We start from the raw sequence: 248,680 nt of genomic DNA on the forward strand, positions 1-248,680 counted from the left end.
GGTGGAGCTGAGGAAGAGGAGACTAGGAGAACAGAGAGAAGGACCTTTAACTCTAAGAAAGGATGAAAATTGTTGATTCTGTTTTCTGCAAGGTTACAGCGAGGGCAAAAACAGGTCCTTCCAGAATGGAAAGTCCCAATTCTTTTAGCAGAGAGACTGGATCTCTCTGGTCTTATTTCTCCAGGTAATGGGCGGGGGCAAAAGAACCTCCTTCTCCAAGATGTGAGTTCAGCAAAGGCCTTGTCTGACTCAGAGTGGCTCAATAAAGAATCTCTCTCTCTCTCTCTCTCTCTCTCTCTCTCTCTCTCTCTCTCTCTCTCTCTCTCCATCTCTGTCTCTCTCTGTCTCTCTCTCTCTCTCTTTTGTCAAGACAGGGCTTCTCTGGCTATCCTGGAACTTACTCTGTAGACTAGGCTAACCTTGAACTCACAGAGATCCATCTGCCTCTGCCCCCCCACCCCACCCAGTACTGGGATTAAAGACACGCAGCACTACTGCCCAACAGATTCAAAGTATTCTGGGCAAAAGAACATTTATTCTTCATATACTCAGGCAAAACATCAATGCACATAACATTAAAAAAAATGTTTATAAAGAAAAAACTATAAAAATTGCTATTGTATATTGTGATGGTGAGTGCTGGGTGTTAACTTGACTGCTAAAAGCTTCCCAGATAGCTGGTGTAAGCATATAGCAATGCTAAGAGACTCTGTCTAGTGTGAAGTTGTTAGGTCCTTGAGGGTGTTAGCTTAAGAAGGAATCCATGTAGTTCCCCTGGGATCCACGGGCGTGTTCTGGGAGAAGTCGTTATAAAAGAGCAAGACTAGCCCTTCCCGGTCTCTCTTCAGACAAACACTCTAAAGACAGTGAGAGATGAGTGCTTGGGGGGAGGGGGGAGGAAAATGAAGCAAGGCTCATGTGCGTGTTCTGTGCGGTGTGTGCCTGTGTGTGCACTCGCCTGAACTCTATGTGGTGTGCACATGTGTTGACAGAAGTTGGCAGGGAGTGGCAGGAGGGCTATGGAAGGAAGGCCCTCAGTGGGAACTATGTAAGAAGGCTGAGTGTCGAGAAGGAGACAGTGAGGGTGGAGTTTGGCCAGGCTGGTAGTGGGAAGAGAAGGAAAGGAGAGTAGTAATGTAGACAGGACGAGCAGGGTGAAACGCTCATCTGTGGAGCGAACCCTTTCCCAAGTACCAGAAATGTACCGAACCCCATCCCTTTATGAGTTTCTCTGACTAACAGGAGGAGAGAGAGACACTGTCTGAGTGCAAATAATAAACACATGATTTCATGGTTTAACATAACTGCGATATCGAGTGCATGTTTTGACTGGAGATGGTCCAGCTGATTGGTTTGGGTTCAGTTTGCACAGAAGGTCACCGAGCAGTGAAGTGCCATGGCCTATGTCAGCCATTACATTTGACACTGAGTAGAGTGGGTGAACTGGGCAGATAGCTGGAGCAGAGCAAGGCGTAATAGAGGGAGTCCAGACAGTGGCCTGGACTGGAAGGGCAGGGTTTGGGAAAGGAAAAGGTAAACAGCCCAGCCCAGCAGTGTTGTAAGGGGAGCATTGTGGGTAGTAGTGAGTTTGGTTTTTGAATACATTACCTTTGAAGTACTCTGCGAGACCTAAGAAGAAGCATTCAATAGACAAATTAAAGGAGGCCAGGAAACCAGCCAGTTAGAGATAAGCTATGGGCCCAGGGATCTGTCCTTCCAGCAGAGGCCAAAGAGTGGGTGATGTGAGCCAAAGAGGGCACGGAGTGAGACCCATCAGAAAGGAGACCGATGGTGACTCTGGAAATCTCTCCGGGGATCCCTCAGGAAGGAGTTGGGGAAACAGACCATGGCGGGATCTCCACCCAGGCTTGGGCTCTGACCATTCCAGGGAGGTCTGACTCTGTCTGTGGGGTAGACATCAGCCACACGGAGCTGCCTTGGAGGGTAAGGGGTGAGGCGATCACCAGGCCAGCAGGATCCCGGCTGCAGACTTCCCCAAGGAGCCAGGTCACCTCTGGCTATGTTGTCATGGCCACGGCTGTCTGTACTGTGCCCCAGGCTTCATACTGTCTCTCTGTGCCCTCTCCTCCAGACTCAGAGACCATGGGAAAAAAGAAACCAGGGATGCGCCTCCTCCGTAGACAGTGTGCAAGATCCAGCATGGCTCGGTGTGCTGAGCTACGTCTACAGAGCTAACCCCAGATTGAAGGATCCTTTGATCCCTTAATACAGAGTTCTGATTTTATACCCATCTTTTTCTGAGTAAGATGCAGGCTGGCCTTAACATTCAAGGCTAATATAGTTCGTGTCCATGTTACCTAACTGTACTGCTGTCTTCAGCTTGTGCCTCCTCATCCACTGTCCACTTTTTGTCTTGGAGGCCGCCCCTCCCAGCCAATGTGGAGTAATAGAAGGACATCTGTGAGAGGAGGACCAGGCCAAGGATTAATATCTGTGGATCTAACTGTGGACCTTGGTCTTTCCCGGCCAGAGCTTGCAATTATTACTCTGTAATTATAAGTAAAATCCCAGACATAAGAATGAATGTTTACCTGTCACAAAATTTAAAAACAATCACAAATAACACACTCATCACAAAATGGAGAAAAATAATATAATGTTTTGTAATTGCCTCCGGAAATGCCCGTACAACTTTCTCTTCATTTCTTGCCTGCGTACACTCTGCTTCTCAGAAAAAGAACAGAAATACAATCCAATATTTAATAAATTTGATGGAAACTGTATTTTTTTCACCACTAATCAGCTAGAACTGTTTTAATTCACATCTCACTGAAAATTATGTAAAAAAAACTTAATTACATCTATGTGTGTATGTATGTATGTATCTATCTATCTACCTATCTATTTACCTATCTATCCATCCATTTATTGTTTTGAGGCAAGATCTCACTATGTAAACCTGGCTGACCTGGAACTCTCAAGGTAGACCAGGCTGGCATCAAACTCACTGAGATCAGCTTGCCTCGACCTCCCATCACCATGCCTAGCAATCATATAGTTCGTGTCCATGTTACCTAACTGTACCACTGCTGTCTTCAGCTTGTGCCTCCTGATCCACTGTCCACTTTTTCCCTGGGAGGCCACTCCTCCCAGCCAGTGTGGAGTAATGGAAGGACATCTGTGAGAGGAGGACCGGGACAAGGATTTATAACTGTCCAAGTTATAATTGTCCAAGTTGCTTTTAAATTTGGAGAGACCGCTATCATTTTCTTCCTAAAAAACAAAGATTTCAGACCCCTTAAGTCTCCTTGTGCAGGGACTCTTTGAAATGATAAGTCTCACTGGGGTTGTTGGTGTCAAAGCCTCCCTTAGCTCTGTCAGTCCTTACAAGCTAAGCTTGGTCACCTGTTTTCAACACACCAGTCAAAGAGACCAACAACAGTGCAAAGCAGAGAAAGGAGATTTTTATCCCATGTGGTAAGACTAGAGATGGGAACAAAGAGGCCCAGGGAACCCCCATATCCATCTTTGGAGTCTTGATGTGAGGTTTGAGTTTAAATTTATTTTATGTGCCTAAATATATATTTGTGCACTACATGCATGTCAGGTGCCCAAAGAGGCCAAAAGAAGGCATTGGATCTCCTGTAACTGGAGTTATGGACAACTGTAAGCAGCCATGTGGGTAACTGGGTACCAAGCTCAAGACCTCTACAAGACTGACAAGTGTTCTTAGTGCCTGAGCTATCTCACCAGCCCAAGGTTTAGTTTTAAAAAGAAGGCAAGAGGTATGTATAGGTAAGCAGCCCTGGTCAAGGTCAGTTCTGCCCATCACTGCCCATTTGTATCTAGGCCAGAGCCTGTCCCATAAAACTGTCTAACTAGCTTCCAGAACTGAGTGAAGTCTTTTCCTGGAAGACAAATGTCTCTGGATAACACCAGACCTTTTAGCCTTTCCCCTCCTCTGACATGGTATTCTTAGGGAAATTCCAATTCAATGGAGACCATTCCTCAATAGTCTGATAGCCAGAAGGGCACAAGTGTCTCCTTGTAGATATCCACTGCTTCCAGGGTGGTGACAGCAACACTTGTAAGCCAGTTTGTCTCGGGTAGAGTGGCACATGGTGAGTTTTCTGTTATGGTCTATAGAGTGTACTCTGGGCCCCGCTGGTCCTCAGGAGGTCACATGACCATCTGTGGCCACTCAGACCGGCCAGCCTTTCCCAGTGCTGCCCTCCTCAGTCCCTAGTACACACATCTTCAGTGGAAGCCTCCTCCACATCATTCCCTATCCGTTTCCAGGGAAGTTAAGCTCAGATAGCTTCAAAGATGTTAGCTTTCCAGAGGCAGATCAGCTTGGGACGGTGAACCCTGCCCAGTGGACTTGCAGACTTTACCTCTCTACCAATAGGACAGTCATATAATCCAAGGGCAACTGGAGAGCTAGCAGAAACTAGGTTTTTAAAATACCTGACTTTTGCAAATTTTACAGAAGGCTCATCCTGTGAAGGCTGCTAGGGGCCTGAAGGCACCTGTGCACATGTGAAGTCCTGAACCTTAAACAGTCCTCACTGCCTGGATCTCTGCTGGGTAATTGTCTAGATGTGTTCCTGGTTTCTGTTTCAAGACAGCTTGCTTTGCATAACTCTCTCCGTCCAGGTCATTATCTTTTTGTGCCTAGAGGTGACAACACCCGGGCTCCCGGTCTAATTCCCTGCACTGTTTGTGGTTTTCCTAGATCACAGCTTTGCCAATAACCCTCCTGGAACGATCCCACTTGATCTGTCTTCACACACATGCACGCCCACACACACACACACACACACACACACACACACACACACACACACACCATTCCTCTCAGGATTTCTAGCTACTATATCTTCTTTCTCCCCAGCAACTACCTGGCTTTCTCCCTTGCTTCACCCCAAGTTCCAGGCTCATTCACTGTCCCAAACTACAGCTTATCCCACCTCCCTGCCATATAGATGCCCTCAGCAAATCCTACCCATCTTTCCAGACCCAGGTCATCCCACCCTCCTCCCAGGAAGCCACTACTGCTAAGCGCATCCATTAGGGAGAGATACTGTCAAAAAGAGGGAGGTTCCTTCCTTCCCCTGGACCAGTGAGCTGGGATCCCCTGCATCTGTGAGTATGGGAGCAATTAGGCTGGCTGTGTGCCCTGCACAGATCATTTCCAGCCCGGCGCCAGAAGGATTGTGCAGAAATGCAAAGCCAGGCATCAATGCGTCCTTCTCGCAAGCCTGTCTTAAAGGACAAGTCACGTCTTGGGCTTGGAGAAGATGGCCAGGAGACTGCAGGGACCCCGGGGAAGAGCACCCTGGTTTCCTCTTAGGCTGCAGGAAGTGTTTCCTTGGGGGAAGCATGGGAACAGCTTCAGCCGGGTAGTAAAGCAAACGGATCCTGGCTGGCAAAGAGGCAGAAGGGGCTCCCAACCTTTTCTTCCCCGGGGCAAAATGGCATGCAGGCCCCTGCAAGCTGCCCAGAGGGAGGTGGCTGTGGGACCAGGTAAGTTTTGAGAGTAAGCAAATTGTTGTCAGAAGTTTCTTGTCACCAGGAATGCTAGAGATCTGCTTAGTGTTTTGGGGGGTTTGAGGAAAATACCGTGGAACGTGGGACCCAGCTTTCTGCTTCAACTTTCTAGGCCTGTGTGCCAAAATGCAGGGGCTTTCAAACCATGGAAGAACCAGATGTCTGAGGAACCCTTTGCTGACTGCTTTAAAATTAGGCCACATTTAAAAAAAAAAAGAAATTCTTCTTTGTAAAAGTAGAGAGATAAGGTTTGAGCATGTGTCAACCTTTTCCCACCCGAAGTTCATGTGTTCGATTCTTGGTTCTTCCACATGGTGGTAGGTTGTGGCGAGGGAGTTTGGGGCATGGAGTTAAAGCTCTCAGGAAAGGATGAAAGGCTTTCTCAGGATGGCTTCTCACCCTTGTAGGCCTGGGATAGCTACAGCAAGCGCTGCAGTGAGGCCGTCTCTCACGTACTGCCTCTTTTGTCACTAGAAGGCTGCCCTTTCTAGATGCTGAGCAGATGCCGAGCACTGTGCTCCGGGATTTGGAAACCTCCAGGTCTGGGAACAGGAACAAATGCCAGTTTCTGTACAAATGCCCGGTTCCAAGTATTCTGACTAGGACAGTATGCTTATCTGACAGCAAAGGGTGTGATGGGGTGGCCACTGTCTTCTCATCAGGGTGTGTGGGGGTGAGGGGGGGGTGACCATCACAGTCAGTGGAATGTATATTATGTAGACACATTATTGGATACATAATGTATGCAAGCGCATATACATGCATGCAAGTTATGTATGTGTGCATACCATGTGTATATATGTAGATGTATATATTTATCTACACACATATACATATATTATACACCCCATATATAACAAATATAAATATATTATAAATATATAAATATAAATTTAAAAATATATATATATATAAAATGCACACACATCATAGCCAAATGGTTCGTACTTATCAGACATAAATGGAAAGATCACTCACTGCTGACCACAGGCAGATCTGTGATCTAACATCCCATTCTTAGCCTTGTTCTGGCCTTACAGCGAGCTGGTTTTCTATGCCGAGCCTCCGTGTCCTGTCTACAAAGTGTTAACCAGCAGATTAGATGATCTCCTATCACTCTAGCAAAACCAACCCAGGCCATGAGGAGAGCAGACAGTCTCAGTGCTCCTGTCAGGGGAGTTGGCTCCCCTTACAGCAGCTCCAGAGTGAAGCCGACAGGCCCAATCCTTGGCCCCTCGTCTGGGTTCTGTCTCTCCGGGTCTGTGTGATCTTTGACGAGCTGCCTTGCTTCTCTGAGTCCTGGCTTTGGGTAAACAGAAGGTTTCACACCTAATCAGGCCCTTGAGCTCACATGCTCAGACCAGCTTCCTCAACCTGATTTGGAGTACAAATCCCAAAGTGTCCGGGTCTCACTCTGCCAGCCCCAGCTGAAGAAGCAGGCACTTTGAGCCTTCCCTCTGAGACACTCTATGCCGGATGAACCTTTGTCATCGTATTTCCTGACTCAGAATGTACCTCTAAATATAATCTCCCAGGCTTAAACAGCAAGAAGACATAGAAAATGAGACTCCTGGGGCTGTTGCCTTTTTAAGCTGAATCTGGGGCCTTGACCCTGCTCTTCCCTCGGGATAACCAAGATTGACTGAATTGTCTCTGGCCCACCAGGAGGAGAAGGAGGGGACCCATCCCTTTTTGGCAGTCCGCCTTGACCCCGAAGCAGAAGCACTTTCTGTCAATTCTGGTTTTCAGGTTGCACACATTCCACCTTTGTGCCAACTTATTGCTAACAGAATGTGACGTACCATGACTTCCTTGAAGCCAGGAGCTGAAAGAAAGGCGTGTTCGCAAGCGAGCAGGTAGAACCGGGAAGGCCTGAGGGCTACGGATCAGCCAGAGCCAAATTTCACTCTGGGTTGGCTTATTTTTAGCCACGTAACCTAGGACACATCCCTAACCTCCCTGAACTTGCACTTCCTCCTCTGTGAGTGCCGATTGCCAGTGTGTTCACGTGACACAGATGGACTATCCACGGGGCAGTGGGCTCGGCACGGAGGAGGCTTGGTGTAGGCCAGCTCTTTCCTTTTCCACTCACAAGACATCGAGAGAAAAAGCATGGTAGAAGCCTTCAGTCTGGTAACATCACGGAGCCATTGTACCATGCCCGCACTCTGCTTCCCCCAGCGACACTCCTCCCCCACCTCCATGTCCTCTCTGATTTGGTTGCAGGCCATCACACCTCCACTGTGCTGATGCCTGGACCACCCTCTCTGCACACTCAAGTCAGCCTCTTTTTGTAAGAGCTGGTGCATTGGCGCGGATGTACCTCCTCCTTCTAGCTAGAGGTAAGCAGTCGGTCTCCTTGCTACACCTGCCCCGCGCTGCCTGCTTCTGCCACTTCTCCCTCTCCCAGGACTGACCTCTTTGAGAAATATGTAGTATAAAAGGTCTCACCTTGGAACCCCTCAGCAGGGTGCTCACGGAAGAATCTCTGCAGCAGAAGGAAAGGGCAACCCCTCTCGGCACACCTATTGTGTGACAAGGGTCACTGCAGGCCCTGCTTCACAGAGGCAGGAAATGAAGCTGGCTGGAGCTGGGAATGATGCTCTGGGCACAGTTATGTGGCCAGTGCTTCGCCTACACCACTGTTCAGTGTTCACAATGACTCTCCTGCAGTGCTCTAACCCTCAGCTTGTAGATGAAGACATTGAAGCCCAGAGAGAGAAGCTGTGTTTATGAGGCTCACCTCAAGGTGGGCTGTGGTCTCTGTGCTGTACTTGTGGTGGGTGTGACAGTGGCACCTTTTTTTCTTGTCCTATGCACCCTTTCCCCTCCTCCTCCCCTCCTCCTCCTCTTCCTCCTCCTTCTTCTTCTTCTTCTTATTATTATCCTCCTCCCACCGTCAAGACAGGGTTTCTCTGTGTAGCCTTAGCTAGCCTGGACTCACTTTGTAGACTGTACTGGCCTCAAACTCACAGAGCTCTGCCTGTCTCTGCCTCCCCGAGTACTGGGGATTACAGGTGTGTGCCACCACTCCTTTATTTTCTATAGCTCATCATTTTAGCTTCTAGCACTCCAAAGCCTCTTGAGGAACAGAAAGAAACAGAAACTGACTGACTGAGTCTAAGAGCTCCTGGTTTGGGGCAGGGAGGATGGGAGGCAGACGAAAGATTTTTGTTTTCGGTTTGGGGCTCCTTGTGAACAGCTCTTCAAGTAATGCAAGGTCTAGTGTTCAGTCAGAACTATTCCTTTGGCCTGTCCTGTCTCCCTTGTCCTGTCCTCTGGGTTCCTGCTGTTCTTGGTGGAGAGGTCCCCTAGTGCGGTAGGGCTGGGGTAAAATCCAGCTATAGAGAAGCCCACTGTGCTCCTGGCCAGTGGGCTCAGTCAGGACATAGCTAGGCATCCCCACCCTGCTGCTGCTCCATCCTGCTGCATCCTATATTTCAGTACACATAGCTCTCTCTAGTACAGGTGGCAGGACTCGGCCTGTCCCTTGTGACACGTACGTGTGGACAGTTTTCTTCCCAACTCCTCTGCATCACCACCCCCCCTTCCATAGAACCCATGCCCAGTGGCCAGAGTGCTCAATAGCCTGCTGCCTTCCCCAATGGGTCTCTCAAGGGCTTCTGAGGCAGGCTGGGTAGCAGCAAGGTAGGAGTGATCCTGCCTCAGGGCGAAAGTCAGATGGGCCCATCACACATCTCCAGGGCAGCCTCCTCCTAGCATTCCTCACATAGGAAGAAGTACAAACTGCACCTCTAAGCGTCCCCAAGCCCGACCCCAACAGCTGACCTTACTCCTAGCTTTGTCTTTGGAGTTCATGCCTGCCAGTGAGCCAGACCACCATGCCTGCCACTGTTCTTTCTACTCTCATGGCCCCCTCTACTGGAGTCCGCTACCTTCCTGCCTCTGCCACCCTGACCTGAGGGCTTCTCTTACTTTCCACAGTGTGACAGAGACCTTCCTAGCTCTCCTCCTTCCTGGAATGCTGTTATCACTTTTTCTTGAAGCCATTGTGGCTGTAAGGAGAGAGAGTACATTCCTCACCCCACCTGTAGCACTAGGCGCCACCAAATGCAAACTGGTCCAACCCTAAACCTTTGCTTTTCTTTCTTTCTTTCTCTCTCTCTCTTTTTTTTTTTTTGCATTGTTTATTTTATTTTATTTTATTTTATTAATTTATTCATATTACATCTCAATAGTTATCCCTTCCCTTGTATCCTCCCATTCCTCCCTCCCTCCCATTTTCCCCTTACTCCCTTCCCCTATGACTGTGACTGAGGGGGACTTCCTCCCCCTGTATATGCTCATAGGGTATCAAGTCTCTTCTTGGTAGCCTGCTATCCTTCCTCTGAGTGCCACCAGGTCTCCCCATTCAGGGGACATGGTCAAATATGAGGCACCAGAGTACGTGTGAAAGTCAGACCCCACTCTCCACTCAACTGTGGAGAATGTCCTGTCCATTGGCTAGATCTGGGTAGGGGTTTGAAGTTTAGGGCCTGTATTGTCCTTGGCTGGTGCCATAGTTTGAGCAGGACCCCTGGGCCCAAATCTGCCTATCATAATTTTCTTCTTGTAGGTTTCTAGGATCCTCTGGATCCTTCAACTTTGCCATTCTCCCATGCTTCTCTCATCTAGAGTCCCCATAGGATGTCCTCCCCTCTGTCCCAGTTTCCTGGTTAGTGAAGGCTTTCATGGGACATGCCCCTTGGGCTAGTATGCAACCTTTGCTTTTCAACCACCACTTTAAAACCCAGGCTGCAGGACTGCCATGGAGTAAATCTAGAGTTTGAACCCAGGTCTCACCAAACCTTAACATCTGAGTTTTTCTATTTAACCATTTCTCTCTTTCTCTGTCCTTTGGAGCCCTTTGTTGCTCCAAGACGGCTGCGGCCACAGCAGCAAGCACACAGTCCTGGGCTCCACTTCAGCCTCGGCTATTCCAGGCTCTCTCTCTCTCTCCGCAGGGATCTCCAGTGTAGACTCAGCTATACAAGCTTTCAGAGTGGAAATGCAAAGCACATCTCTCTGAAAGCACTTGCATGTAGGCTTCTCTGTTTTGGCTCACTCAAGGCAGACTTGAGTGGCCTTTTAATAGGTTTGTTTTGTGGTCGGTTTATTCCTCAGATGGGATGAGTGGATTTCACTTAGCTGTGTAAAGAAGGAGAGGCGGATTGTGAGCCAAGTGGCGAGGCTGGTGTCAGAGGAGCTGAAGAATGCTCAAGTTTCCCACAGGTCTCACTACCCCGCCGCCCCCCTTGGAGCCCTTCATGGGGTTGCTTTGCTGGTCGGTGGCTTTGATTATGGTTTTCCTTCAGCCTCTCGGGATCTGTTTAACTCACCTGGAAAGCTGCATAATCTTGACAAAGCTCAAGACGATTGATTGATTCCTTGTTGCTGCTGCTAGTTTATAATAGCAAGGTGAAAGAACTGGCATTGTGCGCTCTACAGTAGAAATTCATATGTAACTGTGATGGCTGCTCTTGGTTGTCAACTTGACTACCTCTGGAATTCACTAAAGCCCAGTCAGCTGCATGCACGTGTGAGGGTTTTGTTTTTGTTTTTGTTTTTTCCTTAATTAAATCATTTGAAGTGGGAAGCCGTATTTTTTAAATGCAGGTCTTTTGAGGTGGGGAGATGCACCTTTAATCTGGGCCACACCTCCAGCTGACCGCCGATATGAAGGACACGGAAGAAGGAAGCTTGATCACTTTTTGCCTGTTTGCTCTGTCTTTCAGTGATGAGTCCATTCCTCCACTGGTATTAGAGCCTAATTTCTTCAAGATTCTGGTATACACTGAAGAACAGCAGAGACTCCTCCTCATGAGCTGAACAACTACTGGATTCTTGGACCTTCTGTAGACAGTACACATTGTTGGACTAGCTGGACCATAGCTTGTAAGTCATTCTAGTAAATTCTCGTGTGTGTGTGTGTGTGTGTGTGTGTGTGTGTGTGTGTGTGTGTGTGTGTGTGTTCCTTCTATAGGTTCTGTTCCTTTAGAGAACCCTAAGGCAGTACCTTTACCAGTAAATAGAAGTAGAGAGTTAGCCAGGCAGTGGTGGCACACACCTTTAATCCCAGCACTTGGGAGGCAGAGGCAGGCAGATCTCTGAGTTCAAGGCCAGCCTGGTCTGCAGAGAGAGTTCCAGGGCAGTCAGGGCTACACACAGAAGCCTCGTCTTGAAAAAAACAAAACTACCATTCCATACTCCCGGCTGCTCCTGCCACCGCTGCGGTAAACTGCACCAGAAGTGCTCTCCCCTCTTGTAGACCAGGCAGAGTGGATGGAATCACAAGAGTCCCAGGTTCCTCATCTTTCAGGAACTGCTAATGCGCTCAGAGTGAGTGAGGTCTGTGCACAAGGCTCCCGATCTCACCCAGGGTGGTGGAAAACCTTTCCACTATGTTACAAGTAGCTCCTTTTAATGAGATTTAATTTAATGAGATTGCCGGTACCAGACAGCAGCAGAAACTCGGGGATTCCGAAGCCCGTGGTGATACTGCATTGTTACAGCCCCTCGGCCAGCAGAAGACGTGGGTGAACACCTGTGCCTGTTCATTTCACGGCCAGAACACAGGTCTGGCTGCTGCTTCATTGGTGGTCAGCTGCTAGCCCTGCTGACAAGACAGGCAAGGGCCGGCTTCAGCAGCAACCCCGGCGGTAGCCAATCTCCAGCAGCAAATTCTTCAGGGAGGAGAGGGTCCTTCCCTTCCCCAGAATAAATGATGTGGTGAAACAGATGCTGGCAGCACCTTTTATTTCGTGTGAAACGGGGACTTATAAACCTCGGGCAGTGGGAGGGTGAATGTGTTTGATTTGCTGGGGCTAGGGGTCCAGGGATGCTTCATTTACGTGTAGCAGCACAGTCCTATCATAAGAGGGGGAATGCAGTACTTAATATCCTATGGGAATGAGGGTGAGGGCAAGGGGTTGGGGGAAGAACTCCAGGTATGGTTAGAGGTATGGGAAACAGTCATTGGCTGAAAGTCAAGACACCAAGACATCTCATTAGCATAGGGTAGGTATTTCCAGGAATCCCGAGGTGCGCACTAAGGTTTGGGGTTTTGTTTATTTGTTTGTTTGTTATTTCTCTGTGCATCCCTGGCTTTTCTGGACTCACTTTTTAGACCAGGCTGGCCTCGAACTCACAGATATCTGCCTGCTTCTTTCTCCACCAGTGCTGGGATTAAAGGTGTGCGCCACCAACTCTGGAAAGGGCTGGGCTTGTGATCTCCCTGAGGGCTATGTGACAGACACTCCTTTAGAGGATCTGGTTTCCCCAGATCGGGGAGCGAGGAGGAAACCCAGCTGAGGACAGGAGTCCATCGGCTAGGATGGAGCTCAGAGGCTGTCCAGTAATGCCAGACTTTGATCTTAACAGCAGGCTCTGACACAAAACAAACAAACAAATATTTTTTTTAAATGTAGAGAGAGTTGAGGCCATTTCCCTGGTAATTATGATCAATCTAAACTATATTTGCGACAATGTGTCAAGGCATAAGTTTTCTTTTCTTTCCCCTTTTTATTTTAAAGACAAAATTGGGATTTTCAAATAGAGGCAAAAAAATATTGGTCCTCCTTAAGTGGCCTTCATTCTTTTGATTAGCTTGGAGGAACTCAGTCTAGGAATTTACGTTAGCAGACATTTATTGCATTCCTAATGCATGGAAAGTAGGCCTTGGGAAAGATCAGATTATAAGAGAAATTGAGGCAAGGACAGGGGCCTCAGGAAGTATCTATTCTGCCTAGAAAGGTACTCCCTGCCTTAGCCCCGCCCCTTCCCTAGTGCCCTGCAGCCTGGTTTCTAGGGCTCCCAGGACTATCTCTGTCCTTTCTTTCTGCACACTGAAGTCTTAGGCCTATGTTTTCTCTAACACATCTCTGTGCCTGTTTTAGTCATCACACGACTAGGCTTACCATAGTTAGCAAGTTAAAAAATAAAATAGAGTACAGTTGGGCGTGGTGGCATTGACCCACAATCCCAGCACTCAAGAGGCTGAGGCTGGAAGATGAAGAGTTCAAGGCCAGCCTGGGCTACAGAGCAAGACCCTGTCTCCAAACAAGCAGATAAGCAAATAGGGGACACACTTATATGAAAAAGGGCACTCTTTTTTTTTTTATCTGAATACATATTTGCTGCATTTTATGAGGTAATCCCCACTTACCTGAGGGAATCTCCTGATTAGCATAAGGGGTGTCCCCTGAGATCAGGACTCGGTCTCTTTTTTCTCTCCATGGTCCTTGAGTTCTGTGTGGCATCAGAGCTACAGCCTGGTTGGGCTTTTTGTTTTGTTTTGTTGGGTTTTTTGTTTGTTTGTTTGTTTTTGTTTTGTTTTGTTGGGGTTTTTGGGGGGTTTTTGTTTGTTTGTTTGTTTGTTTGTTTGTTTTTGTTTTGTTTTGTTGTTTCGTTTTTTTGTCTCCCCATCACTCTTTCTGGGATATATTCAACTTCATCATGGTCTCAGCCAACACGGTACGTATTTACTGTATCAACTTCTGGTCCAGACTCATTGCAAATGCAGATACCTCATGAACTCATGGGCAACTCCAAGGTCTACCAGAGATTCCCCAAATTCAGTACACTGCAAACTTCTCTATTCTGTTCTCCTGGCCCCTGAATTCATGCTATTTCAAGCCACTTTCCATGTCATAAACCCAGCACCCCCTTCCTTCCCCAGCTTTTCTTCCCCCATACCTGCTTTGTCTTCTACAGGTTCATCTGTCTTCTAAAGATCTGTCAGCTGTCCTGCCCTGTTACAAGCAAGCCACCATCATTCTCACTTAGACATTTCTAATTAGCCTGTCTGTCTCCATGCCCTTCTCCGGTCCTCTTCCACATTGTCCTTTGAAGGGTGTGACCAACGCAGTTGGATTAGCGGCTTCTGCTTCTTTAAAGCCTCATCCACCAGTGAGAAACTTGACATGTGGGATTTGTCACTTTGCAAATGGCCAGCTCTGCAAACTCACTGCTGACACCAGATACCCCTGGTCACGCTGACATAGGACACCCCCGGCCATGCTGACACAGGACACCCCCAGACGTATTGAAAAGGCACTCTTCTCCCAAGCTGTGGTCCAGAATCTGTTTACACATATCACGCCTATTTCTGTCATACCTTTACCTGAAACTGTGGAAAACCACTCATGTTCAAAGTTTGTTTTCTTCAAGAAGGCTTTTGAGGCGACGGTTGTTTGAGACAGGGTTTCTCTGTGTAGCCTTGGCTGTCCTGGACTCTCTTTATACACGAGGCTGGCCTTGAACTCACAGAGATCTACCTGCCTCTGCCTCTCAAGTGCTGGGATTAAAGGCATGCACCACCAGTGCCCGGCTAAAATGTATTGCTTTAAAAAAAAAAAAAAAATCTGCTGCCATGCAGCCCCCTACCGTGATGGACTGCATTCTCAGACTGTGGGCTACAAGAAGGCCTTTCATTGGTCAAGTATTTTGTCAACAGTAATAAAAAAATTTACCTAGCCTGGCATGGTGGCACACACCTTTAATCCCAGCACTCGGGAGGCAGAGGCAGGCGGATTGCTGTGAGTTCAAGGGCAGCCTGGTCTACAGAGTGAGTCCAGGACAGCCAAGGCTACACAGGGAAATCCTGTCTTGAAAAACAAAACAAAACACCACCACCCCCAAAAAAACCAAAATGGAAAGGAAGCTGAGCAAGCCAGTAAGCAGCACCCCTCCATGGCCTCTTCATCAGCTCCTGCCTCCAGGTTCCTGCCCTGTTTGAGTTCCTGTCCTGGCTCCCTTTTGGTGATGAAGAGAAAGCTGAATAAACCATTCCCTGAGTCCCCACTAGCTTTTTGGCCATGGTGTTTCATTGCAGTAATAGAAACCCTGTCAGACGTGACCACTATTGATATTTTGCTATAGTTGCTTCCAACCTTTTCCCTTTCTACTCTCAGCTGCTACAAGCAACACCTGAAGCCAAAGGAAACTGATGGATCCCAGTGTGAGAGCTTAAGGCCTGCTGGGCAGAATGAGCTCTGAGAGGAGCAAATGGAATGTGTCAAAGCCCTCTTGTTAGAGCACTTGCAGTGGCAGAAAGCCACCTTTTCTTCTAAAATACCATCTTCCCAGAGACCGGTGACCCACTGAACTGTATACCCTGGGAGCAAACTGAAAGCATAATGAAAAATTATTTTATTGTGGTAATTGAAAAAAGATGGCAATACTGTAAAACACTGGACTGCTTGCATCTGCTTCAGTGCTCTCTGTCCCAAGCCAGCAGCCCATGCCCCGAGGGATGTGTGAGTAAGTGCCTTCGGGTGATGCCACAGCAAGCAGCTGCCTATCTGCATTCTTCACAGAGGGTAAGAGGGGAAAAATGCTTATAAGAACACATTCTAAGTAGTATTCAAGGAAAATTCAATACCCGAGGATTTTTTTTTTTCATGATAAACGTAGATTATTTGGAGAAGGGAGATTATTCGATGGTGGCTTTGAATTTGAAGCTTGAACTTTCAGGGGATTTGTCCCAGTCAGGATTTTATGGATTGTCATACCCCAAGGGACAAGCAGCTGACCTCAATCACATGCCAATATATCCAGAGGCAAACAATCACTGAAGAAGCTATGAAGCACACAAACGCATAATGGTTAAAAATAATAAACAAATGGAGCTTCTGTGTCTTCCTGCCGGGAACAAGGACCTGTTCTTCTGGTCTTTATAATGAAATAGTGAGACTCTGTGCGGGGGAAAATACACCAGTTGGTAAGTGATCTAAGCAAAGCATTACAGCATGACATGGAACTGGAGAATTCTGGCCTCACCTAGGACTGCCTAAAAAGGAAGGGCTGAGGACAAGCACATGACTTGGGCCTCCTGACACAGAAAATGACCAAAGACATGAAATGTATTTAATAAGAAAGAGGCTTGTTTAAAATGTTTCCATGTTCTGGGAAAATCAAACATCTGCTTTATCTCTGAAAAGTTACATCCCTATTTCAGGACCGATTACAGTTATTAAAACAGCCTTTAGCAGAGTAGTGATGATGTACACCTTTAATTCCGGCACTCGGAGGCTGAGGCAGGTGGATCTCTGTGAGTTCGAGGCCAGCCTGGTCTACAAAGTGAGTTCAGGACAACCAGGCTATTACACAGAGAAACCCTGTCTGGAAAGACCAAAAACAAATAAAACAAACAAACAAACAAACAAAACCAGCCTTTACAAAGTTTGCAAAACTTCCCTTCAAAAGCAGAATGACTTGCTTTATTTGATTTGGCACAGTCACAAAGCACAGTCCACGATTTTAGTTCTTTGGGTTAGATGTTCGAGTAGTGTCTCTTGCTTCCTGGTTTGAAGGTGGGTGAGTGTTGTGCTGTGTCGCAGCTTGCTTATTTTAATATGCAAATGACAGGATGGTTTCAGCACCCTGCACAAACCAGTCTTGAAACACCTTTTTAGTTCCAGGTAAATGCATAGTTCCCTGAGGAAGTTTTTTGGGAGTAACTTGCCAAGGTGCCAGGGGACAAAAGGAAAATGGCAGATTGGTAGTAGTATTTGTGTTTGACAGGCAGAGAGCTGAGGTTGGCAGGTCAGCCTGCCAGGTTCCATTCCAGCAAATGTCCATCAGAGAGATGACCGGTTTTCTGAGCCTCTCTCTACTAGATACTGTGAAGAATAAGAGGGAAATTATTGGATTGTTCATATAATAGTTTTTCTCAGTTAGTCAGTCAGCCAGCCAATCAATCATCAAATCCTTATTGGCTAGATACTAACAGATACAATCAAATTTATAAAGGATAAAAAATGAGGTCTTGTGTGGATTGTCAATTTGACAAGCCTAGACACACCTGGGAAGAGACAAATCTCACTTGAGGAACTGACTACATGAGAATGGCCTGTGGCCATGTGTGTGAGGCGTTTTACTAGGTTGCTAACTGATGGAGGAGGGCCAAGCCCACTGGTACTCCTAGGCAGATGGGCCAGGACTGTAAAGTGAAAGTAGGTGAGTAAGCCAGAGGAAACAAGCCAGTAAGCAGCATTTCTCCGTGGCCTCTGCTTCCACTCCAGCCTTCCCTTCCTGTCCCTTCCTTTATGATGGATTACAAACTCTAAGATGAAATCAGCCCTTTTCTCCCCAAGTTGCTTTTGGTATTGGTGTTTATCACAGTCACCGAAAGCAAACTGGGACAGGTGTGAAGGTATTTTACACCATACACTGTGTTTTCGTCTGTGTTGCTTCAAAGAACATAAACCAGGTTTGATCCACAAACTCAGGACGTTTGTAATTACACAGAGGCTTGTTGTAGTAAGCCTTTTGTCATTATAACCCAACCCCCAAGGCAAGTAGCTTAGGATGAAAAGAGGTTTTTTTTTTTAGTTCACACTTTTGAAGGTTCGCAGTAGGCCTCTGAAGAGAGCCTCACTGCAGACATGGACACCCTACAATGAGAACATTAGGAAGAGGACTCGCCACAAAGACAACCGGAAGTCAGCGAGAAAGAGGAGGAGCTGGGGTCCTGAAAGGACCCTCCCCAGGAGTTGAACCTACCAAGATTTGAGTCTTGCACTTGGAACAGTATTTCTGTTGTCGTCGCTGAGACGAGGTCTCTCTACATGGCCCTGGCTGTTTTTCTGAGGCATGCAAATTCCAGACTAGGCTGGCTTTTAACTCACTGAGATCCACCTGCCTCTGCCTCCCAAGGACTGGGATTAAAGGTGTGAGCCATCACAATGGGGACACTTTGGGACATTTTTTTATACAGCACTGTTTAGAGAATGTGCCCTCCTTGACTTAAAAGATAATTTATTTAGCAGCAAATGCTTTTTATTTCAATTGTTCGTTTGTTTGTTTGTTTGTTTTTAGAGACAGGGTTTCTCTGTATAGCCTTGGCTGTCCTGGACTTGTTTGTAGACCAGGCTGGCCTCGAACTCACAGAGATCTGCCTGCCCAAGTGTTGGGATTAAATACTTGCACCACCATGGCTGGCTTTATTTCACTTCTTTATTCTGATAAATGTTCTAATATGACACAGAAAGATGGCCTTCCTTGGCATAAAATATAAGATTTTTTTTTCCCTTAGTGACTCAACATCTTGTGGTGTCTCATAGTTCTCATTCTGGACACTGGTTGCCCTTAATCAGGACTATAGATAAGAAAGACCAAAAAAAAAAAAAAAAAAAAAAAAAAAAAGTGGGTGTTTGAGATCAACGTGGACTGACATCAGAGATTCCTTGACAACAAGCACTAAGTCCCCTCTGATAGGTGTGTGTGTGTGTGTGTGTGTGTGTGTGTGTGTGCGCGCGCGCACGTGCGTGTGCGTGTGTGTTGTCCTCTCTTCTAAAAAGAGAATTTTTAAAATACCAGTTTATTACAGATCTGGGATAGTCTGGAATTTTCATTTCTCACTCTCCTAACAAATTACAGCATTCGTATTGTTCTCACAACTCCCATGCCCTGGTTTTCTTTGTCTGAGAAGCTGCAGTCCCATCTTAGAAAGTCTTCCACGTTCTTAGAGCCGAAGAATTAGGGCACTTGCCAAGTTATGAACTTGGTGCAGCCGTCACATCCCCACTGCTTGAAGCAAAACATTTGCTTCTTAAGAATATACCCAATTAGCCGAAATCTCAGCTCAACGAAATAAAACATGAATTACTCGCATTCATTTTCAATATACTCTTGAACTTCTAAAGGGTCGTTATAAATGGTTACCACCTGGAGTCAGAAGCCTTAGGAATGAGTTCTGTTTCGGTGGGCCCGAATATTTCTCGGGAGTCTCCGGCGCTCCTCCGTAACGAGGCAGAACCGAAGAGAAACAACCTAAGTCGGATGACAAATATAGAAAATGTTCTTCGGGCTGAATGAACGGGTACACGCCTTTCTGCTTCCATCTGGACCCTTTCCAGGGTGATTGCTTATTTTTAGGTTGGCATTTTTGACGGAGGATGTAAATGGCATCAGGAAACGATGTGAAAGGTTAGGATGATGGAGAAGTGTCATTTGAGAGCTGTCTGAAGGGAAACATAGCCTCAGTTTAATGTTAATGTTCTCTGTGATATCTGTATTTCTGCTAAGCCAGTATCTCTGAGTCCTGTAAACTCAGGTAGCCAAAGCCGTAGTGTAAAGGGTTGTAGGAGAAAGTGTGGAACTTGAAGGGGACATGTTGCGCCGGGGGTTGGGGTGGGGGCTGGGGTGGGGGCTGGGGTGGGGGGTGGGGTGGGGATATGTCTCTGGATGATGACGTAGGATCGCCCCAATCAGGTTACACTATTTCAAAGCCGTGAGAGTCACGTGGGAGAGAGGTATAGGTGAAAACAACAGGTAACTTGCTCTGCTTCTTACCAGTGAGGTTGGTCAAGCTACTCATCCCACATTCTTCAAAGTATCGTTGAAAACGAAGGTTCTGAGAGTCTGCATACATAGCCACTCATTTTCCTACCGTTTTGAAAATTCCAGAATATTTTAGAAAGCTATATATTAACTCCTTTTTGAAGTGTTGTTCTTTTTGAGGTTGTAGTTCTTACCGTGCTTTTATGACAGGTTTTCCCCCAGAATTCTTTTGTGCTTGATTAAGAAACTTTCTAAGACTATTTGCAACCTTCCAAAACCTTCCCATGTCTCTTTTAAAATTGTATTTATTAATTTTATGTATGTGTTCAGTTTCCAGCACCTACATGGTAGCTCACAAATGTGGACATACGTATATCCAGGCAGGCACACACAATAAATTACTTTTTAAAATTTCTTAAAAGGCCAGGCGTGGTGGTGCACACCTTTAATCCCAGCACTCTGGAGGCAGAGGCAGGTAGATCACTGTGAGTTCGAGCCAAGCCTAGTCTACAAAGTGAGTCCAGGACAGCCAAGGCTACACAAAGAGACCTTGTCTCAAAAAAAAAAAAAAAACTTAAAAGACAACAAATAGCTCTCTTGCAGTTCCTCGATTTCCCTTCTCTGACTGTCTACCTAAAGAGTGCCCCCCTTTCCCCTTTCTCTCTCTCTCTTTCTCTACTTTCATGGCCCACTTAAGCCCTAACTCTTTCCTCCTTTCCTTCTCCCAAATAAATCTCTCTATATAAGAAAAAAAGACAACAAATAAAAGATTTGTATGAACATATATATACATACATATATGTATATATGTATGTGTGTGTGTGTGTGTATGTGTTTTCTTTGTCCAGTGTCGACATGTCTGACATGGAACCCCAGGGGTGGTAAGTAAAAGAAATTGACATAAAATTAATAGAAGACAATTCAGTTGCTGCCTAGAACTCACATTTAGTGAACTGCCAGGAATGGACCATAGTTTTCTTCAGGGCTGTGGATCCTGGCGGATTGCCTCTGCTCTAGTGGATACCTACACCCAGTGCATATAGGCAGCCCTAACTGGACAGGACGGAACCAAAAGATGAAGTAAGGATGGAGTTGGGAAAGGAACGAAGGGGTTCCTCGAAGAGTTGTAATTGGGGGTTGGGGTGGATATGGCCAAGTCACATTCAATACATGTATGAAATCCTCACAAAGTATGTTAGAAGAAAGAGAGAAAGAAAGAAAGAAAGAATGAAAGAAAGAAAGAAAATGTATGCCCCTAAGCACTAAAAACAGATGGCGCAAAGCGTCAGTGTGGCTGAATTTCATAAGGGCCAAGCAAGTAAATTGTTGCCAATTGCGGGAATTCCTTTCATGTGTTGATGCAGGTATCACTCATGGCGACATCATTTACTTCTCAAAAGATGGTTGAGTCAAGGCCAAATGTTGAAAAGACTTTATGATCTGCAGCACGTTACGGCATTATTTGTGGTATCAAAACAAAATCTGTGCCAGCACCAGAGGGTAACAACTGACTTGGAGATTTTGCATTTTTAGTGGGTTCTGCTAACTGAAGGGACTTGAGCATGTGTCATCAAGGTGGAAGCCAACTTTTCAATATAAGTTAATATAATCATATCAATATAATGTTAAAATACAAACCATAGCAGGCATTTCAAATGAAAGTGAAACTTGGCGATCCCAAATGAAGGCAAAGACATTTACACATTTCAGCCTGTTGGCTAAGCACAGTCCTGGGAACACTGAAAAATATATAACCTTGCTTTTTGATTTGACTCAAGTGTTTGAAAACAGATTTTAGTATTTCTGGGAAATATGGAGGTAGAGAGATGGCTCAGCAGTTTAGGGCATTTGTTGCTACTGCAGAGAACCTGGATTCAGTTCCCAGCATCCACGTGGTGGCTCACAACCATCTGCAACTCTAGTTCGGGGAAACCTGACACCATTTTCCTACCTCTGAGGCCACCAGGCATAGCATGCGTGCGGTATACAGAAATACATATAGGCAAAACACCTATGCATATAGAATAAACTAAATAAATCTTTTTAAAAAATAATATTTCTAAGATAATTGCTCTCTGATATGCTTGTGGCTCCATTTTTTTTAAAGAGTATTTAACGTATATGTGAAGGAGAGATAAACCTGTTTTTGTTATGATCCCAAGTGTAGGATGGAAAACGGTCTTGTGAGAGGACAGGTGAGGTTGATCCACTAGAAGACAAACCACTTCGTGCAGGAACTTGATTGTTGCCAGCTAAAAAGATCCATGAACAGACTCTGGGTGGAGATATATGAATGAGCCCAAAACTAGAGGTGGGGCCTTTGGAGACCTGGGATAGTTTTGGCTGTTCATCCCTCCACTTTGAGACGCTCCTAGAGAGAACCGCTCGAAGGAAGGCTTCAGGGCTCCAGGCTCCTGCTGAAGTTCTGGGTTCTGGTTACTCAAGGTTCCAGGTTTCAACAGAAGAAATCCTGCTGATTACATCAGGAAAATCATTCCTCGGAACTGATATCCTTACGGTTTTGTTATTGTATTCTTAATCATCTTCTATTGTTTCAGTTAGTTGGGTTATAAGAGATATGTGCTTGGTTAATAAGTTCGTAGTAAAATACATTTGTTAAGAAAATTGAGCCTACATATATGAGTGCTCTATCCACACATACACCTGAACACCAGAAGAGGTGTTCACATCGTGCTATGGATGGTTGTGAGCCATCATGTGATTTCTGGGAATTGAACTCAGGACCTCTGGAAGAGCAGCCATCTTAACCTCTAAGCCATCTCTCCAACCCTGTGACTCAATCTTCAACTGATGTAAATACTCCACCTGCCAATGTTCAAACAGACTGCCTAGAGCTACTAGTCTGACATTCAACCTCCCAACAGGCTTAATTGCGGCCCTTTACAAACCTTACCCAGATTCTACCCACCTCAAAACAAATACCCCCCCACTTCTCAAGCGCGCTTCATTCAGGTCCTTGCCTTTGGCAGCATCTACATTTAGGAACAAGAATTTTTCCAGAATGAAGCACGCTAAGAGTAAAACTAGTGGCAAAGCCTCTGACGAACACAGCTTGAAAACTCGCTAGGAGCTGAGGCTACCCCATCGACTGGACAGCCATGCGCTTGTTTCTCGATAACCATGTGAAATACACCAATAGTTTTATAAGGCTCTCTTGTCTTTTACTTTTAAAATAAAAATGTATTTTAAAAACATTGAAGTTTTATTACTTATGCACGTCCATTTTCCTTATTAGTGGTCATAAACTTGGAACCTGCTTTAAGACTTCAAAAGACTCTCTTAAATAAGGCAGCCCACAATTAGGATGACACTTATTGACGGTAGCAGACATCGCAAAAGATTATACATAGATCTTATTTCTGTTCATCAGTTCTTTTTAGTGTTTGTGTGTTTAATGTGTGGCCCAAGCCAGTTGACCTTTGGCCGCTGTGGCCTGTAGAAGCCTAAAAGATGGACTGACATCTTCCCCCTGTAGGCTCCCGCATCCCAGCCTGACTCTGGTCTACCTAGAAGCACACACAGCCAGGCACCTTGTCTCTGCTGACACGGAGGCTGGTTAGACGGAGTGAGTTTCATTGCTGCCTGCACCTGCCTCTGCATGCTCCTCCAGAAGCAACAAAAAGAGGACACTGTTCAAGGCCTGCCAGGGATACTCTCCTTTTCTTTACCCTTCTCTACCTTCCCGCCAAGTCCTTCCTACTGAAAGCCTCCATGGCTCCTCCAGAGAGCCAGGCTCTATGATGGATGCTGGAATTGTAAAGTTAACAGTCTCCACACACATTCACATTCTAATGGCTTCTGCCTTGAAAATATAAGACTCACTGGGTACCACATATCCATAAACTTGTTCAGTAGTTTTGGTTTGCTGCTCCTGTTTGACATCGGGAGGAATGAGTTAATTGGTTCTTCATCTCTCATACCAGCTACATAAAGCATTTAAGAGGGGCTCTAGGGGAACGCTTTAAGTTAAGTTGGCATAGTGGCACTCACATTTGACCCCAGCACTTGGGAGGCAGGTACATCTCTGTGAGTTGGAGGTATAGAGTGAGACTCTGCCTCAAAGAACAAACAAACTATATAAAACAAAACCAAAGAGCTGTAAATTAGGTGAGCTCATCCGGCCCTGCTGCCAAGCCTGAGAACCAGAGTTCATCTCCAGGATCCACACTGTGAAAGAACCAACTCCTTCAACTTGTCCTTACACACACACACACACACACACACACACACACACTAAATCAATTAATGTAAACAAACAAACCTTTTTAAAAGAGGCTCAAGTTATGCCGACCTCAAGTCTCCAGTAGAGTTTTTTTTATTCCCCTTATGTTTGCTTACTAACTTAAAATTATTTTTATTTTAAGTGGCTGAAGATGTAGCCCAGGTAGAGTCCTTGTGTAGCATACACAAACAAGATCCTTGGTTCAATCCTTAGCACCACAAAAAACAAAAACAAAAACAAAACCAATAATAAGAATAAGGTGTTTTTTGTTTTGTTTGTTTGTTTTGATACAGGGTTTCTCTGTGTAGCCTTGGCTGACCTGGACTCACTTTGTAGATCGGACTGGCCTCAAACTCACAGAGATCTGCCTGCTTCTGCCTCCCTGAATGTTGCTATTAAAGGTGTGCAATAATTATGTTTTAAATTTTAAAATAATTAGAGCCCTCCCATAAAACTGCAAAAATATGCAAAATCTCCTAAACCCAATTTCCCACGAAAGGAGACACCTAATATGACTGCAATAAAACATCAAACCCAGGAACTAAGATCGGTAAAATACTGTTAAGTAAAATATAGACCTTATTTAGTTTTTAACAATATCTACATGTGTGTGTGTGTGTGTGTGTGTGTGTGCTTGTACAAGTTGGCTCCACATATAGATCATATAACAGAACAATGATCAGCAATGGAAAGGCTGTATCACAGACAACACACTCTAGCGTTAGAGCCATACTTCCCTAACATGTCCCTGTCACCTGACAGCCACCAGTCTGCTCGGCACTCCACAGCTGTGACCTCTGAGGATGCTGTACAGGTGGACCAGGCAGCTATGGCCTTTTGACATTGCCCTAGTCGTGCCCTACAGAGCCGTGGTGATGCATTGGCACTGTCCACTCCCTTCCCTGCCTTCGTGAGGATATCCACAGTGTCTTTAACCAGGTATCACTGAAGGGTGGCTGAGCTGTTTATAGTTTTCTTACTAAATTGAATAAAGCTACTTTAGACCCTCATGTGCAGTTTTTGTGTGCTGTAAGTTTTCAGTTCTCTGAAACAAATGCCCAAAAGGAAAATGCCCTAAAGTAAGTTCAAGGTTATTTTTGTTGTTGTTGTTGCTGTTGTTGATGATGATGGTGGTGGTGGTGCTGGTGGTGGTAGTGGTGGTGGTTTTATGAGACAAGGTTTCTCTGTGTAACAGAGCCTTGGCTATCCTGGAGTCGTTTTGTAGATCAAGCTGGCCTCGAACTCACAGAGATCCATCTGTTTCTGCCTGGGATTAAAGATGTGCACCACCACGCCCAGCTTTATTTTATTTTATTTTATTTTTTAGAGATCCTGCTTGACAGCTTTTAATAACAGCTTTATTGTCCACTCCATGGGCGGGAACACATGCCTAGCACTGTAAGTCTACCAAGAATCCATCGTTAGGGAGCTCACAGGCCCCAGGGGTGAACCTCCTACTGATAAACTACACTCTACATTCGTGTATCTCCATAGATTAATGCAGCTCTCAGGCCTCATCAGTTTCTTTGACCAATGGATGATGGGTAGTGAAGAAACTGGCTGGTCAATGTGCAGAGAGCAAGTGTCTGTGAGTGCTCCGCCACAAATGCTGAGGCTCAGGGACTATTTGAGGAAAAAGGCTGGAGAGACTCTAAGAGCCAGAGGAGGTTGAAGTAGAACAGTGTCTTCTAGAAATGACAGGACTGTACTCGTGAGCTCACCGCAGCTGTGACCGCTTGCGCAAGATCACACCAGTCAAGCGGTCCAGCTCAAAGAAGGGAGGGGCTTATGAGCCCAACCACTGAGGACCTGTAGACTGCTTGTGGCTTCTGAGGACAGAAGAATCACTTTTCTTTAAGAATGTGGCCCTGGCGTGTCAACAACCATCTTCCAGTGGATGGCCCCACGCCAGGGAGTATATAGACTGCATATATTGAATTCATTGGGTTATTAAGGAAAAAAAAAAAAAGAAGACAAAATGCTGGAAAAGGAGAGCAGATTGGGAATTGGGGAAAAGAATGGGGGTGAATATGATCAAAGTACTTTCTATGACATTCTCAAAGAATTAATAAAGCAGTTTATTAAAAATATATTTTAAAAACTATTTCGAGATACAATTAAACATGGTACCACATGTGTTTAAAATAATCAGTTTAATAAGCTTTGGTCAAAGTGTGAAGCCATCACCATAACAGAAACAGCAGATAGCCCTTGCCCACCGACGGCTTCCTCGTGGTCCTTTGCAATCTATTACCTGTGCCCCACATCTCATCCCAAGGCAACCAGCAATCTAGAAGTTGTTACAAACAGACTCATGTTCTTCGGAGGGGGTGGGTGGGGTTAGGCCTGACTTCTTTCAATCAGCATAATTACTTTGATATCCATACATGTTATTATGTATATCAATTATTCCTTTTTCATCAAGTTACTATTTCTTTTGGTTTTTCAAGACAGGGTTTCTCTGTGTAGCCTTGGCTGCCCTGGGCTCACTTTGTAGACCAGGCTGGCCTTGAACTCACAGAGATCTGCCTGCCTCTGCCTTCCTGAGTGCTGGGATTAAAGGCGTGTACCACCACGCCCAGCTAAATTACTATTTTATTATATCGGCATACAGATTGAGGAGATGAGACCCAAGGAAAACAGAAAAATGATTTATGTTTTATGCACCTTGTACACATAGCCTGAAGGTGATTTTACAGCAATTTCAGGGAACCTGGGTTTCGACTGTGACTCATCACCTAACATCAAGTATGGCGTTTTCCAATTACAGCAGAGCGTAAGCATTCATAATGTTTCAAATGTCATAGCATTTCGAATTTTGGGCTTTCATTCATCAACTGTTGAGAATAAAGCTGCTATGAATGGGCCTGGCGGATGTCCTCAGGGTCCACTGATATCCAGAGCATGGCACGGAGAAAAAGTAAGGACACTGGCTTTCGCCAGAGAATGTTCCAGAACAAGAAGATTCTGCCAGAGCAGAAGCACCTTTCTTTCCTACAGCACTTTATGCTCACAGAGCTCTTGCACCTTCATGGTTGTTTCTGGCTTAACACAGTATTGGTTGTGAATGCATGGCTCTTCTATGCCAGCCCTAGCCCTGAATAATGACATGGAGACCTTTATATTTATTGAAAGCTTCAGACACTATAGCTATGCTAACCCAACAATACTGGCCCTGCCTACTTCCCACTACCTCTGGAGAGCTGAAATTACAAGTACGTGTCACCATGCTGGGTTAATATGGCGGTGGTGGGATCAAGCCCAGTCCTTCACGCATGCTAGGCAAGCAATTTATTGATTGCTCTCGACCCCCAGCTCGAGAAATTTTAATACACACACAAACCCAATCACTTTCAAGAATCATCCAACCTGCTTATTTAAATCATTTGGGAAAAACTAAAGAAAATTAGCTACAACTACTAATTTGTCAGATTCTCCCAGGATACAAAAGATATTGCATCTTGAATTAGGAGGATTTAATAGCCTTTTTTTCCCCCTTCTAGTGAACACATTAGCGTTTATAAGCAGGAAGTCCCTGATGGAATACAATGATCCTGGGGCATCTTCTCCAACCTTGAGAGACACAGGAAACTTTTCAACAATTGTGTGTAACAGGAGGAGGGTGACACACATGCCATGTCACCTGTGTGGAGGTCACAGGACAACTTCTACTTTAGAAAAAGAATCTCTGTCGTTGCTCAATGCTGTGTGCGCCAGCCTAGCTGGCCAGTGAGCTTCCTGGGATTCCCCTGGGTCTGCCTCTCATCTGGCAAAATGGTACCCTGGAATTACAGAGCAAGCTCTACTGTGTCTGGCTTATTCATGGCTTGGAGGGAGCTGAACATAGGTCTTTAGGCTTGTGAGGCAGCCACTGAGCCATTTCCCAGTCCTTCAACTACTAGGTAAAAAATATATTTTTTTATTATTGTACCTATCTGAGTGCTTTGCCTGAGTGTATGTCTGTATGCCATGTGTGTGCCTGGTGCCTGAGGAGACCAGAAGAGTACCTGGTTGCCCTGAAACTGGAGTTATAGATGGTTGCGAGCTACTATGTAAGTGCTGGGAATTGAACTCAGGTCCTCCAGAAGAGCAGCCAGTGCTCCTAACTACTGAGCCACCTCTCCAGTCTCTCAACTACTTTTTAAGTGAGATAGTAGAATTAAAAAAAAAAAAAAATGATCCTTTAAAAAAGTGAAGATTAAATAAAAACATTTTTTTCAAATAAAAACCAAGAGACATCATCACCGCCAGGATTTCTGTGAGTTCAAAGCCAGCCTGTCTACAAAGCAAATTCCAGATCAGGCAAAGCTACTTATCAAGACTCCATATCAAAAGAGGGGAGAAAAGTACCTGTTTTTTCGGGGGAAGGGGGGCTGAGCTCAGTTCCCAGCACCCACATCAGGCAGCTCAAAATCATTCTTTTTTTTAAAAAAAAAAATTATTTAATTAATTTTTTCAGATTACCACTCAATTGTTTTCCCCTCACTCCCGCTTTCACCCTATTCCCCCCCCCCCCTTAGGTCTGTTACCGAGGGGATCGCCTCCCCCACTATATGGTCATAGGCTATCTATCAAGTCTCATCTTGGTAGCCTGCTTATCCTCAAAACCACTCTTAACTCCAGCTCCAAAGGATCTAGCACTCTGTTCTGGACTGGACACGCATGCACGCATGCACGCATGCCCAACAGTAGGACAGTGATATACCGCCATACCTGGCTTTTTAATTGTTTTCTTTCATATTTGTTTAATGTTACATGCATGAGTATTTTATCTGCACACATGTCTGTGCATGACATGAATGCCTGGTGTCCCTGAAGGCAGAAAAGAATGTCATGTTCCCTGAAATTAGAGTTACAAATGGTTGAGCCACCTTGTGGATGCTGGGATTTGAACCCAGGTCCTCTGAAAGATTAGCGTGCTCTAAGCAACTAAGTCATCTTGCCAGCCTTGATCCCGCTCGTTATAAGAAGCCAGAGAAGTAAACAGTTACATCAAGTGAAATAGAGTATCATCGGAAATAAAAAGGGACGTTTCATAACATAACCAAGGTAGTTCAGCAAAACATACACCTTTAAATATGAGACGCGGGACATGAGGACAGATGGACAGCAACAGCTGTCATTCTCTTGATTTCTAGGATTGATTTGCCTGATCTGACTTCTAGGCAGGGGTCCCTCATTCTCCTCAGCTCAAAACCTGTCGCTCTGTAACCCTTATAAGGGGACAGCTTTCCTTCCCCTCAGAGACCACTGGAGGTGGCATGGGGGAGCAGTGGTAGCACTTCCCTGCTGGGACAGTCACTCAAGCTTTTGTAGGAGAACATAGGGTCTATCCCAGCCAAATGAGTCATGTATGACGCACGTGGCCATCTGACTTTCCTAAACACAAACAAGCAAACAACAGCAACAGAAAACAAGAACGAACAAACAAAACTAAAAACAAAAGGAGCCAAGAAACAAATGGCAACAAAATGGAAAGGTAAAAGCATACAAAATTTTCTTCCAATAACCAATAGAACGTGTAAATAGACAAACTCAGAAAGCATGAGCACTCATCAAACATGATACACTGCTGCTTTCAGAACATTTCCCCAAACAACAAACTTCACGTTAAAAAAAAAGTACACTGAACATTTACCAACTGTTTCTCATCGCAACAGAATTAGATGAGAAAATAATAACCAAAGGTGTCTGGAAAACACCAATCATCTTAAAAATTAAGCTGCATAATGCCTACACAATCCATTGGCAACAGAAGAAATAACCACAGACAGAGACCATTGTGACGTGGGTGATGCGAGCATGCAGCCTGCTAGGGGAGCCTTTTAATTATCCCTCTAATCGGCTGGCAGATCAGAGCAGCCTCTGTCCTACTTAGCACCATGTGTGTACCCTCCTCCCTGGATAAAAGAGTGTTATCCAGATTCTCAGCATCAAGTAATAAGAATAATTACATGTCAGCATGTCAGGCACTTAGCATGTGATGAACAAAAGATTAAGTGCTTTTCTGACGCCCTTCCTGCAATCTTCACAGAGGATCCTCTGAACAGGAAGCTATTGTTCTCCGTTTAGTTGGTGAAGAGGTGGAAAAATGTGGCAGTCAGCCCGCTCATAGCACTGCCGAGCCAAGATTCAAATCTAGAAGGCAGTCCCCAGAGCCCACCATGTTAAGACAGTCCCGGTGTACCAGCACAGCGGCAGGCACCACACCACAGTTCTAGGGCCAAAGGGGAGCATGATTTATAACTTATACATTGTGTATTGCCCACATCTTCTCCCAAACATAACCATGTCTTTCCAGTTTGGTGGGGGTGGGGAGTGTGTGCCATGAACCGCGTATTGACACATGCCTGTAATAATTTCATCTTTCCATAGGTTGAGACAGGAGGGTCAGGAGTCCAGAGACTTTGCCTTAAAAAAAAAAAAAAAAAAAAAAAAAAAAAAAAAAAAAAGGCTTTTAAGCCTTGGAAAAGTCCACACCACGCTTATTCATCATGATAATATCTCAAGAACTAGTACATGAGTCATAAGTGGCCTGCCACGCAGTGAACTTGGAATCTGCCATACCTGCCTATCAGCTTTGTGACCTTGGGCAAGTTACTTCTCTAGGCTTCCCTTTTTTCTTGGGCAAGCCAGGGAAACCAGTAATTAAAGGGTGTGTAAGTGAAGTGTATTCTAAGGTGAAAATGGCGTACAAGCCTGAGAGAACGTTTCCCGTGTGCTGGGGAAGACCACTTGAAGCACTTGCCTTAATGAAAAGAGGCAAGCTCCAAACACAAAGCAGCTGTCACCCTCGGACCCTCGTTCGTGGCATGGTTCCGTCCACATCCACGGCAGATCCCCTCCCTGCCAAAGAATTCTCTCTAGAAAGCTCCACACTCAGGCTCATGCAAAGCTGTGCCTTCCTAATCGACTGGGGTCTTTCTTTTCCTTGGAGACTAAGTGTCATTATGTAGCCCTGGCTGTTCTGGAACTCACAGAAACCGGCTCCTGCCTCTGCTTCCAGAGCGCTGGCGGTAGAGGCGTGCACCACCACAAAGGGCATCTTAGGTGTTTCTTAATCCAATCGAGTCGACAAAAGAACCATCACGCTCATTTCACTTGCTTTGCCTGGTGACCCTTTTCACTTCTGAATAGGAATTTTGGTAACAAATTATTTTCTTACAATTTATTTATTTTATTTTTGGGTTTTGTTTTGTTTTGGTTTGGTTTGGTTTTTTTGCTTTTGTTTCTTTGTTTTTGTTTTTGTTTTTCGAGACAGGGTTTCTCTGTGTAGGCTTAGCTGTCCTGGACTAGCTTTGTAGACGGAACTCACAGCGATCCGCCTGCCTCTGCCTCCCAAGAGCTGGGATTAAAGGCGTGCGCCACCACCACGCCTGGACTGTATAGGATCCTTACATCATTGCTGCTGGCCCTGTTACCCACAGGTTGCTGTGACTCTTTGGAACGCGTTGGCAGTGCGTGAGTGATGTCAGGTCCAGAAAACTAACAAACAAACTCTGGACAAACGGTTACCTGTGGTGCCTTTTAGTGTACCAAAGCGCATGCTCCAGGCTTCCTCAGTACAAGCACCGTGGCTCTCCACAGCTCTTCACGCCCCGCCCCCACCCTAAACTTCTCCAGCTCGTGGGCTTCTCTCCAGCAGCCTTCTCATTCCCCTATACCGCTACGATTTCAGCTATTGGCTCTCTTTCATCTGCTCTTGGCGCTCTCTCGGCCTCCTTTGCCGGTACTTTCTTTGTCATCCTCTCTATCTCCGCCCGCCTCCCACCCCTCCCTGCCCTACCCCATCTCCCGCCCCCACTGCCACCCCCACGCCCAGGTTCAGTCTGTTAGCCATGTTCAACTTACTCCTTTCTCTCTCTCTGCTCTGGACTCTTCCAGATGCCTCTGGCTGTACTCTTTCTCTTTCATATCTACAATAAAAAGCTTTCCCCAGCCAGGTGGTGGTGCCTCAGGCCTGTAATCCCAGCACTCAGGAGGCAGAGGGTAGGTAGAACTCTTGGGTTCTGAATTTGTGGCCAGCCTGGTCTGCAAGGCAAGTTCCAGGACAGCCAGGGCTACACAGAGAAACCCTGTGTCAAAAAAAAAAAAAAACAACAACAACAACAACCAAGCAAGCAAGCAAACAAACAAACCTTTCCCTCAATCATACCTTGGAGCAGTCATGTCCTCAGCTTATACTCTTTAAACATTAAATATTACAGTGGTAGTGTTATGTATAGATGTCCCCCCCCATTTGAGATGGTTATTAAACATGCATGTCATAGCTGAACAGAAATATCCTGTCATGAGTTCAGCCTTTTCAAAAATAAAAAGTAAATGTAAATTACCTAAGAAAGAAAAAGAGCCTATAAAATAACACGTATGCTACTATTTTTTATATGAAAAAATGTATATGCATGGAAAATACTAGAAATATCTTCAACAAATGTTACTTGGTTGGCAGTTATCTTTAGGTTGTGTGATTTGGGTTAATTTTTTTCCCCTTCCTGGAGTGTGTTTCTGTTTTTCAATATTTTTTCATTGGGCATATAAGGTAGCCCCCCCCCATGTTATTAAATGAAAAATGATGCTTGGGTTCACTCTATCAAATGGGTAATTTTTAAGGAATGTTTTGAAAGCTCTGCCCAATTTTTCTTTATGAGTCCTCAGAGCTATTTCTAGTGTGAGTCTACTGAGCAGTGCAGAGACAACAGGCATGGCCAGGGGCAGCTGCAGGCTCAGGAAGTCCTTCGGCCCCTCCTCTGCTCCGCCCTGTGCCATCCATCCTTCTCAGTCTCCTGCTCAACGAGGCTGTCTTTCTGGCATCTAACACTTGTTTGATGGCTCACTCCGCAAATAGCCTGTTGTCAAGATTATAAGTACTCTGAGAACAAAGTATGCTGAGAACTTCAGTGTTTCTCATGAAGGGGGCTGGCTCAGAGACAGCTTGTGAAGTGAGGGTCATTCTGAAGACGCTGAGAGGGCAGCAGCGAAAGGGAGAGAAGCAAGGGTGACAAAGAAATGTCCAAAGAAAACCCAATGAGACAGAAGGGAGGGAGGCGTGAAGGCTGACTTCCAGCCTCTGCTTAGCTATGGCACATCGCTTCAGCAGAGACTCTGGGGAGACCCTGAGCACAGCTTCAGAGTGATGGCCACTGTGCTTTCAGGCTCCACATCCCAGAAAACCGAGAACTCTCCGTGCTAACTCCCCAGAACAGATGCGCTAAGCTCTCCAGAGCAACCCAGTGGCAGGAGAAGAAAACGACCAGACCATTTCGAGCCTTAAATCTATATCGTTAGGTCAGCAGCCCCTTCTCTGTGGCTTCGGAAGCCCCTTCTCTGTGGCTTGCCAGCTCCTGGATTTCCTGGACCTTGCTGCCCCTTTCCTTCTTCCCACCCAGAACTAGCTCTCCTTCAAGTCTATTTATTTTTATGTTTATGAGTGTTTCGCCTAACTGTGTACCTGGACACCATGTGCATATCTAGTGCCTGCCTGCAGATGTCAGAAGGAGTATAGGAGCTCCTGGACCGGGAGTCCTGGACGGTTGTGATTTGTCCTGTGGGTTCTGGGTACCGAACCCTCGTCCTTCGCAAAAGCAGCAAGTACTGAGCGGTTGCCCCAGTCCTTTTAAAGCCTTCTTGTTCTCATCTTGCTTTCCTCCTTTTTAATTTGCATATGTGTCGATAGGCATGTATTTAAAAAATCTATTTTATTGGGGTTTTTATACCTCTACCTCCCTTCTCTACCCCAATCCCTTCCAGCACCCCAACACCAGATGGGGTGAAAGATAAGTAGGAAGAAGGGGCACAATTCTCTTTTAACTACTTCCTGCTGTCTAGGGGTGCTGGGTGCCTTGGGGCAAGTCTAACCTTCATTTCAGGGTATCCCTGACTTCTCAACAAACTACAACAGCAGCACCCAGGAGCGGCAGCAGCCTTCTTCCGCAGAGCCCCCCGACTCTCTCTGGGTTCTGGCATGTATACCCTCTCAGACTCCTCAGAATTAAACTATCAGCAGCTGGCAAAGACCACGCCCCTCTCCGAGCCCTCAAGAGGCAAGTAGTCTGCTGCAGTGGACAATCTGAAGCAGCCCCGTATCCTACACCTGGGTTTAAAACAAAAACACGTTTACATTCTATAACCGAATTTTAAAAGAAACCCTAACTCCCACTTCATGTGTGTGTGGCTTTGTATGTGTATGTGTGTGGGGGGTGGGGACGGGAAGATATCAGGGTGCTATTAGTCTATCGACAGCACTGTCCTGGAACTAACACTTCTGCCTCTGCTACTACTCACTGCGGCATAACGGTCAACTTCCCTTGGCCCTTGGGGTTTTGTTTTTGTTTTTTTGTTGTTGTTTTATTTGTTTGGTTGGTTTGGTTTGGGTTTTCTTTTTTGTTTGTTTGTTTTGTTTTGTTTTTTGAGACAGGATTTCTCTGTGTAGCCTTGGCTGTCCTGGACTCACTTGTAGACCAGGCTGGCCTTGAACTCACAACGATCCGCCTGCCTCTGCCTCCCAAGTGCTTGGGATTAAAGGCATGTGCCACCACACCCAGCTTTCACTTGGCCCTTGATCCACCTTTCTTCTTTAGACCAATTTGTCCTTCTAACAGCAGCCTCAGGTTTGCTTTCTTGTCAAATATCACAGTCATCTAAACTATTGTTTCTATTGGCTTCCTACGGCTGAGAGGAGCCGGGTCCTTCCTCTTCCTCTCCACTTTCGTCTGTGAATAGCTGAGGTTAAATACTGCCTGGACTGAGCCGACTGCAGAGTTAGGGCTTCCTTGTTCCTAACGCTCTTGTGTCCTTGCTTGTAGGCGAGCAACCGTGTTCATGGAGAGCCAGCTTCATGCAGAGCTACCAGAGACGCAGGCTTCTTCTAGAACCACCAAAGGCACCACCCCCATCGACACCATCCCAACCACCTCCTGCTCAGGGCTCTGCCAGGAGGCAGTCCTCAGCTCACGTCTGCTGCCAGCACTAGCATGGACTGCCAAGTCTTTGGCATCGCTGTAATGCAGAACACTGGTCTGGTCACTTCTCCAGCAAGCAATCCACAAGGCTAGAATCAAGCATTTCTTTTTTAACCTTTACGTTTATTTATTGTGGGAGTTGTCATGTGTCACAGGCCTGAGTGCGGAGCTCAGAGGACAATTATTTGCAGGAGTTAAGGTGTGTGTGTGTGTGTGTGTGTGTGTGTGTGTGTGTGTGTGTGTGTGTGTGTGTGTCCCCGTCCCAGGGACTGAACTCAGGCTTTTAGACTTGGCTTCAAGCACCTTAACTGCTGAACCATCACATCAGCCCCCCAAAGTGAAGAATTTTAAAGCAGCCACCTCCTTGCAAAACGATAAGTTCTAGAACAAGGCCTTCCTCTCAGTGGGAGTCACTCTTGCCCTCTGCTACACAGGCTTCTCACCGTGACTAAATGGATAAGGGATTCCGCGAGATTCCCTGAGATTCCATGCTCGGGGATGGAGCCCACCGACAGAACAGTTTCTCTTACTGTGTCAGTTGGTTCTGCTTTGGAGAGCTGATTTACCAACTTCTAGCAAATCCAGCGATGTTCCTTAAGTGAGCCCCAGCTAAACAAGATGTGAATAAGGCTAACCTGGGAGTCAGCCTGGCCTGGGCTTGACCTTGACCTGATCTGAACTTCCCAGCACTTTGGATCAGAACAGCACCAGTCACCCTCAAGTTCCCAGTATAAGGTCCCAATGGCAAGAAGAGAGTCAAAAATACAGACCCGGGGAGGCCTTCCTGAATGCTTGTGATGTGTGACTTTTTATTCTCTCCTGGCTTGTACACAATCAGCTGGTGGAGCTGTGTGAACAGACAACTTTGTGAGCAGAGATCACGAAGCCTAGAGACCAATTATAGGAACTCTTTCCTCCCGCAGCAGCACTTCCTTGGCAGATTCGTCAAATTAAGGCCCAAGCTGCATTCTGGCTCCACAGAGAGTCACCACAGAACAAGAATGATTCACCAAACAAACTTCTGCCTTTTTGTTCCGGGTGCTTCATTTAACTGGTTTATGTCTCCGAGTAAAGCTATTATAATGACATTATCCACCTAATGAGCAATGGTGCAGTCTTTCCCATCGGCAGTCTCTAGAATTATGCGGTGTTTAAAAGCCGCCACGACCACAGGGAATAGACGCTAATTTTTCTATTGCAAACACTGTGATCACACTCAAAATGAATAGATGTAATTATTCTGGTATTTTTTTCCAGACACTTAATTCTTTTAATAAATCATAACTCTCCAAAGAAATAAGCACAGTTCATTAGCAGTGCTAATGAAAATGTCATCTTTAGTAAAAACTCACCCAGAATATCATTCCCTGGGGTGAGAGTTCCAGAAGCTTTGTTTGCCAACTTTATTAATGAAACTTTGTGCTGCAAGTCAGTAAATTGAATGTAAGACAGAAAAACAGAGAGGGGTGAGGAAGAGAGTGAATTGTCCCAGACAAGTGATTCTATGTACAATTTTTTTTATTACAGCTCTAAAAATAGTGTCACAAACGTTCAAGGATATCAAGTCTCTGCTTTTAAAAATAAACTGGCATTTAAGAAAGATATTAGTAGTAATCCTGTTTTGTTTTGTTTTTTTTAATTATCTCATGTGTATGGGTGTTTTGTCTGCATGTGTGTCTGTGCATCACACTCATACCTGCTACTCAGGAAGGCCGGAAGATGGCCTCCTTGTAGGTGCCAGGGACCAAGCCTGGGTCCTCTGGAAGAGCAGGTAGTGTGTTTCACTGCTCACGATCACCCCAAGCCCTGTTATTAGTACTCCCTTTGGGCACAACACAGTCATACTGAGGATGTCTCTTCATTCACGTGCAAGCAAGGGAACTTTAAAGATGTTTGAAGCCAATCCTTTGCATGTGATAGGACCATTAATACACAGAGTCAAGATTCGAACTGCCAGGTTTCCTTCTTAGACTATTCTGCCCTACAGATGTGTAATTTACCCCAGTGTCTGGCTTATAACAGATACATAATCTGCATCAGCTAAAGAAAGGACCGGATAAATGAGGCGTTCCTTGAAGCAGCTGGCTAAGCAGTTTTTTTTTCTCCTGTTTTAATTTTCATGATTGCCCTTTTAAGGAAGTTCTTAATACCATTATTGAAACAAGCAGTGGCCACCTGAATGAGAACAAATGAAGGCTGTTATTACGCAGAGCCTGTGCTAGCCAGGAGCACAGTCACTATCACTTATGGAGACTAAAGCTGGGTGGGGACTGGGAAGCCTTTAAAACACAAAAGAGGGCAAGGAAAGCAGAGAGAATTGCAGGTATGCTCCAGTTGGTGGTGTTGCCATGACAAAGCTGGAGGGGAGGTGGCCGGAAGTGGGATGTGGGGAGGCATATTTAGCTTTCTGTGGTCTTGAGTTAGAAGTGAAGGCATAAACTAGGAAAGCTGGCAGTCAGAGTGTAAGCCCTGATACTCCAAGGCCAACTGCAGGAGAAAGGAAGGTTTCCCTTCCCAGCCTGGCTGGAGAAAGGGTGCAGGCCAGAGTCCTGTTAGCATATCTGGTCTAGACAGTTTTTCAAATTGCCTCTTTATCCCAATCCACGTGAACGCCTCGAAATGTAGTGGCCTTCAAAGGAATTTACCAAGCTAGTAAAATTCCACTCGAAGCTTAATATGGCAGTGTTTCATCTGTAATTCCAGAACTTGGAAGGTTGGCACAGGAGGGTTGCAAGTTCAAGGCCAGCCTGGGCACAGTGTCTCAAAACGGGAAAAGGAAGAAAGAAACGAAATCTGTTTTAATGGGTATGGGAGGAATATGGTAACTGGATGGATTTTACTGGTATGTACATGCGCTTCTTAAACAGCTATAGGTTTTGTTTTACTGTGTCTGTGTGTGTGTGTGTGTGTGTGTGTGTGTGTGAGAGAGAGAGAGAGAGAGAGAGAGAGAGAGAGAGAGAGAGAGAGAGAGAGAGAGAGAGAGAGAGACTTGCCTTCCGTCATTCTTGTTGCTCCTGCTTTATGTCAGCTTGCTCGCTCTGGAGCTTCCGGGGGGTTTCTCCTGCCTCTGCCTGCCATCTCTCCTGGAGAAGCGCTGAAGGGTACAGACCTGTGCTAGCCCTACTGTGTCCGGCTTCACGTAGGTTCTGAGATCTGAGTGAGGTCAAACTTATGTCATTTGGAGGACCGAGGAGGGCGTCGCCTGACTCAGGGGGACTGACTCTGGCCTGAGCACCTGCTTCTCTTCAACCGGCACTTCAGCGTTTCCCTGTTTCATCTCCTCCCTTACCATGCTCCAAGGGCCCCTTGCTTCCGCGGAACTCAGGGCCCCCTGCTTCCGGCGGAACTCAGGGCCCCCTGCTTCCGGCGGAACTCAGGGCCCCCTGCTTCCGGCGGAACTCAGGGCGTATTTCCACACCTCTTCTAGACAAGCTAACTGACTTCTCTGGGCTTACCCATTTAACTAAGGAACATTTCAATCTTCACGAAAGTGCTCTGAGTAAGTAGAGGAGAGTACTTTGTATTTATCACTCAAGGAAACTCGAGCACGCGGCAAATGTACAATTTCATGATTTCTCAGTTTTACAGTGCGAGTAAAGGCAGCATATAAATATTGAATTTTGATCCCCCACACACACAGTACCTAACCGTAGCGCCATAGCCTCTAGTGAGCCATGCCATCAAGCTGGGGATAACTAATCCTCCACAGTGTACTATGTTCTTGTTATTTTCTGGAGGTGGGTAATTCAATAAATTATGACACATTCAATGCTTTACTATAAAATAGGCTTTGTGTTGAATTATTTTGCCCACTACAGTTTAATATTAGTGTCTTAGGCATGTTTAATAATAAGCTAATTAGGCCAAGCTATTCAGTAGCTTAGAAGTATTTGAATGTAGTTGGGGGATATTTTTATAACCTCATTATAAAATGAGAAATACATCTCTCCCCCCCCTCCTCTGTGTGTGTGTGTGTGTGTTGAATTCTTCTCTACTATTTTTTTTTTTTTTTTGAGCTGCATTTTTCATTCTTTCAACTCCCAAACCCAGGCACATAGATTTACCAGTATTTCATCTGCTTTACATCTTATTAGAGTTAAATACTCCTATTTTCACTGAGGCTGGAGGAACAGTCTTCTTCTTGTTCTAATATTTGGGGAATGATTTCGGAGAGAAAGAAGGAAGAATAGAGGCACCGCTTCAAGCCCAGGCCCCTCGGAATCATGATCTTAGCACTTACTTCCTTCTTTAATTTTTTTTCCCCATTAACTGATAGATTGATTGGTTACTAACAGTTTGCAGTGGAGACGTGGCCTCACGTGCTCTGCCACACAGATGTGGTCAGAAGACAGCGTGTAGGAGTCGGTTCTCTTCTCCCACCGCGTGGCTCGCAGGCATGGCCGTTTGGCTTGGAGGCGAGCACCTTGATCCAATGAGCCATCTTGCTGGCCTGAGTTTTTCTTATTAAATATTTCTCTGCTTCCTTATTCTCATTTTGTTTGCCTTCGTGAGTAATTTGCAACGTCCCTTTTAAAACTGTTGATTTAGACCGGTTCCTACCTTATTCCCTCGTTCTTCTTGGGCTTGGCTCTCTTTGCTGGGTAATTTGTGAGCCAAAATGATATCCATCTTGGGAACATTTTTTTTTCCAGGATTTTTTGAAAGCATTTCTGGAAAGGACTTTTTGTCAACAGTTGCCTGACTTATAAAAAGTAGAGGGTAATTTAATCACAAATATCTTAGTTGGTAAAACTATCTTGGAAAGAAATGAATATACATCTGAAGGAAGTAGGATTTAAATGATCTGTTGTTTTTCCTGTCCTGCTGAGTGTAAAATGACAGGGAATAATAAAGGAATTTAAGGCTATTCAAAATGAAAACCAAGAAAATGATAGCTCTAGTGAGTGCCCCTTCCCCAGATGGAAGACTGCCACAGAAAGCTGTTTTTGAGAAAGCTCTGGCAGTCTTCCATCCCAAAGGTGATCAGTCACATGACTCAGTCTCCGTCTTTATGAAAAATCTTTTAACTTCTTTTGGCTTATCTGAGTTCCATTAGGCCCCATATCAGAAACAGAATACAAATAACTTCATAACATTCTAATAACGTTTCTTCAAATTTCAATTAAGTCTGTGTTCTCCGACTATAAAAAGATAATCTGATTGAGGAGCCTTAGGCAAAGCCTTCCTGGAAGAGACACTGTTAATCCTCCTGCCATAGGGTGGGGTGAGAAGACCTTCTGGAGGAAGGAGATTTTCATATGATCCTGAAGGCTTCGCTATAAAATCCTATGGTTCTTTCAATACGAAGAGATCTTTAAAAGCTGAAGTCCAACTTACCTAAACTTAGAGATGCACCCCTGGAAAACAGCACAAGGTTGATTACCCTGAGATGCTAGTAGCTTCCTGATGTCTGGGAAAGTCCCTTGTAATTGTGTGTGACGCTGCGTGGGAATTCCCTGGATTAACACGGACTGTCCATTAAACAAAGGATGCTATCTAAGGGCTATCTAAGTACCAGGCACTAGCTAAGGTCTCCATTAATTTGAACATCTCATGTGTCTAGGAAACCTCTCAACTACACTCAAGGATGCCTGTTGGAGGAAAGAAGAAGAAAGGCGCTTTATAACCTTTAAAATATTGTGTAGAGGTGCTTTGCCTGTAAGTATGCCTGTTTGCCATATGTGTGTCTGGTGCCCACAGAGGCCAAATGTCGCTGGATCCTGCTGGAACTGGATTCACCATGTAGATGATGGTAATTGAACCTGGGTCCTCTGGAAAAGCAGCCAGTGCTCTTATTGCACTGAGCCATCTCTCCAGACCCAAGATGGTGTTTCGTTTTGTTTTTTAGATTTCTTTAGTTAGTTATAGTGTTTTGCCTACATGTACACTTACTTGCCAGAAGAGGGCACCAGATCTCTTTTTATAGATGGTTGTGAGCCAGGATATGGTTGCTGGGAATTGAACTCAGGACCTTTGGAATGCTCTCAGCCTCTGAGCCATCTCTCCAGCCCAACCCAAGGTGTTTTAAAGATGCACCTTTGTATTGGGGGAAACAAGCAAACAAACACCAAAATTCTAACTCATTTAATCATTGTCTATAGCCAGGTTTATTCCTTTAAGGTAAGAGGCAATGTTCCTATTTCCTGTTCCATTAAATTGTCTCTACTGTTGAGATGATTTTGAGATGTATTATAAATATACAACAGACTAGCCTATTACCTGGTTTTGTTTATTTGTTTGTGTTTTGTTTTTTGGAGAAGGGTCTCTCACTGTGTAGCCCAGACTGGCCTGAAACTCAAGAGAGATTCATCTACTTCTGCTGAGTGCTGTGTGTCTTAATTTTACCTGAGCCTCTCTGTCTCTATTCCCCCGCCCCCCACTTTTAGTTTCTCTGTCTTTCCATCCATCTCTGTTCCTCTTTAGTTTTTGTATACTACCCCCATACCTATACATATACCTTTTGGGGTTGTTTTTTTAACTTATGGAGAGGTCAAGTAGAGGCGAGGTAATAGAGATTAATGGATAAGAACAACTAAAGCTCAGGCCAGCTTTCACCAGCTAGCTGTGGCGCCCTTAAGTTTCTTTAGGCACCTTTCTTCCTTAAGTCTACCTTTCAACACTATAGGAAGTGCTCTCCCGTATAAGGGATACAGGTTAATATAGAATCCTAGGGTGTACCGTTGTATAGAGAAGCTTGGTGGGCCTCCATTTGAACAGCTTGAGTTCAATGCCTGGCCGTCCGCTGAGGAGGTGGATGGACAACCGTCCACATTTTAAAGGGAATTTAAAGTGGTTTCAACGTGCAGTTTTAAGTTCTGTTAATTCTCTGTGGTGGTTAATTATAATCATCAAACTTGACACAATCCAGAGTCACCTGAGTCATGATTCTCAGCAAGGGGCTGCCCCTCTCCTGTTGGCCTGCGGTAGCATCTGTTGAGAGTCGGATCGCCTTGGATGAAGTTCAATGTTGTGGGAAGCCCCAGCCCACCATGGGGGGTGCCTTTCCCTAGGCTGGGATCTCCGCTTTTGTAAGGGTGGAGAACACACGGAGTGCTGACCAGCAGGCCTGTGTTCATTCTCTGCTCTTGACTCTGGATGTGACTAAACCCCTTCACGTTTCTGCCTTGACTTCCCTGACATTGTAAACCTAGTAAATACTCCTTATGGGATGTCCAAATATTTTATCACAGAAAAAAAAAATTTTTTTTTCCAAAAAAAGTGAAACTAGAACATTATCCACGGGAAATGAGGCCAGTCTTGGTAACATCTAAACTGGGCAGACTGGATTCCTGGTGTAGATTAAATGGTACTGACAGCACTTTGGTATTCTGCAGGGACTGACGTTGCAAGGGCTCAGGGCTGTGGCCACAGAGTGTGCCCGTCTGCCCTGGCTGTCTGGCGTTTGCCAGGAAGGCCCTGCTGGGTGCATTTAGCATCTTTCTCACTGGCAAATTCCCACCTCCTTTTGGAGTTTTGGAGTGTTGGAGCAACCACATTAAGGAAGAACTTGGAGTGTCTATCTTTCATCCACTGGTTGAATTTCTGTCCCCAGCATAGGGGACAGCTAGACTAAGCTTGCTTAAAGACTGACAATGAGCTCCAGGAACTGTCTCTGTCCCCAGTGAAATGGCCCTACACTGAATAATGGCTTCTCTGAAATAAGGGTTTAGAGGCACATGGTTCTGGTTGCACTTTTCTTTCTAGACCTTGGTTTGTGTAAATCACTCTTAAAGTGTGCCATCAAGATATGTCTCCCAGGGCTCTCATGGTAGTCCTACCATCTGCTAAGGTGAGGCTACGTCCTACCCTCAGCCACTCCATATTGTATAAAACACCAGCTTTTCAGGCCATGAGTTACCCTAAAAGACTGCTTTTTGTTGTTTTGGTGGGGGATTTTTTTTGAGACAGGGTCTCGATATGTTTAGCCCTAACTGGTCTCAAACTCACAGAGCTCCACCTGCCTCAGCCTCTGCCATGCTGGGATTAAAGGTGTGCCCCACCCTGTCCAGCTGCATTTGAAAAGTAGGATGACTGAAGCCCTTGTATGGACCCAGAAACTACACCATCTGTCACTACCACCCGTCCATGACGTCTTCCTTGGAGTCTATAAACTGATTGGAATAACCCTAGACTGTAGGGTCCCATGGTCATATTAAAACACTACTAGGAAACCAGAGTCAAGAACTTGTCAGACAGCAGAGCATGGTGGCACACACCTTTAAACCCAGCACTCGGAGGCAGAGGCAGGCAGAGCTCTGTGAGTTTGAGGCTAGCCTGGTCTATAAAGTGAGTCCAGGCCAGGGCTGTTACACAGAGAAACCCTGTTTTGAGAAATATGGGGGGGGGGGAAGGAATGATAGCTAACACTTCAGAGGCATGGCCCCACAATAAACCATCATCTGACACCTGGTGTGAGTGTGTGGGGAGGGGAGGGAGGAAGAAGACAGGCTTCCCCTGCTCCTGGAGCTTTGGCTCAGTTCAGTTCTCTGCTGTCTAGTGGACTGCTTGCCAGTCCATCTGTTTGCCCTTTCGGACCTGACTTGTAATTTCCTGCTCCCGACTAGTACCTCGAGGCTGAACTTTGCAGCTTTGCTCCCATCCCTGAGGCTCGCAGCAGCTCCCTCCTGGGACTAGTCTGGCTCTTTATCTTATCAGCCCAGGTTCTTCCTCAGCCCACTTCCTCAGCCTTCTGAACTCAGCTGTAGCCTCTTTAACTTGCATTCATTCTGTAATCTGCATGTATGCATATGGATAAACATATACTTACTCTGTGCTACGAGACAGGAGAGCTAGTCTCAGTAACTAAAATGGGAATAGGAGTTGCAATACCACTTTAGCCAGGCTACCATTATATGACAGGCTGCATCGCCACCGAAACCGCTGGTCCTTGTGCCTTTATCATTATTCAATACATTGTGACACTGTGGAAAGTCACACACATCCATCTGCATTTTTAGCATAGCGAGCTCAAGGCACTGTGTTCACTTTCAGCATTCTTTACAATAGTCCCCTTACAAAGTAAGCGGACATAAGGCAGGACAGCCAAGGCTACACAGAGAAACCATGTTTCAAAAACAAAACAAAACAAAGAAGCAGAAAACAAAAAAAAACCCCCAAAACAAAAATTGTGTGGTCCGATTTAACCTCTGTTCGCTTATTCCTTTGTGGGTACACATGTATATGCGTATTTTTATTGAGGAGGTTGGTAAACTAACGAGGTTATACACACTGGGCCATATGCGTATCATAGGGAAGAGTTTGTGACGATAAAAGCTAATTGGAAAGCCAGGTGTGGTGGCGTACGCCTTTAATCCCAGCACTCGGGAGGCAGAGGCAGGCGGATCGCTGTGAGTTCTAGGGCAGCCTGGTCTACAAAGTGAGTCCAGGACAACCAAGGCTACACAGAGAAACCCTGTCTTGAAAAACCAAAAAAAAAAAAAAAAAAAAAAAAAAAAAAAAAAAAAAGCTAATTGGGAAAACTACGGACAGCACCGCTTTGAAGGCTCTGCTGTGGTACCCAGCTCCCACCACGCTCCCTGATACTTCATACTTCCTGTCCTCTTGGTCTCGAGTACCCGAAGGGGCTGTTGGAAGGAGACAGTAGGTCCACCTTTATGGATGGGACTTCTGCCCTCATCAAAGAGACTGAAGGGAGGCTGTTTGTCTGCTTTCCAGGAAGGAGCAGGAGAAAAAAAAAAAAAGATGCCACTTAGAGCAGCAGCTCTCAATCTGTGGGTCGCTACCCCTTTGGAGGCCGAGCTGACTCTTTCACAGGGGCCACTTATGAAACGGAGGTAGGGAAACACAGATATTTACATCATGACTCACAGCAGTAGCAAGACTACAGTTATGAAGTAGCAATGAAAATAACTATGGTGGGGGGGGCAGTCACCACAGTGTGAGGAACTGTGTTAAAGGGTCGCAGCAACAGGAAGGTTGAGAGCCACTGATTTAGAGGAACAGGTTCCTCACTGCATGTCAAACCCTCCAGGGCTGTGATAAAACTCGTTTACCAATGAGCTGGCTATGAGTAGCCAGGTCTCGTCAAAAAAAAAAGTGTTTCTTCTGAGACTAGGGCATGAGAAACACTGTGGCTTCTGCCTTGCCTTCTTGGATCACTTGTTCTAGGGGAAGTCAGACACCCAAGCAATGAGGAAGAGAGGAAACTTAGGTTGCCTGCCAACAGCCATGTGAATTAGCCATGTGGACAGAGCCTCATAGCAGAGACTGGTGGTGGACGGCGGGAATCTCAGCACTTGGGAGGTGAAGACCCAAAACGCTGTAACACGTAGGAAGCCAGCCTGGTCTTTATAAAGAGTCCCAAGCCAGCCAGGGCTACACAGTGAGCCCCTTTCTCAGCCTTCTGACAGCCTGCCAGAACATCCTTGGCCTCAGCTAAGCTTTTAGACGATCACAACGTCTTGAAGTCCTGAACCAGGGGCATCCAACTAAGGGGACGCCTGAGTCCCACAGAAGCAGTGATGGTGTTTACTGTACTTTTATGTTCTTAAGCTTCAAGAATGGAGAGGAAAGTCCCCTCATAGCCTACCTGGACCTGCCCTAGCCTCTCAAGGATGAGCACGTGCTGGGTTCACTCCTGGTTTTGAACATAGCTTTCCAATATATGTACTGGGTTAATCCAGAGGATAGCAATACGCCCTTTACCACTGCCTCTTTCTGTTTGTTTTTAGGGAAGGAGTGGGATGACATTGAGGACCAACACAAATTTTGCTTTTAGTTTTCAGGGTCTCCTGGCAAGAACTCACGGAACTTTGTCCATCTGCTATGGGGCTTTGGATCCTTCAAAGCACAGCTTAGTCTTGCTATTTCTACCTCCATTACCTTTCCTAGCAACTGAACATATATGAACACAGTGATAGCAAGGAAGGGAACAAACGTCTCTCCATCCCAAATTTTTAAGAAACTCTATCCCACAGGGACCAGAGTGGTGGCTGGTAAGAATGGTTTCTTATTGGAGCCATTACATTGGCAGCGCATCACGGAAGTCTTGACTGTAATACGAAGCCATCAGACATTTTCACTGTTAAGGAACCTTCACTCATCTGTTAAGATCCTTGTTTCTTTCTTTCTTTCTTTTCTTTTTTTTTTTTTTTTTTCCTTTTGGTTTTTCCAGACAGGGTTTCTCTTGTAGTCCTGGCTGTCCTGGAGTCTCTTTATAGACCAAGCTGGCCTCAAACCCACAGAGCTCCGCCTGTCACTGCCTCCCAAGTGAGCGCCAGGATTAAAAGCGAGTGCCACCACGCCTAGGCTAAGACCTTTTTCTTTCAGGAGCCATCCTCACTCACTGTCTGGTTCCATTTCCTCTACGCAATGTGGCTTTTATGGTTGCTCGAGAGCTCAGCATGCCTCATGCAACAAATCAAAAAATCTGCTGCCAACATGCTTGTTCAAAGTCATAGTGGAAAGAGCCCCTAGGCGGGAGCTGGGAGAGGTGAGCTGGGCGCTGTGGCCACTGATCAGCTTATATGGCCTAGGCAATGTTTTCTTTCCCTTTCTGGACCAGGTTCTCTACCTCAGACTCAAAGAGGATCTACGTGAGTTCCAAAGTCCTAAGGTTCTCTTCTCACAAGTTAAAATTCTAAGGTACAATCCAAAAGTGAAACCCAGCTGTCAGCAAACCTCCGAGTTATGGTTACTGCGCAAATTCCCTGACTTTGCCATTCGTCAAGGGCACGGACTAACTGAAAGGGGTCAGGTTTATTGAAAAAAAAACAAAAACAAAAAACGAACCCCCCTCACCTTTTTGTTTTTCTTTAATTAGAGCACAATTACTGATGGATTGATTTGGGATGTGCACCTGCATAGCGGTTAAAGGACAACTTGTTGGAGGTCCTCTCCTTTCCCTGTGTGCATCCCAGGGATGGGATTCAGGTCATGAGGCCCAGAGGCAAGAACCTTAACCATGTGAAACATCTCGCTGATCCAGCCTAATGGTTTGACACACAGAATCTCCGGATTTCTGGTTCTGCGTCAGGAACTTTTAACTACTTTGGAAAAAATTCTCCTGGGCTATGGAGCAGGGACGTCCCTGTTGCTCAGAAGCGGCTCAAAGAGCTGGGCAGCTGGAGACAGCTCCCCTTCCTCAAGCGGCGGGCTCAGTTCTAGCGCAGGGGTCCCAGGGTCCCCTAGGGACTGTTTGCTGGGCTTTGAGGTGCTTGACATTTAAACCAGATGTGAGTAGCTCAGCTTCTGGGGTAGCTACAGGTGAGGGTTTTTGTTTTTTCGAGACAGGGTTTCTCTGTGTAGCCCTGGCTGTCCTGGAACTCACTCTGTAGACCAGGCTGGCCTCAGAGATTAGCCTGCTTCTGCCTCCTGGGATTAAAGTCGTGTGCCGCCACTGCCAGGCTTTTCAGGTTTCCTTCCTTCCTTCCTTCTTTCCTTCCTTCCTTCCTTCTTTTCTGTGTGTTGGTGCTTTGCCTACATATATGTCTGTGGTTATCAGATCTTGGAGTTACAGACCCCTCCAGCCCCTGGTGAATTTCTTAAAAGGGCCGCCGTTAATATAGGTAACTCCCAGGAGCAGCACTGGGCACGGGGACACAAGCATGAACGCATGAACCAATGAATGAGAAAACGAACGAGTGAACCTATTTTCACTCTTAAACGCGCTCACACTGGGAGTTAAACCACTTAGACCTAAAAACCCTCAAACTTTTAGCAAATTAACCAGTCTCCGTTTTACATCCCATCCTTAATGAAAATGCTAATCATTTTTTTAAAAACTAGTAAAAACTGGAAGACGTTAACTACCTTTTCCTCCTCCTAATCCGTTCTTCCTCTGCTCCTTAATGTGGGTGATGGGGCAGTCTGCTCAAATTCATTTTTCCCTATTGGGGTTCCCCCGCCCCCGCCCGGGAGAGGCGTGCCAGGCACTGTTCCAGCCTTGAAGTTGGCCAGCACGTGTTCAGTGGTGTTAAGGGGTGTCTCGAGCCTGTGCCTTGGATCTAGCGCGGGCGAAGGCACTTCACTCTTCCCGCACCTCCAGCATCTCGGGTCTGGCGCGCGCTAGTCCCGAACCGCAGGGCCACCCTGGTGAGCTAGGGCGAGGTGCAGGCTGGCCGTCCCAAAGCCACTCCGGACCACCTGTAGAGCGCGTGTGTCAACTCCTTTGTCCCCAGGGCCAGTTGGACGGGAGCACCTCTAAGCCAGGCGCTTCCCTCCGGACGCCTAGGGGTCCACCCCCTCGCAGTTCTCTAGCTCGGTCCCGGCCCCCCTCCCTTTCCCAACCCCAAGGTAGCAGGGCCGGGAGCCCCGGGCTGGGAGCGAGCCGCCTCCTCACTTCTCATTGGCCGAGAGCGTCGGGGAAGCAGTCACGTGGGCGCGCGGCAGGCCAGCTCCGGGGCCGCCATCTTGGCGGAAAGTTTAGGGGGAGAGCGACTGGGGGCGCGGAAGGAGGCGAGGTTCCGGGGGTGGGGCGGCCCGGAGGCGAGCGGGCGAGCAGGACCGCGGGGCCGCGGCGAGCGGGCAGGCGGCGGCGGCGGCGGCCGAGGCGGAGAGAGAGAGAGAGAGAGCGGTGCGGGAGGGGGGGTGCGGCCGCCGACGGGAGCTCCTCCCCCGTCCCCTCACCCCCTCAGCTCAGCTCCAGGCGGGGCGGGGCGGGGTACGTGGAGCGGGGCCGGGCGGGCGGGTCGCCGCTCCGAGTCCGGCCGGAGCGCACCGGGGCGCCCGCGTTCGCCGCTCGCGGGAAGTTGGCGGTGGCGGCGGAGGCGCCGCAGGTGTGGAGGCCGCGGAGGGGTGCTTGAGCGAGCGGCGCGAGGGCGGCGCGGAGAGCGGCGGCTGTCCGGTCTGGTGTCTGCTGGAGTCGCCGGGAGGAGGCGAGCGAGGAGCCAGGCAAGCGAGAGGAAGGGGCCCCGAGCGGGGCGGCGGGGAGGGGAGCAGCCCGGGCGCGCGGCGGGGCGCTGCGCGGCGGGGCACGGGCCGGCCGGCGGCAGCAGGTGTGAGCGTGGCTGGCACGCCGCGGCGGCCGCCCCGCTCCTCCTCCTCTTCAGGTGCGCTTTGCGGAGGGGGACGCTTCGGAGAACCATCCCGAAGCCGGCTTGGCTCTGCCCTTACTCTGTTGGGGGGGGTGTGGACCGTTCCCCCCACCCCCCCCACCCCCGAGATCCAGCCTTCTGCCTTGGCTGGCATTGCTGGGGTTGGAGGCGCTTCCTTTTCACTTGGGAAAACTTTGGAAGGTGGGCAGTTCCACCAAGGTTGGAGTTTTTCCTAGTCATGAGTTTTTTTGTTTTTGGTTGCGGGGGTAAGGGGAGGGCGGTAAGCTAATGGAGCCATGATCCTGTTCTTTTCGTTCAAGTTTTCCTTCCTGTTTTGTGTCTGTTAAGGTGTTGTGCCTTCCTCCTGATAGCTGGAGAAAAATGCCGGTCCGGAAGCAAGGTGAGACTTTATTTTGGAACTGTCTTGTGGCTGTCACTTGCTGCAGCGTATGTCACAGTTGTGATTACTGCTTTTCAAAGATTTGGGTGACTTTGATGAATCAGCAGGGACTCGCCTTCATTGCTTATGGTGTCTGTGAAGCGTCTCATCATTTCAGAAGGTGGAAAACACCTAGAAGTTCACCGAACTCACTTTCCTGAATCCCTAGTGATGAGAGAAGAAATCAGTCCCCTGCCGTGTCTTTTTCAGCAGCTTTGTTGCTTCACCATTTCACTTCGTCCTTCTTATTCAACAGTCTTTCGTGAACAACTATGGGATACTAAGAATTGATGTTCAGAAGCACCTAGGCTTTGGTTATAGGAGCAGATTGTAGATAATTTGTTCTTGTCTGGGTAGGCAGTCCAAAACTAGGTTGCTATCACTTTGGTTAATTAGATGGTATTTTAATATTGGAAGATCTCATTCCACAATTAGCACAGACTGCTCACCTCCTTCCTCTACGGCGGGATAAAGTCTTTAAAATATTTGTCTTAGTAGGGGATAGGAATATGGGTATAGTAGACTTGCAGGCCCTGGGGGAAGTCTTTGGATGTCTTATAGACATGGCACATACCACCTTCCTGTAAATATGAGTGCAGATACACACAGACCCGTAATACATATGAGAACTTTTAACCGCCCTTGTCTTTTCAGATACCCAGAGAGCATTGCATCTGTTGGAAGAATATCGATCTAAACTAAGCCAGACAGAAGACAGACAGCTCAGAAGTTCCATAGAGCGGGTTATTACCATATTTCAGAGCAACCTCTTCCAGGCTTTAATAGGTGAGAGTTAAAACTTTCATGCTTGTGACCACTGGACCACTGCACGAGACGCTTCTCTCTTCCTTCAGACGTCAAGTGAGGATGTGCTTGGCTTTCTGTGTGATAGTCCTTAACTTAGAGCATCTTCAGCGAGTCTTATGTTTTCCAGTTAGGCCACTTTCCCTTCTAAAGACGTTTAATTACCAGAAAAAACTCAGCAGTATGATTATTTCTGCAGCATTTCATGTCTTAGAGTTAGCTATTAAAAGATGGACAAACCGTGGAAGTGTTTCGGGAGCATCGAAGCTGATGGCTGAATTGCTGTTGGTGTGTCTCTGTGGTTGACCTAATATTTTGCTAGACTCCTTGGAAATACACGAAGGGTTCTGTTGTGTTTAAGAACTTTCATCCCTTTAAAATACACCTCTGATGAATTTGGTATTTGCGGAATATGAATTTTAGACATGGAGAATTATCTCAGAGGTGATCTTGTCTAATAATTACCTTAGTCTACGGATAATATTGTAGCAGTCTTGTTCCTGCCTGTATCTTAAATATGAGATAGTTCATGGTTTTAAAGAATTGGACAAACAGTCCAAAGTCCTGCATTTAGTTCCTGACAGTGTCAGTGATTAAATATCAGAAAACTCATCTAGCTAGTTTAGGCTACTGTAGTAACTAACTATAGAATGTGGGTGGTAAAGTGAAACAGTGGGCTCTTACTACTTCATAAAGTAAGTAGGTCCTTTTTAAAAGTGAATTTTTTGCTTTTCACACCATCTCCAGTATGTGAAAGAAGTTGATCTGTCCCTGATGGCTTTCGTCGTGTTCTTTAGAAGTTTGCAAACCACTGGCCTAGATTATCTAGAGCTTCCAGGTTAAGAATAAGATTTTTTAAAAAAATGTATCAACTGTATAACATGTTCAAATAAGACATACACTTTCTCACATTGTGTTAATTTTCTCAGTAACTTTCCAGCAGATAGGCCTAATGTCTTTAGGTATGTTTGTGTGTGAATAGATTAATTATTGGTGTAATTTGAACACTGTTTTCAATGTGTGCCTTTTCAGATACCTTACTGCTATGTTGATGCTCTTTACTGAATTTTAGAATTAAAAATATTTATAAGAGACTTGGTAGACCTTAAAACCTTTAAAATTTAGTGTTATTACAGACTTAAACATGCATTAAAGATAGAGAGATGATGGACTGCCTTATATTTGTCACCCATATTCAGAGATGATCAGCATTTTGATGTTATAGAGGACACTTTTGTATTTGTATTTCTAAGGTATGAAGCTTAAGATCCAAATGGATCATCAAATTTGTTTTTTGGAGGGAAAAAAATAGCAAATGAGGAAGAAAAAAATAACTTTTTAGTTACTTGGTTTTCTAGATTATCATTAAACGTAAACAGTTTTATTTAATAGGGATACTTTAGAAAAACCAGTATGGTTTGTATGTATCATTTACATATGAATGCATATGTAGACTGTAGTCTTATATGGGAAAGCTGCAACTTAAGAAAACTGAGTGGTTACTAAAATATAGAATCGGCCCTTTCTGTACTGTGGTTGGACGTGCTATGTTTTGAGGCAGTGATTGCATATTCTTCCATTGTGATCATCTGCTTAAGTTTGTGCTAGAGAATTTTATTTGTCTTTATACTTTTGTTAGCTATCAACGTACTTTGTTTTGGGGACTTACTTGCATTTTAATGTATCATAGTTATGTTAGTTATGTACTGTCGGATTTTAGTAGAACAAAAGTAACAGCTTTTAGGCATTTTGAAATAGATTTGGTAGTGGTTTTTTGTGTGTGTGTGTATTATAATTGAGTAGATGATATGACTGTACTAACCATTCATTCTTTGGCACACATTATAATTTTAGCACTTGTAGCTGAGGCAGAAGGATCAAGAATCCCAGGCCAACCTAGACTAAACAAACAAACAAAAAATCACCACAAAACATTTGTCAGGCTGGCTTCTCATTTTGAAACTTTTTAAGCTGTTAAGATTTTTAAATTTACACTTTAACCATTGTTTTTGAAAAGGTATTGCAATGTGCTTTGCAGCTGTTAAATTGCCCTGTGTTAAAAAGCAGTCCAAACGCCGGGCGTGGTGACGCATGCCTTTAATCCCAGCACTCGGGAGGCAGAGGCAGGTGGATCGCTGTGAGTTCGAGGCCAGCCTGGTCTACAAAGCAAGTCTAGGACAGCCAAGGCTACACAGAGAAACCCTGTCCTGAAAAATAAACAAACAAATAAATAAATAAATGGCAGTCCATTTTTCCAAGTTTATACTGAAAATTTACGTATTGACTTCTTTCAGCAGTAGCACTTCTTATTTTCTAAGCTGCTGCACGTAAATGGATATCTAGATTTAAAGGAGACAGGTTTCAGTGACCAGAGCCAACGAAAAGTCACTTGAGTTTCAACTAAGTTTTTCCTTTCTTTTTTTGAAGACAAGGTCTCACTATGTAACCTTGGCTGGCCTAGGACTCCATATGTAGATAAGACTGGCCTGGGACTCATAGAGATCCACCTGCCTCTGTGTCCTGAGTGCTGGGATTAAAGGTATGTGCCATCATGCCTGGCTTGAGCTAAGTTGTTTCTTCAGAGTCAAATATTTACATTTATATCAACAAGATACATTATTGCACAATTGTTTAGAATTTAATTCCAAACATATCTGGTGATTATTTTTGTGTAAAAGGAAAGTAATATCCTTTTGTCATTCATTCAGGAAGTCTTTGTAAATGTAGTATGTTTTATTTTATATTCCTGTATATGGTATTACAAATGAAAGTTAAATAGACTTAACATGGTTTGATTACATCAGAACCCAGTGATTTCAGGTCATTTTACGGTGTCTAGGATTCTGAGTGGCTCCAGGAATCTGGAGATTTCATACCAATCTACTCCTGTAACAGTTTTTGCTTTTTTCTTTTTGAGACAGGGCTTCTCTGTGTAGCTTTGGCTGTCTTGGACTCACTTCGTAAACCAGGCTGGCCTCAAACTCCGCGATCTGCCTGCCTTTGCTTCCCAAGTGCTGGGACTGCTGGTGTGGGCCACTGTGCCTGATGTATCTGTCTTCTTAACATACCCCTTTCCTTGTGCATAGGATTCTGGTTTCAAGATCTGTCTCTAGAGCCTTGGGTAGATTTACTCATGTGACTTGCATGTTATTTTATTGGTGTGCTTTTATCTATAATAAAGCCAGGGATTAAGCCCATGCTAAATACGCATTTTTCTATTGGGCTGCAGTCCCAGTGCCATAATTTTTAAACTTTTGCTTTGTTTTGTTTTTTAGGGTGTTTGTTTGCTTTGAGACTGGGTTTCTTTGTGTAACTGGACTCACTTTGTAGACCAGGTTGGCCTTGAGCTCACAGAGATTCGCCTGCTTCTGCCTCCCAAGTGCTGTGATTAAAGCCTGTGCCATCACCTCCAGGCTTTTTACTTATTTTTAACTTTTTCATGTTTATAGTTCATACTCCCCACTGTTTCCTCTCCAACTTTGCCTGGGGCATCTTAACTTTGCTGTTGATGTTAGTTTTTTTGTTTTTGTTTTTTAATAATTCATTGAGTCCAATTAGTACTGCTTATATGTGCACAGGCATCTGCCAGTGGCCATACAGACTGAGAACGTGATTCTCCCCCAGCAGCCATTCCCTGCCAGTGGCTTCTCAGCTAGCTGTGGAGTCTTGAACTCCTAACCCATGCACACTGGAGGTTCTGTTGGCTTGATCTTGTGCAGACAGCAAGAGCTGCCATGAGTTGATGAGTACCCTGGCCACACCATGTTCAGAAGACAGCATCTGGCAGTACTCCCCCCTCTTCTTGTCTTCTCCCTCTTCTACAGTGGTCCTGAGCCTTGGTGGGGAGGGACCTGTTGATAGAGATGTCCTGTTTAGGTCTGAGCAGTCATAGTTACTTACTGGGACAGTTTTGGTCAGTTAAAAACTCGCATTAACTACTGTCCACCGTAATAAGAAACCTCTGGCCAAGGATAAGACTACACAGAGGGGCCAGGGAAGCCGTGTGAGAGGCTGCAGTGAGCCTTATTTAGACATTAAAGTGTAATGTGTATATTTGAGAGGGAGGGAGGAAGGGAGGGAGGAAGAGAGAGAGAGAGAGAGATAATAAAATAGAACTATAGTGAAGCAATTAGTGTATCATCTTGCATACTTTTACTTTTAGTCAGAAACAGCTTAAATCTGCTTAATCTAACAAAAAATCCCCAATACTGTCCAATTTTAACGGCTTTAGTCCTCTCATGCTGAACATTAGAATCCTAAATTTGTTCATCAGCTGTACATACCCCACATATTTTAAGCTTTCCCCTAGGTCTTCCTCACCCACAGGTTTGTCCTCACTCTCCATATTTGAGCTTTACACTCTTCCACATGCACGGGAAGCCAGGCAGTGTTTTTTTGTTTTTTGTTTTTTGTTTTAATTTTTTAAAATTAATTTATTCTTGTTACATCTCAATGTTTATCCCATCCCTTGTGTCCTCCCATTCTTCCCCCCACCCCCCCATTTTCCCATTACTCCCCTCCCCTATGACTGTTCCTGAGGGGGATTACCTTCCCCTGTATATGCTCATAGGGTATCAAGTCTCTTCTTGGTAGCCTGCTGTCCTTCCTCTGAGTGCCACCAGGTCTCCCCCTCCAGGGGACATGGTCAAATGTGAGGCACCAGAGTACGTGAGAAAGTCATATCCCACTCTCCACTCAACTGGAGAATGTCCTGTCCATTGGCTAGATCTGGGTAGGGGTTTAAAGTTTACGGCCTGTATTGTCCTTGGCTGGTGCCTTAGTTTGAGCGGGACCCCCAGGCAGTGTATTTTATGTGCCCAGCTTATTTTATTTAGGTCTCTAGGTCTCCATTCATGTTGTGATAGATGAAACTTTTTGTTAAAGAATGAATTTGTGAAACAACATCGACAAACAAAAAAAGAACGAATTTGTGTGTATGAATTTATATGTATGTATAAACCCGGCACATTTGTAAAGCATTTGGTCCATTCATGGACATTGAAATTATTTCTGTGTTTTATGAGTGACTCTGCTGGGAACATGGGTGTGCAGATATCCTTACAAGGTGGTGATTTTATGTACTTTGGATGTACCTGTCCCCAAAAGTGGGATTTCTGGGTTGTGTTTTTAATTTCTTTGGGAAACTAATACTGTGGTTCATAATGGCTTCTTCACAGATGTAAATTCCCACGAGGAGTGTAGCCGCTTCCCCTTTTGTTCTTGCCACCATGTGTTACCTCTAGTATTGTGATGATGGGCATCCTGAAAGTGTGAGATGCTCTCACTACGGCTTCAATGATTTTGCGCTTTCTTTCATCCCCTTCATCATTTTTATGTCTATAGGAAGAAAATGCATATTTAGATTTTTTTTTTTTGGTTTTCCAAGACAGAGTCTGTGTTAGCCTTGGCTGTCCTGGACTCGCTTTGTAGACCAGGCTGGCCTGGAACTCACAGAAATCACCTGCCTCTGCCTCCCAGGTGCTGGGATTAAAGGCGTGTGCCACCAGGCCCAGCTGTTTAGATCTTTTGATAACTTTTTTTGGTTTTCTGAGGCAGGATTTTTCTGTGTAGCCCTGGCTGCGCTGGACTCACTTTGTAGACCAGGCTGGCCTCAAACTCAGAGATTCCCCTGCCTCTGCCTCCCGAGTGCTGGGATTACAGGTGTGCACCACCATGCCTTTTGATTTATTGAAGCTTTTTTGTTTTGTTTTCATGGCCAAGACCTCATATAACCCATGAAAACTGCATTGCTGAGGATGATATAAAAAGCAGTAACAGCTACATTTCAAATATTTTATGTAGTCCTCAATCCTATGAGGCATATTCAACAATGAGGTGGTTATACCAGTTTATAGATTAGAAGTCTGCTATGGTACTAAGATACAGCTAGTTTTACCCATGGACCCTCAAGTACTAACTTTTGTAGTGTAAAATTAAATTCTAATTTGAATCCAGAACCTCTTCTACTTCATAAATTAAAATACTCCTTACTATTATGTTCACTGTCATTACATTAAATGCAGTAATAACAAGTTGAAGACATGCTGGTCTGTAGGGTTGTTTTGTATCATTTTCAAGGAGAATGTTTATAATGAATCAATTTTGTAATCAGGATTTGAGGACTTAGCACTCTCTGTAGGTAAAATGTCAAAATTGTGGTTTTTCATAAGTGAGGTTACATTTTAGCATGTTACTAACTTGTATTTGTAAGTGTGTATGGTAGGTTTGAACAGGAAAATAAATAGGATATGGATTAGGCTGGAATTAAGAGAATTTTATTAACTTTTCCTGTAGTGGTTCTGATTTAATTAGGCTGAGTTATTTACTTGCTTACTCCAGTGCTGCAACATTGTTCTGATTTCGCTGGATCTGGTTGAGTTTTCCTTTGAACCTTAGAATAACAGAACTGTGCAAGCATCTGTAGCTGCTTGAAAACCATCTCATCTATGGAGGATGGAACTTCACCTCTGTGCAGGGTAGAGACTGGGATTGGCCGTTACTTTTAGTTGTCACAACTCTAATCTGGAGCTCTTTCTCTAGCCTTTCTTTATACCTTTTATGATTTCTCCTTGTGTCTCTGTCCTTCTGAGTAAGGGGGGGCCGGGGAGGGGCAGACAGACAGGCAGACACTAAGCAAGCATTCTACGTCTGTGTGAGATTTATCCATGGCCCTTTGAAAGCCTTTTTTATTTTTCTATTTCTATTTTAGACAGAGTCTTGCTATGTTGATCAGGATGGCCCCTGACCTTGCTCTGTGGCCTAAGCAGACCCTGAACTTGAAGTCTTCCTGCCACCATATCCCAAGGAGCTCCAACATTGACATTTTTGAGTAATACAACTTCCCTTTTGACACCTTTAAAAAGAGATTTACTTTTATTTTATAGGTAGTAGTGTTTTGCCTGGATATATGTATGCATTTATACCACGTGCAGTGGTACCCATGGAGGCGAGAAGAGGGCATTCGATCCCCTGGGACTGGAGTTACAGACAGTTATGAGCTGCCCTGTGAGCCCTGAGAACTGAACTTGGGTTCTCTGGAAGGAAAGCCAGCGCTGCTAACTGCTGAGCTGTCTCTCCAGCTCCTGCTCTTAAGCTTTTCTATGTTTTTCATTTGGGACTTATCTGATGTTTGTTTATAATTACATTCAGATTTTGTATTCATGGCTTAGGATTCTGTAAATCCAGAAGCATGCAGAGTCGTCTTCTCTTCCTTGGTTGTATTCATTTTGATGACCTAATTATATGTTGTCTGATTTCCCTTCTTTCTAGTAACCTTTCCCCTTACACTTATAAGCATGTGTGGGCCATCTATGTGTCTTACTCTTGAGCAGAATCATGAGTGACGCTTGTTTGAAGTGCTTGTTATGGCGGCTGTTGGAAAGCGACAGTTAGCTAATAGCAGCATTCCTCTGCATTTCCCAGTTAACACTCGGCATTTTACTGTAATCAGAAGCCCTTTCTGTTGTCTGTCATGAACTTTGCAGATCTTTGTTTCTTTTAGTGGTTATCTTTTTTTATCTGTTTTTTGGTTTTCCGAGACAGGGTTTCTCTGTGTAGCCTTGGCTGGCCTGGATTTGCTTTGTAGACCAGGCTGGCCTCTAATTCACAGAGATTCCCCTGCCTCTCAGAGCGCTGGGATTAGGTGCATGCCTTGTAGTCCCTTGTTTCTATGGCGTGTCTTGGTTCTTTAGCACTGTACTGATTTTTTGCGTACGGTGGTGCATTGGGTCCCCCATGTGATTACCACTGTAATCACTGGAATGTTCATGTGGTAGTCAAAGGATTTCTAAAATATGGAGATAACTTATTTTTATGTACTAGTTTGACATCTACCATGTTTCCAATGTGTGGAATATAAAGTGGCTATAATCCTGAAATTTTGTAGGGTATTGTATTTCTTTTCCTTGGGGATCTAAGTGGCTTTTACAGTGTACCTTGGTTCAGAGTAAGCTGAGTGTCTTTGACTCTGCTAGATGAACTGATCGATGCTTTTCCTTCAGCAATGGCAGATTGTATTGCACTGCTGTGCTGCTCTGTAGTAGTGTTCCCTGTAGCCCTCCAAATGGAATCTAATATAAGGATAGTACTTAGCCCACTTAAAACATTTAAGTCAGACAACTGTAGTTTTTGTAAAGTACAAGTAAATGTTATTTTGTGTATCTGTACAAATACTTTGATTTTGTAAACCGTCTTACACAAAACAGTAAAACTGTTTCCTCTGTGAGAACTGATTAAAGTTGGCATGTAAGGACAAACTGGAGAGCTGGCTCAGAGGGTAAGAGCACATCAGCCTCTCACAGACACCTGTGCCTCCACTTCCAGCACTCATGTGCACATGCTACATTTTCATACTCTCACTCAGATGCACACACACTCAAAAATAGAATAACTCTTAACAATTTTAGAATTATATAAAGTGAAAAATCATATCTAGTTAAAATAATCCCGGAAAATCTTTCAGAAATTTAGTACTATTGCTTATTGACTATAACATAGTTTGCTTTTTCTCTACTGACATGTTTCAGTTTCTTTAGTTGAATACCAGATGAAAGAATTGGCTTGTTTAAGTGACTTGTTCTAAAGAGGCCCCCTCTACATAGTGCGGTACAACAAGAAGCTCACACTGTAAGTGGCGCCTGAAAACTGAGACTGTTGCTGCCTTATCTTGTGTGGTATGTGATAGCCATATACTTGGGAGGCTGACAGGGAGAGCTGCTTTGTGTGTGTTGGTTACTGCAGTTGAGTTTGTGTAAATGTGTAACTTCTCTGCATCATACATAATTGTTTTTATTTTCCCAAAATGTATTGACAGACTTCTTTCCATGCTAGATTTTTATCATTTTAAATGACTGTTTATATAACTAGATTGTTTTCTATTAATGGCTTTCCAGGAACTAGTTTTTTAATTGAATTTTTTACATGAATTGATAAACATTGCATTCATGGGCATACAAGTGTGCGCATCCATCCATACACATGTGGGTTGTTGTTTTGCATTCTTTATTGTACGCGTAGGATAAATTGTCAGAAGTTAATTACTAGGCTAAAGGGGCATACATTTTAAGGCTTTCCTTGTAGTTTGCAAAATACTCTTGCTAATGTTATATTGATGCCATATTTTAGGCAGTATTTAGAAGAATGACTAGTTTACTTTAATGTAGAGTGTTATATATCTTTTAATATTATCTCTTCTTGTTTGTGGAATGTTCTTTGAGTTAGTTTGATTATTTTAATTTCTGAATTCCCCATTTATGTCATTGTACCCATTCTTTTTTGCCTTTATATAATTAACATTGGGCATATTAACCCTGTCTGGCATGTAAATCACAAATAACTACTCTTGTTTGTTATGTATTTTTAAACTTGGATTTTAAAAATTCATGTTTGTTTATGGTTAGATTTATCAGTAGATAGGTATTTTCTGCTTATGGTATCATGCCCGGAAAGGCTGCCCTTGATAGTCTAGTCCCCAAGATTATTATCCTAATCTGTCTCCAGTGTTTATGGAACCATTCACCTACATTCAGGACTTTAAAAATTTTAACTTGTGTGTATGTTTAATCACTAGCAGCATGTACGTACATTTATGTACAACATACACATATATGCACTAAAAAGGTGTGTTTTAATGTTTGATGGCTATGGTTTAAGATGCTGTAGCAGCTGGCCATGGTAGTGCACACCTGTAATCCCAGCATTCTGGGAGGCAGAGGCAGGCGGATCTCTGTGAGTTGGAAGCCAGCCTGGTCTACAAAGCAAGTCCAGGACAGCCATGGCTACACAGAGAAGCCCTGTCTCAAAAAACAAATACAAAACAAAAAGGTGGAATAGTACCTTAATTACATATTTAAACCTCTATCACTAAACATATATTCAAATTGTGAAAAATGAAAGCAATAGGAGAGTAATCTGAAGTTGTCTGAGCAAAATAAGGGTATATCACCAGAAGCAAATTGACGATTAAATTGACCATGTTGATTTTTTTCTCAGTCCTGATTTATTCATGTGTTTCAATATTCAGTGTCAATAATAAGGACTGCTCATACTTTTATATATCAATACTGTGAAAACAATGTAACTATAGAAAAGTAAATTATAATTAACACTGCAAAGTTATATCTCTCAGTACAGTTTTATCAGAAATTACCACATTTACCACCCACTGTAAAAAAAAAATAGTCTTTCAGCTTTACTTTGAAAGTATAATTGAGTATAGTGGTAAAAAATGATTGATAACCTAATAGATTAGGAATAATTACAAACTTCCATGAAAGTGCTGCAGACAGCTCATGTAGATATGTATAACAGATATAATTAAAACAATTGACTATTTTTACTTCCTAATCTGCTCCTGTGAAAATGGTGGTGAATTAGTAGAAAAAAACTATAGAAGGAAATACAGGAGTGCTAAAATATGTCTGAAATGAAACTCCTTGCTTAGACGAATCACAGTTGAGAGCCTTGCTGGAGTCACTGGCAATCTGTTTTATCACAGTGCAGTTCCATTTTTCTATTCATAGTCTCAAAAGTGCTCTCCTTGATTTTAGACTCAACTGGAACCCTGCACATGTAGTTTCTAAACAAAAATCCAAATCAGAAGGTCATAAAAAGTTTGTACATATGCATGAAAGAGATGAAATTTAAATACATTGAGTTAGTCCTAAGAATCAGAAGAATTATTCATATCTGTTTAAAAAAAAAAAAAACATTTTTATGGGGCAGAGAGATGGCTCGGTGGGTAAAGGTGCTTGTAGCACAAGCCTGATGCCCTGAGTTCAGTCCTCAAAAGAGAGGAGAACTGACTCTGAAAGTTGTTCACTGACTTCCACGTGTGCCTCTGGTACACCTGTGCCTACACTCATATATACACATTACATACAAACAAAATAAAAATTTAGAAAATCTTTGGAAAACAAGTCACTTACTTGAGAAATCTTTATGTAAAAGAAATACATTGCTTTTATTACTTTCTTAGTTGGCTGACACTGGAAGAGGAAGTGTAGCATTCCAGAAGTACCCTCAAAGGTGGAGATATGAGGCCGGAGTGGACATTTTCAAATAGGCAAAGAAACTTCACAGTTTTGGGTGATGACCTACATGACCTACATCATCCTAAACAGAAACACCTGAACAAAGGCTAGTACTAACTCAGGCTCAAAATAAAAAGTCTAGACATAGATCTAAGACTGTGTAATAATTCATATAACGTAGAAGGAATTCCTAATCTATGAAAAGGCATTTTATTTGGTGGAAAAATACTGTGACTGGAAAGTCACAACCAGTAAGAAAATATTTGTGAAACATTTACCTGACAAAGGTGTGGCACTCAAGTACACAAAAACCATATAAGATTTGGCAGTAAGAAAAAAAATCCACTAAAAGTGAGCAGAAGATGCAAATACCTCACTAAAGTAGTCAGAAGTACCAAGTAAATATATCAGAAGATATCTAATTTAAAGTACCACAGGGAAACCGGGCGTGGCGGCTCACACCTGTAATCCCAGCACTCGGGAGGCAGAGGCAGGCAGATCACTGTGAGTTCGAGGCCAGCCTGGTCTACAAAGTGAGTCTAGGACAGCCACAGCTATACAGAGAAACCCTGTCTCGAAAAACCAAACCAAACCAAACCAAAACCAAAACCTAAAAACAAAATAAAGTACCATAGGGCACTGCCAAAGAAAATGACTACACTGAGTCAGTAGAATAAAAGTTCAAGCCAGTGTGGCTATACGAGTGAGCTTACACCATCCTGGAATACAGACCAAAATCCTGTTTAAATCCAAACAAACAGAAGTGTAAGTAGTGCCACATGCTTTTTAAAATGCTTAAAATCCGAAACACGGATACAGCTTAATGATGGCAAGGCCGGGAATAGCACACGCCATTTATGGGCATATGGGATGACAGCCACATCAGAGGGTTATTCAGGCAGTTTCTTAATAATTATTCACACGTTACCCAGCAGTTACTTATGCTCCTGGGTATGTACCCAGACAAGTGGAAACATGTCCACTACAGCCCTGCCCCTGGCCTGCTGTCCTTGTCTTCTGTCCACCATAGTGTAAATAGTGTCTGCCACACACTCCTGTGCCTGTTGTTGTTCTGTAACAGGCCTAGAAATACAACCAGTTGACCATGGACTGAACGTCTTGGAAACCATGAGCCAAAATACAAAATATTCTTTCTTCAAAACAAAACAATACACAGTAAAAACAAGGTGTTGGGGACACAGCTTAGAAGATACCAAAACATCCTGTGTATAGCAGCTTTATTAATAATTAGTAAAAGTTTGAGTGTCTTAAGATGTTTTTGACTAGGTGAGGAGATGAACAAGGTGTGGTAGAGCCATACAGTATGGAGTATTAAAAAGACAGGCAACTTAAACATGTACTGCAAAGGAAAATAAGCCAGTCTTTTTGGAATAAATTCTTAGAACTGAGTTACTTGGTTTAAAAAAAAAAAAAAAAAAAAAAGGAGGTATGCATTTAAGGCTTTTGTTACAAAGTGTTTCTATGAATGTTATATCAATGTAATTTATAAGGTAATATATGGACGACCCAAAAACAATAAAGAGAGCAAAAAAATCTGTAGTTTCCAGACTGTGGGAAGTACGAGCACACAGATTTTTAAGGCAGTGAAACTATTCTGTTTGGTATCACGGAGATGGAGTACTGTGTCAAAACAGCAGGTGTCCGCATTAAATCAGGGTGGATGCTAATGTACAGTGTGATCTTCAGGCAATGGCAGGGAATTAATAGCTTGTCAGCTTTAATAAATGCAACATACTGCCAGTGTGGGGGTGGTGCACGCCTGCAATCCCAGCACTCGGAGAGGCTGAGGCAGGAGGATATCTGTGAGGCCAGCTTGGTCTACAAAGCAAGTCCAGGACAGCCAGGACTACACAGAAAAATCCTGTCTCAAAAAGCCAAACCAAACCAAATGCAACATACTAACATAAGATGTTAATAATAGGGGAGGAAAGTACTTTCTACTCAATCTTTCTCTAACTATATTTTCCCCTTGTAAACCTAAGTTTACTAATTCTAAAAAGTTGTATGAGCTTATAATTTATATTTTAAAATAGGTCAACTTACACTGTATTAAAATAACTTCTAAGTGTATAACAAATTAAAATGTTTATGTCCCCTCACCCACCCCTTAGGCTTTGTATATGCTAGGCAAGTACTCGGTCACTGAGTTACATACCCTTTTTCCTCCAATTTTCTCATTCATTCAGAGACATTTTTGTTTTGGGGGTTTAAATATATGTACATTATTAATTTTATTAGTTTTTGCATGTATAGGTAGGTACTTTGCCTGCATGTCTTTGTACCATGTACATTCCTGATGGCCCACAAGGTCCAGAGGGCCATGGAGCTACAGATGATTGTTTTTTGTCTTGTGACCCACAAATGTTAATCAGGGTCACTCACATGGGCACAGGTGTGAAGTTTCCCACTAGAGTATGGGTAATTTACGTTACTATGTCATCAAAGACAGTGACTACCTCTACCTTTCTCCCAGCAGCCCTCTATGGTCTGGCCATTATCTCCTCAAGGTGGAACCCCATAAGTCCTTTCCCCATCTGTGACTTTATGGGCTAGTCGTGTATAAGCTCTGTGTATGTATGTATGCACTTATAGCTGTGTGAATTCATGTGTGCCACAACCATGCCATGTCCATGAGATAGCATTTCATAGCCTCCTACAGCCTTCATTCTAGAACTATTTTGTATTATTAATATTATTAAGTATACATAATATAAAAATGTCAACTCAAACTGAAATTCTTTTTGAGTAATAATTATGTCTCAACAACAAACAAAAGCATCTATATAGTGCAAAGTGCCGGTTAAAATGCAACAATTCCTCATTCTGAGCCGCCCCTTTCCACTTTCAATGATTGTTTCCTTTTTTGTGCCTGAGTTTGATATTATGGTTACTACATATAAATGGAAATATAGTATTTGTCCTTTTATGTCTGGCTTATTTCACTTAGGATATTTTCAAGGTTTACCCATCCACATAGAGTGTATTAAGGATTTAATTCTTTTTAAAGGGTAAATGGTATTTCTACGTACACACATAGTGTACTTGATTCATTTATTTTTGAAGGATAGTTGAATTGTCACCTTTCTGCTCTAGTACTGTAATGACCATTGGTTTAAAGATCTGTTAATCTGGTTCAGTTTCTCCTTTCTCTCTCTCTCTTTCTCTCTGTTTCTCTGTCTCTTTTTCTGTCTCTGTTTCTCTTTCTTTCTCTCTCTCTCTCTCTCTCTCTCTCTCTGTGTCTCTCTGTTTCTCTCTCTCTGTGTCTCTGTCTCTCTCTGTTTCTGTCTTTCTGTCTCTTTCTCTCTCTCTCTGTCTCTCTCTGTTTCTCTCTCTCTCTGTCTCTTTCTCTGTGTCTCTGTCTCTGTCTCCCTCCACCCCGCCTACCCCCTGCATGTACACTAGGAAGTGGAATTTCTGGACCACATGGTAATTCTGTGTTCTAATATTTTGAGAAGTCACTCTTCTATAGGCGCTAATTTTTAACTGTTTTGTTTGGGATTCCTTAATGTCTTTACCTTCCTTCTAACCCTCTGCCCTAGGTAGGAAAGGTTAGAAGGGACAGGGGACTTAGATGAGTTTAGACTTAGGCAGGTTAGGGTCATCGGGTTCTTTGGGAAAATATTGATCTCAGTCATCAGGATATCTAGCAGTCCAGCAACAGCAAACTTAAAGCATAGCAAGATGAACAAGCAGCCTTCTTCCTCCTCTCTCCTTCCTCCTTCTCCTCAAAGTTCTCTCCTCTCTCTGGGCTCTATCCTCACCCTCTACCCCCAGAGGGTTTCTCTATGTGTCCCTGGCTGTCCTGGAACTCACTCTGTAGACAGATCTGCCTGCCCCTGCCTCCTGAGTGCTAGGATTGAAGGCGTGCATCACCATTGCCCAGCTTGGGCTCTGGTATTTATACTTTCCCAGAGTCCTCAGAATTTCACCAACTCCAGCTGGCAAAGACCACACCACCCACCGAGCCACTGGAGGCTGTTACCAGCTGGCATAGACCACGCCCCGCATGAGACAGTTATCAGCTGTGGACAAACTAAAGCAGTCCCATATCCAACACTTGAGATTAAAACAAAAATCTGTTTAATACATAACTGAGCTTGTAAGGAAACCAAAACTACTACACCCTTGTTTTCACTATCAGTTTTTAACATTTTACACTCTCATTTATGAGCAGTGAAGGAGGATTCTAACTTTTTTTTTCTGTTTTGTAATAGCCATTCTAAGTGGTGTTTACTCAGCTTATTTTGTTTTAATAACGCCGATACAGCTAAAATAGAGTTGATGTTTTACCCCCCAGGTATAGGAATAAGCTCCTATACAGCACATTAGAAAGGGCTCTTTTGAGGGGGCTGGAGCAGTGGCTAAGCTTTTAAGAGTACTAGTTACTCTTCTAGAGGATCCGGGTTCAACCCCAACCCCTCAAGTCTGTAACTCCAGTCCAAGGAGATCTGACACCCTCTCCCTTGCCTTGAAAAGCATTGCATGTATATTCATTGACACACACGCAGGCAAAACACCCCCACACAAAATAATAAAAATTTAAAAGAAAAGCCAATCTAACTAACTATATATATGTTTGTGTGTGTGTATATGAATATATATAAATGAATGAATTAAGTATAGTAGTATGTACAAAGATATCATTTACCCTTTAAAAGTAATTAAGTCCTTAATAGATTCTGTGTGGATGGATAAATCTTGAAAATATCCTAAGTGAAATACATATACATATACATACACACACATACACAAAAAAACTTTATATACATAAACACACACACACATATATAGGAATGAAGGGGCTGAATGCAAGATAGTTGAATATAATATCTAGAGTTTAGAGCCAGACATGGTGGCATGCGCTTTTAATCCCAGCACCTGGGAGGCAGAAGCAGGTGGATCTCTGTGAGTTCAAGGCCAGCCTGGTCTACAGAGTGAGTCCAGGACAGCCAAGGCTACACAGAGAAACCCTGTCTCAAACCAAAACCAAAAAATAAAAAACAAAATCTAGAGTTGAGGATTTCAATTGACAAGCAAGATGTGAAAAATTTCAAAATGTCACACTTTATTCCTTGGTCATACATATCAATTATAGTGTTACCTTTGTAGAAGGATAGTAGTCTAGATTTCTGCAGGAGTTTTTAGCCATGTGGCTAAAGTCATGTGTCTGAAGAGGTGGTATATACTGCATCCCCTGCAGCTGAGGTTAAGGGCTGTTGTAGTGCAGGCACCACATGGGTCCAGGGAAACAAACCCTGGTCTTCTGCAAGAGCCACCTTAGCCATTGAGCCATCTGTCAGCCCAGTAATAATCTTAGCAGCTCGTAAAATGGGTTGATTTTATTTTTAGTGTACAAACATTAGTTTTTATTTAGTGCTTTACTTGGAATACTTTTTACAGTTGTACTGGTTACTAAACTGAAAACAGAACTACTTTGTCCCTACTGTCTTTGTGAGATGTTAGTCCTCCCCTCCCACCAAAATATTACATTTCATTTATTATAATTGTGTGTGGACATGTATGTGCCACAGTTCAAGTGTGAAAATCTGAGGACAACTTGTGGGAGTCAGTTCTTTCCTTTACTATGTGGGTCCTGGAGATTGAGCCCAGGTTGTCAGACTTGATGGCAAGCTCCTTTATCTGCTGAGCCAGCTTATTGGCCCCGTGAAAGATGTTTTTAAAGGGCATAATGTTACTTTTAAAATAGTACAAAACAAGAAGTGAAAGTTACTCTAAGTGTTATTCATACTTACTGTTCATGAATCAGGGTAATGTACACATTGGCTGTTAAGTAGTTCCCTCCCTCTAAAGAATTGTAAATTATACCAGTAGGTGACTAAAGAATTGTCGTGTGAAATCTTAATGGTGTCACTGAGCTGTGTGAGTAGTCAGTGCTAATATTAATACAGTAAGTTCATGTAATTCCAACTGGGAACAAAGTAAATTTACCTTTTTTTTTTTTGGTTTTCGAGACAGGGTTTCTCTGTGTAGCCTTGGCCATCCTGGACTCACTTTGTAGACCAGGCTGGCCTCAAACTCACAGTGATCCGCCTGCTTCTGCCTCCCAAGTGCTGGGATTAAAGGCGTGCGCCACCACGCCTGGCTGTAAATTTACCTTTTAAATTATGCTGTGCTATGTTTGGTTTCTTCCAGGCTTTGTCATACCTTTAAGTGATTGTTTCCCACTTCCTCTTGCATATGTAGACTAGAGAAGTTGGAAATGTCCTAGTTCTTTGGTTTTTTTTTAACTTTTAAAAAATTAATTTATTTTATGTACACTGGTGCCCTACCTGCATTATGTCTCTGTGAGGATGTTGGATCCCATGGAACAGGAGTTATAGATTGTTGTGAGCTGTCATTTGGGTGCTGGGAATTGAACCTGAGTACTCTTAAAGAAGAGCCAGTGCTCTTAGCTGCTGAGACAGCTCTCCAGCCCCGTTTTTCTTATTTTTTAAAAAATGGTGTTTCACTTTAGTTAGGACAGAACCACTTGAGGATTTCCGTTCCTGGTCTGAATAGTGATGATAAAGATGTAAAATTTAGTACTGATTCAACTGAACAATTTATAATAATGGTATTAGCCACTATTTATTGAGAGTATATTGTAAGCGAGCATGCTAAGTACTTGGTTATGCTCAGTTTTTACATAGTTCACAATAAGGCAAATTATCAGAGTCATTTACTTGTACATGTAGCTAATTGATAACAGAGTTAGGAATTTAACCCAGCACTTAAACATTTTTTTTGCTTGAAATTTTTATATATGTATGTATATATGCAATGTATTTTGATCATCTGTCCTATAATTTCCCTAGACTCTTCCCCTTTATCTGCTTCCTACCTTCATGTCCAATACAGTTTTTTTTTTTTTTTTTTTTTTTTAATGACCTACTAAGTCTAATTAGGGCTCTCCTTATGTGTATAGGTATGGGCCTCTACTGGAGGGAACATGGGCAACCTAGCAGTCGCCATAATACCCTTAAAGAGAAATGCCTCTCTCCTTTCCACTATTTGTCAACTGCCTGAGGCTTCTCAGCTAAGATGGGCTTGTGAGCCCCTTCCCCATCCATGAGGCCTTACCTTTTTAGATTTATTTTAATCATGTGCGTGTGTGTGTTGTGTGTAGAGGTATGAGCATGGAATGTAGGTGCATCCAGAGACCACAGGAGGGCTTTGGTTACCCTGGAACTGGAATTTCAGGCAATGGTAACCTCTCACATGGGTGCTGAGAACCCATCTGAGGTTCTCTGCAAGAGCACTAGGCACCCTTGACCGTGAGCCATCTCTCCCAAACACTGACTTCTGACATACGGAAAACAAATGACTTTACATGGTGCCCTGGAGGTTTTGATGTAATTGGGACATAATGAAATGAAGAAAGAACCTACTGTTAAAAGTATGTGGTTGAACATGGAAACAGCCTAAGTGTCCCTCAGTCGAAGAATGGATAAAGAAACTGTGGTACATTTACACTATGGAATACTACTCAGCTATTAAAAACAAGGAATTCCCAAAATTTGTGGACAAATGGATTGAACTAGAAATGATGATAATAAGTGACTTAACCCAGAAGCAGAAAGAGTCATAGGGTATATACTCACTTATATCTGCACACGAGCCCAAGGGGCATGTCGCATGAAAGTCTTCACTTACCAGGAAACTGGGACAGAGGGAAGGACATCCTACTGTGACTCTAGATGAGAGAAGCATGGGAGAATGGGGAAATAGAAGGATCCAGAGGGTCCTAGAAACTTACAAGAAGAACATTATGATGAGCTGATCTGGGCCCAGAGGTCCTGCTCAAACTATGGCACCAGCAGTAAACTTTAAACCCCTACCCAGATCTAGCCAGTGGACAGGACATTCTTCACAGTTGAGTGGAGAGTGGGGTTTGACTTTCACATGAACTCTGGTGCCGCATATTTGACCACGTCCCCTGGATGGGGAGGCCTGGTGGCACTCAGAGGAAGGATAGCAGGATACCAAGAAGAGACTTGATACCCTATGAGCATATACAGGGGGAGGAGGTCCCCCTCAGTCACAGCCATAAGGGAGGGGAGTAAGGGGAAAATGGGAGGGAGGGAGGAATGGGAGGATACAAGGGATGGGCTAACAATTGAGATGTAATATGAATAAATTAAAAAAAAGTATGTGGTTGAGCTGCACTTGGGGGTGCATGCTATGGCAGAATTTTCTTGGGCCTGCCAGGGTTAAATAAAGACACAGAGACTTACTAGTATTGAAAAGCTTAGGCGTTCAACTGGGCAGACTCTCAGCACAGCTAGCTTCAGCCCCGACTGTTTTAGCCCACGTGCTGCCACATGGCCAGTTCTCCACCTCGCTCTCAGCACCAGGATGTCTGCCCCTTCCCATGTCATGCTTGAGAATATATCCATATTCATACTATCCCTACCCCCTTCTCCCAAAGACCCTCTGGAACCGTGGCACCCTTAACCGTGAGCCATCTCTCCAAAACGCTGACTTTTGAAGTGTGAAATACTTAGGGCTTTACACAGAGCCCTGCAGGTTTTGATGTAACTGTGACATAATGGAATGAGGAAAGCACCTACTGTTAAAAGTATACGGTCCATCTGCACTTAGTGGTGCACGCCTTTAATCCCAGCACTTGGAGGGAGAGGCAGATGTATCTCTGAGCCAGCCTGATCTACAAAGTGAGTTCCAGGACACTCAGGGCTACACAGAGAAACCCTGTTGGTAGGAGCAGAATTATGTGGTGAGATTGGGCTTATTTTTCTTTCTAATAAAGAATAAAAAGTTGCCTTTGAATTATGTTGTTTTTGCATTACATAATTTAGGAGATATAAATGCTTTAGAAATTTTTTTTCTCTTTATCTCTAGATATTCAAGAATTTTATGAAGTGACCTTACTTGATAATCCAAAATGTATAGATCATTCAAAGCAGTGTGAACCAATTCAGCCTGTGAGTACTTGGGAGATTCCCAGCCTTCCAAGCAGTACTGTGACATCAGAAGCTCCACCCAGCAGCCTTAGCCCTCCAGTAGAGGTAAGACAAAGGCTAACATGCTTTTCAGTGATGCATTTGTTTCTTTCTTTGAAGATGGATAGTTTTTGGAAATAGTAATGAGATAGCAAATAGAGTTAAAATATTCTTTAGAAGTTGAGAATCTTGATTCTCAAAAGTTTGTAACTTGTTTGATGCCTGAAATATTTGTTTTAGGATATTAGAAAGTGTTTTGCATGGTCACCTCATAAAGCTCTGCTTGTATAATTATTAACATGGTCATTGTAGTTTTGAAGATGATTTTAATTTGGTATTCTTGCCCAGAGAAAGAATATAATTGTGGCTCTGAGCTCTTACTAAAGTGAAGAATTCTGTTGATTGGCTTGAAGAGTTGCATTAAAAGTCACTGAAGAATAACAGTCCTTCCAGTCAGCATTGGCTTTTGCAGCTTTCTGTAGTTAAAAGTGCCAACTTCTGTGAGTTTTAATAACTATCTTGGTAATGGGTAATGTTCTTTTTTCAGTTGTGCTATACTGTTGCTAGTAGAGTCGGATATGGTGCAGCATTTTGTAATGAGGATTCTGCCTGAGAAGCATTAGTCATTTAAAAGTGGTTGTCTCTAAATTTGATTCTAGGCCCTTCTGGATAGTACTAGACTGCCTGGGAAATTGATCAGCTTCTGTTTGATGAGTAATAAGTCAGAGAAGTGGTGGTGGGGAGCAGCTATGTAGCACACCGATAATGAAGAAGCCAGGTTTTCACCTTCTCTTTTATTTAATATGTTGTTGCATAGCCAGCATTTTAGAGCAGTATGAATGAGCACTTACAATCCCTCTCCTGCACTTTAAAGCTGTGAAAAAGAAGTCTAAAAGAAAAGAGCCGACCCAGGATGGGGCTAGTTTTGGACGAGTCTGTCTTTGGATATCAGACTTAACATTGAATTTATAGTTCTGCCTAGTAAACCTGATAGAATCTTACACATTTCTCTGTGTATGTTTTCTTTTTTGGTCCTTCTTAAAAATTACTTTTCTTTGGTAAATTTTCTTTACCATTTCCTTCTTTAGTTGAGCTATTGTCTGCTATAATGATAGTTCACCCTGTGGTCTGTTTCAGATGCAGTTTAAAAATGTCTGTAGTTATTGCTGTGGTTCAAATAAATGAGTTGCCTCTGAAGTAAGTTGCCTGTCATGGCAGAGGGAGGCCCCTGGGTCAACCCCTAGCCTAGACGTGGGGACAGATGGGGTTAGGTAACGAGGGCCTGCTCCTCATAAGAAAGGTGAAGAGAAAAAGGTTTATTTGGCTTAAACTTTCATATTGCTGGTCATTATTGAAGGAACTAAGAAGAGCAGCATCCTGCAGGCAAGAGCTGATGCAGAGGCCATGGAGGAATGCTGCTTACTGGCTTTCTCAACCTGCTTTCTTATAGAACCCAGGACCACCAGCTCAGAGGTAGCACCACCCACAATGGGCTGGGCCCAGCCCTCCCCCATCAATCATTGATTAAGAAAATTCCCTGCAGCGGGTTCTTATGGAGTTTTCTCAGTTGTTCTTTCCTTTCAGATAACTCTAGTTTGTATATGACATTTATGTAACACTAGCCAGCACAAATGATATTGAGTCATTGTATGAGAAGAGTAGAAATTATAGCTTAGTGTAGAGTGCTTGCCTGGCATGCATGAGGCCTCTTAGGTTTGATCACCAACACTGCGGAAAAAAGGTTTTAGAAACATATTTTTATAAGTATGTGAAACACTGAATGCTATGTACAGGCCTAGTTTCTTCACTGCTTAAACTGTATAGACATGTTGAAGGCACAAGTGAATGGAGGAGTGGGCATGTTCAAATAAGCACTGTTAAATGTGGGTAATTTGGAAAATGTGTGAGAAAGAATAGGATCACATGGTGTTCCCTGTAGGAAACACTCAAGTGTGTTAAAATTCATACCCTTCGTGGACGGACTCGTATGAGGAGCACCGGGATACGTTCATCAATTTCTTCTTCTTCTTTTTAAATGGGGAAATGTATATGTTGAACTTGTGATGTCTGTTCTTAGGAACTACTGATTTTGTACAAATGACTTGATAGATGTTAGTCTCAAGATGTACCCAGTTTAAACACACTGACAGGAGAGCCCTGAAGCGTTTAGAGGCTTGTTTCTGCGGGTGCTACAGGAGTAGGGAGGGCTCCCTTATTAGCCACTCATTCTTGCTTCTTTCGGATGGGAGACTTGGCTGAGTGATTGTTGACCTCCTCTTTCATTCATGTTTGTGGCTGTAAAGACGTTGGAGCACACTGACCCAAATTCAAACAAATGCAAAAAGACACTTCTATTTAACTACAAATTGAAAGATGACCTGGAAATCAAGGCTATTTTGCCTTACACAAGACTTGAGTTATTATTAGTTCATACACTAAATCTTGGATAGGCAGTCTTTTTCTGATAAACACGTCATATCAATATGGTCTTGCCTCTTTTACTTAATGTTTATTTTTGCAAGAAGTATTTGAGATTGATTCGTTTTCTACAGGTACTTTTCTGTTTTCTCTTAGTGATGTAAATTTTTGTGTTTTAAGGCATCCGGCCAATTTCTTTGTCTTATTGTTTATTTACAGTTGGCAACAGGTGTTAATCTTGCCAAATCCTTGCTAGTTAACCTTACACTTTTTATTACCTTTTTTCTAATATAGTAAAATTAAGTTCAATAAAGTATATTTTTAAAGTGATGTCTTATTAGTTTTATTTTTTTTAATGTCTGCCTTTTACTTTGAACATATACCTAGTGAGATGTTTAGAATAATCTTTGTTTAAAAACTGTTTCAGGGGCAAGGGTCTCCATCCACTCCTCCCTGGCCCACCCCAGTGCTGATGGTTAGTTAGGGGTTGGTTTGCTTGTGTGTGCAAGGCATTTTACTCATGATGGCAGCCTCTCCTCTTTTCCTTTGTTGCACTTTTATTCCTTTTTCTTTTCTTTCTTTCTGTAGCCTTGGCTATCCTGGATTCATTTTGTAGACCAGACTGGCCTCAAACTTACATGGATCCACTGTCTTTGCCTCTTGAGTGCTGGGATTAAAGGTGTGTGACCACTTTTTTTTTTTTTTTTTAAAGAGGTGTTCTATTGAATTACTTACAGAGAGTACATGACTTTAAAGACAGGAAGATGAAGTAGGAGAAATTGCCTAATTTACTGGTATATTATTACAGAAAGAATGTACTGTTCTATTTCTAGTATCACATTTTAAGTGGCTGGAAGAACTAAAAGATTAAAAAATGAGACCATAAGAACAAACTTTTCTAAGCCTTTAGGATAAAACAAACCTTTTTCTTTCTTTTTTGATGTTTCAAGACAGGGTTTCTCTGTGTAGCCCTAGCTGTCCTGGAACTTGATCTGTAGACTAGGCTGGCCTTGAACTCTGAGGTCCTTTCCTCCTGCCTCTGCTTAGGACAAAGGTGTGCACTATTAAACCTGGCTAAAGAAAACCTTTTCCAAGGGTTACAAAACAAAAAAGCCACTGCAAACCAACCACTGTGGAGGTTCAGGCTCAGGATGATGATAAGTTTAAGGTCAGCTGGGGAGTCTGACTGTAGAATTTCTTTGTGGTCTTCAACTTTGGCTGGATTTTAATTATAGAACTTTTGTATGCGCTGGGTGTTCTGGTTCTTGTCTCTGATCCAAGTATTCTGGATGTTAAGGCAGGAGTATTTTAAGTTTGAGCCAGCCTGGGCTACATACTGGGTGAGCCCTTCTCCCAAATCATCATCATCATCATCATCAGCCAATGAACCAACAAAAACAATGAAAAAGAAATTTTTTGCATAGCACATAAGGGCTAATTTTCTTTATTTGTAACCACTTGACCTCAAGAAACACAGGATACAGTCAGCATTCAGTAGGAAAGTGAGCAGGAAACCTCACATTAAAAAAATGCAAACTAAACTGACAAGGCATATTTTCAGATAATTAGCTCGTTAAAGATTAGCTAAGTGGGCACACAGAAACTCTCATGTGGTTGGTAGAGGAGGAGGGTACACTTGCACAATAATAATGAGACAACAGTATATAATCCGGTGGCTAGTATGTGACACAGACTTATTTTCTCATAAAATAGTGATCATTGCAGTATTCCATGTAATATTAATAAATACAATAGATGAAGCAGTCTGAATGATTAGCAGAAGGGAACTAGATTAAAAACATACTGGGTCAGTGACATAGCCTAATGGATAAAGGCGACTTCTCAGGACCCAGAGGGAAAGAGCTGATGTGCACAGGTTGTCCACTGATCCGCATGTGTGCTGTGGTATTGTGCTATTTGTGTGTATATACATGAACACAAAATAAAAATTTTTAAGTAACTAAAACATTTTACTGTAGCTATTTTAAGCTAAATATTTAAGCTAAAAATTAAGCTAAAATAAACACAAATACAAATTCTATATGTTAGCCTGTTGTGGTGCGTGCCTATAATCCCAGTACTTGAGGAGGCAGAAGAAGACAGGTATCTGTGAGTTCGAGGCCAGTTTTGCCTACAAAGCAAGTCCAGGACAGCCAAGCCTACACAGAGAAACCCAGTCAAATAAATAGATAAATAAAATACTTTATGTCTACGCTGGTTCTCAATTTGATTTTAGTTACTGTATTTTGACTTTATGATAGTGCGAAAGTGATAGAATTCAGTAGAAACTATATTTCAGATTTTTGTTTTTGTTTTTTGAGACAGGGTTTCTCTGTGTAGCCTTGGCTGTCCTGGACTTGCTTTGTAGACCTGGCCAACCTCGAACTCACAGCAATCCGCCTGCCTCTGCCTCCCGAGTGCTGGGATTAAAGCCGTGCACCACCATGCCCGGCTTCATACTTCAGATTTTGAATATTGATCTTTTCCACACAGTGGCTCACAACCATCAGTAACTTTATTTCCAGGGGCTCTTACACCTCCTGACCTCTGGATATCAGGTATTTTGGCTTTGAGTGAAACTCAGCTCTACCACTGATCTGTAACCCCGCCTCCAAGACTTATCATACCCCGCCCCCTTCAGCCATGCAGTCATATGCTGCATTGTTAGAGTATCATGTTTTCAATTTATGATGGGTTACTAAAATATCATTCCATTGTCAGAGTATGAAGCAGGTTTTATGCCATAAAGTGTGACTATAAAAGAAAGCAGGCTAGTATCTGAAGGACTGGACCATCTTTCAGCACTGCTGCCTTACTGTGCCTGTTACCTGCAGGCTGCTCCTCCAGCCCTTCAGAGCTCCTCCAAGCAGGAGAGTTATCTAAGCAGTGTGGGAAAGTGATTTCTTTCTCACCTTAGTGGTTGGTTTGTTTGTTTGTTTGAACTAGAGACTTTGGTGGCAGGACAGTTACGAGCACACGTGGACTATTGAAGGCTAACGCGCTCTGAAGGCTGACTGAGTGTGCTAGAGAACTCGTACATGCACGGGGCTGTGTAGAGCTCCTCAGCGCTGATTTGTTTGCTTGTTTTAATTTTCTTGTCATTAAAGAGATTAAAAATTAATAAGCTCCTTTTTGTATGTTTAGTTCATTTTTTGAAAAGTCTTGGATTTATGTATTTGTTTTGGGTGTTTTGCTTACATGTATGTATGTGCACCACGCTTGTGCCTGATGCCCACAGAGATCAGGAGGTATCAGATCCCCATACTGAAACCATACTTAGTCCTGTCTGGTATCCTGCCTATCAGAAGTTGTTCTATTATTCCTGATACTATGTGAATTCTGGGTACTGACACTCCACCTCCTGGTTTTGGTTTGGCTTCCCCTGCACTCCCCCCCCCCCCCCCCCCCCCCCCCCGCCCCATGTATGTCTTTGCTGATCAAGGTGATGAGAGCTAACCTGGGGACTAGGAGGGAGCCCTGTCCATCTTTGGAGTTCTTCCTGTGCAGTTCTTTTCTTTCTGCTTACTCCTAGCATGAATTTTGGACACCTTGGCCACATCACACTGAATTTTTATGTAGGCCTCTTACATATTACTGGCCTGTGTTTAGTTGTCCTCTTCCTTTGCAGTTGCCTCCAAGGTTTGGCTGGACCATTGCAGGGCTCATCTTCTGTCTCCTCTCCTAGAGGTATATTGCTTTGAACTGCCTCTTTTAGTACCTGAATATTCTTTCCTTATATTTGTCCAGGATTCTTGTCTTAGTTGTTTAAGGTGGATCATTTTGTTCTTTATTTGTCATGGCTAAAAGCAGTTGCCTGCATATTTTGAAGTGGTGCTGTTTATCTTTCGTGCCTAAATATTAGGTGAGGTACTGTCCTTCCCAAATTGCTTATATTTAAGACCTTTTTAAGTTTTTCATATTACAAGGTAGCTTCTAAATTATTTCAGAGAGTAAATGACTAGAAAGGAACACATTGATTTAAAATGCCCCTAGTCAATGTCAGTTTGGGTGTTGATTGGTGCAGTATATCTAATATTTAGTATAGATTACATGATCATTTCAGAGTATGAGATGCACTATCAAGCTTTGTTGGAAGATAATTAAGTACATTGAAAAGGTAGCACAGTTACATCATAGACATTGCAAATGCACAACTACTGTCCAAATAGGGGAAATCGGTGCACTAAAAATGGGTACTAGTAGGAAATTAGGTAAATGGTCAGGTGACATTTTCATAAAAAAAAAAAAAAAAAAAAAAAAAAGTAACATCTCATGGAGTTTAGATTACATAAAACTGCTGTTTAAAGTTAATAGATTTGGCGTGTGTGTGTTTGTGTGTGTATGTGTGTGTGTTTGTTGGGAGGTGAGTATGCAGGCACACATGCACTTGTGTGTTGAGGTCAGAAGACCCTCTTTGGTATTGTTACTCATTAGCTGTGTTTGAGGCAGGGGTCTTTGGTTGGCCTTCGCTACTGCTTTAGCTAAGCTGGCTGGCCCCAGCCCGCAGGTCGTGTCTCCTAGTACTGGAATTACAAGCATGAGCTACACACTGGCTTTATTTACTGTTTCAACATTTAAATGTGGGTTCTGAGCATTAAACCTAGGTCCTTGTGCTTACAAGGCAAGTACTTTATTTATCAACTGAGCCATCTCTCCAGCCCAAACTTGATTAATCAAGAGTGGTTTAGTTATATGGATGACTCTAATGTCTAGGCTGAATGTAGAGTCCAACTAAAATTATTTCCTAAAATGTGAATGTTGTTAAATATGTATCAAGCTGACTTAAATTTAAACTTGGTTATTTGGCTATTTAAATCTATATTCCTACAAGTTTATAATTGAGTTGGCAAAAGTATTTCAGGGGTTTTCTTGGAAAAATGAAGTGTCTCATTTTCAGAATCAATTCAGTATTTCAGTTTTGTAATTGCCTACAGTTTAGATGTTAGAAAGGCTGCTCAGTCATCAACACATCCTAAGCCACAGTGACATTGTGGTCCCAGTATGCTAACATATGCTAACATACGCTAACATATAGGTGCTGGGGGGTGAAGTAGTAGGTGCAGGAGATGTTTTGTCGTTTTGCCCTTGCTGGAACTTAGACTCTATTAAATATAAAAAGTATAACAAGTTATAATTTATAATTTATAAAACACTGTGTGTTTTATAAAAGGGAAAACTGAGTTGTCCCTGTGCCCCCCACCAGGAAAGAAAACAACTGGTTATACAGCTTATTTTTGGGTTGAACCATGCTTTTGATTTGTTGTTAGGAGGTCTGTCTTACTGAGGAAGACCTCCCCTCTCTGGGCAAGACTATTCTAGGCATCTTAAAATTTTCATGAGAGAAATTTCAGAACAGTAAGAAAGAAACCAATACATTCTTCTCCTACTTTCACAAAATGCAATGCCCAGTCAGTACTTGAATATTACATCTACTGTTTTTAATATTCTGCTTTAAAAAATATGATATATTTTATTAATGGGACCAACATTGCCTTAGTATATGTTTTCATAGGGAGGTCAGAAGCTTCTGAAACTGAAAGGCTCTTGGCATCTGTGTCTTTTCTCTGTTAGCCTGTCTAATTCTGTTCTTGATGATCTGAGAGCCACACATATTTGAAAAAAGTTAGATGACTTCTGGGTTTAAAAAAGTACTTACTAAGGAGTTTGAAATGGTACAGTTATAACTGCTTCTCTCTGGCGCTTCCTCCCTGTGCCCAAGGGACAAGGAATTGGGTGAAGTGGATTTAGTAATGCAATAAAGTAAAATTACAGCTTCATTGTAAAATGTTATTTATTTTGGTAAAGAGAGAAAATGGAAGTTTTAGTGATACTTTACATTAATGCTTTGTTCTTCCTGCTCCCCTTCTTAAAAATAACACTTGGAATATTCCATTCATTACTGCCGAGAAAATCATCACTTTGCAGGCTGCAGTTGCAGAAATGGTTTAGTGGAAAAAGTGTTTGCTTGCATTTTCTAGTGATTTTTCTTCTTCTTTCTTTCTTTCTTTCTTTCTTTTTTTTTTTTTTTTTTTTTTGTGGTGGTTCTTTGAATATCCAAACTATAGCAAACAAGGAGAAATAGATTTAAATTTGTGTTGAGGAAACCTTGTGGGGCATTTTATCAAATGATTCCCTGGCAACACACCCTGAAAAGAGGGCTTAATGAGGTAGCGTCTGAAGCAGCAGTGGGCTCTCTTGGAGTCAACCCGCCAAGTTCCTCAGTGTTCTGTTGGATAATTTCAAGTTCTTCAGAGACATATTACATAAAGAAGATTGTAGGGCACGTGATGCACTCTGGCTTCTTATATTTCAGATAGTAGAAAAACTGCTAGCTCTAAGAATGGATCTTGGCACTGTCATAACTTTTCATCTATGATTTTATCTAACAACTTTTTTATTTGAAGTTTTTGTTATTGTTGAAGTAGGCCGTTTGAATAGCTTTGCTTTATGTATAAAATATTGTAATGGTAGAGTAATGGATTGCCTGTGCATTGTAACTACAAAGGTAAGATACAGCACGATTTTCTGTGTTCATTCTCTGAGCTGTAACTGTCGTTAGCGGCTTGACAACAGATACTTGAATCTACGAGATGCATTGTTATCAAAGGCAGTAGTTTGAAATGTATTTCAGGTAGATAAAAATGGGGTTTTAAACTGATTTTTTTCTCTGAGATTTACAGGAAGCTCTCCTCCTAACAGCATAGGTCTGGAGAGCCTTGATATGCTGTATTTTATCAGAGTTCTTCTCTTCCACTTGGGCATGTCGTGTTGCTGAAAGTGTAGGTCATTTTGCAAACAGTTTCTGGATTCTCCCTTCTTTTTAAACAGCGGGGCTCTCCTGGGCTGTTAAATAGACACTGGTCTGGACTGAGAGCCCTTGAGCTTGTTCAGGCACTTTTGAAGTACCTTAAAAGCCTGCTTTGCTTTTTGTCCTGAGTCTAGTATGCCTCACTTAGTCTCTAAGCAGACTACTTTGTTTTCTCAGCACCGGTCTGTGGACCTTGTGGGACTGTGCGGTTATATGTTCAGGTGCTTGCATTTAAACTGCAGATTTCGGTTTCCACAACAGGAAATATTTTGGTTTTTAATTCTACACACTAATGTCACAGTGATTTTTAGACATAAACTGTTGTGTTTAGTGATAAGAGAACAAGTATTCCTGAAAGCAGGCTATTATTATTTCTGTGTAATGAATTAGTTCTCAGAAGTGGGAAAACTGATGGTATTGAGTTTTGTTTTTTATTGCATTCAGAGCTGTGGTTCAGCTGCCAGTGTGCCTATGAGGTGGGCTTGTCCTCGGCTGTAAGAGGACAAGCGTCTCCATGACTTGTTTGTTTGTGAGGTTTTTGGGTTTTGCTTCTTCTTTCTTTCTTTCTTTCTTTATTATCTATGTTTGGCTTTTTCCTGTGAATTACCTTGTGTAATTTTATTTAGCTAAATTTCTTCTAATATTATAGCAAAGTTATTTGATATATCTCTTTAGTCTTTATTTGATAGAATTAGATTTATTTTTGTACCCACCTTTTCTTAAGCAAAAGAGAATGGCTTTTTTTTTATTGTCTAAAAAACATTGGCTATAATCACTGTCCTTAAAATATTTATAAATTATTATGTAACTGTGAAAACAAAAATAGGAAAATATGTAGGTTGGAAATTAGGAAGCATAAAACATTATGTGTAGTTTTGAAAATGCTAAATTAGATTCATTTGTTCTATGATTAGAAAGAAGCACTTTGAACATTTTTGATCAATTGCTACAGCCAGATGAGTAAAAAAAATATTCCTGCTCAGTTGAAGGCTTCAGTGCATCCTCCCTCCCCCTTCCGGTCTTCCTGTCTTCCTGTCCTAGGCGCCTTTCTGATTTCTGGAGAACTTCATGGTTTCTAAAAATCTGACAGTGTAGTTGATACAGTTCTATCATGTTAATACTTAAAACACCTCAAGTAAAAATTTTTCATCATCCGCCTCCCCTTTCTCCCACTTGTGTAGGCAGAGTGCACTAGGTAGGCACGTTGCATCATTGCTACCATGGATACCCTTAAGAACAGGCATGTGGGTTGAGCTAAAGCAATGATGATTAGCTTTTTAGTCCCCTCATAACTATAATAACTATATGTTCTTCACAATGAAGACTTATTTTAAAATGCTTTCAAATGACTAGGTAGTGAGATGAGATGACTAAATCTTCACTGTTACTGAACTGCTAAATCTTGGCCTCCATCTACAGTAGTATAATTGGCATTTACTAATTTAAGATAGTCATAAATAACCATACGTTCCTCTTCTGATTAATATATTCCTTAAAAGGAACTGAGTTGGGTTTCCTCCTCCCAGAGTTGGGAGTTAGACCTGGGACTGTGCATATGTCAGGCAAGTGCTCTACCACTGAGCCACATAACGAGCCCTGAAACAGAAATGTAGTGGACTTGAAAGCATGCTTCCTCCTTGAATTTAAAAAAAAAAAACAACAACAAAACGTTCTGCGTTTAAACACTTTCCAAGGGAAAAGAGCACTTACAATATTGTTTCTGGTTAGTTTTACATATATTTATGTAGATTATATGTTATTTAATCAGCATAGCTAAAATATTTTCTTGTGTGTTTCCCATATAATGTCTTAGAAGACAGGTAATTTTCTCCTTGAGAGTTCTTGGGTTCTTAACGAGCCACTTTATAAAGATATCAGTGTGGAGTTAATACTAGGGCCTAGGTAGAGAAATAGAGTTTTATCAGGTTCATAATGACTGTAAGGATGTTAGTTGTTAGCATGCTAGATTTAAGGAGTACTTTGGGAATATTCCTAAATAGGCTTTTTGTTTATAGTTTAAAGTGCTATGTGTCAACTGCAATTCAGGGCATTTACATTCTTATCCATGGAGGAGTTTATCTGATCAGCAACTTCTGGAAGGAAATAAGAGAGGAGGGGCTAACAGGTGTAACTTTTAGTATTAGGGTTTCTTGTAGTAGGATCGTATCTTTTCCCACCTTTTGTTACATTAATTTTCCATCATTTCAGTACAAAGGGTCTTCTTAGATCATCTGATAAGCTGAGAGGGGACAGAGAAGAGAACTGAAATTTTTACTTAGCATTTTATTTTATGCATATTGGCTTTTCCCTGTGCTTGAGTTTGTGCAGTGCCCAAGGAAGCCAAAAGAGGGAATGGGATACTTTGGAACTGGAATTACAGACACTTGTTAACTAGGTGCTGGGAATTGAACCCAGAATTCTCTGGAAACTCAGTCAATACTCTTAACTGCTGAGCCGTTAATACAGTTGTTAATACTTCCTTTATTTAATATGCCAAATCTAGTAGTTCATGTTAGGTGCTGCCAGGATAGTTTTGATGCTTTTGGGTTTTTCCCTCCCAAGTAAGAAATTGCAATATGTTTGCTTTTAAGAACTGTATCAGGTTTTCATTGTTTTTTGTTAATAGGGCTTTTTTCAGTTCATCCAAGGTGTTTCTTTTCTCTTTGAGGTATTTATGCATAGCAAATTACAGGCTTGTGTCCTCCAGGCTAACCCTTGATTCCAGTTTATGGATGCTTCATCAGGGACTCTACTTATTGTACCGGCTAGATTAATTGGGCTTCTATGAAAGTATGCCTCATTTCCCTCCTAACATACAGTAAATATTCTTTATGATTGTGGTGTTTTGTTTTCCATGGTATTTCTACCTGACCAAGTGTTCAGTATTAGTAGGTACTAGTAAATACTTGTTATGTGTGGAACTTTGGTCTAGATAACCCAAACCTGAGGCCTAAAAATTTTATAGTGCATTTATAGATATTTCAGAAAACTGCCATTAATATTTATTAGGGCTGGAGAGATGGCTCAGTGGTTAAGAAATCTAGTTACTCTTTGAAGGATGTGGGTTTAATTCCCAGCATCCATTTGGTGGCTCACACTGTATGTCAATCCAGTGCCAGGCAAGCCAATATCCTTTTCTGGCTTCCATGGACACCAAGCACACAAGTGGGGCATAGACATACACACAGCCAAAACACACACACAAGATAAAGTATTGAAAATTACTTACCATTTTGTTTTTTAAAAATAATGAATTCAGACGGATCCAGAAAGTAGATTTTTCCTGTTGTTTCTATTCCTTTTGTTTTAAAAAATAATTTAATTTTATGGCATGAGCTGCCATGTGGGTGCTGGGAATTGAACCTGGAACCTCTAGGAGAATAGCCAGTTCTTTTAACCACTGAGCCATCTCTCCAGGCCCTCCATTCATTTCTTGTTCATTCTTATTTGGCTACTCCTCACTTAAATACCAGAATGATCCATTGACTATGTGAACATTTTGGGAAACAGAATCCTTTCTCACTTTAGTGCTTTCTGTCTCTGAGATGCAAAATGTCAGTAGCTTCAGCATTGCACAGTAGAACTTCATACAATGATGGAAACGTTCTGAAAATAGCACTGCTCTTTCTGCTAGATTGCAAGATGTGGCGAGTTAGGCAAAGTAACAGACCATTTAACGTTAAATTTAGTTAGTAGTATTGGTCTGTAACAACCATTCTTATTCAGCAGCCAGTTTTCACTTTCTGAAAACTTGAATATTTTTTAACATAATTTTTGAGTGATAAGCCCAATGTAAGCAAACAAACAACTAGCTAGATATGGGCACATTTCTGTAATCCCAGCTCCTGAGTGGTAGAGGCAGGAGAATTGCAAGTTCCAGGACAGTCTGGGCTACTTGGCAAGAGCCTGTCTAAAATCAAACAACAAAATCAAAACTGTCATTAAATAACTTAGCCAAGCATCGCCCTCTCTGTTATCTGAGCATACAGGAAGCAGAGGTAAAGGAAGATCACTGTAACTCAAGGCCATCCTAGTTTACATAGAGTCTTAGGCCAGCCAGGGCTCTCTAGACTCTGCCTCACTGTCTCCCCTCCGCATACTGTATGGCTCTGTCTCGTTTTTATTCCTTATCTCTGTGGCTCCTGTAGGAAATTGTTGTTTGTTTTTGTCTGTATGTATGTGTGTACATGTGTACACACATGTGGAGGCCCAGATTCTTCCTCAGTCACTTTTCATTTTTTGAGACAGGGTCTCACAGAACCTAATCCTTTCTTCAGCCATCAAACCAAAGGATCTTCTGTCTCTAGCTCCCAAGTGCTGGGATCATTGTGCACTCTGCCTTTCTTGCCTGACCCTTTCACATTGGTGCCTGGGATCTGCCCAGCAAGTGCTTCACCAACTGAGCCAGCTCCCTAGCCTTAGAGACTGTTCTTATTTGTTCTCTTTTTCCAGGACTTAATACAGCTTTACAAGTAAAAAGAATGTTTTTATCTTTCTCTTATACAGTTAATTGGTAGTGTGTTTTACATTTGTGTGACTTTTCAATCTTTGCTGATTTTACTTACAAACTTTTCCTCAATAATTTTTTAAAAATAAATGATTGTGTTATGTGATCATATTTAAACAAAAGTGGAATTTAGATCCATACCTATTTTAGGTAAAATTCCAGATCTTCAAGATATATGCTAAAGTTTGAATGATGATGTCACCTGCCGTTCATGTTAGCCCTTAATACATATAATGTATAGATGTTGAGAGTTTCTGTTGGGAAATAATTATGTCATGAATGCTTTGACCTCCTGGGATTAGTAGAACCCTGATGAAGAGGCTCAAGGTTGAAGGAGCCCCTACTGTCCTGCTACCCTTTCTGCCAGTGAGGAGGATACACTGTTCAGATACCTGTCCTGCGGGTGTCCTGACACTGTGCCCTCCAGCTTCCAGACACACAGGAAATACATTTCCGTTCTTTATTAATTACTTAAGTCTTAGGTGTTCTATTCTAGTGACCCAAGTGAGCTGAGACAATGATAAATAATGCTCGTAGTGAACAGTTGCTTTTTTCCCACAGTTAGAAACAGTGCTTCAGTAAGCAGCATTGTCATTTTGTATGTGTGAAAGTCTTGTCTGTATATGTGGCATTGTTAGTTAAGAGAAAAATGCATCTTAGTTTGGTTACTTATTGTTACAATAACTCCATAGGAATTGTGCCATTTTGCAAATTTCTTAGCAGTGTATGAGTGAACATTTTTCTGGAAATTACCAAAAGAATTTTCAACTTTTTACTTTTTTTGCTGAATAAACAGTGTCATAGAGGTGAAGTTATAATTTGCATTTCTTCAGTGTTTTTAATTAGGTTTATTATACTGTATTAATCAGAGGGGTGGTGATTTTCTTTGTAGTTTGTAAGAACTTTTTTTTTTAAATCAGAGATTAACCATTGTCTGTGATGTCAGTTGTAGGTTTTACTTCTCTCATATGTTTTGTCATGCCTTAACCATGTCAGGCTTTATATAGTATAAGTTAGAATTTGATAAAGTTCTTTATCAAAGAAGATGATTGCTTCTCTGTTTTAGTGCTCTGCTTACTTGTTCCTTTCTTTGTTGGAGTAAGGGTTTCATATAGCATGGACTGACCTCAGAGGCATACTTTTCAAGTTCTGCGGTTCCAAGTGTGTGCTATTACACCTAGCTTCATTTTTTTATATATATACAAAATTTGGACTTTAATAAATTTATTAATAAGCATTTTGCCACTGAGAAGCCCTCCAAAGAAGCAGCATGACATCCTTGGGAATGTTTCTTACCCAGTACAGAGAGGCTAGAGAGCTGGGTGAACTCATGTCTTCTGCATCTTTCCAAACAGCAGTATGAAAAGGTTCTGTGGGGCCAGTGAGAAGACTCGGCAGGTAAAATTGCTTGTCATGCAAATCTGACCACCTGAACTTGATTTCCAGAACCCACAGTAGAAGGAGAGAACTAACTCTGAAGTCGCCCCCTGCCTTCCATATGTATGCATGCCATGGCTTGTGTCTCCACTCTCTTGCACACAAATAGTAAATAAAAAATACTTAAAAATAAAGCACTGTAGTTTTCCTAGTTCTGAAAAGCTGAGTTTTAAAGTTCTCTAACTAGAGGCCTTAGGGGTTGTTTTTGTCAATAGGACACGACATGAGAGAGGATTAAAGGCATTTTACCTATTTCCTAAGTTGCTTTTGCATCATGATTTTAGTAATTAACCAGGTGGGAAAAAAAAAATCTATCCTTTGACTAAAACAAGCTTTTTTTTTTTTTTTTTTTTTAAAGCAGGGTCTCAGCTGTGCAGTTCTGGCTGGTCTGGAACTCATTATGTGAAACAACTAGCTTCCTCTAACTCAAAGAGATCTACCTGCCTCTGCCTCTCAAATACTGGGATTAACAGTGTGTGCCACTGCACCTACCCTTTATATCAAACATTTATTTCTGGTGCTAACTCTGGTTGGTGTCAGGTGTGTGCTGATGAGGTGCTCTGCTACTGAGCTACAAACATTCCCAGCAGTTGAAGTAGAAATTCTTGGGCCTGGAGAGATGGCTCAGAGGTTGAAGGCATTTGCTGCTCTACCAGTGGACCTGGGTTCCCAGCACCCACAAAGCAGCTCACAATGGTCTGTAACTCCAGTTCCAGAAAATCTGGAGCCCTCACATAGACACACACACTGGCAAAGCATCAATGCGCATACAAATAAGCAAATCTTTAAAATAAATAAATAAATAAAAAGAAAGAATTCTGATAAGAGGGTGAAGGCCAGAGTGCTAGGATCAGTTATTTGGTGTCTTTGGTATGGCTGAGGGATTGGACACAGATGGGATGGGATATTTGTGTGTAATGCAGTTTGAAAATCACTTGAAATGTCACTGAATGTTTTCTTGTGGCATTTAAGATGATTTCATTGTTTGGACTTTTTATAATTTAATCAACACTTTTATTTTCCTTAAAATATGCTGCTAAATCTGGGCATAATCACAGTCCTTTTGGTGAAGAATTTCTAATGCAAATGACAAGATTTTTTTTTTTTTTTTTTTTTTTTTTTTTTTTTTTTTTTTTTTTTTTTTTTTAGACAAGGTTTCTCTCTGTAGCCTTTGCTGTCCTGGACTCACTTTGTAGACCAGGCTGGCCTTGAACTCACAGAGATCACCTGCCTCTACCTCCCTAGTGCTGGGATTAAAGGCGTGTGCTAACCCCACCTGACCTGATAACATTTTCAGTGTTTTGGTAAATATTGCCAAGTGTCCCACAGTTTAATTACCTTCAAACTGTTTTTTCTATTGAACACCATAACATATATTGATTGTCTTTCTGTTAAATTATTTACATTTGGGAGAACGCATTATTATTTATTTGAACCACAGTGATTAGGTAATTTTGTTGCTGTTTGGTTTTGGGTTTTAGTAACAGGGTCTTACTATTCAGCCCTGGTTTGGAACTCACTAAGTTGACCAGAGTGGCTCCCAGAGATCTGCCTGCCTCTGTTAACCTGGGGTTCAGGATGTGTCCTGCCATGTGCAGCAGTATGTAGTGTTTCTTACCTCGCCCTAAGTGTCTTAATAGTGCTCATCTGGGTCTGTCTGATTTGTGATCTTCTGAGTTGAAATAAGAAACCTTGTTTTCAAGTACTGCCTTTATTTTCTGTTAATCCTTTTATAATTCATTCCAAATGAATAAATAAGGCTTCCTTTTTTCTTATTTTGCCACTTTCGCTTTTTAAATTCTTGTTAAATTCCTGTTTTTGCTTAAGTTACCCAGCAGATGTGGTGATAGGTAGATGGGCTAGAGCTTAAAGATAATAGGGAGGCTGAGCCGCCGCCGGAGGCTGCTGAAAGCCAGGCCCACATCCCATGATCTCGGTGGGGTTTCAGTCCCCTGATCTGTGACAGGGGCGATAACGTGTTGTGCCTTTCTTACAGCATGCTAAGGATCAACTCGTGCAACAGTGACTGGCTCATGGTCATTTAAGTAACTTTTATTAAATAGTCTTACTCTGATAATTTCTTTTCTGTCCCTTTATAATTTCTGTCTCTTGCTTTTTAAATGGCTGGGGTGGTGGGTGGGATTTAAATGCAGCCCTATCATCAGAACAAGTCAGGTTTAAATCTGCTTCCACGCATGCCTGTTTCTGCTCTGTCAGCTCTTTTGTCCCTTTTGCTTTGCATCTTAGAGCCAGCTAACCCTGGCACTCTGTGGCAGTTCCAAATCTCTGGATGTTAAAGGTTTAGGGTTATGATAGGGTACTTCTTCCAGTGTTAATGTGTAAGTATCCTATGTGGAGAGAAAAGAAACACCTTTATATGGGGATTACTGTTTGTCATTCCAGTGTAGACTCAAGTATTTATTTTAACTGGGTACCTGATGAAATGTCAAGTACTAAATTACACCATTTTTATTTTGCCTGTTTGAAAACTAGGAATACCAAATTTTATCTATTTGGACAAAGTTTTCATATATACACTAGGACATGTTTACCCGTAGTAGATTGTATTAAAATTGCATCTCAGCCCAATGCTTTGTAAGGGTTGTGAACTCCTTTTTAAGATTTCATTTTTTTAAAAAGTTAAAATGAATAGAAATGCTGCCCTCTACTGTTAACTAATGCTTTACTGCCGCACAAATGTTCATAATTCGTGAGCCTATAAGATGACAATTTTTTAGTATTTATTATTGCTATCAGATTGAATTTTAATAATATAAAATGTTATCGTGGTGATTTGATTATTTTATTATAATTAAGTTAATATTGACCTCCATGAAATATGTTCTCATATTGGCCTTTGGAAAAACTTTGGTCCTAAAACAAACTTTTGCTTAGTTATAACTTTGCATTTAATGTAGTTGCTGCATTGGTCTTCTTTTGCTTGTGTGACTCAGCGTTTGCAGTGGTAACTGTACACAAACCATATGTAAAGATTTTTCTAAAATAATTATTGTTTCAGTTTATGATTTTGTATTTGAGGTTCCAGAACTTCGATGTTTCAAAATACTTCAGATTTTGACATTGTAATATTAAGTAAATATCTAAAAGAAGACATTTCTTTAAACATGTTGAAAAAAATTTAACTTGACTTTACAGTTTTCACTGTAAAATGGAAAGATTAGAGATATATCTTAAGATTGCTTTTAGCGTTGTTTCATGGAGTGCCTTCTCCATATAAAGCTCTATAGTATAGAAAATAAGTGTTGGAGATGAAGACTGGCAAACTATGAGCAGTAGGTCAAAGCAGGCTACCCTGGTATTGGTGTCTGGAGGGTATGCCGAGAGTTGTAACTGGCTTAAAGAGTGGCTGCTGAGCGTGGCTAGTAGTCTTATCATGGTCATGGGATTGCTGGAGTGTTTCTTGACAGAAAAATGAGGTCATTTGCATTGAATCTATTTCAAAAATCTTGTATTGGTTTTGTTTTTGTTTTCCTCATATGTCCTGGATATTAATCCCTTATCAGATGTATAATTTGCAAATACTTTCTCCTGTTCTTTTTGTTGTTGCTTTGGAAACAGGTTCACTGTTGGCTGTGGCTGGTCTATAACTCACTGTGTAGACCAAGGCGTCCTGGAACTCATAGAGATCAGCCTACCAGCCTCTGCCTCCTGAGTACTGTAGCCATCCTTTCCTGTTTGTTGAATTTGCTTTTTGCAAGGTTGATAGATACTATATTGATGCATGAATTAAATTTTTCCTGAGATCCAGTTTGTCTGTTTTTTTCTTTTGTTGACTGTATTTTTGTTGTCATATCTGAGGAACAATACAGTTTCTCAGCATTTTATGTTTTGTCCCTACTTAGTTGTGAGTAAATTTAAAAAAAAAAAAACATGGTATTAGGTAAAGGTCAAACTTGAAAGGTCAAAAAATTTTTTTTTACTTTTTTTTATATATGCAGGGGTAGTTTTTATACCACTGTAGGTTGATTGACTGCCTTTTCTAATCAAATGATTTTGACATACTTGTAAAAAATTATTTGACCATGTATTTAAGGGTTTAGTGTGGGCTTTCTATATTATTCTATATAGCTATATTTTATATATAATTATATATTCTATATTATTCTGGTTAGATATCTGTCTTCAGTACTACTGCTTTCAGTTCTGTAAAGCTTTAAAACCAGGTAGTTATTTTATTTTATTTTTTAAAAATATTTTTTATTTAATTTCAATTTATGTGCGTTGGTGTGAGGGTGTCAGATCTTAGAGTTACAGACATTTGTGAGCTGCCATGTGGGTGCTGGGAATTGAACCCAGGTCCTTTGGAAGAGCAGGCAATGCTCTTAACCGCTGAGCCATCTCTCCAGCCCCAGGTAGTTATTTTATTTCTCTCTCTCTCATAGTATCTGTGTGTTTGTATGTATTATAAACGTATATAGGTGCATGTTCGTGTGTATCTGTGTGGAAGCCAGAGGTTGACACTAGGAGCCTTTCTCTCGCTCTTCTCCTCACTGAATCCAGACTCAAAATTGGCTAGATGGCTGGCCCGTGAGCTCTGGGATCTACAGAGTTTCCCTAGCCCCAGTTAGGGTTTAGATGCACGTGACCATACCTTACTTTTATGCAGATGCCAGGGATCTGAGTTCAGGTCCTCATACATGTTTGCCAAGCACATTACTGACTCTTTATTTCTAGCTCCTTAGTGATGATCATTTGAATAGAAAATTCTCCTTAGTTTGGGGGTGTGGCCTTGCTGAAGGAAGTGTGCCACTGAGGGTGGACTTAGGGTTTCAAGCCTCCCCCTTCTAGTTTGCTCTCTGCTCTCTGCTTGCGTTTGAGGATGAGTGCTCAGCTTCCTGCTCCTGGCACTGTGCTTGTTGCTTTGCTTCCCTAGTGTGCTGAACTCACCCTCTGGAACTCTAAGCCAAAATAAACTTTTGCAGAAGTTGCTTTCATCATGGTGCTTATCATAGACACAGAAAAGTAATGAAAGTATTATTAGCTTTTCTTTGATGATTGTTGAAGATCCCTTGAGATGCTGTATGAATTTTAGGGCTGGTTGTTTATATTGTAATGAAAAAAAGTCACTGGAATTTTGATAGTTTTCCTTGTATATGTAGATTGACTTAGAAAGTAATGACATCTCAGCAGTATTAAGTCTTTCTTTCCTCAAACATGGGAAGTTTGTTGAGTTTTCAGTCATGTTGTAGTTGCTGTTTTCATTGTACAGTGGTTCTCCACACCCCTGGGCTAGGAATCACCTGGATTCAAACCACCTGTTACTCAGAAATACTTAAGGTGTGGAAAGCAACTGTATGAATTGAACTTGTGTAGACTTTTCTTATTCCCCAAAGAATACAGGATTACTAATGATGGTATTGCTAGTCATGGAGGATGTGTATAGGTTATTTGAGCACACTCATTCAAGTGTCCAGGGAGGCCCTATTACCAGTCCTTCTCTACTCCAAGGAAAGCAGCTTTTTAAAGGACTTGATGTCAGTATTCACAGTCTCTTTTGTCATACAACAGGTTTTTGTTTGTTTTTTTAAATGGGTAATGCATATGGTAGTACTCCACTTCCTACTATTTTGGAAATGCATTTTGTTTTTCTTTTTTCTTTAATGTGTAGTCCAGGCTGGCATTGAACTCGTGATCCTCCTGCCTCTGCCTCCTTCAGCAAATCCTACCGGTGTGCACCATCACCACCGGCGGAAATACATTTTTTAAAAAACTTTTGGTGTTTTGGTGTTTTTTGTTTGTTTTGGGGGGTGTTTTGGTGTTTTTGTTTTGTTTTGAGACAAGGTTTCTCTGTGTAGCCTTTGCTGTCCTGGACTCACTTTATCGACTAGGCTGGCATCCAACTCCCAGAAATCCACTTACCTCTGTCCCCAAGTGCTTGATCACAAGGATGCGCTACCTTGTCCGGCTAGAAATAAATTTAAGAGGGGTTAATGTTTGCTTTTAAAAAGATGTGGTGGAAACTATTGATGCCACTGTTTTGTTTTGTTTTTTAACTAATTTAATGCAGCTAAGTTTCTTTCCTTTGTGGTTTAGTCTTAAAAGGCCTCTTCACACGCCCCCTCCCCTTCCTGTCCCCCCTTTCCTCGCTCCCTTTTCCATCTCTGTCTGTCTCCGGGGTCTCCTGTCTGTCTCTGGGGTCTCCTTAGCTGTCCTCTACTCACATGTTCGGCCTCTGCCTCGGCCTCCTGAGCGCTGGAAAACTATTTCCTTATTTTAAATCTGATTGTTTTACTCATAGAGAGTATGATTTCTCTAGCTATTATTGTAAAATTGAACTTTTTGCAGTTCTACCAGTTTTTGATAGTGTGTGCATAAATGTTTACAATTATGTCTTCTTACATTGAAACTTTATTATTATATAGTATCCTTTTTTTGTCTCACAACTTTTTATTTTATTTTTTATTTTATGTGCATTGGTGGTTTTCTCCTGTGTGAGGGTGTCTGATCCCAAGTTAGAGACAGTTGTGAGCCACCATGTGGGTGCTGGGAATTGAACCTAGGTCCTCTGGAAGAGCAGCCAGTGCTCTTAACTGTTGAGCAATTTCTCCAGCCCCTTGTCTCATAACTTGTATTGACTTGAAATCTTTTTGTCTGATAAAACTATAGACATTCAGCAGTGTATAGTGTCACACACTAGTGTGTGTGTGTATCTGTCTGTCACACACTTTTAATTCCAGCACAGCACTGGGAGGCAGGAGGATCACTGATTAAGGTCAGCTAAGACCACATAGAAGAACCTTGTCAAGAAACATATGATGGGGAGGGGGGACGGGAATTGCAGGATGTGCTGGTGCACACCTTTAATCCTAACACCCAGGAGGCAAAGGTAGGTCGGCCTCTGAGTTCTATGACAGCCAGGGCTACACAGAGAAACCCTGTCTCAAAAAAGAAAAAAAAAAGTGTAGACATTCCTGTTCCCTTTTTGGTACTATTTGTGTATAAAAGCAATTTCTGGTCTTTACTTTAAGTATATATGCCTTTGGATTGTAAGTTGATCTGTTTTGGAAAAATAGTTAAATTATGCTTTGTTTTTAAAAAATCTGTTCTTCAAGTTACTATTTTTGTTGTTAAACAATATCACATAATCACTAATTCTGCAGGGTCTTCTGCCACTTTATGATTTCTCTCTTGCATATTTAATGGCAGTTTTGTTCTTCATTTCTTGTATTCCTCCTCTGTGTTTGATTGATTTACTTAGAACATTTAACTTTCTTTCTTGGCCCCTTTTATGTGTGTTCCATATCTATTTTCTTTGTGCTGGCCATGAGAATTACATTCAACATCCTAAAGCTACAATACACTGTTTTGAACTTAAACTAACCCTCAGTAGCACACAACAGCTACTTTTTGACAGCTCTTTTTGTTGTTGACATCCAGATTATTTCTTCATGGTTAATGTGTTAATGTATAAATTAACATCAGCTCCTTTAAAGTAATAGTCCTTAAATTTTATAGAACAAACTTATGAGGTCATAAACAAAAGTAAAAAACTATAATACAGGCTAAATATCTCTTATCAGAAGATGTGTGTAGGCTTTGAACTTTTTCAAACCTTACTTTATTTGGGGTTCTTTAATGCTTACACCTCCCTTCCAACCCACCTACCCTAGAAAGGAGAGAAAAGGCTATTGGGACCAGGAGAAGTAGACCTTTGTAGACTCAGTTCCTGGGAGCGATTCCACTGGCGTAGCTGGCAGGATTCCAACAGACCTGTTAAACAGCAAACCAGCAATTCAGCAACAGTGACTGCAGCTACAGCCCCTGGAACCTGGAGCAGCAGTTGGAACCCAGAACCTCGAAGCATTGCTGGAGCGACTCTCTAGGAGCATCTCGAAGTAGAGTGATAAATAGCCAAACAATAGGAAGTTATGCCAAGACCAAAAAGTCCCACCTCTTGTTTTGGCCTCATATATATAGAGGGCTTTTCTACCCCAGCTAGTCTCCAAATAATCAAAACAGAGAGATACCTTTTGGTTTTATAAAACCTTTACGGCACCATAACTGGGCATATAACCACTCTCTAAGATATATTGCTATTTCCCAGTTATAACATGCCATAATTGTTCCTGCCTGTGCTGCTTCTGTTCCATCAGGCCGTCCCTCATGGCCATGTACTCATGGTCCATACTGCCCCAAGGCAGTGACTTCTCTCTGGCTTTCTTCTCTTTCCGCCTTTTGGTCCCATCTTACCCCAAGCCTGGTAACCTAAGCTCTGCTTACTTCCTTTCTGCCTAGTTACAGGCTTCAGCAACTTTATTAACTAGTTAACTTTAAATTAGGAAGATCAAAGTTCACACAAAAAAGACTGGTGCCAGATTCTGCCTCCCAAGTGCACCACCATGCCCATCCACTATATTTGCTCCTAATTTGTTTTTTACTTTATTCTTTATTATCTCTTACAGAGCAGTTTTTAATATTAATGAAATCCATCTTAACAGTTTTTTCTTCATTCATGAGTCAAGTTTGAGTGGTATATCTAAAAAGAGTCACTGTTGATACTAAGTTCTCTTGTGTCATTTAAAGTTACAGTGTTATACAAGTATCTTTTAAAAGGGCTTTAAAATCAAGAATAATAATTTTACTGTTCACCCAAATACTGCCATCTTTGATGATCTTGTTGGTTTTTATCTTTTAGATTATCTGGTATTTTCTCTTATTAAAGAGACTTCTTCAGTTTTTTGCATATTAATATAGTCTTTATTATCCTTTGAATCTTATGAATTAATCACATGTGAAATCATACAATAAATATTTCTTTCTAGAGAGTCACAGAAATTGAGATTTTGAAACTATACATGAAGGTTCAAATGTGTGTGTATGTTTACCCCAGTTTGTTTTAATGAAGTACTTTTACTATATACATAAGACTGTATTCAACTTACTGTGTAGCACATGTCTGACTTTTTAATCATATGGAGTTTTACAGAATATTTCAAAGCCTTTGTTTGCTGACTCTTACCACCTAGCATTTTTTAATCTGTACCTGTGGACTGACTGACTCCTGAAACTGGATCGATTTTCTGCTTCTTTGCATGTAATTTTTCACTGGCTACCATACACTATTGCTCATAAGGATAGAAGCCCTCTCCTCATACCTGTGATAGATATGTCCCAAGAACTCCATTGGAGTTCACAGTTAAGAGATTATCTTAATACTGGGCATGGTGGCTCATGCCTTTAATCCCAGTACTCGGGGGGGGGGGGGGGGGGGGGGGAAGGCAGATGGATCTCTGTGAGTCAAGGCCAGCCTGGTCTGCAGAGTTCCAAGACAGCCAGGGCTACACAGAGAAACCCTGTTTCGGGTTGGGGGAGAGATTACTTTGAATCTCAGGATAAGACTTGGACTTTGCTTTTGAAAGGTTTCTTTTAATGTGTTTGTGTGAGTGCCTACATGAATATTTGTGCACCATCTGCATGCCTTGCTCTTGTGGAGGCCAGAAGAGGGTGTTAGGTCCCCTGGAACTGGAGTTAGAGGCAGGTGTAAGTTTCCTTATTTGGTTACTGGGAGCTGAACTCAGGTCCTCTGCAAGAACATTTAGTGCTGTTAACCATGGAGCCATCTCTCCAGCCCCCTGGTCTTTGGACTTTTTTGTTTTGCTTTGTTTGTTTTGTTTTTTGAGACAGGATTTCCCTGTGTAGCCTTGACTGTCCTGGGCTTGCTTTATAGACCAGGTTGTCCTCGAACTCACAGCGATCCGCCTGTTTCTGCCTCCGGAGTAGTGCTGGGATTAAAAGTGTGCATCACCACGCCCAGGAGTCTTTGGACTTTTAACTGTTGGAAAGACTGAGAATTTTGAGGTTTAGACTTACTACAGTTTGCTTATGAGATGGCCGTTGGCCTATGGAGACACAGAGTGAAAGATTATGTTCGGATGTCAAATATACTTGTGATACTGATTTATAAAATTAGATTTTGCACATTAAGCCGCAAATTTACATTTCTTGTACTGCCTGCAGTTTTAAGTATTGATATATTATGGCTCCATAAATTAATCTCCTTCATTTTATTTAAAAATCAAATAAGACTCACTGAAGTTTTTTATTATTAAAATTATAACATAGCATTATAACTGAAAATATTACATGTTTATATTGCCATGCAACCAGCTCTCTAAGGTAAGTCCATTATAAAGATCTTCAGCTGAATAATAGTTGTATTTGAACTCTGCCTGACATTTTCTTCTGGTAGACTCATACTAGGTGAGCAGATATGTCAGTATATAATTTTTGAAGGCCCATTACTCAGTCTACATGAGCAGTGAGACAAATCCTACTTGTACATAAAAATTAGAGAAATTATTTTCATACTTATACAAAATAAATGCAAGCATTACAACTTTTAAACATTGATAACATTTCTTAATGCATACAACTGTGGTTGCCTGGACAAGACTTGTTTGTACAAGGTCAGACCAGTCAGCATTTCAGCATGGAGGGCAGAGGGGCTCACAAGTGCCTGTCCCTGTTTGTAGAGCACTAACAGTCAGTCAGTGGCTGCTAGAGCAGGGGGAGTGTTTTCTCTATAGATGGAGCTCCTGGTGAGTGGACCATGCTCCACTGGATAGGCAGCACAAGTTGGACTTTGTGGGTTATATTTTTAAAAAGAAAAGAAAAAGAATATGAAGTTATAGAGGAGAAGGAGGAGTTAGGGGTAACAGTTGGAGTGTTACATGAGTGAACAAAATACATTGTGTGCATGTGTGAAGTTCTCAAATAATAAAAACATTATGTACTTTTCAAAAACAAGCTCCGCAAGACTCGAGTCCCAACATGCAAGGTTGACCTCTGGCCTTCACATACATCTGCACACAGAAGAACATGCACTTACGCATACACATTGTGTATACATTGTGTATACATGCATCCAGTTGTAAAAGTGCCTGGAAACTAGGAAGCCAGTTCTTTCATAATTTCAGAAAGTGATGGCTGACTCAATTCTTCCTGTCACTAATAATCATTAGAAGTACTTTAGGATGGCTGTTAGCCAGATGTATATAAATTATTATTATATTTTATTAAATCAGAATATATGTACTATGTTTATATAATTTTCCTTTTCACCCATGTCTTCTGCTGCACAAATTAATGGTCTCTTTATTTAACTATTTCAATTTTTTTTTTTTTTTGGTGTATATGTGTATGTATAACTGCTGAGTCCGTTTAGTGTTGTTCATATTATATGTTTTTAGGGCTGACCACTTGGATAGCTAATGAGGATGTCATCTCTGGGGAAGACTCATTCTCATTCTTTCAGAAGTCATTGACTGCCAGTAGCTCTTCATTTATGGTTGGAACCCTGTGAAATTTCCCCCATCCATGTTGAGATGTCAGCTGGTGGTGTGATGATTGTTCAGGTCTCGTTTGGGCAGTCATGCAGAGATTTAAATGGCTCCTACAGTCTTTCTCCCCATCTCTTTTGGATGTTTCTGTGCCTTAGTAGAGGTCAGGGCAAAGGTCAAGACCTATGTTGCTGTTCTTCCTCTCTTCTCCAGCTCTTCCTCCTTACCACCACCATCGCATGTGTGTATGTACAAGTGCATGCCATTGCATATGCACATGTAGAGACCATTGACACTTTTGGAAGTCAGTTCTTTTACTACCATGAGATCCAAGGTTCTGAGGAAATTTCAATTCTCCATGATATTGGTGTATTAACAAAATCAATGTAGTGACATTTTGCCTAGTGATTGATTTTCCAGGACTGGGCATCAAGCCTCAGGTCTCACATACGCTATACCCTGAGCTACACTCCAGCAAACCCTGACTTTATTTTTGTGTATTCAGAATGTTTTACCTCATTGAATTTTTTCTCTATTCAAGATAATTTTATTATTCTGCTTACTTATGCTACAAAATTGATTTTTGTGGTTGTTTCTGCTTGAATAATTTAGAGAGAAGAAAATCACAAAATACAAGTGACTGAGGTATTCTCATTACGTATAGTAAGAAAGTATCATGTTCAAAAATCTCATTTCTTACCAAACTGTGCAAAGTCCTTGCAATGACTTGCACTTCCCTAAACTTCCAGCATGTATTTGAATAAATGTAGTGGCTCCCTTAAGTTGTACCTTCAGCATGGAGAAATAATGTGTTTAGACTGCAGCAGGTGTAGCCTGTAAGGGCCTTGCTGAAGACATGCTGAGATCTGGGAATCTGATTGTGACTTTTAAGTAGTTTTTCTTACATAAGGAAAGGCCATCTTTGGGTTCTTAATCCCAATCATAGGATGCAGATCTACCTCAGCTGTGGAGGGGAGCCAGCTGAAGAATGCGGCATGTAAGGTAAATCTTTTGGAAAGAGTGCTTTGGTTAAATGTTCAAGATAGTAGGCAGCATTGGCCCAGGAACTTTTTCTAGAAGTGCTCAGGGTCAGGGAAAAACAAACAAAACAAAACAAAACAAAAACCCAACCTTTTAGACTCAAAACCAAGCTGCTATCCACACTGGCAGCACAGTACCCTGAGTGTTTGCTTATAAGGTGAATCTGGACAATACTTTGTAAAGAAGCTTGGTGTTAAAATCTAGTATTTCAGAGAATAAATAACTGTAATTCAGGTATGATAGATGGAGTAATTTTTAATTTGTGTCAGGGACTTTTATGCCATTTGTCTGACATAGGAGCTCTGTTGTTTGTTTGTTTTTAAGATTAACTTTAATCATGTTGTGGCCTGGAGAGATGGCTGTGGTGAAGAGCGCTGCCTGCTGTGCCAGAGGACCCAAGTTTGGTTCCCAGCACCCACGTGGCAGCTCACACCCGTCTCTGTAACTCCAGTCCCAGAGATCCCATCATCATCTGCCTCTGTGGCCACCAACCACACACACATATATATGCTGGGAGTACACACCAAGCACACACATACATGCTTGTGCACAGACATGTGTACTGGGAGAACACCAATACTTACAAAAATTAAATTTAAAGAAAGGTTAACTTTTATTTTATTCCTGTGAATGGTACCTGTGCAGGTGCCTTCAGAGGCCAAAAGAGGGCATCAGATCCCCTGGAGCTGAACTTAGAGATAGATGTTCTGGGTCTCCACATATATGCTGGGAACCAAATTTAGTCTCTGAAAGAGCAACACGTGTTTTTAATAACTGCGCCTCTTCTCTAGCCCAAAGCTCTACTTTTTATGGAAGCTTTAATGTTTAATGCTAGTCTCCGTCGATACAGGATTATTTACTTCACTTTTAAGTTCTGCTCATATCGAAAATTAGGTATATAGAAAACTACACATGGGACTGGGAATCTTTTGATGTAACCAGTAGTTGGTTTACTATTTAAATTAATATTATAGGCTTTAAAAACTAAATCAAGTTGATCTTAGATTGTATAGAGAAAAAAAGCCTCGAAATGAAGCAACAAAGCATGCTCCTTTACTCACTATCTCTAAGTCAGGGTTATGTTACTTTAGTGATGGTTCTGACTTTTTAAACGTAAATCCTTATCTGTGAGTCACAACCTCCTGAGGGTCCAGTGACCTTTCACAAGGGTCCCCTAAGACCATCAGAAATCATATTTACATTACGATTCGTAACAGTAGCAAACTGCAGTTATGAAGTAGTGGCAAAAATAATTTTATGGCTGAGGGTCACCACAACATGAGGAGCTGGATTAACGGACCGCAGCATTAGCAAGAGTGAGAACCACTGATAGAACAGTATTAAACAGCATAAAGAAGTGATGGTATTGGGGTTGGGCAGATGGCTCAGTAAGAGCACCCCATTGTTTTTGCAGAGGAATTGGGTTTGGTTGCAGCACTCACATGATGGCCTCATCTGCAGCTCCAGTTTGAGAGGATTGGACCCTCTTCTAACCTTTGCAAGCACCAGGGACAGATGTGGAGCACATGCATACATGAACTCAAAACACTTGTATACATAAAATAAAAAAAATTTTAAGTGATGTATTTACGTATTTTCTGTAGTCAAAAATAGTTTTAAATGGTTTAAGACCAGTTGAAAACAGGAAGGGCTTTCTAACATATAATTCTAGGAACAGTTAGTTATAAAGAAATATTTAATTTCTTGTATATATTTACTTAGTATATGTGTAGGTGTGCATGCCATGGTGAGAGGACAGTTTGCAGGAGTCAGTTCTATTATGTGGGTTCTAGGGATTGAACTCAGGTCACCAGGCTTGCCCCAGAAATAATTTCAAATAAAATTTTTCTTAGTTTTGAAGAACTGTAAAACCTCCCAGTTTATGATATGCATGTGACTTAAATTAGTAGTGGATTAAATTATAATGAAGCTTTTAAGAAACACTTATTAATGAATATATTGCTTTCCTGGTCACCTAAGAAAGTGTTTGGTTGTTCTTTTTGTTTCTCCTTCATTACAAAAATTCTGTACTGTCAGAAAATGCCAAATGGAAATGGTAGAACAAGAAAAATGTTTTAATTAATATGTTTGTTTTAACATTTTGTTTGGGCATTAAATTTTGAGCCAATGGAAAGTTTGTATGGCTTAGACCACTCAGGCTACATTTATGTGTCTCGGTGTTTTAGACCTTTCTTCATGTGTTGTATACAAGGGATGTTTTGGGAGAAAGGCTTTAAAGATTTAAAAGTGATATATTTCAATTAAAGTGGAAAATTTTTTCTCATTTAAAAATATGTAAGCTGATTATATGTAATGAGGGCTATAGCATAGACTTATGTCTTTGTCATAGGATCATTCTAGAGGTTGCATATCACATGGCCATAATTAGTCCAGTATTCTTTGTGAATAATGAATAATATCTTTTGTAAACCCCATCACTTTCAACCACACTAAGAGTCTATGATAGGTACTGCAAAATACCGTTTGGGATTCTTGGTGGCCCTCTAGTGGAAAAGTGAAGAAAATACACTGAAAATGTCTTCCAGGCATATATAATAAAGATAGTTGAAAGGGCATCTAAGTTATACTTGAATAACTTTAATACTTTAATAATTTGAAAGTAAAAAGAATGTGGATTGGCTAGTATAATCATACGGGAGGCTTAACCTTATAGTTATACTTTTTAAAGACTATTTTCCAAGATGGTGTAGTAAACAGTATATACTGTTGATAAGATGCTGTGTACAGAAGAACACCTTCTAAGCTACTTAATGAGTTACATTTTCACTGATGTATTTTATAAATTCAGGGTTTATTATTTAAAGCTTTGTGGTAAAATAAATTAAGATCAAAATGTTAAATGTACAATCAAAGCAAGACACTTTTGAGAGGTGAATTGTTCAGTAAATTTTGGTTACAGCATGCCAGAAACAGCTTGAAACAGTAATGGAAAGTAAATCTTTCCCCTAGCACATAAGTATAATACTTGCACTATACATCTACAAAAGGATTGTTTTTAAATAATGTACTTTTAAAAGTTTGTTTTTCCCATATGGTTTTTCTTCTGTCCTTCCTTTTGAAGCTGGCTAGCCCTTTACATGGGTTCAGTAGAGGCCACGGGCAGCACCAGCAGATGTAAGTCACAGTGGGGGTGTTTGGTCCTCCCCCAGATCAGTGCCTGACCATCCTGCTGTGAATGGCACAGCACCACGCGGGAGTGTCGTTTGACCTCAAGCATGGGAAGCACAGAGGTGTCAGAGAATTGTCCCTGACAGCAGCGGCCTCTATTGTATACCAAATGACAAAATTTTAATGGTTTCATTTTGGTCATGTACCATGCATCCAATTTGCTTGAGTTCCTGCCCTGGTTTCCCTCAGTGATGGGCTGTGATGTGGAGGTACAAACCCAATAAACTCCTCCCAAACCAAGGCTGGTTATGGTGAATTTTACCATAGCAACTAAAAGCAGACTAGGCAGACACCACAGCTCAGCACCTAGGAGGAAGTTAGCGGTGTGGATACTTGACAGTCATTGTACATCAAGTTCTCTAGAGTACATTCTTAATGAGAAAAATACTTCAAAATTATATTTATACTGCAGCTGTAACCAGACTGCTTGGTTATGGGTATTTTACACATACACAATTATAGTATGGAATTTGTGGTAAATACATGATTTTCAAAAAATACCATTCCTGGTACTGGAGAGATGGCTCAGTGGGTAAAAGCACCTGGTGTGCAATCAGAAGGCCTTGAGTTCAGATCCCAGCACTCAGGTGCTGCCCTGAGCAGCTGTCTGTAAACTTGGTGGCTATAGGGTGGAGACAAGCATCACTGGACCTTGCTGGCTGCCGGCCTAGCTCCAGGTTCAGTGAGAACCCTGTGTCAAAAAAAAAAAAAAAAAAAAAAAGAAAAGAAAAGAAAAAAAAAAGATGGAGAGTGGTAAAGAGAAGACCTGATGTTCTCTTGGCCCTTGTGCAGGTGGGTGGTTCTCTTTTGTGTCTGCATGTGGTGGTGTATGTATTTACAGGCAAGTGGATAGAATTGAAGATCCCATAATAAGGGCAATAGGTCCAACTCAGAAAGAGAAATACTGCACGCTTTTCTTCACACACGAGCCCTTGTCCTGGTGCTCTTAAGACTTATAGCAGTGTGTTGTGTAAGAGTGGAAGAGCAGAAACCCTTGTTTCAGATTTTAGAGAAAATGCTTCCAATTTCTCATTTAGGCTATAGGTTTGTCATGGCTAGCGAAATATTCTTTTATTCCTAGTTTCTTTGGGGCTTGTTTTATGACTGGGTTTTTCTCTGTAGCACTCTGTATACTAGGTTGGTCTCAAACTCAGAGATCCACCTGCCTGTGCCTCCCTAGTGCTGCGATTAAATGTGTGTGCCACCATCGCTCAGATCTTTGGGGCTTTTATCATAAAAGGATGGTGATCTTTTGTCAGAGACTTTTCTTGGATCCTTTGTGATGATTGTGATTTCTGCCATCCAGTCTCTATATACGCTAGATTTTCCTTACTAATCTCTATGTGTTGAACCATCCTAGACTCCTTGTAATGAAGCCAGCTTCATTCTACAAGGTGGAATGGGTGTATGTGTCTTGATGTGTTAATTCAGTGGGCGAATAGTTTACTGAAAAAAGTTGCATCCGTGTACATCAGGAATAATGGTCTATAATGATTTTTGTTGATATATACTTACCCAATTTTGATATTGGGGTAATGCTGACTTTATAAAATGAGTTTCATAGTACTCCCATTCTTCTTTATGCTGTTAGCTCCTATTTGAATGTCCAATAGAAGTTAGGCTTTTCAAAGCACTATTAGTTAGGGTAGAGAGGTGGAACAGTAAAGTGCTTGCTCTGTAAGCATGGAGACCGGAGTTCAGATTCTCAGAATGCATGTAAATTGCTAGTACATGGATGTGCCTGTGTTCTGTGTTCTAGTTACTGTTTCATGGCTCTGATAGGGCACCATGGTTGGGGCCTCCTCTAGCTGGCCACACTTCCTAATTCTTCCCAAACAGTTCCACCAATTGGGAACCAAGCCAAGCATTCTCATATGTGAGCCTGTGGGAGGCAGGAGGGCATTCTCATAAACCACCACAGCCTGTAACTCCAGCACTGGAGAAGAGCAGTATTGATCTCAGGTGCTCCCTGCTCAGCCAAAACCACAAGCTTTGGCTTCAGTAAAGAGACTTTGTCTCAGAAAGGAAGGACTCCTGATTATCAGCTCTGGCTTCCACACAGTCATGTGACTAGCACACTCCTTTCTCTCCCTCTCCTCCCATCCCTTCCTCTTCGCTCCCATTTCTCTCCCTGTCCTCTTTTCTCCTTTCTCCTTTCTCCCTGCCCCTCTCCTTCCCACTCTTCCTTTCCTCCCTTCCCCCATTCTCTCAAGTCTGTCAAAATTAGCCAAAACTGGGTTTAGACTCCATTTTCTTTATTATTTATTTTCTATTGTATTTTATAATTCATATCTCCTGTTATAACTTTGTTGTTCCAGCCTTCAGGACTAAAAATAAGTATTGGCAGAAGCTATCTTGGAATTAGTCTGTACATACTGAAGGCTAAATTAATATGTCCCCATACATTAGACTATAGTATCTAATGCTATCTTGACACCAGTCACTAAACATTGGTAACTTACCCTGTTCTTGTGTAAGAACATTCTTTTTACACATACCACATACATGACACAAAATAGAAGTTCAAAGTACTTTTGAACACCATTCTACTTTGTTGTGAACACCACATTGTTAGAATCCACACTTACTTATTTAGCATGATCTCCAGTTCCATGCATGTTGCCACAAGTCACAGGACTCCCTTCCTTTTTAATACTGGATAGCGTTCCATCTGAACGTGTATATGCACCGCCACCTTTTCCTAACCCATTTACCGAGTGATGGTCACTTAAATCATGTGCGTTTCTTAGCTGTTAGAAGCAGGCTGCAGTAAGCACGGGAGTGCAGCTATTAAACTCATACCTTTGGATGCAAACCCTGTAGTGCAGTTGCCGGAACCTATGGTAGTTTTATTTTTTCATTTTTAAGGAACGTCCAGTACTGTTTTCCATAATGACTATACTGATATACAAAGATAACCTTTGATCTTTTGAAGCCAGCCATTGTGGTTGATCTCAGATGATGGCTTGTGTGTCTTTGATTTGTATTTCTGTGGTGGTTACTGATGGTTGAGCCTGTTTTACATGCCTCTTGGTATTTGATTGACCTCATTTTAAGAAATGTCTGTTCATGTCCATTCCTCAGTTTTAAATTGGGTTATTTGGGAGATTTAGCTATTGCATGCTGTAAGTTCCCCTTGTTTTCTGCTTGCTGATCCTATGTTAAAGGTGAGGTTGCCACTTTCCCCATTCTGTAGCCCGTGTTTTCAGTCATGAATGCTTCTTATCCTGTGCAACAAGGTTTTATTTGAAATCTCATTAGTCTGTTTTGGTTTCCTGTTTCAGAGGTCTTATACTGCTTATGTAACTTGGATCCAATTGTTGCTTAGAAAAATAAAGGTGTTTTAATGTGAAAAAAAAAAATCTCTTGCCATTCCAATGTCCTGAGGTATTGCCCCTATTTTCTTCTAGTGACGTCATAGTTTTAAGCCTTACAACTAAGTTTTTAATCTGTTTTGAGTTGATTATGTGAATGGGGATTTAGTTTCATCATAGGCAGTCCAATTTTCTCAACATCATTTAAACTAAATTAGTTACATTTTAAATCCCAGTAGCATAATGCTTCCTCCTTTTTTCTGTTCATGGTTGCTTTAGCTGCTTTGGCTGTGGTTGCGTTTAAATGGCAGGGTTTTTTTTTTTTTTCCTAGTTCTATAGACAATGTATTTTGATGTGATATATATTGAATATATAGATCATTTAAATTTATTTTTATTGTGTGTATGTGTGTGGTGGTACGAAAATAACTTAGTGTAGTCAATTCTCCTCTTCCACTTTTATCTGGGTTCCTGGGATCGAACTCAGTATGTCACACTTGTCCAGTAAGTACCCGTAAAGTCTACAACTGAGCCACCTTGCCACCCCTCATCAGTGTATTGTAGGGTTTTTGTTTTTGTTTTTGCTTTGTGTTTTCCTAAGTCTTGTGGGGAGGGTAGCTGGTATGCATAGTACCTTTTAATTTCTGTTTCTAATTATTTGCTATTGACTTTTTATGGTGTACTAATTTTTGTCTATTGATGCTATGCTGCAACTTTGCCACCTTTGATTTTCTGATAGATTATTGATGGAAAACTTAGGTGGTTTTGGTTTTTTTAGACAGTTTCTCTGTGTATCCTTGGCTGTCATAAATTCACTTTGTAGACCAGGCTGGCTTTGAACTCACAGAGATCTGCCTGCCTCTACCTCCTGAGTGCTGAGATTAAAGGCATGTGCCACCACTCTCACCACTCCCGACTGGGGTTTTCTTTTTGTTAGGTTTTGTCTGCAACAGTGACAGTTTGATTTACTCTTTTCCAGTTTGGATGCCTTTTGTTTCTATTGTTTAATTGCTCTGGTCATGCCCTCCAGTACTGTGTTGAGTGAAAGTGGGCATTGGTATCACATTCACATCTTAACAAGAAACCTGTCAGTTCTTCCCCAGTCACTGAAGTGTTAGCTGTTGGCTTACTACAGGTGACTTTTGTTGTATTGAGGTATATTCCTTCTGTATCTAATTTCTTTAGCATGTATAATTATAAAATGATGTTGAGGTTTGGCCTTTGTTCTGTTGATGTGGTATATTGGGTATATTAATATATCCTTTTAAATCCTAGTCGATAGTCTTTTCTATGCATGTAACACATTTAGTAGTGAAGATATTTGTTCCCAAAATATATAGTGTTATTTAAATGCAATTAATCACTCCTCAGCTGTCATATGTGACTATATTATTTACCACTTGGTAATATTATTAGCGGTTTTTTTGTTTGTTTGTTTGTTTTTTGTTTTGTTTTGTTTTTCGAGACAGGGTTTCTCTGTGTAGCCTTGGCTGTCCTGGACTCACTTGTAGACCAGGCTGGCCTCGAATTCACAAAGATCCACCTGCCTCTGCCTCCCAAGTGCTGGGATTAAAGGCGTGCGCCACCACCGCCCGGCTCAATACTGTTAGATTTTAAGTAGACTTCCCACCTGACATCCAAGCACAATATTTTCACAAACTTATGGCTCATGGTTGGGAAAGAAGTTGTGTCTTCCTTTGTTACTCTTTAGTTTATTTACCAAGGTAGGGTCTCCCTCTTGTTGAATCTTAAGCTTGCCAATTCTGGCTAGTTTAGCTAGTGAGCTTGCCTTGGCCAATCCTCTGCTGATTATAGATAGCTTCGATGCCTGTTCTGGTTACATGGGTTGTGGGGATACAAACTGCAGTCCTCAGGCTTTTGCAGCAAGCACTTTACCTGTACTGAGCCATGGCCCAGCCTACTGCTTATAGCTTTAAGCAGAAGCAATCCTCTTGAAATCTAAGCTCTTAGACAGGAGTCCTTTTCAAAGACAGTCACTTAAGAGTATGTAATTCTTCCTATATACCTCCAACAACAGCAAAAGTGATAGACAGGACATTTTACAGCTGCTGACCAAAACTTAAATACATGTTCTATCATTAATTTGATATATAATTTGAATATATATACTTGATATTTGAGACTATCAATCCTTTACATGACACCACTAAAGTTTTCTCAAATTCAAAAACAGATGAGTAAACAATTAAGGACAAAAAGGAAATGTAGCATTTTCATTCACTTAGTTATTAAATAAGGATTTTATTTATTTATTTTTATTTTATGTACATTGGTGTTTTGTCTGTGTGTATGTCTGTGAAGGTGGCAGATGTCCCCTGGAATTGGAGCTACAGACAATTGTGAGCTCCCATGTGGGTGCCGGGAACTGAACCCGGGTCCTTTAGAAAAAACAGCCAGTGCTCTTAACCACTGAGCCATCTCTCCATCCCCTAAATAAGGATTTTATCATGGAGTATTTTGTGATATATATAGACACAGCTTCTTTCCCAAGTATGAGCCATTATGTTTGTGAAAATACTGTGCTATGATGTCAAGTGAGGAGTCTGTTTAAAATCTAATCAGTATTACCAAATGAGTAAATAATACACAGTCTCATATTACATGAAAACAGTTTTATTGTGCTTGTGTCACTAAGGAAAATGAAAATGCTCTATAGTTACAGACCAAGATTCCCACTAACTAGAAATATGATGTTTTGACTTTCAGGAAGATTATTTGCAGCAAATGTAAACCAATCATATACATGTAATTCATCAATTTATAATTTAGAGTCTCATAGTAGGTGGACTTTACCTTTGCAGAGAATGCAGTTCTGTGCACAGAAGGTCTGTAGCTTCTGCCATTTATTCTAGAATGTATTCAGTGTACACAAAAGAGATTTTATACACATTAGCAGTTGATTCCTATGTCCTGTCCTGGGAAAACTTGTCTATTTTCTAAGTCTATGTGTTTACCTATTCTGAAAATTTCTTATAAATAAGGTTTTATAATGTGTAGCCTTACTGGTATGTTTTGTTTGTTGTTTGTCAGCTTGATACAGGGTCATATGGGAAGAGGGAATCTCAGTTGAAAATTTACCTCCCTGAGACTGGCCTGTGTTTGGCTTCTTATACATAGTGCAATGTTTCCAGGTTTCTCTGTTGTCCTAGCTAGTTTTATGTCAACTTGACACAAGCAAGAGTGATTTTAGAAAAGGAAACCTCAGCTGAGAAAATGCCTTTACCAGATTTGACCCATGGGCAAAACCTGTGGTGTATTTCCTTGATTGATAATTGATATAGGAGGGCCTGCTTCACTGTGGGCGGTGCCACCCCTGGTTACGTAGGAGGTCCTGAGTGCTAGAAGAAAGCAGGCTGTGCAACCCATGAGGGACAAGCCTCTAAGTAGCATACTTCATGCCTCTGCATCGGTTCCTGTGGCCGGACTCCTGCCCTGTTTGAGTTCTTGCCCCGACTTACATCTGATGGGCTACAAGCTGTAAAAGGAAATAAACCTTTTCCTCCCTTGTTTATGGCTCTAGAGTCAGTAGGGCCTAGGGGTGTGGAGCCGATGAATGAGGTGGGCTTGTCTCACAAGTAAAGCCTACAATCACAAGGACAAGCTGTATTGGCATGTGTAGATTAAAAGGTAGTTAGAAAACAGTATAAAATTTCCTATGGTGCCTGTGTTACAGTTTACTTGGGTGTGTGTGTGTACAGGGAGGCTTTCATTTATTAAAAACAAAAACTCTGAAGTCAGCAATGTCCTCATGGATGTATCTCTCCTAAAGTACATGCTAGTTGTGGAGTGCCTGTAAAGTTGCAAATGTGGTTTCTTTCTATTACATCTGCTATGAGTGTTTCAATTTTACTTCCACTCAACTGAGTTATGTATTACTGCAGAAAGTACCTTTTCTGATGAGGGTAGGAGATTCTCTGTGTACACAGATAAGAACTTAGAGTGCAGTTTATTACTAGGTACCTTTGCACAATAGTAGTACTGTGTTCTCCCTTCGGGACCGTGACCTAGACAGCCAGGTAACAGTACTGGTATGGGTTCCATCTTGTGAAGCGAGTTTAAAATCCAGTCAGACAGTTGGTTACTCTCATAGCATTCAGGCCACTATTGCATGAGAGGGCATATCTTGCCAGGCCTGTCATTACTCTATATTCAGCCAGTATTTGTGTTCATCATTGATAATATTTTTGTTGTTGCTCTATTTTGTTTTGTTTGTTTTTTCTGAAAATGATACTGGTTAACCTAAAGACATTTTGATACAAGTATCTAGTGAAGGTTTGAGACTATTTCTCCCATACAGCACTATTCTCCCATATACTTCCCTTCTTTTCTCATTAGTCACTTTTTTCCCCCTGAATACTTCCACACCATGTGTACATATATGACTTTATGTATTTACACAAAGTCTGGAAACCACAAATGATATAAAATAAATACTATTTACATTTCTGAGACTGAGTTTATTTGCCTAATGATTATCTCCAGGTGCATTCATTTTTCTGTGAACAAAACCTCCTTTTAGTTAAAAGTTCTGTGTGCATATGTGCACGCATTTTTTTTTATTCATTCCTCTGTAGATGGATATCTAAGTTGGCTCTCTAAAGCTGTTGTGAACAGCATATGGAGTTGGTTTTTGTGCAAAGTGAGAAATAAAAATTTAGTCTCATTCTTCTACAAGTGTCATTGAAGATTATCATTGATAATGTTTCTAAGATTAATTTCTAGAAGTGGAATTACTAGGCAGAGAAATAAAAATATTTTCAGAGCTTTTGAATCATTGCCAGACTGCCCTCCAGAAAGACTCCTAATACAAGTTGATAAAATTTGCATGCTGAATTTCTTTATGCTAACACCTTTCCTGTTTAATAAACACATTGAACAATTTTCCTTTAAATTATTGGCTTATTTGTTTGACTTTTAAACATACTTATTTGTGTTTTCTTTTCAAATAATTTGTAAGAGCAGCTTTTAGTGGCCAGTAATATTTTGAGTATTGGGCTTTGTTTCCTGGTATACCTTATTTTAGTTCTTCCTTTTTTCTTCATTAGGTTAATATGCAAATGGTCTAAGACTTTTATTTTGACCTTTTATAGTGGACAGACATAGCCTGGGTTGAAAAATACACCATATTTTTTTTTCCAGTTTCTACTATTGTAATTTAATGTTATAGTGTGAAGTAAGTTTGTTTTTAGAGGTTAGTTTTTAAAAACAGTTTGCATAGGTCTGGGCATGACAGCACGTGCCTTTTAATCCCTGCCCTTGGGACAGCTAGCTATGCTTCTGTAAAATTGGAGGACAGCCTGGTCTACATAGTGAAACCCAGTCTCAAGCAAAAAAGATGGCATAGAAGAGAAGTGTCCGCCTGCCTGTGTCCATCTGTCCATCATGCCCAAGTGATTTACGATTATTTTGTTAGATAAAGGAAAATACTGGTTTTCTGCTGGGCTAATTTTCAGCTCCAAATTGAAAGGGCTGACTGATTTATTTCTTTTTTTGTGCAAGTTAACTGAACAAGAAACCAGACCAGTTTAGCTAAGTCAGCAGATTTTCATGCTGACTTCATTCAAACAGCTGCCTTTTAAAGATAAATGTAGCATTGGGTAAGAAAGGAATGGGCAAATTAATATTTAGGTTTCTATTGTAATTAAAAAAACTTTATCATGACTTTTAGAATAGAGTCTTGTTTCTCTCAAATTTTATATATTTAGCCATACAAAACAGCTTGATATTCTTTATATTTAAATTTGAATAGTTATGAAAATCACTATTTAAATTAAGCTTCCTTTACTTTTTGGGTTTCTTCATATTTAATAGTGTTCTTTAATTCACAGAAATACCGGTATCAGGATGAAGAGGTACTTCCTCCAGAGCACATTTCTCCACAAGTCACTAACGAGGTGCTAGGTCCAGAATTGGTTCATGTGTCCGAGAAGAACCTGTCAGAGATCGAGAATGTCCATGGATTTGTTTCTCATTCTCATATCTCACCAGTAAAGGTAGGACAACTGTTGTTATTGTTTATTGCTTTGGCTTAAATGCCACTTTTGTTTCTAAATAATTGTTCAAGTTCATGTAAATTTCCCCCTCTTTGGGTTGGTTTCAGTTTTAGAGTCTGAAAGAATTTTGTGCTGTTTATTAGTATTTCAGATTCATTTTTAAACCCTTGATTAATACCATCTTTGAAATCTTATATGTGAATTTTCTTGGTCTTATCTCTTCTATATAATCACAATCCTGTTTTGATGTTTACCTTTTCTTAAAGTTCTCTACATATTTACACTTTTAATAAATGTATTTTTTCTATATTTTGAATTGTAATGGATCCATGCATCAACTTGCAGTTTTGTGCAACAATATATTCCTACAATTCTTTACTTAATCTCATAATCTAGATTTTTTATTTTATAAGGACTCATAATTTTTCTCCCACTGCCCCCTCCTCTTTGTTTGTTTGGTTTTTGGTTTTTTTGAAAGTGTGTTTCTTTGTGTAGCCCTGGCTGTCCTGAAACTTACTCTGTAGACCAGGCTAGCCTTAAACTCAGAGATCCGCCTGCCTCTGCTGGGATTAAAGCGTGCACCACCACACCCCACCTTTTTTTCTCCCTTTAAATGGTATTGAGTTATTTTTAGGCTATTGCTAGATAAAAATGCAGGAGAGATGCACAGCCCCCCTCACCCCAGATTAATGGTGCCAAACTACAACATTTGTATAATTTTCACTTTCTAAAGCAAGATTTAAGGCTTTAATTGCTCCGTAGCCTCATAAATCATGGTGGTCTTCATTTTCTCCTGATTTTGGAATGTTACCTCATTGTGGCTTGAATACATATAATCCTTTTTATTAGTGAGCTTGGATATACTTCCCCATCAGTCAGCTGCTTGTTTTGTGACTTGCCTACTTAGGATTTTTGACTGCTTGAAATGGAACATCATTTGCACCAGTTTGTTTGAGTGGGTGGGTTTTGATGTTTGCTTTGTCGTTGTTGTTATCCACTCTCCACCTCCCACCCACATTCCGATAGCAATCCTTTGTTTATAAAGACATTTCTTTTCCTTTTTCTATAGCTCACACTAACTTGGGATCTTGAGTCCTTCTATCTTAGTCTCCTGTGTGCTGCTAGGATTAGAGGCCTGGGCTGCCAGTACACAGCACTATGTCAAGTGTTTTTTAAGTTAGTGTATAATATCAAAACTTTGAACTTTAAGAACTTCCCCAGCATGGTGCCATATACTTAAAATCTATATAGTTTAGAAGGCTGAGCTAGAGAGACTGCTGCAAGCTTGAAGTCAGGTTAGGGCTACATAGTGACTTCCAGTCTAGCCTGGGCTACATGAAGAAACTGATCTCATTCCCAAAATAAAAGGAAAAGATTAAAAATTGACACACATTACAGAGTGTATTTGTACTGTGTATATTTTTACTGTGGACATATTCAGTCTTCAATATTTGTTCCTTATTTTTTATCTGTCTGTATATCTGTTCCTCATACAATGCATTCCAACTATAGCTTTCTCTCCCTCCACTCTTCCCAGTCCTCCTCTCACCTTCTCTCTCCCCCAGATTCACCCTGTAGCTCCCTGTCTCCCTCCAGAAAAATAGTAGGTCACCTAGGGACATCAGCTGGACATGGCACAAGATACAGTAGTACCAGGCACACACCCTCCCATCAAGACTGATCGAGGCAACCCAACATGAGGAAAAGGGTTCCAAGAGCAGGCGAAAGAGTCAGAGTCACTGTCAGGAGTCCCACAAAATACCAAGTTAACCACCATGACATGTATGCAGAAGACCTAGCACAGACCCACACAGGCTTCGTGATTGCCACTTTGGTTTCCTTGAGCCCATGAGCCCTGCTTGGTTGATTCTGTAGGCTGTGCTCTCCAGGAGTGTCCTCGACCCCTCTGGTTCCCACAGTTCCTCCTCCCTCTCTTCTGCGAGAGCTCTGTGGGAGCAGATGGAGACCTCTAACCTGGGCTTTCTCTGCCTAATATTTGGGTGTGGTGTCTGTATCTGCTCCCATCAACTTCCAGAGGAAGCCTGTCTGATGATGCCTGGACTGCGCACTGATCTATGAGTATAGCAGAGCAACATTAGAAATCACTTCATTAATTTTGGGATGGGCAGGGTTGCGGCTAGTTGTGTTTGCTTCCACCCTAGGTCCCTGGGCTATCCACCTGAGTGATACTCCATTGTGTGAATGTACCACATTTACTTTATCCATTCTTTGATTGAAGAACATCTAGGTTGTTTCCAGTTCCTGGCTATTGTGAATAAAGCTGCTATGAACATAATTGAACAAGTGTCCTTGTGATAGGGTGGGACATCATTTGGGTATATGCTCAGGAATGCTATATTGCTGGGTATCGAGATAGATCAATTCCTAATTTTTGAGGAACCACCATGATGATTTCTAAAGTGGCTGCACAACTTTGCACTTCTACCATCAAAGGAGAAGTGTTCCCCTCACTCTGTCCTTGCCAGAATTATGATTCATATTCTCCCGATGGCTAAGGATGTTGAACATTTCTTTAAGTGTTTCTCAGTCATTTGAAATTCCTCTATTGAGAATTCTCTGTTTAGATCTGTATCACACTTTTAATTGGATTGTTTAGCTTGTTGATGTCTAGCTTTTTGAGTTCTTTATATATTTTGGATGTAGAGTTGGTGAAAATCTTTTCCCATTCTGTAGGCTGCCGTTTTCTCCTATTGATGCTGTCCTTTACCTTACAGAAGCTTTTTAGTTTCATGAGGTCCCATTTATTAATTGTTGATCTTAGTGCCTGTGCTATTGGTGTTCTGTTTAGGAAGTTTTCTTCTGTCCTAGTGCATTCAAGGCTATTCCTCATTTTTTCTTCTATCAGATTCAGTGTATCTGGTTTTATGTTGAGGTCTTTGATCCCCTTGGACTTGAGTTTTGTTCAGGGTGATAAATAAGGATCCATGTGCACTCTTCTATATGTAGACATCCAGTTAGACCAGCATCATTTGCCGAAGATGCTTTCTTTTTTCCATTGTGTATTTCTGGTTTCTTTATCAAAAATTTGGTGTCCACAGGTGTATGGATTTATGTTTGGGTCTTTGATTCAGTTCCATTAATCAGCATGTCTGTTTTTATGTCAATATCATTCTGATTTTTATTACTATAACTCTGTAGTACAGCTTGAAATCAAAGATGGTAATAGCTCTAGAAGTTCTTCTGTTGTTAAGGATTGTTTTAGTTATCCTGTGTGTGCCCACCCCTGTATGAAGTTGAGTATTGCCTTTACAAGGTCTGTAAAGAATTGTGTTAGCATTTTGATGGATATTGTATTGAATCTGTAGATTGCTTTTGGTAGGGTGGCCATTTTTACTGTTACTCCACTGATCCATGAGCATGGTAGATCTTTCCATTTTCTGGTATCTTCTTCAGTTTCTTTCTTCAAATCCTTGAAGTTTTTGTCTTTGACTTGCTTGGTTACTGTTACCCCAAGATATTTTATATTTATATTATTTGCGGCTGTTGTGAAAGGTGTTGTTTCCCTGGTTTCTTTCTCAGTCCATTTGTCATTTGTATATGGGAGGGATACTGATTTTTCTTTTTTTTTTTTTTTTAAGTTAATCTTATACCCAGTCACTTCGCTGAAGGTATTTATCAGCTGTAGGAGTGCCATGGTAGAATTTTTGGGGTCACTTATGTAGCTATCATACTATCTGCAAATAATGATATTTTGACTTCTTCCTTTCCAATTTGCATCCCCTTGATCTCCTTTAGTTGTCTTACAGCTCTAGCTAGCACTTCAAGAACTGTACTGAATAGATATGGAGAGAGTGCACATGTGTCTTGTTCCTGATTACAGTGCAATTGCTTTGAGTTTCTCTCTGTTTAATTTGATGTTGGCTATATACTTGTTACAAATTGTGTTTATTATGTGTAAGTATGCTTCTTGTATCCCTAATCTCTCTAAGACTTTTATCATGAAAGGCTCTTGGATTTTGTCAAAGGCTTTTCAGCATCTAATGAGATGATCATTTGTTTGGTTTTTGCTTTCTTCTTTCAGTTTGTTTATATGGTAGATAACATTGACTGATTTTTTTCATATGTTGAACCATCCTTGCATCTCTAGTATGAAACCTCCGTTGATGGTGGCAGATGATCTTTTTGATGTCTTCTTGGATTCAGTTTGCAAGCATTTTATTGAGACTTTTTGCATCAATGTTCATAAAGGAAGTTGGTCTGTAATTCTCTTTCTTTCTTGAGTCCTTGTGTGGCTTGGATATCAGGGTGACTGTGGTCTTATAAAATGAATTTGGCAATGTTCCTTCTGTTATTTTGTGGAATAATTTGAGGTGTATTGGCATTAGCTCATCTTGAAAGCCTCGGCAAATTCTGCACTAAAACCATCTGGCCCTGGGCTTTTTTGTTTGTTTGTTTGGAAGACTTAGTGGCTGCTTCTATTTTCTTAGGGCTTTTACGTCTATTTAAATTGTTTATCTGATCTTGATTTAACTTTTAAGTGGTATCTATCAAGAAAACCATCCATTTCTTTTGAGATTTTCCAATTTTGTGAAATACAGATTTTTAAAATATAACCTAATGATTCTTTGAATTTCCTTGGTAACTGTTGTTTTGTCCCCCTTTTCACTTCTGGTTATTTGTTAGTTTGAATAAGAGATTGTTTATCTTGTTGATTTTTCTCAAACAAAACAAAAACCCAAGTCTTTGTTTCATTGTTTGTGTTCTCTTTGTTTCTATTTTATTGTTTGCAGCCTTCAGTTTGATTATTTTCTGCCATCTACTTCTCTTGGGTGTGCTTACTTCTTTTTTGTTCCAGTGCTTTCAGGCATACTGTTGACAGTGTGAGATTCACTGTTGATAGTGTGAGACTCTCCTTTTCCTTTTCTTTTCTTTTCTTTTCTTTTTTTTTTTTTAATGTAGGCAGTTAGTGCTATGAACTTTGCTCTTAGCACTGTTTTCATTGTGTCCCATAAGAGTTGTTGTGTATTCATTTTCACTGAATTCTAGAAAGTCTTTAATTTCTTTCTTTATTTCTGTCTACCCAGTAGCATTCAGTTTCCACGAGTTTGTGGGCTTTCTGTTGTTATTTAAATCCAGCGTTAATCTGTGGTGATCTTACAGGATGCAGGATTCAGTTTTCTTGTATCTGTTGAGACTTGCTTTGTAACTGGGTATGTGGTCAATTTTGGAGAAAATTCCATGAGGTGCTGAGAAGAAGGTATATTCTTTTGTATTTTGGGTGAAATGTTCTGTAAGTTCATTTGATTTACAACTACTGTTAACTCCAGTATTTTTCTGTTTATTTTTTGTCTGGATGATCTGTCCATTGATGAGAGTGGGGTATTGATGTCTCCCACTATCAATATGTGAGCGTCAATGTGTGTTTTAAGCTTTAATAATGTTTCTTTTACAAACATAGGTGCTCTTGCATTTGGGGCATAGAAGTTTAGAATTGAAACATCATCTTGGTGGATATTTCCTCTGATGAATATGAAGTCTCTTTCCCCCTTCTTTTTTGATTAATCTTGGTAATATAATGTCTATTTTTGATGTTGTGTGTTTCTTGTTAGTCTGTCTTTTTATTGGGGAATTGAATTTATTGATATTGAGAGATAATCGGTGAACAATGAAGTTTAATTCATGTTATTATTGTGGTGGTGTGTGTGTTCCCTTCTTTGGTTTTGTTGGTGTGAGATTATTTCCTTTGTTTTCATGGGTGTAGTTAACTTCCTTGGGTTGGAGTTTTTCTTCTAGTACATCTATAGGGCTGGATTTGTAGATACTTATGTTTCAATTTGATTTTATCATGGATGTTCTTAGTTTTTAATTTTTATTGATTCTTTATAAGATTTACATCATGCACTCCAGTCCCACTCATCTCCCTGTCCCCTTATAGCTTCCCTTCGCTCTTGCAACCTCCCCCTCAAAATAAAACACACAAAACAAAGCATAGAAAACATACCATGAAAGCTGTAGTATGTCACAGTATGTCCCACAGTGTGTGTGTCCCTGGTCAGAGCTAGTTATGCACAGCCCCTGGACATCACGTGGTCCCTGGTGGCTGCTCTGACCAGGGACATCCCCATGTTCTCTAGTGGTGATATGAGCCACAGCCATCGACACCAACCCCTGCTGCTGTGTAGCCACAGACTAAGAAGACATGGCCCTTAGTGCCAGCTCAGGCTAGGATCTCATCATGGCCCCAGGTGGCAGCTCTGGCCACACCTAACAGGCCACTCTTCTGTACCCTCAAGTCTCTAGTTCCATTTCTCGTCTTAATACTCAAGTTACTCTACCTCTCTTTCTCTCCCTTCTGCCTACCACATACTTGTTGTACATTGTAGTGACTCCATGCAGTACGGTGTGGTGACAAGCAGCCCGCCTGTGCCGTGAGTTGGAGGGCAGATTTGTGGGTGACATGGCAGTCTGCAGGTCTCTGTCTTCCTCCCCGTGCACTGCACTGCCTGGATTTGATTTGATTTGATTTTTTTTTTTTAAATGAGTCCTAGGCTTAAGACAGCTTTGGCCACCAAGCTGGGCATCAAGTTAGGATGAAGAAAGGACTGCCATCTGCTCTGCCCCTCGCTGATACAAGAACACCACAACCACCAAGATGTCTCTTTGCCCCCTGCCAAGGGGTGGAATATCTTTCTTGTTTTCTCCATTTACAGTGATTGAAAGTTTTGCTAGGTATGGTAGTCTGGGCTGGCAAATGTGGTATCTCAGAGTCTGCAGGACATTTGTCCAGACCCTTCTGGCTTTTAGAGTCTCCATTAAGAAGTCAGGTGTAAATCTACCTAATAGGTCTGCCTTTACATGTTACTTGCTCTTTTTCCCTTGCAGCTTTTTTATGTATTTATGTATATGCATACTCTACTTGCATGTATGCCCACATGACAGAAGAGGGCATCAGAAAGAAGGGCATCAAATCCAGTTATAGATGAATGTGAGCCACCGTGGTTGCTGGAAATTGAACTCAGGACTTGTGGAGGAGTAGCCAGTGCTCTTAACTGCTGAGCCATCTCTCCAGCCCCCACCCCACTGCAGCTTTTAGTATTCTTTCTTTATCCTATTTTTAGTGTTTTGATTATTATGTGGCAAGATAACTTACTTTTCTGGTCCCATCTAATTGCTGTTCTCTGTGCTTCTTGTACCTTTATAATAGGTATCTTCCTTCTTATGTAGGTTAGGAAATTTTTCTTTTATGACTTTGTTGAAAATATTTTCTGGTCCTCTGTGCTGGAATTCTTCTATTCCTATTATCCTTAGGTTTGGTTCTATTCCTATTATCCTTAGGCTTGGTCTTTTCATGGTGTCCTAGCCTTCCTGGATGCTTTGTGTCAGGAGTTTTTTAGATTTAACATTTTCTTTGACTGATATATTTATTCCTTCTATTGTATCTTAAACACCTGAGATTCTCTCTTCCATCTCTTGTATTCTTTTGGTGAAGCTTGTGTCTGTAGTTCCTGTTCCCTTACCTAGATTTTTTTTATTTCCCCAGAATTTACTTAATTTGTGTCTTCTTTATTGCTTCTATTTCTATTTTCAGGTCTCAATGCATTTTATTCGTTCCCTTCAACTGTTTTTTCTTAGCTTTAAGAAAAAAAAAAAAAAAGGATTTATCCATTTCCTTTTTTAGGACCTGTATCATCTTCATAAAGTTGGTTTTAAGGTCTTTTTCTTGAGTTCCACCTATTGTGGAATATTCAGGGTCTGATGAGGTAGGAGAACTGGTGGTGACATACCACCTTGGCTATTGATGATTGTGCTCTTACACTGGCCTCTAAGCATCTGTTTTTGGAGTGATTATAGGTCTAGGTGTCAATTTCTGAGTTTGTCTTCGTTGCATGGGTGTTTTGTTCTTTGGTTTCTCTTTTCTGTCTGGTCTTTTCGCTGGTATGGCCTGTGGTTGAGCAGGAGGTCTCCACCTGAATTAGGGGCTGGACTTCTGACAGTTGCCATGGCCTCTGGTTGGAGCAGGGAGAGTGTCTGCCCAAGTTGTGAGCTGGGACACAACGATGAGGAAGGAAGAGAGGGTTGAGACTGGTGTCGGGTAAAGGAGCACCGAGAGAGTGGGGAGGTCCACAGCTGGGGGACTGTCTAGACTTGTGGCTTGGCCTCTGGTCAAGCAGGGGTTCTCCTTGTTTGCTTTTTTATTAGGGTAAGATGCAGTGAATAATGTTTGGGGGGAAATGCACAGGGAACTTTTCTTTCTTTTTTAGAGGAGGGTGGTGGTTCTGGGCAGGGTTTCTCTGTGCAGCATACCTTTGCCTCCCAGTGTGCTGGGATTACTGGTGCGGCGGTGCACGTATGCACACATTCATACAATTTTTTTCTCTGACCTCCACATACATATGCACTATGGCACATACGCACACAATAAAAAATGTAGTAATAAAAGAATAAAAGCTGGGCGTGGTAGGGGTACACCTGTAATCCCAGCACTCTTGAGAGGAAAGAGGCAGGCAGGTCACTGTGAGTTTGAGTCCAGCCTGGCCTACAAAGCAAGTCCAGGATAGACGGGCTACACAGAGAAACTGTCTAAAAAACCAGAGAGAGTGGGAGGGACATAAGGAAGGAGGGATGGGAGAAGAGAGAATGAGAATGAAAAGTAGACATCTTGTTTAGGACTGAACACACAAGTATTGATTGTTTTCACCACCCTGAGCAGCCATGAGTCTCTGAATTCACCACTATTCATTGCAAAGAGACGCTTCTCTGATTGGAGGTAAGGTTATAAGCATAAGTGTATATATAGAAACTAGTCCAACAATGTGTCAATATAGGTTAACAGTGGTAGTAAATTCTTTCCAAGGACCTTTCTAGCCACAAATCATTTTCCAGATTTACAGTATGGGATATGGATTCCCCCTTGTGGATCCGGGCTCGTCCAATCGGAGAGTAATTGGGTCACTCCACTCCCACCAGTCACACTGCTATTGCTCCAGTGGGCAAATCTCATCTGGCAGATTGTTGTAGCTAGACGGCTGTTGGCAGAGTGGTGTTGGCGGAGCTCATCTTTAATCCCAGCAGAGGCAGGCGGATTTCTGAGTTTGATGCCAATTTAAAAAGCTAGAAAGGATATTTTCTGGCTAGTGTTGGGGAAAGTCTCAATAAGGAAATTAGTGATAATGTTTTAAAGATCCCAATATGAATAAAAAGTATATAAGGGATAAAATCAGCGGTTAACAATAGTATCAGGACTCTAAAAGCTGTGAGTTGAGATCTGAGGAAAGTAATCAGAAATTAAAATAAGCAGAAATTTCGCCCTGAAGATAGGTAGGTCCAGTGTTAGGTGAAGTAACAGGGCAGTTGCAATGACAGGAATTCATATAATTCATATGATGCTCTTCAGTGGCAAGGAAGGCTTTTGTTTGAGCCAGTATGTGCATCTTATTGTTAAGAGAAACTTGAATAAAAGATAAAGAGGGTAAATGAATGGCCAGGTAATTTCCCTAAACTGAATTTGTTTTCTGCTTGAATACATTTCATAGTTAGTAACAATGTTGCAAAAGGATGTCATTTAGTAGCACTTACAGTTTCTCAGATATTATAAAAGGAGATGTACAGAAGAAAGTTTATAATCAAATATAAGCCTTTTTACTGAATGCTATGTGTAATCTTTCCTGTTTCGTGAAAATAATGTGCAATTTTGAAATTAACTCATTTTACAACTCTGGGACATATATATCTTGGACTTTTTTATTGTTAAATATTTTAAAAATGATGTGGGTATGTCAGGTTATGTGCACACACACAGATTCAGACACACAGACAGATGCACACACGCACCCCCCCCCCAACTCCCCAGTCAGAGGATCCCCAGGAGCTAGAGTTATGGGACCCTCTGAAAAAATAGTACATGCTCTTACCCACTGAGGCATCTCTCCAGCCCAAGGAGTTCTCCCCCCCTTTCCCTTTTCCCTTTTCCATTTCTTTTTGGTGTGGCCTTAACATAAGACCATATAATTTGTATACAGTTTGACCACTAGATGGCACCCGTACTGAAGGGATTTACTTTCATGAGAGTGGTGTGTCTGTGTGTTCACTGTTCTAAATAAATAGCACTCTTTGTTCACTAAGATTACTTAATACGTAGTTTTGTAATTTTACCTCAAGGTTTTGGGGTTTATTTTAAAGTTTGTAAACATGTTTGCAAATAACTGAGGACCTATTCTGCAAAATTTTGCATTACTTCTGTTTTGCTATACTTCTGTTTAATGTTATAAGGTATATATTACACTCCTAAGCTGCTTATGATGCTAAAGTTTTGCATAACGATCGTTAAGTATATGCTTTGCTGGGCGTAGTATAGTCCCAGCATGCAGAGGCAGAGGCAGGCTTCTGTATGAGTTGAAGTCCTTACTGAGCTGCATAGTGAGTTCCAGTTTAGCCAGGACTGCATAGTGAAACACAGCTTCAGTGTGTGTGTGTGTGTGTGTGTGTCTGTCTGTGTGTGTCTGTCTGTGTGTGCCTGTGTCTATGTGTGCAAATATGTGTGTATACTTGTGCATGCATGTATATTGTATTAGTCTGGGTTCTCTAGAGAAAACACACACACACACACACACCCCTTACAAAGCTGTCATCCAGCTAGTCTAACAATGGCTGTTTTCTGATACAGAGTTGTTGCGTCCACAAGGTCTTAGCTGGTCGTAGGCATACGTCAGAATGTCAAAGAAGTAGTCTCTAATGCCAGTGAAGGGGTGGGCCTGCCAGCAACAGTGAGAGCAGGCAGGCAACGAGGAAAAGCTTCTCTCTTCTGTGTCCTTTATATGGGCTACCACCAGAAGGTGTGGCCAAGATTGAGGCTTGGTCTTCTCACCTCAGATGATTCAGTTAAGAAAAGTCCCTCACAGCTGTGGCCAACTGCTTGGCTTTAATTAATTTCAGATGTAGTCAAGTTGACAACCAGGAACAAACATCACATGTATGTGTGTGTGTGTGTGTACTTCGCTGCACTAAGTTTTCTTCAGTTGTTGAGGTTAGGGTTCTAGTATGAAATTCTAGTGAAAAGACTGCTCAGTAGGTACGGGCACTTGATGCTCCTCCAGAGAACTTGAGTCTTGATGCTCCTCCAGAGAACTTGAGTCTCATTTGCAGGGGCCACATCAGTTGACACACAACCACCTGTAAGTCCAGCTCTCCCAGACCCAAAGCGCTCTCTTCTGGCCCCCATAAGCCTAGCACACACATGGCAGACACAGAGTAACACACACCTAGATACTTTTAAAGGAAAAATTAAACTGTATAAAAAGTTAATTTCTGTATATCATAAGATGTTAACAGCAATTATTTTGGTTGGTTGTTTTATGTTGCATATTACTTTTATTCACCATTTTATATACGCTTTCCAGGTTTTTCTATAATAAATTCAAATTTTGTTTTTTTGAGGTTTATCTTTCAGCTCTGTTGTAGAATAAAAAAGGTTTGTGTAAAGCGTACTTGATTGCCTTCTATATCCTGGTCAAATTATGTGGACCCAGTTATGATTTTGATACACAGATTGTTTTGTATGCATGTACCGCCGGTCAGTGAATGACCTAGCTAGATCCTAGATTTTTGTACTTTGGATAACAAGACATTCATTTTCATAAAGAAGCTTTTTAAGAAGTTGGAAGTTGAAGCCAGACACAGTGGTGCATGCCTGTAATCCCAGCACTCTGGGAGGCAGAGGCAGGCGGATCTCTGTGAGTTCAAGGCCAGCCTGGTCTACAAAGTGAGTCCAGGACAACCAGGGCTACACAGAGAAACCTGTCTCAAAAAACACACCACCACCACCAACAACAACAACAAACAAAAAAAAAAAAGAAAGAAAGAAAAGAAATTGGAAGTTGTGTAGTGAGTAGATTTGAATAGGAAATTTATATATTACAGCATACTTATTTGTGCTTTGGAGAAATGTGGAATGGAGTGATCTCTTTGGCTTTCTAGGATAAGTCTGTGTAGACTGAAGGATTATTCTTGTGTCTGCGTAAGGCAGTTTGCATTTAGTGTCCTTGTCATAATAATCTACAATATCAAGGTCTTTATCAAAACTAGAGTGTTATGTTCGGGTTTTTGTCAGAATGTATGTGCCATGACACATTTTGGAATCAAACTAATGATTGTACTATCTGTATGAGCTGCATTAATGAATTCTTTATTAAAAACTTGGCATAGTAAAATTTTCAGGAGGTCTCATTCTTTCCTTAAAAGAGGATTCTTAGATTTGTGCAGCTTTTAATGTTTTCATATATCCCTCTACTGGACTTACAAAGAATAATCTCTTTAGAACCGCAGATGCAAGCTTGCTATCCTAAGAAGCACAAGCTCTGCTCTAATCTCTCTGTAAGGCATCTTACCCCATGTGCTTCTCAGCTTTTTGGGGACATGACTTTGGTAAGGAATCAAAGAGATAGTATGGGTATCTTTTCTTTTTAAGCCAGATTTACAGTGGACTCAGGATCGTGGCTTGCAATTTTATGTCCAGTAGGTTAAATTTAACTCCTGCTTAGAAATATATAAGTAAGATTTTGAACACATCTGAAAAGCATTCATGACTGGACCTGGAATTTGGGATATATTCATACAGGACTGAAAATTGATTCAGTTATTATCAAGTATCACTTTGTTCACATATTCTTTTTCTGTTTATTTTTTCTTCTCTTCCAAGGCAGGGTCTCTCTGTGTAGCGTTGGCTGCCCTGGACTCACTTTATAGACCAGGCTGGTCTTGAACTCACAGCGATCTGCCTGCCTCTGCCTCCCGAGTGCTGGGATTAAAGGCGTGTGCTCACACATAATTTTTCAATTGACATATACTGTAACATATACTAATATAGCATAGCATGGATTAGGCTTCAGAATCTACTCTTAAACTTGAGGGCATTAAGAATTACTTCGGGGCCAGATGTGGTGGCGCACACCTTTAATCCCAGCACTTGGGAGGCAGAGGCAGGTGGATCTCTGTGAGTTCTAGGACAACCAGGGCTATTACACAGAGAAACCCTGTCTCAAAACAAAGAAACAATTACTTAGGGGAGCTGGGTGCCCTGTAATTCCAGAGAGATGGCTCAGTGGTTAGAAACATATTTTACTTCTCCAGAGGACCTGAGTTGAGTTCAGGTACCCATAACAGGCAGTTTCCAACCACCTGTAACTCCAGCTCCAAGGGATCTGATGATCTAATGCCCTCTTCTGGCCTTCCTGGTCAGTTGTGTACATGTGGCTTATATACATAAACATACACATACATGTACATGTGCACTAAAACATTTAAATGGTTTATATTAAACACCAGGCAATTCTAAGGTTAACTACTGTGATGAAAAAACAGGAAATAAATAGTAGATTAAAAAATGTTCATTTAGGAGGGGGGAGGGAATTCTAAAAAAATGTTCATTTAGAAATCAAGCAGTATTACTTGATGAGCCAGAGTATCATTCATAGCGTTTCATAATAAAAAATTATTGATGTTCTTTTGCATGTTATAAACTCATAATCTCATAATCTTAATGATTATGATAAACTAGCAGGACAGTGCTTGTTTCTTTTTATCATAAAAGTTCCAGTGGCCATGTATGTAATTTACCAATTAATCTCTTCAAGACTCAGTCAGTAATCAAAACATTAGAAATCAATATGCTATATAGAATGATTTTGCTATATTATAAACATATTTCCCTAACATTAAATCCTCAGCATTCACATGGTATCTTCTAACAGTTTTTTTAAGTGCTAAATAATGTAAGATCCTTCCTAATATCAAAATTTGTGAATAGCGATACTCTTTTAATGAAATTACAGTCAAAGCTGTTAGCAGAAAGAAACCTTGTATTTTAAAATTCAGTTGGTATTTATAATTTATGTAAGCAGTGAAGATGCCATTGGATTTTACTCTACACTGATTAAAACTTCGTAACCCGGGCTTTCTCCACCCAGTGCATTAAATCAGTCAGCCCCAAAGGGTCTTGGTAGCCCAGTGTTTGTAACATCCTTCTGTACCTGCTAATCGACCTCACTTCCTGGATTTCAGTCCGTCTAGTTATCAGCTAACAAAAGAACAGCTTTTGGTTCCTGCAGACGCTGGTGAAAAAATAATCACGAGAAAGAAATCCACCTTATGTCGTCTTTTTCTGACTGCAAAAATAAACTCAGCCATCATACAGCTAACAGGTACAGAAGGAAGATACAAGCTCGTTCATAGGAAGAAACCACAGAGAAAATGAGCATCATTTCTCAAGGTTTTTATTTTCCCTGATCTACAAGTGATGCTGCTGTAATTCTAGCTGCAGTTTTTACCGATCATTCACCACTCAGCAGCTGGTAGAGAAGTAGACTGCTTGGCAACCACCTGCAGGGCTGCAGAGATGAATTACATTTTCGGAAACAACACACTGCTGTACTCTCGCGCCAGTCGAGGAGGCAATACTAGCTCTAGCCATGGCTCAGTAGGCCCTAAGCAGAAACACTGGGCAAAAAAGGGCTCGTCAGATGAACTGCAAGCTGAGCCAGAACCTTCACGCTGGCAGCAGATAGTTGCATTTTTCACTCGAAGACACAGCTTTATTGACTGCATCTCGGTAGCCACCAGCTCCACCCAGGTAACATGCCACTTGTTGAAATTATTTTCAATATATTTATGTTCTATATGCTTTGCTGTGATGTTTTAGGGTAGATTTATTAATAAAAATGAGTCTTCGGTGTTATCTTGCCACTGACATTTTATGTTTTTAGTCCATCTATGCAGGTCTTTAGCACAGAAGGGAAAATGAAAAACATTTTCCCTTATGTTATGTAATGCTAAACAAAACAGTCTGCTATTCTACTAAATCACTTCTCTGAAAATGTAAAGTCATTAGCACATGAGTTAAAATGCAAGTTCATGCTCATCTTATTTTTAGATGGTGTTAAATGCTATGAAGAATGAATGATGCTTGAGCAAAAGAAAATAACCTGATTATTTAGTTTTTGTGTGTTAGTAGATAACCTTAGGGAAGCACTATAGGAAAGAAACAAAAATAAGCTTATATTTTTATTTTTAATGTTTTGAGAATAGATAAAATGTGATACAGTTAGCTGATATTATATATTTATCTTAATGTTATATTAAATTGATTTATCCAAGAGATTAATGAGTCCTTCCATTTTAGAAACATATACTGTCTAAGGCTAATCTGGGATTGGAAAACGTGTACAATTGCACAGTCATAGAATATATTTAACACATTCACATTTTAAAGAAGCGAGCAAACATCAACAGTCCTAATGTTTTAAAAAGTCCCATAAAATTACCTCTTTAAGGAGAAATAAATATTGAATATAGGAGAATAAAATAAAAAAAAAAAACAGTTGAATGAAATGCTTGTGGTTTGGTATAAAAGATGATGAAAGGAAATATTAATTTTTTAAAAATATATTTTTAGCAGCTAGTCATTGAACTAGTAAAAGTGAAAGAGTAAAAAATAGTCTAATTTAAGAACAAATTAAGAATAGTTTTTCCTTTCATATCAGTAATTCTTAATATGCATATAATGCATATATAATCTTTTGGACCTTTAAAAATCAAATTTCCTTTAAAATTATTTCTTCAAGCACTAGAGACACACAGTAAACATAAATACAACTGCCAACCTGGTTTATTTGTTTTAGCTGCTGGAGTTTTCTCAATGAATTTTGGTAGTAAAATGGCAACTTCTATGGAAAGTCAGAAATTCTACCCATCTCTTACACACTTAAGAGAAATTATAAGAGTAGGACGCATCATCATCCTATTTGTAGGCACTGGGTTACTTCCAGCCAGAACTTACTGAAAGCCAATGATTGACTCTTCAATTGAACACTGACTAAGAATTTTTTTTGTCTTGATTCTGATCATAAAAGGATGAAAATATCAAAGGCTAATGTTACTATTTGTTATAGATGAATAAATGATATTTTCATACCAATAAAAAGATACCTCAATATTGATGGTTTATATAAACAAACTACTGCATATTATGTGTATATACATATTGATATATCTGATGTTCATCTTAAGCGCATACAAATGTAAAGACCAATAGTTCACACATAAAACTATAGAAAGCATAGAATTAGAATACAGTAACCTAGACACTAAAATGGCTGTAACCCCTATGCGCTGCTCAGTATTCCTCCTCTCCCCCACAGCTGGTATTGTTGTGTTTGTGTGCTGAAGAATGAGCTAGGCTCCCTTGCAAACCCCCTGAGAGTCCTCTTGCCCTTTCCATTACCTTTGTGCTTTGCCTATGGAAGTATAAATACCTAGGTCAAAGGTTTTCACTTGTTTTTCCTGATGTAATTATATTTCACTTTTCTTTCATACCCTTTTCTGACTGATGAGTGGTATAATTTATATGTTCAAGTCTTTAGTTATGACTTATGGAAATTTGCTTTATAGGATAAAATATAGTGGAATTGAAAAAGAACTTGAGACATGATTGTATCTTAGTTAATGCTGGAGTACATTTTTATAATAACTCAGGCTTGGCAGTTTTATTTTGTAGCACCAAAGAAATTTGCATGTTGTTTGTCAGGAGCAAAGTAGATGAATGAATGATACTTCATATTTGTTGAGCATATACTATGTAGTTACTGTGAATATGCTTTGTCTTGTGCTTGGTAAATAGCAAGGTTTCCTGCCTTGATGTTATCCAAAATGAACTTTTTAAAGATTTGATAGGAAGATTAACTTTTAATCTAATTCCTTTAAACTGGGTTATACTTTACCAAACTGGAGAGTTATTACTAAATTAAGTTTTAATTATTATCTCAACCACTGCTCTGATTCCCAGACACACCCTGCAAAAAGAAATTTACTTACAGATTCATTTTAAGCATTTGTCTATGAGAGGCTTTTATGTTCAAAACTAAGATTGTGCCAGGTTCCATGGAATATTTGGAACTTTTAGGAAGTCATTGCATTCTAAATGATAAGGAAACCAAATAGTTACAGAAATCTCCAAGATACCAAATGCTTTGGTGCGCAAGAAATGTTTGTTAAATTAATATCTGCTTCAGGTACTTGGAATGTTATTCCTAATGGCACACTCTTCCCTTACAGATGCTGTCTCTAGCTCTTCAGAGTGCTTCATTTCTTTGTCTTGTCTTTTCTTCTCTTGCGTCATGTTATTCTCAGGCCACACAAACCCTGTGCTCCTCACCCCTTTAACCCTCACCAATAATGATAGAAATGTTGCTTATGTTACTATCACCTTTCAGCTGGTTTTACTTCAGAAGTTTACACTGTGATTTGGGAAAAAGGACTTTTTATTTATTATTAAAATGTGTTACAAGTTAGTTTACCTTCCTATAATTTTTTCTTCAGCGATTTGATCAGAGACTTTATACTATAAATACATTTATTTATAAGCAATGTGGAACATTCCTTTCCTTTGGTTCCTGACATCATCACGTAATGCCTTTCTTTTGTTGTCATTACTAGTTTGTAGATAACTAGACATCATCCCCCTTCTTTGGTTCATGACTATAAAAACTGCTTTTGGGGCCAGGTGATGCACATCCTTAATCCCAGCACTCGAGCGGCAGAGGCAAGAGGGTCTCTTAAGTTTGAGGCCAGCTTTGGTCTACAGAGCAAGTTCCAGGACAGCCGAGACTACACAGAGAAACCCTGTCTTGAAAAAACAAAAACACTGTGTTCTGCAATCTCAACTCATTCATCTTTCCTAAGACTCCCACCAGTAAAATCAACTGCCATCAGTCAGAGTTTCCTTTCTCTCCCTGCCATCCGCACTTCCTCTAATCACTGTGACTTGCTGAGTATTTACGCAGCTGACTTACTATCTTTGCTCTGCCCACTATTTGTATAACCATTCTTAGTGACTTTCCGTGTGCTTACATAATCTACCTAAACTCTTGGCTCTTCTACTTTTGATATCTTTATCTATAGGGACCTTATGTTTTCTGTCACCTGAACAGTCTACTCAGATGATTATGTTCAGGACTTTTCAATACCATTCATCATATCACTTAAATCTCTGATGCAAGCATTTCACATGACTACCACTGTTTTCCTTTCAGCTCACTTTGTTCAGTGCTTCCACTACAGTGATTTTTTTTCATCCTCTTAAGATCCCAGGCACCAGTGATTTTCTTTTTTTTAACTGTCTCTTGCCACTCATTCATCCCTGATTGCCTTACTCAGTCAACTTTTTGGTAATCTCAACTCTCTTCCCCGTCACTGTATTGGAAGCATCTATACTTTAATTGCAGCTTTGCCTTCTCCACAGAAGTACTGAAAACTACCCAGAAGCCTGCCGTACCCATTTTCTAGTCTCATTCTAAGTTGATAATCTTCTGTATTTTAGCTGTTGCAGTAAATTCACTTCCCTACTAGATCTCACTCCCGTTTGACTATTGAAGGCCTCATCAGACTCCTTTCTTCATTCTGTCATTCGCTTGTCCTTGAGTACTAGGTAACTGCTGTAAACTGAGACGTCTCCCACTAACACAAACAAGTGCAAATGCCTCTCTGTACATTATATCAAATCCCTCAGCCAGTTTCACTCTTCACCTCCTGAACAAGAGATTATAACACGATTGATTAAAGCTTTTTTCACTTTTGACTCTTGGATGCTGACCTTCTAATATTCTACTAGCTTCAATTTCCTTTGGAGTATTTTCCACTTTCTTGTTGCTAAGTAGGGTACAGTGTTGAATTTGTGTGTGTGTGTGTGTGTGTGTATTTTCAAATAATCTTTTCAAGATTTCTTTCTTTAGCTCAAAACTAGTTTTTGTATATTAGACTTTGTAGCTATAGCTTCCTGTTTACTCATATTTTCACTTGAGTTAAGCATATGAAATATGAAATTTTATTATTATTCTTGACTTTCTTTGTTTTCATTTAACTTTAAATCTTTCATTTGTTTTCTTTATTCTTTGTTGTTGTGGTTTTTTGATGGGGGAAAAATTAGCATAGCCTTGCCTACGCTAATAAGCATGCTCTGCCACTGCGCTACATGTCAGCCCCAAGAGAGTTTTTAACCTTATTACTTCCTGTCCTTATGTATGCTGAGGATCTAAAGACAAAGCCCGTGGGGTTACCTTCTTTTCTTTTGCTCCACTTCCAAGAAAACAGCAAATCCTATTGGCTTTAGGTTTAGGATCTGCTTCTCCCTCTCTTCCCACTCTCTACCTGTCTAGGTGATACCTTTCCTACAGACACCAGTCTCCTTTTACTTTTCTAATTTTCTTCTTAATATTTTAGTATGAACTGGTTCTTGTCATGGTTTTGTTTGCTTGTTTGGTTTTGTTTTGTTTTAAGCTTATAGCTTTAAAAAAGATTTATGGCTGGATGCATTGGTACATGCCTGTAACCCCAGCATTAGGGGAGTCAGAGGCAAGCGGATCTTTATGAGTTCGAGGTCAGCCTGGTCTACAAAGTGAGTCAAGGTCATCCAAGGCTACACAGAGAAAACCTGTCTCAAAAAACAAAAACCAAACCCAAAACACCCAAGATTTATGTTTAACCATCTGCATGTGTGTGAGCATGTGCATATGAGTGAGTGGAAGTGAAGGTCAGAGTCTGTTTCCTTCACCAGATTGTCAGTTCCCTGTAGGTAGAGTTTTCTGCTTGTGTAGTATTGTTGCAACATAACAAATACAACAACAGCAAAAATATTGAATTAGGGAAGAAACAGGCAGCTCAGCTAATGTAGATTTTTCTGTCATTTCTGTCTTAATCCCTCCTCGAATCATTTATATATTGCCTTAGTGTTAAACTGATAATCTGCCTGATAACTCCTTTCTTATGTGTCCCACCAGAGAGAAAGGAAGGTGGAAAAAGTCTTTGGTTTTCTCAGAGTGAGGATGACTATGTAACTCGCAGGTGTTAGATGGAAAGAGGGTACTAGTAATAACTAGAGTGGGACAACAAATCCAAACACGCATCTCCTAGGCCAACAAGGGCATATGGTTACCTATGTGTATCCATTGTCTTCTGCCTTACAGCTAGGCAACAGCTGTCAGCGTTCCTACCAAGACATCTTCATCTTGGAGTCTCCTAGATTCCCACCTTGATATGAGTACTGTTTTCATAAAGCTGGTCCCAGAAAGGGGAGGGAGGGACAGTCCTCATCTTTAAGAGGCTGCTTATTTTTAGTGGCATGGTGTCTTTGCATTAAACTGGAATATATACAAAGTATGAATGTGTATATAAAGGCAGCCTTTTCAAACTACATCAGAAATGCTGACTCTGATTAAGAGTAGGATAGTTTCCCAGAGAACGGGGTAGAAATGGTCTGTTTAACTGGTTATAAGATGCTTCTTTGGGCCGGAACATTTATTTAATTCCTCACTCAAAAGGCCACGACTTTGTAAGATTAATGCCATGACTCACAGTCATTCTTTCACAGGAAGACTGTTGAGGGGCAGGCATATGTTGTTATATTTCCATTTGTCTTACAGCACACCTTTATGTGTTTAGTATTTAAGGACCAATTATTGGTACAGAAGAACACCTTAGAAACTACAGATACTAAACAAAAAGTATTTTACAAAATTTATTTTTGACCATACAACCTAGCAGTGATCATCTTTAGAATCTGTTCAAATTTATTGCACTTAGGTCCACACAAAAACTGTAGAGAGGTGTTTATAAAACTGTAGAGAGGTGTTTATAATTGCTTATCGTTGTCAAAACCTAAAAGCAACTAAGATGCCCTTCAGTGGGTGAATTGATACACATCTAGGTTTTGACAACGATAAACAATTATAAACATCTGTCTGCAGTTTTTGTGTGGACTTAAGTTTGTAATAAATTTGGAAGAGATTTCTTTTACTGGTGCAGGATGCTGATAGTGGGCGGGCCAAGGGTGTGCAGGAACTTGCTGTACTCGGCATTCAGTTTTCTGTGAACCTAAATCTGGTCTGAAAATTAAATTCTATTAAAAAATACAAACTTGCTATCTTAAATTTAGATTGGCTTAGTCTGAAGAACTAAATGAGAAATATTTTATGTAAGTTTTCATCTGTGCAGCTTCTATATAATGTCTTGATGTAGTTGGCCCTTCTGTCGAGGACAAATAGGCTAAAAGAAACACCATATTTTTACGTATTTTAATATATTCAAGTATATTTTAAAGTTAACTTTAAACTAAACTGCTGAAAAAGCATCGAGCGACATATCTATGGAGTCTTCAGGTTTATTGGACTTGCACTTGGCTCTTTGTTTATTTTTAGGCAGTGTCATTTTTCTAAGAGTCAAACTGTGTGCTTCTTACCACGGTTTTGTTGAGTGTCATCTGTTGAACTATAAGCTTCAGAAGGGCTGGTCCTATAAAAAATGATGCAGCTCCTTTTATATTCCTAGAGCCTAGCATAGTGAATGTATTGGTAAGTTTGTTGAATAATAAGTAAATATAGGTGCTTATTTCCATTTCATCTTGTAATGTTTGAAAGGAAGCTTAGAACTTCCAAATATGATTTGGGCATTATTATTTTCACAAACTTTGTGTAGAACTGTGGCTTAAAAATTGGCACATCTACACCAAAGGTTTTGTAAGATAATGTATATTTCACAAGTAGGTAGAAACCTGAGGAAAAACAATTTGTTTGTTATGTGGGGTCCAACAGTGAAGAGCACTGGCCAGCAGTGGTGGTGCTTTAGTCCCAGCACTCAAGAAGCAGAAGTAGGTGGATTTCTGGAATTTTGAGGCCAGCCTGGTCTACATAACAAGTTCTAGAACAGCCAGGCAACACAGAGTACTTTGTCTCAAAAGACAAAAGCAAGAACAACAGAAAACCCACTCTACCAGACACACATATGGTGCACTAAATGCACAAAAGCAAAAACACTTGTACACATAAAATAAATTAGAAAAATTATGTGAAGTGATATACTTTACACATAAAGAACTTAAATTGTATCATTAAAGCATGTTTTTAAAAGATTTTTTGCTTTACTACAATCCCCCCAACAATGTTATTCAGTTTTAGAATTTGAGAAATGTAAAAATAATTGTTTAGATCATGTGGAAAACAGTAGCCTATAATTACTACTTTGTTTAAGAAACTTTTAAGTATGCCTACTAATGTGATCATTTTACAGTTACACTATTTTATGTATGTATAGATCAACTGGCCATGTTATCTGACAGGAGGATTTTTTTTTTTAATGTGTATGTGCCGTACGTGCTCAGGTCACTGTGAAGGCCTGAACAGGATGTTGGATAACATGGAGCTGAAGTTACCTTGCAGTTGTGAGCTGCCTGGTGTGGGTGCTGGGAACTGACCTCCAGGCCTGGAAGGAGCAGAAAGCTCTCTTCACTGCTGAGCTAGCTCTCCAAACCCAGAAGTAGAATTTTAAAAGGAGTCTAACCCAGCTTCTGACCCTGGATATTTAAAGACATTGCCACTGTACACATATTTATAGAGATGGTTCAGAAGTTAAGCACATGGATGCTCTTTAATAGGACCCAGGCTCAGTTCCCAGCATCCACAACCATCTGTAATGCCAATTGCCGGGAATCCAGTATATTCTTCCAGCCTCTCTGGGCATAGGTTTGCAAGTGTTACACAAACAAGTATGCTTGGACAAAACACCTGTAATCATAAAATATAACAGAAGATTAGCTGGGTCTCTTACATTTGAGGCCAGTCTAATCTACCTAGAATGTTACAGGCCAGCCAAGCTTCCATAATGAAATTTGTCTCAAAAAAAAAAAAAAGAAAGAAAGAAAAAAAGAAAAAAAAAGAAAAAAAAGAAAGAAAGAAAAAGAAAAAAAGAAAAGAAAGAAAAAGAAAAACGAAAAAAAGAAAAGAAAAAACGATAACAAAAATTGTATCAGAGAACTAAAAAGGGTAGATAGGAATGAATGTCATGGTAAAGCTGATAGTAGCAGCAAAAAACACTCCAAGTCTAAGAGAATAGAATCCAAGTTAAAATCAGGAAACTCACAGGTTGAGAGGAGAGACACCATGGACTTGATCATATAAGCTCTCATGAGAAGATGTACTTTGAAGTACAGTTGAAGAGGGAAGGATGAAACTCTACAGACTGTTGACTCTCACATCGGCCAGCATTAGCGGTTAGCTGTAGAGGACAGGGGAGTAGGCAGTTGGCTTTGTTTTTGTTTTTTCTTGGTGGTGATGGTGGTGGTCGTGGTGGTTTGCATTTTTACACTTAGAAATTTGTGTTGTAAGATTGGTAAATAGAATGCCTTGAGTACTTCTGATTGCGTGTAACTACCCAGCTATGCAGAAGAATCTTTAATCAGTGTCTGCTCTGTGTACAACATGTGAGGAACCAAGAAGAGGAAGAGCAAGTATTGAAAATCTACTCCAGAATCTGTTTTAATAGTCACAAGGTTTTGTTCATCCAACACACGTGGCTTCCTGTGACACTGAACATAAAGAAAAAACTAAACAGAAAGAATTGCTTTTGTAGACTTCATATCAAAATAGAAGGCAATGTAATTACCAAAAACATGGCATTCTGGAAGAAAAGTTATGAAAGAAATAAGAAAGATGTGGGGAGGTGATAAGATTACTGATGGAGACTTTGATCTGAAGGTGATAATTTGAAGACAGGAAGGATTGGTAGAATTGAGACTGTAGTTATCTAAGCAAGAACATTCTTGGAAGAAAAGTATGTAGCAAGTGGAAAGGTGTAGAGTATTTAAGAGTGGCAGGTCAGTGTAACTGACGTAGTAAGTGGAGGGAGAGCGTCAGACCACAGCGTCAGAAGGCTAGCGGGCCTACCTCATGGGCGTGTGGAGAGAGGACTAGAACAGAGCAGACACGGCTACTAAGGAGCATTAAAGGGCCCATTTTAGTTTAGTAGCTTATGAAAGCCATGGTGCTATGTGTTTATCCAGCCAGTTCTGAAAAGTATCAAAGATAAAGGCATATTACAATTGATCGTTTCCTCCTTGTGTTAATTATGTAACCATGTCTTTAAATTCAGTCTTTAAGTCTCTGTTTTCTTTACATTTTTAGTGACTGAGTCATTCTTTTTAAAGGTTGTTAGCTGAATGATAATTTAAAATAATGAAGAGATAAGAAACTTTAACTGAATTTTATGAATTCTTACAGCTAGAAGTAATAGATTCATGAGCTAAGTTAATCTTGCCTGTGTAAACTAACAGTTCCCATCCGTGCTTCTACTAGACCTATTTAATTACTAGACCTATTTTCCTAATTCCCATAGCTATTTTAAGTGTTAAAAAATATTTGTATTTTGATATCACTTGTGGTTTATTTAAAAGTGCGTCTGGTCTCACACACACTCTCCTCTGAGATACTGGCATGGGTGTCATACACACACAACTAGTTGAATACTTTTTTTTTTTTTTTTTTGCTATACAAGTTTATATTAAAGATATAATATGTTTGCAGTGACAGTGGCAAAGAGCAGATGAGTCATAAGAAAAATATTAAACCATGAAAAACACCTTTTGTCCTGCAGACATTGATCCTCTCTTGAATACGGTAATTCCCAAGTAGAATTTGTATAAATCTACTTTGTTATATTTTATCCTCTGCAAACATTCAAAAGGCTTGCGGTTTTTTTCCTGGCCCTCTTTTTCTTTTAAGTAGCTGCTTTGACATTTAATCAGAAGTGCCTCATTGTGGCCTAGTAGATCTTTAAACAAAGGGCCAAAGAACTTGGATTAAGAATCCTAACTATACCATGGACAAACTCAAGATCCTGAGTCACCTCTGCCTGAGTGGTATAGGGTGGTTATTTTGTTGTCTAAGATGCTGATACCAAAGATTTAATTTATTTATTTCAATTTTTTCCTTAAAAACACAGTGTACTTTTAGACCTTGAATTTTTGTTTGTTTGTTTAGTCTAAGTTCATTTTACTGATTCTATGAAGCATGATAATATAAAATGTAAGCATTAGCTTCTTGGTATTGTTATTTTATCATCAGTTTTACATTCTGAAAAACATTTTTTTGTTGTTGTTTTATCCGTTGTTTATTTATGTTTTTGTCTTTTGATTACAGGAAGCTAAGTTTTAAACCCAGGGCTCCGCGCTTGCTAAGCAAGTATTTCTACCACTGAGCTAATCTCTTGCAGTCCTCAAGGTCTTGATAAATAATTAGCAAGAAAGATAAATATTTATAGTATTATAGCTCTTTTATGTCTAATTATCTAGGAAATAATTTTTAGTTGTTATTGTGGGATTGTTTTGTTTTGTTGTGTTTCATTGTGACAGGGGATCTGGGTAGTCCTGGGTGTCCTGGAACTTGCTGTGTAGAACAGGCTGGCCTCAAACTCCCAGAGCTCTTCCTGCCTCTGCTTCCTGAGTGCTGGGACTAGAGGCGTGCACCACCATGCCCCGCTGCGGACAATATCCTCAAATAGTACGCACTGCCCATCAGTCCCCAAGGCATATTAACTATGCATTCCCTGTTTTTAGCTGACCAGTCCTGTCAATTTCACCAATACTGCCATTCAGCTTGTGTTAGCAGTTACCTCTCAACTATGTTATCACAGTCTCCTAACTAACCTCTTGTCTCTTCCTCTAGGATTTGCCTGTATGTAATAGAAAGCACATTAGCTGTTCTGAGCAGGAAGGGACTGGATAAAGTAGGCTCACACAATGTGTATGTATCGTTGAATGCCTAAAAATGAAGGTCAACACGATGTCATTGTAAATGAGGTGCACATTGCTTCACATTACATAGAAATCTATGTTTTGGGTACCTGTTTGCTAAATTAGGATTATAAATTAGTATTTTAAAAAAAAACCTATGTAGAAAATTAGTACAATTTTGTTAAATCAGTTTTAAGCATTTTTCAGCTAATTGCCAGTGTGATGTTTGTTTCAAAAGTACTTGAAAATGTGTATAATCTATCCAATTATTTTATAGAAATTTAGTTTTCTGCAGTGTTCCTTCAGACACTGTTAATATTATAACCTCTGTTGTCATGGAAACAAGTCTCCAAAGGCAGCCTCAGAGGCTAATGATTCCGTGGTGTTGCTATGGATAGAAACAACTGAGACTGTTGCTAGTCATGTGACTAAGATTTAAAAAAAAACAATAACAGATCTCTGTTGAGCTGATCTTACCGAGTGATGCAAACAGAGCAGGACAGGAATGATGTAATGGTTATTGTCTTCTTGATTTTTATGGCTATAGAAGATTTTTAAAGTTCAAAATGCTATTCTCTACTCTTTTCTGAAACAGCCCAAATATAAGGATTACTTTATATTACGTCATTATTTAAACCACAGATGTATATTACATATGACATTTTTCAACTTAGAGTCTTACCCAGCTCCCAGGTATTTTATCATATTCTCAGATGTGTTCAAATTCCCTTCGTCTTTTCACTCTATTCTGTAAAGTCTAGTGTCTATCATCTCTCACCACCTTTTATTTGATAGTTGGGGGGGGGGGCTGTATTTTTGTTTCAAGCAACTTAAATGGATTTTTGTTCCTCTATCATTTGTGGCTTGGTGTTTTATTTGTTGGTCATTTATTATTAAGTATTTGATTGCTTGAGAGGTAGGATATATATTCTTTCACAGAATTTTTTAATTCCTGGTGCTTTATAGACAATGAAATAAGTTAATACGTCATAGGTTGTTTTGGGGATTTTTAAAGAAACAATACTTAGATCCTTCCCAAATAAAGTAGATTCTAGAACAGGCTCTGAAAAAGAAGGGGCAGTCGGGGCTTAAATGTAACATAACATAAAAGGACTAATAGTTTATCATAAAGGGATTTGGAGAGCAGCTGACCAGTTGTAGTTGGCTTTTAAATTTGAGGTGAGCCGGTAACTTTGCCCAATTTTACATGACCTGTAACCCTTACCCTAATATCAGGGCTCCAATGGTCACTCCTCATATGTAGTGTTTTTCCTACTAGACCATACAACTCAAAGCTACAACAAAGAGACACAGGGTACTCCTCTTAGAGGTGATGGATATGTTCACATCTGTATTGTGCTGTATTATTCTCATAAGTTTCATTTATGCCACTCTGTCAGATTATGTACATTTGTACTCTTGGAGCTGGAGAGATGACTCTGGTTAAGAGCATTAGCTGCTTGCTCTTCTAGACTCACCAGAACACACGTGGCGGCTCACACCCATTTGCAACTCTACTTCTGTGTAATCTGGAACCCTCTTCAGGCAATGCATTTGTGTGGTGCAGACATGCTTACAGCCAAAGTATTCATATGCAATAAAAATTAAAATACTTAGTTTATGTTAGTCTTGCTACAGTAAAATTGCTTATAAAAATTGAACAATTTATAGACTGATAATTATTACAACTTGATGACTACGGCTAGTTATTTTGTAGTCTTATCACTTAGTTTGGATTTGTTTGTTTGATTAGATTCAGTTAATTGTGTTTGGTAGAAATAGCACCAAAGTGAGTGTTGTCATTGCATCCTGTCAGATAGTGTCGCACTTCAATCTGTTCTGTTAGTGGTAATGCTAGCTCTGATCACTAAAGATAGTGACTGTTAGGTTCACTCAGGTTGGTATTTTGAGGGGTTACATTATTCGGTGTGTGTCCCATTCAGATGTCTATCAAGTTAAATGAAATAAAAGTTTCACTTAGGAACAGCAAGAAAAAGTTTGGTCCACTGTTGTTTCTTAAATAAATTACAACCCAATGGCTGCCAGGTGATGGTTTTATAATTCCAGCAATTCTTCTACACCTTTTGTTAGCATTTTATTTGAAGGAAATACATTCTGTTTATTAATTCATGTATGTATTTATACACTATGGGCTCTTCTGCTTTATTTATTGAGTTTTATGCCGCCGTTCCTCTTGTGGCTTGAAAGAGATTTTCTCCCATAGGCTCAAGTTTTTCAGCACTTGGTCTTCAGTGAGTGGTACTGCTTGAAGAGATAATGGAATCTGAAGGTGATACAGCCTTGCTGTAGGAAGTGTGTCACTAGGGGCGGGCTTTGAGACTTTCATAGCCTCCTTCCACTTCATGGTCTCTCAGTGCCTCCTGTGTGTAGAGATGACAAGTGAGACCAGCCAGCTTCCTGCTCTTACCAGCTTGTCACTACTTCCTGCCATGTGGACTCGAGCCTTTAGAACCATAAGCCAAAATAGGTTTTTCTTAAGTTTCGTTTAGTCCTAGTATGTTATCACAGCAAAAGAAAAATATTTGAGTTTCAGGTAAATCCTGGGTGGTAGCCCTTCACAATATTATTAGGCTCTTTGATTTTTATTTATTTTATTTATTTATTTATTTATTTTATTTATTTTTTTTTTTTTTTTGGAGATCCAGGTGATGTTGTACTCACTGAATTCTAGCACTGGAGCCAGCCGTTTCTGAAAGGGCCCTCTTTTGTTTTTTTATTTGACTGGATATTCAGAAATCAAGATTTGGGTACTAGATATATATGTGTAGGCTTTTGAGGTAGTAAGTGTTCTCAGGCGGACCTAAGAAATACATTTATGACGGTATTTAGTTTGGTTTCTATATGTATTGAAAAGCCGTGTGTTTATACCAGTACTTCAGTTCTGGTCTCGCAGTATAGGTCCATGCTGATTTTTTTCCCTCCCTTTTCATAATTTATAACTTTTTTTCTAACATGAGAAATCTTGCTCCCATTGCCCTTTATATACTTGTCTCCCTTACACCGTCCATCGCGGTCACCGTTCTCACTGCTTCAGTTCTTAGAGGCTTGCCTTTGTTCTCGGGCTGTGCCCACACTGACCCCGTGCTTATGAGCTCCTCACACTGTGGGGCATTGTTCCCTCCCCTGCATCCCCTACACACAGTGGATAGCATCTCTTGACCCTACTTTGGGTCCAACAATGTATAGCTCTCTGTTCAAGAAGTTGTTTTGGTTACTTCTCTCAGTATGGTTGGAAATAGGAATCAGTATTCATTTGACCTTTCAGTATGTATAGCTAGGTGATCTGAAACAGGTCTTTCAAAACCATTCTTCCCCGGTGCTTTGTCATAAGTCATTTTAAAGGTCATGTAAGTATTGACTGAAAATTGATTGCTTACCACTTACTAATTCCAAGCTTCAAATAGAGAATTCAGAAGTCTTTTCTATAATAAAAATGTAGAAATGGTAACTGAAGCTCCAAGTCAAAGCCATGGACCCGTTTCACTCACAGTGTACTTTTTTTTTCCATTGTGGTAAAGTGACATAGCATAAATTGTTCTCTTTAACATGTGTGTGTGTGCACGCACATATGTGAATATATATATATATATATATATATATATATATATATATATATATACACACACACACACGCACACACAGTGTGCGTGTGTGTGTGTGTGTGTTTTCTGCCACCATGTATGTCAGGGTACTTGATCCCATAACAAACGTCAGATCCCCTGGAACTGGAGTCATACATACGGGAACCTGATACTCAAACCCAGGTTCTCTGCGAGCACAGTCAGTGCCTTTAACCCCTGAGCCATCTCTCCAAACCCTTATTTTAGCCTTTTAAGTATATAATTCAGTGACATTAAGTATATTCACAATATTATATAAATGTCATCACTCCTCATTTTTAAGAGTTACTTCTTTTGGAGGAGGAGAGATTGATTTTTTTTTCCCCCCAGCATAAAATCTAATGGCTAACAATGTGTTTGAAGGGGAAATTAGAAATTCAGGTCGCAGAGTCCAGTAATTCTAGCTCATATATCAGAGTTACTATTCTTACAGCATTACTGAAACTCAAAATGTCTTTAGAGCACATTCATTGTGTTTGTCTTCTAGAGGATGTGCTGATGAGAAGTGATTTGTTTTATGTTACTATGCACAGATCTTCCACCTCTCACCCTGTATTTATAGCATCTCTATGTATTTATTGTTAACAGTTGGAGAAATCAAATTCAAAATAAAAGCAAGAGTGGGCACAATCACAATCCTGACTGCAGTTGTTAACTTTTCAAACCTTTTTTCCATTTTTCATAAGTCTCATCTCTTTTAACTTGACTTATAAGCAAGTATGGATTATTTTAACTGCTTCCTAACATTTAATGTTAGTGGCTAACATTACATAGAATGTCTTTGGTTATTTAGGGTATTATGCAGTTCCCCAGTTGTAAGCATTGTATACCTTACAAGTTTTATATTTTCAAGTTGTTCCTTGAGAGTAAATTAAACTAAGTCAGAGTTCAGACAGTAGATGTTTACTGACAGATTACTTTTTCTGCTCCCTGCCCCCAGTTTTGCCATTGTCTGGCACATAAAGGTTAATAACTTTACCGGAACATTAGGTAGGTTATTTATTGTTCTTGGTAGCAGAGTTTTAATAGTATGGATTATTTTAAATGATACAAACTCAGTTTGGAAATTTTCTTTTTAAATTCTTTCTATGGATTTATCAACTTATTACTTATATGGTAGACTAATAATTTTATTTCAATATGAAAAGGGAAAATAGTCAAATACCTTCTGGATGCTAGAAAGGTTTTTTGCAACTTGTCTATAAAACAAGCATGTCATGAAGTAGTTCTTGATTGTCTTTATTGATATGTCTAAAGTGCAGATCTTAATCAGAGACTTTGACACATTATTAAGTTGATGGCCATAATTGTTGCTGAAATAATTAGGACAGTCCATTACTTAAAGTAATACCTTAATAATTTTCCATTTATTAATTATTATGAAGAACTATAATTTACCTTTATGGTACAACTTTTTGTTTGTTTCTCTTTTATTTGCTGTTTGTTCCTGATTTTTTGTCATTGATGATTTTAGCCCACAGAAGCTGTTCCTCCCTCTCCCACTGTCCCCGTGACCCCTGCCCTGCCAGGCCCTGCTGAGAGTACTGTCGTCCTGCCCTCCACACCACAGGTTCTTATTGGTTTCTTTTTTCTTTTTAAAAATTTAATTTGCATTCAATGTTTTATTTGTATCTTTAAAACTGTTGAGGTATTTTTGTTGTCATTGTTGTTAGGTGTATTAATTTGCTTTGACTTGAGTTGGGATTTAAGATGGGCTCAACATTTGCCGATTTGGTAGTCTACAAAGTGTAGTGCGTTCTGAACTTAACATTATATCGAAGCTTTAGTTATTTGTTATCATGCCTTTATACTTGTAACTGTGTTTAAAGCAAGTTTTATATTTTGTTTTTATAAACTTGTCTAATTTTTTAATGTAGTGGTCCTGCTCATTTGCTAGATCCATTCTTTTATATGGCACTGTTTCTCGGTGTATGTTTTTCTTCTTTGGAAATAGTCAGCTTTGTGTTATTTGGTTAAATCCCATACTTTACATTTATTAAAATGAGTTATATCTCAATTGTATGCAAACTCCTGTTTTAGAGACAAGGCCTAGTGTAATCTGTGTTGGCTTTGATTCTGGTCCTGCTGCTGCCGCCACTTCCAGAGTACTTTGGGTATAGTTATGTGCTATGATGCTCTGTTTCTTTGTGAGCTATTTACATGATCTTCATTACTGCTCCAAACTAAAATCTACTTTTTTCAAGTATATGGAACAGTAAGATAAAATAAAATCATAGCCAAATGTCAGTGAATTTGATACTTTTCTCACAAGTTCCAAGGAATGGTTTGTTGACACTTTACTGCCCTTGCAGCACAGTTATTCAGTCAAATTAATACTGAGTGTTATGTATAATATTAATGATCTCTGGATTGAGAGCTTTTAGTACCACTTCAAATGTAAATGTGTTCGTAGATTCTTTTGCTGAAATTAGTGAGTCACGTATCTCTAGGTACACACTAGGTGAACATAGTGTGTGTGAATATAATTGCAGCCCCGTTGAGAGGGAGATGAAGGAAATTGTGGTCACTCACATCTGAGGGTTTCCCCTCTGCTAAAATTAGAAAATCAGTCAGAGCAGCCATACTAAATGCGATTCTAGGAGAAAGCATCAGTATTACAGTGAGACCTTAATATGTAATGACTGCTTTATACTAATAAGACTTCTGTAGAGTCTTCACCTTTTGTGGAATCATTCAGAATTCATTCACTAGAACCATTATGAACTGAATAGGTAAATCCAGATACATATTATTTCCCTATTGCAGAGTGAGCAGTAAGCAAGCTAAAAGTTATTATAACATCGTAGGGATAGATATGTTGTAAAAAGTCTAGTGGTATGACATTTTTTGAAAGCTTATTTTACTTGTTTCTTCCACTATTTTGTCTTAAAATAGTTTGCTAGAATCCCTTGAGATTTTGTATAGGTCTCTATATTTAATTAGGAGCCTGTCCTTCTTTTTTCAGATTTCTTTTATTTATTTACTCAGTGCCCCTAACTTAGCACTCTACTACTATTGTAAGTTGCTGAAACATTCATAGTCTTAGAATTAAAAAAAGAAAAAATTCTAGGTCGGCCTGACTTGGTTTGAGCTCAGTCCAGCCACCACCGCTGCCAAGTGAGTGTTCACAGTGATGGGTCCTTTCAGCAAATCTGCGTTACTAATGTAGGTGATGTGGCTTTAAGTCCCAATTTCAGTTACTAGAAGAAGAGAGAATAGTGTATCTGCATAGTGTCTTGCATGGAATCCCCTCATACTATCTACTTAACTTTTGGGGGGTAGGGGGAGAGAATGAGAGCACCAATGAACAAATTTAAAAGTAAGTGAACAGCCGGGCAGGGTGGCTCACACACCTTTAATTCCCAACAATGGAGAGGCAGAGGCAGGAGAATCTCTTTGAGTTCAAGGCTGGCATGGTCCTACATAGCGAGCTCAAGAACTACATAGAGTTTCTATCGAAAAACAAACAAATCAAGAGCCTATGTATACAAGAAAAGAAATATCCTCAGTAAGTTTTCTGAACACTACTGATGTCCTCGGATGGTGCTAATCCATGCTGTATAATATGAGAAGACAGTGAGTTTGTTCCCACTCTTAAATATAACACATTTATTGTTAAAAAAAATTAATAGAACATTAGATGTTTGTTCACAGATAAGCTTTGAAACATACTCCTAAGGAATGTGGTTCAACAAGTAAAGTAAAGGTCAGGTGGCTCACAATCATCTTTAACTCCAACTCCAGAGCAATTAGCACTCTCTTCTGGCCTCTGCAGGCACTTTTTTTAAAATTAAAATTTAATTGTTTAACTCTCATCCAAGAAGTTTCTTCCTGTAGTAGATGGGCTTTAGCACAGAGACCCACAACTGAACAGTGAAAGATCATGGAACACTTAGCCCTGAATGGGACGCCTTCACCCACCCCCTCACTTCATACAGTCCTCTTGGGTAAAGGGTTTGAATATTCATTATGGTTTCCTATAGTCAGATGTCACTGAATAACAATGCAGTAGAGATCTTGGGCCAGGTCTTGGCATATTTTGTCTTTGGAAGTGAGATGTGGGAAATTTCCGACCTAAAATAATTAAAAAACAGAAAGCAGGGCCTACTCCAGTCAGTATAAAACCTTGAAAACCTTAATGGGACAAGACACAGTGTGCAATGAGCATCCTTGCTCATAAGGAACAACAGAAGAATCGTGTAAAATTCCTTTCAGGTGTTTACTACAACTATATAAACATGTTTATTTTCTATGTAGCTACACTTTCTGTCTTGTGTGAGAAGCGACCTGTTCTTTATCTTTCTTGGTAGCATAGCTTAACATTACTGTGATACATATCTATCTGCATTGTGTATGTGTCTTCCAGGTCAGCTCAGTTGTGCTCCTCCATGCATTCCTGTTACTGCAAATTAGAAAAATATAAAACACTATTTTAACAAACATCATGTCTACATCTTATAATACGTAAAATTAGAACGTTTTAAGTTAGTGGTTTTCATTTCCCACCTACGGATACCATCTTATATGTTAACATCTCTTTAGGTGCTTAAACTTGAAGTAGTCAGACCACTTTGCCATTGGAGCTTCATGTCTGTAAGCTCTTACTTCAAATAACCTTTTATGGCATATTTTTCTTTCTTTATAATTGTTTTTAATAATAAAATATGTGGTAAACCAAAAACTAACACATTAGAATGGGGCAAAACAAAAAAGCAGAAGGAAAAGAGCCCAAAAGACGGCACTAGAATCAGGCCCACTCATTGACACACTCAGGAGTTCTATAAAAACAGTAAGCGGAAGCCATAATCAATACCTGGGGCCCTAGTGCGGACTCTCTCAGGCATTCTGAGTTCAGATGAGCTTTGGCCGTGTGTATTAAGAGGGCCTTTGTTTCTTGGTGTCCTCTATTTCCTTTGGCTCTTAGACTCTTTCTGCCTCCTCTCTTGTGGGGTTCTCTGAGCTCTGAGGGAAGGGATTTGATGGAGACGTCTCATTTAGGGCTCAGTGTTCCAAGTCTCTCTCCTATTATGACATATTTTTTTCAGATTGCTAGTTTTTCTTAATGTCGTGATAGATGTATCTCCCAGATGCTAGATTGATTTAAATTTTTCATTAATCCTTAATGGGAACATTCATGGTTTTTCCTTTCAGTTTCATGTTTCTTGAGGTTTCCCCACAGGTATGGTCACTCTTAAGTTTTAGCTATATCTATAGACAACGTATTTACCATTGTTTAATTTTTAATATAAGATTGTGTTGAAATATACTATTTCAATGTTATAAATTACTAGAACAAAAAATAAAGCATCTATACAATGATGATGAATTATTCCTAACAGGTAGCTAACATGGTAATGATTGTGTGTAATATATTAATAAGTTATGGAAATTACATTTCCATAAGTAACCTAGCCATTGGTGACTGATACAGATAAGCAGAGAGAACCAAATGGCTTTCCTTCCATAGTGATTGAGGAATATAATTCCTTTTGTTTCTTCTCTGAAATTGTTTAGGCAGAATATAGTGAAGTCGTATCATGCATAAGGTAAAAAATTACCAGTCTGAATAATCTCATTATGCCACTGAGAAATGAGTCATTTCAACTGTAAAGTCTCAGGTATCTGAGCTTTGTTTAGTAGTAGTTTACAGGTAGAATCTTTATTATTTTTAATGTCACTAAATCGTCAAAGATAGACTACTTGTACAGCGTTGAACATGTAGTAGTGCATGCTGTCTTTGTGTGTAATGAAATACTGCCAGTTCATTTAAACTGTCCTTGTATGCATGTAACCAAAAAGGAAGCTGCATTGCACTTAATGATTTTTATCGTATCATTCAGATAAGTAGTTGGATGATGGTAGGCTATCATTTGAGTTCCGTTTGTAGCTCAGGGTGTTCTTGAACTTGAGGTTCTCTTCTTCAGCCTTATGGAGGGATTGCAAGCAGATGCCTCCCCACTTTTTAAAGTAAATTACTTTTTAAAGTAACTTACACAGTTGGACACGGTGGTTTATGCTTGTAATCCTAGGATTTGGAAAGCTGAGTGAGGCAGGGGCATTGCTATGAGTTTGAGGCCAGCCTGGTCTACTACATACAGAATTACAGGTCTTGGGTTTTACTGTGTGACTCTACCTCAAAACAACAAAAACTTCAATTTAAATACATAAATAAAAAGCCATTTTACATATTTTGAAGAAACCTGTTTTGGTTAAAATGTGCTTTCATACAACTTTGCTGTGTAATTGAGGTTTTATTGTTGAGTTTTTTTGTTTGTTTGTTCGTTTTTCTTTTGGTTTTTTTTTGTTTGTTTGTTTGGTGTGTGTGTGTGTGTGTGTGTGGTTTTTGTTTTTCGAGAACAGGTTTCTCTATTTTATCTTGGCCATTCTAGACTTGCTTTGTAGACCAGGCTCAACTCACAGCGATCCTCCTGCCTCTGCCTCCCAAGCGCTGGGATTAAAGTGTGCCCCACCATGCCCAGCTTTGTTTGTTTCTTTGGTTGGTTGGTTTTTGGTTTTTCGAGACAGGGTCTCTCTGTGTTAGCCTTGGCTGTCCTGAACTCACTTTTGTAGACCAGGCTGACCTCAAACACATAGGGATCCACCTGCCTCTGCCTCCTGAGTGTGCACCACCACTGCCCAGCTTGTTTGTTTGTTTTAAGATAAAGGTTTCTCTGTATAGCCCTGGCTGTCCTGGAACTCACTCTGTAGACTAGGCTGACTTCGAACTCAGAAATCCGCTGCCTAAGTATCTCTTTCTCTGAAAATTTATTTAAAGGATAATCTCCTTTCCTGTTCAGTTAACATGTTGTTTGATTTAGCACTCTTATCAAACTTAAATCTTCTTTTAATGTTGGTGAACTTATCATTCTAGTATGGTTTTCATTTGATAGTTAATTTTATTCCTTAGTATCATTCATGTAAAAAAATGAATTTTAACGTAACAGGAAACCAGGGTTTTTTCCTTTCAAACTTGTGTAGGTGATCATTGTTATCCTTGTTTGTGTGCTGTAACAGATTATTACTATGTGAATGGTCTAGAGTAACCGCAAAGAACAGGACTTGCAGCCCAAAATAATCTAGAGCCTTTACATGGAGAAAGATTCTAATTTTCTCTAAAATCTGTGATTGATTTTTCTGTGTGGCAGATAGTTTTATGTTTGTTTTGAGGCGACTCTCTCTTTTTTCTTTTTTTAACATTCAAACAAATCATTGTTGGTGGATTTCCCATGTTGAAAAATGATTGGAATCTTTTGGGGGATCTTTGGAAATAAAATACCTGAGCTTCTACAAAAAGTATTTTTGCTTTGTTTTACTAAAGCATGTCAGTTTTAGAGAAGACTATGGTGGCCTTCTTTTCAAATCCTAAATTTATATCTGTTTTAATAGAAATAGAACCAGGGGCTGGAGAGATGGCTCTGTGGTTAAAAAGTGCTTGCCATGCAAGAGTGAGGACCAGAGTTCAGATCCCCAGAGCCCATCAAAATTGTGGTGGGTGTGGCAGCCCTGCCTGTAATTCTAGTCTTCCGGATTTAGAAGACATAAAGGGAGGGGGAAGGATCCCTAGAGTAAGCTAAGTAGCCACACAAGCCGCATCCGTGAGACTGGGTTTTACTGAGAAAACCTACCTCAAAGAATGATGAACTAGCAGTCAAGGATGATTCCACACATTAACTTCAGATCTCCACATACACATTTTCACATGTGTGCCACATATATGCAAATATGTGCATATACATTAACACACATGAAAATAGAAAAAGGAAAACAGAATAACATTTTTTTTCTCAAAAGCAAATCTAGTTCCAACTATGTATACCTTAATTCCCTTCACTTCGCTCTATCATTTATTGTATCTCACCTGAATGTATTGTTTAATATGTAGAAAGCTCAAATAAAAGCATAACTTTAGAAATAGCAAGCCAGTGAACTGCAGCCCCTGGGAGGCTGCATCAGGAGGATCACAAGTTCGAGCCCAGACTGGGCTACAATGCAGTACCCGGTCTCAAACCAAAATGAAAAACTAACAGCAAGTCTTTGTTACGTGGTAATATTTGGAACATGATAATGTAGCTTGTCGGTTTCCTCGTAACACTAACACTTTACAATTCTTTCTTCACAGGCAAATCCTCCTCCAGTGTTGGTCAACACAGACAGCGTGGAGACACCAACTTATGTAAGTTCTATTTTATCACCAGAGTTAAATAACTCGGCGGTTTTCATTCAATTTGATGTAGTCACAAAGACCACAGCAGCATTGTTTTCTATAATTAGTTTTACTTAAGACTTTGTGTACCACTGCAAACCTCATCATGATGGTACACAATTATAATTCTGGCCTTCAGGAAGCAGGACCAGAGTGAGCCACAGTGTAAGATCAGCCTGGGCTACATGGTGAGTTTGAGGCAAGCCTGGAATACATGAGACCCTATTTCAAAACATTTTTTGTTTCTAGTAGTATAAAAAATATTTATAATTGGTAGTAAATTAAATCATGCTATCTTGTTTTGGTTGATTTGCTATAGTAAATGAAACAATACTATCTTTTTAAAGGACTTAAAGAAGAAATGGTAAATACAGAAAAAAGATTTGAGTTTATTAATAACTTTTACCGAGTGCTTTTCTATATTCAATAAGTTAAAAGGTGGACTTTATTTATTTGCTTTTCATATGTACGAGTGTTTGACTGGCTACATGTCTATGCAGCGTGTGTGTGCAGTGCCTGAAGAGGCCAGAAGAGAATGTAAGATTCCCACCTGAAAGTGGAGTTACAGGTAGTTGCAAGCCACTATGTGGGTGCTGGGAATTGAGCCCAGATCTTTGGGAAGAACAGCCTATGATCTTAAACTGCTGAGCCATCTCTCTAGCCTAACCCATAATAATTTTGTATAGTCACTTACATAATGCTTATAGTCACAGTCATTGTAGAATTTTAATTGCAAGATTAGTTTTTTTAGCAAACTGATTTGTATATTTGTATGTGAAGAAATAATTAGTTAAAACTCCAATTCTAAGTGTATTATTTTTCATAAACTTACTTTCTTAGAAAAACACTCTCCTTTCAAGATCAGTAGCCAGAGCAGTATGACCTAAAATTTTCATTTGAAAGAGAAATGGCTTTGCAGGCCACAAGCTGGCAGCCTGTGCATTAAGTAGAAGCGGTGCTCTCTATGCTCTCAAAAGGCTGAGCTCGTTTTTAATGGTGCATTATTTTTATAGTCTTAGGAGATCCTTTTACCCATTTTTAAAAAATTCATAGTTAATTTTCAGTTTATATAATAAGCATTTTATTCTGTATCTGTATAAATGGTGTGTGGCATATTTGGGGGATTTAAAAGACCCTGTAAGAAACTTAATGCAAACCCAAGAAAGCTGTTCTCTCTCTTTGAACGTCTTCACTCATTCAGTGCTGCCCCCTCATACTGACAGTGAATACTTGAAAAGAACTTTGTTAGAGACTGTTTCTGACATTTACATGTTTGGTGCAGAGGCTAAGGAGGAGGATGCGGCATGAAAGCCAGAAGACAATTTTCAGGATTGCAAGAGTCTTTCTTCTGTAAGGGATTAGACAGTTGAACACAGGCCATCAGCCTTGGCAGCACATGTCTTTACCTACTGAGCCAACTTACCAGCCCAGAATTTTGTGCTTTTGTTAATATGTTCTTAGCACACTTTCTCTAGGGTTTTTTTCCCCCTTGAAGTATGTTTTGTTTAGGAGTAAAATCAGCGATTACATATTTGTATTTTAAACTCTTTTTAGCTAGTAGATTATAAAATATTATAACAGAAAATTACAGTGTCATAAAGAAAATGAATGCACATTTTAGAGAAAAATAATCACATTGAACTATGAAGCAACAATCTTAAAATCTATGTAGTTTCAACTTTTAGTGGTATGATAATGAAAATATTTTTCAAGCCAAACAAAATATATTGAGGGTTTTCTAGACAATCCCCATGACTTGAGATTTGATCGGAAGATTCAAGACAAAACAATTTATTTATTATTGAGAAATATATTAGTAGCTGCTGGATATGGTAGCCTACATCTGTAATTTTAGCACTTCAGGTTAAGGTGGGAAGACTGAATTTGAGGCCAGCCTGGGCTACAATAAGATCCTGTTTCAAAAACAAGGATGGGGAGATGGTTCAGTCAATAATTACTTATGGCCCTCGATCTGTTTCCCAAAACACTTGTGAAATAAAGCCCGGTGAGTTAGGCATGGTGGGACATGCTTTTAATCTCAACACTGGAAAGGCAGAACCAGACAGATCTGTGTGAGTTTGAGGCCGACTGGTCTATGTAAAGAGTTTTAGACCAGCTAATAGAACACATTTGAGACCCTGTCTCAAAATAACAACAACAAAAAGCCAGGTCTGGTGTCCTGTGCTTCTAATACCAGCACTGCAGAGCCAGAGATAGGTGGGCCCCAGGGGCTAACTTGGTGAGTTTCAGGCCAGTAAAAGACCTTATTTCAGAAATCCAGGCAGACAACATCCAAAGACCACAATCCATGATTGCCCTCTCGCCTGTCATGCCAACATGAGTACCTGCAAACATGTGAATGTTCCCACACACAAATGCTAACCCTTCTATCTTATTTACTTTCTATTGCTGTGAAGAAACGTTATGACCAAAGCAACTGACAGAAGAAAGAGTTTATTGAGGACTTGTTTACAGTTCAAAAAGTTAGTCCATGACCATAGTGATGGGGAGCTTAGTGGTAAGGCAGACATGACAATGAAATAGTAGCTGAGAGCTTATATATATTAAGGCAACAGTCACAAAGAGTGGAGAAAGATAGCTAACTGAGGGTGATCTGGGCTTTTGAAACCTCTAAACACACTCCTAGTGTCACACCTCCTCCAACAAGGCCATACCTTCTAATCCTCCCCAAACAGTTCCACCCACTGAGGTCCAAGCATTCGCATTTGTGAGCCTTTGGAGGTCACCACATCACCTTAACTGTATAGCAAGTGAGAGTTTACAGTCAGATTATGAGGCTAAGTAGCTAGAAGAGTTCATGTTTAAACTTTCTTAGCTTTGTTTCCCCCACATGAGGGGTCACACATAGCACTCTTTTCTACCTTCAAGAAAAATGAGTGTATACAGTGTACCTGGTCAGGGGGCCCAGGATAACTGAATGCCTAAGGTTTCACTTTCAGTTGACCATCTATAGGCCAACTTTGCTTAAATCTCCAGTTTTGTTTTTGTTTTTAATGTAAAATGTACTGTCTGTAGGCATAGTAAGTAACCAACCTAACAGTTATGGAATAGTAGTAAAGCTCCCCAAATTTAAGATCTCAGAAGCTAGCTAAGACCGAGTCTTGCACTCAAAATCTTTTGGAAGTTTCAGCTTTGGACTAATGTGTTATGTTTTCCAGCTTAACTAAATAAGGCAAATTCCAGTTCCTCAGTCAGTACTTACTAGGGCATAGGTCATCCTGCGTTTCTGAATAATGTACAAAATCTTCGGTAGTAGCTGGGTGTGGTGGCACACACATTAATCCCAGTAGAAGAAGTAGAAGCAGGTGGATCTCTGTGAGTTCGAGACCAGAGGCTAGCCTGATTCTCTACGTACAGGTTCCAGGACAGCTAGAGCTACATGGTAGGATCTTGTCTCAACGCCCCTGTACCCTCAAATAAATATTAAGGAGTAAATTATTCTCTCTGGTTATCATAATTTCTCATGCAGACAAATTGTTAAAAGTTAAACACTTTATGCTATTAGGAGATTCGGGAGTTTAGTTGCAAGGTTTTAGATATATTCCAAAGGTGTTTTTAAAACTCATTATCCCCTTGTTAATCCTGACCAGTTAATATTAGCCAGATAACTGAACTAAAAATAAGAAAAAAATATGTGCATGCACCTATGTTCAGTTCCCAGCAAGTGTGCAAGGAGGAGGAAAAGAGAGGAAAGAGATCGAGACATAACTGCTCAGAAAACATTTGTCCTGGCTGAGGTTACCACACCCCAGAATTCACTGAGTTAAGGGTACGTGTATATTTTGTAGCCACTGCAAGCATATCTAAGTTCAGTGCTTCCGGACCATAGCATCACAAGCATATCTAAATGTTTTTAAGCCTGTGGTGTATCAATTACTGTAAATGACCATAAAATAAATGACCAGAAATGGCTTAAGAAAGGAAAGCTTTATTTTAGCTCGTATCCACAGTCAGGAAGCAAGCAGAGAGACGGATGCTGGTCCTCAGCTGACCTCCTCTTTTCCCTCACACTTGGTCAGTACCCCAATCCGTATATGGAGCCACCCACTTTTGGGGCAGGTTTTCCTCACTTAGACCTCTCTAGAAGTATCCTTATGAACACACCCTGAGATGTATTTTCTAGGTGCCTTCAGATCCTGTGAAACTTACAGTGAAGATGACCCACCTGTGCTGTAGTGATTGCTCAGGGCTGTTCAGTGTGTGCACAAGTACATAATCAAAACATTGACATAGGTGCAGCTGCTAGCCATATGTATGCACACTGGTCCCTAAAGTCACAGCCTTCACCAGGTAGAAACAGAAAGTCAAGGCTATACTCAGTTTAATAGCTTGAGGGCCACCTAGGCTATGTGAGAGCCTATCTTTAAAATTCTTGTTTTAATTTTTTGAGCAAATAAATAATTCCTTTAAAGGTTTATATTTGACTATTATTGCCAAGATGCACTTCAAAAAGTGCCTGTTTATATTTCAACAAAAATATACCAATTTCCACCCTAATCCCTGTCCTCTTAAAATACATGATTCTATAGTTTTTCATTTACTCATAACATTGTGTTGTTATCACCACTATTTAATTAGAAAACATTTTCATTGTCCTAAAAAATCCTGCACCATAAATAGTCACTTCTCACTCTTCCTTAATGCTCAGGCTTTTAAAGTCTCTATGGGTTTTGTGTATTTTGGATTTTTCATATAAATATAATCATGCTCCTTGTAACCTTTTTTTAGTTGTCTGGCACCTTTCACTTGGCATAGTGCTTTCAGAGTTTATCCATGTTGTAGTAAGCGTCAGTGTGTTGTCTTGTTTCTGTTGCTGTTGTTCTGGTTCTCCATTTCCCAACACCACCCCACACCAGTGCTGGAAATGACACCAGACCCGTGAGCACATCAGCCTACACTGAGCATATCCCACCCGGCTAATTTATTCCTTTTACTGCTAAATAATATTCTCTTTACATAGACCTTACATTATGTAGCTGCTCATCAGCAGAGAAACATTTGGGTTGTGTCCACTTTGGCTGTTATAAATAAAACTAATGTGATTATCATTGCATGTTTTGAGTGCCCATATAGTTTCATTTCACATGAAGTGGAATTGCTGGGCTATATGATAAACATATTTATATTTTAAGGAGCCAACAAATTAGTTTTCAAAGTAGCTATACCATTTTCCATTTCCTACCACTAATACATGGCATTTCAGTTTCCTCCACACCACCACTTATCTTGTTATTCCTTGTCAAGGGTGGTGTTACTGTATTCTTAATTATAGACATCACACCTTACTGTGGCTTTAGCTTACATTTCCTAATGGCTGATGAGGTTAAAAACGTTTCATGTATTTACCAGCATTTATACATCTTTGAAGAGATGTTTATTTAGATCCTCTGCCCACTTTCAGTTAAATTTTCTGTTTGTTGGTTTTTTGTTTTTTGAGACAGGGTTTCTCTGTGTAATAGCCCTGCTGTCCTGGAACTCTCTTTGTACACCAGGCTGGACTCGAACTCACAGAGATCCGCCTGCCTCTGCCTCCTGAGTGCTGGGGTTAAAGGCGTGCTCCACGTGGCTGTGAAATTGTTCTTTAATACCTTTTGAAGTGCTCTGTATACAAGTCCTCTATGAGTATAGAGCTTATAATTTTTTTCTCATTATGTTGATTATAATTTAATTTCTTTGTTTTCTTTTTAAATTTTTATTTATTCCTTCACTTTACATCCTAGCTGTAGCCCCATCCCTCCTCACCTCCCAGCGCCCCCCTTCTCTCCCATACCCCTATTCCTTAGAAGAGGGAGCCCCTTTCCCTTCCACCCTATCTCATCAAGTCACATCAGGACTGAGTGTGTCCTCTTCCCCTGTGGCCTGAGAAGGCAGTCCTGCCAGGGGGGAGTGATTGGAAAGCAGGCAACAGAGTCCATGTCAGAGAGAGCCCCCACTCCTCTTACTAGGGAACCCACATGAATCCTGAGCTGTCCGTTAGCTACATTTTGTAGGACGCATAGGTCCAGTCCACGCAAGGTCCTTGGGTGGTGCTTCAGTCTCTGAGGCCCCTCTGGGCCCTGGTTAGCTGGCTCTGTTGGTCTTCTTGTGAAGCTCTTGTTACCTCCGGGTCCTTTTCTCCTTCCCCCTACTTTTCCGCAATGTATCACTCAATGTTAGGCTGTGAGTCTCAGCATGTTTCGAACTGCTGCTAGGTGGAGGCTCTTAGAGCACAACTCGGCCTCTCCTGTCTGCAAGCGTAGCAGAGTGTCGTTAATGTCAGGGGTTGTTTCTCTCCCATGGGGTGGATCTTGGGTTGGGCCAGGCATTGGTTGAACCTTCCCTCAGTCTCAGCTATATTTGCTCTATTTTTAACCTTGTACATCTTGTAGATAGGGTGAATTTTGGGTCAAAGTTTTTGTGGGGGGGGGGGGGGTTTAGTGTTCTCCCTCTACCAGGAGACTTATCTAGTTAGAGGGCGTCCTCTTCAGTCTCCGTGGACCATGCTACTAGAAGTCTCTGCCAGAACTCCTCATATCCTCCCAGAAGCCTATCCTGACTTAGGTCTCCAGCTTGTCACTGAGATGCCCAGACCCACGGTTTCTGTTTTCTGTGCAGGCTTTTTGTCTTCCTTCCCTCACTCTCCCCAGATCTGCTCTCCTACCTCCTACCTCTTTGTTCTCTCTCCCACCTCGTTCCCTCTCTTCAACCACTACCTCTGTATATTCTATTTCCCCTCCCACGTTAGCTTTATGCATTCTCCTTGGACCTTCCTTGTTGCTTATCTTCTTTGAGTCTAGGCATTGTAGCATGTTTATCCTGTACTGTATAAGTCAGTACATACCATGTGTGTCTTTCCGAGTCTGCGTTATCTCACTCCAGGTGATCTTTTCTAGTTCCATCCATTTGCCTGCAAATTTCATGATTTGTTTTTTTTGTTTGTTTGTTTGTTTGTTTTCATGATTTGTTTTTAATAGCCGAGTAGCATTCCATTGTGTAAATGTACCACAGTTTATTTATCCATTCTTTGGTTGAAGGACTTCTGGGTTGTTTGCAGCATCTAACTATTACTAATAAAGCTGCTATGAACATAGTTGAGCAAGTTTCCTTGTTGTATTTTGAGGTATCTTTTGGACATAATGCCCACACGTGGTATAACTGGATCTTGAAGTAGAGCTATTCCCAAATTTGATTTCCAAAGTGCTTGTACAAGTTTTCGCTCCCACCAGCAATGGAGGAGTGTTCCCTTCCTCCACATCCTCGACAGTATGTGCTGTCACTTGAGTTTTTGATCTTAGTCAATCTGAGGGTGTAAGGTAGAATCTCAGGGTCGTTTTGATTTCCCTGATGACTGAGGATATAGAGCATTTCTTTAAGTGCCATTCAAGTTTCCTTTGTTGAGAATTCTGTTTAGCTCTGTACCCCATTTTTAATTGGGTTATTTTGTTTGTTGGTGTTTAATGTTTTGAGTTCTTTAATATTTTGGATTTTAGCCCTTTGTCAGAGGTAGGATTGGCAAAGATTTATTCACAATCTGTGGACTGCCCTTTTGTTCTGTTGACAGTGTTCTTTGCCTTACAGAAACATTTCAGTTTCTTACGGTCCCGTTCATTAATTGTTGGTCTTAGAGCTATTGGTGTTCTATTCAGGAAGTTGTCTCCTGGGCCAATGAGCTCAAGGCTCTTCCATAATTTAATTTCTTAATAATCTCCTTTGAAAGACCAAACTCCAAGTCACACTATTTTTTTTCTTTTGTTAGTTTTGGTATTAGGAAACATTGCCTAATCCAGAATCACAAGCATTTACGTTTTTCTATTTTTGTAGTTTTAGTTCTTAAATTTAGGTATTAATCCATTTGGTATCATTGTTGTAGGGTGTGGGTAGGGCTCTTCCTTCATTCTTCCTACAGATACACATCTTGCCTGCCATCATTTGCTGAAGACTGTTACTTATTTATTGAATGGTTTTGCTTCCCATTTTTTAAAGAACCAATTATTTATAAAACATAAGCTTATTTTTATTTCTTTAAATTGTTTAATAATTTTCAGTATATAAGTTGTATACTTCTTATTGGTGGTGAATAAAAATATCATAAGATTTTAGATGGTGATATTTTATCCTGTAGCATTGCTGAACCCATTATTAGTCTAATCTTTTGTATAGATGTCTTTGGACTTCTTATATTCCATATCCTATTATCTACACATACAGTTTGGCTTGTTCTTTGCCAATCTGGATGCCTCTTATTTCTTGGCTTATTTCTCTGATATACTACTTTATTTAATTCTAAATATTCTACAATTTTAATTTAATTTAATTAAAAATTTTAAAAATTTAATTTAATTCTAAATGGCACTGAGGCCAACATCCTTATTTATTCTTTTTTTGGAGGTAAATTTGTAGTTTTTCACATGATATATTACACTCAACTTTAAGTACAAATTGATACAACCTCACTGGCATAGAATTTGATTATCTGTCTATTCATCCATCTTCTGTCCTTAAAAAGGAAAAATTATGCTGGTGAGATGGCTTGTTGGTGAAGGTCTCCAAGCATGAAGGCCTCAGTTTGTTCCCCAGCACTGCATGGTAGAAGGAGCAAACAACTCCCCACACGCTGCCCTCTGACCTCCGTGATTGCCACACACAAACAATAAATGTAGAAATTTAAAGGTGGAGTAGTAAGCAATGTAAGGCAGAATTAGGGACCCCCCCAATAAAAATGTAGATTTCTACAGGTTCCATTAAAGAAGTAAAAGTGAATTTGTTGACATTACTCTCATATTTTCTGTCATTTTCTATCAAAACAAATTCTAAAGACTACATGTTAGAGGAAAAAAGTCATTCGGCTGAAATTTTGTAAGGTTCTTACATGAGAAAATCTTCAGTTTTTCCATATGTGATATAGTTTATAGTTACAGGTATTTTAAAATCACCTTAGTGTCATTATTTAGGGAAATTTTCAAGCAAACTCTTTAGAGTTCATTTTTATTTAGTTACATTAATTTTTCATTAAAAAGAACATTTGCTTTTCTGTACATTTTAACTTTAGATTTTTGGCTTGTGATGATATAGACTGAGGTTTTTAGTGCTGAGATTATGCAGTGTGAGCCATGAATTATGAATATCGATGCATAAAGTCTTGAATGTCACTATGCTACTCTATGGGAAAGGCATTGCTAAATTGTACCTAAATATAGGGTATTAATAAATTAAGCATCTTTGTTACCTCCCTTCAGCCAAGTCATACACTTTTAACATAATCAGATTTTTCTTGTTTGATTGTATTAGTGCTTTTCTAATTAGAAAATTTAAGTTTGAGCCAGGCACAGTGGTGCACTCCTGTAATAGCTGCATTCAAGGACACAGAAGCAGGTGGAGCTCTGTGAGTTTGAGGGCAGCCTGGTCTAGAGAGTCAGGACAGCCAAAGCTACACAGAGAAACCCTGTCTCAGGGGAAAAATTAAGATGTGTCAGTGGAAGAGTGAGCATATATAAGTTTTTTGTGTTTCTTTATGATATATATGTACCAGTATCAAAAGTATATAATTTTTTATTTTATTAATGTTACTCCAGGATCTAAATAGTAACCACTTGAAATCATAGATCCATAAATTACAATGACAAAAATATGAAATGCCTAGCAATCAATCATCTAAAAGGGAAATATACAGTTTACAGTAAGAAAACTGAATTCAAAGCACATCAAATTCACCACTCACTGTGGTTAGTGGGATTTATCCTTAGGATGTAGGAGAAATACATCAAAGCATACCAACAAGTGTCAGCGAACACAAGAACACGTATGACCAGTGGCCATTGGACAGCCCGTGTAGATGAGTCATTTATGTCTAAATCCAGCCCTCTATAACATGGACAGCAAGTTTTCTCCATTTCTTTCCTTCTTCTCTCTTCTCTCTCCCTCCTCTTCCTTCCCTTTCAGCTATGAGTGGTGCTGTGCCAAATATGTAGATGCATCTGGAGAGTATGAATAAGACCATGAAAAAATTTCATATGACTGTGGGAGAGTAATTGTAGGCTTTCTGTTTTCTCCCTGCTTCTCGTGTTTCTCAGTAGATGTGGATTTCAGATGCCCTCAAGAAAAGCGTGAGCTCTTTTCTGGACAAACCTGGACACTTACTGGTTACCTACTTATTTGTAGAACAAAGAAAACAAAGGAGTTTACAGTTTTGGGTTTTTTGTGGGGTTTTGTTATCTCTCATTGCATAATAAACCATACTAAAAGTTGGTATCTTTTTAAAAAAGAAAAAAAGCCGGGCATGGTGGCTCATGTCTATAATCCCAGCACTCAGGAGGCAGAGGCAGGTGGATCGCTGTGAGTTCGAGGCCAGCCTGGTCTACAAAGCGGGTCCAGGACAGCCAAGGCTACACAGAGAGACCCTGTCTCGAAAAACAAAACAACAACAACAACAACAAAAGACAGTAATTCATTATTTCTCATAATCTCACAGGTCAGTTTTCTGAGTCTAGATGACAGTTTTGGGTAGGTTACTGGGAAAAGCCAGAAAGTGTAAGATTGCCTGGTGAGTTTGAATGAATGACTACTCAGTTAAGAATGTAGCTAAGACTCAGGGCAAGTACCTTGGTTTTTGTTCATTTCACTTTGCTCATCAGCAGTTTGAGTTTTCTCAAGTTGTATCTGCTGAGTTATAAGAAATGCATTGTAAAGCAAAGCCAAATACTACAAGGCTCAGGACAAGACTCAGGCTCAGAACCACTCAGCATCATTGCTTTGCTGAGGGTAGTCACAGGACTTACCTGGACCCTAGAGGAAGGGAAAGAGACTCAACAACCCTTGCAGTTAGATTTAGTGATCCTATAAGAGTAAGGGGGAGGAAGATACTCATCTTCAGGAGTGACCTCTCACAAGCCCTGTAGACCTACATTGAGTATATTGTCTAGCCCTCCATTTCTAAAAAGTGTAGTGCAAGGATTCAAACCCAGGTTTCAAGACACTCAGTATGGGAATGCTTCTAAAGAGAACAGAGACTGTGTCTGCTGTGTCTCAGGTGGGAGCAAGTGGTGGGCAGGGGCAGTTCATATAGAGCCTTGCTGATGAGCCACAGACTTTAGCTTCCGACAAGGAGAACTTCAGAAAGTTTTGAAAGAAGTGTGTTACATGGACAGCCTGGACTTTTAAAAGATCAGTCTGATTAAGATACAAGATTTATTTTAAAAGATGTTTCAGTCAGTGGATAATACTAATCTCAGTTTGATTGGCTAGAAGACATTCATTTGTAGTATTCCTGAAGTTTAGACAAAGCCCGAATCAAAATAACAATGAGAATGAAGAAGCAATAGTTTTTCAAAAGTTAAAATATTAAATTAGGAAGACGTGACAACCAATTGGCTATGTGGATCAAGACAAGAAAGATGAGGCTGTAGGGCTTTGGTTAGCAGTTAAGAGAACTGTCTGCTCTTGGACAGGACCTAGGTTCAATTCCCAGCACACACACACGGCAGCTCACAACCACTCTTCTGCTCTCCTTGGACATTTGCATGCATGTGGTGCATAGACATTTGTGTAGGCGGGACATTTATACATAAAACCTTTAAAAATCAGCATTTAAAAATAGTAAAAGCTAAATGTGCCCCTCGTATGTGAGAAAGCCATGCTAGCAGTACTACAGTCACATTGACCCTCTTCCATTCTTTATAAAGCTTTTCTGAAGTTACTAAAATGTAGCTGTATTTTTTTAATCACTGTCATGTTTAACAGGTTTTCATTAATCTTGTAGAATTATCTTGACATTTTATATTTTTCATTCTGAATTTCTAAGCTACTTCCCTCTTTTCGTCTACAGGTTAATGGCACTGATGCAGATTATGAATACGAGGGAATCACACTGGAAAGGGTAAAAACCATTATCTCAGTCTGTTGTTTGAACTCTTAAATATATTGTTCAATATATAAAATTAGCCATGGTATTTTTGGATTTTTTTTTCTTTAATATCCATTAACTTTTGTGGATTTACAGAAGAGGCATAGGATAATAGAGAGAATTCCAGTTATTTTGGACTCAGCTTTCTCTGTTAACATCCACCGTTGTTACAGTGTGTTTGTTTCAGCCTATGGGCCAATATATGTGCATTATTATTAACTGAAGTCTCTGTTTCTTCTTCGTTAGTTTTATGGTTTGGTATTTTTTCCCTCCTGGATACCATCCAGGAAACTATACTTCATACAGTTATCTGTTTAGGGTACTCTAAACTATTATAGTTTGTCAAAACTGTCCTTTTAATTTTTTCCTAAGTAGCATGCTATCTGGATGGTGCCACATTTGTATTCACAGCACTTAAGAGCACAAGCAAGTCAGCTTGTGCTACATGAAAGTTTTGTCTCAAATATGCCTACCTACCTACATACATACATCTGTGTTGGTGAAAGGAGTGTCTGCACGCGTGAGCATGTGTACAACCAGTTCATAATGTATTTCAGAAACACTGCCCTTGTCTGGCAAGTACTTCCAAGGCATTAAATGTTCTACACAAGTAACTTTCCTGAGTAGCAGAAGATCTTCATTTTAAAACCTACAATCTTAGTTATATTTTGTTGTGTTTGAAGCCAGAATGGACATCCAGGAAAGTAAGGAACGCTGCAGGATCTTTGCATGTGTAGAGTAGGTCTTCACTGTCTGCTGCGTCATTCCAGGCCCCAGTCAGCAGGCGGCTGCTGCAGGAACACTAACACAATCTCAGCGGTAATCTAACATGTGTTTTCACAGGGCAATTTATGACATCTCATGCTGTTTGACTTACTCCTTTTAATCTTCTCCCAGTGCCATTTAGGTTTCTAATTTAATTTTCGGACTGTGTATTTTTCACTGCTTAAAAAACTTGAATACTTAAATTTCTTGGTAGCTTTCCACAGTCTTAGTTGTGTTGACATCCTACTAATTCTTTATAGAATTTATAATTACATTGGTATTTTAGGACAAATAACGGGAAACTGGATGTTTAAGTTGCTAAATATGAATAGCAATAGGTCAGATATTTCCACTTATTTGAGTTGCTGGAAAGCTACATGCAGAAAATAAACATTTCTAAGTGCTTTTCTTAGGTCAAAGAAGTATCATTTCTCTTTATAGACTTTTAATAGCAGTAAAACCTCTTTTGTGTGCAAATATTACTCAGAATTTCAGTTTTCCTGTCTGTAAATAACGTGGCAGTTGTCAGAGTCTACTTGCTATCAGAGAAGTAGCTCTCACCAGCACTGAGTTCTCAGTGGGCTTCAGTACTTAAAAATGCCCTTTGGTAGTCGGGTGAACATCTCAAGTTATTGCTGCTGTTACTTATCAGCTGCAGTTCGGTCCTTAAAATAAGCAGCTTGCAAAGTGGTCAGAAGAAAAGTACCATCCTCACTTCTTTTTTAAAAGGTGAGATGGTCTTTGTCCTGCTCAGAAATAAAGGCAGTAGCCAGGCATCATGGCTCAGGAGGCCAAGGCCAGCGTTGCACCAGGGTTGATGCAATCAACCCTGGGCTGCTTAGGAAGACTTTCCCAAACACAAATCAATTAATTAATGAAGCGAAAGATCACATGCTTTGTCTCTTGGGAGAGGTTGCTCTATCAAGCATGAATGAGGTGCATCTTAAAAGAAAATTTAAACTAAAACTACAAAGATAGTAGAAGAAAACATAAAGGTAAATGCTTGTGATTCTGGAATAGGCAGTATTTGCTAATACCAAAACTTAACAAAAGAAAAAAGTATGATTTGGACTTTGGTGCTTCAAGGAGATTATTAAAACATTAAAATATAATCAGCATAAAGGAAAAATTTTGCAAGCCCTGTACTCATAGAGGACTTGTATACAGAACACTTTTCTGTGGGTAAAGGGTAATTCACAGACAAATTACACATACTTACGAAGAGGGAACTTCAAACTAGGCTTCTGGAAAACTCAGTACATTTTCTTCAGCCTCACCCACTGAGCAATAATTAATACCTCTGAGGAAGCTTTTCCTTAAATGGAGAGATGTCTATTTAATTTAGAACTTTTCTCTTAGCTGTGCATTTCCTTTTTGTGGTAGAGTTCCTGTTTCAGTATAGTTTCTAGAGCCTCAATGCTTAGATCTTACTTCCTGGAATTTTTCCCTCTGTCCTTAGGGAAATTCAGGGCTTGGTTTCAGCATTGCAGGAGGTACAGACAACCCCCACATTGGAGATGACTCAAGTATTTTCATCACCAAAATTATCACAGGAGGAGCAGCTGCCCAGGATGGAAGATTGCGGTATGTCTTAAACCTAATGTAAATGTGATGTTGACAAAAGACAGGGACTAACTTGAAAAAGGAACAGCTAATAACTAAATGTAGATCGAAGCTCAAGCCACACTTAAATGACCAACTCTCAGATAATTTTCCTCTTTGTATTGTTTCTGTCTTTTATGCATGCAGTTTTGTCTTAGGTATTATAATACTTTGAATAATGCATTTTGATAGCTTAAATGGCTGTAACCAATTTTTTAGGTGTCATGAGCTGTCCTTGGTGTCTACAGATAAAGTCACAAAACTATTTCATTTTCTCTTTTGGGAACCAGTTACATAAACTTACACAGAAATTTATATAGTGTTCTGTTTTGGAACATGTCTTACAAAATTGACATTTCCTTGGACCGTACATTCTGGCATTTTTCCAATTTCTTTGGTTGGTCCAGGTTTTTCTTTATATAATGGTTACAGAAGGACATGTTGGGACTAAGGATTTCATAAATCATCTTATCTTAGTTTCTTAATTCTCTATGCAGCTCTTCAGATTTTAAACTGGATTTACTGCCGGTATGGCAGACAGTCTATTAGTGATCTCAGCCATAAAAATTAGGAATTTGACCCTTTGTGCCTGTGTAGCATTTACTTCCTAATCTGTCACTGCCCTTTTGTTTGGGCAGCTTATGTGCAAATATGTGCCTTGTTTAACCGAAGAACACACCCAAAGTACTAGTCAGTCCTTTGGGTGTAAAATTTCTTTCCTCTACGAAAATTTAATTAGCAATAGAAACTTGTCAGGACCCACTTTAATATCTTAAGTGTCTCTGCTGGTTTGAAATGACTTCCATGTTTTCCTAATGGAGCACCATGCAGTCAAAGCCAGCTAAGTTGAAAAAGCTGAGAATAGGAACAAAAAATTTTTTTAGTTACCATGTCAAATTATGTTATTTACATAGATGACTTTGAATTAAGTGATCTGATCTTTAAGTTCACATAAGTTTTAAAGAGTAATTTCTTTTTTTTGTTTGTTTGTTTTGTTTTGTTTTTTTAAGACAGGGTCTCTCTGTGTAGCCTTGGCTGTCCTAGACTCAATTTGTAGACCAGGCTGGCCTCTACCTCACAGCGATCCACCAGCCTCTGCCTCCTGAGTGCTGAGATTAAAGGCGTGCGACACCATGCCCGGCCCTGTAATTTCTTTTTTAAAGTTCTACACCTCAGATTTGAAAAAATAAAAATTTCATCTTGGCTAAGTCAGTTAATTGTAGTTTTGACACTATCCTCTGACCTTCAACTAGCTTAACTGACCTTAAGGTTTTTGAACTTCATTTTTCTTACTCATAAATACAGGTCTGTCACTTATTTATGCCCTTAAGAGTGCTATATTACAGTTCTTCCTGCTTCATTTTCTCCGTGCATAAAATGGGTTTAAAAAAAAAAAAAAAAAACTAGTATAAGTTGTTTTAAGGATTAAACACTAAGGAAGTACCTAGCTGTGGTTAGTGTCAAACACTAAGGAAGCACCTAGCTGGGGTTAGTGTCAAACACTAAGGAAGCACCTAGCTGGGGTTAGTGTCAAACACTAAGGAAGCACCTAGCTGGGGTTAGTGTCAAATGTTTGCTAACTTCATCAAATTCCTTTGTCTGTACATAATATTTTAAATAATTTATTTTTATTTTTTTCCCCTTTGCTGTCTTTTGAAAAATTTATAAATTGAAATTTAACATGTAGCTTCTTCATTTATATTTTCTGGAATAAATAATTTTTATCAAAAAGAAAAATTTTAAATTGGTAAAGATAGAATATTGGTAATTAATATTTTGATATATTGTTTTTCTCAGGGTAAATGACTGTATACTGAGAGTAAATGAAGCTGATGTTCGTGATGTAACCCACAGCAAAGCAGTTGAGGCATTGAAAGAAGCTGGATCTGTTGTGCGATTGTATGTGAAAAGGCGGAAGCCAGCATCAGAGAAAATAATGGAAATAAAACTCATTAAAGGTCCTAAAGGTACATTGTAAATCAGAATAAGACATATTATCAAGAAACATGAGCTAAGCTTTTTTTATATTCTAAGATTATCATTCTTTTAGTCTTCTACAGAATTTCAGTTGGTTCTAAGAATTTTTCTGTCATTTTATACTGCTCTTTGTCTCAAGTAGAGTTTTAGAGTGGTTGCATTCTACCATGGTGGCAGCATTTGAAATGGTACTTTATTAATTCCCATGTACTATTCACATTTTACTGTTCCTGTGTGTATAAACGGAAGAGTAATTTCTACGTGATGTTGTGTATATGTAGTGTTGGTGTGGGTGCCTGTATTCACACACCCATGCATGTACTTGGGTAGGCCAGAAGGCAGTGTTGGTGTCACCCTCCACCTTAACCTTTTGAGACAGGTTCTTTTTCTGTTTAGTAGCCTGTCCTTAACAGTGTGAAACAGTAGGGAACAGAATCTCTACTTCAAAGTTTTGTAATTACATTTATTTATTTGGTGGGGAAGGAGTGATTTGCCATGGTGTGTATATGGAAATCAGGACAGTTTCCAGGAGTTAGTTCTTTCTTTTTACCTTGTGGGTCCCTATGGTCAACCTATGTTGTAAGGCTGGGTGGAAGGCACCTTTGCCATTTGGTTCATCTCAGCAGCCTTTTAAATTTATAATAGATTTGTTTGTATCTGTTTTAAGTGTTGTTTGGTCGTATGTAGTGCTTATATTAATTTATCATCTACAAAATACTTTAAATGTAGAGTGTGGGTCAAATTAAAGGATTATAATATAGTGGATGTCATGGTACTTACCTCTGTAGTGAGGACTGGTAAGGTGATTTCTAGTTTGAAAACATTGATAGTATTGAGGATAAATAGAAATAGTAATTCTAGAACTTGGCTTCCTAGAGGAAGTAGAATACCAACAAATGAAACACATAGAGAATTTGGTATTGAAGATGGTATTTCAGAACTGCAGAAATTGTTCTCAGATATTACTTCTCAGTTATTTTATTCTTTTTTTTTTTTTTTTTTTAAGATTTTATTTATTTATTATGTATATAGTGCTCTGCCTGCATGTACACCTGCAGGCCAGAAGAGGGCACTGTATTCCCTGGAACTGAAGTTACAGATGGTTGTGAGCCATCATGTTAGTACCTGGAACCAAACCCGGGTGCTCTTCACCACAGACTCCTCTCCAGTCTCGAAACTTAAGCTTTTTTAAAAGATTTATTTATTTATTATTTATATAGTGTTCTGCCCGCATGTGTGCCTGCAGGCCAGAAAAGAGTACCAGATCTCATTATAGATGGTTGTGAGCCACCATGTGGTTCCTGGAAATTGAACTCAGGACCTTCGGAAGAACAGTGCTCTTAACCTCTGAGCCATCTTTCCAGCCCCTAAACTCAAGATTTTAAAAGCAGAAAACTAAATAAATAATTTTCTGTATGTTGGATTAATCACGTCTAATTTTCATCCTCCCCCCACCCCCCGGACTTTTAATTCACCTTATTGATGAGACTCTAAACAACTGTATTCCAACCAGGTCTTGGGTTCAGCATTGCTGGAGGTGTTGGAAATCAGCATATTCCTGGTGATAACAGCATCTATGTAACCAAAATAATTGAAGGAGGTGCAGCACACAAAGATGGAAAGCTTCAGATTGGAGATAAGCTTCTAGCAGTAAGTACACTCAGTGTTCTACAAGTCGTTCAGATGTCTGCTTTTCCTAACAAAACTGGCTTTTCTGTTCTGAAACCACTTCAGTGATGTTTACGTGAGTTCTGGCCAGCCTTTGTTAAAACTGCAGTGATTTTTGGTATTACACCCTTTTCCTCTACCAGCCCCACTCTGATTTTGACTCTTCCGCTCAGTCTTCCTCCATCTCCTCTCTTCTCTCTGCCCACCTCTCATTCCTAGTTAAAGACTTGAAGTCTTGGCAATGCACAGTAGTGTTAAATCACAGTCTTAAGTTCACAGTGCGGTGTTATCATGTGGTTGTGGGGGCCTCATCTATTTATAATGTAATGAAAACCAGTGAAGTCATTACTCATCCCCAAACTAGAACACCAGTAGTTGTGTGTAATTTTTTTTCTCTTTCTTTTTTTCTTTCTTCCTTATAAATTGTTTAAACAGGATCTGGAGAGATGGCTCAGTGGCTGAGAGTGCTTATAGCTCTTTCATAGGACTCAGGTTTGGAATTTGATGCTGCTTTCCAAACACCTTCATGACACGCGTATATATACACACACACAAAGAAAAAACTATAAAATGATGATAGTAAATGTTTAATTGCATAAATATGTGTACATATTTTGCTTATTATTATTTGGAAACTCTTTGAGGCTACTGTAGTTTTTTTTATGCTTATTTTTTTTCACTTAATATGGTGTTACTGTGATTTCATATTTCCTAAAGCTGAAATCCATTCATACAAGACTTAGCTGTGTGACTGTATCATAGTTTATCTAGTGTTATCAACAACCACCTTGGTCCTCATGTTCATGAGGAAAATGGAACCTGAAGAAAAGCTAAAGTGCTGGTGCAGATAACGGTCTTGTGCAGCGCAGAAAGGGAGGCGAGAGCTAGACATGTATCTCAATTAGGCTTCCTGTTGCTGCAGTGAAACACCAGGACAAAAGGCTCTACTCATCTTACACCGCCATGTTGCTGTTAATCACCAAAGAAAGTCAGGACAGCAACCCAAGCAGGGCAGGAACCTGGAGGCAGGAGCAGACACAGAGGCTGTGGAGGGTGCTGCTTACTGGCTTGTTTCACATGGCTTGCTCAGCCTGCTTTCCTATAGAACTTTTTGCTCTCACGTCTGGTCTTCTTACAGCATAATTGCCAGTCTTTCCCTAAGGTGTGGGTGAAAAGTTTCACTGGAAATACCCACCTGCCAGTATAAACAGCTTTGCAAACCCACTAGATTTTCTCACTTTATGTATTCTTTATTCTGTATTGGGGGCCAGGGGCGTAGGTGTCTGTGTGCCGCTGTGTGGCAGGACAGGTTCAGGATTTGCCTTCCGCTTTCTTGAGGTGGGGCTCTCCATGTTTCTGCTGCTGGCTTGCATGCTCCAGGCTAGCTGGCTGATAAGCTTCCCGCTGAGTCTTGTTTCCACCTCCCATCTTTAGAAATGCTGGCATTGCACATGTATATCACCACCACACCCGAATGGCTTTTTGTTTGTTGTTGTTGGTTTTTTGTTTTGTTTTGTTTTTGAGTCCAGAGATCTAATTCAAGATGTCAGGGTTGCATAACTATTTCTTTTACCTACTTTCCCACTCTTTATTATTTGTCCGGAACCAGTATTGTTGGCAGGAAGCCAACAACCTATATTTGTTTTCAAAAGCAACAGGACTTTTCATCCTGTCTCAAAACAAAACTTTAATACAGCCTTTACTCTCATAATTATGCTGAAATCATACAAGTTTGAAGTCTTATTTTAATTGGCTTTAACCTAGTACTTGATAGGCCTTCATTTTCCACTTTTTGCATTTAGCATAATTATCCTCTAATTTGATATTTTTCTTGGCCCCACTCTGACGGCTCTCAGCCCCCTTCTTGTCTGCTCATCGAGCTGACTCAGCGCTCAGGGCCTGTGCTTTCTCCTGTTAGTGCTGACCTAGAGCTCAGGGCCTGTGCTTTCTCCTGTTAGTGCTGACCTAGAGCTCAGGGCCTGTGCTTTCTCCTGTTAGTGCTGACCTAGAGCTCAGGGCTGTGCTTTCTCCTGTTAGTGCTGACTTCCAGAGTCGTCGTTCACACTGTAAAGACTGATAAATGTCAGATAAGCTTGCTCAAGTCTAAAATGTTGAGATCCTCCTCTTTCTTTGTCAGCATTTATGATACATATCGAATGCTAAATAAGAAACAGCATTTAATAACAAACCAATAGTCATGGTATTTGTGCATAGTTCCACAAACTGCAGAGGGCTTGATAGGAATAGCTTACTTTTAGTTTGTATTTTAATACTGTTTCTCTGTAAAAGTAACTTTTATTCTTATTACTCAATTGTTGTCGGGGAGGCGTACTGCTTCCTCCTGCTAACCTAGGCCTAGCCCTGGAAGCTTCCAGCCTCCATACGATCTACCGTAGGCCTACAATGTTTTCAGCCTCTGAGACCCACTGCTCAATAAGCTCACCCTTACTTGTTCTTTCTGAGCTCTGGGCTGCTGGTTCAACTCAGCTGTTCTGGCTCGAACTCTTCTCCCAGCTGACTTATTTAATCTGGCTTCTCTCTTGACCCAGAATTGCTCTGCCTGGCCTCAAACTAACTCACAATCTGCACTTATCTTGTGGCTCCTTCTCATTCTCTGGCTCGTTCCCTCTTCACCTGAGTTCTTTCTCTGCAATCCATCTCTATTACTTTCCTGGTAAAAACTGCCTCCTCTCTCTGAAAAACTGCCTCTTAAGTAGCTGTCCGTGCCTCTCTGTTCTCATGAGAGTTAGACATATCTTATTCTGTCAAATCTTCTGATTCGTCATCTTTTCTGCCACTTAATTAGACATCACTTTCAAACATGGGTGCTTCCTTCTACAAACTAACTTTACCTTCGTTTGGGATTAAAGGCATGTATTACCATGCCTGGATCTAAACTTTTCTTTACTTGATAACTTGCTCTATACCTGCCAGGCCTTGAACTCAGATTTGTGTGCCTCTGTCTCCTGGATTAAAGGCGTGTTTGTATTCTTGCCAGAGCAACCATGTTCTGAATTAGCATTCTTCTACATTTCTTCGTAAAAGAATTAAATTGTGCCTACAATACTCTGTCCTTAAACGTGTAAGAAAGAGAGAGAAAGTTGAAGCTGAGAAAAGAAGCTAGAATCAAAATTGTCTATTTCATGAACATATATAAAAGATTTTCCTTGTATTATGGACACTAAAAATGGATATTTTTCTTTCCACACATCTTTGTTTCCTTTAAAACACTCTTTTTTTTTTTTTTTTTTTTTTTTTTTTGGTTTTTCGAGACAGGGTTTCTCTGTGTAGCCTTGGCCATCCTGGACTCACTTTGTAGACCAGGCTGGTCTTGAACTCACAGCGATCCGCCTGCCTCTGCCTCCCGAGTGCTGGGATTAAAGGCGTGCGCCACCACGCCCGGCTTCAACACTCTTTCATATCCCATATCATTTGGGTAATCATTTTCAAAAAGCATGTTGTAAAAATGGCTTCAAATATTATCTTTTGGTATTTTCTTGTAGGTGAACAGTGTATGTTTAGAAGAAGTTACTCATGAAGAAGCAGTAACTGCCTTAAAGAACACATCTGATTTTGTTTATTTGAAAGTCGCAAAACCAACAAGTATGTATATAAATGATGGCTATGCACCACCTGACATCACGAACTGTAAGTGTGTTAGCTTAAGGCTGCTTAAATGTCTTATTTTCACAGATATGCTCTCTATAATATTACCAATATACTGTAATAAAAAAGGATTAAACATTATAAAAATACTATATAAACCCAGTGTTGGGAAGATGTAGACAGGAGGATCAGCATTACAAAAATAACAAGGCCAATCTGTCCTACAAACTGTCTCAAAAGAAAGGAAAGAATTGGCTGAAAAGATAGCTCAGCAATTAAGAGGCTCCAACTTTTGTTCCCAGCACCTCTTCAGGTGGTTCACAATCACCTGTAACTTCAGCTCCAGGGGTTCCAGTGTCTTTTCTTTTTCTTTTTTAGTTTGATTTGATTTGATTTTTCAAGACCAGGTTCTCTGTGTAGTCCTGGCTGTCCTAGATTCGCTTTGTAGACCAGGCTGGCCTCGAACTCACAGAGATCTACCTGCGCCTCTACCTCCCTGAGTGCTGGCAGTGCCCTCTTATGTCCTCCTCAGGCACCTATGCAAACACACATATACACATAATTTAAAATAAAATCTTTTTTGTTGTTGTTTTTTTTTTTGTTTTTCAAGACAGTGTTTCTCTGTGTAGCCTTAGCTGTCCTGGACTCACTTTGTAGGCCAGGCTGGCCTCAAACTCACAGCGATCCACCTGCCTCTGCCTCCTGAGTGGTCAGATTAAAGGCATGTGCCACCATGCCCAGCTCAAAATAAGATCTTTTTTAAAAAAATTTAAGAGATACTAATTCTTTTTTGTTTTTGTTTTTTGAGACAGGGTTTCTCTGTGTAACCTTGGCTGTCCTGGACTTGCTTCATAGATCAGGCTGGCCTTGAACTCACAGGGATCCACCTGCCTCTACCTCCAGAGTGCTGGGATTAAAGCTGTACACCACCTCCCCTAGCTGAGAACTAATTCTTTAATCTGGATTTTTTTAATCTGCTAAGTCATACTCTTCATAATAAAAATAATGTTCACCTTGATTCTCAAGCTTTTCTCTAAATAACAGTTATTGAAGGTATTTTGCAAATAATGCAGACTCATGTTACATGCTTGAGCACAAAAATAAACAAATACCTTATTCTGTGTATAAGGAAACCAATTCTCGTGCTCCTGGTTGGTGCATTGACAATACTTTGAGAAATACTAACATTTTCTCTAATACAATTGAATTCTTTTTTTAATGATGTTCAGCATTTCTAATCAACAGAAATGGTATGCTTCTTTTTAACAAAGAAAACACCTCACTACTTAAAATTCTTGCATGTTCTTGTGCATAAACTTTACGTAAAGACTTTGTATATGTTTATTTGTAATTTAAAGAACAGTCTGGCTTGTCAGTTCAGGTATCAGTCTCATTTTGAATACTGCCTTTTTAGGACAGCCATCTGCACATTTGGAATAGCTCTTCCACAAACTGATAATTGCTGTCCTAATTTTGAGTGAGCGTATATTACAAATAGCGAGGTTACTACCTAGGAAAATATTAAACAGAAAATACTTTTATGAAATTAGTCCTCTTACAATAATGACATGGCATTTTTTAAGTGACATTGCTAATCCTGACGAGTAATGAGTAACAGGACCACTGTTTGTTTTCTAAGTCTGGTGCAATGTCCAGCTGTTTGTTTTTGTTCTTGTTTCCCGTCTGTTAATGAACTAACAGGACATTGTAAGACAATTGTAGCTCACCTTGGCGAGCTCAGCTTTATATTTTATTACTACTTTGCATCTCAGGCAGTTGCAGTTATGATTGTTAGATAAAGCTTACAAATTATGTTTATTTAGTATGTGAAACAAATGAATAATTTATTTTGTGGGGGTTTTTAAAGCATTTAAATTTATCTTTCATAGTTTTTGCCTTCCTAAGCCCTTGCCAGACCTTACATCCAACGTACCTGCCTGCTCCCTGTGTTGTAATCATTTGAGTCTCCCGTACAGATCTGGCTTTCTTCACACTTTTATTCACATTGCCATCCCTAGGGATGATAGAAAGCTACACTAACTCATGTAAACCCTGGCTTTCTGGTGTCTTCATTTCTTGCTTTTTCTCCTGCCCTCCATTTCAGCTTGAGTACTTAAGTACTTCTAACACTTCAGATCTTTTCAGTAATTGTCAATACCTTCATCAACTCTAACAACTTTAAATCATTCAAAACCATCAGTTCAGTCACTGCTCTTCTGTCTGTCGGTTTCAGCCTCGTTTGACCTTCAGGTATTGGCTTCATTTCCTTGCCTCCTTACCTCTCTGGTTCACTACTGGGTTTTTCAGCTTAGGCTTCACGGTCTGTTGATGATATTTCTTTGGACTTCCTGTGCTTTTATCCTTCTTTCCCAACAGTGTTTCAGCCAGTTGTCTTCCTCCCTGCTCTTTCAGTGTAGAATAGAGCTGGGGTTGAAAGTACTAAGATGAGGAAATTCTCTTCTGGAAGATTAAGGAGTAGATGTGAAATAAAGGAGGAGAGGAAAGAATTCTTGGTGAGAGAATGAATAAGAAAAAGCACCAGGCACACTTGAGGCTCCCTTCGTCAAGAGTGAAGAGACGGCAGTGAATGTGCTTGCTCTTAAAAGCACACACCTGTCTATGTGTGTGTACTTAATGTAGTCATTTTAGATCTACTATTTGTTCTTAAACAAATGTCTGTGCTCTTCTAATTTGCTGCTTTTGCTTTCCTTAAAGGTATGTGAGATCTGTGTGTAGTTGTATCAGTTTGCTGACTTGTTTTCTTATTTTAATGCTGTGTAATATTCTATTATACGAACCTACAACAGGTTTTTTTATTAAACTGCTGGGTCATTTTCAGTTTTGATTTATAAAGAATATTGCTACCTTAGATGTTTTTGCACATGTCTAGTTGTGTGTGTGTGTGTGTGTGTGTGTGTGTGTGTGTGTGTGTGTGTGTGTTACCATCATCATTTGTTTGTTTTAGACAGAATTATGCTATGTAGTCCAGGCTGGCCTCAAATTCATGCTGCTCCTACCTCAGCCTCCTTGGTTCTGATTATATGTATGTGTTACCATGTTTAGCCTACATATTTTTCTTGGCCATATGCACCTCATTTCTCTTAAGAATGACATTTAGTGTTACAGAGCTAGTGTGAATGTGTGTGTATAGTCTCTTAGTTGTATGGCTAGCACTTGAGTGGCTGAGCTGCCTCCCTGACCCTGCATTTTTCAGTTAGTATTGTCTCTTTCTTTAAAATGTTGTTTTATATTTTGGGTAATCTGAGCAACCATTTGAGGTGTCTTCCAGCTGCGCATAGCCTGAGCACCACTGTCCTCTACTGTAGCCACCCTGCTCACACCATCTCTCTCTGAAGCAAACCTTTTCCATGATTCGTTATTTCAAAACTCACTGAAATTATTTCCCAGCCTACACTCATAAGAGGGAACTTAAAAGCTTTATAATTTTATCTAAACCTGATGTGTTTTGATTTAATTTTTATATGTAACATTTTTCAGTATTGGAAAGATCATTAAAAGTACCTTAGGGTATTTTGTAAAAGTCTATGTATTCACCCATGTGATTTATATATAAATTTCAATTTTTTTTCATGTTCTTTAAATAATTTTTTCCTTTGTCTGATGACTGAAATAACCTCCAGGTGTTAAAAAGAAATGACAGAGGCTGCATAGATGGCTCCGCATTTAAGAGCACAGGCTACTTCTCAATTCCCAGCACACATCAGCTCACAGCCATCTGTAACTCCAGTTCCAGAGGATCTGGCACTTTCTTCTGGCCTCTACAGGCATCAGGCGCATACATGGTACCCAGACATATATGCCATCAAAGCATCCATTCACATAAAATAATTAAATTTTAAAATGAAAAGACAGTACATATCACTGTCACAATCTCAACTCTAGAAAAACAGTATCTCACCAAGACTTCTGTAGATTCACATTATTAGGTTAAGAAAGCTAATTTTAGCTAGCCGGTGGTGGCTCACGCCTTTAATCCCAGCATATGGAAGGCAGAGGCAGGTGGGTCTCCATGAGTTCGAGGCCAGCCTGAACTACAGAGCAAGTTCCAGGACAGCCAGAGCTGTTACACAGAGAAACCGTCTCGATAAACAGAACAAAAAAGGGGGGGGGGCAATTTTTTATTCCTAATTTATAGTTTATTTTTTAAGTTTTAAAATTGCACAAGGGGGCTGAAAAGATGGCTCAGAGGTTAGGAGTACTGTCTGCTCTTCCAGAGGTCCTGAGTTCAATTCCCAGCAACCACATGGTGGCTCACAACCATCTATCATGAGATCTGGTGCCCTCTTCTGGCCTGTAGGTTTACATGCAGGCAGAGCACTGTATACATAACAAAGAAAGATCGTTGTTTTTTAAAAACTGTATATATTTTATTTACAGAGCTTATTTTCTCCTTTATTCTGTTAACATGATAAATTACATTGATGCTGTAAGTTATCAAGGAATTCCTCTGTAAATACTTGGAATATCTATTGAGGTATTAGTTCAGTTAGACTTAGTAAATACGGGATTGTCCATTTCTTATCATTTATTATCTCTGCAGAAAAGAAAATTGGATCACATTTGATTTTTAAGAGGCAATTGTCAAAGATTAGGGGAAAGAGATTTTCTGGAAGAGGCAGTGCATAAGTGTATACATGAGCAGATGCTAAAGGTAGGAAACAGATGATAACTAGGTAGGAAAAATCTTCTGGCAAGAATACTGAAAGAAATTAATGATAATGATGGAAGTTATCCTGAAGTGAAGAGGCGCGGTCACTATTTCTAACTTAGAAAAAGCTCTCAAATAGAGATAACCAACGTACAGTGAATGCGGGGAAAGTGCTTGTTGCTAATGACAAAAGCCCATCAGCATATCTGACGTCATTTCTGACACTAGGATGGTCATGGCTTTCTATCTTCACACATTCCGCTCTCACCCTTTTCTGTCAAACTCGGGGTCTAGCGCCAGTTCCTTCTCACACTCACTTCAAGATCTTGTACTGCTTTTCTAAACCTTGGAGGTCTTGGGTCATTGGTTTTGGTATTTCATAATAAATTGGGTTCCTTTGTCCCATGGGGTTTTTGTTTTGTTTTGTTTTGTTTTTTTGTTTGTTTGGGTTTTTTGTTTTGTTTTTGTTTTTTGGTTTTTTTTTTTTTTTTTTTTTTCTTGTTTTCTGAGACAGGGTTTCTCTGTGTGGCCCTGGCCGTCCTGGACTCACTTTGTAGACCAGGCTGGCCTCGAACTCACAGCGATCCGCCTGCCTCTGCCTCCCGAGTGCTGGGATTAAAGGCGTGCGCCACCACACCTGTCTTGCGGGGTCTTCTTATTTGAGACTTCAGGTGTAAGAGTTAGCAGTGTTTTGTCTGACGTTCCTCTGGGTTAATTGATGGGACATAATTTTAGCCCTTGCTGTCAGAGAGACCGACACGTGAGGTTAGGGGCTCAGCAAGGAGCCACCGCACAAAGGAGCAACTTAAATCCAACAGGGAAAGTCACCTTTTAAAATTTTGGCATTTAATAGAATATTTTTTCACTTATTTTGTTGTTATTTTTGTTCCATACAAACATGATAATACAGCAAAGAAATTTAGGTGTCAAAAATCAATAAACATATATCACCCAGGAAAGACTTTGGACTTTACAGTTGAGAACCATTAGTAGGAATTAAATGTAAAAGAATAACTTAGGACTAGTTAGAAACAATTGCTACTGGGGTCTGCACACCTGAGACATCACTAGCTCTCTAGGTTATACTGCCAGGAGGCACCATACACACTTCCCCGGGGTGCGGGGTAGAGGCGTATACGGATGCTGCTTCCTTTTCAGTAGAGTATGCATTTTCTCTTTATACTGTTCAGTCATTTTCCATTGTCTTTTATTCAGATCCCTTCATCTCTTTATTTAAAGTCAGCTGCACAGCTGCTACAGTTGCCAGGACTAATGTCCTCTTCACTTCTATATATACTCCCCATGGGTCTCCACCTGTAGAAAATGCTTAGTCATATAGTATAAGGAAAACTAAAGATTGATAATAAAAATGTTAAACATTGCAGCTAATTTTGAAAGGTGTTATTGCTTTCTATGTATTTTGCCAATGGTGCAGATGAATCAAGGATGGTGTCTCTGTACACAGGAGCTAAGATGCCTCATGCCTTGGTCTTTGTAAAGTGTGGGCAGGAGTTGTGGTCTAGCTCGGCTACAGATTTTTTCGAGTAGCTTTGTGTATATGATACTATTATAAAATAAAACAACAGGTAATTTTTACTTTTTAAATTTTTTGCTTTTTACCAGATTTCCTCTCTTTGTGGGCATATTAAAAATAAGTATAGGTTGGGTTGACAGTTGTAAACTAATATAAGGCTTTCTTAACTGTTTTTACACTTCTGGTCTTTACAAGAAATCGTGAATACTTATACTTTTTTTCCCCCTTGTTTTTAGTCTACAAATGACTTCTTAATAAAATTTACGGGGCTGGAGAGAGTACTGAGTAGTTAAGAGCACTGGCAGGCCAGGACCTGTAACTGCAGTCCCCAGGGCCTGACATACATGCAAGCTAAATACCCACACATAGAAAATTAATATAATTATTATTTTATATGCCACATGTTAGTCCTTTCTGTGACAATCTTTAACCTTTCCTAGATTTAATTTTGCAAATCAGCTTATATAAAATTCCTTGGTAGTTATATTTTCTCAAAAGAGTGCAAGTGAAATAAATTAGGTTCATTGATCTGGATGTTAAAATCAATTTTTTACCTGAAAACTAAGCTCATACATTGTTCCTAGTAACAAATCTTCTTTACTAAATTCTGTACACAAAGTTGCAAAAATAATTTACTTCCATTTTAAAGTTTATATTAAGGTACTAAGCGGTGTCTTTCACTTTTGATACATTTTCTCAATTTATTTTGAAGCTTCTTCTCAGTCTGTTGATAACCATGTTAGCCCATCTTCCTACCTGGGCCAGACGCCAGCGTCACCAGCCAGATACTCACCCATTTCTAAAGCAGTGCTTGGAGATGATGAGATCACGAGGTAAGTAGCTTCATAGCCAATGCTTACTAAAGCCAATTGTTAAGTAGAATTTGGATTAGCCACAAAAGAGAGCCAAGCTTTTTAGGGCTAAAAAGCAATTTTTACTCCTTTCTAAAATACTGCTTCCTACCTTTTTAAGACAAGATCAGTTGTTTAGTTTAAATCATTGGGCACATCTGTAGTTCCAGCACTGAAAAAGCTAAGGCTACAGATAAAACCTTGTCCAAAAAAGGGGAAAGATTAGCTTAGATAAACTAAACTAAAGAATATACGATCTATCCATAAAGCTAACTTTGTGTATTTCAGTACATGTCATAGAATACTATAGCAAGCATTTAATTTGTGTTCAGAAATCAGCATGTGTTGTTCTTATGCTTGACACATATTGTTGATACTCCAACACCAAAATGTAGTAACTGCACTAGATTTCATGCCTAAGAAGTTCTGATGAACATAAAAATATTGTAGCTCCTTCCCGCATTATTCACTGTAGTAATAAGGCAAGGTGCAGAATTTGCTCTGTAGTTTTTTACAAGTATTTTATATCAACTGTAGCATTTAATGTTATATATGTCCTTAGTAATTTCCGTTGATGTTTTTGTAACTTTCATTATTGTTAGCATTGTTGACTTTGAACCTTGGTGTTTGTTTCAGTTGTGACTTTTCTTGTTAGATTGCAAACACTAGACTTAGTTCCTAAACTTTTTCTCAGCTGAAATTTTACATGATTCCCAGATATATAGGTATACAAAATAGATATATAAATTAAGCATCTATTGATAAAATAATTTATTTTAAAACTTTTTTTCCTGTACCATTTATTAAAGACCAGAGCTGGAAGGATGGCTCAATGTTTAAGAGCACTGTCTCGTCTTCTGGAAGGGCTGGGCTAAACTCCCAGCGCCCACGTTCGTACTAAGAGCTCCTGTAGCTGCACTTTGAGGGAGCCGAGGCGCTCACCTTGTCTCCTCTGGCACTGTACACATATCATGCAGAGGCCCATGCACATAAAATAAAACTAAGAAAATACCATAGAAAATCAAAGGCCAGAAATTTATGCTAATCAGATGTTCTTGTTTATTATAATATAAAGTATTACGTCTTGGTGCCCGTAAGATGGCTTACCAGGTGATGGTAGCTGCCACCAAGCCGGACAACCCTAGTTCAGTTCCTGGAACCAACATGGTGGAAGGAAAGAACCAATTTCTACAAGTTATCTTCTGACTTCCATATTTGTTTGCCCCTCCTCCCAAAAAACACAGACATAAGAAATGAGTAAAGTGTAAGTTTGAAAACTTAATTGAAAATAAAAAATTAAGCCTGATACTGCAAGCTATAGAGAATCCTCAACATTTTCATTGAGGACTTTTAGCATTGGTCAGCATTCTATTTGCTGAGAACACCATGTTACATACAAATGCAGCACGTAATAGAAGTGTGGCTAGGGACATTTCGAGAATTGTTGGATATTCTATCCTGATCCCAAGCCAGAATTAATTTAGTGGCGTGTTTGTTTGTTTATTTGTTTGTTTGTTTTTATGCAACTCAAGTTATCAATTCAAAGTCAAGTAGTCTAATATTATACAATCCAAAGATAGACTTTATTTACATGCTTACAAAAGAATGGTCGCAAAACATTAAAAGTCTTTGCTTCTGTAATTAAAGCATTATGACTACAGAGCAGAGCTCTATAAGAGCATTGTGCTCCAGATGCACAGCAGTCTCAAGTCTTAGATGCGGCTATTCAAGCAGCATGTGTTGGTGGGTGGCATCTACAGTGCAGCATGCACATGTGGTACGTTCAAAAGCAAGGTTGTAGTGCTGTCCCATGTGGCAGCATGAGTGACCGCTACCAGAAACACCTGAGATTCATTATACACTTGATTCTGAATTAAATTTTGGTTGTTACACATTCAAAAACCTTTTAATAATTGGCAGCTTAATAATTTGCCAAATTTTTAGTCACTCCCACACTCATTATAGCATCTCTGTAGGACTGGGACCTACAGATTAAGAAACTGGGCTCAGGCCTGGAGAGATGGCTCAGTACTTAAAAGGATTTGCTGCTCTTGCAGAGGATCTAGGCTCAGTTCCCGGTACCCACATGGTGACTCACAAACCCCTAACCCTCTGTAGCTCTAGCTCTAGAGCATCTGCTGCCCTCTCCTGACCTCTGTAAGCTCCAAGCACACATGTGGTGTACTTGCATACATTAGGGCAAACACTAGGGAAATAAGTCTTTAAAAGGAAAAGAAACAATGATGTCTCAAAGTGTAGAAGAGTTTGCCTTGCTTCTGAGTTAGCAGTGATGGAAACAAAATAAATGCTCATTAGTTGACCTGGTGATGAAAATTAGGAGAAAGGATAGAATTCTTGTTTTCTAAATGAATAATCAGTGCTTAATATCTTTACATATTTTGCCAATTAAAGGGTAAGCTTTAATTGCATTTTGACCCCTGTCCCCATCCAGGCTCTCTATATATCTCATATCTAGAGTATTTGTTGGATGTTAAACACAACAGACCTGCCTATTTCCATACTAATGTGAAAATCAAATGGTTGGTTACAGAATAGGTCTTCTTAAAATGGTGTGCTTTATATCAATCTCATTTGAGAAGTATCTTTGCCCAAACATTAGAAGTCCTCCACAGTCTGAGCCCAAAGCCTCTTGAGAGGTGGTCACACATTTTCAGCTCTTCAGAAATACCACAGCATACATTCAACACTTTGAAAGTTCAGAGCTGAGCCTAATTGACACACGCCTTTAATAGCAGCACTTGGGAGGCAGAGGCAGGTGGATCTCTATAATTTTGAGGCCAGTCTGGTCTTCGTAATGAGTTCTAGGAGAGCCAGAGTTACATACTGAAACTCTATGACACACACACAAAACAAACAAACAAAAACAACCCCCAAAAAACAAACTCACAACAATAAATAAATAAAAATTTTAAAGATTAGTTTTATTCAGATGTTCACATACCATAAAGTTTATGAATATTAAGTTTACTGATATGATTGGAAAATGGCTCAGTTGAAGACCTAAGTTTGACACACACAGACCCAAGTCCACATTTTAAAATCCACATTTGTAGCACACTTGCAGTCCCAGCTCTGGGGATATAGAAACAGGTGAATTCCTAAGGCTTTTTAGCTCACCAGCTTCACCCACTTGGCAAGTTCCAAGCCAGTAAGAAATCCTGCCTCAGAAGGTAGACCACACTGGAGGAATGACAACTGAGAGTTTCCTTATATCCACATAGGCACACGATAATAAATAAGATGTGCAGTTTAATAATTTGTAATCCATGTCATTTTTTAATCTGGTGAAATATGTGTGTATCATAAAAATCAAAATGTTAGTCATTTCACAGTGTATATTTCAGGCATATTATATTTGGTGTACATTTACTATGGCCGCTAGCCATTTCCAAACCTTTTCATCATCACACATAAGTACACTCTTGGCTCTTGATAATTTGAGTCTTTCAGTCCCATGAATTTGCTTCATTTAGCTAAGTCATGTAAGTAGAACCGTGCTGTGACTTTTGGGAGTGATGTTTTACAGCACAGTGTGGTCAAGGTTCACTCATGGGTTAGCATGTATCACATCTTCATTCATCTTTCTGACTGAATAAAAGTCCCCCACCCCCTGTGCCCATTCACACACTTTCAAACCACATTTTATTACTATAAATAATTCTGTAATAAACACGACATTCACATATCTGTTTATTCTTGCTGTGAAATAGTTACTTAGGAAATAAACCTGGGTGGAGTCTCAAGACCATATGTAACTTCTTTGTGAGTTAGCTTTGTGCAGATCAAACAAATTTACAATCAGAGCCTGGCAGTGGTAGCATACGCCTTTAATCCCAGCACTCGGGAGGCGGAGGCAGGGAGGCAGGGGTAATGTATTTTCCTCTAGAAATAACTGTTAAAAACAGTCATTCTGTAAATTTACGACTCGTGCATGTGTTTTAAAGCAAGAGAGGAGACTTGGCACCCCGAACCCACTACCTAACAAGGGTGCAACTCATATATGCCCCTCGTCTACCCTGTCTCTCCCTTGGAGTCTCCAAGTCACCGCCTTCCTGAATTTTATTATCTGTGTTTTCATTCATATAGATGTATATATGTGCACACATGCATTTCCCTAAACACTTTAATTTCCTATTTTTATAAGAAAAATAATTTTATTAACACTGTGAATGAGTTAACAAAATGGATTTAACATTATATCATATACTTCTTAAAATTCATCTTAATATTTAACTCTCAAGGTTATTATAACCAGTTGTTTCCTTTTACGTTTTAGAAAAAAACACATTAAAACTTTTAAATGCTTGCCAAATATACTTGAAAATAACGCTGTCAAGTGATATTCTATATTTCATCAAATTTAAAAGAATCTTTTACTGGCATTTTCATCATCTTACCAGAAGATAGATGTGAGTCATTTTCACATAACTCTAACTGCCAACAGTTGTGAAAATTATCAATGGAGAGATATAGTCCAGAGAGTTTTGATGTATAGAATAAAGTAAATGCACCCATCTTAAAATTCATTTTGTAAAGTAATAAACAGGGCCAGGCATGATAGTACAGGCCCTTAAGTACTTGGGAAGAGGCAAGCAGATCTCTGAGTTTGAGGCCAGCTAAGAACACCATAGTAACATCTGTCTCAAAGGAAAATAGACACTTAGAAAACAAATGGTGCTGGAAAAATGGCTCAACAGTTAACGCTGAGTGCTATCTAAAGGACCTGGGTTCAATTCCCAGCACCCATATGGCAGCTCCCAACTGTCTGTCACTCCAGTTCCAGGATCTGACATTCTCGTGCATACATACATGTAGGCAAAACACGATGCACTTTAAAAAATAAAATAAAATTGAAAAAAATTATTTTGTTGTTGCTGCTCATTTGGAAATGTACTTTGCCTACAATTCCTGAGTGGTCTCAGGTCATGATTTTAAATAACTCGCATGCTTCGGCCTTTCCAAGAGCCAGGACTACAGGTGCGTACATCACAGCTAGTCACTCAGAGATACTTGGGCAGTTTTCAAGGGCGCATGGCAGCCCATACTGCTTAGCAGGTTTCTGATTTCACCTTCATAATTGCAGTACATCTAAACCAGTAAGGAGGTTTTATTAAGTTTGTTCACTTGATGGAGGTGGGTAAGATGAAAAAGGAGGGTAGGAATGTGTTCTTTCTCTGTGGGAAATGAGAGAACGTTTTCTTTTCATTTGTCAGAGGCCAGAAAGGGGTCAAGTCCTCTCCTTGGCAGGAGGGGATGGTTTGTACTGACTGGTTGAATGATGTCTTTGCAACTAACGGAAAGGTCGCAGGAGTAGTAGCTGTGTGACTCCTCAGGCAGCAGTGCACACATGCCAGATTTCCTTTCATGTCACCTTTAATACTGTTGTTATTCTTGGAATAAAAAATGTGTTCCAATCAAATTCACTGCCTCCCTACTCTTCCGAGATCCCTATGTTGTTGTTCTAGTTTGTTTCCTTGGGTTTTGTTTTTTTTGTTTGTTTGTTTGTTTGTTTTTGTTTTTTACCATTAATTATTTTTGTTTGTTTTTATATAAAATTAGATTTTTTTTTTCCCTTGAATTTCTCTTTCCCTTGTCATTTTGAGCAGGTTTTTATATAACATTTTGGTTTGGTTTGCTTTGGTTTTCCATTTTAGCTTTGTGTATTGTTTGGTAATATAAGAATGTGAGCATGGTGTAATAACACATGCTTATAATCCCAGTACTCAGGAGAATGGCTAGGATTGCTGGGAATTTGAGGCCAGATAGTTGAATTGAAGGTCAGCTAGGGCTCCATAGTAGGACCTCCTCCCATTGTAGTGGTCATCAGTAGAGTGCTCTCCTACTGAGTATTCAAGCGCTGCATAAAATTTCTAAGATATTTATTTATTTATTTATTTATTTTTAATTTTTTAGGGAACCTAGAAAAGTTGTTCTTCATCGAGGCTCAACGGGACTTGGCTTCAACATTGTGGGAGGTGAAGACGGAGAAGGGATCTTTATCTCCTTCATCCTGGCTGGAGGACCCGCTGATCTAAGTGGAGAGCTCAGAAAAGGAGATCGCATTATATCGGTAGGTCTGATACTTAGGTGTTTTGTCTTTACTGTGACCTGTTAATGATCAGAAATGAATTTTAAAAATAATTTAAAAGTATATTTATGATAAGCATTGTAGTTTTGTTTTGTTCAATGGTTACTATTACTTGTGGTGCTCAGGCTGAACCTTAGGGCCTCACATCTACAAGGCAGGTGCTCTACCACTGAGCTACTTTCCCAGCTAGAATACAGTTATTAGTAATTCTTTTAGATTTCTGTCTTACGTCTTTACTTCTTATTTACCCTACAATGTTCTTAAACTTTTTTTACTTCAGCACTGATTTTTTTTAAACTATCTTTATTTCATTCACTTTATATTTATCATAATTCCACTGAATATAGGACTTGTCAATTTTTTTTTTTTTTTTCATTTTCAGCACTTTTTAAATTATTGGGTATGAGTGGTAGTTAGCATGCATGCTGCGGGTGAAGGTCAAAGGACAGTCTTCAAAGGTCAGTTTTTTCCCACTATGGGTTCAGAATATCAAATTCAGGCTACCAAACTTGCTTGGCTCGTGCCTCTACCTGCTTTGCTAGCCCACATCTCGTTCACTAGTTCTGGAAGCTCTTTGTCAGTGTCTCTTCAGAACATTCCATATCTTTGATACTATGCCACAAAGGACACTATGGTCTTTTTCCCTCACATTCGTTTTTCTCTCTGTATGTTTTAGCTTGGAAACTTGTTTTTACTTATGTTCAAGTTTCCTGTTAATTTCTGCAATAAATTTTACTATATTGCTAAGTCTTTCAAATAAAATCTCTCATAATTTTTTCCCTAGCAATTGCATGTGGGTTGCTTTTTGTTTTTGTTTTGCTTGGTTTGTTTTGTTTTTGTTTTTGGTAGTTTCTATGCCTTTGTTCAAATTCTCCAAACTCATCATCCACATTGTCTCTACATCTGTTCCCATTATTAGCATCATGATTTTCTCATAATAATAATTATTTGTAGTAACAAGGTCTCACTGAAGTCCTGGCTGGTCTGCTGTTCTCTCTACTGCAGTCTGGTGTGGCCAGCACCTCAGGATATCCTTTTGCCTCTGTTTACTAAGTACTGAGATTATTTCCTTTTGTCTTGACAAGTTGCATCTTCTTCCATCTTTGCATGTCTTATAATCTTAACTTTATCATGAGCCATTTTGAATAGAACAATAAATGAAGTAGGGTACACAAGATGATCAGCAGGTAGAGGCACTCACCACTCAGCCTGAAGTACTGTGTGTTGTTAGTGCTCAGTGACAGAGTGCCTTCCGTGCCAGGCGGCAATCCTAGGGTAGGGGATGGTTTGTGGCTTAGGCTGCGAGAGTCAAACTGTGTGAACATGGTCTATAGCTGAGCTGTATTTTGTTTCACTTTAGTTTGTTTTGTTTGTGGTTTTTGTCTTGTTTTGGTTTTGATAGTAGGATCAAGCAAGCATTTTCTGAGCACTGGTAACATTTCTAAGATTTCATGTTTTACAGCTGAGCTGTCAGCTTTCAAAACTGCTTTATAACTCAGCTGCCAACTTTCTGGGGTGTTGTAGTTTCTTTGTGTTCTCTGAGTTTCCCTTGGTTTTTCTCTATCTGTGCCTCTTCTGTCTCCACTAACGTGACAGGCTTTATTTTACCTCTCTTGGTCCACTTCAGCCCCTAAGCAGCTGAAAGTAAGGCATTCCTGTTGGTAATTTTTGACAGGTTTTCAGCGCCAACTGAAGCTTCTTCGTTTAAGTTTTTAGCACTTTGACTATGTTAAACATTACCCTGAGCTAAGTTTAGTAGGCTTCTGTCTTGTATTTGGGAATGCCCTTTACACTTTATTAATTCTTATGTTTGGATCCCCAAACATTTATCTGAATAAACAGTCAAGATCCATGGGAACAAAGTTGACAGGTTGAGAATAGACTTGCCTTGTGGCTTCTCAGAAGTGCTATGTTGCCTTAGTCTACAAGAAACCATAAGATGTTGAGTAAGGTTTTAGCTGGTTTCTTCCTATTTCCATCTGTTCTCCTTCCCTCACCATCCTGCCAAGGATGACAGTGACATGGATGCCTTCTGGTTGCTTTCTGGATATTAGTTTGCTTAGGTCTCTTTAAATTCCAATACCCTGGTGGGCTTAGCTTCTTCTAAACTTGCTCAGATGGTTTTAAGATGAGTGGTATTTCTTGAGACTATGATTAGTTCTATTAAGTAAACTCTGTTTTTGTCTTGAAAAATATACTTCAGTAATCACCATTTCTACTTAATATATCCTGCCTTTTGAATCATTTATCCTTAAACATGAAGGGTAATTTTCCATTTGACAGTACTGCATATTGACATTTTATTGTCTAAGGTTATACAGAATCCTTAATAAACTATTGTTTCTATATACCAAGGCCTAAATTTTCATTCACCTTGTTACACCAGTGTTCTAGAAAAAAATGGATTGCTATTTCTTTTGTAAATGGTCATCCTTTGTAAACTAGACTCTGTCTATCCTTGAGCTATATGAGACCTTCAAACGGATTAGATGGCAGAATTTGTTGATAAATCTTAAGTATATCAGATGCTCAGTCAGATAGTAAGACAGATAAATCTGAAAATTACATAAAGAGATACAATTTTACATTTTCTTTTTTTTTTTTTTTTTAAGATTTTTATTTATTATTATTATTATGTATACAGTGGTCTGCCTGCATGTACACCTGCACACCAGAAGAGGGCATCAGATAACATTATAGATGATTTTGTGAACCACCATGTGGTTGCTGGGAATTGAACTCTGGACCTTTGGAAGAGCAGGCGGCGCTCTTAACCACTGAGCCATCTCTCCAGCCCACAATTTTACATTTTCGATATGTTCTTCTTTCATGTTCCAGCCACATTCTGTTTCACTTCGAGGAGTGTTTTCTGACTTTATTTATGGGTGGAAAATCTCTATTGATTTATGTACTTTTTTAATGACTTAAAGCTGGGCGTGGTGTAACATGCCTTCAATCCCAGCACTTGAGAGGCAGAAGCAGGCTGATCTCTGTGAGTTCAAGGCCAGCCTAGTGTACAGAGTGATTCTATGACAGCCAAAACTGCACACAGAGAAACCTTTTCTACAAAACAAAAGGCTTAAAATCTCAATATTGCATAGCACTATTGACGCAAGATAATTTATTTTTATATCTCAAACTCAAAATATGTCAAAGAAGAGGATATTACATAATGACAAACCTGTGAGGAAGGAGTGACCACTCTAAATTTAAATACAGCCAAAAACAGTTTTAAAAGTTATGAAGAGAAAAGCTGATGTCAAAAGGACAGGTTGTTAATCCCTCATACAGACAGCCTTAGAAGCCTTTCAGTTGTAAAACAAGTAAACAACAGATTCGAGTACTAAATAGAATACAGCGGCACAAAAGTAAAGGCAAACTTGTGACAGAAGATCAGGGACTACATTTGCATCTCAGGCACATTCCTGAAGATCCTGGCCTTTGTAAGATGTATAACAGCATGCTCCCTGGCAGCACCGTCATTCTGCAGCTAAGATGTGAGCTAAGGTGATAACAAAGATGCTCTCTCAGAAGGGAAGTGTCTCAACACAAGGCAGGGGACCAACTGGACAGACACAGCAAAGGCATAAACCACACTCAGCCCTAACTCTTAAAGTACAAATGTAATCCTAGACAGACTATAAACCCAGATGTTAAAACCTAAAGCCAGATCGTTCTAGGAAAAAATAATGAAAAATATCTGGACAAGGCAGCAATTTCTTGGGCAAAGTATAGAAGACACTAATCATTAGAACACTCCACTTGCCGGGCATGGTAGCACACACCTTTAATCCCAGCACTCGGGAGGCAGAGACAGGTGGCTCACTGTGAGTTCAAGGCCAGCCTGGTCTACAAAGCAAGTCCAGGGCAGCCAAGGCTACACAGAGAGACCCTGTCTCAAAAAAACAAACAAACAAAAAAACCCACTCCACTTGGAAACAGGCAGGCAAGCTATACAGAGGTCTAAATATATCCTCACTAATGTCTCACAAAAGACTTGTGCCCAAAATATATAAACCTCTACAAATCCACAATAAAGAGCTCGTGTAACTGTGCTGGCTAGTTTTATGTCAAAGCTATAGAGTCATCTGAAAGGAGGGAACCTCAACTGTGAAAATACCTCCATAGGATCTGGCTGGCCAGAAGGCATTTTCTAAATTAATGATGGGTGGAGCCATCACTGGGCTGGTGGTCCTGGGTTCTGTGAGAAAGTAGGTTCAGTGAGCCATGTAAGGCAAACCAGTAAACATCAACCTTCTGTGGCCTCGGCGTCAACCCCTGCCTCTAGGTTTCTGCCCTGTTTGATTTCCTGTCCTGACTTTCTTCAGTGATGGACTATAATATAGAAGTGTAAGCCAAATGAACTCATTCCTCCCCAACTTGCTATTGGTCACAGTGTTTCATCACAGCAATAGTAACCCTAAGTAGGCCACTAACCCAGTTTCTTTTAGTTCACAAAAAAGTTAAATAGATATTTTACTAGAAGGGATACACATGAAAAGATATTTAAGAGTTGACATCACAAAATTACAGAACCATTAAACAAAAGTATTTGAAGGAATTTTGGGGTGTCTCAAATACGCATCCCACTGAGTTGGATGGCCAGAGGACAAAAATATTCAAGGCAATATTTAATGGGAAAGAGCAATGTGGAAACTAACTTATAAGTAATGTTATCATAAAAACTTTGGGGAAGTAATTAATTTAAACATGCAGGTAAATTATTATGTAAATTTTGCCCAAGAAACATGAAAAAGCATATACCCACAAAAATATTTCTGCCAGCTTTATTCATAATAATTCAGATCTGAAAATTGCCTTTTTCTGTTAATAGGAAAATAACTGAGTGAATGGTAGGATATTTATATCATTTAATACTATACTGCAAGGAAATGAAACAAAATAACTGAAATATAAAATAATAAAAGTGACTCTAAAAGCATCATACTGAGCAAAACACAACTGACATCATAGAAATGCACACTATGTATTTCCCTTGTGTAAGATAGTAATGAGCACTATTTTCTGGTAATAGAATTTGGAAAGTGATTGCTGTTGATTTGTACTGGCGATAAAAGTGCCCAGTAGAACTCTTTCGGGCTAGATAATGGGAACAGGTTTTTAAACTGTAGTTTCATGGGTGTGTATATTTGTTATATCCTTCTATCTTAATTAGTCACGGGTTTTTTAAAAAACAGTTTAAAAGATATACTGTAGTTTAGTCTTTTAAAAATAAGTTATAGTGTGATAAGAATAATTTGGTGGTAAGTGTAGACAAATTAGTTAGGAGTATAAAATTAGCTTAGGACCTTCACGTCGCACCTTCTGTCAAAGTACATTTTCAGTTTGCTTAGATTTTGGTGTGAAAAACTCAGAGCAAAAAATAGATGATTTTAAGTAAGACCAGCGTATATGGGTCACCGACACATGATATTGCCAAATGTGTTAGGCCAGCAGCACAGCCAAGATCATTCAGGACTTCCCCAGTGTTGGCACTGAACGTTCCAGAGAAAGCAAGGCAGTGTTGCTCACCCTGAATATGTTTAAAAGATAGCACTGTTTGCCAGTATACATCAGTAACGTTGAAATGTAAATGCAAGAGGAAAGTGTTTAAAACAAAAACAAAACAAAACAAAACAAAAAACCTTCAAAACACAACAAGTTCTAAAAACTCCAGGACAAACATAAGTGCCTCATTAGATAAAATTCAAAGGCCCAAATAGGAAAAAAGGCCTTAAAAGTAGTTTCTAAAAAGAAAATGTATTTGTTTATATATTTAAAATAATAGATACTGCTTACATACATAATTGTTTGTAAATTTGGGACAAATATAAACCACATAATAATAATGTAATAAAATAAGTAAATAAGTAGATCTATAACAAGGAAGGACACTTCAGTTACTGATCAAAGGCTTGGATTATAACTTTGTGTTAGAGCATGTACTTAGCATTCACAGAATCGTGGATTTGATTCTGATACCAATATAAAGATAGATCTGATGGTGTCTCATTATATGTGTGGAGCAGGAAAGAGAAATCAAAAGCCGCCCATAGTAGAAAAGCTAAAAACCAGACAAACTTAAAAACTCAAGGAACTCTGGCAATTCAGAGGAAATGTAACATTTTCCCAACACAGTCTGAGCCAGACTTAGAACAAGAAATCTATAGAATTTGTGAACATAGATGTTAAGAGCCTCAACAGAACAATGAGTGGATCTAGAAACATGAAGTCATGCAGTGGACCAAGGGGCTGTTATCCAAGGAATGTTTGGTTGATGCATAACACAACACAGTTAGAAACCAGCCTGGTACAGTAAGTGACACAGCCACATGATCATTGAGTAACAGAAAAAATGATTGTAATAGGCCCATTCCTTTTCATGGTTAAAACACTTAAAAAACTAGGAATTGAGAGAACATTTGCTCACCTTGGTAAACAGTAGCTCGTTTTTTTAAAGGCAGTGGTTTAATATTAAATGATGAACAACCAAAAGCTTCTCTCTTAAATCAAGAAGAAAACAAAGACAAATAAGATGCTTAGTTAAATTAAGGTTGGGGAAGCCAAGCACAGTGCTACAAACCTATAAGACTCCAGGCCAACCAAGCTACACAGAGAAACCCAGTCTTGAAAAAACAAAAAATAAAAATAAAATAAATTAAGGTTGGGGCCAGAAAATGGCTCAGTGATTAAGAGCACTTGTTGTTCTGCTGACTAGAAGACACGAGTTCCTAGTGCCTACCTGTGACTCCAGTTCCAGAGGATGAAATGTCCTTGTCTGGCCTTTGATGGCTCATGTTGAGTGTGCATGCACACACACATGAGCCAAGCACACACACATGGTTTTAGGGAAATAGTTAAACAACTATTGTGTTCATCAACCATAGTAAGAGAAGTGCTGAAATATACCATAGGCATGAGCTTAAATGAAAAACACCGAGCAGGAAGATCCACAGAGTAGAGAAGCCCACCTGCTGCAAATGTACAGTATAAGAAAATCTGTACAATCAAAGGAGCTTACAGCACTTTAGCGGCTTTTAGGACTTAGAAGGAGAGACCACAAAGACTAGATTTGAGTTTCTTTTTGGAGCGAAGAAAATATTTTGAGATCAGGTAGTTGTGTTTGTTACATGGTCTCATCAGTGTCCAAAAAACACCTAACTATACAGTTCCAAGGTATGTTTTGTGGTATTTGAAGTATTTCCCATTTTTTTAAATGTTTGTATTTTTAGTGAATCTAAGGCTTTTTACATGTCTCTGTTTTTCAGTACATAGATTTTTTTTTCTTTAAAACAAACAACTGAAAAAAATTAAAAACATTGAGTTAGGTTTACTTCCAGCACTCTGGAGGCAGAGAAGCAGATGGATCCTTGAGTTCCAGAGCAGTGTAGACTACATAGTGAGCTTTGGGCCACCCAAGGCTACGTAAATACCCTGTCTGAGAGAACAAACAAAAGCCCTTGATAAGACATCATACTTCCATTGAAGTATTGACTGATACTTTGAACAGTTTAATTTCTACTCTTTGTCTAACAGATTGTGTGTTTTTTAATCCACATAGTTTAGCTTTAAATCTATTCCAAGCAAAAGATTAAAACTTTTTTTTTTTTTTTTTTTTTTTTTTTTGTGGAGGTAGCATGGCGTGTGGTCAGCAGTCTTCGGGATGGCCCTTACACTCCATGTTGTTGGTGACAGGGTCTCTGCTGATCTTAGCCCCACTGGCCTATGAGCTGGAGGGTCTCCTTTCTCCATTTTCCATTTCCAGGTGGCTCACAGGGACGACAAACACTAGTGCCACTGTGCCTAGCTCTGAGAATCCACTTTTACCTACTGAGCCATCCTCTTGCCCCATTAAAACTTTTAATCTTGAGCTGAGCATTGTGGTGCTGCCTTTAATCCCAGGACTGGGGACACAGGGGCAGGCGGATCTCTGTGAGTTTGAGGCCAGCCTGGTCTACACAGAGAAACCTTGTCTCAGAGGAATAAGGGGACTTTTAATCTTGAGCCAGGCAGCTTGGTGGCTCACACACACAATCTCAGCACTAAGGGAAGTGAGACTGAAGAACGTCAGGAGTTTTGACTCCAACTTACATAAAGAGCTCCAGGGCAGCCTGTACTGCAGATTAAGACCTGCCCCCCAACCCCAAAAGTGTTTTAATCTTTCTACCATAGTCTAGAAAGGCTTATCTTTTTCTAGGCCCTTTCTCTAGCTTCTTCTGATAGTTAGAATTAGAACTGCACATTGTATAATTACAAATAATAAAGGAGACCCTCTGCCACTGAATTTACTCTCTTAACAACCATGCAGTTGCATTTAGCTTTACATGGCTAAAATGTACTTTTTTAAGTTCGGTTTTATTTTTTTAACTATGTGTAGGTGTGCATGCATACAAGTGCCAGTGCAGTCCTAAGCATCAGATACCCTAGAATTGGCGTTACAGACAGTTGTGAGCCTCCTGGTGTGGCTTCTGAGAAGTGAACTTGGATCTTCTAGAAGAGCAGCAAGTGTTCTTAACTGCTGAGCCATCTTTCCAGCTGTCCTATCAGTAACATTTTGTGAAAGTCCTGAAAACAGCTATAGCCTCTTTATTGTAATTGGTTCCTAGTTTTTTAATATTAAGGCTTTACTACATTTGATAATAATACTTATGTGAACAGCATCTTAAATTTGTCTTAGAGGAAAAGGAGTAATCTCTTAAGATAGTGCCTTGCTGTACAAACTAAGTGTATTAGTGTATTACAGAAATAAGATAAAATAGGTTATTCAGGAGTCAAATTGGTCACTTCAGTAACTATTCCTCCTAGAGATAATTTGCATTTACTGTTCTTTAAATTGGTCCCTGAAATCTGAAATATTTTAATAGCTTTTGCTTTCTGGTTATAGCAAAAGAATGGCAGTCTTAGGAAAAAAAAAAGGAAAAAGATAAATAAAAGCTGGGTGTGGTGGTGCTCCCAGCACTTGGGAGGCAGAGGCAGGTGGGTCTCTGTGAAAGAACAAAAGAACAAGAAGAAAAAAGAAAAAGAAATCTGCCCCCCCCCCCCCCCCCGCCAAAGAATCTGGCTGTTCCCCATAATCTGAGGTGATAGTGACCCTTTTCCATTGCTATTTAAACATCTGGATTCTCCTGCCATAACATCTTTGCCACCTATAGCTAGAATGAAGTGTTATCCTGGAGCCTATTGTACATTGTAATAAACTTTTATAATAAAATAAATAATGCAATGGCTCATCTTTGTTGCACTCTAAATTCTGTATCACTTTGAATTAAACCAACCCATTTAAAAGGGAAAAAAATGTAATTAGGATGTGAAGCAATGCTACAAATAGAAACCAATTTCCTTCCCATTGCTTGAGTTACTAGCAAAATGAATTATGCTGAATAATGACACTTGTTATTAGCTGGTTAGCCAGCCTTTTGACATCCATCTTAGGAAATGCTTGACTTTCTTCTCTTACCATTAAACCAAGTATTTTTAATGAATCAGATTGTTTGAAATAATCCTGTATTGTTTTGTACAATGTATTTAGACAATAAAGGTACTGCAACTAACCTGTGCCTACTCACAAAACAGTCCATTGTGATTTTTAACCAAAGTTTATATTTTTGATTTGTTAAATTAGTATTTGATTTTATTTACAGGTAAATAGTGTTGACCTCAGAGCTGCAAGTCATGAACAAGCTGCAGCCGCATTAAAAAATGCAGGCCAAGCTGTCACGATCGTCGCACAGTATCGGCCTGAAGGTAATGCGTACAGTCTTTTGTTTTGTTTTGTTTTGTTTCGTTTTGTTTTGTTTTATATTCTTCCCCTAGGTAATGTTTACTTGGGGCAGGAGTCCTATTTCAAGATATGATCTCTCTGTATTAGCCTTGGCTGTCCTGAACTCGCTTTGTAGACCAGGCTGTCCTCAAACTCACAGCAATCTGCCTGCCTCTGCCTCCCAAGTGCGGTGTTTACTTTTTTAGCTTCTTTGTTTTGTTTTGTTTTTTTCAAGACAGGGTTTCTCTGTGTAGCCTTGGCTGTCTTGGACTCACTTTGTAGACCAGGCTGGCCTCGAACTCACAGAGACATCTGCCTGCCTCTGCCTGCTGGGATTACAGGTGTGTGCCACCATGCCTGGCTTTTTTTTTTTTTTTTTTTTTTGAGACAAGCTTTCATATAGCCTTGGTTGTCCTTGAATTCAGTGTGACTCCAAGGATAACCTTGAGCTGATCCTCCTGCCTCTGCCTCCCAAATTCTGAAATTAGTGGTTGAATGCCGCCATACCTGTTTTCATACTGTGCTGGGAGATCAAGCCACAGACTTTATTCATGCTAGGAAAGCTTTGCCAACTGAGCTACATCCCAAGCCTTTAATAATCTCTTGTTTCTGATTTTACCTTCTTGTATGTTTGGTTTTAATTTGTTAATCTAATATTTGGCCAGTCTAAACTAACTCATTTTCCAGGGCAGAAGTGTTTTTCATTAGGATTAGAGACACTTACTTCATCTGTCAATTGTTTTGTGATTGTACCATTAATTGGATTAATTTCCAAGTTTCTTTTTCATCTGACTTCTAATTTACTACTTCTTAATATCTCTTTTACAAACTCATTGAGTTGAAATATTAATAAAAAAATCCTTAGTAATGATACCAAAGAAAATTAAGTTACTCAGAAGGTTTTTTTTTTTTTAATTAGTAGCTTTTAGTGTTACTTAAAATAGAAAAATAAAGTTTGTGGTATACTGTGTTTTTAGACAATAAAGCATCCTGACATAATTTGACTGGGTTCCTGAGGGAAGAAAGTGATAATGGAAAATTTGAGGTAATACTGCAGTAAGCATCTATAAGGCTCTTAGCAGGCATCAGCATCGCCAGCTCACTAGTCAGGTCTCAGTGGGGTTGGGCAGCTTCAACACCCAGGAGAAGACAGAGAGTGCCATGCTTGCCGATGTTCATAAACAATGTGATGGGGAAGGGGAAACTGATGTGCTTCAAGATGCTAGATTACGTAGCTTATAATTTAGGCACTAAATGAAATTCAGCATCTAAATGAAACAATTACCAGCTATTTTATTTACTCTTATTTTCTTCGTCCAGCCAAATTCACCTTAGAGTAATAAGTAATTTAGTAGCTACTCTGAGCATTCATATGAAGGTGTAAATACAGACCAGAGAGTACAGCAAAGTATAGTAACAGGTGACATACGACATGAAATTTAGCAGCTTCCTTAACAATTTATGCGTTCACTTTGAAAGAAAACTACAAAATAGAAGTGTAGGCACTGTGGTAGAGAAAAATGTAAGCTAACAACACCCAAATGGCACTGTAGAAATTCACTGGGAATACAGTAGAAAAGTAAACAAAACAGAGCAAAGGTAAAATACTAGAGTGGCAGTGTTTTGAAAGGAAAACGTGTCTGTGCAGCATATACATAACTAACAAGTTGTGTTTATATGTTTATGCAGTGTGTGTGTGTGTGTGTGTATGTGAGAGAGAGAGAGAGAGAGAGAGAGAGAGAGAGAGAGAGAGAGAGAGAATAATAACAAAAGGAAACCATCAATTACAGAGAGTAAAAGGAGGTGATGGGAGGGGTTGGAGGGAGGAAAAAAATTTAGAAGTACTTTAGTATTGAGTTTGAAATTTCAATTCACTGCATCCATAAGAACTTTCTGCTGACAGGGAGGGTTGTTATAGTGGAGCAGAGCACATACTGGCTTGAGCTTTTATGGCCATTGATGTTTACCTGAGCCTGGCACACACCCCATATGGAGCAGGTGCACATACCACTCACTGTTTCTCTGTAGTTACTGAGTGCCCAGGAGTTTCCCTTTCCATTCTTTTATGGTGCTTATTCTTGCTTTGTTTTGTGTTTTGTTCTCTTTCTTGTGTGTGTGATTTCTTAGCTTTTTATATGATCTTTCAGATCGATCTTTGTTTTGAGGGGTCTGGTCTGGTGAAGTACTCTTCTGAAAGATGCTGATAGTACTATTCCAGCCTTAACTTATAAAAACTTTTGAATAAAAGAATTCTTTTTTGTTTGATTATTCAAATAAGTAGTATTTAGTACATGTTTCCTATTTCAGAGTGGGTTCTTTATATGGATTTGTTCATTATTTTCAAATTTTTCCTGAATACCAGGATTATGGATCCTAGCAAGGGGGCCGTTTTCTCTCCTCAAGCAAGCACATACTATTTAAATTATTTCAGATAACTCTAGTATATGAAATAAAAAATAAATTAGTCCAGCAGTTACTGGAATGCTGGAGAACATCTCCTATGTGGTACACAGCCTGTTCTTTCCCAATAGCAGCTCTGCTGAGAATTTAATCTGATTTCTAGGACAAGGATGAACACAGCCGAAAGGATAAAGAAAGTTCTCCCCAGATAAAATATGAGAAAGCATATAGAATGGATAAAAGGTAGAAATAGAATGTCATGTGTGAATTGATTTAAACAAAAGAAAGATAGTCATTTTGACAAGATAATTGAAATTTTTAAAGTAACATTGAGATATGTGTGAAAAGTGTTTTGGTCATAAACACAAATATTACAAGGATTCTTAGTAGTGAGGACCATAAATATAAAAATGACATAATCAAACATTTTAAGAATTTATTGGTAAGCACTCTAGCTCCCTAATCTTAAGTGTTCAACCCTATCTGAGGCTGCTAGCTGCTTCTCAGGAAAGAGCTCTCGCCTTCTGTAAAATGCAACGTGCTCTTTTGCAGAAAGTTTTCAACTTTCTAAAATATTGAATGTTTGACATTGCTCAGGCTCTCATAATCAAACCCTCAAAGAGAAAACTAATAATATCCCCTCTGTGGATGTAGTGAGTATTGTTAACTGTGTAGAGCTGTTAGAGCAGTCAGGAGTCCTCAAGCCAGCATGGAGAGGGCAACCTGGAGCTAGTGAGTCACTTTCTTCCCATCAAGAGCAGTGTCTCATCTTAGGGGATTTTGCCAACTAATTGTTAAAGATTGGCTTTTACTAAAAGTAAGATGGTAGCTGGGCTTAGTTGTGTACCCTCTATTCTCAGCACTTTGGAGGCAGAGACAAGAATCAGCTCAAGGCTGTCCTTTTCATCTACATGAGACCTTGTACTCAGAAACAGTAAATTAATAAAACTATAAAAATACACAGTGCTTATTTGGGGGGGTATTTTGTTTGTTTGGTTTTTTTTTGGGGGGTTGGGGTTTTTTGTTTGTTTGGTTGGTTGGTTTGGTTTTGATTTTTCAAGACAGGGTTTCTCTGTGTAGCCTTGGCTGTCCTGGACTCCCTTTGTAGACCAGGCTGGTGTCGAATCCACACTGATCCAACTACCTCTGCCTCCCAAATGCTGGGATGAAAGGCGTGCGCCATCACCACCGGCGCTAAATTACTTTTTAAACAAAAGTAATACACATTAAACAACCCATCACTTTTTAGGATAATAGCTAAAACAATAAAAGCATAGAGCAGTTAAAGCTGAAATGATAGTGCCTGCTGTAGTAGCCCTGCTGCTTGAACAGTGTTGGGATATGCCAAGAACAATGTTGACTTCATAGAGTCAGAAACTGACTAAAAATAATAAAACACTAAATTTAAATAGGACCAGTATAATGAAACTGGGAAGATGTTCTTAATTTGAAGCTAGAGAGCTTTGTCCTCCACATCTTGATCACTTTAGCCTACTTGGGGGCTGGGAGTCTGCTGGACTCTGCCCAAGAGAAGGGCTTCCTGTCAGGTTATTCCTAGTCTGAGTAGTCAGCACAGACAGGAAAGTAGTGCATACTAATGGCAACAGGCACTTGCTTGGCTAGCAAAGTTAAGCCAGGATTACCCATGGTTTTTATGAGTTAAATATAAATACAAATATACTACATATAAAATCTGTGGTCTTGGGTTAGAAATAGAAAATTTGGTATGAACTCAATTTTCAATTTCAGTAGATGTAAATACAGTTCTAGATCTAAATGTCTTTATAAGCGTATACAAAACCCACATGCATTGCCCCTGCCACCCTGAGGGTCTGGACCCAGTCACAGCCCAATAGCAATGAGCATGCATAGTCCCGAGATCTTGCCTTCTAAATATTATCGGCATTACAAACTAAGGCTTTTTGGAAAGATGCCTGGCTCCTAGACTCAGGCAGGGAAAATACTATGTTATTTGTGATAAAAAGCAAAAAAGCAAAATACTCAACAATGATGGGAATGTAACCACAGCAACAAAAACAACATGGAACAAGACATACAAATTAAGTTTCAGCTTTAAATTATCGATATAATACTAAGTAAATTAGGAAATGATGAGTCCTTACTAATGTTAATTGATTAATTAAAAGCTTGATAGACTTGCAGGTAAAGGCAGTTGTGACCAAGCCTGAGCTCAGACCAAATTCACACAGTAGAAAGAACCAGTGTCTTCAGATTTTGGAAACCGTGGGTCCACACTGGATTTATAGAATTATCTAGGGTTTTGGGGGGGGGGGTTTCTTTCTCTTTTTTTTAAATTAAGAGATGTATGCAGCTTCAATAACTCACTTAAAAAGGGAGAAGTTAGCCATTAGGCAGCCCTCCTCAAGTGGTCAAAGACAGTGACATCATCACACTTCATAACAAGACAGGGGAAAGTTTAGGGAGGGTACGTGAGGGTGGCGTAGCGTCCCGTCTGTGGTGTTGCTGCCATAGCTACCTAGCTTCAGCCTGTGTGGACATGTCAGAAAAAATAAAATTAGAAGATTTAAAAAAAAAAAAAAGAGGAGGATACTGTTCTGAGAAGAGCTTTTGACCAGGTACACAGTATCAGAGGATTTAGTATTTTTAGCATTATGGTAATGGCTTAAAATAGCCATTTTCAACAACAACCAAAAAAAATTTGTTTACTTTGGATTGCCTTTCTTATAGAGGCATTTCGGCAATTTAAAAATTACAAAATAGTTAAATTTAGTCCTTCCATTAGCTAGTTTGGCTAATTAAGTTAATTATTATTAGCTCTACTTAAGTTGTGTTTGAGAATAAGATTAGCTGGTTGGTTTTTTTTTTTTGTTTTGTTTTGGTTTTTTGTTTGTTTGTTTGTTTGTTTGTTTTGTTTTGTTTTTCAAGACAGAGTTTCTCTGTATTAAAGCCCTGGCTGTCTTGGACTCACTCTGTAGACCTGGCTGGCCTCAGACTCACAGAGACCCACCTGCTCTGCCTCCTGAATGCTGGGATTACCAGTGTGCATCATCGCACCCGGCCCTAGTTGCTTTTTTTTTTTTTAAGGAAATGATTTCAGCAGTCAAAGTATAAGACACTAATTATTGTAGATTTCTTTTTTTAATTGAAAACTAAAATAAGTTCTGTTTTTTAATTTTACATCCAAACTAAAAGATAATGTAAAATTACTAGTGTTATTTGATTCATGGAGTTGTCTTCAATAGATTAAATGTGATTTGAACAGAGACACCCTCTACCAGCCAGTTCTGTTTTGTATTACAGTTAGGAGCTTATTATTTTTTAAACTTCTAGCCTACTTTGTCGATTTTAAGACACTTTACATAGTTTACATTTTATCTTTTAAAAACTTGTTAGGAATATTGAGTTTATTTTTTCCCTCATCAGAATACAGTCGTTTTGAAGCTAAAATACATGACTTACGGGAGCAGATGATGAACAGTAGCATTAGTTCTGGGTCTGGTTCTCTTCGAACTAGCCAGAAGCGATCCCTCTATGTCAGGTAAGTTTTACTTATAATTGTGACATCACTGAAATAATTATATATGCAGATTGTTTTAGGTTTTTCATTGTGACTGACTTGGATACACTGTAGAAAAATTGAGTGCAAATCAATAAAAAATTTTCATGAGTGATTTTCTGACATTGTATCTTTCAGGAGTTAGAATATTATAATTTTAATAATGTAAATTATGTGACCCTTTGAATTAATGATATAAAGGAAGACAAAATAAATGTGGACTAAAAAAGAAATACTATAAAAACTAAAGTGTTCAGTTTTCAGATTGGGATAAGAGACTGTCTAGTATTTCAGTCTGATTGCCAAAATTCTCCTTGGTTCTCTTCATTTGTTTGCTAGAAGTGGTGGGGGTTGCAGTATTTTCTACCCCCTGGTGCTAAGAATCAAACTCAAGACCTTGTGCATACCTGGCAAGTGCACAACCTTTTCCTGTACTTTTAAGAGAGCTAATTTGGACTTAAGAATTAAGTTTAAATATTGTATGTTGATTAGTTAAATGGTGATAAATAATATCTTTTTCACAAACTTTAAAAGACAACATTTTGTAGCTGTCAGATTAAATTAATAAAGTATCTTTTTAAAAGAACATGGCGGGGTTGGGGATTTAGCTCAGTGGTAGAGCGCTTGCCTAGCAAGCGCAAGGCCCTGGGTTCGGTCCTCAGCTCTGGAAAAAATAAAAAATAAAAAAATAAAAAAAATAAAAGAACATGGCAATCTGTAATTTTCATTGATAATGACTTTTAAACTAATGTTAACTCTACATTTGCAAACAAGTGGAAGAAGTAATTAGGTGGCAGAGTAATCACTATATTGATATAGCCTTATATGCTTAATATCTAGCTAGTTAATCTATGGATAGACATTTGTTTTTCTAAATATCTAATCAAAGTAGACACTAATGTTTACTTTTTTTAGAATAGCTATATAATGTCATTTAAGAATCCAATATAGCAGCCAGGCACAGTGGCACACACCAGTAATCCCAGCAGTCAGTAAGGCAGAGGCAGGCACATCTCTGAATCCAGGACAGCCTGGTCTACAAAGCAAGTGCAGGACAGCTAAGGCTACACAGAAAAACCCTGTCTCAAAACAAAACAACAAGAATCAAATATAATTTGTTATGGTATTATAGGTAAAGAAATTTGGGGTGCTGTTTTCCCCCCTTTATTATCAGATGAAGTGTCAGTATATTGTCACCCAGAACTCCTGGACTCAAGCAATCCTCTTGTCTCAACTTCATGGGTAGCTGAAAGTACAAGTGTAGCCCAGTGTTTTGTTTTGGTTGGGTTTTTTGTTTTTGTTTTTGTTTTAATTTATCTTACACACTTTGCCAAATCTGATGGAATCCTCAGAAAAACTCCACAATATGTCACTATCAGCCCCCATTTAATAGGAAAGAAAAAGCAAAAGGAAATCAAATAAACTGCCGAAGTTAAAACAAAGTACACAAAACCCCAGGAAGTGTTGGATCCAGGACTGAAACCATTGTACTAAAGCTTCTGTATCGCCAACCAGTAGAAACAGTGTTAATGAATCATATGTCAGTTTTAATTTCCTAGAAGTCACAGTAAGAAGTAAAGAAGCTGGCCATCCCAGCACTTAGGAGGCTCTTGGGCCTACCTGGGCTATGCAGCAAATATCCAGTAAATAAGTGAGCAATAAATAATATACTTAAACAGACTGTTCTTATTACTGAGTGATTTCTGTGGTATCTGTTCTGTTGTGCTGTCTTATAATGTAAGACCAAGCCTAACATTTTTATACTATGCTAATAATTTGTTCAAATTATATGTACTTCTGGAATCCTGTGTAGTTTTTAAATTGATTAATACCACTATAACAAATTGTTATGAACTTTTGTCTTCTGAGTCTAGAGCCCTTTTTGATTATGACAAGACTAAAGATAGTGGCCTTCCTAGTCAAGGATTGAACTTCAAATTCGGAGATATTCTCCATGTTATCAATGCTTCTGATGATGAATGGTGGCAAGCCAGGCAAGTCACACCAGATGGGGAAAGTGATGACATTGGCGTAATTCCTAGTAAACGCAGGTAAGTGTTCTTCTTACTTCTTAAAAGTAGGGCATTCATAGCAGTTGGTTTCCTGACATTTCTTTCAGTGTGCTTTGTGAGCACATTATGTTTAGTCAAACTATCCAGATACAGACAGTAAGGTGCTGAATTTCACTTTATATGAAATATAAAATAGTCTGGAGGTTACAGGGTTACAAACACCAACAGTTACAATGAGTGTGGGTGGAAGAGCAATGGGAGGATGTTGGTCAAGAGAGAACATAGTTTGAGTTATAAAAGAGTAAAATCCAGAATGCTACTGTGAGGTGTGATGAGCCGGTAACAGGACTGAACTGTGCACTTGAAATTTGCTAAGAAAGTAGAGCCTAAGTATTTTTACAAACAAAGAATGTTTTCAAAGTAATTGTGTAAGATGTTACTGAGGTATGTTAATTATCATGATTTATAGCAATTATTTTACCTATGCATATAAAAAATGTGTAATAAAACAAATTATAGGGTAGGGGACATCCATGCTGTGTGGCGCACGTGTGTCAGTCAGAAGATAACCTTGGGGGTCAGTCCTGTCTTCTACTTCGTCTGCAACAGACCTCTTACTCACCACTGCTTACTAGTCAGTGAGCGAGCTTTAGAGGTCTTCCCGGCTCCCCACTCCATCACCATGTGAGCACTGCAGAGATGGCAAACACATTACCATTCCTCATTTGAGGTTGATTCTGAGAATCTGAACTGTTTTGATTATTTTCAACCGTCTACTCCTCTTGGGTGTTTTTGCTTCCTGCCCCCACCCCCCACCCCGGGGCTTCCATATGTATTGTTAAGTTGCCTGTATGAGATGTTTCCAATCTCTTTATGAAGGTACTTAGTGCTATGAACTTTCCTCTTAGCACAACTTTCAATGTGTTCCATAAATGTGGGTATGTTGTTCCTTCATTTTCATTGAATATTCAGCAGTCCCTAATTTCTTTATTTCTTCCCTGACGCATTTGTCATTAAGTAGGGAGTTGTTTAGTTTCCGTGTGTGTAGGCTTTTTGTTATTTCTGTTGTTGTTGAGGTACAGCTTTAGTCCATAATGGCCTGAGAGGATACAAGGTATTATTTCAATCTTTTTGTATTTGTTGAGGCTTGCTTTGTGTCCTACTATATGGTCAGTATTGGAAAAGGTTCTGTGAGGTACTGAAAAGAAGATAAAATCTTTTGTGTTTGGTGAAAAGTTCTGTAGATATCTGTTAGGTCCATTTGATTCATGACATAGCTTAGTGTCATTATTTCTCTGTTTAGCTTCTGTTTCGTTGACCTATCCTTTGGTGAAAGTGGGGTGTTGAAGTCTCCCACTATTAATGTGTGTGGGGAATTAATTATTATTAATTAATTATTATTATTAATGTGTGTGGTTTAAGCTTTATTAATGTTTCTTTTACAAATGTGGGTGCCCTTGTATTTGGGGCATAGATGTTCAGAATTGTGATGTCATCTTGGTTGAATTTTCCTTTGAGTATGAAGTGTCATTCCTCGTCTTTTGATTAATTTTGATTGAAAGTCTATTTTATTAGATATTAGAATGGCTTCTCCAGCTTACTTCTTGTGTCCATTTGTTTGGAAGACCTTTTGCCAGCCTTTTGCCCCAAGGCTGAGATGTGTTTCTTGAATGCAGCAGAATGTTGGATCTTCTCTATGGATCCATTCTGTTAGTCTGTGTCTTTTTAGTAAAAGGCGAAAGATTTATGCGATCTGAAGAGAAACCAGAGTATAGTCTGTGTCTTTTTATTAGAGAGTTGAAACCATTGATGTTGATAAAGACTGTTAGGTCCTTTGATTTTGATGTTGGTTGTGGTAGTGTGTCTAGTTCTTGTTTTGCTTAAGTGAAGTTATCTATTTCCTGTGTTATCCTTGTTGTAGTTAGCCTCTTTGGGTTGGAGTTTTCTTTCTATCTTCTATAGGGCTAGATTTGTAGATAGGTACTCTTTAAATTTGTTTTTGTCATGGAATATCTTGTTTTTGCCATCTATGGTTATTGAAATTTTCACTGGGTATAGTAGTCTGGACTGACATCTGTGGTTTCTCAGGGTTTGCAAGACCTTTGCCCAGGCCCTTATGGCTTTTATGGTCTCTGCTAAAAAGTCGGGTGTAATTCTGATAGGTTTGCCATTATGTTACTTGGCCTTTATCCCTTGCCACTCTTAATATTTTTTCTTGTTCTGTATGTACATTTGTGCTTTGGTTATTACTTGGCAGGAAGATTTTCTTTTCTGGTCTATTCTATTTGGTGTTCTGTAAGCCTCATGTGTTTATATGCATCTCTTTCTCTAAATTGGGGAAATTTTCTTTTATGATTTTGTTGAAAATATTTTCTGGGCCTTAGAGCCAGGCCTCTTTTCTTTTCTCAATTCCTATTGTCCTTAGGTTTTCATCTTTTCGTGGTGTCCTTGATTTCTTGGATGTTTTTAAAAATAATAAACATTTTTATTTCTTTGATAACTTTTAAAATGTGAACATTCTATGATTTAACCAGTCTTTACTTCCAAGTAACTTCTTCATTGGGCCTCAGTTCTCTTTGAAATAGCATGCTCTTATTCCAGAAGGCAGTTAGCTTTTCATCATCCCTCCTAGGTAGGTAACATCCAAAGGCAAAGCCCATAGGGACAAGTACATGAACCCACTGGTCATGGAGAAGCTGAAGTAAATGCCTCATGACTGCAGCCCAGTGCCAAGCGCTACCCCACAACCAAGGGCAGCAGCAGGGAGCTAGGCCACTGGTGCCGGCCTCTTGGATGTTTTTGTGTCAGGAATTTTTTAGATTTAACATTTTCTTTAATGGTTACATCAAATTCTTCCATTGCATCTTCTACACCTGAAATTCTTTCCTCCATCTCTTGTATTCTGTTAGCAATGCTTACCTCCTTAGTTCCTGTTTTCTTCTCTAAATTCTCTTTTTTTTTTCCCATGGTTTCCTCGGATTGTGCTTTTATAAGTTCCATTTTCATCTTTAGATCTTGAACTATTTTGATTTCCTTCACCTGATTGTTTGTATTTTTCTGAATTTCTATCAGTGATTTCATTTTATCTCTATAGGCCTCTGTCATGGCCTCTCTAAGGTCTTCAGTCTTTTTGGCTGTATCTTCCTGTGTTTGTTTACGGGTTTGATTCATTTCCTCCATTATCATCTTTGTAATGAAGGGTTTGAGGTCATTTTCTTGTGTTTCAGTTGTGTTTGAGTTTCCAGGGCTGATTACCATGGGATAACTGGGTTCTGGAGATGCCATATTATTTTGGCTTTTGTTGTTTGTGCTTGCTGTTTCTGGCAGCTGGTAGGTGAGTGGCTGTAGGTTGAGACCCCCTCACTTATGGGGATCAGGGAACTTTCCATGGATTGGCAGGTGGCCTGAGGTCAGATCCACTGGTGCTCTACACAATGGGGTCTCCTCTGGGCTCTAAAACCCAGACGCTGTCACTTTGTTTCCCACAGTTCTATCTGAAACACAGGGCGCGGGTTCTGCTTGCCATCTGGCATGAGGCCAGCTAGGCTTTGGAGATTGCGCTTGCTTGGACCCAGGAACTCTCCATGAATTGGCTGGGTGACCTGATATCAGATGCACCTGGGGTCTCCCCTTGGCTAGCAGACCTAAACACTGGTGCTCCGCAGCCCACAGCTCAACTTGAGACAGAGTGCTGGTGCAGCACTCTAGCCAGCATTTGGCTGGGCTTTGGAGACCTTGTCTGTGCCTGCCTGGACCCTGGAGCCTTCTGAGAATTGGCCAGGTGCTGCGAGGTCAGATCCACCCATCCCCAGAGCTTTGTACATGCTATACAAGCTTTTTACCATCAAACTACACCATAAGCCCAAGAGCAGTATTAAAGTAGTGCCAAGATTTGTAATTACTGATTGGAGGGTTATAACTGTTGTTAGAGCTAGATCAATGTGCTTAGCAGAATCCATCTGTTGTATAATCATATGTTTAATAGAAAATCTTATTTTAGGAATGCAGCCTTTGGCATTCCTCTTTCCTAGATTAGAATATAGTGTGCTTCAATTCAGAAACTCTTCTCTGCCTTCTTGATTCAGTATAAGCCTCTCATCTTAAATATCAAAGTTGTAGCTCCTAAAAATTGCCATATCCTTTGAAGCCTCATACCCTACAGAGGCTTTACATGTGCCCTCAACCAGTGAGAAACATGCTGACTTGGATGGATAGAAAGAACACAGGAGATTGCTTACCTGCCGTGGGGGTGTGGCCCAGCCCAAGGCCATATAAAAGACAGACCCTCCACATGGCGCGCGCTCTCTCTCTCTCTCTCTCTCTCTCTCTCTCTCGCTCGCTTTCTCTCTCCACTCATTCTCTCCCTCTAACCCCCTCTTTACTTTCTCTTTGTACTTTCATTCTATCTCTACTTTCTCTCTCTCCTTCCTTTCTCTTTCTGGGGTGCTCCTCCCTCCCCTTTTTTCTTCCCCCCATGTTCATTTAATAAACTCTGTATAGCAAAGAAAGAAAGAAAGAACACAGGAGATACACCTTGAAGAGTCTGCCCATCCCCTGGTCCATAATAGTACTATAAAATATTATGTTTCTACCATAAAATATAGTAGGAAGGCACAACAAATTTGCCATTTCATATTATTTAAGGTAGAGTAGTACTTTGTTTTACGCATTTTGATAAAGGTTCCATTCAACATTCTTTCCTTTAAAACAAAACATAAAAAGCAGCCTTCAGCTGCTCTGCTCAGGGCCTGGGTTTTCCCTTGCCCAAGAGGTGATGTAGGTGTGCCTCTCCCATTATCCTGCTGCCACCTGATATCACTCATACCCTTCATCGTTTTGTGCCTTAGCAGCATTCTTCAAAGTCTTCATCATCGTTTGATTGCACTTCTTTTGGGCCCAGATAGCATCAGTTCCACCGGCACATTCTGTCTATTCTTTTTCAAAAGCTTGCAACTGAGAGGGATCTTGAAGGGTTGCTCAGCACTTTGGATCATGAGGTGACAAAGCTAGGCTAATGCCCAGCCTTTCCTGCACATCAAAGGAAGACATGGCCGCCTTCCACAGTGCCCTTGTCAGCTGTGGGCACAGTTTACAGCCACTGGCTTCAGGGGGATACAGGCACCTTCTTTCTTTCTTGAGTGTTTTTAGAATTTGTTTTATTAAATAGAACTGTCTTTTATCCAGAAATCTAATACCATGAAGGGTTACAGTTCTCACAATTCTTGATTTTATTTCAGGAGTAACATATACAAATACTGTTTATTTACTGAATAAAACAGTGATTAGAAAAGTCCATTTTTGAATGATCGATGTTTATTCAGTAAATTCTGATTTAGTGGTTACCCTTAGTACTAGGACAAGTTTATAAATTACTTGTTCCATAGAGTCCAGGTTATTCTTCTAGAGTAGTTAAGGCTTTTATCTGTATTAAGGTCCTGTTGCACCCACACTAAAACACGAGTGAGAGTCTTCATAGGCTGCTCCACTAGCTTTCCTGCAGTATGCCATCGTACTTCAAAGCGGAAAGTTAAAACTTTATAGAAAGTTTAATTTACATGAAACCAAATTTATATAATTCATATTGAGGTCACTGTGTCTAAATGATATTTATTTGCATATTTGAACAGGTGACCTTGTTATTTGTCTTGATTAAGAAACAGGACTCTAGCCCAACCAACCTGGAACTCATAGACTGACTTCCAGCTCACGTGATTCTCCTGCCTCAGCTTCTTACATATAGGGATTATAGACATGAGCCTCCATGTCCGGTATAGATACAACAAAATTCAGAATTCAACATTTTTAAAAAGCCTTTCTGGCACCTCTTAACCTGTTCCCAAAGTATACCTCTCACTCTCATAGACAGAAGGAAGGTTTCCTTCTAAAATACTTTCCAACCCTGACTTATAGACTATATTATATCTTTATACCCATAGATTGTTGGAATTAGGCTTAATTTTTTTCCACATTTTTTTTAACATTTTAGAGCTACAAAACAATACAAAAATTTTCAAGAATAATACAGTGTGCCTCTAAATTGTTGAGGTTTGCTACATTTGCTTTCTACGCAAGCTTAATTTTCATCATATATGTTCTGTGCTAAGCTAGTATTTAAAAAAGAAAGAAGGAATCCTGGAAAATGACTACAGTCAGAAATGATGTCTGATTGTTCTCAATATAATTTTGGAACTAAATGCATGTAAGTGTACACTTGTATAGTGTAGTTTAGTACTTCGTAAGAGGTTTCTTGTGTCATCCACAGTCTAAGGAATTTTAGAACAAGTGATGTCAAGCAAAGCTCTTAATTGTTTCGGACTTAAAATAATATTCTAGGGACTGGTGAGATGGCTTGGCCTGTAAAGCGTCACACAAGCGTAAGGATCTGAGTTCAATCCTAACACATAAAAGTGTCAGGTGCAGAACAGTGCACACCAGGAATTCATACACTGAGGGAAGCAGAGACAGGAGTGTGCTTACCAAATTAATGGATTGTAGATTCAGTGAGAAACCCTGCCTCAAAAAAGTAGGTAGGCGGCCTCTTGCACAGAACACAGGTTTGGTTCCCAACATCCGAGTCATGTATGCCTATGACTTAGTTCCCAGAGGATCCACCTCTTCTAGCCTTCCTTGGTACCTGCACACTTGTTCATTCGTCTATAAGGAAAACACCTAACATTCACCTTTAACCTCCACGCATACACATGTACAGAATCCATGCATACTCTCAAACATGTACACACAAGATCTTTTCAGAGGAAGATATTATAACCAGGAATAGTAATGTAGACCTATGAATTCCAGCTACTCAGAAGGCTAAGACAAGATTTTGAATCAAGCTTGGACACATAGTGAAACTCAAAGCTAAAAACAGAAGAAAAAAGTCCTAGGAGTCAGGACTCAGTGCTAGAAAGTCTGTCTTAGAGTTGTAAGGCTTAGGATTCAGTCTCTAGCAACAAAGCCAATAACCTTCTGTACATTGACAGAGTTGAGAAGAAAGAACGAGCCCGATTAAAAACGGTCAAATTCAATTCTAAAACGAGAGGCGATAAAGCGGTGAGTAGACAAAGTCTTATTTTTGGAAATTTTTAAGATAATAGATCTTTACATAATTCTTTCTCCGGCTCTGTTGTTAAAATGAGAAGACTTAGCATGACAATTAACTACAGGGGAGAAAAAGAATGAACTAGGAGCAGCTCTTGCCACAGATTAGAATAGTACTAGTAATTTATTATAAAGTACCTAAAAGCTGTAGACCTTTTCAAATTATGTCATTTGACAGATTCTTAGTAACCTGATCGTTGGTGTTTTTATGAATGCTATGAATTCAGCTTTTATTCAGCTGTTTGACTAGACAGTTTTAGTTGAGTTGATGATGCACACTTACTATCCCGGGCATAGAGAGGAGCAGTCAGGCAGCAAGTGTGCTTGTGTTGCAGATACTGTGTGACAGCTAGTTTCATGATTCGTTTATACTCTGTTCCCATTAAATATTACCATGTGCTGAGCATAGTAGTGCACACCTTCAACTCCAGCAGGCAGAAGGCAAAGGCAGGAAGATTTCTATGAGTGTGAGGCCAGCCTGGTGTACACAGTAAATTTCAGGCCATCCAGAGTTACATAGTGAGACCCTATCTTTAAAGAGGTATGTGTGTGTGTGTGTAATTTACCTGAGTCACAGTGTAGATTTACAGATTGCTAGAGGTAAAGTCATGCAGCAAGGTCTTTGTTCTGTAAGTCCTTCACTCCTTAATTTCTTACTGGAATCCATGGTTTTCACGTTAGGGTCAATGCGAAGCTATATTTGGAGGGAATAAAGAAAGCCAAAAGAAGTTGTATAGATGGTAGAAAAATATGTAAAATTTCTTGCATATTTTAGATATTTCTTTTCCATTTACTTTAAATCTGTTTGGATGTAAAAATATGTTGATAGATGAGAAAGACAGTACAGGTTTCAGTTAGACTATGTACACAATTCCTAATGCCCATAACCTGCAGTGAAATATTCTTAAGTGAGCCTGAAAGAAGAACTTTTACACGTGCTGTATTGAAATGGTTTTCATAATGATTATATCTTTTTTAATCTGAAGCAATTTTTACAAGCTTTTCATTGTACTTGAAATAAATGTAAAAGCTAATTCAGCAAATTTACTCTCTATACCACCATCATTATACATCAGATCTCAATAACACAGAATACTTAAAGCTTTAATACTTTCTTAAAAAATGAAATTTTAGGGGCTGGAGAGGTGGCTCAGAGGTTAAGAGCACTGCCTGCTCTTCCAGAGGTCCTGAGTTCAATTCCCAGTAACCACATGGTGGCTCACAACCATCTGCAATGGGATCTGATGCCCTCTTCAGGCCTGCAGGTGTATATGCAGGCAGAGCACTGTATACATAATAGTAAATAAATCTTTTTTTAAAAATGAAGCCTTAATAAATTATATAATTCAATTTTTGAAACTGATACATTTCTGTAAAATTAACTTGTAGCTTTCAGACAGGAGCACAATTACATCTTGGTACTTGAGGTAATATTTAAGTTTTATTAGAAAAAATTCTCAAGTAAATACTCAGGATATTGAACAACTCAGTATTTTCTGTACTTGTTTTATGTGTATATTTAAAAATAAATCAGCACAGTAAACCATCAGTGAATTGAAAAAGAGGTTGCATGTTTTAACTTCCCTTCCGTTCTGTAAGAAGTTAACTTAATTAACGACATTTAAATCGTAGTCTTGTTTGTTGACTGTAACCAGCTTTGTACACAGTCACTGTGTTCTAACACAGCACCAGAAGTATGCATGGGACTGAGCGGGGTAAAAATACGCTTGCCATTGATACAGAACTGCATTTCTTTCTGTAATATTTTCTATTCCTCCTTTTCTTTCCTTCATGATGATCTGCAAACTTTTTTTCATTACAGACCTTTAACATTTCAGTTTCTTATTAACATTTTTAGCACTCATTTGGCTATTTTTGAAATACTACATTTGGAAATTATATGTCTATGTGTTTAATATATTTATCATGAATTTGTGGCATTGTATCATTTCTTACGTTTATTGCACTCATACAACATGGCATTAACGATATAAAAATTAAAGATAATTTTTATTGAAAATACAGAAAAACTGAAAGGCAGCTAACCTGTGTCTTCAGTTTGGCGTTTTCCATACACCTTCCTTGCTTGCGTATACTACTTTTATTTGCACTTTTAATAAATTCTTCACCTGAGTGATGTTAGTATAATTAATACATTTCTTAACTAACACATACCTTTCTGTCCTATATTACAATGTCCTTGTGATATCTCTTTTTGGCTAGCTGCAAAGATAACAAAAAAAATCAAAACATTTTAAACTACATGTTTCTTTTGGTTGTGTGCTAGGAAACTGACTCTGACCACTATATATGCAGTAAACAGGACAAATAACCTTTTTCCCCCATCATTTTTATCAAAAACTATAAACTCAAGCCATTTAATACCATGCAAAAAAAAATTACCCCTTTTTTTTCCTGCTAAAACTTAAATTTTCTCCTTTCTAAAATTTAGGCTCAAGCAAGTATTTTTAATCACATGATGCTACTTGACAGCTTATAAAACAGCTGCCAACCCAGATTTCCTGCGGTCCTATTCCTCAGAAGTAGCAGCAGCTTTAGCTTCTGCTTAAGAGTTCTCTTTTTTCTAGTTTTTCAGGACCTTCACATTCACAAGATAATTTGCTTGGTTTGTGAATTTACTTATCTAACTTGACTTATGATTCCTTAACTGCTCGCACCACATGCTTATAAACAAGAATACGCAATACTGATTGCTGTTAATATGCCTCCAGTGATGTGCAGTAATGGCCTACCTACCTGCAAAAGGTGCATTTTAAGACTCCAGCGGATACCTGAAGCCATGGATGGAATAAACCCGTATATGCCATCTCTTATAGATGCATATCTATGTGACAAATATAACTTATAAATTATTTATGATATGATAATAATAATAGAACTATTCTAGCAACATAATGTAATAGAATTGCCATTTGCTACTCTTGTGCTTTGGTGCATTAAATAAAATGAGGTTTACTTGAACATAAACACATTGATACCAAGATAACAAAGATGGCTACCAAGTCACTCATGAGTCAATAAGGCATACAGAATGGATGTACTGGGCAGAATGATAATTCACATCCTTGGCAGGTTGGAGCAGGGTAGCATAAGATTTTCATCGTGATGCTCATATCAAGATGCAGTTTAAAACTTGGAATCCCAGCACTTGGGGAGGCAGAAGCAGGCAGATCTCTGCAAGTTCGAGGACAGCCTGGTCTACAAAGAGTGTCCAGAACAGCCAAGACTACCTGTCTTCTAAAAACAAAAACAAAAAACTTGGATATTGTTCATTCCTGAAGTAGTCCAACTTAATATTTCCAAACCAAGTCGACCACAGGTAATTGTGGATGGTAAAAGGCTAGCATCTTCTGACACAGTTCATCTTGAAAGATGAAAACAAAACTTAATGTCACTGCTAGGTAAGGTCATTTCCAATAAGAAGGTCCATTACAGAAGAATTGCACAGCTAGCTCTTCCTCTTTAATAAATGTCATCGTCCTTAGTGTTTCATGATCTCAAATCAGTGACTGAACAAGTGTTCTTTCCAATTGTATATCACAGATTTCAGCACTTAACTTTTCTCTTCTACCAAAGGGGGGAAAAAATTAAATTAGGGACATTCTCATAATTACTTAGGTTTGCTTAGTTAATAGTGGCTATTGTGTTAATTCATTGTAGCCACAAATAAAGGCATAAAATACAAAGTTAATTAGGACAGAGTAAAATCAAGATTGCTACTTGATACATGAAAGGTAATTGAGCGGCAATGCAACATTAAAAATGTAGTGTCACATAACTAATACTTTACCTGGGAATTTTCCTAGAAAAATACATATATGAGTAATTAACTTGGTTTATACTATAATAGTAATCTAATTAACTCTTCACCTTTTTTGTCAAGTAGCATTTATTCTTGAAAACTGAATGTGCTCTAAATTTTTAGTATTTTTTTTACCATATACAAAATAATAGAATTACTTTATACAAAATTAGAAATTCATTTTTTATATGATGAGTATAAAATTCATGCAGCCTGCACATTGTGGTCACAGGAGTCAGCTTCCATAGCTGCTAGGCTGGGCCTCTGTGCACACAGAAGTAGACATCCCTTTGTTTCGCCCCTCCTTCTCTTCTTCAGCAGTCATTCAATGACAAGCGTAAAAAGAACCTCTTTTCCCGAAAATTTCCCTTCTACAAGAACAAGGACCAGAGTGAGCAGGAAACAAGTGATGCTGACCGTAAGTATGTGGATCCATTGGCCAACTGAAAATAGAATGTAGAGGGACCTACTGCCCTGCAGTTGGTTGTTACCATGGAGACAGTTTCAAGAGCTGCAACAGGTTACTGATTGTCTTGACCAGGGGAGATTTAATACACACAAATTAATTGGTATGCCAGTCTAACTTTCCTGGCATCTTGGAATTCTTGAACAGTATTTTAAATTATCTATTTATAGCATAAAAATAAATGTAATTATCTGAAGTAAGGGTTCATATAAAAAGCACTTAACACTTACACATTCAAAGAATATTTCTGAGGGGGAAAAACATAGGTATCTGATGTGTAGGTATAGATAGTATTGCCACTTTCTGACACTAGATCATTTGGAATCATTCCATTTTATCTTGTTTCATCATTAAATATAGATAATGTAAATTTTACTTGTAAAATATCAAAATGGCCTTAAAAATTGTCTTTCTATACTCATCAGTCTCTAAGCCCCAGTTTTCATTCTTTTTTTGTAGGGATTATTTAGTAGGGAGCTCATTCTAAACGTTGAAAAAAATCTACGACCATGCTTTGTAAGATGTGTGTACCTGTAATGGTCTTGGAACTGTCTCTATTGTAGCACCAATTCTATGCATCACTGACAACTATTTTCTTTGATTATCTTTTTATTGCTTGCTCTCTGGGAACTACTCTCTACAGGAGATCCCTGACGACATGGGATCAAAAGGCCTGAGTAAGTGATCAAAATACTCCCAAGTTATTTTTTTAGCCTCCTACCTTATTCAGGTACATTTTGAGATTCACAGTAGCGCCTTTCTGGCATGAGGAGGTGTGTGCTTTAGACTTGCCATGTTTGTAACATGCTTGGGATTTTTACTTCTATGATACAGTTTTTGTTTCCCTGTGTTCCCTTTTTAACATGCCACTTGGAGAACTCAGTTACCAGTTACGTTTTGAATTTTATAATTTTTCGTGTTACTTTTGCTAGAAAAATTTTAACTGTAGCTTTTTGAAAGTTTTTTTTAATAATACCACTTGCTCATATTAATAGAATATAGACATGTGTACCTTTGAAGACTTTGTCTCCCTTTTTAAAGCAAGATTAAATCCCCACAGTTATATGTTAGAAACCCTTGCTTTAATGTGATAGTATAAGGCAGAAATCAAATCCAAGCAGCAGCCTAGGGGAAATCTGGTGCCCTTTTCAGATTGTAAGAAACATGGAATATGCTCTAATAGTCTCTCCCTTAGCCACAAAGCTGTTTATTTTGATTTGTTGTTCTTGTTTTTGCTGTTCTTAACTTTCTTTCTACTGATTAGTCATATAAAGATTAGCAGATTCTGATCTGGAGAAGGAACCTAATTAATATTTGAATTAGAGCCAAGCATGGTGGCATGTGCCTATAGTCTCATCACTAACATTATGAGTGTGAGGCTAGCCTGGTCTATGGAGTGGAATGCTGCTTTAAGTTTGGGTATTGTCAAATTGATTAAGGATGAAAAGTCACCAAATATTACCAAGTAAATTAGGTGATCGTGACTCATAGAAATAAGTATTCAGGCTAAAAATTTTTTTGTTAAGTTGTTTATTTCATTTGAATTATCAAGCACTTTGAAAACTTTTTTGTAGTTTTATTGATAACTAACTAGTAGTTGGCCTTCCAAGAACTGTATCATTAAATAATACTAAGTTTTACGGTTTTAAGATGGATACTTTTACTCTGAGCTTAACAACTTAGGTTTGCACTAGACTGAAGCGAATGTATTGGGGATACAGCACTTCCGCCCAGCGGGCTCTGCTCTTTCTTAAGTTGTATGTGTTGTCAGTGGGGTGGATCGGGGGGTGGAGAGTCTCTGAAAGGAATTGGGGTGGGGCACTGATCAAAATATATTGCATGAACATTTTTTATTTAAGCAATAGAATTCGGCTGTGCCCACGTACTTCCTATCACGAGTGGCAGTTTCTTTTTAATGTTTTATACTTTGGAAACCTTCAATAACTGTAAACTATCCATGCCCACGGGTTACTGATGTTCTGGGATCTGTTCTGAGGTAGATATATTTTAGATGTTGTATGGATCAACTTGGAATTTTTGAATCTTATTGATGCTGCTGTACATGATTATGGACCTATATTATACTTTTGTATATGGCTACACTTTGCCCTGTGTCTCTTTCTAATTGGAAATTACAACTTCCTTAAGAAAAAAGTTATGAAAAATAACTGATTATCAGGCAGTGTCACTTGGGGATAGATAATTTTTTTACACGGTGTATTATAATTGATTGAATTTGTTTCACAGGAATTGAAAGAATTTATTAGCTTCACAACCAAAGGTCAAGGTTGTATTCAGAAAAATACCAGTAGAATTCTAAAACTAGGTCTGAAGAAGGTTATCCCATAAGGCATTGCAGGCGTCTTGTTATTACAGAGGAAGCGCTGAAGGAAGGGTACAGCAGGACATTACTTACGACCTCATTATCTATATGCTAACGTTCAAAGGGAAATAGATTGCGGTACTTAGAAGGGAAATCATAACAGTTTCAGAGAGGATTTCTGCCTGTCTAAAATGCAGTTTCTATTTTCTTTCTGTTTGTACAATTTCCAGTTTCATAAAATACCTCAAGAACTTTCTCGGCTAGCCACATAGGTTTCTTGTATCTGTCTTTCTCTTGCTCTGAAAGCTTATGTAAGCAGAGTTAGCACAGCTCTCACGTGCCTGAGGCAGACTTACTTTTACTTGTGTTACAGATAAGATGTCAAGTAGTATTGCTTGGGATTGGCAATGTGCCTTTTGGAGAGAAGAGAGAGAATAAACATGCATACCCTCTCAGGAAGGAAATATTTGAGAAGAAAGATAAAATGTGGTTAAATTTGAAATAATCATGTTCACCAGGCATCTTAAAAATAGAAGAGATGGAGCCAGGCGTGGTGGTGCACCCCTTTAATCCTAGCACTCGGGGGCAGATCTCTGTGTTCAAGGCCATCCTAGTCTATAGAGCGAGTCCAGGACAGCCAGCGCTACACAGAGAGGAGGTGGGAGAGAAGAAAGAGGAGGGGATGGGGGGACGACAGATTTTCCCCCAGTATTAAGAGGCTCAACCGTATTCGAGGTAGCCCACAAACAGCCCTAGAGTATATTTTCATCAAGTGCAAGCTTCTTATGAATCGAGAAGAAACAGACTGCCCTCTAGAAAATTGGACAAGGGATAAGACAAGTGTATTGCCTTTCTTGTGTTAACAAAAAATTAAGATAATCAGCTTGTAAGGACAGTATTTGTTTTGACTCAGTTTGGAAGATATGTCCGTAATCACTTGACACTGTTGTTGGGGGGCTTGTGGTGAGGCAGCGCATAATTGCAGAGTGTATGTGGTGCAGAGAGCCGCTTACTTCATGGTTCCAGGAAGTACAGCGAAGGCCAGGGTCCTACTGTCCTCTTGAAAATCATACCCTCAGTGACCTAAAGCTGCCCCCTAGGCTACACCTCTTAAGTGTCTACCACCTGATTACACCAAGCTGGGGCCAAATCCTTAATTATGGGCCTTTGGAAGAAACCACTAGTGTAGCCCCTACCTAGCACAACAGTACTGAGAAGATAAGTAGATATGAGCTTTTATATATATATATACACACACAAGGGAAATATTATTTCCGTAGTAGTCAACATATACAAAGTAATGGGCTTAAAGAGATTTTTTTTTTGAGAAAATATGCATTAATTTATATTTGTAATCATAGTGCATTAAAAAGCTACTCTAGGGCTAGGTGGTGGTGGCACACATCTTTAATCCCAGCACTTGGGAGGCAGAGGCAGGTGGATCTCCGTGACTGGACTACAGAGGGCATTCCAGGACAGCCAGGGCTTATTATATAGAGAAACCCTGTCTTGAAACAACAACAACAGCTACTCTACAGAATTGTGTCCATCACAAATGTGTCTCTAGGCAAAAGTAAAACACATTATGTCCTTTTCGAGTCCTCAGGGTTTAATTGAAGATGGAGGTCTATTTTATCATTCTTCAGAAATAACAGCGAGAGAGAGGGGGCGGGGGGAGGGCATTCTGAAGTGTTTAATTTGATTAATGAAATATGACTTATTCTTAGTTTATAGTATTATATAACTATTGTAAATCATATCAGGAATCAGGCATGCTGGCTCTTGCCTGTAGTCTATAGCACTGGGAAGACAGAGAGGTGCGAGAGTGTCACAAGCCTGAGATCAGCCTGGGCAACATACAAATGACATAGAAAATGCTCACAATACAAACAAAATAAAAATGAAGGTACACATTTCAGCTATGTAAACAAAAATGTGTTTGGCACTCTGAAATAAAACTATTTTAAATAATCTTGTGCTTGTCTTTTGATTCAGATATATGCCTTTCCGAGAAATGCATTGGAAAGGGGGAAATTTCAGGGCATGCATGCATATTTGTTTAGCTTTACAAAATTGGTTCTCCATTTGCATAATTTCCATACCTGTGAATTAAACCAGCTTCAGATTGAAAATATTTGGGGAGAAAAGTCCAGATATTTGCAAAACATAAAACTTGAATGTGTGCATATGTGAAATGCTGCAATAAATGAACAGAAATTACATGATGTGTTGGCATCCTCTTACAGAATCCTGCATCTCACACATCTCCTTCTTTTACACAGCACCTTTGTTTACTCTCATTCACTTCACAGCCTTCAGTGATACATACTGAATTAGCTTCACTTTCCTTTTCATTCTCTGAACATTTGGGGTGTTAGAGGCTCTGTGGGGAGTTGAAGGACAGACTCGGCTCCTATGATAAGACAGCCTGGGCTACACGAGGCTCTGTCTAGGAAAGAAAGGAGGAGGGTAGGAAATACATGCAAACCCTACACGCTTTATGAAAGGGACAGTCACATCCCCAAAGTTTATTACTTCTGGAGTTCTGGAATCAACCTTCAGTGGATATGTAGAGATAACTGTGCTGGCAAGTAATTTTCCAGCGTGTTTTCACTCATGTGCCTAACCCCAGCAGACGGTTCTGACAGCTTCGTATCTCTTGTCTGTCTTTGCCAGCATACCTGGTTTTGTTGTTGTGTTGAAAGTAAATTTAAACACCTCTTAATCTGCATCTTAGCTGTCTAACTTTCTTTGGTGAATTATGTTCACGTTTTTATTTTGTTTTTATTTTGGCAGAGCTAGGGACTTGGCCCCAAGTGCCTCTTCATGCATGCTAACAAGTGCAATATCACTGAGCTGTAGCCCCAGCCCCAACAAATACTTTTAGAAGAGGGGCACTTTCCTCTTCTAGTTAGTTCAAGTAGTTCCAAAGATTGTCCTAGTCTAAGGCTCACCCTCTGCGCAGCAAGGTTTTATTATAGAAGAACTAAGTACAGAAAATGTAAAGAACCCACAAGTTTCTTATAGTATATCTTTTGGTGGTTTTAAAAGAAGGTGAGTAGGTGAAATAAAAAAGAATGGTAACTTTTTATTCTCTAGCGTGTCAGACATATCAAAGGGTAGGATAATAAACATAAACCCTGTACATATTCATTTACCTGCTTTAAACTACCAGCTCAGCATTAATCAGTAGAGAGAATGGATTATTCTTGCTATATTAATTAATACAGGAAATTGCTATGGCAGTTTTCTTTAGCCAGTTCCCCAATGACTGACAGAGAGACTATGATATATTAGTAAGCTGTAGGCACTATGCTGGGCAGATTCTGAGCTACTCTAATCCTAGTGCCTTTAAAAGCCCACATAAAAGCCATTCACTTGACAATCCAATGGCTCCTGGGCAGCTTCTGCTTCATCAGTTGTTCTTGGAGCCACATGCTCATTGCCATCGAAGGCAACTCCTCTCTATCCGGCTTCCTGCTCCTCTCCTGCCTTCCCTTCTCAACCCCACATCCACACACCTAAAACTCTGCCTTATGTCAATCAGGGATAATTGGGGAACCTTCCTTTTCATCACATGGTTGCAGGAGACAGTTCAGCATTCCTAACAGTACCCATGGCAGGGCGGCAACCAGGGCTCAAGGCACTGAAAGCAGCATCTGAAAACACAGCTTGGCCTTCCTCCAACAGTTTTGTCTCTACATACTCACTTATTCTCATCCTGCAGATAACTAATTTGTCTTCCTTTTACAATTTAGAGATTGAAAATTGTAATGTCAAGCCTAATATAGGCTTCAGAAATTTTTTTGTGCCATTTCTATTTCTGTAACAAATTTAAAGATTTAGGATAGGTAAAGTATAAATGAAGGCATTTACAGTTATTAATGTTGTAAAAACAGTTTAAAGCAAACTGAAATGTCCAAACAACAGGTAAATTACAATGTATATGTTAAATTGAATATCATTCAGGAATTCCAAGTTATTGTGTTGAAACCCATATAACAACATGAAAAAAAAAAGAATTTTGGGGTGCTGAAGAGATGGCTCCGTGGTTAAAACAGTTGCCCCTACAATTAACTATGAGGACCAGGGTTTGAAACCCGAGGACCCATGTAAATGTCAGGTGAATATGGGAGCCTGCCTATTATTCCAGCCTCTAAAGACAGGGTCCAGGGCAAGTAAAATAGCAAGAAGGACCAGCAGTGTTAGGTTTCCTGGGGAGACCGGCCTCCATGCATACGGTGCAAGGGCTGCTGCGGAGGATTGCCAGCATCCACCTGAGGCCTCCACACGCATACACAACCACACACACATGGGTCCACACACATGTAAAACATGCATATGTACACATGAAAATAGAAACACAAAAAAATTAATGCAAACTTTGAAATACAAAAATAAAATACCTGTTCGTACATGTGTTTGTCATGTGTAATCAGTTCAACTTGTAATTTTTAAGTGTGATTATTTCATTGAAGTTCCTTAAGTTTGGTTTGGTGTTTTGTTTTGTTTTTTAAATCACTACAATGTTTACTGTTTTATTTCCTGGCAGTTTCATCCATGGATACATTTTGGTTCTTTTCATTCCCATCATCCTTTCTGGTCCCACTGAACCCTTTCTTCTTCCCATGAATCTCTCTTAGTTTATGCCTTTTGTTTTCTTTCCTTTTTACAGCCCACTGAGTTTATTAGGGATCCTTGAACATGGGTGGGGAGGGGTCATATGATGGGCAAACCTACAGTGACCACTGAAGAAAACTACTCCCCCTCCCCTAATTCTATTTTAAACCTTTTAAGTCCTTTATTTAAAGTGAAATCTGTGATTAAGAAAAGTGTATTGTCTTGGTGCTGGAGAGATGGCTCAGAGGTTAAGAGCACTCACTGGCTGTTCTTCTTAAGGTCCTGAGTTCAATTCCCAGCAACCACATGGTGGCTCACACCCATCTATAATGAGATCTGGTGCCCTCTTCTGGCACATGGGCAGGATACTGTATAAATACATAAATCTTAAAAAAAGAAAAGTTTGGGCCTGGTGTGGTGGCACACGTCTTTAACCCCAGCACTCAGGAGGCAGAGGCAGGCAGATCACTGAGTTCCAGGCCAGCCTGTCTACAAAGCAAGTCCAGGACAGCCAAGGCTACACAGAGAAACCCTGTCTCGAAAAGGAAGAAAAAGAAAGAAAAGTGTGGCCAGGCAGTGGTGGCACACACCTTTAAACCCAGCACTGGGGAGGCAGAGGCAGGTGGATCTCCATGAGTTTGAGACCAGCCTGGACTACAGAGGGAGTTTCAGGACAGCCAGAGCTGTTATACAGAGAAACCCTGTCTCAAAAAACCAAAATAATAATAATAACAATAATAATAATAGAAAATGTGTGTCTTAAGACTGGGGAGATAGCTCACTCAATCAGCAAAGTGCTTTTCACACAAGCATGGGGACCTGGTTGGGGAGAGGCGGGGTGGCCTGGGCTGGTGGAAAGGCACGTGCCTATTATCCTAGCCCTTCAGAGTGAAAATGGGGGAATCCCTGGGACTTGGCTGGCTTGTCAATCTTGCCCAGTCAGTGAGATCCAGGTTTAATGAAAAATAATCTCAAAATAAGATGGACAACTAGAGAAAAAGAAACTCATTGTTGACCTCTGACCTGGACACATACACACAGAGTTCTTTTAGAGAATTGTATCTTTTCTTTGTGGGTTAAAAGCAGCAGGTTTAGTTTTCACTCTTCTACTTTGCAAGCACAGCTGTTGATATTAAGAAACTCAGGCCTCAAACTCATTCATCCTTGAAATGTTCTTGTTAAGGTTGTTAAGGTTTCTAGCATTAGAAATTTAGGTTTCCCTCTGCCCTTGGAAATTTTTCTAAATAAAAATTTTGCTTTTTTTATTCAAGGAAGATACTAAGAGATGAGTTATGAAATAGAGCGACTTTTGAGCAGAGCTAGGCAGCTTTTACTGATATTTGTTGGGGGAGTTGGTTTGCGAAGTACTCTTTTTACCAATGGAAAGTTGCTAAGGAATGCTGACCCGTTAAAGCGTAGTCTCTGCCTCTCCAGGTGTCTGGTCATGGTTTTGAGACAGTTGTCATCTACAGGGCTTTGGGTGGCCTCTGAAACATAGGCTCAACAGGAAAGACACTCTTGTTAAACTTGACCTATTTGTTACTCACAAAAGCACCTGTCCCATCGGGAAGTGGGCACCTGTCCCATCGGGAAGTGGGCACCTGTTTGTGCAAATGGAACTTGTTCCCTTTGCTGGTCTTTCATAAACTTAAGTGGTAACAAATATATTTTCTCTTTGGGGATTTTATGTTTACATTTGGACTAATTCAAGATTACATTTCATCTATGCCATGTTCTAATTTTTTCTGAAAATTTTGTTCATAAACTATATAAGAAAAATAAGGCATTTTCTTTTACTACAGGTATTTTCCCATGCCAATTCATGTAAATTTAGTTGAAAATGAACTTTTTTCATCGAAAATCTAAAATGCTTTGTAAAAATTCTATATGTGATTTATAGTTCAACATTTATATTACCACCTTGCTTAATTTTGATCATTTGCTTTTATCAGCGTTTAAATTCCTAACACTATGTTTTCTTCACTTTTCTTTTCGTTTTCCTTCCATTTCAGAGCATGTAACTTCCAATGCCAGCGACAGTGAAAGTAGTTACCGTAAGTGTTTCATGTTACTTGTTCTTTTGTTAAATAATAAGAAATATTTCTGAGTGGCTCTTTCTTAGTGATATGCTCTAAAAACCAAAACCCAGGATCCTGAGATTATTAAACCAGGAAAAGTCAAGTAAAATTATAGACTTGGAAAGGGACCCCCCCCCCTGCGGGTGAGTGGCACCAGAGCCCACTTTGCAGCTGCGGCTGCGCTCCAGACACTAAACATTAAACAACTGTTTAATGTTTCAAAAATTCCAGGTCAGAGTTACTCAGCCAGGGGTTGCTGTGTAGATATTTTTTAATGCATAAAACTTTAAATCTGAAACATTTTTCTGCAAGCATTTTGGCATACATAATTTCACAGTTTTATTGAAAACAAACCCATTTACTTGTTTGTGCATACTGTGCATGGTATGTGGATTTGTGTATTATCTTTTAGGAAGCAAATATCTGATGAAGCATAAACTTATGCTTTCCTATTTTCTTTAGTAATTCTGTTTTATAACATAAGCACTAAAAGGATATTTGTTAGCAATGCTAAATCGTTAGTTCGTTTTCTTCTTATTCTGTGCAACCACTGCTCAAAAAACATTGTTACTCTAACATTAAGTTCTTGATGTTAATTGAACTACGCAGTTAGAAATTTTCAGATAAATTTGGGTATGGAATACGAATATGAATGAGTATGATTATCAATTGTAGCAACTTAAAAATTAAAATTGTTTTTTTTTTTTTAACTTTTTTTACTGCTGTCTAAAATGAAAGTAATCTTGATTACAGATGAGTATGGCTGCTCAAAAGGTTAATCCCAATACAGTCCCAGATGTGTCACATTGGCAATATATACTTTTTAACCCTCGTTCTTTATAATGGCTATGTAATTTGAGGAAGAAGAGTGGGAAAAGTAATTTCTTTCATTTCAGCATTTTACTGACTTATAACCAGAATCCACTGTAGAGTAGTTGAGTGGTTTTCTAGACTAACAAGAGGTAATGAAAGTATATACTGTCTTTTCTCACCATTTGCATGAATTATTAAGTTGTGGAATATCCAACTGCATGTTTTTGTAGTATGTAAACCATATTTTACATCAGTAATTTTTGTTTTGTTTTGTATTTGAGACACTTAAGTGTAGCCTTGGATAGCCTGGAACTCTCTACAAAGAACAGGCTGGACTTGAATTCAGAGATTTGACCTTGACCGGCCTCTGCCTCCCAAATGCTAGGATTAAAGGCATGTGCCACCATGCCTGGATATATCAATAATTAAAAAAAAAAAAAAAAAAACAGCAGCTCATGAAGTACCTGTTTTGTGATATTACAGTGATAAAATTGGAAGCAAGCACACAGTTTAAAGCAAGTACAGATGTGTGAGCCACTGTTACAGATTTATAACGCCAGCAGCCAAACATGCATAGTAATGTACACGTTGTAAACTAATCATAAGATGGTAGAGTTGTCACAGAATCTTGTTAAGGAGAACATTTTCCAGATATACTGATTAGTTTTCATGGCTTTCATTCAGTCACTGAACATTTTGTTTTCTACACTACATGTTAAAACTAGAGTTTTAATTATTTTCATGACCTTCAGATAGAATTGATAGGTTTCTTTTTTTTTTTTTTTTTTTTCATTTATATATAATAATTCCTGTGCTCCTTTGATTTAAAACTTCAGATGCTTTAACTTCTGAAGTGCTTTTTGTGATCAAAGAAAAATTAGTTATTTTTTAAAAGAGATAATAGCTTTAAATAAATATACTCAGTTGGAACAGGAACAGTATTTTCTGTGGCTTATTAGATTTTTCTGATTTTGATTTTTGAGGCAGAGTCTCACTACATAGTCCAGGCCAACCTCAAACTGGCAATCCTCCTGCCAGAGACTCAAGTGCTGGGATTGTAAGCAAGCAGTCCCACATCCAGCCACAGTACATATTTATAGTAAATGTTCTGCATCCCAGATGAAGGGGTGTCTGTTGGTTTTGTGTTTTTGCTATGGGGAGCCAGCTTTGTTGTTTGTTTTTTGTAGTACTGGTGACCAAATTCAGGCAGCCTGCCAGTAAGTTAAATCTCTAGCCAGAAATGAAGATTTTAGTAGATATGATGATCTATAAATAAAATAAGCACATAATAACATTAGGCTATTGAAAAATATGTTTTGTCTTATATTTATCAAACTTACCTTTATGGTTTAATAATTTCCCTTTTTGTTCTAAGTCTTGCCTTGGATAATTTATGACATAAGTACCTTTTCGTGTATCTTGTTTATTTCTTGGAAAGTCCTAGTATCTCACATGTAAAGAGTTAGATGAGTCATGTGGAGCAGTTACAGAGGCCTTGGTTGTTTTCACAGATTTTCTTGTCCTTGCTTCTAACTTTCCAATAGGTGGTCAAGAAGAATATGTTTTATCGTATGAACCAGTGAATCAACAAGAAGGTTTGTGAAGTTTGTTGGTGTTTTATAATCTTATTAAAAAGTATATTTCAGGGCCAGTGAGATAGCTCAGTGGGTAAGGATGCTTGCTGCCAGACCTGATGATCTTAGTTAAAACCCTAGAAATGACATAGTAGAGAGAACCAACTCCACAAGTTATCCTCTCAACACACACACACACCATATCACACAAAAATAATTATAATAAATTGATTAGTTAATGAAAAATAAATATGCTTCTTAGTTTAAAAAATCAGACTATTAAATATAAAAATACTATATCAGAGTTTTGCTATATTTAATTATATATGTAGAACATTGCTATATGAATTTCAAGAAGCATTATTTAAACCACAGATTATTAGAACCAAGTCATTTTATATTGACTTGTTTTTATTGGTGTTGTGTTCATAAGCCACCATTTTTCAGCATGTATAATATTGCATTACAACCCTTGCAATAACACTTTTTAAGAATGTCAGAGCCATGTTTAAGCTGCTCTCTAGCTCACCCAGGTACCAGGCCCTTTCTATTCCACGTGTATCTCCCTCACTGTATCTACCTTTTCATCCCTCCACCCACAGTACTAGTGTGATTCTTCCCACTGATCTTCCTTCTTCAGCGTGACTCACCGTGTGCTCTGCCGTGTAGATCGTCTTTCTAGATCACTAATGTTGCCATGTCACTTCCTATACCCAGCTGGTTTTGTTTTTTTCTTCTTTGCTTTCATAGTTTTTAACTTCAAAAATTATCAGTTTTCTGGTTATAGTGAAATGTTAGCAATGTAGTAAAATAGCTGATTCTAAATTTAACTTGATTGACTTAAAGATTTTAATAAGGTTTTATTTAAAAAATAATATTTAGCTGAGAGCATAATGTAGAGAAAGATTCTCCATAATAGTTTAGAATGATTTCGCTCTCTGCTGAAATGAAACGTATGTGTTAAGTGTTTGTTCTTTTTAATGTGTTTGTCTTTATAGTTAATTATACCCGACCAGTCATCATATTGGGCCCCATGAAAGACAGAGTAAATGATGACTTAATCTCAGAATTTCCTGATAAATTTGGATCCTGTGTCCCTCGTGAGTAGCCCAACTTAAAACTAGTTAACATTTTCTGTCACTGTGTTTGGCAAAAGTGAATATAACTGCTTTAAAGATTATAGTTAATTGTTTTATTAATTATTCCTTCATCAGTAGTATTTTGTTTTTTAGATTTACAAGTATTGTGTTAAACTTTTTAAAAATGAATTAATTAAGTATAAGATATATCATTCTGTTTTTAAATATTAAACACTTCCCCAAGTTCTTTTTTATTGAAGATACAACTAGACCGAAACGTGACTATGAAGTGGATGGACGAGATTATCACTTTGTGACTTCAAGAGAGCAGATGGAAAAGGATATCCAGGAACATAAGTTCATTGAAGCCGGCCAGTATAACAGCCACCTGTACGGAACGAGCGTCCAGTCTGTGCGAGCAGTGGCAGAGAAGGTGAGCACCACGGCCACCTGCAGGGGACTGTCTCTTACTTTATTTGTATTGGGAAATACAATATAGCTGACATAGCCTTGATATCTTATTAATGTTATTGCTTTAGTTGAGCAAATACTTGACTTTGAGTCACTTAGAAAAATACATGCAAGAAAAGGTCGTCAAACTGAAAATGAGATGATCACATGCGTCTGTTAAATGGGAGATGGTTTTCTGAAGGCCTTTTGCTGGAGCCAGACCTTGTCCTGGCTAAAGTCACCAATATCTCTGAGAGAAAAATGAGTAAGATGTTAAGGGTAGGTGCCAAAAAAAAAGTCTTCAAAAACAGTGTAAAAACTCAAAAAACAATGTAACAACACATTTTGATGTTTTTGTTTGGTTTTGAGTTTTGGGGGCAATGAGTGTTGTTGTTGCTGTTGTTTGGTTTGGTTTGGGGTATTTTGGTTTTGTTTTTCTGGGTTTCTGTTTTGGTTACGGTGGGGTGGATAGTCAAGACAGGGTTCCTCTATGTAGCTCTGACCATCCTGGAACTTGCTCTGCAGACCAGGCTGGCCTCAACCTCAAAGAGATCCACCTGCCTCTGCTTCCCAAGTGCTGGGATTAAAGGTGTTCAGCAACAAGGTTTGTTTTGGTTTTTAACTTTTTTATTATTAATTTATTCAGGTTACATCTCAGTTGTTGTCCCCTTGCTTGTCTCCTCCCGTTCCTCCCTCCCTCCCTCCTTCACCCTGTTCCCCTCCCTTAGGTCTGTGACAGAAGGGGACCTCCTCCCCCACTACATGGTCACAGCCTATCAAGTCTCATCCTGGTAGCCTGCCTATTTTTTGTCTGAATACCACCAGGCCTCCCCACCATGGGGTAGTGGTCAAATATGGGGCACCAGAGTACATGTGAAAGTCAGTCCCCACTCTCCATAGAACTGTGGAGAATGTCTTGTCCATTGGCTGGATCTGAGTAGGGATTCAATGTTTACTGCATTTATTGTCCTTGGTTGGTGCAGTAATTTGAGCAGACCCCCCTGGATCCAGATCTGCCCATCATGATGTTCTTCTTGTAGGTTTCTAAGACCCTCTGGATCCTTCTATTTCCCCATTCTCCCATGCTTCTCTCACTTAGAGTCCCAATAGGGGGAAAGGAAGGGAAGGGCGTAGTCTGTGGACTAGGATTCCTTATGATCACAGATGTAGAAATTCTAAATAAACTTCCAGCAAATATAACCTAACAGTATATCAAAAGGATAATAGATCATGACTGAGTCAATCTGTCCTATGAATGCAAGGTCAATTTAACATTATCAAATCAGTCAGAAAACCATGGACTGGGCCCTCAACTGTATGAGAAGAAAGAAAGCAAAGGCCTTGTGAGGACCTGAGTTCAGTTCCCAGCACCCACATCTAATAGCTCACATCCTCCTATAGTTTCAGTTTCAGAGGATCCAATGCCTTCTTCTGGCCTCAAGAGCAGTAGGCACAGTTAGGGTGCACATATATACATGCTACATACATGCAGACACTCATACATAAGATAGAAATAAGTAATTTTTCAAGAAAAATTGTGTTGGTTTTTTTTTTTTTCTTTTCTTTTCTTTTTTTGGTTCTTTGGTTTTTGGTTGGTTGGATTTTTGAGACGGGGTTTCGCTGTGTAGCCTTGGCTGTCCTGGACTTGCTTTGTAGACCAGGCTGGCCTCAAACTCACAGCGATCCTCCTGCCTCTGCCTCCCGAGTGCTGGGATTAAAGGCGTGCGCCACCACGCCCGGCAACAAAGATATGTTGAATACACTGTCCACAGAAGAAAAGGATGATAGACTGGAGTTCACCAAAATAAAAACTCTGCTTTAGAAAAAACATTGGCCAGAAGGGAATGTGGCAGCAATTAACATTTGATTGTCAAAGTAAACTGATTATAAAACAAAAAACTGCCAGGCGGTGGTGGCGCACGCCTTTAATCCCAGCACTCGGGAGGCAGAGGCAGGCAGATCGCTGTGAGTTCGAGGCCAGCCTGGTCTACAAAGTCAGTCCAAGACAGCCAAGGTTACATAGAGAAACCCTGTCTCAGAACAAAAAAAAAAAAAAAAAAAAAAAACTAAATAAAAATGGTGTAGTCCATGATGGATAAGCAAGTACATGAATGAAAAGATGGAGAAGCTTTGCGTCCATGTACCGTCAGCTGCTAATCAAGGTCGAGTGACGAAGTTGGGAAATCTTTCTAGAAAACCCCGTGGTAATAATTATTTCAGGCAAGAACATTGAGTGATGATTAAAAATATATCTTAAAATAATAACAATAAGTGACTTTTTCTGAGAAGCAAGTTTTACATACTGGGAAATTGTCTTCCCTGAAAATCCTAGTTACGAAGGCAAAGATAATTTTACAATGGAGAAATTGTAAACAGTTTAAATGTAATCACATTGTCATTTGAAATGGGAAAAGAGAAACGACATGCCTTCCTGATAGAGTGGACTAAGAACAAGGCACCTGTCAGAGGTTCATCAGAGCTGTGTGACTTGCCTCTGATAGTCAAAGGCAAGCGGGGCCAAATTAAAGCGTGTCCTGTGAAACGAAAGGTCTGGACTCTTGAGAACTGCCAAGAGCAGGTGGGGAGGGTAAAGTGCCTGTTGCTTAGAGTGGGCACCTGTGTTTTCATCTCCAGCATTCTTGTAAAAGCCAGGCAGGTCACGGCTGACCAGGATGGAGACAGGCGGGGCCCTGGAGCTCACAGGCCAGCTAGTCTTCCCTAAACAGTGAGCAAGCTTATCTTAAAAAGTAAAGGTAAGGGGGCTGTAGAGATGGCTCAGGGGTTAAGAGCACAAACTGCTCTTTGAAAGGTCCTAAGTTCAATTTCCAGCAACCACATGGCGGCTCACAACCATCTGTAATCAGATCTCGCACCCTCTTCTGCTGTACATGCAAGCAGAACACTGTGTACATAGGAAATAAATGTCTTTTAAAAAGAAAAAAGTAAGGGTGAGCTGGACAGTGATGGCCCATGCTTTTAATCCCAGCACTCAGGAGGTGGATCTCTGTGAGTTCAAGGCCACCTGGTCAACAGAGCGCAATTCTCTGAGAATATACACTTTTAACTGCTGAGCCATTTCTCCACCCATTGAGAAGTTACTGGTCTATAAAAACAAAGGATATGAGAACTGTATTTTAATTCTTGTTAGCTTTGAGAATGAAAAGGTAATTATTTGTAATCATTGTTTTCTGCATTTAATTTCCCTAATGAAATTTACTGATGAATGGCAATTTTTCTGGAAGTCAAATATCTACATGAAGCACAATTCAGATTGACCTATGGGAAGCACCTTTGGTATACCTGAAAAGATTTGGTCTACTTACTTAATTTTCTTCTTTATTTTCTCCATTCAGGGCAAACATTGTATCCTTGATGTGTCTGGAAATGCCATAAAGAGGTTGCAGATTGCACAACTTTACCCAATATCTATTTTTATTAAACCCAAATCCATGGAAAATATCATGTAAGTGTAAATGCCTGGAGTTCCCTTTAAGTTCAGACCAGTCAGCTTTGAGTTACTTTGTCCTCCTTGCGTCTCATTTTCTCCAGCTATAAAATGGAGATAATATTTTTATACCTACCTTAGACAGTGTTGTGAGATCATCATCATCATCATCATCGGTATTATTAAATGGGCAGTGCAGCTGTATGATAACCATTAAAAAGATAAGAGGATGATGGTTCCCTCGGTGACAGAAGATGTGAGGTGGCTCCATAAAGGCACTTGGCACCAAGCCTGACAACCTGCCAGAAAAGGAGGCTCCTGCAGGTGGCTCCCCGAACACCCCGCCCCACACACATGCGCGCGCGCACACACACACATTTACATACATGGACACATTCACATAAATAGACCCCCACACACATGCACACATACATTTACATACACTCACACACACACACATACATTCATATAAATAGACCCACACACACACATACACATATATTCATATAAATAGACCCCCCCACACACACACACATATTCATATACATAGGCATACATGAATGTAATTTAATTTTTCATATTATTAAGTAAGAAAAAAGAAAAGAAAAAGTGCAAATAAAAACAGGTAGAATGGGGCCTGGAGAGATGGCTCAGTGGTTAAGAGCACTGCCTGCTCTTCCAAAGGACCCAGGTTCAATTCCTAGCACCCACATGGCAGCTCACAACTGTCTGTAACTCCAAGATCTGACACTTTCACACCAATGCACATAGCTTTAAAAAAGAAAAAACCAGTGGAACAAAAAACAGTATCAGTGGGCCTAAATACCATTAAAACACTGTATTCACAGAGACTCACTAAATACCGTACTCAACACATGCAAAATACACATTGATTTCAAACACACATGACAGTTACCAAACCATCAGAGTATAATTTTCAGCAAAATTAAACTGGAAATTAATAATAAAAGACTCAAATGCTTGTATATTAGAAATTGAACATTATACTTCATGAATAGGTTAAAAAAGAAATCATAGAAAAATTAATAAATGTTTTGAATTACATATAAAAGCTGACAAACTTAATGTCATCTTTGTTAAAGAGATTACAGAGCTTGTAAACACTTTCACAGACAAAACCAAACATCAGGCATGTTGCCAAATACCTGATCTCAGGCAGGGCTGAGGAACACAGGAGGGCTGCTGAAAAATCCACAACCCACTTGTACTACAGAATGAGAGAGAGACTGTTTTAAAAAGGCATAAACACAGGGAGGTGAGAAGTCAGCCATAGATTCAGAAAAGGCCAAGATTAATGTAATAGAAGATCAGCATGCCACAGGACAATCAATGCAGAGATGCTCTTTGAAAATACAGCAAGCATTAAGAGTGAGCAAGAAGCACAGTCAAGCATTTTCGTGCTAACGCCAGAATGGAAAGGGGCCATCAGTGTACATCAGTGGTCATTATAGCTTGACGTAGGTGGCGCAGTGAAAAGCAGGCCTTGGACAGAGCGCACTTAAAAGGATCTCCAAACAGTTGGCACACCCTTGGCATGACACTGGCTTTGAACAAGGGAATGCTATGCATATCAGATCGCAAAAATGAAAGAAATACTGAGCAGCATCTGAAACACCTCAGTCTTCAGGTGTCGCTTGGTCAATCTACATTGATAAATTTACAGTAGCTTCAGAAGTTTGACATTTGCAGAATTTCTGATCAGACAGCAACTCATTCCTAGATAGATTCAACAGAAATGCTTGCTTGTGCTAGCCACATCTGCATGCCGGCAAAGTGCTATTTAAATAGCCACCACCCAGAAACTACCTAAATGACCACCACCGAATACCTCAATTACGACATTTTCACAATGAAAAATTCTGCACAAATAATAATGAGCAGTCTCTGGCTATGTACAAACTCATAGGAGAATCTTAGAATTTGAATAAAAGATCTCAGATTAAAAATACATGCTCTCTGCAATTCCAGGTTTGGTCATTATTCACAGAAACCAAATAAAACTTAGCCTTGAAGATGGTGCACTGGCACGCCAGAGCACTGGTGATGCTCAGTTTCAGACCTGTGCTGGGTGCACAGGTTTGTGACAGTTTGTCGAACAGTATAAGATACTACACTTCAATGTTTTAAAGTTATACTTCACAAATTAGCTAGAAAAGGACAAAAGGAAAGAAAATCTCCATGGTCTGACGCCTGATAAAGCATAATGGCCAAGCAGAGTTTATTCTCAGAATGTAAGGCTGCTGTCATGGGTAAAGGTCAGTCAGGACTAGAGGTCCAGATGAACAAAGCATGGTGCTGCGGGTGGCAGATGCATGGGCTGGACTAATCACCAAAGAGCTCTCCAAATGATGACTGTACCAGTAACCGCCCCTGCACGATGCTTCACTGGCACAGTCTAGCTGTTCCACCTATTTTGGAACTTGACATCTTTTGAAGCTTTACAGTTTCCTGGAGTTGGTTTTTTGTTTTTGTTTTTTTGCGGGGGGGGTGGTTTTTTTTTTATTTTTTTTGGGGGGGGGGGGTTTCGAGACAGGGTTTCTCTGTGTAGCCTTGGCTGTCCTGGACTCAACTTTGTAGACCAGGCTGGCCTCGAACTCACAGCGATCCGCCTGCCTCTGCCTCTGGAGTGCTGGGATTAAAGGCGTGCGCCACCACGCCCAGCTCTGGTTAATTCTGTTCTCAGTGTGGTGATATCAGTTCACCCCCTCCCCTTTTATTTAGTCCATCCATGCATATACTTTAGCAGTCTGTACAGTTTCTAAGAGTAAAGGACACAACAAAGACCCTGTCTTGATGAGTGAGCACTTGCTATGTTGGCTGGTGCTACTTCTGACTTAGAAGTACAATAAGCTGGTTATAAAATAATTTTCAAGTTTTTAAAGCCCCAGTGCCTTTCCCCAGACCCACCCTCACCTCCTTGACTCTGTCTTTTTTCATTTTGGTAGCCAGCCCAGGACATTTGAAAGTAATCACCTAAGCCTGACAGTGATGGTGCACACCTTTAATCCCAGCACTTGGGAGGCAGAGGCAGGTGGATCGGTGTGAGTTTGAGGCTAGCCTGATCTACAAAGTGAGTCCAGGACAGCCAGGGCTACACAGAGAAACCCTGCTCAAAAAAGAAAGTAGTCACCCACCTGTATGGGCAGAATTTAAAGATACATGGTACCATAGAAAGGCACCGTCTCAGAAAATACCTAAGAAAAATCCTCAATTTCTGTCTGGCTGCCTCAGCACAGAACATTCTACCACAATAAATAACTAAATTTTAAATAAGACATAAAAAATTAATCTCTAGGGTTACTGAATCATAAAAGGCAAGTATAATATAAAGGTTTTTTTAATATGCAAAGACCGTCCATTCAAAGGAAAAATAAAAATTTCCTGAGACACACCAGATGTCAAACTCATTACAGACTCTAAACCCACTCTGTCATAATTCATTGTTCTTAAGTACAAAATAATGGGTTTCCACATAACATTCTCAGGGCGTTTATATCAGTCAGTGCTCATATTCACCTATGCTCACGTCTGCTGTTCTCGGGCACATTTATAACACCTTAGAGATGGGTAAAAATGCTGGGTGTGGTGGCACACGCCTTTAATCCCAGCAGAGGCAGATGGATTGCTGTGAGTTCGAGGCAAGCCCAGTCTACAAAGCGAGTCTAGGACAGCCAAGGTTACACAGAGAAACCCTGTCTTCTAAAAACAAAAACAAAACAACAAAAAAAGATATGTAAAATAACTAAAAGACAAGGTCAAAGTCAAGAAAATTATATCTGAGCAGGTTGGAAATATCAATAAAGAGAAAACTTGAAATTCGGGGAAGGGGGTGGAGCCAGAGATGGCTCACCCCTAAGAGCACAAACTTGTCTTGGAGAGGATCTAAATGGGGTTCCCAGGACTCACTTTGCAGAGCTCCAGGTCTAGGCGGCCCCACGTCCTCTTTCGGCCTTTCCAGGCACTGCACTCAGGTACACACACCCATACAGCAACACAAAGATACATGCACAATTAAGAATAAGACCTTTCTGGTTTTTTTTTTAAGTTCTGAAACTGAAAAAAAAAAAGTATCTGAAATAAATTTACTAGAGAGATTCAAAGGCAAAATTGAGGAGGCAGAAGACTCATCAGACTTAAAGGTAGAACAGTGGAAATGATCAGATCTGAGGAACAAAGAGAAAAACATTGGGGAAAAGTTAACAGAGATTCAAGGAACTGAGAGATGGCATTGAGTAAACCAATGTATGTTACGAATCCCAACATGCAAGCAAAGGGCAAAGAGATTATTTGAAGGTTTTATTTAAAAGTCATGAATTAAAGGTTTTGAGTAAAGCCCAAGCATAAGAAATGGAGGTGCCCTAACTGAGGCCTGTTACAGTCAGACTGTGTTGTGCATGGCATGAGAAATGATTGCTCACACACGAGAGAGCTTCCACTAAGATTATCGGCAGAATTCTCCTCAGAAGCTTTGGAGGTCAGAAAGCAGATAGTTGGTAAAAGCACTGAAGAAATAAAGCCTGTCAATCAAGAGCATGGTACCCAGCCAGAATGGGGGAAAGGGGCAGGAGACACAGCCCAGCCAGAAGTGGAGCTCGCTGCATAAGCCTAGGATGTGCTTTAGCTCCAGAGAGCCCACATGAAGGTGGAGGGAGAGAAGCAGTTCCAGAGAGTTGTCCTCTGACCCCCATGTGGATGCTGTGCTGTGTGCCCACCTACCGTTCAACAGGAAATAATTGTTTTAAAATGTCAATAAAAGGAAATGAAAATGTTCTCAGATAAAGACCGTTATGGCCACAAGACCTACCTACAGGAAATATTCAGAATTGTGAAGAGTGAAAGGGTGCTGTGCTGTCACCAAGCAGAATGTCACGTTTAGTGCAGAAGTAACAAGAGCTTTCTCTCAAGTTGGAAACAAACTCCCCACAGAGCAAGAGCCATCGTCCAGCTGCAGGAATATGTACAATTTCTGAGTGCTTGCTTCTGTTCATAGACATACAGATGACTTTGATTTAAATGTCATATGTATCATTTCATACATTAGAAAAGTAATTGCTGAATTATAAGCACCCCCACTGTGAATATAGCACTTAACTAACAATATTTTTAGTATCATTTAGTCATATTTCCTTTCTTGGGTTTTATGTGCTGGCATTATTTTTCCTCTAGCCAAGTTCTAAATAAGGTTTACTCATCAGAGAGAATTAAGGTTTTAATCTATAGTCTTTCTCCTTTTTCTTCTTTCTCATTCCACTCCCCTTAATTGGTAAAGGACCGAGGTCATCTCACAGTTGTTTCCACAAACTGTAATTTCTGATTGTGTTATTTAATGTGTTAATTCACACTCTGTCAGGATATACATCTGTGAGTCACATTTTAATATGAAGCACACAATGAAAACGGTCAGAGATGAATGCATTAGTTGCTTTGAGCTAGTGTAGAAAGTGCCACAGCCTTGTTTGTCACTGCAAGTCTCAGGCAACAGGCCTAATTCCTGCATCTGTTCTTAGTGATGTTTACAGTTTGCGCAGACTTTTGTTTTATGCCTTATATGTCTTCTGTCATCTTTTTCAAAGAATATTACAATATGCTAGCCACTAATTTCTAAATGTATTTGTATAGGGAAATGAATAAGCGCCTAACAGAAGAACAAGCCAGAAAAACATTTGAGAGAGCCATGAAACTGGAACAGGAATTCACTGAACACTTCACAGGTCGGGACCATGTGTTACAGAACGCTTTATGGGAGAATTTCACTATGTCCACCTCTGCTAGGAGTAACTAGTCCTGGAGTTTTCAAAGGAAACGTGTACGATCCTGAGGGACCTCAGAAGCTAGCCTAGCTGGTAATGGGGAGCCTTAAGCATGTAGTGCTCCTAGGGCTGTGCACAGCGGCTTGACGGCCTCGCTGCTTTGAAGCCTCTGACTTTTCTCTTACCCTTTATATATGTTGATCCTCCCAGGCTTACTGAGGTAGAAGTGACAGCTTTCCTGGGTTGAGGATATACAATGGTACTGCATACTCTATAAGCTGATTGCTGTAGTCATAGGCGTGCACCTGTCATCACAGTTGCTGCTGTGTGGGTGTGTATGTGCTTGTATGTGTCTGTTGGTACTTGAGATGTAGTTTTGCTAATGCGATCGCCATCTGTACATTAGATACCCAGAATTCACCTTTTAGGGTCTTGGGTTTTTCGAGTACTGGAGCTTTGCACATACTAGGCACGCACTACCACTGACCTGTGGCCACAGCACCACATTTCCTCCTAAAAATAGAAATGTATACCCTTTGACCAGCATTTCCTAATTCTTCCCCAATCTCTGGGACCCATCACTGTACTTCCTGCCTCTGTGAGTTCAGTTTAAAGTCCACAGGCAAATGAGGCCATGTAGAATTTATTCTTATGTGTTTAGTTCGTTTGATTTAGCTTAAAGTCTTGTATACTCACTCATGTCAAAAACATCAGGATTCCTTCTTTTTATGGCTGAATAATACTCTCATCATATATATTTAGATACTCCATATTTTCTTTGTTGACAAACATTTAGGTGATTTTCATTATTTTGTCTATTGTGAATAATGAGATTGACAAAGAATTGTAGATGTTTCTTTGATGTACTGATTGCTTTTCATTTGGATATACACCCAGAAATGAGATTGTTGGCTCATGTGTCTTAGTGTGTTTTCTGCTCCTATAACAACATACTGTAGCTGGGTATAAGCAAGAATTTCATAGTTGACAATTGAGAGGACTGAAGTTCCAAGAGGAGAGAGATTGTAGTTTGTGAGTGCCTCCTTACTGTATGGCCTACAGAAGAACAGCAAGTACAACAACAAAGAACAACAAGGAGAGGGCTAGGATAGACGCAGGCTCACTCTGGCACCAGCTAGCCTGCTGTGCTGCTCGAGGTCGCCCTGAACTGCTGGACTCAGGTCACCTCTCTGCATTGCCACCTGAGTAGCTTGGACCATGGGGTCATACTGTTTCACTCACCACATTTAAAGTAACAACCACATGGGTTCCAGGAAGTGCTCTGATAGAGGGCCTTGTACTAAAGGGAAGGTGCCTAGCTTGTTTGTTTGTGTGTTTGTTGTTTAAGAGAAACCATAACAATATTAGCATAAGAATAGCTTTTGCATCCAGGCAGTGATGGTACATGTCTTTAGTCCCACCACTGGGGAGACAGAGGCAGACGGATCTCTGTGAGTTCAAGGCCAGCCAGGTCTACAAAGCGAGTCCAGGACAGAGAAAAACCTGTCTCCAAAAACAAAGAATGAAGGCCAGTTCTCTTGTGGAATCTCCTTAGATTTGGGTTATGACTTCGGGCAATTAGGTCAGAGAAGTGATACTGCATGCTCTGTGTCGTGCAGTGTTTGTGGTACCAGTCTGGATCATTACTAGTGATGTTGGTTTAATGGTAACAGCTAAGGCACCTGTGGCCTTGGCCTCTTGTGTTTCCCAAGACAGTTCCTCAACAGCTATTCTTCCCCAGAATCGTTATCTGCTTACCACTGTGAAGCACTGTAAGCCAGTCAGGATGAAACTGGTCTTTTTCAAATGTCTGTCTTCACAGATTTTAAAGGATACTTGTATATTACTCAAAATGTGAATTTCACAAAACTGATACTTGTAAACATTATAAAACTTAAGCTTGTGATTATTCAAACATTCTTAGCTAAATAGAAGCTCTTCTTACACACATAAACGTTCCTCCATATGGTATACTTAACCTCATTCACCACCTAGACAAGTTTGCTTAACACCTCCATTTGGCATTTTACTCAGATGTCTTAGGCCTTAGGCTCCAAGTATCCAAGTAATTGTTACCATTTTGTTGTTGTTGTTTGAGACAGGATTTATCTGTGTAGGCCAGGCTGAGCTACAATTTATAATCCCCCTGCTCTGCCTTTCAAGTAATGGTAAAATTATAAGCATGCACCATGACACGTGGCTGTGTTAATCTTTTTTTGGGGGGGCGGTGGTTTTTCAAGACAGGGTTTCTCTGTAGCCTTGGCTGTGCTAGACTCACTTCGTAGACCAGGCTGGGCTCAAACTCACAGCGATCCACCTGCCTCTGCCTCCCCAGTGCTGGAATTAAAGGCGCGCACCACTACGCCCCGTGTTAATCATTTTTTATTTACACGTTATTTCAGTCAGGAAATAAACTTCTAACATTGATGTCATAGTTTCTAACCACTGAGATGCCAGGCCTTCACTTGGTACCCGGCACTTGGCACACTTCATGCTTGGCAAAGAGCATAATCTACAGCCAGCTGTCTGTCCCTCAGGCCTCACCTCGCTGCCACCTCATAAGTAGTTGTGCATGTTCTCAGTAGTCCACAAAAGTTAAGGGACTAAATACTTTGTAGTAAAATAATAAAACTAAAGACTGAGGGGCATAAACCAGAGCACAGGATGAGCAGCCTGTGCAAGTCAGATGAGTGAGTGAGCTAAGCTCAGATGATCAAAAAATAAAGAGGGAATGGCGTGTCTCACTGTTGGTCGTTTTGTGTATATACGTACTGTATAAATGAGCAGTTGTTGCTAAACAAGTAGCTTGCCTTCTCTCATTTCCAGTCATGTTGATGGCAAAGGAGGACAACTAATGGCCCTCTGCCTCTGTCATTACAGCTATCGTACAGGGAGACACGCTGGAGGACATTTACGACCAAGTGAAGCAGCTCATAGAGCAACAGTCTGCTCCTTACATTTGGGTTCCTGCAAAAGAAAAACTATGAAGACTGATGTTTCTCTGTTTCTTTTTTCCATGGTCTCATTTCTCTGCCCTGTCCTGGAGTCCGGCTTCAGTGCTCCTTTCACACTGACTCAGATCCCTCATCGTGCTCGGCACCTGTTCCCGTCTTGGACACCTAGTGTCTCCCTCACATTGCATCATTTGTACTGTTCTATGTTACTCTTGGTTTCTGGCCACTTTTCAGAACTGAAGAAGAATGGCCTGACCAGCTATCAGAGGTTTGGGGAGATGCAAAATTGTACAAGTCCTTAATGTTTAAGGGAAAGTTAACTTAAAGAGATTTTCAGAAAAGCTTTATATACATTCTTTTCCAATTTCAGTACAAATGAAAGAAAAGTGATTTTAATCAGTGATTCAGTGGACCTTGAGCAACTGTGCACGCTTAGCTTAACAAAAGCATGGTTTGGCTGGTGTATTAGCTCTCAAGTTCCTTCCTCACTTGACTTATGGAATTAAAGTCATTTCATTAAAGACAAATAAGAAAAATAAGGGTTTTATTTCAAAATTAGTGTGAGTTAACTCGTAATTTCAGGAGGGCTATTTATTCATGAGAGGTCTTTATTGTGCAAGCCCTCCCCTAGTACACTTGCCAGGAATACTGTTGGCCTGTTTTTAATTGGCTTATGTAGCACTGTTGATAGTGCCTCTCAAGCACTGTCCGTATACGTTTGATGCGGCTCTGCCGAGGTGCTGGGGGGCTCGCCTTTACACAAAAGGTGAGGAAGCTTCGCAGACAGAGCTGCCACACAGAAGTGTTTCAGCACAGAGGTAGCAGGCACGGCAGTGGGAAGGAGCCCAGTTCATAGCCTGAGATTTTAATGTATGCTTAGGGCGGGGTCAGATTTTAATGACTATTTTACCCACAATAACTGCCTATTTTGTTATAATAAAATATATATAAATATATATAAAACTTTCTTTAACTAAGCTCTGTAACTATGGGAATTATTTTCTTTACATAGTTGCACACACACACACATATATATATATATTTAAAATATATTTTTCTTTTGCCACCTACTTCTAACTTTTTGTTTGGTTTTTAAATTAAATATTAATTGATGAGACTTACCTTAATCATGTGAACTGAAAGCAAGTGTATGGTGGTGGCGAGGAGGAGAAGCCTTGAGGGAAACTAGATTGCAAGTAGATGTCTGAGCTTGTTCTCCTCTTTCCTACAGCAGTTCCAGAAGGTTCCTAGGTTTTCTGTCAGTGTTGTGTTTTTGTCATGGAGTTTGATTTTGGTCCTCTGCCTTCCCTTTTAGTTCTCCTCATTTCATTAATAGGAAAACAGGCTGCATTTCTGAGACTCCCCCGGACACTTCGTCTTAGCTGCACCGTGCTAGAACCACACAGGTCTTTACAGTAGACTACTGAAGCAGTTCTAGTGAAAGGCAGAACGCCTTCAGAAGTGAGTCTCTCTAGTCCGTTATTAATATCAGTTGGCTTCCCATTGCTCTTTGGAATTGTTTATTCAATATGTGGTTTTGGCAACCTCTTTAAAATTTCTTAAATGAGTACTGGTTTGTAAGAATTATCAACATTATCCATTCCATTTATGAGAAAGAGGAGAACAGCTAATAAACTTTATTGTAAAATCTATACGTTAAATGTGTCTTGAATTTTGGAGGTTTTTTAATGAGCTGGCTTTATTGGGACCATTCACCTTACGTAACAAGTTAAGCTTAAAGATATGGGGGCAAAATGTGTAGTTCTTGCACTAGATACAGTACATAGCTACCAAACAAACTCAAGGAAAAGAAATGAAAAAGATGTTGAGAGCTCCAAAAACCACCTTACAACAAGCAAAACCCAGCATAAGCCATTTTGAAGTGTGGGGTTGGTCACACACTGAAGCACATGAAGAAATCAGAAGGGCATGGCGTTCGTGTACGCAAAAGTTGTGTTGGGTTTCTTTGCAGGTATCTTTAACTTAATTTTTTTTTGAGAAAATATATCCATAAAGTTCTCTAGATTGTTGCAAGATTATTAATAATGAAATTACTAAATACTGTGTCCATGTTAGTATATTACAATTATTTTGAAGAGAGGTAAGTGTCACCAGCTCAACCCTAAGGCTTGAGTGGGATTACATGCCTGTCATGACGTGACTGGACAAGTGGAGTTGAGAGCTGCATCTCCAAGGTTAGGGGGGAATGATTTAAAATGTGATTGGCTACACGTCTCTATTCACTTCCTGTCCTTCAGCTGCCTCAGCCTCCTGTGTGAGTAGTACAGACCGCCAACAGATGTGCAAGCCTGCTGTCCACTGGCAATTGGGAGACTGAATAGTAAGCAAAATTTGCTTTCTGAGGTAGTAGAGCCAACAACCCTTAGGACTCCACCCTTAGTAACATCACAAAGTAGAAGCCTAGAGATTCTGTGTTGTCCAGAGTTCTTCATCCTCAGACGTGGACTACTGAAGGAAGAATAACAAACGCCAGGAAGTTCATCGTGCTGTTGAGACGCGTTCATACGTGTCACTTTTCTGGCCAAAATTAGGACTGATTATGTGGTTCAGTGTTGTGGACATCACCTCTGCCTCCAGAGGTTAGTGTGACATGAGGGGGACCACATGTGGGTAGCTGGATTTGAATGGCAGCCATCAGCAAGCAGCATGAGCCCACTGTCGCCTTTGCACTTCCTAAAATGGAGATACTTATAGGATAAATAAGCCTTAAAGTGTGTTAGGTCAGAATGCACTGACAGTTTGCTACTTTTCCTTGGAATCTGAAGCCTAGAGTCAGTCCTGCTACGCTCATGAACCTGACTGACGGAGTTGGGATGGAACTGTACACCTTGGAGAGCTGTTCAAGGCCTCAGCAGTCGGTCCAGAGCAGCAGTCACACTTCGGATACTGGACATCGTGTTTCCATCCTTCCCTTCACTCTGCATGTATTTGTGCTTGGTAACTAGACAGTGTGTTGTCAGCTGTCTGTCACCTGTAGTGAGTCTTTGACAAACAAGTTAGATTAATTGCTTTATTTCGGCCCATCTAATCATCTTCACTCATCTAAGGATGTCTTTCAGGTCAGAGATGCTGTGAGTCATCTGCTATAACCCCACCTGTGACACAGAACTCCAAGACATCTGGGATTCACGGCTGCAGTTTCAAAACCACATCTCTAAAAGTTCTCCAGAACTGTTGGTTCTAGAAGCAACAGGGCCCAGACAGTAGAGTAGAAAATGCTACTGAAGTTGTCATCCTCATTGGTTCCCTTGTCATGGGCTACAGACCACCTGCTCTCCGTTCTTTAAATGCGGTTAACTAAGAGCAGACAAAACACTTGCCTGCTGAGCAGAATTAGTGGTCAGGTAGCTTGATACTACTGAAACCTTGGGGAGCAGGAACCAATACGGTAGGCTTTCACACTTTGGTTCTCCTAGTTCTGCAAACCAACAGTGATAAACAGGACAGGGGAGGAGGATAGAGAGTGAGAGCTGGAGTGAGATCCCTGGAGCAATGGCTCTGGCTTCCACTGAGCCCATACCTCTGACCTCCGCAGCTGCGGGTGCTCCCACACATTCAGACACTTGTGCACGCAATACACAGAATGGCAATGCGGCTAGGTGTGATGGCACACACCTTTAATCGCAGCACTTGGGAGGCAGAGGCAGGTGGATCTCTGAGTTCAAGACCGGCCTAGTCTACAAAGTGAGTCCAGAACAGCTAAGGCTACACAGGAAAACCCTGTCTCAAAAAAAAAAAAAAAAAAAAAAGCCAGGCATTGGTGGCACATGCCTTTAATCCCAGCACTTGGAAGGGAGAGGCAGACGGATCGCTGTGAGTTCGAAGCCAGCCTGGTCTACAAAGTGAGTTCCAGGACAGCCAAGGATACACAGAGAAACCCTCTCAAAAAAAAAAAAAAAAAAAAAAAAAAGGAAAAAGTTCCAATGTATTGAAAGAATTTCAATTAAATATATGCATATACCTTTCTTTTAAAAAAGGCATGCGTGTGGCCAGGCATGGTGGCACACACCTTTAATCCTGGCACTCAGGAGGCAGAGGCAGGCGGATCACTGACCTTGAGGCCAGCCTGGTCTACAAAGCGAGTCCAGGACAGCCAAGGTTACACAGAGAAATCCTGTGTTGAAAAAAAAAAATCACACCATGACTGTCATGAAAACTCTAAATATGACCATGAAAGCCAGTTGAACCCTTTTCCCATTTCCTGTCTTAGTATCTGAGGAGAGGATTGATCCAAAATACACGAAGATCTATGGGTGCCCAAGCCCTAAGAAAAGGACTCATGCACAGCTTGCCAAGCCTGGGTTGTTCAAAACACATATCTCTGATCCCTGTGTTGGTACCCACAGGGGTCCTGGAGCTAATTCCCAAAGATGCCAAAAAATGGGTCTGGTTACAATAACAAACTAAAACCAAGCCATCCCTCTAGGAAACTCTTGATGGAGAGACAGATGTCTGGGTTTTTGTTTTGTTTTCAGAAAATATTTTTTTAACTTCATTTCCCATAAATATTAGTTGCCTGATTTCTTTGGGTAGTAACCCTGTGATTTTAAAGGTTCCACTACATGATTTATAGAAATCAGACAAGTGTTGTTCCATATCTGAAAGCACAGTTTGCAGATGGCGCACAGTACATGCCTGCCGCCTCCTCCCCTTTTCCTCCTCCTCCTCCTCCTCTCCTGTGACATCTCTTGTGTGTGTGTGTGTTTAATCCTTGAGGTTGGCTCTGGACCAACCCTTAGGAGCAGGCGTTTGTACATTTACCTCTACCTCAAATAATGAGTGTTGAGTTTTATTTGAACTGTATGTATGTACTGATGATTAAGTTTGTGGTGAGTGAATTTTTTAAAAACTATAAGGAATACGAACAAAGACTCACAAACCTATTAGCTTCTACAGTACTGTACACTCCTTTCATACATGGGAGTCAATACACAGAACAGTTGCCATGTGAAAGTTGCTGATAAGTGCACGATGGGAACTTTCTCAAAAGATGAGTGATCTAATCTTTAAGACACTCCACTCTTGAGGGTGTCTAAAATTAGGCTCGCTCACCTACCAGATGGAGCCGCTATGGCAGCTTGCGTGAGCACTCCATATGTCCCACATTGTGAGTCTCTACAAAAAGATTTTCTAAATCTTGTGAGTCGTTTAATCAAAAATACCTACTTCCCCAGTGGTATTTAAGACTCGAAGAGACTGTTTTCTGAGGATAGCTGCATTTCTCTGAAGGTCCGGTGCTTGATTCGGCTGGAATTTACCTGACACTGACTCAGCTCTTCTCTCCTTGTGGATAATCATGGCTGTATCCGCAGCTGTTCTTCAACACTGGTGCTTTTGACATGTCCCAACTTTTCAGTCACCAAATACTATTAATTCTTCCCAACCTCACACTTTTCTTACTGGCATCACTCTGACCCAGGTCCATACCCTTCTCAGCTCCTAGGCAACCATCGCAGTGGTCCTTCAAGTCATCAGGGGCTCACGGGTTATACATCCTAGCTGATCCAGCTTACCACCAGATGACTGCTCCTAGGTGCAGCTTGGCCTGTGCGCCCCTCAGTGACCTCCATCAGTCCTCAACCCACACTAATCCATTTGCCTATAAGGGCCCTAGAATGGAGTTATGTGCTCACTCAGTCAGCCGTCACCTGTTGCCTCCCTTTGTCTGTCTGTCTGTCTGTCTCTTTCTCTCTCTCTCTCTCTCTCTCTCTCTCTCTCTCTCTCTCTCTCTCTCCCTCTCTCCCTCTCCCCCCCCCCCCGACTATGCCATGGCTGCCATACAAATCCGTACCTCTCAAATATTGTGTGTCTGCTCTCCCCAGCAAAGCCCTGCCTTTCTCCAGAGCTGTTCCTAAGTTTTCTCTTGCAGGAAGCGTCCCAGGGACAGCCTTTGCCCTCTGAATGCTGCAGTCCTGTCATTTAACAATGTAACTTGGTGCCCCTTCACCCTTCTTAGGGCTCTTGCCCTCCTTAGCGCCAGCAAGTGCCTAGGGTAAGGAATCTGAGTGCAGGTTCCTCTCAGGACCCCACAGCCCAGCCCCCACTGCTGTAGCTTTCTAACTGGCTGAGACAGCCGGTGTGCTGTTGGCATTACTTCATCTACAGATGAGGAGGAGGAGCAGGGGAGAGGCAGCAAGGGGTCTGACTATAAATCTCTTAAGCCGTGTGTGTGTGTGTGTGTGTGTGTGTGTGTGTGTGTGTGTGTGTGTGTGTGTGTGTGTTCCTTTCCTTTCTGGTTGCTGGCATAATAATCTCTCTTCTTGAACCTGCTTTGTGATTTTTCTCTTTTTGTATCAATTTGGTCTCCCTTGTGGGTAGAGGTTCCATCCCCCGTCAGCCTCCTGGGAAGAAGCCGAGGTAGGCCATGTACAGCCTGACTGCATTTCACTTCCTACCTTTACTTCCTTTTATACTTGTTTTTGCTCAGATTGAAGCTTTAAGACTTTTCCATAAATTTGATGTTTCTTTTTTTTTCTTTTTAAGATTTGTTATTTATCATATATATACAGTGTTTTATCTGCATGTACACCAAAAGAGGGCAACAGATCACATTATAGATGGTTGTGAGCCACCATGTGGTTGCTGGGAATTGAACTCAGGACCTTCGGGAGAGCAGCCAGTGCTCTTAACCTCTGAGCCATCTCTCCAGCCCAATTTAATGTTTCTTTAGTGGCTTTAAAATTTACCAAAATGCAGTCTGGAGAGATGATGGCTAAGCAGTTAAGAGCACTGCTCTGCTCTTCCAGAGGTCATGAGTTCAATTCCCAGCAACCACATGGTGGCTCACAACCATCTATAATGAGATCTGATGCCCTCTTCTGGTGTGCACGTGTACATGCATATAGAGCACTCATATACATAAAACAAATAAATAAAATCTTTAAAAAAATAAAATTTACCAAAATGTTTTAACCTTTGTAATCCTATACATTGAAATCTGAATTTACAGTAAAAATTTACAGAAAAAGAAAACTACAATGGCTCAGAAGTGAAGGGATTTTCTTTTTAGTCTATGTGGGAACGATGTGTAGACACAGGCAGGAGTGTGCTGTAGTCTCAGTTTTCTTAACCATTATATTTTATTACAACTTATTAACCAAGCGTACATTCACTTATAACCCAACTAACAAAAACAATAGGAAATAAGGATTAACAAACACAATAACAAAACCGTAGGGTTATCAGTTCCGAGGAACGATTCTCCTGGCGTAATCAGCAGGATTTCTTCTGCTGGAGCCTGGAGTAACTAGAACCCGGAACCTCAGCAGGAGCTGGAGCCCCGAAGCCTTCCCTCAAATGGTACTCTCTAGAAGCTTCTCGAAATGGAGCAATGAACAGCCAAAACTATCCTAAGTCTCCAATGAGACTTAGTTTTCAGCTCATTTATATATCTTCTCCCAGAGTCTAGTCATGGGATCTTTTCAGCTGGCAACAATCAAGCTCCCACACGAGGTGGTTGGTCTCCTAGTGGATTAACCTCACCTGTTCTCTCTCAAGACCGTTCCAATGCTGCACTTGGGAATCTAAAAAACAGGTTTATCTCTCCTTCAGTGTGCCACAGTGGTGTCCGTTCTCCAACATGGGTCCCAGGGATCACACTCCGGTCATCAAGGTGCATGGCGAGGGCTAAAAAATGAGTCATCACCAGCCCCCGTGACTTATTTGTGCATTTGACCATCTCAGACCCTTTCCCATGTGTGTTAACTATGACTATCAGACACCTGAGGTGAATAACATGACAGAAATTTGTGTCGGGGCTCACAGATCTGCAGATTCCTGTCCACGATCAAATGGACCAGTTACTTTGAAGGCAGAGGGGCAGCACATGACAGCAGAGGGGCAGCGCATGACAGCAGAGGGGCAGCACCATGACAGCAGAGGGGCAGCGCATGACAGCAGAGGGGCAGCACCATGACAGCAGAGGGGCAGCACCATGACAGCAGAGGGGCAGCACTGTGGGAAGGAGTAAGCTTTGTCACAGGTGGGAGCAGTCTTGGCGGGCTTTACCCTTGGGGCACCCCATGAATACCTTGTGACAGACTGAGCCATCCTGGGTCTGGAATTCAGGAAGCAGACCTGGGAACCCCACCTGGACTATTGTCTTTCTAATGGACCCTCACCGGGAGAAGGAGCCGGTCCCACCCACGTGACTGAAGGAGTTGGGGAAGAGAGAATAACAAAGTCGGGAGCGGGGAGAGCGTGCAGGAGCAGCGGACAAGCTGGATCAACACGCCGGCCAGAGAGACGCCTAAGGATCCGTCCCGTGGAACGGCTACCGGAAGGTTCACTCTTTCGTCCCTTTAACCTTTTTCCTTCTTTTATAAGCTAGTTGGGTTGCATAATAAAGTTTAATTGCTAAGAAACAGAGTCAACACAGCACCATGACAGCAGAGGGGCAGCACCATGACAGCAGAGGGGCAGCGCATGACAGCAGAGGGGCAGCACCATGACAGCAGAGGGGCAGCGCATGACAGCAGAGGGGCAGCGCATGACAGCAGAGGGGCAGCACCATGACAGCAGAGGGGCAGCACCATGACAGCAGAGCGGCAGCACCATGACAGGAGCATGTGTCTTAGTCAACTGCTTCTCATGGTCAAAACAAGGAAGAAGTGGGGGCACACACAGGGCCCTGTAGTCCCCTTCAGGGACACACCCCTGTAGTCTACACCTCACTAGGACACACTTTGTAAAAGTTTTCACCTACTCCCTAGAGCACCAAGGACTGAGCATCCCAGATCTGAGCGACAGCGCCATCTCCTTTTTCCAGGCAGCCTCCTCTAGAGAGTCTGCAGCTCCCCTCGAGTCTTCACCACTCGCCCCTTCTCCTTTTTCTTGGCTGGCCTTCTACCAGAATACTTGTGCTTCGGCTGTGTGGTCAAAGCTTATACTCTCCTTGGAAGAGATTATTTTCCACTTTTCCCTTTGTTTATTATAAGTGATGCTGTGATTATTTCTTGAACGTTTACTATATCCCACGTGTTACTATGTTCCACGTATGTTCCCAGACATATTAGGGACAGTAGCAGATAGGATGTCACCGTCCTTGGGCTCATGACGTGAGTCAATGGGTGAAGACAGTTTCTAAGGGGATCCCTGCAGGTGTCATACAGCCAGTGCTCAAATCCCAGCTCGACCCTTCACTCTCTCAGCCTCACTTTCAAATCCTGGAGAGCGGGAGAGCGGGAGAGCACCACGCCGCTGCTCCTCGGCTGGAGTGTGGTGGGGAGAAGAGGTCCTGCTGCTTCCGGCGATTGGTCGTTGGTAGAACCATGTCCTTGGGAAGTGCCACACACCTCTGCTCCCTCTCCAGCTCTGGATGGGTGCACTGGGCTCTGACCGCTGGCACCTGATGCCACAGGGCACTGGAGCTGGAGAAAGCAGAGCAGAACGGAGGAGTGAGAGCAGCGCTGGTGTGCTGAGGAACCTGCCTGACGCCATTTTTGAAGGCAGGAGTCATTACACTGTGTTGTTGTTGTTGTTGTTGTTGTTTTAAAGCTTCTATTTACTGTAAGAGCTGAGTTGCTATTTTCAGGTCTGTTTCCTGGAGTCTGGCCTGCCCCAACCCATGACCTTGACCTGTTTTTTGAGACTACCCTTGCCCTCCGTGACCTCTCTGACCCTCCATAATCAATCACATGGTGGGCTTTTTTTTTTTTTTTTTTTTTTTAGATTTTTCTATATTATTGTCCCATTGTCTCTCTTCTGTACACCTGCTTTGCAGCAACTGGTGATTTTTACTTCTTAAAGTGGGCCCAAGAATTGTTTTTGGGGGAGTCACTGCTTTCTTTAACTTGACTTAGGAGGCAGTTGCTGGCCAGTTCTTGGGTGCACCCCACTAAAATCAAGCTTGCTTCAAATTTGGCTCAAAATTGTGGCAGTGGTCTTACTCTTCCCCTTAAAGCATCAAGTCCCATGCATGGAGCCCTGTGCTAGTGTAAAAGGACCAGACCTAAGCATGACTGACACCAGGATGGCAGTACTGTGCAGGCAGTAAAACTTAGCACGCAGACAGCACCACCAGCCAAAACTAAAACAAAGGGCCTAGTCCATCGGAGTCCGTACGGTTCTGGGAAAGTCTCAAAATGTACTAGCCTTGCTTTTTAGTTTCTGTAGTTCTGTTTCTGACTAACTGTTCTTGTTAGCTGAAGTATAGAAACCCGAACATGGTTCTTTGAGCTTGGAAGCTCGCCCTGTAGTCACCGGCCAGCTAATAAAGACTTTCCATTTCTTCTCTGGTGAATACCCCACAACTCTAAAACAGGCCTCTTCCGTCTCCCTGAAGAGCCTCAGCTGGCACCAGAGGGCTCTCCAGCCAGACCACCTGCAGGTCAGGCCCCTCTGTCACTGCTCCCTCAACTCCCTTGAGGAAAGGCAAGGGGAGGGTCAGAGCAGATCAGAGCTGGACGGTGCTTCCTGAGTGGACAGACCTTCTCTCCAGCCCAGCTTGTCGCCCTAACACTGTCCTTTGGTATTTTAGCACAGGTGGGGATAGGGACCAGGAGGGCACAGTGCTGTGACAGCCCATGCTCAGCCTAGAGCAGCAGAACAGTAACAGACTGAGGCAGACTGAACAGAGCCCCTGCTCATTCAGATGCTGAAGGTTTCTAGCCGGCTCTGCCTAAGGATTTCTTTATAGGACTGAGACCTGAGGGGCGATTGGGATGGATGACAGTGACAGGGCCACCCACCCATCACTTCCCAGCTCTGTAAATCCAGGCTCCCAGAATCTTAGGGACCATCCTTCTGTAAGGATTGCTCAGCCAAGCTCCAGGCTCTCTGGTCTTGAGGCATGAGCAGGGATGTGGGGGATGGGCTCTGAGGGAGTCTGCAGGGAAGAGAAGCCTGTGAGGAGCTAAGAATGAAGACTCTTAGCTGCAGATTGACTCCACCAGCCTGGATCCGACTTCGGGGAGTCTAATGCCAGGCGGTTCTTTGTCAGCATATTTAAAACTCAGTACAATCTGGGAAAAGGTTTCCAGGCAACAGTCGGTCTGATTCCAGATGCGCAACAAAGCTGAAGATGTGACCACATGGAAACACCTTCACAAAGTACATGTGACCCCGAGGGTGGGTTCTATAGCTAAAAGGCCTGGACTGTAGTGTGGTCTCTGAGGTCAGCAGGTCACAAAGCACATGTGACATCCTCCCTAAGGATGGCTAATAGTCTAGGGAGAGAAGAGTCTGGGATGGTCATTCTGGAGACTTGGGTGAGGTCGCCTCCACAGAGAGCAGAAAGGTCACTGGGTCATTAACAAAATGCACCTCAGCTTTCTGGATGGAATTCAGGTATTTGGTTTGTATCCCCTCCATTGAGGAGACAGCCCTGTGTGACTAACACCCCTGTTCTCTCAGCACTTCCCTGTGAGCACAAGGACCTCTCCCAACACCAACACACACACACACACACACACACACACACACCTGGAATCCATGTGGTGGTAGGAGCCAACTCCCATAAGTTGGTCTGTGACCTACACACACACACACACACACACACACACACACACACACACACACGCACACACACACACACATACACATACATACATACACACATACACACGCACACTGGCAAACACACAGAGGAAAACAAATACAAACTATGAAAACATTTAAAGATACCCCCCTACTGAAGACCTAGATTGCTGATCAGGCCTTAACACTCACAGCGCCATCGCAGCCTGTCCCAGTCCACAGCCAGTCTCAGTCATTTCCCCCTCGGCAGCATCAGCTATTAATCACAGTCGTTAATAGTTATAAAACTTCATCGCCCACACTGAAGTGTAGCCCTCTCTACTAGTGTTAACTGCCAGCTTGGCACAGCCAGGAATCACCTAAGAGAGGAGCTTCTGAGACCATCGACGAAATTGTGCCTTCATCTTCCTGTCTCCAGACCCTCTATGCCCTGAGTGTGAAGGGAGGTGGCGGTGAGTTTGGCGACCAGCCTCCCTCCAGCTCAGACTCTGACCTTCTGACTTCTTTCCCTTCCAATTCCGAATTTGTCCCTGTTCAGTAGGATGTGACATCGGGGTCCCTTAGCACAGAAGAGGGTGGTCTGGAAGGCACATTGTTGAGGACAGAGGGCCAGGGAGT

General features: G+C 40.3%; 2 protein-coding genes across 19 annotated transcripts; one reads left to right on the forward strand and one right to left on the reverse strand.

Annotated features, from left to right (window-relative positions):
• Positions 1-49,264: 49,264 nt before the first annotated feature.
• Positions 49,265-238,009, forward strand: Dlg1 (discs large MAGUK scaffold protein 1). Of its 18 annotated transcripts, none has more exons than XM_051149734.1 (26): positions 49,265-49,389; positions 50,083-50,214; positions 70,143-70,309; positions 110,107-110,271; positions 140,951-141,046; positions 147,596-147,649; positions 159,501-159,551; positions 161,803-161,927; positions 163,743-163,912; positions 165,436-165,572; positions 169,094-169,238; positions 176,112-176,232; positions 182,185-182,341; positions 192,001-192,103; positions 197,925-198,039; positions 199,932-200,108; positions 207,053-207,122; positions 211,312-211,411; positions 220,415-220,456; positions 221,219-221,254; positions 222,838-222,888; positions 223,866-223,967; positions 224,207-224,379; positions 227,750-227,859; positions 233,482-233,573; positions 236,493-238,009. In XM_051149734.1, exons 1-26 carry the CDS (start codon positions 49,371-49,373, stop codon positions 236,597-236,599), a joined length of 2,817 nt encoding a protein of 938 aa, XP_051005691.1. In that variant the 5' UTR covers positions 49,265-49,370; the 3' UTR covers positions 236,600-238,009. The 18 variants fall into 18 exon arrangements, with proteins under 18 accessions (XP_051005691.1, XP_051005692.1, XP_051005695.1 ...); XM_051149735.1 differs by having other exon boundaries at positions 211,315-211,411; XM_051149738.1 differs by lacking the exon at positions 211,312-211,411 and adding an exon at positions 212,103-212,136.
• LOC127192611 (NADH dehydrogenase [ubiquinone] 1 beta subcomplex subunit 1-like) lies at positions 202,594-202,785 on the reverse strand. Its single transcript, XM_051149753.1, has one exon. It carries the CDS (start codon positions 202,781-202,783, stop codon positions 202,607-202,609), a length of 177 nt encoding a protein of 58 aa, XP_051005710.1. The 5' UTR covers positions 202,784-202,785; the 3' UTR covers positions 202,594-202,606.
• Positions 238,010-248,680: the final 10,671 nt, after the last annotated feature.

The sequence above is a fragment of the Acomys russatus genome, chromosome 8 (assembly GCF_903995435.1).
Source record: "Acomys russatus chromosome 8, mAcoRus1.1, whole genome shotgun sequence".
Taxonomy (NCBI): Eukaryota; Metazoa; Chordata; class Mammalia; order Rodentia; family Muridae; genus Acomys; species Acomys russatus.

What these genes read in the sequence shown, in the direction of transcription:
- Dlg1 (XM_051149734.1), top strand. An exon ending in AAGCGATCCCTCTATGTCAG is followed by an intron (nt 198,040 to 199,931) that starts GTAAGTTTTACT and finishes TTCTGAGTCTAG; the next exon opens with AGCCCTTTTTGATTATGACA. An exon ending in GGAAACAAGTGATGCTGACC is followed by an intron (nt 211,412 to 220,414) that starts GTAAGTATGTGG and finishes CTTCCATTTCAG; the next exon opens with AGCATGTAACTTCCAATGCC.
- LOC127192611 (XM_051149753.1), bottom strand. Translation starts at nt 202,783, where the DNA reads ATGAGGCATTTACTTCAGCTTCTCCATGACCAGTGGGTTCATGTACTT.